Source organism: Podarcis cretensis (assembly GCF_951804945.1).
Source record: "Podarcis cretensis genome assembly, chromosome: 3".
In the NCBI taxonomy this organism is placed as follows: Eukaryota; Metazoa; Chordata; class Lepidosauria; order Squamata; family Lacertidae; genus Podarcis; species Podarcis cretensis.
In genome coordinates, this window is record NC_137172.1 from 61,471,751 (window position 1) to 61,760,013 (window position 288,263).

General features: G+C 41.9%; 2 protein-coding genes, 1 long non-coding RNA gene and 1 pseudogene across 6 annotated transcripts; 1 reads left to right on the forward strand and 3 right to left on the reverse strand.

Annotated features, from left to right (window-relative positions):
* Nucleotides 1–347: 347 nt before the first annotated feature.
* Nucleotides 348–4,653, reverse strand: LOC307213222 (mitochondrial-processing peptidase subunit alpha pseudogene; annotated as a pseudogene). Its single transcript has one exon. The product of its transcript is annotated as a mitochondrial-processing peptidase subunit alpha pseudogene (transcript).
* A 9,936-nt stretch (nt 4,654–14,589) lies between these two features.
* On the reverse strand, nt 14,590–89,031 carry AIG1 (androgen induced 1). Its single transcript, XM_079970977.1, has 6 exons — nt 88,557–89,031; nt 70,919–71,074; nt 65,210–65,311; nt 25,081–25,196; nt 20,948–21,111; nt 14,590–16,959 (listed from the first exon to the last, which is right to left on the reverse strand). Exons 1-6 carry the CDS (start codon nt 88,890–88,892, stop codon nt 16,922–16,924), a joined length of 912 nt encoding a protein of 303 aa, XP_079827103.1. The 5' UTR covers nt 88,893–89,031; the 3' UTR covers nt 14,590–16,921.
* Nucleotides 89,032–94,740: 5,709 nt separating this feature from the next.
* On the reverse strand, nt 94,741–100,180 carry LOC307213481. Its single transcript, XR_013837534.1, has 3 exons — nt 100,049–100,180; nt 95,926–99,422; nt 94,741–95,367 (listed from the first exon to the last, which is right to left on the reverse strand). It is a non-coding gene; the product is annotated as an uncharacterized lncRNA (long non-coding RNA).
* A 5,492-nt stretch (nt 100,181–105,672) lies between these two features.
* On the forward strand, nt 105,673–242,196 carry HIVEP2 (HIVEP zinc finger 2). Of its 3 annotated transcripts, none has more exons than XM_079970925.1 (10): nt 105,673–106,115; nt 159,757–159,970; nt 199,760–199,855; nt 221,747–221,791; nt 224,113–229,642; nt 231,096–231,250; nt 234,002–234,177; nt 236,304–236,405; nt 237,251–238,146; nt 239,586–242,196. In XM_079970925.1, the coding sequence occupies exons 5-10, from the start codon at nt 224,513–224,515 to the stop codon at nt 240,414–240,416; spliced, it is 7,290 nt and encodes a 2,429-aa protein (XP_079827051.1). In that variant the 5' UTR covers nt 105,673–106,115; nt 159,757–159,970; nt 199,760–199,855; nt 221,747–221,791; nt 224,113–224,512; the 3' UTR covers nt 240,417–242,196. The 3 variants fall into 3 exon arrangements, with proteins under 3 accessions (XP_079827051.1, XP_079827050.1, XP_079827052.1); XM_079970924.1 differs by lacking the exon at nt 105,673–106,115 and adding an exon at nt 106,936–107,099; XM_079970926.1 differs by lacking the exons at nt 105,673–106,115; nt 159,757–159,970 and adding an exon at nt 106,992–107,099.
* Nucleotides 242,197–288,263: the final 46,067 nt, after the last annotated feature.

Genomic DNA, 288,263 nt, shown 5'->3' on the forward strand with positions numbered 1-288,263 from the left:
ATGTGTTTGTAAGTGGGCAGCTTCGCCAAGTCCCTCAGGGAGGCTACAGTCGGCTTACAAACTGGTGTGTATATGATGAAGTTTTACCACACACAATAAATTTTGCAACCTATGACCAGACTTCAGGGGGTAACAGTGGGTTTACTGAAACTAATGTTTGCATTTATTTTAAATATAACTATTGGCCAATCTCCGATTTTTTGTGGGGTAGGAAAGGGAAAATGGAACAGGGAAAGCTATTGCATACTTTGCAGTAATGAAACATGCATAAGACCCTTAACTAACTATATCTAACACAGAATTTGCCTTTTTGCTGCTGCCACATGTTGAATTGGTCTTTTCCTCATTATTTTCGTCACCACTCTCTTGATGTTACTGGTATTCACTTGGCCAATCGAGACGCAGAGCTCGGGGGTAGCTTCCTCATGCCAGTTGCCAACACCTGCTTTCTCACATCCTCAAAAATAACTGGCTGAGACTCCAGGTTCGTCATCAGCATGGACTGCAACTCACTCAAGTTCATGGAACTTTTCTCACTCAAGTTCAACCTCTCCAATGGCTCCTGCCATTAAAATGAATTCCCAGGTGATTATTTCCACAGTTCTCAAACCTGCCTGGGGTCTGTGCTGGCATGGATGCATGGGAGGCCTGCATCTTCATAGCTGTGATGGTTAAAAAAAAAAAGGTAAAGGACACCTGACAGTTAACTCAGGGGTTGCGGAGCTCATCTTGCTTTACAAGCCAAGGGAGCCGGCATTTGTCTGCAGTTTTTCCAGGTCACGACTAAGCTGCTTCAGGCGCAACAGAACACCAAAACCAGAGCAGCGCATGGAAATGCCATCTACCTTCCCGCTGGAGCGGTACCTATTTCTCTACTTGCATTTTTTGGCATGCTTTTGAACTGCTAGATTGGCAGAAGCTGGGACCGAGCAACGGGAGCTCACCCCGTCATGCCAATCGGCAGGCCCAAGTGGCTCAGTGGTTTAGACCACAGCGCCACCCGCGTCCTGCTAGTTGTGGTGGTAGGTGGTGGCAGTGTACATCCAGTGATGCTGGTTGAGCACATTGAGATACAACTGGGTGAACATGCCTTTGCCTGGCCCCCCAACGGAAAAGGACCCGCCTCCTCCCAGCAGCATGTTCAGGATGGCAAAGGGGATAAAGTCTTCCTCCAGCTCAGGTTTCCAGCCCAATCATGATGTGGGTCAACTCTAAGATGGGGGTGGGCCCCAAACTCACACCTCCAGCTCAAAGCGGACTGCCATGTGCAACATCTCAATCTCCTCATCCGATAATCTGGGCTGTAGCCCAGACGGACAACAGTGTCCAGGCCTCTGGCATCGGCTGAAATGGCGTACATGGTGGTGTCCCTTGACACCTGACAATCATAGATGTCGCCATGCTGCTCCAAAGTGAGGAGGATCATGTCCTTACTGCCAAACTGAGCTGTAGAAGAAAAGGCAAGCTTTTCGAGAAAGCGTGAAATGTCACTGGTATGTTTTGCTTCATATCTTGAGCCTTAATTTATAAGAATCCCAACTGTGCAGAACTGTCCAAATATGTTCTGAGAAGCTACCTGCATCCTGTTCACCAGGGTGATCACTTTGGTTTCAAAGTTCTCTTGGCCATCAATGGTGGCAAAGACTGGCTTTGGCACTCCAGGGAGAGGAGCTGCCAGGGGAATGCTGGGATAGCTTCCACCACTGTGTATTTCCTGTATGCAACTAGTCCAAACCTCCATGCGGAGCTCCAGATGCCCTGACTGACCACCTTGGCCGCCATATTGGCTTCCCCTCACGGCAAGGGTGGAGAGGTGTGAGTCATGCAAGGCAAATGTGGATTGGCCAGTTGAGGACAACAGTGTGGATTGGCCAGTGGCTGGCTTAAGGGGCAGAGCTGAAGTCAGCTGATTCAAGAGAAGAGGGAGGAGGTGAGAGTAAAAAGGAAGGGAGAATAAAGTCCCCACTTGACACTTCCAGATCTCTTTCTATAGCTTTTCTAATTCCCAGTAGCAGATCTTTCCCAAATCACATGCAAGTTAATGGGATGCTAAAAGGACTAGATTGGATGCCAAGAAATCCCTTCTAGAATACTTCACTCCTAAGGGAAGCATACTTTGAGCCTTCTTTAAAGCTCCATCAGTGTGGAATAGCTGTAGTTAGATAAATTGAATAGATTCTTCTCCCTCTCACTGGAAGCAAAGCTCCATTCCATTCTCTATTACATTTGTACAATTACCATACGACTGTTGTTGGTTCAGGGTTAGCAGCATGGTACAGGAAGGTGTGGGGAATTGCTCTCATTGCATCAGAGTTATAATAGTGCACTTGCACCCCAGCATAATTTCTGCTGGGAAGGTCTGGTGGCACAATTTTACTCATGCTCAAGTTCAGATGAACTAACAGCCTTGGGGTCAGAAAGCAATTTTCTCCAGGTCACACTGGGTGGCGGAGGGATGGCTCCTTCTGTAGCCTTTGGCTTGATTAATTGGGGGTTATCTGCACTCTGGAGGAAGCTTGCTTTGCAAAAGCTGGCAGTGAAAAGAAGCAGAACCAAATATTTTTTAGTCAAAGCCTTGTCGGCAGGGGTGGGTGGGATCTCTAGGTTTTCTTTTTCAGCACATGTGCTAAAAATGTGTTTTAGGAGATGAGACTGACATGCAGAGAGCCCATGAAAATTCAAACCCGAGACCAATCCCCTTTCTCAAAGCAGAGTCATCCTCCAGTGCAGCTAGGAGAAAGAGGGAGAGAAGTTGGCTGGCTTTTAAAAATAACTTGCTTTCAATGGGGAATTTCTAGAATACAACAGTTGGAAAGGAGGACCTGCCTCATTCTCCATAAGCGCCAAATTTGGCTAGCATCTGTGTCAAACAGCAGAAAGAACATGCTGTATTGGAGGAGAATAAACAGTGTTTATGCTAATTTCCTATCCGAATTGTTTTGTATCTGACAGAACCCATTAGTCTGAAGAATGAGATAAAGACAGATAATAACAAACTGAGCCAATCACTAGTTGCCTAATCCAATAAAAGTCACCTCCGTCTCCCTTTCAGAATTTTCACTACCAAGCAAAACAAATGCAGTCACTGCACTCTCCGGCAGACTGCACAGATTAATGTCCTGTACTGGGAGTGATGGAGAAGTGATTCCTTCATTGGCCATAAGAATGGACCATAAGCAATAAACATATTATAAAAACTGGACCCACCCAGCATGAAGAACAGCCTGCTTCATTTCCTCCAAACCAATAAATTTCCAATAAACTTACATTTTCCCCTGCGTGAAATGGAAGAGCCACAGGACTCAGTTTTAGTGGATCTAACCATGTTGCATCCTGTTTGTCTTTTCTGGCATTTTCCCTCCTTAGCTATACCCCTTGCTAAGCACATCTGCCAACTGTGGTCCTATTCATGTGACATAGTCATCACTTCATGACTGGAATGACTTGCATTTGTGAAAGAGCCATCATAAATGAACCAACACTGATTGAGGTTTCATATCACAGCAGAAAAATAATATTTCCTACACTGAGGTAGTTCACATGTTGAGATACAAATTGAGTGTTGAGTAATTAGTTGGTGTGCATGATGTGTGAACTAATAAACCAGTGGCTTCTATTTGAAGAGCATACTGAACTGTTTTCAGTCTCATATTTCAGGACAGAACAAACCAGACAATATATTCTCTCACACAGGGAGAGTACCTGCATAGGGCTAGTACCTGTGTTGTAGTATTTATGTGTACATCATGTTTTAATTTCTGTTTTATCTTATTAATTCTGATCCCTATGGCATGTAGCTTGGTTCCCTTGTTTGAGTCAGAGATATCTGCTTAGCAGGAACCATTCTGGGTTATGTTTACTTTCTGCTTGTGTGGTATACCATGGTCTGGATAGTGTTGGGCATTAGTGGTTTTCTCTTAAATTGGCACTTGAACTTGTGAACTCCATTTCAAATGGACGGACAGAACTTGCTTCAAAATGGTCTCATGTCCTCCAGAGATATTCACATCCCCCAAAAGTGTGTTTATATGATGGAGTCAACTTGGCTTAACAGTAAATCTTCTATGTCAGGGAACCCTAGTTTTGAGAGGAGGGTTAGGAAAGAATTTTCATGGTCCTCATCAAGCATTCCCCGGAATTATTTTTATAGAATGCAATGCTATTAAGCCAGTACAAAACCAATAAATGTCTGTAGGGCAGACTGGTATGCAGGCTTGGAGTGTGGGGGTGGGGGTGGGGTATTTTAGATCAGCCACAATCAATAGAGCAGACATGGTTCTGATATCCAAGGTTTTCAATAACGATCATAAGCAAAATCCCTACACCATTCTAACTTCTGGGGGTGAGATGGGGAGAGAATATCAGTTACAGAAATGTGCATGTGTGAAATTGAGGAAATCAGATGAAATTGTAGAAGGCAGAAGAAGGTAGGTGTGCCAACGCTAATGTTTTATGGAAAGAGACAGCAAGTCTTTAAAAGCTATAGGTTCCTCGAAGATCTTTCCATCCTGACAATGCAACAATGGGAAAAGACACATACTCTTTCCAGAACAATTGTAGCAGTGCTGGCTGGGCATCAAGGATTTCCAAGTGCTCACAGAAAACTCGTAGGCAAGTCAGCGTCATTCCACTAAATGCTGAACTTCCTTTCAATTTTAGGTATTAGAATAGACTACTTTGCTTGATTGAGAAGTTATAGGATCCGGTTTGGTTCCAGTTATGAAGGCAAGTGAAAATAATAAAATAAAATAAAATTTAAATTTCAAATACTTGTTTCCCAAAGATGGTCCAGAAAGACAGCTTTCCCTTTTCAAGGCAAAACAGGTCCAATATTGCAGTATAATTCATTCCTCTTGTATGGAATAATGACAGAGGAACATACAAGGCATTCCCGGGCCTCTAGATAACAGAAAATAGGACAACTATTTTTCAGGCGCAGGTACCAGAGAATAGGGACTGTCCCAATATATTTATATCCGTGTCCTCATTTGCCCCTGTCCAAATATGGAGCCCAGGGAGCCCATCTGGAGCTGGTTTGAGATCTCCCTGTGTTGGTTCTGCCTTTGGTTGTGTCTTAGACAGCTTGTGTTCAAGAGTAAGTCATAAACACCATCTTCTAATGGTCCCGTGGGCAGTGTTTTGACAAACATCTCCCTCCTACTCAGGGACAACACAGCTCATGCAGCTGCTCCTCTTGCCTCTGGTCTTCTGCTTTTGTCTTTGCCTTTTAATAAAATACTTATTTGGATTGTTCCCCTTTGCATTTCCCTTGCTATTTGTATAATGAGGGCAGACACTCGGGAAATATCTCCTTGCCTAAGGAGAGCTCTGTATTCCCCAGAGAATGAGACAGTCTATTGAGGCTTAATGTCCCAGGAGGCATATTCTTTTTGTAAATGCCTTCAACAGTCACCATCAACATTGCTCTGCCATGCGGTTCTCCACTTTATTTAATATGCAGAGCTTACCACAGCTGGTTGTGTGCTTTAATTAACACCAGCTGATTTTGATCCTAATATACTAATGAAACAATGCCTTTAAAAAAAAAAAAGCTTTTGAAGTTCGCATTTTACCATATCCATCTAAGTTTGGAACCAGCTATTGTAGTTCCGTTTAGCAAAGTACACTGAGTTAGTTCAAAAATCTCTGAACTACACCTGAAAGTAGTTTCCATAATTTCCAGGTGAACTATATATGAATTAAGTTCATTCTGGGGTAGAATGTTGATTGATTTTTAGTTCATCTTCAAATTCATTCACTTACTGTACATGTGTTGTTTACTCTTTAGACTCTTTTGGCCTTTAAAAATTATAATTGTTAGGGGAACTTAAGTAAACAGTTCACATTCCACTGTGTGTATGTTTTGATGTTTCCTCGGGCTTTTGAAGAATATTTTAAACTTCAACACAGCAGCTTGTAACATTCTGAATGCTGGGGGGGGGGGAATGCAAATGATTTTTTGGATGAACTGTGAACTAAACATGTTCATTTTGTAAAGGGGTGAATATGAACTAGAATTAGTTCCTTCTTTGATACCTTGAACTAGAATTATGTAGTTATTTTTAAAAAATGAACTTTCCAGTCTCTGGGCATAACTGACTGAACTGTTCAGAAAGGTAAAAAAGTTAATGTACTTTCCATGAGCTTAAAACTGGAAATTTAGTATCTACATAGGCCCATTACTAGAAAATTTTGAAAAGGTAACATTCATACAAATAAATGGAAGAAAGAATGCCCTCAAATGGTTTTGATATTTTCGCATTACCTAGACAGCTAAAGCTCTGTACACATTTACCTCATAATAGTTGATGTGTTTGTTCTTCAGTGAGATCAGCAAAGGTATTTTCATATTAGCTCGACAGCTGAAAACACTTAATGGTTTATCTCATGGGCTTACCTCATAATAAAAGTCAACACTCTAGTATAAAGCCATCCAAGTTGACTTCAGATAACAGCCAGAAATGAGTATTCATAGTTAGAATTACACAGAAACGTGGCTTCAAGCCAGATATGCACACACACACAGAGTGATAGGCTCTGCACAGTGTGCATGGTTGAACACTGCGAGGCAAAGCAGGTCCATGGCTCACAGGTTAAGAACACCTGCTCTAAGGCAAGCACAGGGTACAACTTCCAGCATTCATGCTAGCCAGGGCCACACACACCCCTCCCACAGGAGGCTTATTTTGATCAGAATCGAGTACACACTTCTGGTAAATGAGCCACCATAGAAGCAAGAGGGCTGTGAAAATTTGGGTCCAGGGCCTTTCAGATTCGCCTACCCATGCACTATCTGAAACCAGTGGGGTGCATTTGTTGCCATATGTGATTTTTTCCAGCTCTCCTGCCTCACTGTTCATTCTCCTTGCTGTTCCCAGAGTGTATGAAATCACTTTGAAGTCAACTGTATGCCTATGCAGAGGTGGCTGCAGCTGATGGTTCTCTGATCTTGCAATATTTTGTAATCTTTCCAGAAGGCTCCCTCCCCCACTCCAGTCCTTTAAGGTTTCTTTCTTTCTTTTTCTATTTAGTTTTAGGTCCTGTGATTTAAAGCAGCTTTGTCAAGGGTTGGGCCAATATGTAGTAACCATGGAAATCTAGACAATATGAAAGTGGCAAAGAGCCACCGTCTCTTTATCCTCCCTATAAGTCCTGTGTCAAATGGAACTCAGCCAGCCCAGAGCTAATCAAGGAGTCAGAGAGTTTCCCAAAACCAAAGAGTTTCAATAGTGAGGTATGCAGAGGGTAAACCGAGGACACATTTTGCAGCTGAACTTCTGAGTTTCATAGGTTTCTTTCGTTTATTTAGTTTTTGGGTCAGTTTAAGCCAGATTCTGGACGTTAATGTCGTTGTTTTGTGTGTGAAGTATGTGCTCTGTGTGCCAGACCACATGCCCTGGAACCAGTAACTCATAAAAATGTCTTCCATTTTAAAGGTAATGGCAGTTATTCTGTAAATGGGGTGATGCTTAAAAGAGCTTCAGGCTGCTGCTATTACCTCAGAGAAGGTAAAGATGAGGAGGACTGATCCTGGATAACCACATATCATAGGGTGAAACAACTTGCTAGACAGTTTCTCAGTTATTTCTCTGGCCACCTGCAATCCTTTCACCACCTGCTCCTTGAAATTCACATCCCCAAGGCTTAGGAATTTCTTTTCCTAATTCAGAAGCTGAACAGACCTTGCCTTAACTTCCTTCACAATGTAGGGCTCTCCCCCCCTTTGCAGTTCAACTGTTAGCTTTAACTACCCTCAAGTTCTTCCCTTTAAAACAATTTCTCCCTGGTTTCCACGACAACTGCTCAGGCTTTTTGGTTATTCATATTATTCTGTCAGGCTAGCATTTGAATAGTCAGAAGCATCGTGGGAAATGAAACATTTAAACCTTTATATCCCTATTAAGAGCTTCCCAGATGATAATGCTTCCCCATTCCTGTAGGACAAAATATCTATTAGCCCATGTCCATCACCAGGGGGGTGACAACTACTATGGGGTGGGGATTCCTAAGCCTTGCTGAAGGGGGAGAGCTGCTCTTGTGTCAACCATCTTTGGGGAGGGAGGGATGAGAAACACCCTAAAACATTCAAAGGTTTGTGCTCCAGCACTAGAGAGTGCCAGAACACAGAACAAAAATGAAAGATTTAGGAAATGGAGGGGCATTGTTGTAAAGAGAGATGGAAGCTTTCCTTGTGTTCAGCACTTTCTGATTTTTAAAAGGCAACATGAACACTGCTAATGCTGGATGATAAAACATCCCCCCCCCAGCCTAATAAACCCACAGTACTGTTTGGTGACTTTTAGGAGGGGCTGGGAGGCGAGGTCCAAGCTTCCAACCAAATGGTCCTCCACTTCTCTTTTTATTTGTTTTATTTGCTTTTCGCCCAAATTTCTATAGTGGTTTAAAACATTTAAGGCAACAACAAAAAGCTCTAAAAATGATAGCATAAACCAAAAACAACAGTGCAGCAATCCTAATAAAAACAGGGTCAGCACAACGGTTCATTCCCCAAAGGCTGACTGAAGCAAGTTTCTACTTGTCTGTAAAAATTGGGCACACAAATACATAGATTTAGACAAATGGACACAAAATGCATATTAATTTCCATGCATACAGGGTTGTTGGTTGTTGTTTAAAAAAACAACCACCCCACAATGTATGTGGAAATGGGGAGAACCCAACTTAAGACTGAATAAATGAGAAACTGATAGAAACCAAAAGCAACAGATTCACCTACCCCTCCCCAGGGGGCTATCTGGAATGCAGAAACTGAGGGTGGGGGTTAAGCATCTATTTTTGTGCCACTTCTCTGCTTTAAATTCCCCTCTTGCAAAGCTGTTTTTCTTCTTAAGACTGGCCTAGGGCTCAAGTTCCATGGGGCTTATTCCCAGGTGTTTGCGGAAAGGACGGCAGCTGTAGCCATGACCAAATTTAGTTAGATTATATCATGTATATATTTTACAGAGCATATCCTGCTTTTTCATTTAATTAAATATTCAGCAAAAAGGAGCAATTACCATAGCAACATTTTCCTTCCAAAACCCATAATGGGAGACCATGCAGCTGAAAATGCATACCACACACTTAAAACTTGCAGATTTGCACACTGCAAACATCAGAATTTCCACATGCAAGAGGAAGTCATTTAAGCAATTTGCACATTCTCATACTTTTGTAATACTCTATTATCTCATAAATAAAGAGACCTTCCTTTGTTCAGCTGGGTTCATCTCCATCCCACTGAAGTGTTGGCAGTGGTTCATGCCACCTCCAGATCTCTAGCTATAAATTCCTGACAGTAATCCCACGCTATGCAAATGTATAAACTGAAAATCCACTTTATATTATTTTTAAGCACAGTCCTTGGAACGGAACAGTACAAGTAAAATTGCTAAAGGGGGAGACACACATTCTCCACTGCTTGAATAGCAATCATTCAGTTTCATGAAGTTTCGTGTATGTTAACATTCAAGCTAAGGTTAAATATGTGTACATTTTGGAAAGCTGGCAGGTTTCTAAGGACTGAAAATGAAACAGAATGACAGTAGTACTTTGAGGACATCACAGTTGCAAATAGATTGGTTGATTTAGTGCCCACACAGTGTCTCTGTCACTAGATGAATCCCTGTATGAATGACACTTGAAGGACACCACCTTTCCCCATCTAAGTGGAGCAGCTAGGTATGGGCCAATGTTATTTGAAAGTCCTGGAGGCAGGTAGACCTTTGAGTGGCAAGAAGCAGGTAGAGGATGTGAAAGAAATTGGATTTATGTGTAGTGATGGGGCATTTGGGCAGGCAAAAGGAGGGAACTGTGTAGGATGCAGATTTTGGAATTTCTCAAGATGTCTGATAATCATTAGCTAGTGTACTGCATTGTGTGACATGGATAAATTTATCAAAATAACAAAAAGCACATTAAATCTCATCTCCCAAATCTCTAGTTTTGCTGTCCTTTTCTAAGCCTTTTCTAGCTCTGTGATATTCTTTTCTCTTTATTTTAAGTGAGACAACCAGGACTGTGCAATGGATTCCAAATGCAATTGCACCATAGATTGGTATGGTAGCATTATGATCTTGGTAGTTTTATTTTCAATTCTGTTTTTAATGCTCCCTAATATGGAATTTGGTGTGGGGCGACATCCACAACAACATGAAGAACTGGAGAAAATTGCCTCCCCTTCTTTCATGCTAGAGAACACCTCTGCTGGATTAAAAGCTATTCAGCGAGCAGAATGGCAGCAATGCATGTCACTCATGGGCAGTTAAGCTTTTTCTGATAGATGTGAGTAGAACCAATATGTATGAAGGAGGGTATGTTAGGGTTTTTGTTCTTAAAAGAGGTGCAGCCGGGGGGGCGGAAACAGTCTTTGGATCATGGATAATCCAACACTGCCCTAAAAGATCTGATATGGGCAGTGCTATTTTTCTAGAAAAAGAGGTGCCGGAACTCACTATGAACACCTCCCTTGTTCTCTTATAATGGCAATGGCGACCACCTGAGAGGCACCAGAACTTTTTTTTTCCCCCAGCTGAAAAAAAAGCCCTGGATATGGCAGCAGTGAACTTAAGTGTGGGGTCTAATGCAGTGTTTCATGCTGTACCTCCACCTGTGTTCAACCTGTGTATTTATAAAGATAAACACTCGGATTGTGAAATGCCAGTGAGCCTCAGCGATCTGGCTCCAATGGAAACCGTTTCCCAAACAATCCTAATGAAAGGAGGAGACTAAGAAGGGCTCTGTGTGACTGGCCAAAGTGAAGGTGGGTGATGTTGACCAGAGACATAGAAGCTTTGGGTTATACTGCTAAAAATGTCTCAGGACTGCTGAAACAGAATGCATTTGAGCAAGACATGGCCAGCCAATTCAGCTGCAACGGCCTCCCCACTAAATATGGACAAGGCCTTTTCATTCTTTCCCTAACATGTGAATCAATAACAAGCAATGGCAGGGGACAAATATTCACAGAAAAGTTACAGGTGAATTAAAAACCATGTAGGATGCAAAAAAGAAATACTTTATCCAGCCCTGTGAAGGCACTCAAGTTGCACATTCAGGACTTTAACCTAGCATGCTTTGACTATCAAAGCTGTTGTTCACACCGTCAGATCAATATTGTGCAGGAATGATTGAATGAATTCTAAGTGTGATTAAAGTCCCCTCCTTCTTCTGCAGGGACCGGCTGCAGACTGACATTCAAATCAACTTGGCACAGCAAGTCTGCAGGGATACGTTTGTGTGGTGTTAAATTGGCCTTTGGTGTTGTGCACTTTCTGCTGTTCCAGACCCTCCTGACAGGTGTAATAGCTCTGTGGAATAAATACAGTCCTCATGAAAGAGGGAGACAAAGATTGCAATATTAAAAAGAGAGCTTGCAGCCTGTTCCTTAGCCGCAGCTGAAATGGGAGATGTACAAACCAACTAATCAAACACTGGCATAGCTGTCGGCTTCTCTGCCCCACCCCCACCCCCACCCCCACCGCCCTGCAATGCACCAGGCAAACCACCTGCCTTTTAAAATAGTTTACAAGCACAACGCGAACCTTCAAGTCTTCATCTGTTCATTCACCACCTTTAATCTTGCCGATTGCCGATGTTGTTTTTACTTGTTTTAGCAGTGGGCTTTTTATAATGAACGACAGGTTATGAATGCTTAACTAAGCAATTCAAAGTGTGGGTGGGGGAACTGTATTTTCCTATGTCCTGCTGGATTTGTAGTCCTACAGCAAAAAAAGCTGGCAGGAGGCCTGGGGAGTTCACTCTGTTCTCAGAGATTTTTTAAAGTTTTGTTCCCATTGGATCTGTCCCCCATCACCCTCCAGTAAGCCTCCTTTTCTACCTGACACTGGAAGTTCCACTTCAGAGGATCACTGGTTGAAGATCCTTCCAGACCCTCATGATGAGGGTTTGTAAGGCTGGATCACTCCCTCTGCAGGCAAAGATTTCTCTACTGCCTTGCAGGGAACTTAGGATTGCAACTTTAAATAAATAAGTATTCATGCAGGGGGCAACATGTATTTTTTTTAAAATCAGTTCTACCTCCTCCAACCCACTTTGGATTGCTCTGTTAAACATTTCTACCCCACCTTTTCCTCACAACTAGATACCAGCTTACTTGAAGGATTGCCTCGTTCCCTCTGTGCTTGACAGCTTCTTTCTGCGGAACTTGTATTTCTATAGGTGCCATATAGTGTTTGTTCCACATCTGTGAGGAGTTGATTTGTTAGTGTGCCAGCATTTACGCTTTGCGACTCCCTGTTGGAAGTGCAACAGTCCATGTGGAACTTAAGTGTTAACTGTTAAAATCAGCTAGCCAAGAGGGGAGCAGATGTAGGTGCTGCTAGCAACCAGGGTGTGTGTGCCCTGATTGGCTGTGTAGCTCTGAGAGGTTTTTTCCTCTGTACATTTGGCTGAATATCTCCCTGCTAGGGAGGGCATTCCCTGAAAGAGGACAAGACCTCTCCTTTTCTTTCTCCTCAAATTATACATGTTTTTGTTCAGTTTCCTCAGTAAAGTGTTATCAGGACCCTTTTCCTCTCTGTGTTATTTAAGAGACTTTGCTAACATATTCTATCCACTCTGCCACTTCTCATTTCAAGGAAGGAAAATGAACCTCAAAACCATATTTCTCCAATGGAAACAAGCTGTTTCAACTGAAGATGTCAGAGAATTCAACTGAAAACAGAAGCAGGGATGGAAATTGCTGATGTTCGCTTATTTGTCCCATGTCCAGAACAGATATCAACCCAGCAAATACTATTGGTGTTTTTTGTTGCTGTAGCTTTCGGTCCACAAATGATATGTAACTGCTTGCTTTTCTCCCCATCCTCTATTTGCATTGCATTTCCTTTGCAGTGAAATGAATGGGGCAGAATAATGTAATGACAACATAACTTACACAATTTATGTAATCAATTACATAAATTATGGACGTTATATAATTTTGCCACAGAGGACAGAGACACAAAAAGCAGTTTTGGGCAGAATATGAATTGTAGTGGAACAGAAACAGGGCTGCATGAGATGAATACAGAACAAAACGTGATGTCTTCTTACACCTCTAGTTTTAACTTTGTGCCACTGTCAAGATGCCCTTGAAATGTTAAGCTAGTTTTGAAGGAGGTGCTTTCCCATGGGTTCCTCTGATGCCTCTAGTTCAAAGACCCACAAACACATGGGAAGGGTACTGCATGTGTGGCAGCAAGATCTTTAAGTCATTAAAGAACGGTTGTGGGAAGCACAGACAGAAAGCACCCCTGAGGGCACGACTGTCATATTTGAAACACACCACAACTGAGAAGGTTTCCAATCTTCCTGCCATCTCAGATGCTCTGAACTGAAGACAAATGCTTGCTTTAAGAACAGTTTAGCGGCAGTTAAACACTAAATAAATTTGAGTGGAAACTCACCAAGGCGACTGCATTGCTGATCTTCAGCAGTCATGATCTCTGCTGCCAAGAGTGTTCCACAAAGCTCTGGCATCTGCTTGAAACAATGTCATCACTGCAACTCTTATCTAGGATGGTGGTTTCTCACTAGGATGACACATCAACATGACACAGCCCAAGAAATCAGTGTTGCGCTAAGAAAGATGAGCAATGAATTATTGTGAAGGGAAGATAAATGGGCAGCATGTAACTGAGGAACTACTTGACAACAAGGTAGCTGATGATATGGAGATACTTGTATATAGTGCAAAAGGCTTTCTGGGTAGCCATAAATTGATAAAACCAGAATTACAGGAGAAATTGGCACTTGCAAAGCACATTTAGGGCTAGCTGATTCACTTCGCTTATGTGGATTTTAAGACGTTATGCATGCGGCGAATATTTTTTCTTCTACCAAGCCTTAGAGATGCTTGTCTGCATATGCTTTCTGCCTGTAACAAGATTTATATATAACCTGGAGGATGCTGTGAGCTGATCTAGATTTAGATGCAAATCTTTAGCTTTGATTTTGGTGCCGGGAGTTTGTGTAGGTGACCTTAAAGGAACTTCCAGCTCTATGGTTTCATTCTACCAATAGGAAAATGCATACTATTCATCCTACATATTAGCATAGCATATTACAGAGAGGTGCCTTAACCATAAATATTTCTCACTAGCTTTTGAAAAAAGGTAAATTTATTATGTTGGGTGTTGTGTTGGTACGAGGTTGAGACTTTACTGTGTGGGTTTTACCAGCCGATTGTCATTGTAAACACACTGCATGTTTGGAACACATCATCACTATGATGTCAGTCTGGTGCTTTGAGTTCAGTTTCAGCATGTGACCATCTAACGAGTTTTCATATTACAAAGGTAGCATCAAAATCCCCAGAACACAGGGGAGAAATTCATGTGGCTTGACCCACCCTCTTGGAAACTGGGGTGACACTGGTGTAGGAAACAGCTGCAGCTGGGACCACCTCCCATAAGGCCTCGGGCCTCTGACATTAACTTTGTGGCAGAGGAAGGAACCACACTGCAGCAACTCCCTGGCCACAAAAGGTAACCGGCGAATGAGACTCAAGGAAGCATGCCTAATGCCAAAAGGAGAAGACTACGCTAGCCACCACAGGCAGAAAGAATGTAAACTGCTCTGCAATGCTTCAGTATTATAAGTTCTTTTATTATTATTTGCCATTTGTGCAGCGAGTAAAGTACAAAGGCCAGCATCCAGTGTTTAACGAATAAAAGGTCAATGAGAAACACAGACTTAGACTGCAGACATGCAAGTCCCAACAGCAAAGAATGAGTTATGCGAGCCTTGCCACGCGAAAGCACTCAAATACTATTAACAAAACGGCACAGACCTTTTTTTTTTTTACCAACCTGAACTTCACATTGTTGACAATGAAGCCTCAATTTACATTGCACCACTCGTGTTGAAAAATCTTGTACTAAACTTTCAAGCATTGTCTATAAATATTTCCTCAAAGAGATATGTGGCCATAGTGAGGCCTTTCAGCCTTTTTGGTGCATTTGCTTCTGGCAACTACATTTTTAAAAAGTGTTGCTTTCCAGAGGTAGAGAGGATCTTTATTTATTTCTGCTCAGGAGAGCCTCTCTTACCAACTACATTTGAAGCTGCAATTCTATACCCATTTACCCAAGAGGAAACACTGAACTCCCAAAGTGTTGACTTCTGTCTGCACATGTATAGGATTATGCTCTAAATTCCTCTTCTGTCGGGAGACGGATATAGAATCATAGAATTGTAGAGCTGGAAGGGGGACCCCAAGTCCAATCCCCTGCAATGAGGGAATCTTAACTAAAGCATATATGAGATGGCCACCCAGCCTCTGTATAGAAACCTCCAAGGAAGGAGAGTCCACCACCTCCCGAGGGAGTCCACCCCACTGACAAACACCTCTTGCTGTCAGAAAACTCTGCCTGATGTTTAGCTGGAGTCTTTCTTCCTAGTATGCTCTGTGAAAAGCGTTGACCAGTGGAAGGTTTTAGGGGCAGATGCAGCTCATGGAACAGTTTGGTTAGTGAGCTCTCGCTGCACTCTGCCAAGCTGTAATGAAAATGTGGTAAAGATTTTCCTTACAGTTGTAAGGAAAATAAATTTGTTTTCAAAAATGATGTGAGATATGCACTTCACACTGTTGCTCTCCAGGGTTTGCATGAATGCCCTGTGTCCACGACCCAGAGTTGTAAAAAGTCCTTACTGTTACTTTAGAATAACTTTATTGCAGAACCTGACCACTTGAGGAGTCCAATTCTGCCCCCCAGATCTCTATTTAGAACAGAGGTGGCCAGTTTGGTGGTTTGCAAAGTGCAGGAGGCCAGATTAGCAATTTTCTGCTCCCCAATGGTGTTACTAAAAATGGATATTCCACAATTTATTGTGACATCTACTATTTGGCTATATGAAAAACTAAGCCTGACAATATTCTCTCCAAGCTGTGAAGCCTTTCCTGCTCAATAGATGTTGACCACTCCCAGACCCTAGACCACTGACTAGAGACTGGTGATCCCTGAGACTACGGTGGTTGGACATCCTGCTTCTGTGACGCAAGGGGCCTTGGGCATGCTTTGCAGATTGCATGCTACTTCACTGGCTCTGGTTTGTTCCCCCAAGTGATCCTGAGTTGTTTGTGCAGTTGGACTGGCTCTGACTCAGCCATTCCTCTTACCTGATGCTCTCCTATTCCAATCCTACCATTCACCAATCCCTGTCTTCCTCATTTACTGTAAAATTCAAGCCCAGTGCCAAATAAATATTAAATAAAAGGAGTCCATCTAGTCATTGCTCCTGGAAGGAGTATGATGAAGTTCTGCCATTTCTTCTTGATGTGAAGAAAACCAGGTGGTGCTATTAAGATGTACCTGCAAACACCTGAGCAGCAAGAATTTTTTTGAACGAAGGGAGACTATTTTTGTTTTTTATTGATGTGGTTTTGTACTTTAGCAGCACTGAGTTAAATCAGTTTGTTTTAACAATTTTTATAGCCCTAGTTGACCGCCATTGTCCCAAACACTTCTTGTCCGTAATGTGATGATTAAAATTCCACAGAACTCTCTGATTTGTTAATTCCACAGAACTCTCTGATTCAAAATATTTGCATGTGTGTGTTAAGTTTTCCACTCTTTTGAAGATGTGGCTTTATGATACAGCTAGATATGCAAACAATTTCCCCACTGATTTCCAAAAATCAGAGACAGAGCAGACTTCAATAATGCTGCCACAGGAAAGACACTTAACATAGTAACATACATAATTACATGTGTAGAAGAGTCGTGGAGAAATGTATCATATATAGTGTTATGGGCAGAGGCAGGTATCAGGAAGGAGTGGGACAATAAATCAATATCCCTTTTCTTTTTAAAGAGAAAATAAAAGTATCCTGGATGCACTGTTCATGTAAATGGCCAATCTCTTGACACTGAGATGTCTTCCGTATAGCAGCAAATATTGTTTTCCTCTTTCACGTTCAGTCCAATTTAGGCTTTTCTTTTCCTTCTTCCATACCTGAGCACAAACAGAAAACAATTTTTGAAACACCTGAGGAAACCGGAAGGCACTGCACCCTTATGCTTCTTCTGCAAAATTTTGGGAGGAATTTAACGTTGTACATCCTAAGGTGATCATTCTATCAGGGTATAAGCATTTGGGTTTGCCAAGCAGAATAATTCCCCCTCCCTCCATGCCCTGTTCCAAGGCTTCTCCTCACCCTCCCCCAGGCCAATTTTGGACTGTGTGCAAGGGAGTGGGGAGGGAAAGAGCCCCATTGTGCAGATCTGCTGCTGCTGAGACTCATTTGCCAAACCCTGCCCTTTGTTTCTCCTTTGGTGCCTTCCCAATGCATGATAATAGGCAGCAGAATGCTGACAAAATGGGACCAGACTAACCAAATAATCTGCAACCATACTGGCTTTTAACTGTTAAATAATAGCTTGTCTGATATATTTCTTCCACATTTGAAGCTCCTCCGCCTCATTCCTTGTTGAATAATGGTGAAAATCATTCTTCATGATGTCTATTTACTTATGAGCATGTATTGTATTCATGGTTACAAAACAATGTCTATGCTGGGATAAGCAACAAAATATTTCAGGTTCTCCAAGTCTTATTATTAACTGCTGATGGGTAGGTTTGGGGGCATCCTTTTAAAGCCATTAAGTGTAATATGCATTTATGCCCACACAAAAATGTCCAGATTCTTATACCAGCTGTCTGTGACACCAGTCCACAGTCATCCTTGATTTCAAAGACCTCAAACACACCAATAACTTGGATCTGTAATTGTAACAATATATCTGTATTAGCTCATTATAATGAGACCCATGAATTAAAGTGCTGCAAGCAGCTTGGAAAGTTCAGCCGTTGCCTGAGTAGTATTCCATTGGTCGATTTCTTGCAGTTAATCCTAGCAATGGTTACTCAGAAGTAAATCCCAACGATTTCAAGGGGCTTATTCCCAGTAAGGTCACACCCGCTATGTGGCCATAGTATAGAGACTTAACTCCACTAAGACTTCCATCCTTTAGATTCAATGGGACTTATTTCAGAGCAGACCTGCAGTTGGTATGTACTAACTTGACTGTGGCAGTCTTAGCTTTTAGATTGCCAACATTTTGCAAGGTTTATTGATTTCAATACAACATCCCAAAGTGATAAAGGATCATTGCCCCAGTCTCTCCTTCCTTACCAAAATTATACAAATAATTTTGCTTCTAGAGGTGCAGTTCTGAGGTGCCCATCTCCTGCCCATTCTCTACTACTAGAGACACAGCCCTCCTTCCCCTTTCAGATCTGATGGCACAATCTTCTCTAAGTTCAGCAATACCCACGCAAATGCCTCGACTCTGTGAGGGGGAATGGGTGCTTCTGATCTTGCACAACTTCTGCTCAATCTCAGAGACACCAGAAGTTAACTTTCCTACACAACCATTCTTCAAATGACCTCCCCCCCAAATGTTATTAGTATGGTAGGTGCACAGGTGTCTCTGGGTGCATTTGGCCTTTAATATTAATTTTATTTTAAAGTAATGTGGCCAAAGAAAACCCACAATCCATAGAGGAACACTGAAGCACAGCAAGGACAAAACATAGCCTGGAAATAGTCACCAGGTTGTTGTTTTTTCAGAGAGCTGAAGACACTTTGAAAGAAGGATCACTGCTTCTGGAGTGTACTACTCATTTTTGTTGGAGATAAAAACAACAGTTCTTACTATTCCAAAACCTGCAAAACCTATTTAACCGTCAGGCAAAATAAAGAGTGTGAAAATCATGGGAAGCAAAACCTCACTCAAAACCACTTTCTTTAAAATGGTTCTTTAAAAAGGATTCTTTATAACTATTGCCTGGCTCCAGCCTTCAAAAACCAAAATCAATTCCCAGAAACAACCAGAACAGAACAAAACCCCACCACAGATTCAACATATTGTAAACTGTAGGTGCGATAGAGGGAAATGTGGCAAGCAGCAAACATGTCGCTGAAGTCACCACAGGAACCAGAGACAGCAGATGATAATGGGTTAAAAAAAATTGCAAAATTTCCCCGTCTTATTATCCTTAAGCAAAATCTACAGGCAGCAACACTTACCTCATCTATGAAAAAGATCCAGGTATTGTCAACAGCATCCTTTACTGTGTTTCTCATTCTTTTTGAGCAATCCAGGCAGTGAAAGCCCAGCATAAGTAACTTGCAAGGCACAGAGAAGGGGGCTTGGATGGGGCTGTGAGAGGTGCTGCCTGCTTGTGTGTCCATGCGCTTGTTCAGGTGTGTAGGGGGGGGTGCAGGTTCTGTTGAACCCCCTTGGGATTCTCCATGTGCAGGCATTGCACTCACAGTGTAACTCATTCATGGCCATTGATTGTGTTTTTCTGGCAATGGAAACATTCGTCTCTTTCAAACGCTTGTTCCTGGGCAAAGTTCTATTCTTAGCTTCTGGCAAAAGTTTTGTTCTTTTGTCTGTTTAGCTAATTTGGACCAAACCACCCTGCCAAACACCTCCGATCTATTCTGAAAGTGTTTCTTTTGGAAGTTTCCAGTGCTGCTGCATATCCCTAAAAAGAAATTTCTTATCTTTCTTTTCAATAGGACAGGGGTCTAGAGGGTGGGCAGAGATGAGAAGGAACCTCTCAAAAGGAAACCTGACCATAAATCGCAGTACTTTTCAAATGGAAAATCTGCTTGGCTCAGATTTCTTATCATGGGCTTCTTTGAAAAACACACCCATATCTGCCCAAATTACAGTAGAGGGGCAAAAGCGTCTGGTAGTGGCGATTTTGTTGAAAGACAGAGTAATGAAGCAATTTGGTTTGGACATCGCCAATAGTCTACATACAATGGGCTGGGTGTTGCTGACAAACCAAAAATAATTTGATAGTCAGTCAAAGGTTTAAGAAAACAAAACAATGGCTCAGCTCCAGAAACGCATATTGGCTTTGGATACAGTGCTGATGCCAATTCTGGTCTCCTGTGTCCTCTCTGCTGCTGGAGGAAACTTTTCCAGTGGTTTCAAGCTGTAGTGTTTCATTTTTCTTCATAAAAGAGGCTCTATCCTTTCTTGAGAAGCATTTTACTGCTGATGGATCAAATACGCTGGCAGAAATTATGTTATCTTCAGATCTGTGGGCTGACTCTGGCCCATAGAATGGGAAGATTTTTCTTTGCCTACCATGTTTGTGGTTTAGTTTGGAAAAAGTAACTGCAAATTATTTTGTCAGTAGTGGTGTGTTTTTTAAAAAATGTAACTCTTAAAGGAAGAGAGGGGGAAACCTTTCAGACTTGTAAATGCCTTTTTCTTTCCACCCCAACCTTTATTATAGGATGGCATAAGCTCATTGTATAATTTTGTGATATGTGGTGTACTTGTCAAACCTTTTTAAGAACATCCAATTTAGATCTTATCTGGATCACAACAGGCACATCCTCAATCACCTTTGCAGAACTTATTGGGACTAGGAGTATCACCCAATGGTGCTGTTTCATTCATGGAATGATCTTTGATCCAGCAGAGGCTTCCATGAATAGAAGTGGTGGTGGAAGGTGATTTTTGCTAATTACCCCTTTAACTCCCTAGAAATTTCTGGATTTATGTATTTATTTGTTGTCATCTGATGCGCTCAGCTAAATGTCCAAAACCAGGCAATGATAATCACTCACACCCACACACCCAGTCTCAAATTAAGCCCAAAAGTACATCAATGCATGAGTGTGCAAGCAACTTCATGTACTGATTTCAATGCAATCATTTTGTGTGGAAAGGAGTTTGCATGAAACTGCAGCAATGGGAAATAACTGTATGCTACCAGATTAGATTGAAATGATAGAAAATTTATGGGGGGTTTTTCTGACAAAGTAACATTGTATGGAATAACCACCATGTGACAGAATTTAAACACCTCTCCACATGAAAAGGACATGGTGGAGAACTTTACAATGTCCATGGCAATATGTGAATCAGTCCTTGTTTCATAGTTACATCAGTGCTTCTCAAATAATACTCACATTTTTGTGTATCCCAGATGCAGTTGTTTAGGATCTCACCCAGCAAGTAGAAGATGTTAATTATTGCAGTTACAGTAGCAAAGAAGATAATTTTAGCACCTGAGCCAAGGTACTCCAAGAGAGGGTACACCCAAACCCCTGTTACATGATAAATCCAACAGACCCTAATATAAATACAGAGAGAAATCAGAAGTTTTCTTTAAATAAATAAAATTATACAATAGCAAGAACTTTTTTTCTATGAGCAGAATCCTATGTCTATTTAGAAGTAAACTCTATTGATTATGTTTAGTGAGATTTTGCTATACATCTACGAAACATCCACCCACCCTTTTTGAATGGTTTTGAAAAAAAGATATAAATGTGGCTTACCATTATGCAAATGGCAACTGGGCTGTAGTGTTAATAACACTAACAATGGGTTGGCTCCAAAGGTTCCTTTCTTCTGACTGAGGGATTCTTGCAGCAATGGATGGATTCCCACCCCCCCAACCCCCAAAAGAAGGAGGAAACCTTTGGTCTCATCCCAGCATTTGCAACTATTGTAACACTTTTTGATTCCTAATTGTTATTTATGATTAATTGTTAAATACAGATAGCCATAAACCTAGGTGTATTCAGAGTTGCAACGTATCTGTCTATTTATATGCTGGGCTTGTCCACTGTGGATTTGCTGTTGGTCATATAGGCAAGTTTTCCACAATGCGCAAATCACAATTCTCTCTCACTTTTTAGCCAGAATTTTCCCATTCTGCAGATAAGAATGACATTGGCATTCACTGCTAGTGTGGAAGCTCCTCGGTGCATTGGTCTGATGTTCGAATGGGCTGCCTCTGTCGTCACAACCCCTAATTCTGTTTGCTGCTTACCTGGACGTAATCTAGTTGTTTTGTTTCCAGCAGCCCAAGTGATGTAAGTGTGCCTATTTCTGTTGACTGCTGAATGCTTAGGACATGCCCCAAAGATCTCTGAAGACTGCAATTGTAGCACATATGTGAAGGAAGTCTTGCATAAAACCTTTGTATGGTTTTTCTTAAAGATATACTGCAAGCCCCTGAAAAAAACAAATCTAAGCTGCAGGCCTCTGTTCATGCCTTAGAATAGAAACAAAAACATGGCACCATCAGTTCATGTCTCCCATATTGCATGCAGCTCTACCCTAATTATAATAAAAGCCAATATTAAAAAGTAGGGGGGAAAGAGTACCGCTCTCTGATTTCAGGGCATAGTGTGAGAAATTGTAGCGGACTAATAAATTCCCCATGTCATTTCAGTCCTGAAAGGCTTATAAAGTGTGTGTGGGGGGGGAAGGTTTATGACAGTAAACCAGGTAGGGCTCCTTGGGAAGAGGATGCAATGAAGGTGCCACTACAGAGAAAGCTCTGTTCCTTGTAGCAGCAAGCTTAACTTAAGGAGGCAGAGGCATTGGAAGCAGGATCTCACCTGATTACATGAACAGATGAGGAGACTTATGGGGAAGAAGTTACTCCCTAAAATGTACCATAAGTATCTATTATGGGTGTATATTCTGGAAACCTTTATAGAAGCAAGCTGGAACCAGGCAAAACATGCACATATGCAGATGTAGATTCTTTTCAATCTCTCTTTCAGTTTATTGATGATTAGTAGGAGATTCCATTGCCAGTGTGGGAAAGTAAAAAAGAAGAAGGAATAAACAAGCTTGGGAAACCATGACACTTTGGGGGCGGAAAGAGAGGAGGGAGCAGGAAGCATGAATCAGGATTTGATTCACAGGCTTTACATGTATCAGTACAGGAGCAAAGACAGGGGCTGGATCTACACTCACCTTTTAAATGTTATTAGAACAATATTTAAAAATACCATCAAGGCTGAAAGTCCCATTCCACAAGGTCTACCTGTATTTGGAACGGGGTTGCTCTGCAGCGCCCTCTGGTGTCACACTTTAATAACGCATTATTAACGTTAAAAACGAACGTCATGTGGCTATATGGTTATCGGAACCACTCCATAACTCTTTTTTAGCATTAAAAACCATGAGTGTAGATCCGCCCAGGATTAAGAACAAGAGCTTGTCCCACAAGACCATGACTGGTCCAAGGACCTTCCGTGACTAATCCCTACACTACACCATTGGGATTCCAGCAGCATGGTAATTGCAAAGCAAGTTTTCCATTTAGGTTTTGCATGCTTGACCCCAGAGCGACTGAACAAGCAAATGGAAAGTAATTATTACCAAAGTTAAATGGGAAAGAGCAAGTCAATTTATGTGCCACTTCAAGAACAGGCTTCAGAACCACCTATGACTACCCAGGCTGACATCATTTAAACACAGAACCCACCCCTGCATATTACACTAGAATCCTTCCATCCTGCCCTTCTCTGGACTGGCAGCATTATGAGTAGTCCTGCATTGTCTATATTACAAATGTGAGAAGGAAAAGTAGCAGTGCAACCATGGAAACATTACCCAATGGCCTTTGTTAAGGAGTTCATTGTCCTTGAAAACATGCTAACTCAATACTGCACAATAATGGGCTGATCAACCTTAGGCATAAAGCTTCTGCACAAGATTAGTTGTTATTAATTCTAATGAATGTCTTTAACATTGCAATTCCTGTCCAATCTCATTATTAGATAAGCACAAGGGAACATGCATTAAGGCACACTTTAGAGTGCAAGGCCAGAGCCATTTTGTTGAATCTCTACCATTTGCAAGGTTTAGAAAAAAGCAGACCATTTAGTGCTAAGTATTCCTTAGGAGGAAAGAACAAAAACTAGAACTTCAGGGAACGTATACTAATCGTAAATCTCATCAAAGGTGAGGTGAAAGGATATTTTAATTTAAATACACATGGCTGTAATATTTCACATTACCATAAGGATACGTAGAAAACGTAAATGGTTTTTTGTTTTACGGATTATGCTCATGTCTCAGACTTTAGCTTTCTACCTTTACAGGCAAAGGCCAAGTGCCCATAGCTGTCCTCAAGCATGCAAGAAATCTAACTCCCCAGTAGACTGTGGCCCCCAGTAGATTGTAGTCAGGAGAGTGCTTTTGGTCAGTCTTCAAAACTACAGTAGGACATAAGGGAAAGGAAATCCTTTAGGTCAATGGTTCCCAATTAGCTAAGTACTCTAGAATCCCTATTTTTCAAAAGCCAAGCCATGGACCCCCTACTTTTGAAAGGTTGATATCCTCATACCACCAATTGGGAACAACTGCTTTAGGTAACTAGAGCTTTAGTTCAGGCATCTTGAATTATTATGGCAAGTTTCAAATTCTGGAAATACAGACTTCAATCCTGAAACGTCTTACTGCATGATCGATGAGTAAGCATTGGTAGAAGGAACAGCATACAGATCTCCAGATCTATCAACAGCTTTTCCTATCATGCTTACTTACAGATTAAGGGTACTTCTAAATATACATGCTTCAAACTCATGGGATGGTTTTACATTTCCAATCTGCGATATATGGCCTAGCTGATCTGAAAGCCAGGAAGAAGCTAAGATAAATGAATGGATACATTAAAAGTGCAAGGGGAAAAGCTCATGTTTGGTGGAAACAGATGCTTGACTAAGGGTATGTGTATGAGAGATCTATATAGTATCAGAAAGCCCTCAGCATAGACACAAGACAAAGCAAGCAGTACACGCAGGTTCCATTATCCACCCACTTGTTATGTGAAAATTCACTTATCCAAACACAAAAATTATGCCAAGCTTTGCTATATACTCCATGAGTTCAGATATCCAAACAGTCAAAGTTTGCCTGCTTCCTTACTTGCTTGTGTTTGGCGTTTTGGCAGCAGCCATTTTCAGGCAGATACTATGGGGGCGGGGAGTGTAGGGGAGATCGGAGAGAATCAGAGAGCAGGATAGATACAAAACAGTTTTTCCTTTGTTTCTTTTGATGGTTGGCTGCAGCCATTTTAAGGAAAAACCATAACGGGAAGGGGGAGAGAGATCATGGCTAAGAAATGACCTCATAGGAAAGAATGGAAATCATCAGCTTGTTATGTGAACACTCACCTAACGAACACTTTCCTGGGAATACTGTGTTTGGAAAGCGGGACCTGCATGTATATCTGTGGTTATGTCCACAATGAAATAGATAATCAGATTTCACAACGTGGAAAGGTATCTCTTACCACAATATGTAGCCAATCGAAAAGGTGCACACAGCAACCAAGCCACAGGTCCTGCTGGGATATTCATGATGTGTTGTTCTCATCTCAATTAATATAAAAGGCAAAACGGTTGTATGCTAGGATGAAAACAAAATGGTAGAAAACAGTTCATGCAAGAACTTTCCAAATGTCCATAATAAAAATATTATCAAATATTTCTAGGATAACCTATAAGTAATGGGCACTTTACAACTAAACTTAACCATTTGCATTCTTTAATTCTAGCTGAACAGTAAGGCTTAACTCTTCCACTGAAATTAATGGGATACAGCACAATTCTGTTGCATTTCATCCGAAGTAAGTTTCACTGTGGTCAATAGGGTTTACTCCTTAGCGTTTAGGATTCCAGCCCTAGAAGTGCTTAACTTTAACTGGATAATGTCCAACATCTTTTTAGGATATGGCAGAAGATTTTCAAAGACATCTTTCTTTTTTAAGTTTACCTAGAAAAAGGCTGCTTCGATCAACATTTTCAATAAAACAGGAACAGTCAGTCTGTCCTCTGGCAGAGGAGAAACTTGATTCCTGCTGAGCTGTATTTTGTGGTTTCAGGTTCACAGCTAATAGGGCAGAATCAGCATAAATCTAAGCATTTAGATGCTGCAAGCTGTGATCAGGAGGTTAACTGAATAGTAAACCAATAATAGTGGACTTATTGGGAAAAGAACATTATATGCAAAGGGTGGAGCTAGCTATTAGAAGAAACATGGAAGTGCTTAGCAGTTACTGCCACCATTCAATTCTTTCTTCTTCCCACCAATGGCCCCATTTGCACATAACTCTAGACCATAAAAGTATGGTTTAATAAGCTACAGTGTGCACGAATTGCACGCTAGTGCAAGCAGACTAAATGGTCCTACTTTGCTCCTCCCTTCGTGTGAGTAGATAAACAAACCACAAAGTGGACAGCTTAGCACAACAGCCTAAACTGGGATTGTGATTTGTTTTACCCCAGCACATACACAATCCCTAACCACCTTAAATCATGATTGTTCTTGCTTTAACAACCATGTGCTTATTAGGGTGAAACGAAGCGTGATCCTACAACCAGACACCATGCCAAGCTCTCCACCTAGTAGTTTGCTGACATGATCATGAAAATGGAAGAGCAAGGTAGGAGTTATCAGGCTACATGCACTAGCACACAACCCCTATTCATATGGGTTACCAAGGCCAAAGTTATGTGTGAACATAGCCATTTGCAAAGGACAAATCCAGATAGTATGCCATTAGACTGTGCATTTCTCTGCTCTCATCTCTCATGCCATGGGAAAGGCAAAATGCACAGCACGTGGGCATCATGTCACATGCTGTCTTATACCTTATGCTGATGATTTTTCAACAGAAGAGCTTTAAAAGACGCACGAAACACCTATGCCATTATAACACACTTGGCTGGGAAGAAGACAAAAAGAAACATGGCATAGGAACAGTTAAGGGTTTCTTGCAACAGTCTGTTCCACCCAAAATATAATAATTTTTGCAAGTTTTAGGAAACAGGTGCAGTGAGAATCAGTGATATGTTACACATAACAGTGTCAATCTAGACATCTCTGGGTTTTTTAAAAAGTGATACTACTCCAGAAGTACCATTGGTAAAACTTTCACCATCTGAAACTGCTATTGAGAAGAACGTGTTTCATGAGACGGATGATACCTTATTATATCTATAATGGAAAAGCAGGATATTCAAAGTGGGTGTCTAGTTAATGGGAATCCATGAGTAAGTCTGAACCCCACTGAGGATAAGAGTCCTGGTAGTAGCACTCATCCTTTTATGGAGGATTATTACCGTTAACTGAGACACAGGATGCACTCTCTGCAGTAGCCGCAAGCACTTCATTAATTATTATTGCATAGTTCATGGGTGTTAGCAGTATATTATCTAAGTAAAGGCCAGTGTTGTGACGATGACTTGGAAAACACAGGAATCAGAGATAACAAATTAAATCGATGTAGGAGGTTAATGCTTTGTGGGTATTTAGCAACACTTCCTTTTTTAATGCAACCTCCTTTCTTCCGCAGCGTTATAGCTACGGAGGATACACTAAATCTGAAATAAACAGAGTGGCATAGTAGATCACTCTTTGCTCTTCACTGTTGCTTTGACAAAACAATATATAAAGTGCAACTGCATACAGTGCAACTGCAGCTGTGGCAATGGGCACAAGTCAGAACCACTACTGCACTGCAACTGCTGGCCATTTCAAAGGGACTTGCACAAATCTCACTGAAACGGGAGGTGGTTGCCCAAAAGCAATGTATGCTAGAATACATCTACTATCTTTGCTAAGGGGCCAAAATTGAAATCTGAAAATATGTAAGAGATTGAGTTGGCGGTGGGGAAACCTTTCCTAAATACTGTTGCTACAGTTTCTGTATAGAATAGAATAACTGATACAGAATAGGTAATTTTTTCTTATTTCTTGTAGTAAAGACAACCCAGATAATTAGATCACAAACCTACTTAATCCAGAGACGCTTGCAGCTGAATGTGTAAAGTGTCTCCATTGAAAAAAACATTAAGCATGAGGTGACAAGGCAATACAAAAAGTTCAAATTGCAACCATCAAATGTTGATGGTATACGTAAGTGAACCTTAGCCCCAGTTCATGCATGACATCAATGGCTGTCACTTCTCCAAATATCTACAATGTATGCTGTTCCACTAATGAATGAAATCATGTAGATGGCTGGATCACACAGAAGATCCCACATCAGTGCTGCACTCCACTAACATATTAATCAGGCCATGCACTTTACTGGCACCCATGCGCTTCTTCCCTACAGACTGCACACCAGGCAGTAGGCCATGGAGCACATATGAAAAGTGCTTATCTTCAAGCCAGAGGATGGCCCTTTAAGAGGCCCTTTAGTTACACAAAATAAGGTGAAGTTAGGAGAGGTGGACCGGAGGCAGCTCTAAAGGTCTCAGTACACTTCTAACCTTTGTCAGAGCAAGTTGCTCACTAGGAGCTATCCTTGGTGCTGCTGTAACTCACCTGCCTTGCCCTGTGAGCACCACTGTGATACAGGAACAAGACAAGGTCTGTCCTGGTTGTAGTTAGGTTGTCAGGCTAGGATAGGAGAGGCCCAGGTTCAAATCCCAACTCTGCCGTAAAGTTCACTGTTGACATTGGGAATGTCACTATGGGCTCCCTCAATTTCCATCAGCATGCAGGGAGGGGCGGTTTTGCAGTGTCTGTGGCAAAATCACCCTCATGCCGCAGTGAACAATAAAAATGATGCTCCCACTGGCAACTATCCCCCCGCCCCCATGGCTAACTACCATGGGGGAAGCAGGGGTGTGGTTTTTGATGTGATTGCAACACGAGAGGGAAGGGTTAAACTAACAGAAATCCTTCTGCACCCAGGATTAGAGGATATATATATATATATATATATATATATATATATATATATACACGCCACTGGCATCCCTGCAAGCGATACATTTAACATAACATTTAGTTAGGCCCCAGGAGAGGCCATCCATCAGAAACAGCAAGCTGAGCACTATGCTTATATTTAAATGTTTAAGGTCCCTATTGAGTACTGACTCTGTTCATTGAGGATATAAAGACTGTACTAATGCTTAGTGCAACCACAATAACCACTTTCCCGTTCGGTCAATCAATTTAAGAATGAATATTTTGAATATGTTAATCTACACCAGGGCAGGGGAACCTTTTCCAGGAGCCACGTGCTACTGGTTGGTGGTGCCAAAGGCAAAAGCTGGCAAAGCAGTCAATGTAAAATGCTAGTTTCTACACACACTCACACCCCCCTCTCTATCCTGCATGCAGGCAAGTAAGAATCATCATTAGAGATAAAGGAGGCATTCCAGATATAAGACAGAGGTAGGGATATGCATCTGGCTGGTCGGCCAAATCATTATCTCCACACCCCCTGGGTGGCCAAGTTTGGCAGGTGGACAAGGGCTCCTACATGTCAATTACTTGATATCACAGTTACGTCAGATGACTCATTTTACCCATGAGGTTTGAAATCAAAACAAAAAAGGGTGTGAAATGCTTCTCAAGTATTTCCCAACAGCTCATTGACAGTGCCTACAAAGCCCCTTTTGCCCAAGCCCCAATATGACATTCTATGACATCAGGTGTAAGGACAGTGGGTGTGGCTTGGCCAAAATGGTGGGCAGCCCAAATCAGTATGTCTGGTAGGGCTAATTACAGCTGTAGGCCAGATGTTTTGCACCGTTGGGGTGTGGGCAAGGACAAAAATGAGAGGCTGGAGGGCTGTATTTGGGTTCTGAGCCTGAGATTCTCCACTCCTGAACTACAACTTCAATTGTTCACAAGTATAGACCACTACACCATGAGATGTTAAAGGTGTGTCTCCATCGCTTGTGAAAAACACTTTATGCATACTAGGAGACATACAGAAGAAAAATTGTATCAACACAGTTAAAGCTGTGTCCAATTTTTATGGATTTGTGCTTTTGACTTACATTATATATCCAAACAAAATGCCAGTAGAATGAGATCAAAAATATTGTTAAGTGTAGTGGACAGAGCGGAATTTTTGCAACTGAAGTTTTAAAAGAAAAACTTGACCTTATCTTGCTATTTCAAGAGTCTTTCATATATCAGAATTAGTTTATAAAACCAAGTTGCTGACAGAAATCAGATTGCTTCTGTCAAGAAGGAAATGGCTCTTCATGACCTATGACAATATTATTTGTTTTATTTATTTATTTCATAAAATTTATATGCTGCTTGATTGTAAAAAAAATCGCAAAGCAGTTTACAAAAATATAAAACAATAAAATCAATAAAAATTCACAGCCATACTTTAAAACATACAAAGGTTAAAATACTAAAACAGATTGAAATTACTCCAACTTTCTGAGCATCTGGATTGGCATGTCTAAATAAAAATGGCATCCTAAGAACAGCTGTCAATCGCAGTAGATGTGCTGAGAGATAAGTTATGCTTAAGGTTATGAAAGGGTGCCAGTTTGTGGTTCCAGCTTCTCCTAATTAGTTTTTCAGTTATGGCAGCTTCCTAATGTCTCAGGAGATGGTAGTTGCGAAGGCAAGGACTAAAGACCACTGTTTCAGAGATAATGGTACCTCTTCTGGCAAGATGGAGAAGAGGGAGGAGAGAAAAAGCTGTTGCTGCATTTCATGTACTACGTTGTGTTTTGCTCCAGTTTAATCATTGGCACTTTCCCAATGCAGTTGCTATGGGTAGTGCTTATTAGAAGGAAGAAAACTGGTGTCACTGAGTGCTGTTGCTAGGGAAGCCATGGCAGGGAGGTATCTTTATACTGAATTTTAGAAACTTCACCTTTTCTGCAAAGAGACATCTATGTGCCACAGCACGTACATAGTCTGGTGCTGCACACAAAGCTTTCTGAATCAGAGCCATGGTATATGATACTATATATGTATGTCTACATATATATATGTATTTTTCAGCAGCAGTTTTTTGAAACTGCTATATAGCTCTAAGATTTTGTTTCTTAAATCACAAGAAACCCTCACAAATAGGTGAATGTCACACATTATCAGTAAAATCAGCAATCCTGATTCTAAATTTATTTTGAATGATGTCTAAAATGTTATTTAAATAGCATCCCCTCCATTTAAAAGGATAATTATGTAAAGTCTTATGAATTAACATATTGTTAATCCTGCCTGATCTATTACAGATCCTGCGTGATACATTACAGCATCTTCACTCCAGATAGAAACAAGCTTGTTCTGATTTTATTTTGCTCTTGTTTCTGCTAAAATGAATGTTGTTTCGATTGATCAGTGAAAATCTACAACCACCAATATATGCAATTAAGCCTGCTGTAGGGACATTTTAAAATCTATGCCGTGAAACTTTAAAGGTTGACTTAAACCATCTTGTTTGACTTACAAGACCAGTTACAACACTGCTTCATGTAAAAAGCATTAAGCTAATGCTGGATCAAGCTACATTGTCAAACATGCTTCAGCATAATTAATCAAAAATATTTCATAAACCAATTGCCTCCAAGAGGTTATCGATTTCTTGTCACGACACATTTTCCTTATGAGGTGCTGCAATGCTCGTGTCTCAGATGTGCTGGCATGTATTTTTTTTTACTGACTAAGCCTTAATCCATCTTCTTGGCCTCCTGCCACTGGTGCACTGACATCTGCAACTACTCATGTCTGACAGCCTCATGCATGAGCTATGTGGCTTCAAAGTTGGACAAGATTAGTACAGGAGACTTTCTGTATACTTTGAACATAAATTGAAAGCAGATATGTACAAGGGCAGATTTTGAGAGGGTGACATTACAAATAACATCAAGTAAAATTATACATCTTTATCTATGCCACACACACACACACACACACACACTTGACGAAGATTTTAGCGTTTAGTAATATGTATTTCCCCTCTACGTCATTCATCTGTGCTTCCATATTGTCAGGCTGTTTTATGAATACTTTTGCACCTATTGCACAGTGACAACTGAACACACACTGAAAATACAAGCACCTAGTATTTCTGTGAAGCTGATATCTTTGCACAACATGCACAAATATCTTCGACCTGCTGTCTGGTGCTTGTTGCTCCATTTCCCCCCCGCCCGCCCCTCTATGAAGTAAGGAAACAAAACTATCCCTTCATTTGTCAGATGAAGATTCCAGACAACAACAGATGGACAGCCAGCACCATCTTGCAAGGCCACAGCTGGCATGACAACCATTCACTTCAATGGAATGCTTTCTACACTTTGCTTCAGAAACATGCTTTGACAATATGACAGCCCAGCCACAATCCCACAGTTATTTATAAATACCTTCAACTTATTCAAGATCATTCCAACACTGGATATCTACGGTAAATCAAGAATGGAATCCAACCCTCAACACTTCTAGTCTGCAACCTCTGAGCTGTTTATTGCAGCCAATGGCAACACAGCTATGCAGATCATTGGCAGTGCCAGCAATTCCTTTTTCTACATTCTCTTTTTTCCTGGGTAGTACAAAACACTGTTTGTAAGCATGTTTTGTAATGTATGATGTACGTCACACACACACGGTTTAATTAACCCTGGGTGTGGAACTGGTAGCTTACAATTAGTATTTCCTAAATATATGGCCAAACACTTCCCTAATTTAGAATCAGACCAGGTATGCTGCATCACCTCGATGTCTGTGAATGTTGCATGTCTTTGAAGGAAAAACAAAAGGTTGTTGCTCATTTCTATTCATTCTTATACCTACAAATTAATGTTCAGAATAAACTACACTTACAACACAGTCCTATACATGTCTACTCAAAGCATAAGTCCTATTGAGTTGTTTGGAGCTTACTCTTAGGTAACTGGGTACAGGACTGCAGCCTCAGTTGGACTTACTTCTATGTAGACATGCATACACTTGCACTCTCAGGCTGCCATTATATGCACATTCATTCCATTTCATTCAGTAGGGCCTATTTCTGACCACGCATAGGCCGACTCACCTCCTAACAATGTGGTAGATCCCACCCACCCACATTCCACACACTAAAAAGTGAACAAGAACATTTGGTTTTAAAGTAACCAGCTCTGTAATCCTTGGATAATAAATTAGACAGGGTTTGCTTTTAAATGCAGCTAACCTTTGAATGCTGACAAAAGTTTATTATTGTCTTATTTTAGCTGGTTTTACTGTTGTTGCTTTTAAAAGCCTTAATTCTATATAGAAGGCTGCACATGGCTTTTAAAAGCAACAACACAAACCACCCACCAACTGGGGCCCTAAAACAAAATACTTCAGTGTGGAGTGCTTCTCTTCAGGAATCTTTGGGCAAGGGGAAAGATAAACTTGTGCCCATTCTCAACTGCATTGATTTGTTTAATTTCTCAACTGACATCTATGGGCAGCTCTCGCTCTCTCTCCCATCCTTGGGGACAATTAGAAATAGTGTCGTGTTGTAAAACAGGAAATGACCTCTTCAGAAAATGAGATAGTTCTTCCTATTTATTATAGTCATTAGGGGAAAAAAAGGTCTGTGATAGGAGAAAAAATGCTACTTCTGGTTTTGACTTTATAGGTCTTTCAGGTCTTTTTGATAGGTAAAGTTGCATTAGATGAGTCTGCTTGCACAGGTTTTTTTAAAAGGCCAAGTATGGATGAGAATCGTGGTAATAATCCATTCTCTTTACACAATCTGCAACAACCTGCCCTTTTTTCTTTCTAAGTAGCGATGGTGGGTGATGTCACATAGGGAGCTTGCGAATTGAAACAACCTCTGGTAGATGCAAAAGCTCAGTTGGCAGGAAAGAAGCAACCGTCTCTCTCCCCCTGCCCCACCTTACATTCTCCATAGAATGGACGGAGGGACAATCATTCTCTTTCTTCACATTGCTGCCAGAGCCCAACTCAAGGGTAAAGACACCCCCACCCCCACTTCCTGAGTTTTGTGCATATAAGACAGGGCTCAGAGAAAGGAGCTTACTTGGCTAAGTAAGCTACACTAAAATATATGGACTTCTGCCCCATGTGACCCAGCATAGGGTTAGAGTCATACTATGAGTTCCATTTCTCAGTGACTCCTGAGCTTAGCAGTCCCAGGGCATGGACTGAAGCCATATTGCTGAACCTAAACTGGCCTGTGTTAGGTCTGGCAAACCACCTTAAAACTTATATATGATTACCAGATGGTGGTTTATCCCATTACTTCTCAGCCCAGACCCCTTTAGATTCAGCAGCCGAACCACATCGTGTGATTTCGTTCCCTGAGCCATCTGATCTAATCTCCTCCACGGGTTGGCCCTGTTCACTAGTGTTCTTGGTATACATTAATCCGTGCTTTGCTGGGTTTCCACTAGCTTTAAGGCCCGCTGAGAATGATTTTGTTCGTTTCTGTCTTTCAGAATTTAGAAAGCTGAGGACTTTGCCAAAGGTTTAACATTCCTCATAATATGAGACGCTTGGGAGACATTTGCAAAGGCTTAAGTCAAATGCCTTCCTAAGACACCATCAACAATGACGATCACCTTGGCACAGTCCATTTAAGAGAAGAATGTAATCCAAAGATGGCTCAAATTCCTAACTACCACAATGTGTTAGAATAGCCCTCGGATTTGTGAGTAGATCCAAATATTCAATCCCCAAATCTCCAGAAGTATTACTATTATAATTTTTAGGAGGTTTTTATGTGTGGGGTTCAGATTCCGGGGCTATTGTACAAAGAGGTGCAAATCTGCATGTATCATTGATGGAGGCAACATGCCTCTAGTAACATATTAATAAAATCCAGCTGTTTTATTATATTTTGTATTACTAGAGGTTTGTTATAGTTAACAATCTACGTGGACATGTGCCTCTCTGTGTGGAAGGTTTGTAAGTCAACCTCGCATATAGGGCAACTCTGGTAAGTCGTTGCTGACCTCTCAATGTCTAGTTAATTTTTGTCCATTACATGTTTTTTGGCAGGTTTCAGCTATGTTCTGAGTCTCTGATTTAAGTTTTAATTTCACTGTGGATTTATTGCTAACATTGATTTTTGGTTTTAGAATCCTTTCCAGTAGTATTTTAATTATTATTTATTACGTGAACTGCCTGGTGGTCAAAGGTGGGACAGAAATGTTTAGGTTTTTTTTGTTTTTTAAAAGAGCAAGTCAGCATGAGATGCTGCCCTCATTCTGGACTGGTTAGTAAAAGTGAGTTACTATGTCACTTTTTCAGACTACTAACAAAGAAACTTATCTGTTACTCCTAAAGAGATTCAGTAGCTTTGCCTATATTCCCACAACCGACACCTGTTTTCCATTTTTTAAAAATGATATGACTGAGGCCACAACCTTTTAGTTCCATCCAGGGAACAAACACAGCGTCACAGGGCAGCAATCAATTAAAAAACAAACTCAGAAGGTTTCCATCTGACTATTGGATTCTGAACCTTTGATGGAGCTTGTGCGTTTTCAGTGGTGACTCCCCTTGTCTTCAATGCTGAATAAGGACAGTGCAGCAATGCAGCAACTATTTTAAAGGGTTTTGATCATCATATATAACTAAGCAGCAGTAGCTCTTTGAAGAGGTAGATGGCACCCAACAGAGCAGGAAGGCAACCTGAGAATGAGCTCAAAGAGCCCCAGAAGACCTTGGGAACACCTGAGGACATCAAAAGAGGAAAACTCCAGGCATATCACCACCTCTGGAATTAGCTATTCTCTCCAGTCCCCAAGGTGTTTGTCTAAGGACAGCAGGAGTCACCAAGCAGAGGAAATGTTTTAGGATTAGAAGACATTATTACTGAATTTGATCAAGCAGAACACAGTACAAAGCAGAGCTCTTGGCTGAGGTGGTACACGAGCTCCATTTCCTCCCTTATCACTTAATAGGGCTTGAGAGCGAAATGGTATTGCAGCAACCACACAACTGAGTCTCAAAATGGTCTTTTGACCAACACTTCCCATACGTTTCTACCTTATTTACATTGCTCTAACATGATAACATTGCTCTACATTCATTATAAGAATTGACATATCTGGTGTATACTACTCTGTAATAGCAATACTATCCAGTTGTCTCCAGTCACACAGTATTTAATCTGGTCTCAAACACAGTTCAAACTGCTGAAAGGCTCACAAAACCAAGAGAACGGATGCCCTTCTTTCATTTGAAAATATGTCACTCTTTATTACTAATATGGATGCCACTTCTGCACAGGAAGAAAATGTGGTGACACTATAAGTCCTGCAATTGGCTTTGTTTTGTAGGATTGCATAAACACACCTCATCCATACTAAACTCCTGTATCTTTTCTTCTAATTAGAATTCTTCCTCATGTGTGGTGACATATACATAGTCTCCCCTACATATACAGAACATTTCACACATACACAGGCATATCATTCTATAAAAGCTGACTTTAAAGGCAACTAAAACATTTATTCTTACCATTTGTTACCTCACCACTCAAACAAGTTCCCAAGTTGCCAGAATGCAAAAGGATAGTAGCAGATAATCCAGCCAAATTTGTAAATTGTCATTCAGAAAGTTATTAAATACTTCAATTGTGATTTCATGAACATGGTGTTAACAGTGTGTCTGTAAGTGACTGTGGAGACCAATTCTGGATCCACACGTCCTTCCACAGTGGGGACATAGGCTAGGAGTTGATCACAATGAGGATTTGCCAAATGTGCCTTCCTCGTTTCTTCCTTTTGTCCTGAGTTCGTGTGTCTTCAAAATCCACGACACCTTTGGTAAAGGCTGTTCTCCAATTGGAGTGCTCCCCTCTGTACCTACAACTTTGCCAGGCCTTTGCTTCTGCCTTGTTGACCTTTCCTGCTGACATATTCCCCCTCTTCGATAAATTCAGAATACTGCTACTAAAATAATTTTACTGCCTGACTATATTAACCTTGTCACAAGCCCCTGCACTTGCTCCCTGTCACTTAGGGAACCCTAGTTCTACATTTAAGCTCTCCTAATCATGTCTCATTTTCTAGAAAACTAAAAAACAAAAAGATACACACAGTTAAACTTTCATTTGCCTCTCAGTTAAACCCCTAGTCCCAAATATGCAAGCACCACCAATTTCATTGGGGCACATTACAAGAGAATGACTTGACCAAGGCCGCCTAATGAACACTACAGTCAAGGCTGGGTTTCCTAGACCTAAACCTGACTTTCTGTCCCCTAGATCAGTGTTTCCCAACCTTGGGCCTCCAGCTGTTTTTGAACTACAATTGCTATCATCCCTGACCACTGGTCTTGCTAGCAAGGGATGATGGGAGTTGTAGTCCAAAAACAGCTGGAGGCCCAAGGTTGGGAAACACTGCCCTAGATCATATTAGTCTATAATGGTTCTCTATGATATAGAGTCTATATCATTAGAACAGGGGTGGTGAACAATTTCCTGTAACCGCTACATTTCTTTGGGAGTAATCTGCCTGTACTACATGCCAGCACTGGATGGTGCTGGAACCAGCAGTGGGCAGGACCAGAGCCCAAAGAAGATGGGATACTTTGGTTCTCTCTTGCTTTCTGTCCCCACCTTTTTTTCTTCTCAGCCCCCAGATAAAATTAGACTGATGTCCGCTGATGGTCCATTCCCTATTATTTTATTGTTAGTGCTTTAAGTTCACTATCAGAAGAAGGAGAGGGGGAATCTTGACTTACGGACTCAACAAATCCACTTCTCAGCACCCAGCTGCAGCATATTGCTGCACCTATTTTCAGGAAGTACTTACAGCAGGAACTTCAGGCCAGGGACCCAAACTTGGCCCTCCATGAATCTCTATTTGCCCCAAGGCTGCCTCCCTCATCAGCTCTACTCCACATCTTCCTTGCAAAAGGACTTGAGGCAATGTCTAAGCAATTTAATGCTGCTTGCTTCTGTAGTGTGGTGTCTGAGTGTGGAAATCTCTGACTTTTGCATAGCTGGACTGCAGTCCACGTAGTCCTCAGCATTAAAAAAATCTCTCTCCTCCCCCTCTCCCACTGGGGCCTGGAGTTTTCTTCTCTGAACCACAGAGGATACAAAATAAGGAGCTGGTGCCTCTGGTTTATGATTTGAGACAGTGCCTGGGCCTTCCAACACTATTAACATAATGATTACAGTAGATTGACAATTTAGAACCATAAACACTGGGTTTCCTCTTCCTAGAACTTCCTAGAGCTCAGGCCAGAAACAGCTACTTGAAGTTGATTTTATGGTAATGTGGTCACACCGCATAAAGCAGAGCAACCAAAAATCACCATGAGGTGGAGTGAGGACAGCACATTTGTGTTCATGCATGTGGCGGGCCATGGCTTTCATTCAATGGAACAGAATGTGACAAAAGGACTGCAGCTCGGTGGCAGAGCATCTGCAGAAGGTCCCATGGTCTTGTAGGAATATCCTCTGCCTGAAGCCCTGGAGAGTGGCTGCCAATCAGTGCAGACCAGGTATAGCCACCATGGTGCTTTGTTTTGGATTTCAACGTTCATTAGCCCCAGCCAGGTTTCGTCAATGGCTAGGGATAGTGGGAGTTGTAGTCCAAAATATTTGGAGGGCACCGCTCTGGCTGCACTCAGAAGATGTACAGATGGTTCCTCTCAGTATAATGCACCTCCTATGTTCCTAGAGAACATACAGGAAAGGAATTAACAGCCTGTGGTAATGAGCAATAGGAGAAAGAAAACTTCTGTTTTCCTCCCCACCCCCTTGGAACCTGTATTTATCAGCAGTTGGTCATCCACAGCAAACCGCAAATTACTTCCTTGTACAAGACGTTTTTCAGGTTTCTCAAAGATTAACTACACACGGGCTAGGATGACTGGCTGCTGGTAGAGATGGGGAAGAAGGGAAATAAAGCAAAAGAGGATTCCTGTAATCTTTTGTATTTGAACTGCCGAGTCTGTTCAGCAGCGTCACAACCCCCCACCTCCACAGTCACAGGTGCAGATGACTGTACACAGCAATAATCTTGGCTTGGCTTCTTCTTGATCGTACATTCCTTTCAGCTCAGCTACACCACTTTCCCACATGACCTCATCTTTTATGCCCTTACGATGATCAGTCTGTTGGGCCAAGCAGTTGCTCCTCTTAAATCCCTGGAAATGGCTCCCTGCCACTAGGGCTGCGACGCCCTCGCATGCTTTCCCGGATGAGATCCCCAAATAGGCTCCTGGGACAACCATATGTCAGGAGTGCTCTGATGGTGTTTCCTGCTTGGCAGGGGGTTGGACTCGATGGCCTTTGTGGTCTCTTCCAACTCAATGATTCTATGATTCTATGACTAAAGAAACATTTTGGCAAGACAGCCCCTACTTGCCCATGATCTTTTGAAGGACTGAAAATAGGAAATATGGCAAAGGACCTCTTCAGAGGCACAAGCAAATCAAGGTAGAAAAGAATGTGACAATGATTCATAGGGGTTTTCATGGGCGAATGCCCAAGTAAAGTGGTAGGAAAACAGTGGTATGTTGAACAAATCTTGGCTACAACCCAGCAGAGCTTCCCCATGACCAGCTATGGGGGGGAAGGATGCCCTATGCTGTCAGAGCTTCATCTGCCATCACTGGTGGAGGGAATCCAGGGGTGGAGGGAAGTTCTTCACCACAGTCATTATTCTAATAGCGGGTACTGACATCGCAAAACCAACAAGAGAGCACTCTAATCAGTGAACAAACAAGATGCCATGCAATAGTGGAACTGTAGAAACCTACTAACTGCATAGCCTTTCTTATTCCAGACACAGCTTCAATTCACTGTTGATGCTTTATTGTGTTCTCCTCAGATTCTAGACATGTCAACGTGTTCTATTAAGCTAGGTATTATTGCCTTACTCATAGGCATAGAACGCTGGATAGTTTAGTACACCTTTTCAGATTGTAAGTCAGACTCTAAAAACAGGATTGAAGAGCTTCCTTGAAGTTATGTATCACTCCTACTAGGAGCTCCTGAATGGAACCAACCCCAGTTGGCCTTGTGTTTGGTGCCAAATTTAAAAGGTAATGGCTACGAGCTCAGCTTGCCAAACATCACTGGAAGTACATCACTGAAGGTTTCTGATTTTACTTTTACAGCTGGAGCTTTAACTGCCCCACACCTGACAGCACACGATGCCAGGAATAGAAGGGCATGATTGCAGGACCTCTCTGTGGAACGCCTTCCCTTCAGATGTCAAGGAGACAAAGAATTACACAACTTTTAGAAGACATCTGAAGGCAGCCCTGTATTGGGAGATTTTTAATGATGTTTTATGTTTTTAGATATGCTGCAAGCTGCCCAGAGTGGTTGGGAAAACCCAGCCAGATGGGTGGGGTATAAATAAAATAACAACAACAATATCCACAAAAGCTTGACAATTGCACAGAGAAATAAAATAAAAGCAGTATTTCTCTTTCACTCTTCCATTCCAGCTCCAAATTAAGAGCACTGTTTTGACAAAGCATTAGCTGCCACAACAAACTCCATTTTGAGAACTGTTTTTGACCCTTGAGATAATCAACAGCTTATACATATGAACTGGACACTTTCTCCTTCCTTAGCCAATAATAGATCAGTGAAGTAATGTCTATTTATGTCTATTAACCCTACACTTGTAATCAGATAAATGTTGAGCAATAGTAGAATGTAAAATAATTATAATAGAAAGCATTATATAATCTTTTCTGATATTGTTACCAAAAATGTCATGCCAAAAGTTGAGGTGCTTATGCAAAATGAATTGCATTATTTGGCACTAATCAATCTCATCTATTTTCCCCACCCTCTGCATCCATAGTGCCTTAAAAAGCGGTATGTGGAAGGGATACAACCTGGAGCAGATGGCCCAAGGATGCCACAGCGAACGGATGTCTACTGCTGCTGGGCACAGCAGAGATGGAAATTTATGGCTGCCAATTTGGCTTGGCTTGAGATATGTCCTACAGACCGTGCAGCAGACTCAGGAAGGGCAAGTTGGTAGAGAAGTGCATAAATCACTGGTAAGTTAGTAACACAACACAGTGACAGCCTTTTCTGCTGGCCTCTCTCATATATGCACATAACAAGGGCAAGAACGATGGAAGCCCTCAGCAGAGAACAGACATCTTTATGGAGGCAAAAGTCAAGAACTGGCATTTAAGAGCAAGAGTGAGAAAAAGTAGCATATTAAAATGCAGAAAGTAGAGCATACTTCAGGGGTGGTATTTCTCATTCGCAAGAGGGGGAAGCAGCAGCCAATCCTCATTTTCTAACTATTATAACCTGCTTGCTGTCTGAAGGGCTTAAGTACGAAACCCTGAATGCTTTGGCTTTCAAGAAAAGAATGGCCAAATAGGGCAAATCTGGAATAGACCTACCAGAGGAGGCTTCTGCTTGGGGTGCCAAACAATTGGGGAATTCTAGTCAATTGCATTATTCATATTCACCTTGCAGATCAATTTAAGCCCCTTGTGTGCATGGACAGTTACAGCTAGTTTCCAATCATTGCTCCATCCCAGTCACAAACTCTTTGTGGAAAGCCTTAACCATTTAACAATGAGCTAAGTACAGTGGTACCTCAGGTTAAGTACTTAATTTGTTCCAGACGTCCGTTCTTAACCTGAAACTGTTCTTAACCTGAAGCACCACTTTAGCTAATGGGGCCTCCTGCTGCTGCTGTGCCGCCGGAGCACGATTTCTGTTCTCATCCTGAAGCAAAGTTCTTAACCCGAGGTACTATTTCTGGGTTAGCGGAGTCTGTAACCTGAAGCGTATGTAACCCGAAGTGCATGTAACCCGAGGTACCACTGTATTATAAAATAGTATAATTGAAAGAGAGTATAACACTGGCATTTGGAGATACAGACCAATCTACACACATATGCATACACACATTATTTAGATATGGTTGTATTTTCACGGACTGTTCTTGTTGCAAATGTCCCTAAGTCAGACACAAAGCAATTCATGTATGTAAAATGCAGTTTCTTAAACTTACATTCTTTTTGTCTGCTTAGGTCTTGCTACCAGACCACTGTTTTTCACAGAAGCTAAACTGCTGATAACTGTACCACTGGTGGGACAAGCTGTGAAGTGGTTTTTCATCTTCAGTGGGCATATTGGCTAAAAAGGTGAACTGTGATGCCCAATAAAAATATGACTTCAGTCAAAAATACCTCAGGTGGACTTAGGCAAGCTACTATTGCCTTAGGCCCTCATCTGCACTATGGGAATAATGGTGTTGGTCTGTATTACAGGACTGCCTTAAGTGCACCAGATGATATAAAATGTAAGGTAAAGGTAAAGGTACCCCTGCCCGTACGGGCCAGTCTTGACAGACTCTGGGGTTGTGCGCCCATCTCACTTAAGAGGCCAGGGGCCAGCGCTGTCCGGAGACACTTCCGGGTCACGTGGCCAGCGTGACATCGCTGCTCTGGCGAGCCAGAGCCGCACACGGAAACGCCGTTTACCTTCCCGCTGGTAAGCGGTCCCTATTTATCTACTTGCACCCGGAGGTGCTTTCAAACTGCTAGGTTGGCAGGCGCTGGGACCGAGCAGCGGGAGCGCACCCCGCCGCAGGGATTCGAACCGCCGACCTTTCGATCGGCAAGCCCTAGGCGCTGAGGCTTTAACCCACAGCGCCACCTGCGTCCCCTGATATAAAATGTACTATATGATTAATACACAATCAACTGTCCCCACATTAACTGAACAATCTCTGCCTACTCCCACGATGGCTGCTTTCGGGAGATGGTCCTCTAGAAGAGAGGAAGATAGTAATGAGAACGTTCAGTGATCCTTGGAGCAACTTTCCTTGAAAACAAAACACAACAACTAGTCACACAGGTTATACTGTTGACGACAGCAGGAAAGGTGGAAATGATTTGATTTTAATTTGGGTCTATATTTATAAATATCCAAATATAGAACTGCTTTGCTCTGCTTGTACGGTAAGTGGAACATTTGGCAGCCCTGTGGTCTTCTCGGTGGGATTAAGCTGAAGATTCACAATTCATTATTTATAACAGCACTCACGCTGCAAGGCACCAGAACAGAGCCACCGCAAAAAGTTTCAAGTTGTTCCAAAACCTGTATTCCGCTCTTCTTTTCTGAGTGGGTGACAGAAGGATGAAGGTGAATTAGTGTCAGGAGACTAAGATTTCTGGAACCAGTCTAGGACAAGCTTTTATGCTGACAGTGGACCTTGCTATACCAGGCATAGGTAAGGCAGTATACAGGGGGAAATTTGATTTCAATTAGCACAGTGGAATGACTACATTTCCTTTAATGAAGAATATTTTTATGAAGGTATGAAAAAAGATGCTAGTAATAAATGCATGTAGCTATTGGGGGGGGGGGAATAGGACCACTCCCTTTTAAAATTACTATTCATTGATATTTATGCTGGAAAACATAAGCAAAAAGATACCCTCATGCCCTCCAACATTTCACACACACACAAAAAATGATGCCTCTACATACAAGTACTGTACCTAGGAGTTCTCAGGGGACATGTACAGAGACTGCACATGGCAGGAAAGAATTGCTCATTGGTTACTTTATCTGGTATGTTAAATTGAAAATTGCTGTATTATTGTAATTCCTTATGAAGTGATCTTGAATAGACAGAGCATGTGGAACAATGTCCCACATTACAGATATCCTCCTATTCCTGTTCATCATGAATCTTAATTTTGCGTGAATACTGATAAGAAAGAGACAACAAGCACTAACATAAAGGTTGCAAAACATATCAGCATGTGCATGATACAACCCAAACTGGCTGGTGGCCATACTAGAAAAATTGTCAGGGATGCACAACTTGGCAGCTCACCACATGACAATAGACGTTTTGAAACCACAGTTTGGTTCATACAAATCAGCAACAAGTTGCCAGAGCCTCACCACCAGCATTTGCTGCCACATACACCCGGACAACACCATTACTGGCCCCAACAACATCACACATACCATCTCGGGACTATTTAATTGCTCATCGTCTAACATTGTGTATGCCATTAAAAATAAAAAATGCAAGAGCAGGACCATGCATCCTTTTGAGCTACTCAGAATGCTTCATGACGTTAGAACTATCCAGCAGATTCTGCCTAAGTAAATGAAGACTGTATTCCACAAGAAATGAAAGAATGTTTATGCTATGGGAGAAAACATCTCATTTTATTCAAAAATAAATAAAACAAATATACTCAGTGAGGAAAATATTCCTCAGTTGTTAAATCCCACAAATACAAACATTCTGCTTTACTGAATATTAAAACATTAGTGGTTTACAATACACAAGGCTTGTTGCAGAATTCAGCGGCCAGATTACTGACTAGGGCAAGATGGCCCAAATATATAAAACAAATTCTGTCATGACTGCCGTGGCTACCAATTAGTTTCTGGGCTCAATTCAATGCTGCTTCTGACATATAAAGCTTTATGTGGCTCAGAACCCCAATACCTCAAGGACCACCTCTCCGCACATGAACCAATCCTGTGGTTAGCATCTAAGGCTTTTCTCCATGTGCTCCATCTAGGAGAGGAAGAGGGTTGTGACTCAAGAAGAGGCGTTTCAGAACTGGCTTGCTGCTTATGAATGCTCTCCCTAGGGATGTATGCCTGGCACAATTACTAGCCATCTTTAGGCACCATGCAAAAACCTTTCTTTTTAGCCAGGTTTTCGGCCCTTAACTTGGAGTGTTTTAGGTATATCTGGCCTTTTCAGTGGGTTAGATATCTTACACCTGCCTTTAAGGTTTGTATTCCATTTTAGCTTTATGCTGCTTTTATTCTCTATATTATTTTGTAAGTCACTTTGAGTTACTTTTGTAAAAACAACAACTGGTAAGTTCAGTAAAAAAGTAATAATAATAATAACCTGACCTGTGTTGGTGAAGAATCCACTTGCTCATATTCCCTTTCTGTCACTTCAAAATGGGAGGAAGAGGCAGGCATTGGTGCGAGAAATATGGCAGAAATTTATCTGCTTTTCATATCTCTTAATCTTTTGGTTTCAGCCACTGCCTGCATCATCCATACAGTGGTACCTCAGGTTACAGATGCTTCAGGTTACAAACGCTTCAGGTTACAGACTCTGCTAACCCAGAAATAGTACCTCGGGTTAAGAACTTTGCTTCAGGATGAGAACGGAAATCGCGCCGCGGTGGCACGGTGGCAGCAGGAGGCACCATTAGCTAAAGCGGTACCTCAGGTTAAGAACAGTTTCAGGTTAAGAACAGACCTCCAGAATGAATTAAGTTCTTAGCCCGAGGTACCACTGCATAAACACTGTTTTATTGTTTAGGCCTGCCATTATCAGTACCTTTGATCTGGATCCTTAGCAAGCAGCAGCTTCTTTTTTTTATCGGCTGAGGCAAGATGCTGAAGGCATGCTGCACTGCTTTACAGACAGTGTGCAGTCATTCAAAGCCACAAATTACATCACTCGCATTAGCATTTTATTTTTAAGAAGCATCCTCAATCTCTACACAAACCTCACCAGACATTTATTTAGTCTCTTAGCGCAACAAGGAAGATGTTTATTTTTTAATGAATCAAGGAGAAAGACAGTATTACATGACATCAATGCATAGAAATGCAATGATAACTATGAGTACCTTTTGCCAAAAAACCATTAACTAAAAAGCAAACAAACCGCACTTAGCACACAACACCCAAAAACCAGCAACATTTGACTGTGATTCATATGACTTGAATAACTGCTTGTTATTTCAGGACTTTTATGGGGCTGGTTCTTTTGGGGGGGGGACACGCGGGTGGCGCTGTGGGTTAAACCACAGAGCCTAGGACTTGCCGATCAGAAGGTTGGCGGTTCGAATCCCCGCGACGGGGTGAGCTCCCATTGCTCGGTCCCAGCTCCTGTCAACCTAGCAGTTCGAAAGCATGTCAAAGTGCAAGTAGATAAATACGTACTGCTTCGGCAGGAAGGTAAACGGCATTTCCATATGCTGCTCTGGTTTCCCAGAAGCGGCTTAGTCATGCTGGCCACATGACCCGGAAGCTGTACGCCAGCTCCCTCGACCAATAAAACGAGATGAGCGCCGCAACCCCAGAGTTGGTCACGACTGGACCTAATGGTCAGGGATCCCTTTACTTTACCTTACTTCTATGAAAACTATATATAGCTAACAAAGAGTGAATAATTTTGAATAATATAATGAAATATAGTCTTATTATTTCTATAGAGATTCTCCTTTGCTCCCCCCCCCCAACAGAATAACAACAGAAGACAAGGAAGCCATGTTTAAAAGAGTAACAACTAAATGCACATGAGTTTGAAGAAGAACTTGTTAAGGGTATTTTTTGCTTTTACCTAAAACAGTGCTTGGCATTTGAAGAGTGTGCCCAGGTGTTCAACTACTGCATAATGATCTAGTGAAAGCAGTTTGTACAGCTGACTTCCAGAAATCATTTGGGGAAATGTCTCATCAAAGATATTGTGTAAGAGGATGCATTCTCTTATGGGTTTAGTAAAACAACCAGAAGCAAAGTCTAGGAGAAAATGGATAGTGTGCAATGGAGAGAAGTAAGAAGAGGGAGCCCCTAAAATACTGTATTGGGACCAGCGGCATTTAACTTCTTCATAAATAATCTAGAGTTAGAGGTCACAAGTGAAGTAACCAAGGTTGCAGATGATATCAGATTTTGCATTGTGGTGAAGAACTCCAAAAAGATTCTCAAGACTGGGTGACTGGATATCAGAATAGTAAATGAGGTTCAATGTAAGTATGTGTCAAAGTAATGTACACACTGACCAAAAATAAATAAATTATAACCACATGCATACCTTTATGTGATTTGAAGTAGAAGTGGCTAACCAGGGGTCTGATCTGGGGTTCATGGTGACTAGCTCAATGACAACTTCAACTCAATGAGCAGCACTGTGAAAAGGGCAGATTCATAGGCGCCGACTCCATGGGACCTGAGGGGGCCCGAGCCCCCTCAAAAATTCGTTTGGGGGGGCTCCGCCCCCCCAATAATTTAAAAAAATTATTAGTTATATTATGCTTTGTAAAATCACAAAATTATGTTGGTATTTTTTATTTTCCTTGTTTGACGATAGTTACCTTTTAAAATACATTCAGTAATGAGTTAAAACAAATAATTATTACGGTAGTAAAAGAGGCGGCGTGAGTAGTTTTGCTCGGTGCGTGCAACTCGCCCAGCCCCTCTTTCCTTTTCCTCTCTTCTGCTCTCCCGCCGGGCGCCTGAGGGAGAGTTACTTAGCGGTTCTGAGGAGCCGCTGTTGTTTCGGCAGGGGAAAAACCGCCTCCCGCGAACCGCCGAGCTCCCTCTCTCTTTCCTGCCTCTCTCTCTCTCTCTCTCTCTCTCTCTCTCTCGCTATGGCCAAGGAGGAGAAGAAGCCCTTCAGCCAGTCTATGGCCGAGTGGCGGAGGTTCATCTACAACCCCAACAGCGGCGAGTTCCTGGGGCGAACGGCCAAGAGCTGGGGTGAGGAGGGCGAGCGAGCGAGCGCGCGCGCGCGCGCGCGGGGAAGGGAGGGGAGGGGGCGGCCGGCACGAGGGGCGGTGGGAGGCGCGGCGCGGCGGGCACTTGCCATGCCCACCACGCATCTCTCTCCTTCTCGGTCTCTCTCCCTCCCTCAGCTGGCGAGGGGGCCACGAGGCGGGTGGCAGCAGCAGCAACGGGCCGGGAGCGGCTCTTAGAAAACTTCCCAGGGCAGGACCCCGGTATGGGCCCCCCCAATATTTTTTATAAGTCGGCGCCCCTGGGCAGATTACACACTAGGCAAAAGGGACTTAAAATAAAAACTACCAGGTTGGCAATACCCTTAAACAAATATATGATACAGCCACATTTGAAATGCCGTGTACAGTTCTGGAAGCCCCCACCCCAAATATGATATTGTCGATTTGTAGAAGGTGCAGAAACCAAAATCGTTGGGGAGTTGGAACTTGTATGTGTGTGGAACTTTTAAATTAAAAGAACTCTCCGGCTTGCGGAGAGTTGCCTGCATGCCAGAGGCTGGGCGCGCTGAGCTCAGCGCGCCCAGGCTTCGCGCAGCTCTCCGCAAGGCGCAGGAGCCTGGCGCCAGGCTCCCACGGCTTGCGGAGAGTTGCCTGTTCTGGGGGCTGGGGTCGGGGGAAGCTCGGGCTCCCTCCATCCCAGCCCCGCGCCGGGGGGGGGGGAATAATTTTTTTCCCTTTATTTCCCCCCCCCAAAAAAAACAGATCATTAAGCAAACAGTCTGTGAGCACCTAGAAAGGAATGCTGTGATCACCAATAGTCAGCATGGATTTCTGAAAAATAAGTCATGTCAGACTAACCTGATCTCGTTTTTTGACAGAATTACAAGCCTGGTAGATGAAGGGAACGCAGTGGATGTAGCCTACCTTGACTTCAGCAAGGCATTTGACAAGGTGCCCCATGATATTCTTGTAAAGAAGCTGGTAAAATGCGGTCTTGACTATGCTACCACTCAGTGGATTTGTAACTGGCTGACTGACCGAACCCAAAGGGTGCTCATCAATGGTTCCTCTTCATCCTGGAGAAGAGTGACTAGTGGGATGCCACAGGGTTCTGTCTTGGGCCTGGTCTTATTCAACATCTTTATCAACGACCTGGATGATGGACTCAAGGGCATCCTGTTCAAATTTGCAGATGACACCAAACTGGGAGGGGTGGCTAACACCCCAGAGGACAGGATCACACTTCAAAACGACCTTGACAGATTAGAGAACTGGGCCAAAACAAACAAGATGAATTTTAACAGGGAGAAATGTAAAGTATTACACTTGGGCAAAAAAAAAATAAGAGGCACAAATACAAGATGGGTGACACCTGGCTTGAGAGCAGTACATGTGAAAAGGATCTAGGAGTCTTGGTTGACCACAAACTTGACATGAGCCAACAGTGTGACGCGGCAGTTAAAAAAGCCAATGCAATTCTGGGCTGCATCAATAGCAGTATAGCATCTAGATCAAGGGAAGTAATAGTGCCACTGTATTCTGCTCTGGTCAGACCTCACCTGGAGTACTGTGTCCAGTTCTGGGCACCACAGTTCAAGAAGGACACTGACAAACTGGAACGTGTCCAGAGGAGGGCAACCAAAATGGTCAAAGGCCTGGAAACGATGCCTTATGAGGAACGGCTAAGGGAGCTGGGCATGTTTAGCCTGGAGAAGAGGAGGTTAAGGGGTGATATGATAGCCATGTTCAAATATATAAAAGGATGTCACATAGAGGAGGGAGAAAGGTTGTTTTCTGCTGCTCCAGAGAAGTGGACACGGAGCAATGGATCCAAACTACAAGAAAGAAGATTCCACCTAAACATTAGGAAGAACTTCCTGACGGTAAGAGCTGTTTGACAGTGGAATTTGCTGCCAAGGAGTGTGGTGGAGTCTCCTTCTTTGGAGGTCTTTAAGCAGAGGCTTGACAACCATATGTCAGCAGTGCTCTGATGGTGTTTCCTGCTTGGCAGGGGGTTGGACTCGATGGCCCTTGTGGTCTCTTCCAACTCTATGATTCTATGATTCTAACTAGGTGCGCCTTATGGGACGGTGTGTCCTATAGGGTGAAAAATACGGTAATTCAATTGGATCTTTTTCAGTACACGTGTGAAGCTGAACTACTAGCTATTTGCGTAGTTAGAATAGAACCTCTTTTCTTGTGCTCATACCCCCAAAGTTAGTTAGTGCAAAGTATTTGTTAAGATTTTAAAAGCAGAGTAATGAGTCAACCGCTGCTCTTGTTTGAGTTGCATTGTGTAGCTATGCATTCATAGAACACACATAGAGTTTCAAAACTCAGCTGCTTGTATCAAATAGTATCTGGCATATATTTTTTCACTTCACTATGGTATTCTTTCTCCATCTCCCTGTAATATTGTATGGAATTGTTAATACAGGGCAAAATTATTTGCCGATTCCCTAGTCTTACTGCTCTCTGGAAAACCATTCAACAAAATTGCTTGGTGCATAAATCCAAACTCTCTCTCTCTCTTTTTAAACTTCATTGTCTGTTTTCTGACTCCAACCTTGTATAATATTTTGGAAAAAGTTACCCTTTTCTGTACTGAGCAGAGTAAATATTTTGTCAGTTGTTAAGGATGAGCTACAGAGAAAGGCCCAGCAATGTATCCAAATTCAGCAGGGAGACTTGGAAACTACTTTAGAACTTTGTTCCAGATTCTGATTGGTAAAATACTTCAGAGGCCAGCAGAAATACCAGCCATTCAACCAGTTCAGGAAAAGATGAGTGAATCTTTTCATATCAGTCCACCCTGCCCCCTTGCAACAGGTTTTAAAATCAAAGTAAATTTCTGTAACAGGAAAAATAAGTTCCTCCAATAATTGTTTAGCCAATTGGTGATGGTTTATTAATGGGAAGTATGCATATTGCTACTGATGAGCAGAACTATGATATGAATGGAGGAAAACAGAAAACATTCCGACTCAATAAGGAACTATGGCTGTTTGGCACTGTAAAATTGTGGCTGCATCAAATCAACAAATAAACTGAAACAGAAACCCACATGTTGCAAAGATTGGTAGCAAAATTAGGTAGCTGTTTCAAAAGGTGTGGCCATTTGGCCATAGACAAGAGGATATCCTAAATGAATATGCTGTAATTTTTGTCATGTTAATGACCCAACATGTTGGCTAACTTTAAATTCAAGTAAATTGGAGTACTGTTTAGAAGGTTATCCTGACAATGAACACACATATATACCCATTATTCTATTTGGTACTCTCAAATCAAGATCAACCACTCAAGGTCCCATTACCTTGAGACACTGACTTTCCTGCAGCTGCGTAGGGCATTTGTTGAACTAAGGTTCCAACAGATGCTCTCAGCATATTTAGAGGGGAGGTACCTGGGAATTCCCCATATGTATATAAAAAAGGTGCTGCTGTGGGAAGAACTCTCCCTCTAAACAATAATAATAATAAAAAGATCAATCACTATCAAGACTACAAAGCAGCACACAACTTCTTAAAGCTTTTTATCATCTTCTCCATAATTACATCAAAACAAAATTGTTTTTACTTGCCATCTAAAAGAAAAGTGGGGGTAGCCGACTTCTCTAGGAAGGATATTCCAATGGCTGGGAGCCATTACAGAAAAGTCCCTGTCCTTGATTGCAACTGGCTTTACTTTTGATAGCAGGAGCATAGCCTTCAAGAGTGATTTCAGCACATAAGGAGGACCATATGAGTGGAGCCGAACCTTTACTTATCCTGGTATCAGGGATACTTAGAGCTTTGAAGTCAACACCAGAACTGGTGCTTAAAAACCAGCTAGAAGCCAGTAAAATTCTTTAAGCACAGGTTTAATGCGCTCAGTATGGAAATTCCCATGGAAATTCAGATTAGAAAACCTGGTCGCCATGTCCTAGATCATTTCTACTTTCCAAATACTTATTAAAGGCAGCCTCATGGAAAGCTCATTGCCAAGACATGATTAACTGTGGCCAGATTTTCTTTCCTCATAAGAGGGTGCAGCTGGCACACTAGCTGAAATATGAAATTTTTAAAATGTACAAAGCAAAAAAAATAAACGAATAAATATTTTACATGAAAGCTTAATGTCAAACAAGGACAGACGGAAAAACCCAAGCACTTTGCCCATAGCCATAGGTGGCAAAATAAGGAATGAATTGCACCTTAAGCAGAATCAAAGCTGGAGTGGATTTTAGTCATTTCATCATTAAAGTGCTTCACAAAACATATAATTGTGGGTAACAACACAGTGTAATAAGCGCCTCACCACACACAAATCTCTATTTGCAAGCACAATGGTGGCAGAAGATTAGCCCATGGAGTAGGCTTTAAAATCAGCTGGTCCAGAAGGCTACCATCATCAGTGATATTGAAAGCCACAGAGAGATCAAGAAGCAGGAACAAGGTTGCATTTCCCTCATCCCACTCTCTGAAAAGGAAAATTGAACTCTTACAAGACACAGCCACACCACTGCCTGAACCACACTGCTTCGGTTGTGCAAAGAATCTAAGACAGAACTGGAAGTAGACTAATGTCAGCTGTCTCAGGCAACAAAGTTTAATAACACAGACTATTAGCAGTGTGATTCAGGAGGGAGTTCTGCAGATGTCTTCCCATTCAGCAACCTGGCATTTAGCATTAGCTTGGTGGTCCATTGACATGGCAACTGAATACTCTTGGCTAGGAGGACGATAGCAAGTAAAGCTGGGAGGCCTTGGGTAAACCGATATGGCACTCAAACTCACTGTGAGGTAAAAACATTGTTCTGAGCTCCATCAAAGAAGGGAAAGATGGAAAAAATTAAAACAACTCCTCAGTTCTGAAACCCTCCTTGAAACAGCCTGGGAACAAAACAAAACAAAACCCTGATCGGTGGAGGCCTCGGAACAATTCCAGCTCCTGCTTCCTGACATTACATTCAATCATTTCTGTTATCCAATGTCTTCTCTTTGATTCAGATCTAAGACTAGATAATACTGAATCTTCATTTCAAGGCCACAGCTGCTCTCTTGCCTCTGATCCCCCTGCTGTCTCAGTCATTCCATCAATGTTCGCATCCAGCTTCTGACAAAAATTCGTATCCTTTGAAACAAAGTTTATTAGACAAATTGCACATTTTTTCGGAGCAGTTGGGGGGGAGCTTGCTTTGGTAATAATAATAATAATAATAATAATAATAATAATAATAATAATTTATTATTTATACCCCGCCCATCTGGCTGGGCCTCCCCAGCCACTCTGGGCGGCTTCCATAAAAACCAAAAATACAGTAATGCTTGATACACCTCTGCAATATGAGTTTGATGACAGTGTGGTTTGACTGGACCTTAATGATCCAGTACATGAAAAGATACAAGCTGGGCCGTATTCTAGTAAAAGGTAAAGGTACCCCTGCCCGTACGGGCCAGTCTTGACAGACTCTAGGGTTGTGCGCTCATCTCACTCTATAGGCCGGGAGCCAGCGCTGTCCACAGACACTTCCGGGTCACGTGGCCAGCATGACAAGCTGCATCTGGCGAGCCAGCGCAGCACACGGAACGCCATTTACCTTCCCGCTGGTAATCGGTCCCTATTTATCTACTTGCACCCGGGGGTGCTTTCGAACTGCTAGGTTGGCATGCGCTGGGACCGAACGACAGGAGCGCACCCCGCCGCGGGGATTCGAACCGCCGACCATGCGATCGGCAAGTCCTAGGCACTGAGGTTTTACCCACAGCGCCACCCGCGTCCTGGGCCTTATTCTAGTTTCTGCCAAAGAAAGAGAGGTTCCTGTAGTACATTTAGGAAACTTACATACTGCTTTTCACTTCCATAAAGAACTATCAATGTATTGTTGCATGTCACCCCAATCTCTAAGTGGCATGAGATTCCAGGTGGTCCAGGTGCTGACCCAGGGTTCATGTTTCCTTCTGGAATGACACACAGTAGAGACTGTGGTGTCATTATGATATATGGTTTATTTACACATTTATACAACCTGAGCCTGCGATAGAGGGGCTTACAGCATCAACGCCCAAAAAGGGCATTACTTCTCCCATAACTGCAACCTTCAATTCAAACAGAAATCAAACATTGTGTGCTCTCTCCCCCTCTCCCAGTTTGCTGCATTTTTTCTAGCTCACATTAAATTTTAACTCTCAACTCTGGCTTTCTAACTACAAGTGTATTGAGCACCCATCTGCTGTTTCACACAAAACCCTTTGCTTTGTGCCCCTTGATGGCCCATGACCTAGGCAATCACTTCATCAGGAGGCTAGCCTGGCTTATATTTTAACACTTGCTGGATCCAGGGTTTAGAAGAGTCTGACATACAGCCTCCCCTCACCCCCAAACTCATAACAGTTGTGTTAGAGAGAAATAAAGGTGGGTGCTATAAAGGTGGGGCATGCAAATTGGCAAATCAAAGCAATTAATGCATTTACATTGACAACAAAATTTAAGTACAGTAAATGATTTTAAGGGGAAAAAGGTAAAAACATAAATGATCACTTTTTAAAAAAACAAACAAATATAAAAGGTTTCTGGGAAGAGTTAATGTCAGTACAATCGATGAGACAGGCAGTGTGTTATTGGAACTTTGGAAAGAGTAGCAAAAGGGAGTCTGAAAGCATGAAAACCACCCACCCACTCTCAGTAGCAACTATCTCAGAGGAAATTCTCTTCCTCCCCCTGCTCTTCCGACTACCAGCAGCTGCAAAAGATGTCTGGGAAGTATGGACAGGTGGTCACATATTTCATATTACATTGCAAAGGTCTAATTTTGAAGTGTGAAAGCAGACACTGATAACACCGCTTTCTCTGACTGGAGGGTGAATAACTCCTTTGCACATTACATCACATCATAGGTTTTGACAGTCTTTCACTATTAAAAGCAAACAATTGCCACAATCACTGGCAGGCAAGTGACTTTTGGGGTTGTATGTGAAAAGCAAACAGACCGGTCTTGCTGCAAGGCTTTGGAACAGGAGCTTCATAATCATATTGTCATTGAAGCCGTCTTAAAAAGACAACAGCAGCAAACATACACAAAATGTCTGATAGAATAGTCAAACGCAGCAACATTCCTCTTTCTCCACCAATAGTCAAGCTTATTTGGTTTGTTTGCACATTTGATATTAGGATTTTTTTTTAAAAAAAGAACACACAATTTCCTGTTTGAGCAAGCTTCGAACACCCTCACTACAGGGAATCCTATTCTTAAGTGGCATGCTTAATTATTGGTCACTAGTCTTATTTTCAAGATGACAGGTTGGAGGCGATGGAGGGGAGACTTAAGACACTCTCATCTGGTTAAGTGGTTGGTTAAGCTGATAAAGAGATTTCCTTCATAAATGTTAATAAACTTTTTTTTTTAGCATACTGCATCTTCTTCTAACTACAGTGGTACCTCGGGTTACATACGCTTCGGGTTACATACGCTTCAAGTTTCAGACTCTGCTAACCCAGAAATATTACCTCAAGTTAAGAACTTTGCTTCAGGATGAGAACAGAAATCATGCTCCGGTGGCGCGGCGGCAGCGGGAGGCCACATTAGCTAAAGTGGTGTTTCAGGTTAAGAACAGTTTCAGGTTAAGAATGGACCTCCAGAACGAATTAAATACTTAACCCGAGGTACCACTGTACAGCAATTCACATTTGTTTGTGATTATTCACAGTGAGTTCAAAAGCATCAACTCAGGATATATAATCGCAAAAGAATGTAAGTTATTCCAACACTACGGAGTAATAAAACTTTAGTTAAAACATTTTAATTATCATTGCCTATTAACTACATGAATAACAATCTGAGGTGAACATAAGAGGCTGGATCCAGGATTGTTGAGACCAGAACATCACTAACTGGATGCTTCTGCAGGTGGATGGGATGGAGAAGACATTAGGCATGAAAAGGCAGAAAATTGTGGGAGAGTTTCAGGTACCAAAAGAATATGGCAGGCTTCAGGTTAGGACTGGTGAACCTGTCTCTCTCCAGAAGCCATTGGACTCCAACTCCCATCAGCCCCAGCCAACATGGCCAGTGGTCAAGAGATGATGGGAGCACGACTATAGTTTAAATACACTTAGGATTGCTCTGCCAAAACCAAGAAACACGGAACAACAGGAGTTCATTCAGACCAACCCCAATCCCAGAACAATATCACTGTCCACATTCAGACCGTATAAGTATATGAAAAATCAACACAGCAGTAAGTTAAACATTAATCATGGGATAATAAAGAAAAATTACAGGGTGGGATCCGATGTAGTGACAACAGCTTTCTAGTTGTGCAGCCCCTTGTGCACCCTTAAAATTTGCAATGGAGGGTTCAGGGACCCTTCGTAACAGATATGAGGGGCACATCAGGAGCCAGAACGGGGAGAAAAGGTGCTGGACATCCTGTTACACAAGCAAATTTCTTTAGGCAAGTGGGTGGACATCACTGGATGTCACCCATATTGTATTAGAGTGGGTCACTGACAGCACAATTTAATGCATGCTTACTCAAAAGGAAATCCCTGGTGTTCAAAAAGGCTTACTCATAAGTAAGTGTGTACCAAATTGCATCCTGAGATATCTGAGGGCTTGTGAATTACGTGATATTTTGTATACAATTGTGCTATATAGATAACATATGGTTAAAAATGAGGCAACTATTGAAAATAAGGGCCAGATTCTACTAATCCAGTGCCCTAGCAGTGCAAGGACTCTGGCCAGTGTAAAGGGGTTTGTCCCTTTTTCCTGCTCCCATGCCCCCTTACACCTCCCCCATATCCACTTTGGAGGGTCAGGAGAACCCCCACAACAGCACAAGTCTGTTCCGTTTGGCAAGTGCAACACCGAGTTCCCGCTTTTTATTTTATGTGTGCTTGCTGAAAACACAGAATCTAACCCTTTAGGTGTGGGATAATTTATGTGGGAATATTTATGAGGAAATATTCAGTTATTACTTTTCATCTCCTTGATCCTGGATGGTTCGTCTTTCAGGACAAGTTACAATATTCCTACATGACATTATTCCTACATGCTGTTGTGAGGAGGAAGCAGCAATGCTGCCGTGTCTGTGTAAGTCTTTGCAGAAGGACAGAGCAATAAATCAGGTCAGGCTGGAGGTCACTCTCCTCTCAGCATGCAGAGATAAAGCAGAAGTGGAAGGCGTGGGCTTCATGAAGAACTCGACAGAGGAAAGATGAGAGAAGAAAGAGACTGGAGAGGAGGAGAATTGTCAGGATGCATTCCACTCCACTTGCGGGGTGGGTAGCTTGGGGAAACGGAGATAAGAGGATAGAGCCCTGTGAAGCAGCATACAATGAAAGGTGAGAAGAGAAATGGATTTTGGAGGGGGGGCTCATATTTTGAGCAAATAAGAAAGGAACAAATATAGCACGTTCAAGTGGTGAGCCTATAGCAGGATATTTGAGGTAACAGCAGAGGAGTCCAGCGACAAAAATGGAGCCTGGGTTCCTACAGCAATGGCCCCACTTGGTATACCTGAAGTAACAGTACTTTGGTGCTCTGAGGATCCTCTGGGGATGGGTGAATATAACAACTATGGTTACTGTTATGTAGTGAAGTTTCACCCTGGGCCAGCAGGGGGATACTGTATATAGTTTTCACTCAGGTCTGTAGATAGTTTTCACTCAGGTCCACGTCAGTTATTTTAGGCGGGAAACGCTGGGCTGTTGTTGCTACAATGTTGACAGCCGGATGCCTATAAAAGCAGGCCGGCTGAGCTGTTTGCAGTCAGTTCTATTCCAGCTTACAAAATAAAGAGCTACTTGGAGAAATCGCTGTGTCGTCTGCTATGTCAACCCACAACTTAACAGTTACAGTTATTATTTGCCTCATGGCCACCTCTCTATCCAGAAATATGAACTAAGCATATCCAACAAAACCACAATATTTCTCTCTCTCTCTCCTGGGATTGACTAGATCATGCTTGTCTTCTATTATGGGAGATCTCGGCTACTTTCCTTCCGTTTTCTGCAAGAACCCGATACTGCAGACCTAGATTGCACACACACACACACACACATTATTTTTTTAAATTGCCAGGATACTCTTTCAAAGCAGCACCTGAAAGCGAGGGAGAAAACCAGAAGAGAGCATGCTAAGGAAACATAGGGAAATGGCAATCTAGCAAAAAAAAAAAAAAAGGGCATTCAAGGACAAAGGGAGCCAAACATGTCAATCATAGGTTGCTTCGGTGCCAAAAAAATTAAAATAGCCTTTTCTGTATTAGTAACAGTTATCAAATCAAACAGTCTGAAATGTTCAAGGTTCTCCTTTGCCCCCATTTTACTGGGCACACTGCTGTTCTTGCCCACAGGTGAAAACTCACAAATTGCATAAAATACAGTTCCATATGAACAACTTTCACACTCACAATGCCTTCTATTGGAGCGTCATTGTATTTTCTTATACAGTAATGTTATTTCCAGGGGGGGAAATGAATTGCCCATTAATATAGAAATGAAAATATGCAAGTATCCATGGCTACTGTTGTGATCCCAGCAACATCATTTGTACAGCTGTGAATATTTGTTATATTGCCAATTACGGCACAGCCACAGCACTAGGGAAATGACTAGCTAACACTGGTGCCTTATTTGGAAGGGGGTATTTTCCAAAGTAGAAGCAAACTTTTATTGCTGACTTTGTGACCTTTGCAATTTCACTTAATTTTTTTTCCTCCCGGCAGATGACCACTGAGAAGCATTTGCAGTTTTTTCTTTCAAGGCAACCAGATACAAATGACTGACAGAGATGTGTCCAGTAATGACAGATTGTATAGATCAGGCATCCCCAAACTCGGCCCTCCAGATGTTTTGGGACTACAATTCCCAACATCCCTGATCGCTGTACCTATTAGCTAGGGATGATGGGAGTTGTAGTCCCAAAACATAGATCAAAAGAACAGTCTAATGTGTGTGATTTCTTCAAGATTTATGTTATTTATATCAACATTTCTAAATTCTTGCTCAGTAATTCTGAAATCCAAGTGAAGTGGAACATTGGCTTAACCACAACAGAGCATTTGCCAACAACAGAAGATGACGAAACTACACTGGGAAACCAGAAGACAGAGCATGTCTTCCTGAGACTCATTCCCAATTTGCAAGCCATGGTTTGGAGGAGGGAGCTAAGGAAAGGGTTATTTTGAGGCAGAAGGCTGGAGACTATAGATCTATACTGTGATTAATGCAAATCTTCTCCCATGTTAATCTGCCATTGTTTACCAAGTCTTGGTCTCATATGCTATGTACCCAGGAAATAGCCACAGGAAGTATATCATCATCATGCTATCAATAAATAATACTGATTACTGCTTCTAGGCAGTTGGGATCCAAATAATTACTTTAGGTGTGCTTAAGGACTTGGGCATATGCACTGTGGTTTCTGACTTGTTTTCTTTTAACAGCAAATGCTCATATGCCATATTAAGAATCCATTTTGGAAGTCTGCCCATTTTCAAAAGTGTGTTGCCATGTGGTACTGGAGTGAGAGGACAGTTGCTGTTCAAGAAATGGAATTAGTTGCGAGTTGTTTGGATCCTTGCCATTTAAAACTTAAGCCATTGCATTTCTCTCTGATAGCATGAATGCACGAACAAGTATTTCAGGCATATACTAATGCAACTATCTAGCAATCAGATAACCGAGAACAAATTAGATTCAGTCAAAGCCTCAGATATAGTATGTACTAAACATATTATCATAATAGTTTTGTTTTTTAATGGCTTTATAGTTCGGAGGGTGAAACATTCATACTCCCTTTAAGTTCAGAATATGCAGGAAAATGAGATAAATTTCTTTGAAAAATCAGTTACTCTCTGTGACAATTTTAATAGGAAACTTAGTGAAACTGCAAGAATGTATGCCTTGTTGGGCTAAGTGAAATGTCAGACCTTCATTATATAATCTGAAATATTTCTCTGTTCCTTTGTAAGCTTTCTACCCAGTAACGTAAAGCACATATACTTGCCAACCTGGGCTCCTTTGGGAGGAAGGGCAGGATATAAATTTAATAAATAAAATTAAAGCTTGCCAATCTACTGCTATTGTCACCTCCTCCTTTCAGTATGTTGTTTCCTCTTGTTTTATATTTTCCTGAAATGACTAGTTTTCATATATTACAAAAGACACTTAATGAATTTAGCACAGTTGTTTGCTGCCTTGCTTCTGCTATTCAAAGACACATTTCTTAGTTTTAAACGCTTTCCCTTCTACCAAGATGCCATAACTGCCACATAGGTTGTAGATCTTTGGTGCCAGAACTTCCCCAGAACTCCAGCACTCTATAAAAACAAGTACCAAAGCAGCACAAGCTTGTGTCCAAAATGCCTGCTAATTTTTACCATGTTGAGACACACTTTTGAATAGCTCAATTTACAGTGAAGCCACTTATCCCACATAGCTGAGGCTTTATCAGTCTGTTCTCCTGCCATGAGTGCTTTCTTCCCTCCTCTAGTGAAAGTTATTGTCTAACTTGATTCGTATTTCTGAGTATCACCAAGAAAAAAAACAACAACATTGTGATTGAGGAAGTCCAGTTTTCTTCCTGGCATAAATTTCAACAGTGAATCCTACATTATATACTTTTTCTCAAAAGTATTATAGCTACACATACTCATCTCTCTCATATAAATATAGGCAACAATTTACCAAGGAATGACTGGCCATGTGCATGGATCTACTCAGTAAGTCAGGCGGTATAGAAGGTAAGAGATCATGTCCACAATTTCATTCTGCCTGACCTCTGAAGACAGCCCACTGTCACTTTCAGACATCTACCATGAGCACATGGCAGGACAGAGTCTCAACAAAGATGTGCTCTCCCAAGCCCACATTTCCAGCATGTTCACATTCCTGTCTCAGTGAGGTCTATGCTGGCTTGGTCATGTCCACAGAATGGAAGATGGCATGATCCCCAAGGACATGCTCTATGGGAAGCTGGCATCATGCATCAGGCCAGCTGGCAGGCAAGCTCTGTGTTACAAAGATGTCTGCAAACGCCTGGAGACAATCAGTCAGGTCATCTATCCACAGCAGTGAGCAAAGGAGGAATGACTGCTGGGAGGAGTGCAGAAAGGAGAAATGCCATGGTGCACCTACACCAGCACAACCAGACACCTACATCTGCCCCAGTTGCAACAAAATATGTAGCTCCTATATCAGTCTCTACACCCATAGCAGGCACTGCAACTCTCCAACAGTTTGAGTTCACCCCTGAAGACACACTCTTCTATTGATGGATGCCAACAACCACATCAGCACTATAGCAATACCTCAACAGTCTTTATTATTTAAATGCAATGCTTTTTGCAGAAATGATGCTCGTTTCCTTAAGTAGAAAGAAAGATTTGCTGCTAACCTACAAAAACGTAAGTTGATTTCATTATTACCCATACATGATTTTCTTTCTTTCTGTACTCTGTTACAGACAGAAGGCGTTTTTTGCGGGGGGGGGGGGCGGACACTGGACAGTAAGTCCACAAAGCTCTTGCATATGTCTTCAATTGAAGGAAATGTTGCCTGCCAAACTTAAACCAAGTTGATCATAGGTTTATTTGGTTTTTTTTTTTTTTAAACCCAACCTTAACACTACCACCAAGAATATTCTAAAAGCAAGTGAAGGAATCCAGTTGCTATGGAAGCAAATTAAACAAATAAATGAGCTACCATGAAATGCTAATATATAAATACATATTGTGGTCTGATTAAGTCATATTTGCCACATTTCTTAATTGTAAATAGGCAGGTTTTAGCTTACTAAGCAGGATTCAATGTGCAATGGAGAACATTACTTTTTTTTAGTAAAAAAAATACCTTTGTAGATTGATCTGAATGCTTACCAAGGAAGGAATCTGAAGGTAACGCTATGCTATTTGCTACATGTGCAAAGGATAGTTGACAAGGAACTAGTGTGCTAAAGGAGGATAAGGAAACTGCATAGAAGCCTAATGATTTATTTGCATCTGTCTTCACAGTGGAGGATGTAGGGTTCATCCCTGTGCCTTAACTATTTCAGGAAAGGAGTCTGAGGAACTAAGGAAAATAGTGGTAACAAGTGACGAGAACCCGTTCGCCATCTGTAAATAATCAGTCTCACGCCAAGATGGGTTGAAGAAGTCTGGCCGCAGCTCTCTCTAGAAGCTGCTGGAGCACAGCCTTTATTGTGTGTTCACGAAAAGATACAAATTCAAGGAGAGAGCTTTGCCTCAGTCAGCAGATAAAAGACAATACAATACATTAGTCTCATGTTCTCACACCAGACCACGCAGTTGATCATGTTATACTACGTGGACCAATCATTGGATGGCATGAGCTCTCCATGCGTTGATCATGCTTCCAAGCAATGCTTTCTGCTATGAAATCATCCTTGCAATAATAATCTTTTGCCCATGCTCTTATGGACAAATGACCATATTCCCACAAACAAGAGTCTAACTCTTTTGCCTTACTGACAAATGGGCAAACCACCAGGTTCAAATGTCATCCATCTAAGATTCATCAAAGAACTCAAATTTGAAATTGTTGATCTTCTACCCAAAATATGTAACTTGTCCCTAAGATCAATAGCCATCAGAGGACTGGAAAGTGGCCAATGTAACACCAGTTTGTTTGTTTTTAAATAAAAGGGATCCAGGAAATTATAGGTAGGTTAGCTTAACATCTGTTCTGGGAAAACTGGTGGAAAGCATTAGTAAAGATAGAATTTAAAAGCATATAGAAAAAAAAGTCTTGGTGAAGTAGAGACAGCATGGGTTCTGCAGACGTACGTATGATCTATCTAACCTCTTAGAGGTATCAACAGGTATCTATGCAAACTGGGTAAATGGGAAATACAACTCAATGTAAGTAAGTGTAAAGTAATATACACTCATCTCTTCTTGACCACTTCAATACGGACCTTCAAAAGTGCACTGCTGTATATAAGCTATGAAAAATATGTGTTTAAGATTAGATGATCTTTGGAGTTCTGCAATTCTATGATTCTAAGAGATTGAGCATTCATTAGGAATTCAAGTTCAGAAGTTACCACCTGTAGCATTTCCCATTCCTTCCCTCTCTCTGCTGTTTTGTTATTCCTGCCTGCTTATTCCACTACAATATAGACCCATACAAATCTTATTCAACATAGTTATCATCATCTCAGCAACGATTAAACTGGAAACTATTTTAGATAAGCCAGAATGTAAAGAGGTTAATTTAATCAGAAATGGCCACATTGCTATTTTTATTTATTTATTAAATTTGTATACTGTCCTTCATCTGTAGATCTCAGGCAGTTCACAACATAAAAATACAAGATAAAAGCGCATTATCATTTAACCCCTATATACTGTGTGTCTTTATATATACATATATCTATCTCTCTGTGTGTACAGAGTGTTATTTATCTACCTTTTCTATATCACTGTTACTATTTCCCCTTAATACGCAGTATCAGAAAATTAAAGCAGAAATTTTAGTACAACTGTGGCAGATTCTTACTTAGCTCATATCATTACGGGATTTTAGAAAAAACTTGTGGAACTGCAGGTGGGGATGGGGTTTGGTTGTAAGGTTACATCCCGAAAATGGGTTATGTTGAAATCGGCTGGATTTGTTTCTAAGTAAACTGTTTAGGACCAGCACGTAAGCTTGAATGCTTCTTGGAGCTCAGCCAACACAGCACTCTAAACCTGCATTTGTTTTAAATTAACCAAGAAATTCACGTATTTTAAAAGGACAAATATTCAGAAAACCATTAAGGAAGCTCGGCTTGTTCCTCCCAGCCATTTTGTTCTTTAATACTATCACCCTCCTTAGCTCTTTCCTTGAAAACATTCCTCTGTTTTTGATCTTGTAATTAAAGCAAGGATAACAAATAACTGATGAATTGCAAATAAGCATGAAGATGGCAGAATTATACAAACCAAGGACTTGAGTTTCAAGGTTAATGGATGGCTGGATGGTATGTCAACACTTGAGCCACATGAGTATAAACAGTAAAGATGACTGTTGGGTTCATGCCCCTCAGGCCAGAAAGTTGCATTGAAGGCAGAGAGAGGAAAATTTTCAGTGGCATCCATGGCATAAATCCTATTCAATTGGTAGAATTACTGTAACATAGTAGCCAAGGCACTCGGTTGCAAGTTAGGAAGCCCTCGATGCTAACCCCCTAGTTTCCCATGACTGCCAGTTACCGAGAGGAAGAGGGAGTTCAGTGTGGTGGGGATGCAGTGGCAAAGCCAATCTGCCTACCCCATGCCACCAACCGCTAATGCTAACTCCACTTACTGGCAGTAAGACCCTTTGAATATGACCGGACTTACTTCTGAAAAGACTTGGTTAGGGCTTGTACTATAAGTAGTCGTAGGGAAAATACTATCTCTTAGCTTTGGTTGCCTATCTGTAATGTAATTAATGCTGTTCTTCTTTACAGAGTTGTTGTAAGGTTAAAATAAATCTGTCACTAGTGATAGTAGAAATTAAATCCTGTCACTAGTGAGAGTAGAAATTAAATCCTCAAACTACCGTATTCATTTTTGAATGATTCCTAAAATGGTTTATTGTGAACTACCTGAACCTATTAAGGTCAGTCCCTTAGTGCTCAGAACAATCACCCTAGCTGTTATTGAACACAACAAGTCAGCTAATTTACAGGTAACATTATTGCCTTATTTTTCATCTGTGTTTTTACCTCAAAAGCTGATGCCAAAATGATGGCTCTGTTCCTCTGTAAAGTGTTAATATGGCCCCATGCTAAAAATAAGAGATTTCTCTCTATTACAAAGAAAAGGAAAGGGGGGGGGGACTTCATCATCTCATCCCAGATGTGATGCTATGATAGACAAAGCATCAGACTGAATTAGAATTAGAATTATCAATGAAGATAATGAGATAGCTAACGCATCAGAAGCCATTAGGCAGTGAAGTGGTGAAAACCCCTAACAGCCAAATGTTTCTATAGTCATAGGAACATTTGGATAAACAGAAACTGACAGGACTTAACCATTTGTTTTTTAAAAGGGCTTTTAATGAGGCCTGCTGCAATGTTAGAAGTTAGAAATAAAACAACATGCCAACCTACACTTCAAGAAGTGTGTACGAATGATGTGATGTGACATCAAGTGTGCCAGGCACATTAGTGCCCCTCCCCAATTCTTTTTTAATTGAGACAGTTTTTTCCTCCTTTCCCTTTGGCTACTTTTTTGTGGAGGGTATACTGCTTTGTTTGCCTGTGTTTTATTTGGAGAGGGCGTGTAGATATGTTTTTCCAGTTTTGGGAGGTTGAGGTGGAGCTTATGAGCATCACCAGGTTTTTTTCCAGCAAACTGGGTATTTTGTGGTGTCTGTTATTTCCAGTTGTGTTCCCAAGGTCCAAAGGGTTGGGGACCCCAATCTAGAGCATTTCTGGTAGGGGGGCTCAGTAGAAGGTGATTTTCCCATCCTCTTCTGCCACTGGCAGCCCCCAATCGCTCCAAAACACCACTTCTGTTGGTTGGGACAACTTCCTGCATGAGATGGGCTGTGGGGAAAGAGATAATCACTGAAAACTAGGAGCGCTTTTTGGGTGACTCAGGGGGCCACCAGGGAGAGACTGTCAGGGGTGGGCACTTCTCTGTACAGAAGTATTTGTTTATATGAAAAGATAACACAGCAAAAGCCGTATTTTAAATTTTATCTACCATGTGTTCTAATATTCTTTGACTACAGACAACCAGAAGATAGCACCTGTTCCTCAGAAAATAGCGCAATAGTGTTGAAAAATACTCTGGGTCGCACACTTGGCCCTGTACACAAACTCACACTTCTTCTCCTGTCCCCACAATTGCAGTTATTAATTTCAGCAAAATGGGAGTCTTCTCCATGTGTGCAAGCTTCCTGTGCATTTTATAGAACTCATTGGTCAAGGGGCAGGGTAAACATGCAGCTCAGAGCTACCTCTCAACATACTTATCTTCTACATGAACACCGCTCAAATCTTTGGTAAAAAAAGATACCTTATTAATATTGTGTCATATACACAGCACAAGAACTTGTACAGTTAAGTTTAAATTAGATGAGGGTTGATCCTCCAGCTGTTACAGAAAACCTTTTCTTTCTTTCTTTTTTAAAAAATCCTCTCTGTAAACATCTTTGAATATTTTTCATTGTGCACATTTCAGCATATATGATCTCAACAATGAAATAAACCAATTAACAATGTTCTTTAAAAGCAAGGAAAGCGTACTCACCATTCCATGATTCAGCCAAGGTGGTATAAAATTATCAAGGAGCTTTGGGTAAACTAGTTCTCTGTCATAGATGTAGATGCTCCAAAACATTGTTACGACAAACTGGAGCAAGGAGGGAAACAGAAAGAAAGAAAATGTTTGTTCTTTGTTAAAGAAAGGCAAAGTACTGTGTTAACATTTAACACTTCCTTTTAATGGTGTAAAAATAAATACTGCTGTTGCTCTAAGAGAAATTTCCTTTTAATTGATTTAAATGCACAGTATATATCTGGCATAGCCCAATGCTGTGTCACTGGGAATAATCTCTCTGCCTATTCTCCAGATATCGGTCTTGTGGTCAGAAGTGAATTTTGCACACATAAAGCCGTCTACCCACACATGCTATCCTGAGACATAGAAAATCTGGAAATAGGCATAATATTAAAACATGGGAAATTGTTTTCTTCCCTTTCAAAATTTCCACATTTTTTAAATAAGTGGAACTTTAGGCAAGATTTCTTTTTAAACTACTCTTTAATTTATAAAAACATTAAGTTCTTGATTTGTCATCCAACAATTTGGTAATTTCATATTCCAAAAGCATGTACATCTTCTGTCCTACTTTTTATATTTAGGTTATAAAACACATATTTTGATATACAAGCCTCTGAGCTAGTAACAATCACACACAATTTTTGTGAAGTCAATAATGGTGACAAATGTGAAGGAGTTCATTTCGAAGTAGAGGGAGCTAGTAAGTATTGTCCTGATTCAAAACAAGAACAACTAGAATACCCTGCCCATCATTTACGGACACAGCAAGAACTGTAATCAAGTCATGCCAATGGAAATATGTTCCATTTTGCTAAAGTCAAATGCATGCCATTTGGCTTTATTGAGCAAGAAACAATGAATTATTATTGTTTATTAAATTTATATATTGCCCTTCATTCAAAGATCACAGGCCAGTTCACGAGAACAGGGATAATCTGAATGTAAAAGAGAAATTATGTGGATTGCTGACAGGAGCTTCAGGTCGAGAACATGTGACACCGTTGTGAAAACATCTGCACTGGCTGCCCATCTACTTTGAGCCAAGGTTCAAGGTTCTTGTATTAATTTACAAAGCCCTGAACAACTTAGGTCCAGGATACCTCAGGGATCGCCTGAACTCTTATATCCCAGCTTGATCACTGAGATCATCTGCAGCAGTGTCTCTGATCGTTTCCCCAAGTTGGTGAGGCTCATTTGACAACAATAAGAAACTGAGCCTTTAGTGTCATTGGCTCACTCCTGCAGAATACAACGCGGGTGCTGCTGCAGTCTAAACCACTGAGCCTCTTGGGCTTGCTGATCAGAAGGTTGGTGGTTCGAATCCCTGCAACGGGGTGAGCTTCCATTTCTCTGTCCCAGCTCCTGCCAACCTAGCAGTTCGATAGCATGGCAGTGCAAGTAAATAAATAGGTACCGCTCCGGCGGGAAGGTAAATGGCATTTCCATGCACTACTCTGGTTCGCCAGAAGCAGCTTAGTCATGCTGGCCACATGACTCAGAAAACTGTCTGTGAACAAACATTGGCTCCCTTGGCCTGAAAGTGAGATGAGCACCGCAACCCCATAGTTGCCTTTGACTGGACTTAACCATCCAGGGGTCCTTTACCCTTACACATCTGATTACTGATCTTTGTTTTTAACTTTGTTGTTTTTAACTTGTTATGCCCGAGCTTTCCAAACTGTGTGTCACGACATGTTAGTGTGTTGGCTGCAGGTGTGTCGCGCAAATGCTCTCCACACTCTTCCTAAGGCTGGAAAGGGCCTAGTTTAACCTCCGGTTTGCTAGTAAAACTGAATTACTGTGTCATGAAATGATGCATGTCTAGAAAGGGAGTCACCAACATGAAAGTTTGGAAAACTCTGTGTTATGCTTTTATTGTATGGCTTTATCTTATTTTTACTGTTGTAAACCGCTTTGATACATTTTTGTGATAGAGCCATAAATAAATTAGTTTATTGTGCTCCCATATTTCAAATGCACAGAGGATTGCTGTCATAGTTTGGAAGGAATAAGTGTTGCAAGTGTTGTGAATATGAACTAAATAGCCTACAATGGAGGTTCATTTGCCTGAGTTTTTGACGGGAACATCTATTGTGACCTTTTCAATCACCCGAAAGCGGAACTTTTGCTATGGAAAACAGATCTTCTCTTAGCCATACAAGAAGAATTTGGGAGCTGTTCTCTCAATGCTATACTAGAAAGCTTCTCTCTCAATGCATAGCGCCCTAGCTTCAAATATATTTGTCCATCTGTTAGGATGAGTACTGATGCCTGCTCAAGCTAACTTAAGATTTGTGCCAGGAAAAATAAGTTATGATGGACCACATGCAAGGCACTGCAAGTAAAAAGGCTCTGCAAGAAGTAGCTCCCTTTCTTGTGCCAATACTGGGGTTGGCACACATCCCCCTCCCCCTTTGTGCAGTTGACATGCAACTGACTGAAAGGCAGGACAACAGAGAAAATGATGCAAATCCCCCGTTTTTCTAAGACGACATATTGTACTGCAAGGGGTTAGGGTGACCTTGTGAAACACAACTGGCATATGAAACATACATCATGAAATGAACTTTCAGGGCTACATTAAAGAAACAAAAACAGGCCTGATATTAATGAATTAAAGTGAGTTGAGCTGAATCATAATGGAGTGAGTCCAACAGAGTTGGCGAGCACATGAAGTATCTTGTGAAGCAACGAAAACTTATACTTTGCCAGTGAGGTAAAAGTGAAAAAAGAGAGAGCAGAAGATAGGAAGTTCCATCTGTCTCCTAACCAAAGTCAGCCTATGGATGGAAGTGGTTCAGCAAAACTGGCTGCAACCATCTGGTGTTCCAGGTGGCCAGATTTGTTTAACGAAAGCCCAAAACACAGGTATGCCTGGGGTACGAAAAGGATGCATAAAAGAACAATTCTAATTTTAGTCAGTTTCCACTTCAGAAAATACAGGCATGTAGCTATCACACAAATCAATTTTATTTTCTTTACAAATGCACATACAACAATGGGTAGGTTTCTCTCTAACCAGGCCTTTGGCTAATTAACATTTTGTAGCCTTTTAAATGAGTTTTTGTTTTATTATGCATTTTGTGTTGTCATTTTGGATTTTTATGTTGTGAACCAGCCTCTGACCTTTGGATGAAGGGCATTTATTTGTTTGTTTGTTTGAGCCTTTGGATCCTCTACTCCATATTTCAGAGAGATCCAATTGGATTTTACAATTCAAATCTCTTACAAAATTAGAACGCCCCTACAAACCATCATGCTCCTCTAAAAATCCTGTGAAACCAGCCCAGAAAATAGCTGATAATGCTTTGAGAACTAATTAGTGCTGTAACTCTGAAGCTAATCAGAATCATAAAACAGTGCCTGACACATGTATCCAATCAACTGTTGAACACAGAGAATATGTGTTTCATGATAACCCTGCTTGGCTCCCTGTTGTGCAGCCTTTAAGCAGTCCCGAAAACATTTTTTCTTAATCCCACCAAGTTTTCAATTGATTTCAGTGCTGGCCCTCTATATATGATTTTATCTGGTGCTGCTTTTATTATATTTGTTCAGTTCTTTAGTTTAAACATTTATATTGTAAACTGCATTGTAAGAACATGTCTTTATTAGAAATAAAATGAATGCAGAATACTGTTTTTCATCAGTGGCACCAATTAGATTCCATGGCTTTATTTGCAGGATGTAGCAAAGCTCTTCGTTGTGAGACAAAGGCTTACATAATCATGCCCGATGCGTGGAAATGCTGCCTTGTGAACGTGCATAATGCATGAGGTTGTGACATTACTGTGAAGTCATGCAAAATTAAAATGTGATTTTCTACATCTCCTGTGAGTTTCTGCATCTCCTGCAAATACATCCAGCAATCAGGCAAAGTTGCAATAAAGTTAAATAGTTCTACAACCAGAGCCTTCAGTTCCTTCAGCTTCTAAACAAAACTTGTGAATGATTTGTATAGCTAGAACCAGCTAGCTTGTAATATCCAGTCTCGCTTCCCAGCAGCATGGGCAACGTGATGAATAATACGAAGAAAACAATGTCCCTCTTCCATGGTGAAGAAATATTTCCATTTCCCTATTCTACTTTAAAAGCAACATGACAAGGTGTCATCTGACTAAGAATTTGAAATCAGGAAACAAACTAGTGATTCAAAAAGAGGGAAGGGGGGAACACACATTAGTGCAAAGGTGGTTGAACAAGATGTAGCTGCAATTTGTCATTCTATAAATGTTGATCTTTTAAAAAAGCTTAATTAGAAAGAACAGAATTCAGTGTTGTTTTTTTAAAGAACATAGTAACAGTCATGTGGAATGGCCCATCCGGCATCCTGTTCTCACAGTGGCTAACCATATGCCTGCCAGAAACCTGCAAGCAAGGACCTAAGCACAAGAGAGCTCTGCCCTCCTGCAGTCTCCAGCCACTGGTATTCAGAAGCACTCCTGCCTCCATGGAGCCAGAGCATAGCCACACCACCATGACTCCACAAATCTCTGTAATCCTCTTTGAAAGCCATCCAAGTTAGTGGCCATCATTGCCTCCTGTGGGAGTAAGAACCATACCCATGTGTTGCTTCAAGTACTTTCTTTTATCTGTCCTGAATATTTCAGCATTCAGCTTGAGTGCTAGTGTTAACGAGGGAGAAAAACTTTTCTCTATCCACTTTTCCCATGCCATGTATAATTTTACAAACTTCTATCGTATCACCTCTTACTCTAGCCTCAAATGCTGCGACCTTTCCTCATAGGGGAGTTGCTCCATTCCACTGATCATTTTAGTTGCCATTTTCTGGACCTTTTCCTACTCTTTTGGAGAGCCTCTCTCTTATTTAGACTGCTATAGTTTCAGTGATCATGTATAAGAGTGCAAGTTTGATTACCCAATGCATTGGGTTGTCTTCCCCCTTACATTTCTGTTTTATCTCATTTTTCACATCATCAGTTATGATGCTGTATTGCTATGAGTAAAAGAAAAACTAACTGAAATATAATAGTAGGAACTGAAAATAAGGTTAAAGGACAAAAAATGTATTAGACACAACTAAATGATGCTTTCTATTCTTTACTACACACTGGCACACTTAGGGCTTCTAAAAATAACAATAATACGGAAGCCACTATTGCACACAGTATTTGAATTTAATAAATTGTGGAATTTTCTGCTTTACACATTACTGCTGTATGAATTAAGAATAGAAATAACAGAGAAATGTATAGGTTCTGTCCTTGCTTAAGAAGATGAGGAATTGTTGGAATGGGGGAAGTCCTACAGAGTGCTCTAAGATTCTATGTTCTCCATCCAGCGTCACTGTTAAACACCCTCATGGAACTGCTGGAAGAAGCTGTCCAAAGACTTAAGATTAATGCCACCAGTGTGCAAATAGCTCTTGGCTCTATTTCTTCTTTTCACCACAGTGAGAAAACTTTGAATTAATGTTTAGCATGGGTGATTAACTAGATGAGAGTGAATGTACCAAAACTCAATCCAGACAGGACAGAGATATGGGTGGTGGGAGGTTTGATTAATATGGGAGTTTGGGGCTTTAAAAGCTCCCCGAGTCCACGTGAGACTTTGTACAAGTTAAATGTGTGCAAGTTGCTAGTCGACTGTATACTATGAGCTATGTGGGGGCTACATGTCTCAAACTGGAAGTTAATTACTTTGCATGGTACTTACAACTCCAATAGGGAAAGCTAAGACAGCCATCATCCAATCACGGAGGGAAATGAGTTTTCTTAGTTGTCTTTCTTGTTCTTGGCTGTCATTTCCTTTAGTAAGGAGGCTGGAAAGGTCTGTCAATACGCAGATCCCGAAAAAGACCGCTTGAATAACCTGCATTAAAAAATTAAAGATATATATTCTGTATATCTTGAAGGCTGTACAGTTCCAATAGTTTCATTATGATGTTGCGGCAGCCAGGCCAGGACATCCAAAGTTTCCATTCTGGCTGTGGATTAAAATATTAGAGTGCCAATATACACCATCTCTGCTGTAAATAAGACCAATGCAGTTGTTTTTACAGTAGTGATTTTGTTAAGCCATTTTCTAAGATATACATTGAAAATACCAGAGGTTACCCTTGTGTGAGGAATCTTCTCACACAGGAAGCCAAGCAGAAAGAATGCCACAAGGAAAGGGTGTGTGGCAGTAATCAGGCACATCAGAAAAACCACTAACATGGAAATGAGGAAACAGAAAAGAGGCCATCACAAAGGAATTTTAGAACGCGATGCAGACAGTGAAAAGGGGTGTGTGAGAGAGAATTCAAGACAGAATCAGGGCTGGTGGATGAACATGACTATGCAAAAGGTCTCAAGGTTGTCAGGGCTTGTGGTCTAGAGTGCCACCAGTGCTAAATTCTTCAGAATGAGCCAGAGTTAACAGCTTTGTAAGACCTGGTAGGACTCTGTTGGTCTCATGTCACCAAACCTCTGCTGAATTGGGTCATCTGATCCCTGCAATGCCACCATCTGGCCATCTGCAGAGGTGGTGCTAAAGTACAGCAGTGGTAGTTTGTCCAAAAAGCTAACATAGTAAAAGTCCTGCTTTTCACTATAAAAGTACCTACTTCAAAGTCCCAAGTGTTTCCCAGCTCCTCAACTCTATTCATAGCAAGATGAAATTTGAATAAAAGAGAATGGGTGGCAGTTATCTTCAACCTTCCCTGTCAACACCTGAAACACTTAAGAAATGGCGCTGCTCAAGTCTGGCCCACATAATTTGTTATGATTAATACTCTACCCTAGATTATATTATGAAGTTGAGCCCTTGATAACCTGATCAGAATTCAGCAAGAATTCAAAGACTCTGCTAACATGCTTAGGACATAAAAGTTTTTTGGCTGCTTTTCCCAAAATGTGTGGGCTGAAGACACGACAGTAATCTCATCCTGGTGAGGGTCTGGAATATTACAGATTTACAGCCAACTGATAACTAGCCAACTGATGTGAGGTAATAATAATGCTAACAATTGTATTGCCAGCTTTTCTTGACTGGCTTTCCAATATAGGATGGACATGGATCCAGCTTCCAACAGGTTGCTCATTTTTATCTGCAGAAATGAAATCCTATGCTTCCTGTAATCTAACCCAGTAATTGAGCTAGCAGGTCCCCAATCATATAAACATGTGTTCTTGTCTAAAAATGGTTGAAAGCAGCCCTGTATCGGGAAGTTTTAAATGTCTGATGTTTTACTATGTTTTTATAAGTACTGTAAACTGCCTAGAGTGGCTGGGGAAACCCAGGCAAATGGATGGGGTATAAATAATAAAAATATTATCTGTGTATCTGAAGAAGTGTGCATGCACACGAAAGCTTATACCAAGAACAAACTTAGTTGGTTTCTAAGGTGCTACTGGCCAATTTTTTATTTTTTATATATATTTCAAAAATATTACTGCTATTTTTAAATGTATTACAGCAAGCTGTAATGCAGCATTTCTTCTGCATGCAAGCTGGCTTTCAAACTGATTCTTTCCAGTATTACCTGCTTAGAATTATATTCCTGTGCCTGACCAACTGGCCTTCAGAAGCACAGCAATGTGAAGGACAACAACACAATTTGAAGGAAGACCCTAAAATAAACAACACCTTGCTGCAATGATGATGAAGACCATCTCAAAGATGTGACCACATTAAGAGACCAATACTTTTCTAGGAATAATCAAGGATAGCTACATTACTAAAACCTGTTAATTGATTAAGCCTCACACTAAATGGCTGCCTTCATTCTGTCCACCTGTGAATAGGAATCAAAGGCGCCAGTCCTAGGCCTCCTTACCTAGGAGTAGATTCCACGGAACTAAATAGGACTTATGGCACAATCCTAACTATGTCTTCTCAGAAGCAAGTCTACTAAGATGTAAAATCTTGTGCACTTCCGAAAGCTAACAATCACTCTTCTGCATAGAACAGACCACAGAAACCCTCATGAATACGAATAGTTAAGATACAAATTTGTTTCTAATTTGAATTACTGCTAAACACAATCTCATGGATATGGGAATAAGAAAATGTAGGCATATCCCAAGGAAATACTTATTAGCTATGAAATCAATGACAACATAGAACCGTCTCCCGAAGGCAATGGTGGAAAGCATCTTGACATCCCTTTTAATGTTAAGTGAGACATTCCATAATGTGTGTTGGGGGACAATACTGCATTGGCAACATTTTGAGATATGACCTAATGGGCTTTTTATTTTCGTAACTGAGATTTTTTTTTCAAGCTATAAGAAAACAACTGTTTCAAAGAAAATCACACACCCATTCTCTAAGGGGATATAAGTTGTACATTTCCTGATCAATCATAAACTAAGCCTGTCTCCATCAGCAGTGGTGTTATAACAAGGTCACAGAGGGGAGCCAGCCACCCATGCCTCCATTCAGCTAAGCTGAGTATGTTGGCCACTTCACTACTTATGTCCCCAAATGCATGCAGCAAAGTGGACAGGACATGGATGGAGATATGTATCCCTGTAGCATTTCAATAATGAGAGACAAGTATAAGAAACACATCTGATGAGCCATTTGGGGGGAATCTTTGCCAAACGTCACAGCGTCTCGTGATAAATGTGTCTTTACAATCACATGTCCTACGAATCACCAGCCATTTCCAAACCACTTCCTCACATGTGGGTTAAGAGAGCCATAAGAACAACACGGAAGACACCTCTAGGGTGTCAGTGGATGCATACTTCAGTCCTATAGAAAGCTGCATGAAGTAGCATAGGCATAATTACAAATGTGAAGCCTGCCCAAATATCTGAAAGACAGACTCCTTCCCTATAGAGCCTGTTGAAGTGTAAAGATCTGCAACTACTCTTGGTAGTTTCTCCACTCTATAGGCTCATAGGGTGTGTGTGTGACCTGGAAGAGGGCATTCTTTGTGGAGTTCCTAGGTTATGGAATTCCCTCCCCTCGGAACCATGACTGGCATCTTCATAATGCTGTTCCCGTAGTATGCTGAAGACGCATCTCTTTGCCCTGGCCTTTGACATCTATAGGACCCACCCTATTCTTGTGCCTGTCTCAAACTGTTTTTAATACTGTCTTCTAAATTGTTGCAACCCACCCTGGAACCTTACGGTGAATAAGGTACAGTAATGTGGTGAATATGTAATAAAATTAAATACTGATGTTGCTATGGATAACAGCAACAATAGCAACAACATAATTTTTCTATCACACCTTTTACTTGCTAAAGTTTGTTTGAAATGACTATCAAGCTTCCCCAATCTGGTGCCCACCAGATAGTTTGGACTACAACTTCTGTCATTATTGATCACTGTCCATTCTGGCTGGTACTGATGGGAGTCCAACTACTTCTGGAGGGTACCAGGTTAGGGAAAACTGACCCTTGAACAATCAGATGTCTTCCTCTTAGGTTTGCAGAAATATGGCTCTGAGGTAGACAAGACAGGGAAATGTGCACAATTCCCTCTTCATAGAAGGATTATGTGCACATTCTCTACAAGGCCTGGTGAATGTGCACAATGGCTGGTGGTTACACACATTAACCGCACAATTTATATTCCTCGTAATATAATCATAAAATGGGTTTGAATATGTATAAAACAAACAAAGATTCAGGTGAATTCCTCAACGTTATAGTCAGAGCAGACCCTTTTAATTAATAGATATAGATGGATGACTATAATTAAACAACCATGATGGTACATAGCTACCTGATCCAGATCTTTAGGCATTCTGGAGATCATTAATACCCAGAAACATTTCTCCCAGAAGGATGATTTGAATGGAAGGATATACTATCAACTCAAAAAGGCAGCAGCTGGAAATGGTAGCAAAAGCATTTAGATCTTTCAGCACGCAAAACAAATTGCTTGAAAACCTGCCAGGTCACATAACCTTCACCTTGCAAGTCTGCCAGATCCACAAGTGTGTTTTCCTTTGAAGCAAGCGGAATATGATTTATTTCCCCAGATTATCTGTTATGACTTTTCCTGTCACCTCTGTGTACTTCTTGTAGTCATTTGTCAATCCTTTGGCATGGTGTAGTGAGGTGAACACACATTAAGCTTAAGCAGAAAATGTGGTTGAAGATACTATCAAATAAGGAAACATTAAGTCAGACGACTTATCTCTTTTACTACTGGAAGTGTGATTGACTGGGCCACTGTCCTTGAGATCAAACCAGTTGGTTCCTCAGCAGGTTTATTTCCATCTCACTGCTTATAAAGTTTAGACTGGCATTAAATGGGCAACAGTCACCTAATCCTATAGAATCCAGTGTATTATGTTCAGATAAATCACGAGGGACTACGACATGGTTCTGACACTAAGCTGTTCAATGTTTATATATCTATGCCAGGTGAAAGCTTCTTTCCCTTCTCATTTGCTTCAGGTCACCAATGGGTTGTTCTAGTCCCCAGCAAGCAATGTTTCCCACCATGCACATTAAACAGCAGTGAAGAGTGGGGTGGAGGTGCTCACCTGACCTCCAGCTGTCCACATCCCTGCTACATCCCAGGACAGAGAGGGTGAGGAGTGAACTGGTGTTGATGCTGGCAGAGCAATGCGCTAGACCGGCTCCGCCAATGTGTTTGCACTGTGCCAGCCTTGCTGTCCTCTGGCTTCTCTCCATCTCAGTATACAGCAGCAAACATGGATGACTGGAGGTTAGATGAGCACAGCTGCCCCACCCCATCATCTATCACTGACATTAACTATGAGCATAATTCAAGAAGTAGGGAGGAACCTACAAAACCAAAGTTAACATTTATTGAAATTTGGAACAAAGGGGAAAGACTGTGTTGCTTTGCCTTTCAGCAACTGAGGAAGACAGGCCTTCAACGTGTGTTTTTGGTAACTTTTTGTTTCAAACCCAACATAGCCTTGAGTGTCTACGCCTAGCATTTCCAGGCAGGCTGTTGTTTTGTCACCACAGACAGTCAAAAACTTGAGAATGCGGTAAGAGGGAGTTGAGGGCCTTATCCACCAAGCTTTCAATTGCCAGGCCCATGTATTGGCCTGGCTGGAAGAGAGACACTGCAACTGAACCCAGGGGGAACTGTGTGATGACAGTCATCCTAGCAGCACTTCACATAACTTGAAGTACTTCTGGCCAGGCCAGTTGTACTTCTGGCCAGGCCAGTTGGGCACTGAAACTGGCGTCTTAAGGGAAGGCTATGGTGAATTCATATTGACATAAGTTTGTAGTCAACTAACTTTTACTCGAGGGACGCAGGTGGCGCTGTGGGTTAAAGCCTCAGCGCCTAGGGCTTGCCGATCGAAAGGTCGGCGGTTCGAATCCCTGCGGCGGGGTGCGCTCCCGCTGCTCGGTCCCAGCGCCTGCCAACCTAGCAGTTCGAAAGCACCTCCGGGTGCAAGTAGATAAATAGGGACCGCTTACCAGCGGGAAGGTAAACGGCGTTTCCGTGTGCGGCTCTGGCTCTGGCTCTGGCTCTGGCCAGAGCAGCGATGTCACGCTGGCCACGTGACCCAGAAGTGTCTCCGGACAGCGCTGGGCCCTGGCCTCTTAAGTGAGATGGGCGCACAACCCCAGAGTCTGTCAAGACTGGCCCGTACGGGCAGGGGTACCTTTACCTTTACCTAACTTTTACACAGAGTAGAGACACTGGAATTAATGGGCCTAAGTTAGTCATGGTCATAAATTTCAATGGGTATATTCTGAATAAAGGCTAGCTGAATACAACTCACAATACTTTACTTAATATGATGCTTCAGAAAGCACTTAGGGCTTTGGTATTACGGGAATGCCTCCACGACGCCAAAGCCTTTGTAAACAGAAGAACTCAGGCTGTCTCATCAGGTCATCACTCTGAACAAAGATATCACTGGTAATTTATTCCACGAGTTATTTAACTATTTACAATTGCCTTAAACTTGCTTGTAGCAGGACGGATACACCAAGGGGGCCCTATGGACTGCACTTCTGTTTGCACAAGGGAGGACCAGCAATTTCTCAGGTCTGGATATGACACATCCTGGTTTGTTCATTCGCTCATGTCAAGGAAGGAGTGAAATGGAAGTGATCAGACTATGTTCACAGTATAGTTTATTAAACCAACATTCTTGGCTTATTGTCACATGTGAACATGGCCTTCATAGGTACATGTTTAAAGGAACAGCATTTTTAATATATATATTTAAAAACAGAAAACCTCTAGCCAAAGTCATTTTCTAATAATTGCTATTCCCCTCCTTCCTCCCTTCAGTTTAGCTGTACATACAAAATCTGTCTTTATTGCTTTCCATATCCTGTTTACAAGGCAGGATAATTTCATTAAATCTATATCATCCATTCAGCAAATATGTTTAGATGGAATACTTTTTTTATTAGATTACATATTTTACTTTTTCTTTTCTAAAGCTCAGTTTTGTTTGGCTCCTACTCAGCATTGGAGGCTACGCCATTATTTTTACTTAAATATTAATATTACACGCAATGCTACAAATGTGATCAGTGATATATCCTGGGAAGCATGCCAAGAATCAACAAACAGTGGGAAAGGCCATGTAACAGACTAGGTAACATTTGGGACTGCTAGTTAAGTAGGGGGGAAGAGACATGCATTGCAGCTGTCTGTACTAAACTGGGCTTAAGGATAAGGTTTCCAGTGGGAGGAAAGCCCCAAACTTTTAATGAATAAATTGCTTGCTCAGTTGGAGGGAGGGGGTAAGATTGATTTAAGATTAGCTTAGTGAAATCTTTCCCCTAATACATAGCAGAAAAATTGTACATGTGAACTTCCTCTAACATGCAGAGTAGATTGCACACTTAATCCAAAACAAAATGGCTTCTTATAATACTTATTTAAATAAGGTGAAATTAAAACATTTCCTGGTAGGACTGTTGCGCAGCATCAATATGTTGTACAGTGGTACCTCGGGTTACAGACACCTCGGGTTACAGACACTTCAGGTTACAGACTCCGCTAACCTGGAAGTAGTACCTTGGGTTGAGAACTTTACCTCAGGATGAGAACAGAAATCGTGCTCTGGTGGTGTGGAGGCAGTGGGAGGCCCCATTAGCTAAAGTGGTACCTCAGGTTAAGAACAGTTTCAGGTTAAGAACGGACCTCCAGAATGAATTAAGTTCTTAACCCGAGGTACCACTGTATTTGTAAATGATTTTAAAATAAAGACTATAAACTATTTCTGATGACATTTTAAGAGTGCTTTAAAATGTCATGGATTAAGGCTAGTAAAGGTTCTCATGAGTGTGAGATAGCATAATGTGGCTGCACTTTATAGGTAGGAGTAGCAAACAAGGGGATATTGTCATTGCATTCCAAACAGTTTCTCCATGCTATGAAGAGTTCTTGGGGTTTGAACACATGAATGCTGGTACAGAATTGGAAAGTAACGAAAGCAAGCTAGTTCATCTCCCTGCTTTGAAGCACTACCAAAAGCCTACCCCCTGCCCTTAAGACCAACACACAGAACATAGCATACCAAGAGCAGAATGCAGATGTTCCCCACTCAGGTGCCTGCAAATAGTTTCAGATAACTAGATGAAGATACAAACAACCATTACTGGCATGAGATGGGTGGGGGGCAAAACACACTTTCCAGGATATCCTGGAAAGAAAAAGATAGGATAGATTGACAACACCATCCATGCGTCATACTATGAGTTCAGATTTCCAGAGAATTAAACAATGGAACATCTAAGCCAGGCTTTTTAAAGAACGGGAAGAGAAAGTTAGTGAGAATGCACACACATAGCCTACTTTCCTGCTAAAAGAAAAACTGAGGGCAAGGGCATTTACATACTTCTGACAAAATAAAAATGAGTATGCATGGTGTGTGCCCCACGGCTCCTTTTAGTAGCATGCTACTCTTACAGCCTAGTCCTACACAATGTTAAGTGCACCAAAACACACTGAAACAAAAGGGCTCAGGTGTGCCTAACTCTGCACAGGATCAAGATGTAATTGTGCCCTTAAAAATGAAGATGGCTTTCTAGAATTCCCCTCATTTTGGTAATGAAACATAAAACTGTTCAGTGACTGCAAAAGAGCACCTATCTGCATTCTAGTACACAAACTATGTTCAAACATGTGGCTGGTATGGATCATGATACAGCTGCATTCTAGCAAACGTTGGCCAGTAGGTGAAGGCATGGGATTCCCTTCCCTCTCAGTCACCATCAGTGCCAGCAACTGCTCCGTGTTCTCTTCCTCACTTCATTGGCCTTTCTGGAATGCTTCCTTTAATAATCTCTCTCCCCCCCAGGTATTCCATTTGTTCATGTCCCATCCCCTCACCCCAGCTTGCAGGCTCCATTTCTTTCTGTACTTCTCCCTCACTATGTGACCCAAACATTAGATCATCCGCTTCCAGCTCTAAATACACATATAAGATATTACTAAAACAATGCAGCCACGTTTGTACTACCCAAAGTAAATAAATAACATAACATAACTTAACTTAAGCAAACCCCAAGTGGAAAAACGAAGAAACCAACTAGCAACAGAGCTGGAGAGAGAGCACTTTGATGTCTGAGATACAGGATCAAAGCAACTTCAGAAACCAAAAGGAAGCCAAATTTTCAAACTCTTATTATTCTGAAGAACTTGGAGAACAATAAATTATCTGAAAATCCTCAAAGTACTTTGGGCCATGATGAATAAACACTATTATACCTCTAAAAAGTATCGTTTTGTTCTGACTGTTTACCACTAATTAAGACAGTAATTTTTTCGAACACCATTTCCAGCAACAGATTCTCTTTGAAGTGCTCTAGAGATATTGTTCTTGCACAGCAAAGAAACAAACGCTTTTAAAATTTGCTCTTGATAGCTCACAGTCTTTGATCAATTCTTTACATGCCTCTGGGAAGTAAAACTTTGATATATTTATTTAATTAGGTAGAGTTCAAGAAATAGATGGCAACAAGTAGCTTGGGCCCTCTTGACATAGTGTCCTATGGAGAAGATGCTATAAAGACAATTTAAAACATTGGTTTTTACCAGAAGCAGGCTAACTGCAAACATCACTACAGTATTGCTCTCCCTTGTGTTTGTTCCTAAAGAAAGAATGAAGCAGATGACTTCGAACAGCCTATGAAAACAATGTTTACCATTAGGGTTATTGCTTTCTCTACATTTACACCCCAGCCTGCCACGTACAAACTGTTCTAAGGGCACTTGGGGACTCTGGAAAGAAAAGTCAACATTCCACACACCTGACTTTAGGATTGTCCTGAGGCCTGTGCACAGCCTCCGTTACTCCACCGACTATGGGGAGAAGTGAATTACAAAACAAGTAATGAAATGTATACAGGATCTCCTATACTAAAGGCTAAGCCATCTAGACCGTCTGCAAGATTCTAAACCTTCAGACAACAGACACAGGCTCCTAGGCACCACAAAACTATGGATGGTTTTCTACTTACTCTGCCCTCTTCTTTCCAGGGCAACCATGCTTACCCCCAGCAGAGATGAACTTGGCTTATCAGTCCAGCCTGGTTGAATGGGCCTGCCTCACTATTGCTGCTCTGGAATTAGGGTCTCTGGCCCTGGTCTAACCTCTAAGCGTCAGGGGGAGTGCAGGCCATAGGGGGAGTCAGTGGTGGGTTTTTTACTCCAAAAGCGTCCGTGAGTATCCTCTCCACCTGCAGCTGCTTCAGCAAGTCTCTGACTTGGTCATGAGGAATTATTCAAGAGGGCTAGGCTCAATGCCTCTGAATTGGCAGGGAATACTGCAACCCCAATGTTAAACTGTTGGGGGTTTTTTTTGCCTCTCAGCCCTCTTCCTCTCTCCTCACCTTCTGCTGCAACAGACAACCCAAAGAACAAGAAGGGAGGATAGATGGAGAAATCAGGAAGAAGTGGGCTTGTCTGCTTCTAGTCCCAGATTTTGGCAGCACTCTTTTAAAGCCCTAACTGTCACAGCAAGGCAGGATGGAACTGAAAGGGGTTCTCTACCACACAATGATGTCTCCTGACAAATTTGCATAGCACTGCCAAAAGAGGTGAGTAGGTGGGAGAGGCACCCATTCAAGGATCTTATCAAGTAAGTAAAGGCTAGAAACAGTGCTCCCTAATTCTCTCTGTTCAGCTTTATAACTATGTAAAAGGACACTTACACAATAAATGACCCTCCTCTTCAGGACACTTCAAACCACCCTTCCCCCACACAGCTGCCACTATCATACATATTTCAAAGGTTCCATCTGGGTGCACCAACTACCTGACTCCCTTGCAGACAACAGAAAGACACAGCCTACTCAAATATGCCTGGTCGTTCTTTTTTTCTTTTCCCTTCCTCCACCTTCCTCTCTCTCTTTTTCTTTTCCATTTTTTGGTTTAGGTTTTTATTTAGATTAATATTTTATCCTTGGAATTATAAAAAGATACTGGGTATTTGATATTTTGTATACCTTTTTTAAAGCTTTAATATAATCTATTAGGGAAAAAGAAGAAGATGAAAAGAATGTACTGTATTTAATATCCCACTATTCTATTTTCTGCAAGCCAGGATATGGTATCAACCAAGACTGCAGCTACATTTTAAGCAGTAAATAAACAAACAGAATGTTTGTTATCTGCAACCCTAAGAGAAAAGTATTATTGTAATTAACAACAAGAGCTTTCAGAAATTTCTTTCGTGAGATGAGGGGGCACTTGTCTGAAGAAGTTCATGAATAGGATTGTCATGAAAATGGGTTAGCCTGCCAATACAGTGGTACCTCGGGTTACATACGCTTCAGGTTACAGAATCAGCTAACCCAGAAATAGTACCTTGGGTTAAGAACTTTGCTTCAGGAGGAGAAGAGAAATCGTGCGGTGGTGATGCGGGAGGCCCCACTAGTTAAAGTGGTGCTTCAGGTTAAGAATGGACCTCCGGAACGAATTAAGTACTTAACCCGGGGTACCACTGTAATCCATAGAATGGTTATAATAGTAATGTTTGGTTGAGTATTTTACCAAATGAACAATTTCACTAGTATAATAGTGATAGAAAGTGTTCGTTAACATGAAAATCATGAAAGTGGAGTATTTTCTATAATTAAATCCCATGTTCTTTAAGTCAGATAGGCTTTCTCTACCAAACAACAATTTGCCAATGAAGCTAGAAGTATGATCTCAAAGCTGAAAAGCAGCAGAAGTTAATGGTCAGTGTTGGGTAATCTGACACCTTTCATCTGAAAAAGAGCCATCCCATCCCTAAACACCATTTCTCCATAGGAAATGAAGCAGCACTGCTTCCCACTGCTGATGAGAGGCATTATGTTCTGGATGACATCACTCTCCAGTCTTATCTCAGATACATTTGCATGCCAAGCAACCAGACTATCTCACATACCACGGAAAGGGACAAAGACTGCTATGCTTAACAGGCCTGTAGACAACGGGACAGGAATAAATATAAGCATACAGAGGTGAACTACCACTAGACAGATACTGTCTAGACAGTATATAATGAGTAACAACGCAGGTCTCCGGGAAACCAAGATACAGCCTTCCATATTCTGAGCGAAAGTTATTCATTGTACAGGATTTTTAAATTTTACATTCTGTTGTTAACACCAGCATCCTACAGCACTTGGAATATTAAGACACTCTGTGATAGCGCAGCAATTCAGCCAATGATTTTGGGAGTTACCAAACTAGATATTCTGTGTCTTGCTTCAGTGCAAAGGTAAACGATCAATAAGTTATCTGGAAACAAAATTAATTCAAGTACTACATTATATTCACCCCGTAAACAATCCTTCAATCTAAAAGCGTTCATTGAGAACTCTTGAACAAAATTCTGCATTCTGGTGATTTGTTCAAAACTGAGACTAGGAAAACTCAGAGAAAGCCAATTTCCAGACACTTCAACAGCAGCATATTTTCAAGCAGCATCTGGGCGGTCTAATTCATTTTAGGAAGCAGATACCACTTGCAATTTGATGGAAATAATGCTGAGGAACAAAGTGTTTCCAGGTTTGCTCAAGTCATGCAGACACACAGTATGCCCCTGCCACGCTGGACAAGGCAATTGGCCAAAACCAACCAACTCCTTTTCAAAGACAATTTCCAGAAGAGTTGTTAAAATTAGTAAATCCCTTTTGCAGATGAAATCAAAATACCATGGTCAAAAAATTTTAAACTGTGCTGCTGTGGATGGAAGTATGAAGCCAAATAATGTAGGACTGTTTTTTGATGAGCAATGCAAACCCGATGTGTGAGATGAGTTTAGAATCAGAATGTGAATCATTCAGATCTACAGTTTTCTAAAACCAAGGGACCTGAACTGGATTCATGATTCAAAAAAGCACAGGACTGGAGTCTCAGCAACCAGTCTTAGGCACAACTGATTTACTTGCACAGAAGCTTGTTTCCTCCCAGTGTGTGGAAAGTGTCACAAGGCACTTTAGCAACCCTGGTAGTAGTTAGGAAGGAGGGTTTGTGAGTCCTTTTGCATTACATCCTGTGGGCCTCTGAGATCCGACAGAAACAACACAAGCCTGCATTAGTCTAAATGTACAGCAGATTTGCCAGTTATAATAGCTTTACTCTTTAGGTTTCGTTGTTTTAGCCAATGACGTTTCATCAACTTTGCAACCTTCCATGGATGCAGGATGCAGGAAAGGTGGGAGAAAAGTTTAATAATTAAATGAGATAACGTAAGGATTAGTCTGCAATGAAAGGAGAAAGTGTGTGGCCAAATAGATAGGGCACAGTTCTAATCTGATTAGTTGTAGCACTATTGGTCATAGTTTGTGCCATTATTTTACCTTAGAGAAAAAATTAGTAGACATGCAACCATACAGAAAAAGTCATGGGCTTACACAAACAATTATAAACACCATGGGAGAAGTGTTCCCAGCTACACCACCCATTGCCCCTGGAAGTCTTATAGGTAGCTGCTGCAAGAGAGGGACTTTGAGTGGCATCATAGGAGGGGTCTTTCTAAGATGAAGGTGAAGCTCCCTTGTTATTTTTGCTATTAAATGCTGCATGTTGTTTAAGTGTAATCTTGTAATATTTATAGTATTGGAATGTGGTTTTTTAATAAGTTATTATATTTGCTATTGTTTTGCTATGTTATGCAATTGCTATTGTTATTATTTTGCTATGTTATGAAATTGTTGCTTTGTTATTGACTTTCTATGTTACTATGAATTTTTTTGTACTGTTGCATTCCTCTTTCTTTGTGGCTAGTCACTTTGAGCATGGTTCTTTTGTGGAAAAGAGGCATACAACTAACAGAATAAATCAATAACAGAAAAAGGTTGTCAATGCACTTCAGTAGTATCAGTCAAAGCACAGTAAAGACAAAGCAAGAAAGTATTTTTGACTAAATATAGTTATTTTTCACATTTCCCCCCAAACCCAGAAACATTTTATCATGTGTTTTTCTCAATAGGAAACTAAGATACAAACAACTGACATGAAGGGTATATAACATTACCACAATTACAAGCAGTTTCTCAAAGTCTAATGCTGAGAGAGATTACTGCCCCATGACAGCCTGCAAGTCAGCCTTTATTTTAAATGACATGCTCCTCACAAATTGCCTGTAGCCTTCAAATGTATCAAGAACCTAAATTCTGCCTGTGTGGTGCCAAAGATTGTGGTTGTGTACTGTGGTGCCAAAGACCGAAGTTGTGCCCAAAATAAATAATAAATATTCTTTGTTTATCCAACATTATACTCTTGCGAAGTGGTATTAATAGGATGGGAAACATTTGTTTCTTAAATAGAATTGCCATCTGGCTATCACTAAGTACTGTTTAAAAAAACACCCAAACTGTTTTATGCCTAGTAGTCAGGAATTCAAAACACAGTCAAGCAAACTAGAATACTTTCGAAACTAGTTAGGTTCACTTTGGTTCCCAATTCTTTTTTTCTAATATAGCTTCTATGACTTTAGAAGCTGCATGTCAAGCAAAAATTCAAAAATTTAAGTAGCAGTAAATAGGAATGGCTGGAAAGGCTTCATTTGCTCAGTATCTGCGATCTTTATCACTCTTCTCTTTCAAACGGGGCCCATATACAATCAATATGCCTTGCTCCACCCATCGCAGGATTCAAATAATCTATTGCAGAGAAAATGAGTCCATAAAGATAGCTATTCCATACACACACACACACCCCACATACATCTGCTCCCAATGTGTAATAGCTTTGCATTACCAGTTTGCAGGATGCTATTAATGACCAAGTTACCCCCGGGTAAGAAAGCTCTCAGGATAGATTAATCATTAATATGAGTTCTACGATCACTTCCTTTCTAGAAAGCTAGTATAGGAAACTCCAGCTATCTGCACCTAGCTTCAGTGCACGTAAGCCTACTTTTGAGTGGAATGTGAGCTGTGCATCACTGTACATAAAGCAAAAGTATACAGTTAGGAAAAAGTCATGCAATTCTGACAGACCTAACTACTCCCAATTGTTGTTGTTTTTGTTCATATGAATGCAGCCTAAGAAATAAAGCACTTTCTGTGATGCCATGAAGATAAATGGAATGTGACAAAATGCAACAGTGCTAGCCTTGAAAACTGTGAAAACTAATGCAGTTTCAATCAGTTAATTTGGCAACTTTTTACATATAATATGGTGGGAGAAACTTCTTAAAATATGTCCTTATTTTAAACAGCCCCATCAGTGTTGCAAAAATAACACTGCACAATTCAGTGAAAAAAGTGTCTCTCAGCTGCAGTAATCCCCGCCCCCCCCCCCAATCATGCAATTTGGCATACTTTAATACTTGGGAAAATAGTAAAATAAACAAACTAAGAAAAGGTAGACAATCCATCAATAAGAAAACTAGTCCTATCTTAAGGTCTGATTAAATTCCTGGAAACAGTGGAAATATGCCTTATAATAAAGAGGCCTTATAATTTCATTGTCAGTGAACAGAAGCTAACATAGGGAAATGGTTGCAATTAAACCAATCATGTCCAATAAAAAAGACAACAGGTTGGCTATATATAAAAGGAAAAACAGTGCAAATATTCATCAGCAGCATCAACTCAAATCAATTCATGAAGAATTGACAGAATTGACAATTCAGTTTTAAAAAGATTAATTGTTCAATTGACATGATACAAAAGAGTACAGCATTACTCAGTCATACAATAATCACTTTCTACCTTTAAAGCAATCAAAGTTATTAGTACTGTATCAGATTAACTTTGAAGTTGAGATGAATCTTTCATAGAATGGAAAGACTGAAATATTTGGGTGGGCCATGGTAAAAAAAGATAAGGAAATCATGCAGGGAAAAATATAATTTTCTCAGATTTGTTCCTTCCAATTAAGTAGGCCTTAAAATAGGAAGTTGGTACCACCTTGAAGGATTGGACAAGCTACTTTTTTATAGCTTATGATTGTAGTAAAAATTATTGGTCATGATGGCTGTCAGTAATCAGTAGCTTTCACTGAAATAACATCTTGTGTAAAAAAAATTGTCAAAAGTATGTAATAATCAAATGGGAGTAAAGAATACCACAAATCTTTTCATTGAAAGCTACTCATTACCATTCTGCACCTTTAAAGCAATTTCCCCCACTCTACACCAAATTTCAACACAGTATGGATCTTTGGGTAAAAGATGTGTAACCTATAGCCCCAAACTGGACAGTACATATTTTGGGCTTTTTAAAAACCCACAAAATTAAAGGTGGGATTTTGTTATGAAAGTTACTCATTGCCAATGGCCAACATGGGTGATAATTTTACTAGGGCCATAGGATGATGATGATGACTAATATATCCACAGCCTGTTATCTGCATCCATTTCATATGATGTCAGAGATGCACATGTATTATAGTATGTTAGAGTGACAAATTGTACAAAACATGCTGAAGCCATCTCCTGAACTCCCTTTCTTCATATTTGATGTCGCAGTACAAAATGGTAAAGGTCCCTCTTGATGCTACTGACTTTGCTGTCATGTCACAAGGTGGCTAGACAGCCTGCAACCAGGCACACTGTAGCATCACTGGGTGACCTAAGAATTTGAACTCTGTGGTCCATGAGTAACTTATAAACACCATTAAGCATTGTGTAGGCAAAACATATTATCTGGGGAAAGGGCTGTACCTAAGGTATGCAAAAGGTGCAAGGTTCAATCCTGGGCCACTTTAGGTGGAGCTGGAAAGGGCTCCAGCCTGAAAACCTAGAACGCGGCTGCCAGTCAGTATCAACAACATAACTGAGCTAGGTGAACCACTGCAACTTGCTATGTTCCTAAGACACCGCTTTCGCACAGACTGAGTGTGGAATTTCTGGGCCTTTCACTAACAGCAGACAAAATGGCACTTGCTGCTACTGTATGTGATGGTGATGGCATATGTGGTAATATTGAGAAGAAGCAGTTACAATTGTGTGTTTAGTGTAGGGGTGGTGAACAAATGTCTTGTTCTAGTGCACGGATGGGGGACTCTGGCCCTCCAGATGCTCTCTATGATCCAGCAACTCCCATCATCTCCAACTGCCAACCATGCTAGGCCGATGAGGGTTGTAGCCCAAGGACAAATGGAGATTAGAAGGTTCCCAAGCCTTCTCGTAGTATCTTCACCTTTTTCAGACCCAGGAACCACTGTTAACCCAAACACACATTTGGGGGCCCCTTTTTAAATCTTCTACCCTGCACCGTGGAAGCGCTCCTGCTGCAACCCACCTTGGATCAGACCCAGCAGTTGAAGACCAGTTTCCTAGTTTCATACATGAAGAGTGTGGCCATTTTGAAAGAAATATTGTGAACTATTCCCTCCTGATTATTATTTTTTTTTGGGGGGGAGGGGAATAAATTCTGTAATGGGTAACATGCTGGTGCTTTATACCGGTCATGACCTGCCACTATAACTACATCCTCCATTGATGCAATTGATCCTTTCTTCCTGAAGTGGGAGCTGTCTGGGGAAGCATGTCTTGGATCAATGTTGACATGCCCAGAAAACCAGACCATGACATGAAGAAGAATCTCCCTCCTTTTTTGGCGATCTGTTCCGTTTGCGGGGATTAGTGAACTGACAACAGAAGACAAAAGATAAAAGAGAAGGGGGGGGGGAGACATCTCTTCTTTCTCGCCGCTTGGATGAGTGTAGCTTCCCTCGCGGGCTCCTCCCCTTCCCCGGCTCCGTTCGGCAACCCCGGGAACCGAAGGGGCATTCGCCCCGCCCCAGTCAAGGTCTCCTCTCAGGGAGGAAGCCAAAGGGAGCGCGAGGCACTCGAGGAGCCCAGCGGGGCTTCTCCTTCCCGCGCGGGCCTCGCCCCCTTCGTCGCTCGGCGGCGGCGGAGGAGGAGGAGCGCGTCCGGCCGCCCTTCCCAGGTGCGCACGCCCGCGCAGGGGGAAGGCGGCGCGGGCGGGCGGCCGACTTACCAAATTAATGAACGTCAGGAATTTCCAGCTGCCTCCGTAGGTCTGGTGCGCGGGCATGTCGATGGCCTTGTAGTTGCACAGGATGGAGAAGTAGGAGAGGAGGATGGCGCCGCGCAGCACCTGGCACGGCACGAGCGCCATGTTGCCGCGGCCCCCCGCCCCTTTCTTGCACAAGCGAGGCCGGAGCTCCCGAGTGAACCCGCCCGGCGGAGACAGAGAGCAAAGAGGCAAACGGAGACGCGCTCGGGGAGCAGGGAGCCTTCGGATGGGCGGCGCGCGCGCCAAAGCGGCAGGCAGGAGGGGCGCGCGCCGCCGGCCCAGCTGGCCACTTCCCATAGAAAGAAAGGGAGAACCTGAGAGGCTCTGAGGAGGCTGCTAAGGGCTGCCATCCCGCGCACAGGGCTCAGGTTCCGCGATTGGGCGACGTAGAAGGGAAATCCACAGGCCGCGCGAATAGAACTCTATGCATTTTGTTTTGTGCTTTGAAAAACCGTCTTCGCACAAGTGCATGAGGTTTTTTTCTACCTGCTTTTTACTTGCGAGGGGGGCGGTTTGAGGGGGGACATTGGCGCTTGTTCGACCTTTCCTGCAACCTGAAGGGGCTTCTCTGTTGAGGTTTTCGGTTCTGCCTCATTCCCAAAGCCTGCTTTCAGATATGAGCGGTGGTCTGTATGGTCAGGCTAAGCTACTGCCTACCTTGCACTATATATCTCCCACACTTACACAAACACACACGTTTTGCGCACGAAATAATAAGTGCGTGATAAAAAGTGTGAGCTCTTGTCTTTGCTTTTCGGTCTTAAGCCTACGTTCCTCCATAGTGTTCCGATGGATAGCTTTCGGTTCCTCTCGTGAGGGGGGGGGGAACAGCATCCAAAGGAACCAGGAAGCTTCGTCTCCAGGCCTCTGGCTTGTCACTCTACATTTTTCCTTGTTCTGTAACCAAGAGAGCACTATTCTATTGGTTTCCAACCAGGACTTCCGGGTTCTTTTTCAAGCCTGCAGTGCTTCTAGACGTGGGAGGCAATGATAGATGTGCGGTGGTTTGACAACCCTCATGTCTTGCCGACCCCCACCCCAGCTAGATTTTCTTGTGGCAAATAAAATGTCAGGATTTTGAGATTTTTAAAAAATTGCCCTTCAAATGCTTTCTGGGTAAGAAAAAACAACAACAAAATACATTCATTTTTAATTTTTCTTCCCTGCAAATTAGCAACTTCAATAGGGTTTGCTTGTTCTGGCCCTTTTGAAATCCAGTCACGAGTGGTGCTTGTGGTTTGAACATGAAATTTAAAATATTATCTTGAATATGCACACAAAGTTTCATTTCCATCTCTGTCTTCAAAGAAGATATTGCATCATGTTGTGCTTAATAATATTTCCTGGCCTCATTGAAGATGAGGTTGATGCTGGGTAGATGCTTCAATAGAGAATATGGACATGTTTAAAGGGGGATATCATACTCTGCTGAATTTTGCATTTCCCCTTCCTTTGGAAAATGGATATTGAGCTGGTATATGAACTTGAAAGGTAGAGTTGTGTAACAAATCAGTGTTCACTGGAATTAATTATGTTATAAACCAACCAAATAGAAAGATATACTTGGTTGTACTTCATTAAAGATAGGGAGCTACATATGATCACTACATGCCTACATTTGGCAGAGGAAGCTAATTGCTCTACATTAAAAGAGCTAATGACATGGTAGTGAGCAAGTCAAGTATGTATACAATACAAGCTCTTTAAAGTGTGGTAAAATGCCATTTTAAAGGATCTTTTAAGTATATCAAAATACAAAAATTCCTATTGAAAATGTTTAGTATCACAAATGAGCTTGCTTTAGAATACTCAGCTTCTCCTCACCTCAAAGGCTCTTGACCCTTAGAAGGAAATAGAGACCAGGCCTGCTGTTTCGCAAGGTGGAGTGAGACTAGAAAGGGACTTGTCGCCAAATGTAAGACTGTCCCAGAAGGAACCTCCTCTAGCAGCTAACTGGGTAAGGACGGACCTTCCATCCAAAGGAGTCCTCACACTGACAATCTTCCATATATAAATCTCACCTTTCTTTATAAAATCTGGTATTGCACATAATTCTCACATTTGTCAGCAATATGTTGATTACATTCAACTCCTTTTCATCTGGAGGTGAGGCAGTGAAAGTGCTGGACCAGTGCCTTGCCTCGATAATGGAGTGGATGAGAGCCAACAAACCGAAACTCAGTCCAAATAAGACTGAGGCACTCTTAGTGGATTGTCCTCTAGACCGGATGGCTGAGAGGTTGCCTGCTCTTGATGGGGATTACACTTCCTGTGAAGGAGTGGGCACATAGTTGGGGTATTCCTGGATCCTTTGCTGTCACGTGAGGCTCAGGGGGCCTCAGTGGTGCAGAGTGCCTTCCATCAGCTTCAGCTGGTAGCCCAGCTGCGCCTTTATCTAGACAGGGATAGCCTAACTACTGTTGTCTATGCTCTGGTAACCTCAAGGTTAGATTACTGCAATGCATTATATATAGGGCTGCCTCTAAAGATGGTTCAGAAACTTCAGCTAGTGCAGAATTCAACAGCCAGGTTGCTCACTGGGGCAAGGCGGTCTGAGCATATTACACTGATCCTGATCTAACTGCACTGGCTACCAATTAGTTTCCCGGCCCAATTCAAAGTGTTGGTTTTGACCTATGAAGCCTTAAACTGCTCAGGACTGCAATATATCAAGGACCGCTTCTCTCCATATGAACCTACCTGGACCTTGAGATCATCTTCTGAGGCCCTTCTTTGTGTGCCTCCTCCATGAGAGGTCTGGAGGGTGGCAACACAAGAACGAGCCTTTTCTGCTGTGGCTCCCCATCTGTGGAATGCTCTCCCCAGGGAGGTTCAGCTTTCATTATACAACTACAGGTGCCAGGCAAAAATGAACAAAAAACATTCCTCTTCAACCAGGCCTTTGGCTGATTGATATCCTACGCCCTTTTAAAATGTGTTGGTGGGGTGGGATTATTGAGTTGTTCTTGTTTTTGTTTTTAATTAAGTATTTTGTGTTTTTACATTGTGTTTTTATCTTGTGAACCGCCCTGAGACCTGCAGATATAAAGCGGTATACAAATTTAAGAAATAAAAACAACAACATATTCTAACGGATGGTGATCCCACTTCATGTTTGGATTAATTTCTTTTTCTTTTGAGCCATTCACTCAGTTGGCAAAGGGTCATATCTACAAAGCAGTAGAGAATCATTAGGTTTTGAGGGTTTTTTAAAGGTCAATTGAGGCTGTGGTGCTTGTTTTAATTTAATTTTAATCATAATATTTGGTGAACATAAATTCTTTCTTCAAACTAAACTAATGTTGAATGCATTTTTGCTGTATATCACCAATCGCTGTTTAATACCTTACACAATGTACTTCCTTATGAAAATAAAAATATAGATTGCATGTGCTACAGTGTTTCTATGACCTCCAGTATATGTTTTCAGACAGTATTGCATCAGATTCTGTGGAGTAATGTAGGACTTTTAAAAAATTGTTTTTAGATAGATCAGGTGACAATACTGCATCCAACTAAGTGTGGGATCAAATTACAAAAAGACAACATAGCCATATCCTGTTGGCTCATTTAAAACAGGTGTCTACAAATAGTCTGTGAGTCAGATGGTCTCTTGCTTAGTAAAAGCCTAGAGTCCAAGGGAAAGTACAAGTAAATAGCTTTTACAAATCTGTAATCTAATTGTGCAGGATGCTAGTTCCATGGTCTGATAGGGTATTAACCATCTGCTAAAAATATAAACTTTCTATAAAAGGGTTTATGAGTTCACTTCAATATTTTGAACTAAAATAGTGTTCCAGCTGTGCTGCAGTAAAGTGGTTTCAAAACTTGTAAAATATTGTATATGTATTAAATGCATTATAATTATTTTCGCTTGGAATCCACTTGAAAAGGAAGGAGGAACAGAGTAGGTGTCAAAAGGTCGAGGAGAACAGACAGTAGTGTTTAGAGGCATGAAAGCAGTCTGACAGACAAGGCATGGTTACTCTAGTGTAAACCCTCATTTATTTTGTTCTACTATGAACTGTTAAAGCAGGTTGTGCAGATTTTTAAAGCACGATGAAACACTGCAAAATCTGTTTATCAGAGATGTCTGCAACATGAATATATACACCATAAACTACAAAGTCTCTTGAATTACCTAGGCATGGATCTGCCAATTTGGGTTTCATTCAGGTTTTCATCTTTCCTGTCTTAAATTATTCAGGTCTTCACATTTCTTCAGCAGTTTACTTTTTTTAATCTCCTAATTAAAATTCACCAACATTTTCACATCACAAAATTTGGAGAATTGCAAATTTCAAAGGGTAGCTATGTTCTGATTTGGTTGTTTTGGAAAGTGCATGTTGTGTAGGCTCACAATATCTGAGCCAAATTTCTCCCTTATCCCTTCAACTTTCTGGAATAATGATTATTTATTATTTATAACGGTTAGATAACGGTTAGAAAAGGAAATTGAAACAGGACTTTTCTTGTGCTTGTTTGGCAAGCTACATTTTCTAAAATCCCCAAGTCTGCAATCCTATGCACACTGCAATCCCATTTACCTCAGTGGGGGTAACTTTCATGTAAGCGCACACAGACTCGGACTACAAAATAAAATATGCTAACAGGAAGTTTTACTGTGTTTTTATTAATGCATATTTATGATTGTTTTTAATGATAGTTTATATTATGTTTATATAGAAAATCTCAATAAGTTATTTAGCAGTGGGAGGTCTTCTATATAAGTCTTAAAGGCATTAGAATCCTGTTTCTTTAATGGTTGCCATAAAGTTGCGTTGCCCATATTTCAGCCTCACTCTTGACTCTTCACAGAATGTTGATGACAACCTATCATCTGTTCATAGGATGTGTGAACTGCCAAGCGTGAGAATTAATCTTTAGGGACTATATATTAAGTGCTGCTTTAGAAGAAAATCCTGACATTCTGAGTCATCTAAGACCTTTGGTCGAACTATTGTTTAAGCAAGACTCGGCCCTTTCTGTGTTAGGATGACTAATGTCTGGTGACGAGAAATGTGGGACTTGGAGGTAAAGTGTGGGAAGAGTGCTGGGAGGAAGCTAAATACAGAAGCCCTAACAAGTACTTAGAAAAAGGAAGAAGCTGTGAATAGTAATTAAGGAACATAATGAATTTCACAATGCAGTAACAGGCTGTTGATCACTGACCACTAGGGCTGCTTTGAGAACAATGAGATAATATGAAAGTATCAAGACCCCGTCAAAATCGTGGACAGCTGTACAAAAGTCTAGACCTGAAGGGTGTGTAGAAACTGGTACCAAAAGGTTATGGAGGCCAGAGCTTGTGCTCCCAATTCCTTTAAGAAATACTTGCGCTACTTCCATAACCAGGCAGAGTGGGTTTGTTGTTGTTGTTTAGTTGTTTAGTCGTGTCTGACTCTTTGTGACCACATGGACCAGAGCACGCCAGGCACTCCTGTCTTCCACTGCCTCCCGCAGTTTGGTCAAACTCATGCTGGTAGCTTCGAGAACACTATCCAACCACCTCATCCTCTGTTGTCCCCTTCTCCTTGTGCCCTCCATCTTTCCCAACATCAGGGTCTTTTCCAGGGAGTCTTCTCATGAGGTGGCCAAAGTATTGGAGTCTCAGCTTCACGATCTGTCCTTCCAGTGAGCACTCAGGGCTGGTTTCCTTCAGAATGGATAGGTTTGATCTTCTTGCAGTCCATGGGACTCTCAAGAGTCTCCTCCAGCTCCATAATTCAAAAGCATCAATTCTTCGGCGATCAGCCTTCTTTATGGTCCAGCTCTCTCCTGATATTTTGACTAGAACCTTTATAGCTGCTGATGCCAGTAAACTGGGTTGAGGGGGAGGCTTGGTAGACTGAATGAGTTCCGTAGGCTGGCAGTTCCTTGATGCCAATTTATACCACCTATCACTCACAGGGTCCAGTGTTGTATATTCTTTCTGTACCTGAAGTTACATATACCTGTACATGAAATTAGAGGCAACTCACCAAGTGAGGTTCAAGCCTGGTTCTAGCCCTGAAGTCTCTGTCACAGAGCACCCAGAATTATGAAGCCAAACCATGGTATTTGATTATGATTAATGCATTTTCCAAAACTTGGTATGTACAACTTACATTTACCGATACTTTCATTAATCTTGTATCAGAAGACTTCCATGTCCACCCCTCCATGGTTCCGTTTGTTCGTTATTTTGCTACATATCCTAATACCACCCAAGTCCTTCTGTACACTAACCTAGTTGTTTTTAACTGCTGCTCATATTGCTAACCACACTTGGAAGTTTCTTTGACTATTATATCTCTTTAAATGCTCCCCCAAATATTCCTACTCTTCCTGTGTCCCTTCTCTCATCTTGATTCCTTATCCTTGCTATCATAGCAGCAAGTTGCAGAATGAGCAATACCTAGGTATTTTAGAACCTATTGCATTTTATTTACTTTTCTGATGAGTATTGCTATTATTGTGAATACATACAGAGAAGAACTTCATAAGTTTAATTATTTGTGATACTGGAAAACGTCTAATTGCTCCATTCACTTGAATCCCCTTCCATCCAGTGCATTTACTATTCAGATACACATGCAAAAAATACATATGGATTCTCAGGCATTTCAGTGGAGCAATGCAATCTCTCACACATCTCCTCTCCATTTAAATTAATGCAGATCTTGCCAGCATCAGAGATGAACTCCCATCCCCATGCCAAAGGAATCGCTGGATCCAGACAAGAGCTTGATCTAATAAGTAGATTCTCAATGTAGCATTTTCACTGTGTACACTGAAATAGGAAAAGTAGGGGTTTTTTTTATTGCAATGCTACAGAGATGTGATTCTGGAAATGCTAACAATTCTAAACCATTCATACAATAATATATTGGGGTTGTTTCTGTTGTTCTCCTTATATTGCCCTGTATAAACTATGAATAACAACTGAGAGCTATTTATCAAATTCCATGAGTTGCCTCAGAGTGGAATATTGGTCACTTTATTTTTGATTAAAACTCCATAAATCTGTCACAAAACCTTCAGTCTCTTAAGAACTACTCAGGATGCAGCTCTTGCCAGATTTCCTGCAAGATGCTCATATAATAGATTATATTAGAAATTAGTGAAACAATTGTCCTCTGCTTGCCATATTTTTCCATGTATAAGACGACGCCTGCCTAAAACGGGGAGGCTAAGTCACAATATCTCCAGAGCAAAATTGTCGATACTTAGCCTGAGGAAAGTTGAACTCTGGAACTCCTTGCCACAAGGAAAGCACCATGGCAAAGAATTTATCCATTTCCAAAAATGGATTAGGTAGCAGTAGAAAATTATTTCGATAATTACTCACTGATTATGCAAAGCTGTCTCCATCTGCCAATATTTTGTGATTGGTGGGTATTAGTCATTTGTAGTTGCAAGTGGGCCCTGGGAGTAGAAAGTTTGGGAACCTCTCGCTTAAGGCATCTGATGCAATCATAGGGCAGGATTCACCTAACAAACCACATCAATGGAAGGCCTGCGTAATGACTTTTTCTTGCACAACAGGGCTTCCCACCCCCCCACGTACTGTGCTCCAGAAACCAGCTAGGGTGGGGCTCAGGGGAACCTCCAATAAGAGCTCGTAGCGGCAGTGGGATCATTCCACCTGGCAAGCGGAACTGCTTTGCATTTTTTAATCCAAAACTTGAACTAGAAGTATTATTGCATTATGTCAGGAGCTCTGGAACCTTGATAGTTGTGGATAATGATTTAATTTTCGTGAGGAAGTATTTATTGACATTTAAATTAGGGACTATGAGTGGAGTGTTGTTTTGAATTTATATGCCAGACTGAGTTAGCTACAACTCACTAATTTCAGTTAATTCATTAAGTTCATCTTTGCCTTTCCCCTATGAAAGGAAAGGACCCCTGCAGTCTAGACGGGATGTACTTCTTAGGGTGATAAATAATGAATAAATACAGAGAGTGCCATTAGCCATTAATGTAGGAGATTGATTCTCTGGAGCGTGCCGTTTCCATCCTTAATTTAGTGCTTATGCCACCTGCCTTTTGCACTTATCATATTGGGCTTTAGTGAGAGTGAATGAGATTCCCTTATCATTCTTTGTTTACTTCATTTTTACCAATGCACGCCAGCCAAAATAGAGCCTTTCTACAGTGACACAAAAGAAGATATAAATTGGAGGGAAAGTGCTCCATGTTAGCATACCTTTATTGTTCTGGCATAGTGATTTATGTGGCTTATTCATCATGATTAGGGAGCAACTCAGAAGATACTAGTTGTGCGTGTGTTTTATATCTATCTACTTAAAGCACATTACCAGAGATTAAGGACTGTAATGTTCTTATAATACAGGGATAGGAAACCTATGGCCCTCCAGCAGTTGTTGGGAAGTGCCTGCATTGAATACTATTAGGAATCCCATATGTACTGTTTAAAGGAGAACAGGATATTTTTAAGATGCTGGTGGTGGTGAGTGGATGGTGCAGTTCAGCCAATTGAGGATGGGTTGATTATGAACATCTGAGTATACTGAGCAAAAATCAAGAATGAATTTTTTCATTCTTGGAGGAGGAGGTGCTATAGTTCATTGGTAGAGCACATGATTTGGATGTAGAAATTTCCAAGTTTAGTTTAAAACGGATTTGGTGCTCTTGTGCAACAAACATGATTCTTGATTCAGAGCACAGTCTCTCAGCTATGGCACTACCGCAATTCTCCTCATGGTTGCATTATATTTTTAAACAACCAGGACAACTGCAGAACAGACTCTACAACTGAACATTTTCACTGCAGCAGCAGAAGAGCAAGTCAAACAATAAAAGGGGGGAAAAATGTCCATATAGTGCAGTTCAGTTGCAATAATATACAATTCTAACACGAGCATGACATCTTTATGTGTTGCTGTATTTATTCACTAGTAAGAGCTTTCAGACCTGGTGATGCCGTGCATATAATTAGCTTCGCTGTCTTGAGCGACCTTCAGGTCCAATCGGGCTGAAGGGGAAGGAGGCAATCACCTCACCTGTCTGTCCCCTTGGAGATGCCAGGACAGGTGTGAACCGAGTGTTCGGGCCCTACCTGCAAGGTGGAGTTCCCGTTTGCCTGCAAGAACCGAGCCACATCCTGTTTGCCACTCTAGAGTCATGCCTGCCCACTCCTTTTATGATAGAAGCTGTGTGTGTCAGCTGTTGAATGAATGTCTTTTGTTTGCTTAGCCCTGCCATATACTTGTTCCACCAGTGATCATTGGCTTGCCCATGTTCTATACTGATTTGAACATTAAAGTTTGTGGCAGAAAACAAAATTTGAGCTTCATGTACTTCATGCAGGACATCAGCCACAGGGCACCCACAGTGACCTGCCACGGTTGGCACCCACGTGGCAGGCAGTGGTCATGGGAGAATCAGTTTGCTAAAAGATTGGCAAAGCAGCACTGAATCTTTTCCCTAATATCCCTCCTTAAGAATCTAAGAAGGACCCTTCTGAATGAGATCAAGGGTGCATCTGGTCTAGCACCCTGCCTCCCACAACGACCATTCAGAATCCTCCAGGAGGACTGAAGGCAACAGCCATCTCACACAGTTGCTCCCCAGCAATGGGTACTTTGAGGTACTCCCCCTCTGAACACGGCCTCTGGAGGCTGCATGTATTCATCATAAAAAGGAGCCATTTCCACTACTGTGCTAATACGTCTAATCACAAGTGGAGAAGAAGCTGCCTTTTAACAAGTCAGAACATGGGTCCACCTAGCTCAGTATTGTCTATTTTGACTGGCAGTGGCTTTCCAGGATTGCAGACAAAGGATGCTCCCAGCCTTATCTAGAGATGTCAGGAATTGAACCTGGGCTGGGACCTTCCATGTGCAATATTGATGCTCCACCACTGAGCTACTGTCTTTCTCCATATTTCAAATAGGGAAATGTTAGTATGCCTCTTCAAAAAAAGAAAAGAAAAGAAAAAGGTATGGTTAATAAGCAAAAACAATTTTATTTTTAAAAACAAAAGGCAGAGTTTTCATTGCCGTCACCCCACCCCCAAAGCAAATATATCCAGTAGAAATATTCAATTCTCCCTGTCCTATAATAGTACATTTTGAAGCAGGCAGCTGAGGAGGAATCAAGGACAGAACTGACACGCAGCAAGAGAACAAACTCAGCAGCTTTGTCAAATGCTTCTCAGTTTGTCTGTTGCATAACTGCAGTGCTAAATGCTACTCTGACTAATTTCTGCCACGTACAGAGCCAGATTTTCACATCAAGGAGCTGAGGCCAGATTGTCAAATGCTCAGCAGAGAAATGAGGGCCAGATTTTTCCAAAGTGATCAACACCCAGCATACATGCTAAAGCACTGAGGTCTTCTGGAAATTCTGGCACATGGCTTTGTTGCCACCTCTGCAGTACAGCTGAGGTCTTGGTTATAAACGCAGGGAAGAGTTTTCTGAACTGCCACTGACTTTGGGGGTGGATGAGATAACTTCATCATGTCCTCTCCTTTGAATCTTCAATAGTCATCAAGGATGAACTGTGTGGCAGGAACTGACCAGATCTTCTGGATGTTGTCACCAGTTCCATTCCTGGATCTCATCAGAGAGAAGAGTGCTTCAGGGAAGGGACTGCTCTTTACCAAAACTGCAACTATAAGAACTTGTGCTTAAGCTTGCTTTCTCCTCCTCTTTCCCATTCTTTTTTCCTTGTGTGCCATATCTTCTTAGCTGGTAGGCTGTTGGGAAAGGACCACCTTTGAACTGAATTTTGTAAGCCGTTCTGAGAGCTTTTTTTTGGCTGGTGGGCTGGATATAAATCCTGAAAAGCAGTTCCAATTGCAATTCTTTCTAAAATACCTGGAAAAATAACATCTTAACTTGAGGCCAACAAATTGTGAAGTCAGCACCACACACACCTCCTTTGCAAGGACATTCTAAAGTTGGAGAGCCACCACAGAACGGGCTCTCTGCTTTATGACTACACAATAGGTAAAGGTAAAGGACTCTGACCATTAGGTCCAGTCGTGACCGACTCTGGGGTTGTGGTGCTCATCTCGCTTTATTGACTGAGGGAGCCGGCGTACAGCTTCCAGGTCATGTGGCCAGCATGACTAAGCCGTTTCTGGCAAACCAGAGCAGCGCACGGAAACACCGTTTACCTTCTCGCCGGAGCAGTACCTATTTATCTACTTGCACTACTTGCACTTTGACGTGTTTTCAAATTGCTAGGTTGGCAGGAGCAGGGACTGAGCAATGGGAGCTCACCCCGTTGCAGGGATTCAAACTGCCGACCTTCTGATGAGCAAGCCCTAGGCTCTGTGGTTTAACCCACAGCGCCACCTGCGTCCCTACACAATAGACCTTTGTTAAAGCAGTGTTTGGGGAAAGGCTTCTACAGAAGATCTTACTACACAAGCAGGCTAGTTTGAAGATAAGATATAAAGAATTAAAACAATATACAAAGTGTTCTAGTTGAACCTTACCGTAAACCAAATGTTCGCACTGGTATTCAAACTCCATTTGCATTGACAGCTTTTGTCTGAAGCAGCCACAATATAAAGGTGTTAAGAGTGTCTGCTTCACACACTGTAATTGCTGTTAATTAATTTCATTCCTAGACAAAAAACAAAAAAACAAAACAATGTCTAATAAAGCTACATTGCAGATCACCATAGTGCTGTAGTTGACTCAGCCCCTTTTCTGCTTTTGCAATTCTGAAAATCTTTAAGGAAAATTGTTGAGCTCTGCAGTACACCCAGTTAGAAACTGGAACACAAAAAATATGAGGGCAAAATAGAATAAATGTTTGAAGCTTATAGTTTCTACTGATGCCCATCAGAATATTGGGAAACAAACACTGCATTCAAGGGAGTTGGCCACATTCTGTCTCAGTGAAGATTAATGACAAAAATTAAGAGAGACAAAGAACAGGTGAAATAATATATTACATTAGATCAGCTCCTGCACTTGACAAACATTACACCTTTTGTAGCAAATTAATATGAATGTTTTCTCGGAAGTAAGTTCCAATGTATTCAATGATGCTTACTTGTGAGAAAGTTTGCTTAGGGACGCAGCTTTAAATTAGGGGCACCATTTATACAAATACTTGGCCCAATAAGAAAAAGAATTTTATTTGTTCCTTTATTCTGTGAAACCTACAGAAGTGTAACAACTGAAGTAACATTGTCTACAACCCATTTTTCTGCTAATATTTCATAACTTGTCGCTTTGTTCTCATGTACATCTTATTTCTTGGAGACATCTTCTTGCATTTTTTATACCAGCACATTTGCAAATGGTCAAATAATACTTTTTCACTCATCAAATACTGTAAAAATAAAATGTAAAAATGAATATTCAAGACAAGCTGGGGGTGGCACTCAAGAGATTCATTTATCTTCAATTTGGAGTGCTCATAATGGTTTGGCTGATTTTTCAGGCAGCTCCCGTTCAACGTGCTACTTAGCTGAAAGGGGGATCTGACAAGTAAAAACTGCATTATTTAAATTCAACTTTTTCAGGGTCTGGAGAACTTAAAAATGATTCCCCCCATTAAGGGCTCAATATCCATAATTACAGTTGTCTAATAATCCTACCCGTTCTGTATTCTGTTAGATGTCATTATCATTTATGTCAAATAATAACACATATTAATGCACCATAGGTTAGTTTGGCTCATAACTTAATATGTAGATATAGATTTTATGTATATATATAGCGATAAAACTTGCTTTTAGAATGCAACGCTCCAGAGCAGGGACACATGTTCCTCAGCTAAATGGGTAAACAAACTAAGGCCCAGGGGCCGGATCTGGCCCAATCGCCTTCTAAATCCAGCCTGTGGACAGTCCGGGAATCAGTGTGTTTTTACATGAATGTGTCCTTTTATTTAAAATGCATCTTTGGGTTATTTGTGGGGCCTGCCTGGTGTTTTTACACGAGTAGAATGTGTGCTTTTATTTAAAATGCATCTCTGGGTTATTCGTGGGGCATAGGAATTCGTTCATCCCCCTCCCCCAAAAAAATATAGTCCGGCCCCCTACAAGATCTGAGGGACAGTGGACCGGCACCCTGCTGAAAAAGTTTGCTGACCTCTGAAGAAGAGGAAGAGTTTGTATTTGATATCCCACCTTTCACTCCCCTTAAGGAGTCTCAAAGTGGCTAACAATCTATTCTCCCTTCCTCCCCCACAACAGACACTCTGTGAGGTGAGTGAGGCTGAGAGACTTCAGAGAAGTGTGACTAGCCCAAGGTCACCCAGCAGCTGCATGTGGAGGAGCGGGGAAGCGAACCTGGTTCACCAGATTACGAGTCCACCGCTCTTAAACACTACACCATGTTGGGTCTGGTAAAATGCTTGCCAGTATTGCACACATACTCTGTAAGTACTTACTATCCCACATGCAGAGCTGGCATTCCATTGGCCCAGCCAGGGGGGCTTCTGTGCAGACTCATGTTGAATGTAATTCTTAGGTTTGGTGATACGCAAAATGGTTGAAACAACTGCATTTATACGTAACAGAACATACATGGAACAACTACCCAAGCAGCCCTAAAAGGGTGAGATTCTACGTATGGTGCCATCAGCCTGACAGTTGAATGACTTGGGCATGTACTTAATGGATGCACTAGTATCCAGTGTACTCCAAGATTAAACAATTTCTAGTATTCTAGACACCATGTGTATGTTCTTATACCACACACACTATGCAGTTTTTAATAAGTCACTTATTGGAAGTGATTCACACACCTCCCCAAATTAATAAATATGTGTAAACAGCTTTGAATGAGTCAGAAATGAGTCTCTACAGTCTCCTTTACTATGAATTCCTGTGAACAATTTGCAACTTGTATATGTAGTGTTTCTTCTGGGTACACAGAACGCTTCAGGTATGTCAAAACTTGTATTCCTTCTCTCACCAAATGGAAAATTATAAGATACCTCTTAATTCTTCTGTTTCTTTTTGCTGACTGAAATTTGTCGTCCTTATCTTCTCCATTTGCAACTCTGTGTAAATAAATGCCCTCCCTCCCTCTTTTCCAGTTTTTATCAGTGTTTCTTTTAAACAATGACCTGGAGGCTTTAACTAGACCATTTCGCTTTGTTTTTAAAATTCCTCTTGAAACCCTGTAATATTTGCTGCTGCAAACAGTATAAAATGATGCTACAGGGGATCCAAGCATGGTACAAACTTTACTTAACACTGTGTGATTCTTAACAACTTGATCTCAGAACGATTACTGTCCTAGGTCACATTTCTTGGTTGGAGTTCCCTAGAGCTGCTTCTTTCCATGCCCGTATTCACATAACATTTTAATTCCTACTATTATTACAGATCGAGATGGTTGGATAGTGTTTTCGAGGTTACCAGCATGAGTCTGACCAAGCTGCGGGGGGCAGTGGAGGACAGGAGTGCCTGGCGTTCTCTGGTCCATGGGGTCACGAAGAGTCGGACACGACTAAACGACTAAACAACAAATTATTACAGACACTCAGGACCAATCCCAGAGGGTACTGCATTTCACATAGCCAGGAAAGGGCTTTTGGTATGAACAAACAGATTGCAGTTCTTCCGAACTACCAGTCCAAGGTTGTGGCAGTGTGGCTAAACTCTAATTTGAGGTGGTGGTTTTAAATTACAACTCTATGCTATAGAAGTAAATGCCAAACCTTGGCAGGATGTGTGAATATCGAAAGTAGCTGCAAATTACCCAGAAATCAGAGAACTACAAGAGCTTCCATTTCAAATATAATAATGTGTGCTTCCTTTTAGTTTCTTACAGGAATTGTACACTATTTTGAAAAAGATGGATCAACAGCTCAAATCCATGCCCACAGACCACACTGTAAAAATAACCAATGCAATGTTTTGTAGTGCCACAGTGGCACAAAAACACAAACCGGAGGTGTAGCTTTTTGTATGGAGTCTCTCCAAATCCACCATCAAATCACAACTTTGTCTATACTGTGTCATGCTTCAGATTTTTGGTTTTGTGTGGGATATGCAACTTTAGTCATATTGAGAGAAGACACATAATGCCAGATACCACTTGGTAGAAAGGAACATGGGGAGATGTATTATGCAGTCAGACCACTGCCTATCTAGCTCAGTGGTTCCCAAACTACCCTCCCCCTGCAAAAAAAAAAAGAAAAAAAAAAGACTATTTGAAAATTGCTGGTCTTGGCAGTCTTCTTAATGATTTTTCTGCCTGTTGTAGCAATTGTAATGTGATGTGCTAGGGGCTGTACTTTTACTGCTGCTTTTATTTCTTATCAATTGTATTTTGTAGTATTACAAAATACAATTGCAGTATTACATTTTGAATTCTGCAGAAGTCAAATTCCAATAAATAAAATACAAGAAATAAAAGCAACAATAAAACTACAAGTAAAAACAATACCAATATTTAATGTGGTGGATGTGATGACTCCCATTTTCAGCCACAAATGCACAGATGGACTGTGGACCACCTGAATAGCAACCCCTGATCTGAGTATTGCCTACACTAACTGGCAGCAGCAGGATTGAACCTGGGACATTCTGCATGCAAAGCAGATGCTAGACCCCAAAGCTATAAGTCCATGGTTATATTTAGGGTTTATATTATTAGGGTTTTTTTTAATTAAGTTATGTTAAGTCCATAGAAAAGGATGTGCCCTTGAAGATGGCTTGGGGGATGGGCTCCATGTGAAAACCACAAGGATGTCTCTTTGAGCCTGTATTTTTTTTTATACCGCTGCAGCAACATACAAGATTTGGTTCCACAAGTTTTATGGCACCGTTTGCTGATGGTTTTGTGTGATCCGAACTTAAGTCATGTGAATTTAGATTCTACTAGATCCCGTTTTCCAAATTCCATTCCATTCCATATCTGCTTGAGAATGGCTCAAACCCAGCGGAGGTAAAGAGATGCAAATTTTGATTGGCCCAGAGAGCGCAGACAAACTCCGAAGTTCCTGCTATTCAGACTGACAGTCCTTTGACAAAAGAGTTGCTGGCGTTCCCATAACATTCATGAAAGAACGTCATCTGATCTGGACAATTTCTATAAATCTGCAAATCAACCAAAAATATTTTTTATTAGGACCTGCCCCCGCACCTCTTTAAAATGAATTTATTTATCTGCCATGGGGAGAAAAAAAGACCCCCACCACAATGCAAGTAAATATTGCGGCTAATCACCAAAATCAAAGCAAGAACATTCCCTAAACTATTCGCTTCCCGCCTGGAAATCCACACCGGCTGCTGCTGAAGCATCGCCGCTAAGTGAGACATTTTGTTTTCGAAAATCGCATGCCGCCGAGGACAAGGCAGAAGCCGCGAGGCCGCAGGAGCAACAGCGAGGTCCCGCCAGCATCCGACGAACTTCTCCCGGGCGCATCGCCTTCTTCGCCTGCGCCAGAAGGCCGGAAGAAGCCGCAAAAGGCGAACTTTAAAAAAGAAAGCGAGGAAGAAATGCCGCAGGAATGACCTTGGCCAGGCGAAGGAGGCGGAGACCGGGGACGGAAAGCAACCAAAAAGGGCGGAGGAGGCGGAGGAAGGGGAGCCTGGCCGCGGGAAAGAAGATCCCACCCACATCCTTAAAGGAAATTCTCAGGCGAGGAAGTCGCACAACTTTTTTTTTTTTTTTGCCCGGCAAGTTGAGACCGGCTCTCCTGGGAGTTCCCTCCGCGGGGGGAGGGAAGAGGAAGCGAGATCTCCCCTGACCGGCGAGGGAGGCGCGTAGCTCTCCGCTCTCAAGGAGGCCCCGCCCCCTCTCTCTCCTCCTCTCCCTCCCTCTCTCTGTCTCTCCGCCCCGCCTCGGTGCCCCTCTCCTACGCACTCCGCCTGTCAAAGGCGCGCAGCGGAGCCCGCGGCGGCTCTCTCGCACTGCTGGCCTTCTGGTTCAGCCTCCTCGCCTCCCTCCCTCCCTCCCTCCCCGGGACGCGCTGGGGGATCCGATGACATCACTGGCTGAGCTCTCCCCTCGCTCGCTCGCTCTCCCCTTGTAACTTCTGTTCTGGGAAGTGGTGCCAGGAATAACCCAGTCTGTCTGCAGATCAGAGGCTCCTATCATCCAGAAGGGAGGAGAAAGGGGGGGGGGACACGCACGCCACACCACACACAACACACACACACTACAACTGCGGCTTCTCGGGCCTGCCCTTGATACGTGTGGATGTATGTGTGTGTGTATATATATCTATACATACATATATATATATGCGCGCGTGTATAGGTGTGTTTTTTTTGTAATAAAGTCGAGCTGACGCGGAGAGAGAAAGGGAAAAGAGAAGGCGGAAAAGAGCCAAGCAAGATGAATGATCGGTTTGAATAGAAACACACGAATCAGACGCCCTTTGGCTGTCGGAATATCTCTTTCTGCCTCTCTATATAAAGCAATGCAGCAAGGCATTTAAAGGCAGACACGGGCTTAGCAAGAGAGCAACAAGAAATCACACACGGGCCGGTCGTCAACAACAACAACAACACCACCAGCGGCAGCAGCAGCAGCAGCAAGAAGGGCGGCAGTTAGAGGGCTTTCCTCCTTCTCGGTGACTCCCAGGTGAGCTCCTGCTGCAAATACTCAGCCCCTTCTTTTTCCTGTGGGGCTCGAAGCAACTGACAACCCTCTGAGGTGGTCTTGATCGCCACGGTCAGGGGTTTTACTGTCACTGTGGAGGGGGGAGAGAGGCAGTGTCATGTCGCTGGTTGTTTTTGTCCACCCCCACCCCCTTTGGTAGTCGGAGAGCAAGTGCTTTTGCTGGCTTGCGTGCATGTACTGGAAGAAGACTTTGAAATAATATACAACAACAGGGGTGAGAGCTCTAGGTTTTGCCAGCGGGGTGAAAAGGGGGGACTTAGTGTGTTCGGATGGGTAGCATCACTTATCCCCCCCCCCGCATTTCCCTGAACTGCTCAGTTTCCTTTGGGGAGATGGTGCCGAGGAAGGAGGGGCCGGGGGAGCTAGGAATATGTGCTGGTCTCCTTTGGCTGCTGCGCTGGGATGCTCAAGCATTTCCGATGCAGTCGATAGAGCGACTAATGGAAGCCTTGAGGGCAGAGGCAGCCCTAGGCTCTGTCACCACCACGTCCTCGGGAAAGGCTCGGGTCTATCCAGGGTGGCTTTTGCTTCGTGTTTATAAGAAGTTCATATCTGGCAACCTTCGCTAGGAACCGCCTCCCATCCCCTTCCCTCCCCCCCTCCAGAAAACCCTCCGTCTCTCCCTCACAAGTCGCCGTCGCTTCCCCCTTCTTTCTCTCTCTCTCTCTCTCGCTCTCTGTGCGCAAAGGGGAAGGTCTTCGCTAGTGGCCTTACTGCTAGGGAATGTGGGGAATACCCAGCATGTAAGTGTATGCAGATGAGGCGCAGGCTGCCTTGCGTAATCTCCTCCTGTGGGGAAGAAGTATGTGCATGGTTACTAATGAGCAGATGAGGAGGCGGAGGAAGAGCAGAGAGCGAGCAAGCGAGCGAGCGAGAGAGCCCCAGAGGAGGCGACGCGACACGGCTGCCGCTGCCGGGCTGAGGCACCGCTCTGCCCATGTCAAGGTAGCTGGCGGCGAGGTGAAGGGGAGGGCAAGCCCCCCTCCGTGTGTGCGCGCGCGCTTGCTTCGCTAAGGGGGCCGAGGGGGCCTTGAAGGGTGGCGCGCGGTGTCCGTGTGGGGGGGGACGGTTGCTGTCGGAAGGAATTTCAGTCACCGCCTCCAAGGGCTCAGGGTGACTTGGCAGTAGCCGCCGCCACCGCCTGAATTGCCTTCGGTTCGACGTCGTCTTCGCCTTGCGGCCGTGGGGCGGAGGTGGCATGTGGGAGCCCCTGGAGGGGGGCCGAGGAGGAGGAAGCAGCAGCAGCAGCAGCAGCTCGTGGCGGCGGCGGCAGCAGCAGCTGTGCGCGCGGGGGAAGAGGAGGAGCGCGCGCGGAGCTGCTGCGCGCGCCGTGGGGGGGGGGGTTCGGTTTGCGACGAATGTGCGCAGGGCGGACAGGGGTAAAGGGAGAAGGCTATCTGGTGTGTTGCGCCTTTATGTCTGTTCCCTGAAGTGGGTGGAACGTTGGCCCGTTCCGGGAATGTTCCATGACGTGTAAAAGCCACAGGAAGGGGGTTAACAAGGGGCTCTGCCTGCTGCTGCTGCTGCTGCTGCTGTTGCTGTTGCTGCGAAAGCAGATGTGATCTCCCTCTCTCTCTGCCCTCTTCTGCACATGGGCTCCCCTGAGGGGTTTGGAACGAAGGCGCTTTAGCCCACCACCACCTCCGTCCTCCTCCCCTTCCACCTTCTCCTATTTGATTGCAGAGAAATGCATTTCTTATATAATGCGTGTGCATATGGATGTTTGGGTATGATTATGTAACGCGCACATCCATGCTTGTGCTTATCCCCCCCCCCCCTTTAAGCATCTACTTGCCTGAGAGCGTCCTTTGGGGGAACTGAAGGAGGCAGGCAGGGAGGGATATAGCCGGTTTCCCTGGCAGTTTCCCTTTAGAATTTATTACCTCTGTAATGATGGGAAGCTGGCATTTCAAGGGGAAATCCCTGGTTTAGTCTGGACGACAATTCTCCACGTTTATTTTTCAGAGAAACATGTATGCCATTTTCAGGCTTCGAAAGGGGTCCCTAAACATGATTCTCAACCTGCAATGTCCCTGAGCTACAATAAATATTATTATACCCCATGCAGTGATACACTATACAGAGTGCTGTGAAAAAGGATGGCAGCTCCCCTCCACCCATGTTTATTGTAGCTCTTAAGAAAAATACGCAAAAATGTTTCCTACCTATCCAGTAACAGAGGCCTAATATAAGAATCTGTTTATTTGTTATGAATTAGTAAGGCCCTGGTCCCCCTCCACACTTGCTGTTTGCCACAATAATTTTGTTGCTTTTCCTTTTAGATTGTGTATGTTGTACTTATTAAATACATGAAGCACTTACGTCATTGTGTGTGTATATGTGTACACACACACTTCTATTTGTTGGGATGCAGTTACTGACTGATTTTTTTTCTCCTGAACTCATTATTAGGCCTTCATTATCAGACATATGAATTAAATTGAAATATTGCTATTGGAGTTTGAGTTGGCACATGTGCGAATATATATTATATTGACAGAAAGTGATCAGTTGGTTTTTTTTCCTTTACAGAATTAATAGATGTGTTTTAGAGAATATTAGCTATTGTGTGCTATACAAATGTTAATAATGAATGTTAATAATGAATGATGTGGTCTTACTATATGACAGTGGTTTCAGTGGAATTGCAAGTTAATGAGTTTAGGAGCTTTAGCATGGTAGAGCTTTGGTTTAGTATAGTATATTCTATAGCTTTCTAAGAGGAAACATGATTTATATCCATACTTTCAAGATAAATAAATTAATGTCTATGCATAGGTTTGCAGGATGTGGTACAGTGTTACCCTTATTGTGCTATTTAAATAAAGTTATTGGTCCAAAGAATATCTGTGGGCAAAAGATCCATGGGAATCTTGGCACTGTCATTGGTAAAACACTGATCACAGTTGGCATTTGATACCAGTTCATAAAATCAATTTTTTTTAGTTCAATTTTTTTCTCATATAAACATTCTGAAATTTTGCTTGGGCTCCTGTATTTTGTCAGTTTTTCATTAATAAAAATGTATTATTGGAAACATTTATATGTTCATTAAAAAAGTTATATTTGCTTAGTACTTAGGGTTATTTAATACTTCCATTTCCTAATCTCTGACTCTAGCATTGCCTCCAATATGGTTTTTGACCTCTGTTATTCTTAATTTTAGATGTGCTTTTATTAGAGATGATAGGAATTTGTGCATGAAAGTTAAGAAACAGGAAGTTGTATAGGGGTAGGGTTTCAGTGACAATATTGTGGTTAAGGTCTGAAAGATGGCAGGGATATTTACAGAGCAAACCTGTGCAGGTCTACTCAGAAGTAATTCCTGCTAAATGGGTATAAGATTCCATCCTTAACGTTCAGAAATTTAATGTAGTTAGAGATAGTGTTTTAATTCCAGAAAGCATGAGTTGATTTGGTTTTTCCTTATTGATACAATGTTCATAAGACAAAAAACAAGATCACAAATTGATCTTGACAAATTGGATGAAACAAAAATGTTTTGGCATGGAAATAAGGGATTATATGCATCGTACAACAGAATGTTTTTGCTAGGATAGAGTTTTAAATTTTGTCTTACTTGGCTTTCCTACACAGTTTGTGTACATGTGCATGTGCATACATGTGCACACACGACTGAGAACCAAATTCTAGTAAAAATACTTCAAACCTTCTCAGGATCCCACAGTCCATGCCTGTGTAGACTGTTCTGCAAGCCATTCCTTGGACTGACATATTTTAATACTGGCATGAGAGGACAAATTATCCCATGCTGCTTGAACCTGACCACTGTGCTAGCACAGCTGCTGCCTCCTGTCCTACCATTGTAGACATCTAAAAGGTTCTGCCATAAATTTTGTAAGGCCAGCCTTGTGAATGGTATCTTTACAAGTATCCAAATATATGAGACACAGGAGTTATTGCGGCATTTGCAAATATGACTCTGCATATTATTGTTACATTTGAGCTTCATAGTAGCCCTGTGAAATAGCTTAAGCTGAAATACAGTGGCCTGCATAAGGGTGCCCTGTCAACTTTGGTGCTAAATGGGGATTCAAATCTGGGTTTCCCACATCCAAGCTGCACACTAAAGCCACATCACACTGGCTCCGTCTGTGTGTTTAATATATGTATTTTTGCACACTCTTGCTTCCATTGGGCGGGAAAGGTTTTTGGTAGACTGTTGATAAAACAGTGTGGCTACGTTGAAGAAGCAAACCACTGGTTAATTTAAGGTAGACCTTGTGCGGCCTAGGGCCAGGTGGGGCTGAATATGCTGTTGACAGTCTATAACAAGTGAAGCATGGATGTGGGGGAAGCAAGTAGGCTGAGAGTTGTGAAGTAGGAACAGAGCTGGGCAGTGTGAAAGTTGGGGTAGGATGTCTTCTGTAAACCTTAAGAGACTCAGGATATTTTTTTGGGGGGGGCATGTAAGGGGCCATAGATTAAGTTGAAGGGGCAGGGTGGCCAAGTATGGGATAAGGTGAATACTGATTGGATGTTAGCAGCTAAACCACTGGCCGGAAATCTCACTTATGAAAGACTGTGACACAAAACGTTCCAATTTCCTCAGTTGGCGTAAATGACCAAATGTAACTTGGCCAAAGAAAGCAAATTTGGAATATATGCTTCCCTAATATCCATATAATTACGGTAATCCGAACTCTGTGGCACCAATGTAGAAATGGCCCAAAAGGATTTTGATTACTGTATATTTTCTCATGTGTGAGATCTGTTTATAGTCCTTGTTACCATGAGGACAAAACACAGAAACATATGCATGCATGTTGACTTTGCTGAGTAATTGTGCGTCTGTCTGTCTCAATATCTTATACTGGATCATTACTTATATTATCTACTGGTAGACTAATGTGGCCTTCCATCAAGAAAAAAAAACACACACCACAATACAGTGGTACCTCAGGTTACATACGCTTCAGGTTACATACGCTTCAGGTTAAAGACTCCGCTAACCCAGAAATAGTGCTTCAGATTAAGAACTTTGCTTCAGGATGAGAACAGAAATCGTGCTCCGGTGGCGCGGCAGCAGCAGGAGGCCCCATTAGCTAAAGTGGTCCTTCAGGTTAAGAACAGTTTCAGGTTAAGTACGGACCTCCAGAACGAATTAAGTACTTAACCTGAGGTACCACTGTATTATGAGGAGTTGAATTTTAAGAGTTTTCAATCAGTTCAGGGGACGTGGGGACAGACTAGTAATCAAAATAAACTTTGGCCTTAAAACCTTGGAGATATCCTCTGATATAAGGAAAAAAGCTATCACTACACTATGCACTTGACCAGATGTATATATTTTATTTATATTGAGAATTAATGAAAAATGTAATTTATGCAACCGTAAAAAAGGCAAGTACCATTTTGCTTCCGTTTCCCCATTAGTGGGGAAAATGTCAAGTTAATGTTTTTTAAAATAAAAGATGCAGCTTTTATTCAAAATTTTGTATAATTTGGATTTTATTATTTAAAAGCCAGTTATATAATATGTCCTTTAAAAATAACTTGATTCAAAATCATATCTGGATATAGTGCAAATGCATTAAAATCTATATTAATGATATCTTAAAACTGAATTCATGGCTGTCAAAAACATTGTGTTAAAGGCTTTCTATGTAAAAGAAGAGGTCAGGGATGAAATATTTGACTTGAGAGGTCAAGGAATGTAAATATGACATAAATGCTACATATGGATGGTACGATGAAGTTAATAATAATAATAATAATAATAATAATAATAATATCTTTATTGTCATTGCCCCCTCTCAGGGACAACGAAAATTACTTGGCTGCTCCATCCACCCAGGTAGGGCACTCCACACAAAATCAGAACAACTATAAAAACAACTATAAAAACACTAATTAAAACAATAAGAAGCAAGTTTAAGATCAACCATGGTTTATTGTGACAGTAATGTGCAGCAGCAGTGAGTCCCTTAGGCTTCTGCAATCTTCTCTTATGGTGAGACCACAAGGAGTTCAGAAGCCTTCACTTGTGGTTTTGATCAGCTGCAGCTTGTAACACAATAAATTGTGGCTGATCACAATGTTTCCAACAAGGAAACTCCAAGCCATGGGATATGAAGTTGAATTGGTTCAATAAACCATAGTTAAGATTAACCACCATGGGATTTGGATGTAACACTAAACTATATTTAATCATAAAGGAAGCAAAAGCTTCTGATCCCCTCCTTGTGGTTGTACTGAAGGAGGAAGCTTGAGGATTCTGTGGCTCATTCCCATCACAATGAATCATGGTTTAGCATGTATGCCCAATCAAAATAATACATAATTGTGAACAGCATGAACGTTTAACTTCCATGTTATGGATAACACTGTTCTGCCCAATAACTTACTAGCCCTTCTCTTCTAAAATTCTGTACACTTCTAATGCAGTGGTATGTATGTCTGTTTTAAAGTAAGTACCATTGAGATCAGTGGAACTAGCTTGAGAGTAAGTGTGTTTAGGATTACAGTCTAAGTCTTATAGTAAGTAATCTTGATTCGTGGCTTTGCATACGTATAGAGAAAACCAAACACAATTCTTGATTAATCTTCCTCTAACCAATGTGATACCTTCGGATGTTCAATCAATTAATCAATCTCCTTCATTGGCATAGAAAAACTGCATCATATACATGGATCTCAGAACACAACACAGTTAACAAAACATAGTAGGAGATACTTTAGGATAGAACTGTCCAGACATCGTGAGTTACGATAATGGCTCCTGGGACCTATGGTGACATAATTTCATGGCGTCACTCAAAAATCTTGCCACATTCTCCACAATGTTGTTACTACAGTGGTACCTCGGTTTACATATGCATGGCCATTGATCAGGGACACTGGGAGTTGTCTGAGAACTATCTTTTCCTGTACTTTCTACTTTCTTATAAAAACCACACTGCCAGAGAGCTGATAATGTCAGGAAGAGTTAAGAAGGAACATCAGCATCCAGGACTACAAGTTGTTTGCACTAATATGCTATAGCCTTTTCAACTGAGTCCACATACTGACTAGTTGGTTATGCATGAATTAATGCAGGCGCTATACATTCAGTATCTGACTGAGTTGGGGTTTTTTTTTGGGGGGGGGAGGGATTGTGACAGTTTCCTCCTTGGCCAAACATCTATTGATCTATTGTAGTACAGTGGTACCTCGGGTTAAGTACTTAATTCATTCTGGAGGTCTGTTCTTAACCTGAAACTGTTCTTAACCTGAAGCACCACTTTAGCTAATGTGGCCTCCCTCTGCCACCGCACCGCCGGAGCACAATTTCTGTTCTCATCCTGAAGCAAAGTTCTTAACCTGAGGTACTATTTCAGGGTTAGCGGAGTCTGTAACCTGAAGCGTATGTAACCCGAGGTACCACTGTATACCTTGTTTGAGACCTGGGCTCTCTTGCCACTGACCCTTGACAGGCATTTAATCTAGCTGACTTGAGCGAACAAAAACCATTTGTATCCTTCCTTTGTTCCTGGTCTCCTAAAGTCTGAGCAATGGGTGCTCTCTTGTTACCCTTTGCATCCATTTCCTGTGGTGGGCATCTTTGCTTTAGAACCGTTTCCCATCCCAGTGCAGAACTAAGGTTGTGCTGTTGCAGATGCTTCATGGTGTTTATTTTCTCTGCTCCCCTCCTAGAGTACATTCCTCCTCTAGTCACTGCTGTGGGTACATGACGAAATTGCTTGCAAAGTCGTGATGAGTCCTTCATTTTTCTTTGCTATTTCCCAGTAAAATTGGAAAGTCTCCCAACTGATGTGTTCTGGCCCATTAATCTTGTAGGGTGGGTGCTGTTTTTTAAAATAGAAAACCCATTCTAGCATTCATATCCAAGGACGTAATTGTTCCAGACAAGTGTAACAGCTCCTGTCTGCCCTCCCCGGTAAGTAATGACCAAGTCATCCCCGAATATCTGGCAACTTTGAACTTACCAGGCAAACAGAGGAAAAGTTGAGTCAGATGGAAGTAACAAATACAACGGGAAATGAAGACCTTTGCAGGGTTGAGGGTATGTAGGCATCAATCTCCTGGTAGACAACAACCAAGACCTTGGACTGAAGCAGGGCTGAGCAGATATGCTAGGGTTTCTCTCTATCTCTCTTGTCTTTAATAGTTTGTATAGCTCTGCTATGAATTTAAGAAAGTGGATGTTGCCTGAATGTCTATACGAACCAGAGACCACAAAGATATGGGGCTGTGCTTAGGATATGGCTGCCACATGGGATCTCCTAGAAGTGCTGCTGTGTGGCAGTGGCTCCACATGGCAGTAATGATGTATGAGATTGGCTCAACACATTAATTCCCTGTTCATGTTGTCTAGACAGCCTGCATTCTATCCTTAGCTGAGACTACTATTGTGCGCTGTTGATGTGTGGAGACATGCTACTTGCTGCAATTATATGGAGACTTGCAGCTGTAGCAGTAGCTCTTGCATGTTGTGAGTACAGTGTGGAGTTGCCTCCATAACAGTTTTGTGGCAGTTTCTGCATGGTGGCCACAAAACAGGAATTGCATGGAGTCTGGCAGACAGGCCTTGATCATTATGAACACATGGTGATTGTAACTGGCCCAGATACCAGGACTCTTTTCCCACCCTCAGGGCAGGGGCGAAACTAGGCTTTATTTCACCTGGGTTGAAGACCCAGTTTGACACACACACCCATGTGCATTTGTGTACACCCACACCCACCCACCCACCCACCCACCCACACTGAGAGTCCCAGTGGCGCCTGTGTGGCTTTACTTTGGCCAAAAAAGTGGCTAACCCCACCATAGCTATGTCTCTGCCCCAGGGACTAGGAGTAAGCCATTTGCTGTTGACCCTGTTCTGAAATTGGTACTCGAATTGGGATCCTACATACATGGCAAAGTGCCAATGCTTCCAACTACCGTACTTATTTCTAGATTGAATCTGGAGACAAGTTCTTTTCCCTGCAAAAAGACTTCTTTACAACAAGTCCATCCCAGGTTTGTTTTTAGTAGAATGTGAAGATTCAAAATCTTATATGGCTTGCATTTTTTGCTGTGGTTGATGTTTATTCAGTGGCTCTTTTTAGAGTTTGCCTTTGTTCCTGTTTTTATTATGTATTTTGTGCTTTTTTATCTTGAATTTCTGTGTTGTGAACCTCCCTGAGATCTATGGATGGAAGGCAGTATACAAATTATTACTATTATGATTATGTTTTACATTTCTTCTGTATTGATACTTTGTGTTTCGTACTATATAGAAACTAGTTCAGTTTTGCTGAAGAATGTTAAGCCAGGCCTCTGTGCCTCATGAAGTGTGTTTAAAGCCTGTTTATGTTTACATTTACTTCAGTGCAGTTTTGCTTTAATATATCTGCAGTGTGTCACTTGATCCTGGTCAATAGTTCAAGTCCACAAGACAGGCTATAATAGTGGAGGACAATTTGGATCACATGACACTTTGTCAACCAAGTGGATTGTGGTTGGCAATCCAAAGGAAGGAATAAATAGACACTGTGATTATTTATGGCCTGTGTGTCTTGGAGCACAGAAGGTCCCCATATGTTTCAGGTTGATGATATGGAAAAGCCATTTAGTGTCATGGTCTGGGAGGAAGGATTGCAAATAGATGTTTTTTTATTCCTTTTGAATGTGTGTTTACAGGGTTAAATAGTGTCTTCTCCTAAAACTGCTATATTGGAAATTATATGTAGTGAAACCCCTTTCATCTGGACCTCTGTAATCTGGTCTTTGTTTCTATACAGCTTGCTGTTCACTTGACAAAACATTGTGTTTCTTTCCACTCCAGACCTGTAACCCTTGCAAACACCAGGTTCCTGGACATGAGTGATGAGTGTATGGCAATGGGGGTAGGAGTTGTTTCCCATACATGCAGGGTCGGATCTAGGGAAGTGGAAGCAGAAATCTGCTAATTCACTGGGGCTTTCTTTGTGCTGCTTTCCTTCCACAGCCTCCTGTGTCAAGGAACCCCCTGAAATGGGGTACAGTGGGGTGCAAGTAGCAAAATTTGGGGGACCACCTTGGGTGAGTGCAAGTGCTTTTGTGCTTAGGCAACACATCTTTGGATCTATCCAGCTCACAACATTTTTTAAAAAATAAAGTCCTCCCCACTTCAAGACTGCATATTCTACTTTATTTACCATTACAACATTCATGTAAAGCAAGGGAGTATTATTTTTCCATTGCTGCAGATGAATGACTAGAGTTAAGGTAAGCTAGCTCTCTGAAGCCTGCATGATTGCGCAACACCTAACTTTTATTATTAGCAGCCTTCGGTTTGTGTTTGGTCAGGGTCTGCTCTGGGATGAAGTCCCATATGAATTTACTTGGAAATGAATGGGATATATTTTTGAATATGCATAAATAGATTGGGCTGTTAGTCAAATTGCTGAGCATATCTGGAACAACCCCAATTTGGGCCAATAATTATTGGGAATGTAAGTGTAAGCAAAATTAGGATCATAGGCTGCAAGAGATTGTCTGCCTGATCAGGGCCACTTTAGATGATGGTGCAGACAGAAAGATTTACTTACACAGATGCAGATAGGTTTGGGATTGCATAAGACTTGGGAAATCAACCTCTGGTAACTGGAGTTTTTTGGAAACCAAATTGATAATGCATACTTAGCTAAGTGTCTTTCCCAAAACTATATTTAGTAAGACTTGGCTTGCTGTTGTACTTCAAAAATGTTTCTTTAGAGCAATTTGTAATTTACAAGAAAGGCAGGTCTGAAATAGAAATAACCATAGCATCTTGTGATGTGATAAAAAGGAAATGTCTCTGGGAGTCAATACAGATGTTTATTCCATATTTTCACAGAGTATAGGCTGTCCTCTGTATCTTCATGAGGTCGTTGGTGTGTGTGTGTGTTGCAGATGCTGATGTTTGCACCTTGGTGATATGGTGATAATTTTAATTGCAGTTCTGCTACCTAGGTAGAAACAGTCCAACAGACTTTAAAAGGTGTTAAGCTGTTTCTATTTGGATGACAAGGAAGAAATCTGGCCCAGCTCCTCACTGGAAAAAGACAACTTTTCTCTCTAGATAGTATAGTAGGAATCAATATTTTTGCAGTGAATTTTTGTAAAAAAATAATAATAATCAACATTTGAGAAGGCCAGATGTTAGCAGCTGCAATGCATTAATGTAGAGCAAACACTTAATTAGCACCTTCCTTTCAGCAGTGCTTTTCTCTGGCATGGAGTGGCATCTATGCTTTATTTCTGTATACTGTCAATAAATGAAGTGTATAATAATATTAGATGTGCCAGCTATTTGTAAATGTAGTCCTTTGGGTACCATTGAGAGAGCTTTTGAGAGAGCTTTTCTGTGTTAAGTGGTACAGGATGAATGAGATCTACATAAAAGCAGGCTGTGCTGTCCAGTGTGAGTATGAAATAGTGATTGCAGCAGAACACCCATGATAATCAGTGGTTTTTCCAAAGACTGGCAATTCTTTTTATACATGGGAGCTGTTGCATATGCTTCATAGCAGCTCCCAGCACTATTCCAGATTATTTGAGATCTATGTTAGAATTTGTTAGAAAAGTTCTGAACGAAAAGTTCTGAAAGCTAGATTTATGGGCTTATAGCATCAACCTAACCTTGTTTTCCTCAGAAGTAAGTCCTATTGAATTCAGTAGGCCTTATGTCCAGGTAAGTTGGTTTAGGACTGCAGTCTTAATGTTTTGTTTGCATGAACTGGGAAATCCTCCATTCAAATCTTACATGGACAATACTAGGTGTCAGGGAACTGCCATCAGTGCCGGAGGGAGAGAGCAAAAGCCAGAGGGATTCCAGAGAGCGTCCAGAGATCGGGAGAAGCAGCCCATCTTCTGGGGACAAGAATCAGCGTAGCACCAGTGGAGAAGGGGGGCAGATGGGGGAAGCGGCGAGGCGGTCCCATGACTCCTTGCCTGGGACCAGCGGGGAGAGTAGGGGTCCTCCGTTGCCTACACCCTCCTTGCGCAGAAGGCTTTCACGCAGAGAGAGTAGGAGGAGACTAGGCATCAAAGAGCTTCTTTGCTGGAAGAAGTTTAAGAAACGCCCACTGACGGATTCTGCCAGCGATTGAGTCAGCCACGGGTGAGTGGCTGTCCGGACAGAAAAGGTTCACTTTGGCAACCCAGCCAGGTGTTTGCACCCATCCGGGGAGATAAGCACCGGCTTACGCACGAGCAACCCCTAGAACCATTATTTATTTATTTTTATAAAATTTTTATTGAGTTTTCACATTTTATAAACACAAACACACACACACAGACAAAGACAACACATATAAAGTTTCATATCCTTACTTTCCTAACCCCAGTTCTTGACCTCCCCCCACCCCCCCTTCATACATCCTAATTCAATTAAATTAGCTCAGCAGGTTCATATCTCTCATCCTTTACATATTATTATTATATATATATATTTTTAAAGAAATACTTAATTCTTATTACTTGGCCAAATTTTACTTATCCAGTTTTCTTATAAATATTAAATCCTTTTCTAAGGTCGACTCGAATTCCTTCCACGAATTTCCCTTTTATCTTAAAAATAGGTCATAATAATCAAACACAAAGGTCATAAACATTTTTTAAAAAAATTCTTCCCCCCCCCCGCCCCGGTTTCTGTCCCTTCCCAATGTCCCCATGTCCACAAAAACAGTTTTTAGCCTGGATTCCTCACATCTGAGGCCTTTAAATCTCTGTCAGTCTCTCTCTGCCGATTTTGTTGGTAGCCCTCTTTGTTGGTCCTCGGGTCTCGAAGGAGTTCTAGCTCAGTCTCATCAGATTTTCTTCCATCCAAAGTACTTGGTACCAGCTGCTGCGAAAGGTCAGCTAATCCATACTCAAAGAGGAAGCCCCAATCATATTTCTTGTTTCTTTTAAATTCAAATATTCCAAGTGTTCCAGGGGCTTCCTCCCTCCTCTTTCGCATCTTTCGCAAATTTATAATCCAAAGGTCTTCTTCTTTGTGTTCTGACAATGTAGGCTTCTGGTTGGTACTCTCCATCTGTACTGGCCCTTGTTCCCTCTCCTCCTGTTCCAAAGTTATCTCTTCTAATTCAGCTGCAGATTTTTTCCCGGTCAAGTCCATTGTGCATTCAGCAGAGTCACTTATTTTAGAGTTCAAGGTTATAAGTTGTTTACTCATAGCCGTAGTCTGCTCCTGCAACTTTCCCACGAGAAAAAACATTCTTTCTATCTCTGCCTGTAATTTTCCATCTGCAGCCATTGTAGTGTTTCAATGTTTCCCCTAGGGGGATTCTGGTTACTTAATAGTCTTTTCCCAACAGTCCGTTACTTTGTTATTTCACTACTTTATTCCCAACCACTTTAATTCAAATATAACAAATTTAGTCCAGAAAGGTGTTAAATAATAAGATTTTTAACTTTCACTGCCCGTTTGACAGCTCCTTTGACAGCTGTCAAACTCCTTGTTCCTTTTTCTCCAGCTCACATACAGGACACTCCCGGGTCTGGGGGGGGGGGTTAAACAAAAGCTTCTAAAATTCCACTCTTACTCTCCAGCACAAATCTTCTTCTGTCAAATTCGTGAAAATATTATCTTTTAAAAAACACCAAAAAGAAAAAACTCTCCACCTTAGTTCTCCGATCCTTGCTTTAAATCTTCTGTAAGCAGGGGGGTGCGGACTTCCCTTTAGCACATCCCCCGATCGTACCGGATTCAAGGGTAGAAATTTTAAAGTCCAAATTCCATTCTACTCACGGATTAATTAAAGTCCGAATTTCAGGGAAGAAAGTCAGCGGTCTCTGGCCATGGCTCGCGGCTTCGCTCCACTGCAGTAGCGGTCCACTCACAGCACCACGCCGCTCCCCGTACCCTCTCCGCAGCCTTTAAAAAGGCTCTTCGTGGGTCGGGGGGCGCTTTAGGTGCCCGCCGAGTCACCAGGTCCGCAGGCTTCAGCGCCTGCGGTTTCTGAGGGTCCCCGCGTCGCCGTCGCGGTAGAACCCTTCTCCAGCAGAGCCGATTCCCTCCGGAGCTCGGAGGGAATCCGCCATTAACCAGATCGCGCTAACCCGGAAGTCTCGCAACCCCTAGAACCATTACACTAGGGAAGTGGCTTTAGTCAATGTGTTGTTTTCTGAAATCTTCCCCTGTCCCCCAATATGGGTATGATCATGATACTGGGCTCTTTTACAAGGATTTGCAGTGATTTCTGAGATAACGTATACAAAACATAAAACAGTCATTATTATTATTAAATGTTTCTTGAGTTAAAACAAAGAGAGCTGAAATACCTTCATTAACATTACTGTGGAAAGGGCAATATGCTTTTCAGATGATACTTTATCCATAGCTCTAAATAATAATAATAGTAATAATAGTAATAATTTTATTTATATCCCATCCATCTGGCTGGGTTTCCCCAGCCACACTGGGCGGCTCCCAACCAAATATTAAAAACACAATCCACCATATATGGTGGAAGGATAAAGACGTTTTAAAGAGTAGCTGGGAAAGTTGAAATTGACTGAAGAATGTGAACAGACCTGCATCTCTTAACCCAGTTTCCTTAATTTTGTTCCCACATTGTTATACTTTGTAGAAGTACAGCAATTTGAGGTCTGCACTGGTTGAGTGATTTATTGACAAAGCAATGCTGTATTGTTACTAACAGGCAAGAGTTAAAGTAATGACTGCTGCAGAAACTCAGGTTGTGACAGAATATTGCAAAGTGTTGCGCCCTATCATAGAATTGTAGAGTTGGAAGGGACAGTGAGGGTAATCTAGTCCAACCCTGACCAATTAAGCATAATAAGAAGTAATTTGAAACAGAAAAAATGCCCACAACAATTGGGCATTGTTGAATATCCACGTGTGCTTTCCAATTTTTAACTGTATGCCTTGGATAATGTGAGAGGCTTGGTTGAACGAAAGAAAGGGCAATAATTCAGTTGTAACCAAATAACACTGGGTAAAAAATATGCTGGAATGCACGAAAATATAACCTTGGGCAAAAGAGGTCAGTTAATAAGCATATTACTGAGTAACCAGATAATCTGATAAACTAAAGATCTGAACCTGTAGAACTAGTTACTCAGAGTTGGAAGCACTCTGTTTTGACTGCTTTCCTTATTGCACACCCGGAGGTATGTCAGTAGAATTGCAATAATTGCGCACTCTAGAGTTTACTAGCTTGCTAGTAAAGACTTGCATGTTATATAATATTTATACAATTATGATATTTCCACTTAGTTCAGGAATGGCCTATATATTAGGAAAACAATTTCAGAAACTTATATAATGTTGTGTGATATATCTGTACATCAGTAACTATCTATATAAAACAACATACTATGTAGGATTTTTAAAAATATATATATACAAAGAGTATAAAAGAGAAGTCGCTTATTTGGAGCAGTTTTTTTTAAAGAAAAAAAATTATATCCTCCTCCAGCCACCACAAGCTTCCAACCAAATTTATAAGTAAAGGTTATATGAAATTCTAGATGTAATGTGTAGCTTGATACAGAAAAGTCATCATAAGTTATTGAAACTGTACTGTGGCATTTATCCTGGTAGTACTATATTAACCTTTAACAAATTGGTTTCAAGAATGTGTATACAATGAAGTGGCAGTATCTGTTTCATTTCTGTGTGCTGAGAAAGCTGTGGATTCTTACTAGAGCTTTATGTTGATTCTGGCCACATTCTATAATTGCAGGTATATAATTGTGCTAGCTTCCAGGGCTGTACTGTACCCAATTTTGGCTTTTTTGTAGTGACGTTTCTTAGCTGTATCCTCTGTGGTTTCTCTAATGGTGTTTTTACACGGAGCAGATGACATATTATGTTGAAAGTTTTCAAATATATATATATATATATATATATATATATATTCCTTTTGCTTTTCCATTAAGAATGCAACAATAATCTACAAGTTTTGATTTCCATGTAGATATTGTTTATTTGGGTACAATTATCTCAAGCCATCCTTATGCCTGATTCCATCTAATTTACTTTTTTTGACAGCGTGGGGGGGTGTGGAATGTACAACTGACTGTGTAAGCCCTTTCTAAGGGCTGTAGCTGGCATTTTCCAGGATTTTCCATGTTTATGCACTTGCTGATCCACTTTTGGGTTCTCTCCCCACCTTTCTTTTTCATACTGAGCATCAAAGGCTTGGATGCCTCTGTTTTTCTCTCCCAATTAATGGAAAGGAGATGTAAATTCTTCTGAGGCCTGTAAAACAATGCAAAACAGTATTTCTATCTTGGTATACAGAAGAAGTTCAGAAAACTATTGCAGGCCGGAATATGCATTAACTGGATTTGGTTCTGTTTTCTTCAGTTCTCTGAAATTCTTGTAAGCACAAATCCATCAGACTCTAGGGCCGTGGTTCCCAATGTGGGGAACACGCCCCACAGGGGGGCAATTGGAGAATGAGTTATTAACAGTTCATGCCCTTTTAGGTTTCCTCCACATGAATAGTAGTTCACTTTTTGAATAATAAAAATTATATGTCACAGGTTTAACCAAACTGCGGGAGGCAGTGGAAGACAGGAGTGCCTGGCGTGCTCTGGTCCATGGGGTCACGAAGAGTCGGACACGACTAAACGACTAAACAACAACAACAAATATGTCACAGGGTGGGGAGGCACCAGGATTTTAGAGATGCTTAGGTGGGGCATGGCCAAAAAAAGGTTGGGAACCACTGCTCTAGGGTCTGTTATCTCATTAAGTTTTGTGGACAAACCCTTAATCTGGTATAGGTCTTGGTATGTGTGCCTTCCTTTTCCTGCCTCCTCCTTGTGGAAAGAAGTAGCACATGAACTATGTTGCTTAGGCATAGTACCTCCCAGTCAACCAATCCCGAACTAAAGATCGGGAGACCAAGGAGATGATTAATTAAACCAAATATGGGTTGCAGCATGGGAACTGGATATCTTAAGAACTCTCCCACCCCTTATGTTCCTCCTCACGTGTTTCAGTAATCATTTGGGGCCCTACTCCAAATTCCTTGACCTCAGGAGCCAAGGCTGGTGTCAACTAGGAATGGGCCTTTTCAGTTGTGGCACCTCTTCTGTAGAGCAATATGCTGACTGAAATCCTTCAGGCTTCATCACTATCCTTCTTCAGGCTTAAACCCCCCCTCCCCCCCAACAATTGGTTATGTCATTTTTGCTGGCTTAGTTCTGTGTTATTTTTGCGCTGCTGGAATTTGTTTAACGTATTAGATATTGTTCATTCGATCTTTTGAGTATATATGGTGTCTTTAACTGATCATGTTTGTTCTGTTGTTATTACTGTTTTTTAGCTGTCCTCTGTCTATTTAGAAAAATGGTTAGGACAGAAATTATAAAAATAAATAAATAGTGAGAGAGACTCAAAATGTTTCTTTATGGGCAATAATCAAGTGGAAAGAAATCAACCCAAACATACTCAGTAGCTTGGCCTGCTTTAACCATTCTATTACTTTTAATTGATATCATCTGGTCATTTTCAGTGAAACTGCTTGCTCCCTTGTGAAATATATTTTATTGTAAATATTATTGTTGCCTAGGTTATAGTTGAATTTATGAGACAGCAGCTATGAAGTTGACTCTCCCCCTCCCCCATATATTTTTTTCCTGCAGAGTTTTTCTCATTGTTTCCATGAATGAAATGTTCAGGAAATATTGTAAGCTTGAACGTCTGTGGTTGCAGGGTGTTTTTTTTTTTTTTTGAGCCCACAGTTCTTGATTTTGTTTTGAAATCTGCTCTGCTATAGTTGGAGATTTAATTCTAAAACTTTCCCTGGGAGTGTTCATAGCTCTTCTGAAGTACGTTCTACCCTGTTTTTCTCTTGCATCAAAATATAGGCTTATGTAAGGCTTGTGTGTGTACATTGTTAATCTGTTTCCATGTGTGAGAGTAAAATACATGCCATTTCAACAGTGAAGGATATCAGGTCTTCCCTCCCCTCATTCAGTTGAACCATCTCTGTACAATTGCTGCAGTCCTCCCTGCTCATGCAAAGTTCTTCAGTTGCATCTGAAGGTAAACACTTGCATGAGCTTGTATTTGAGAAAGGCAGAGTGAAGGAAGGAGAATAACAATACCACCACAGCCTTCTTGCTGGCTCAAGGCACCCTTGCTCAGGGTGACTGGGTGTGGTGAGGAAAGAAGCTTCTGTGGTGAGCCACATTCTGCTGGTTCCTTAGAGCTCTATCTCAACCCTATTGAAGTTTACAGAAGGACTTGTTTTGACTTCTGTAGGAGTTTGAGCAGAGATCTTTCAAAAGCAGCTGCGTGTGCCCTCATCGCTCAAAACCCGTTTGCAATGTATGCCCATGAGAAACTAGAGTTTCAACCCCCAAAACAAGTGGACCACATCTCCTTGGTGCTCAGGGCAGAGATTAAGAGACCTGAAGAGATCTGCTTTGAAGACCAGTGTTTCGTTTCCTCCTACTGATGTGGTAGATTGAACAAGTGGGTTGTGTGTAATTGTGATAGCAATTATGTTGCCTCCTGGGTTCAGGCTTCGTTGCAGTCTCACATGCGCTTTAAACTTCCTCTCCCCACTCACTCCAAGCATTGTCTCTTGGAATTCATTCCATAGCCTTCTATTTATATTTCACTTAATTATCACAGAGCAGAGTTAAGCTTGTGGGATATGTGAAACAAGCCATTTGTTGTATATGCAGCAGGTATACTCATCTTGTCCTAGGGCCAAACTTTATGTGATGGGTCAGCTATATCTGCTTTATCCAGTGTCTGTCATTTCCACATATGAAGTGAAGGGGCTGAGGACCCAGGGTGGGGCAGGGGGGTCAACATAGAAATAAGTATGCGGAGCAAAGCCTGCCCCATCCCTTCCCTTTCTGCAGGGTGTTTTTCTCCAATCCCAAGCTCACTTTTAGGCAGGCATGGGCGTCTGCCCATCATAGATGTCATCATTTCCCTATAAGTGGGTGCACTTAGCCTGAAGGCAGAAAAAAACAGTAAGGAAAATAGTTTAAAATGGATGTCAGAACAGATGGTTTAATCTTATCCATGAAGAACTGAGGCATAACTAATTAGCTAGCATAGATTATAAATATTAGGAATGTGTTCCTAACTGCAGGATCAGTTCTACAGTGGAAAACAGTGTCCTGCAGAGGTTATGGAATCACCTTCCACTACACTGAGCAGAACTGATACAAACTTACTTTATTTTATTTTATTTTATTTTATTTTATTTTATTTTATTTTATTTTATTTTATTTTATTTTATTTATATACCTGTCCTTCAGTAGGTGTCCCCAGGGTGGGGTACATATAGCATTGAAATAGAATAAAATATCAACAGAAAGACATCAACAACATAAACACTTAGCATTACAAATAGTCATCAGCAAAACCCCATAACAATATAGTTAAAAGCAGGCAATGAAAAGTAACTCTAACTGGCTGGTATATTATTATCTCCCCCCAAAGGCCTGGGCACCAAGGCACATCTTTAGCCACCAATGAAAAGTCAACAGTCTCTGTGCCAGATGCACCATGGAAGAAAAGGGGCTAACACCAACAATGTCCTAACATTCCCTTGTGGTAGAATCACGAGAAGAGCCTTCCCTGCTGATTGTAACGTACAGGCAGGTTGATATGGGAGGAAGCATTCCTTCAGATATTTAGGTGCCAAGTCACTTAGGGCTTCATATATCAACTTCATTAGGCTCAGAAACGTATCATCAACCAGTGTGGCTCCTTCAGGATGGGTGTTATGTGTTTCTGGCTAGCTCTACCAGTTAAAATCCCATCTCCAAGAGCAGCTTTATGTAGAACACATTAAAGCAATCCATTGTGGAGGCTGCTATGGCTAGGCTGGAGCAGCCATGGCTGTTGCTTGAAATAGGTGTTCCTTGCCACTTGACATCTGGGCTTTACACGACAAGGCAAGACTGAGCTGTACTACCAAGTTACATACCTGTTTCTTCAAGAGGCATGCAGTTCCATATAGAATAGGCTTTCTCTCTAGTTCCTGGACCTGACAGCTTCTCTCTCTATTTTGTTTGTTGGCCTACATAACTGCTTTCAGGCAGTGGTACGGATCCTGTTCTCCCTCACCTGTTTCGTGGGATACAGAGAAATAGAGCTGAGTGTATTTTTGTATTTGTGACACCTAGTTCCAAACCCCCAGGGATCTCTCCCAGTGGAGAGATCTTCGTATAGATGTTGAAAACCATGGGCGACCAGGTTGAACCCTGCAGAACCCCACTGGATAATTTGTACAGGGTTGAGCGGTCTTATGACTTTTATGTTATTACTACCGAAAGTGCTGGAGCAGATTCACTGTGCCTGATGCTTTAGGTGCATGCCGTGGTCAACAGTATCAAAAGTTACTGAGAGGTCAAAGAGAAGCAACAGGGTCATTCTTTCGGGGGGTTTTCCCAACAAAGATGCTCCATCAAGTCTCAAATCAGTGCTGAGTCTGGGCTTGATGCCAGATTGAAATGTGTAAAGAAAATCTCTTTCGTCCCAACATCCTTGAACTGCTAAATAAGGGGATATTAGTGACTGAGTGCTAGATGTCACACTCTTCTGGATCCAGGCAGGGCATATTTATTTAAAAGCACTTCTCCCCTCTGCAAAGAGTCAATTACTGCTCTTTGTACCTATCTTTAGATAGAGTCTTCTGCTTCAGGTAAGTGGGTTAGATTAGATGAGTCCCCTTCCAAACCCAGAGTTCAAATATAACACTGGATAAGCCAAGGTAATTAATTTGTTCAGTCTGGATTGTATGAACTGTGGTTTCAGTGGGTCATAAACCACCATGATATTAGTATTGGTTGTTTGAATACTATTTTATAAGGTTCAAGATTTGTATTTTACTGTGACAAGCAGATGGTGTTTTCCTACACCAGATCTTTGCCAGGGATGGTTTAATACAGTTCTCCCAATGACATAGATCAACATGAGATAATTAACCAAAAGATTAACTTTCAGCACGTGGATACTTGTACTACAGCTTCTTATTACGTTTTCTGTTAACACGTGTAGCATTTCAGCAATGGGTTTTAACATGCCCATCCCTAGTGCTTCCATTGCTGTTGACCTTAAAACAGCAAAGACATAATATTCTTTCCTGTTTTTCTTCCTTCCTTACCGTTGCATGATTTTTTGTCTTTGCTCTGTGAGATTACTTGTATTTCAGCTGTCCTGGTTTAAGATATATCTGCCCTTGGGTCTGTGAAGGACACCCTTTATGTTGACCTCAATCCATCAGTGTCCTTAAATGAACTTTTTCACTTTCTGTCATGTGTGTGAATGGCTCCCATGTTGTTGTTTTTTTCTTAATTGCTGTGCTGGGAATTTCATTTTACCTTCGGCTTTATAGTAAATTCCCTTATCACATTTTTGAAAATCTAAGCTACTAGTTGTTTTCATGCTGAGTATGGAGAAAGCAAGCAAACGTTTCAGGTTCAAAATACATGAGGAAGGACCATAGCTCAGTGTCAGAGTACATGTTTTGCACCCGAAATTTATTTAGTATGTTATTTCTTAGATTTGTATACATTCGTACCTCAGAAGTTGAACGGAATCCTTTCCGGAAGTCTGTTTGACTTCCAAAGCATTCAGAAACCAAGGTGTGGCTTCCAATTGGCTGAGGGAAACTCCTGCAGCCAATTGGAAGCTGCAGAAGCCACGTCGGATGTTTGGGTTCCAAAGAACGTTCGCAAACCGAAACACTCCCTTTCAAGTTTGTGGCATTCAGGAACAAAAACATTCGACTTGCAAGGCGTTTGGAATCCAAGGTACAGCTGTACTGCCCTTCATCCAAAGATCACAGGGCAGTTCACAACATAAAAATACAAACTAATAACACAAAATACACAATAAAACAAAAGCAAACCAATAACTCTCTTTCAAGCTTCACTCTCTGGCATTTCCAGGTGCGACTGGGACAGTCCCATAGCTGAAACTCTGGAGAACTGATGCCCATCAGTGTTGACAATGAACGAGAATCCAACCTTCCTCAACTTAGTCTAGATTCTAAAGCTTCTGTTATCCTTGATTGTCGAACTATTGGCCATGTTGATTGAGACTGATGGGAGTTGTAGTTAAAATTATGTGCAGGGCACCAGGTTAAAATAGGCTGGACTAGATGAACCAATTGTCTCATATAGCTGGCTAGAGTGTGATGCTGATAATGCTAAGGTTGCAGGCTCAATCCCCGTAAGGGACAGTTGCGTATTCCTGCATTGCAGGGGTTGGGTTAGATGATCCTCAGGGTCCCTTCCACCTCTATGATTCTATGACTCAATTTGAGGCATTTAATAAGGTTAGAATTTGTTAGTACTCAGAATTGTCTCTATTCTTGCCTCTTGCCATCTTCTAAATGTTCTTGTGTACAACAGAAGGTAGTGCTATATACAAAGGCAGGAGAGTATTTTTTTGGCTCCTACTCGCAGCAGTTGGCAGTGATTGTCTGAATGCTTGTGAGGAGGTCTCTCTACATCAGAAAACACAGAAGTGTGTTCCTCCATTTCCTGCCTCATACCTCAAAAACACAGGAGATGATATTAAAAATTGGCATCACTTTTGATCATAACATTGCCTCATAATGTCTCTTTTTCTCCCTTCCTTTCCCCTTTAAATGTCTAGATAAGACTTACATGAGCATGGAACTTGGATTGCCCTGAGCATCCAAAAATAGGATTTTCTGTTCTTCAGCACAGGTACGGCAAACTGCAACTTGGCTTTGGGTTTCTCTGGAAGTCATGAACACGCCACACAAAAGCCCTGCTCTATTCTGAGCAAAAATAGTTTCTATCAAGAGAGACAGGGTTTTGCCTTTGAGCCTGGCAAAATGCATCTTCTTTGTTTGGCATGCGAGTGCAGAAAGTCTCTCTGTCTCTTTTGGCAGATGCTTCTATATAACAAAGACATGAGAGAACACCCTCTCCTTTCCCAATACATTGGAAATGGTTGAACTTTGGCCCTTAATTTGCTGACACCCTAAGGGAGTGTAAAGGCAATGACGTCTTTACTTGTTTCATCTGCACAACAGGAAACGCTAGTGGCCTCCCCTTCTTCCTGCTATGAGAAAGTAGTGTGTCCCCTCCCTCCCTTGCCTTAGAGCTGGCTGAGACCTAGTTTCAGGTCTGCACTCTGCATTGAGCTAGTCTTAGCACACTGCTGTGATTGATGTCTCCACCCAGCACAACAAACCAATCAGCTTGCGGCTACTGTGCTTTAGTGAGGGTCAGAAATAAGATAACCCACCAGCCCTACCCCATTTCTTTGAGAAAGTGTCAGGGGAGAAAACTACTGTTTTCTTTGATGGAATTCCCCATGAAATATTTAATAAAATACTGTAAAAGAAATTCAGCAACTGGAAATCTCCTGATTAGCTCTTTGCTGGTGATGCAATGTAGCAGAAACAACACTTAAAAAATAAAAGGATAATAGGTACATTCTAAGCTAATGGTTGAAAAAGAACCCTGTTTTAATATGTTCTCTAAAAGTATTAAATCTGAGCAGAGTTTTTGTATGTGAGAACCAGTTTAACCTTCCTCCCTGTTCCCTTTAAAGATTGCAGCTGTAATGAATTTTTCTGTTGTGATGTGATAACTATTTGTTACATTATTTAACTCCCAAGTTTGAATGTCTTAATTTAACTAAGTTTGACTGTCAACGCTTGGTGCCAATGAGTGTATTCAGCATTTCCCCTAGAAAAACGACTGATATTAATAGTGACCATTGGGGATCTGTGAAGTTCTGCAAAATGGTTTGTAGGCTGGACTTATGCAAACAATAGCATTGTGCACACACTGTACTTTTGATGAGCTTGTGTGGCTTCTTTTCAAGTAGATCTGGTTTGGGGGACTAGGTCTGGAAGCTGAGCTGAGCTGAGCTGAGCATGGTGAGTTGCTGTAGAATGCCCATCGACCCTTTTCTTCCTTACCTTAGTCTAGCAATATTGGTTAATTATGCTTCTGAATAGCAGTTGCTGGAAACCACAAGTGCAGAGAGTGCTGTTGTGTTCAAATCCTGCTTGTGGTCTTTCTTTAGGCATCTGGTTAACCACTGTGCGAAGAGGATGCTGAACTAGGTGGGCCATTGGCCTGATCCAGCAGGTCCTACTTGTGTTCCTAGAGGATGCATTGGGTCAGCAGTGGTGAAAATACATTTCAGCCAGTTTGAAAAATGAATTTTAGTGATATATAGTGCTCTTCATAAGTTCTTATGCAGAAGATATGCTGGATTGTTGATAGCCTTGTCAACTTGTCCAGTGGCTGTGAAGAGACAAATGATCATTTCCCAGTCTTCTTTAGGGATTGCCAATGTTTATATAACAAAAAAAGAAGGCCCAACATGTCTGATGGGAGTTTGTGACTGCTCATACAATCTTGTTCTTGTATCTAAAATTCCTTTATTTTAGGACATGTCCAGTATATATGGATAATGCCAGCTCTAACTGCTTGATGATAGCAGGTGTAATTAGTTAAAGGAATGCTATGTTAGCTCTTAACTTAATGAAAGCAAAATTAAGGATGTATTACAGGTGGCGCTGTAGGTTAAAGCCTCAGCGCCTAGGGCTTGCCGATCGAAAGGTCGGCGGTTCGAATCCCTGCGGCGGGGTGCGCTCCTGCTGCTCGGTCCCAGCGCCTGCCAACCTAGCAGTTCGAAAGCACCTCCGGGTGCAAGTAGATAAATAGGGACCGCTTACCAGCGGGAAGGTAAACGGCGTTTCCATGTGCGGCTCTGGCTCGCCAGAGCAGCGATGTCACGCTGGCCACGTGACCCGGAAGTGTCTCCGGACAGCGCTGGCCCCTGGCCTCTTAAGTGAGATGGGCGCACAACCCCAAAGTCTGTCAAGACTGGCCCGTACGGGCAGGGATACCTTTACCTTTACCTTTTTTACTATAATTGCCTTTATCTGTGCTCCTATTGTTATTAACATTCTTGCTCTTTCCATTGGCAGACAATTTGGTTTGAATAGCTGTATGTTTGCATAAATATTGGTTAGTTATTACCATTGCATGGGGTTAATTAGTTTCTGCATTGATTGTATTTTCTGGATACTAAGTTCAACGTACACGTTGTTGAATAAAAAGAAGAAGCTGCATTTGATACCAGTCTGTGAAGACGAATTATGAGGTGTGTTCTTTGCCAAGGGACCCACAACCCACTAACCTTCCGCGCTGTGAAGTTTACAGGAAGCCTTGAGTGGCCGGCCTTGAAGTTCTGCTAAACCCTTATTTGCTTGTTCATTTTGTTCTGGCACGTTGGATAATGGTAGGTGGATAGCTGTGGTTTGTGTATGAGAGCCACAGGTTCCCCACCACTGGCCTAGAGTTACATATTCACATTCTTCTATAGCAAGGTGGTTGTGGGCAGAAGTGTAGTATGGCAGGAACGGGTCTCTGGTGCTTCTCTTGGGAAGTTCCATGGGAATTTTGTGCCATCCCTAAAGTAGGGGGATGTACAACTGGAGCTCTTACACTTCAGAATTTTGTACTAGTTTCACTGGCTATGTATGAGCAGAGCGAAAAGGAAACGGTACAGCTGTTCTTTCATAGAACTATATCATTAGGTTTTACAGCTGAGATTGGAAGCAGGAATGAGATTGAGATTGGAAGCAGGAATGATTTGAATGGATGAACATTTGATTGCTTGTGTTGAGATTCAAGAGACAAATGGGGTTGGGGGGGAGGGCTGTTTTTATTTCCAGACAAAAAAACCCACCACAGGATAATGTGTCTAAAGTCTCTTTAGTTATGGCTAAAGAGAAGAAATAAAGTCATTTGTTGCTCTTAACACTTGCTCTATAATTTTTAAAACAGAACTCCCTGTAGGGTCATTAGACATGAACGTATTACGACAAACATACCCCTTGGGAGAGTTTATAGCTGGTTTATGTAAGAGGGAAAGGGAGGGTTATGTGAGTGCACTCTCTGAATAAGAATAATTGCTTTCGGAATCAGTCTTTCTTCAGTATGGGATTCTCTCTCTCTCTCTCTCTCTCTCTCTCTCTCTCTCTCTCTCTCTCCCTCCCACACACACACAAAGCTTATTTTAGAGTATCACTCTCCCATTATCCCAATTACAACCCTATTTATAATAATATTTATAATAATAATTATTAATAACAACATGCTAAAATTATTTACAACTATGGAGCCAGGCAATAGATGATTTTAAGCACAGAACATGGATAGACACTAAAGTTGTGTGCACACCATATATTTAAAGCACACACATCACCTCCAAGAATCTTGGGAACTATAGTTTGTTAAGTGTGCTGGGAATTGTAGCACTGTAAGCTGCAGTTCCCATGATCATTTTTTGGGGGAGGGGTATTTGTGCTTTAAATGTGTGGTGTGTACACAGTCTAGTTAAGCTCTGTGGCAACTGATAATGTATGTAGCCAAACAACCAAGTTCCTCACTGTGTGACCTGAACTACAAGAAGACCCTGTTCCTCCTTTCTCCACCCCAATTTCTTCCTAGAGATGCTTCTCCCTCATTTTGTCACACAGAAATTGTATAAGGCATCTATGAGTGCAGTTTTGAGTTCCATTCCAAAGACACTTTGGGCACTGGGGGATACATGGGTGTGTATAATATTTTAACGTGAGGGGAAAGAGGTTGCCATAGCGTTCTTTCATAAGCGAACTAATATTTTTTATTGTAAAGTCTCCTGGGGGTTCAAGAAATGAAAACAGCAAACCCAAAGGTTGCTCCATTTCATAATTTGGCAGTTCCCCGGCAACTGAGCACTTGGCTGTTCTGATCCATTTTTGCTGTACTTCTTCACTAACCTGCAAATTTACCTCAATAGGTGGAGGTCACTTTCACCCTACAACAACTGCACACGGGTGGAATTGAGCATTTCAGGTGTTCTTGTCTCCTTGCACCCACCGCTGCATGCAGTTTTCATACCAGTGCCTACTTGTACGTGTTGATACTTGGTAGTTCTATGGAAGCCACCTATGTGATGGCGGATCACAGGGAGATAGTCATTTCAGGAGGACGTCTTTCTTGTTACAGCTGCAGAGCCAGTGCACTGTGGAAGCATTTGTTTGTGGCTTTAACATGGTGGCTACAATGTAAAATTTGGCCTTTTTTAAAAATCACTTGGTAGCGTGAAGAATTTAGCATTGAGACCTAGAGCTGAACTCACATAGACTGAGATAAAGGTAAAGGTAAATGTTACGTTGTACCCCTGCCTGTACGGGCCAGTCTTGACAGACTCTAGGTTTGTGTGCTCATCTCACTCTATAGGCCGGGAGCCAGCGCTGTCCGCAGACACTTCCAGCATGACAAGCTGCATCTGGTGAGCCAGTGCAGCACACGGAACGATACTTGAGCTTTATTCCATGTAAGGCTTGAAAGTAATCTTTAGGTCAGGGTTAGCCAACATGGTGCTCTTCAGATGTTTTGGAGCCCAACTCCCATCATCCCTGATCATTGGCAGTGATGACTAGGGCAGATGGAAATTGTAGTCCACCCAACAACAAGTGGAGATCATCACATTGGCTACCCCTTCTTCAGGACATTTGAGGCTGTCTTGTAGAGATGCATCTCCCAAGCACCGCTGTTGTATAAGCAGCACAAAAATGGAAATGAGCAGAAGCAGCATAACAGTCGTTCATTGTGGGTGACACCCTGGCCGCTGTGCCTTTTTGTTTTGTGGCTTTGTTCTGTTCTGTTCTGTTTTACTGCACTATTTGTGCGAGTGACATTTCCTTTTTACAATTTGCATGAACGGTTAAAAAACAACCCAGAGAGGCAGGCTTCCTCTCACATTTATCCAAATTATCAAACTTTCCAGAGTATGTTTCTTGCATTTTTCTTTTCCACCTTGTGAAGCAGTTGTCCACATTGGATGAAAACCCTGCTTTGGACCTAGGAGACAATATTTTAAACTTTTGCCCCACTGTTTGGCCCTGCTATATATTACAGCTGGTTACCTGTGACACCAAGTCTATTAACTCAAAAGCCAATTATCAACTTAGTAGCATTAATAAAAAAAATTAAGTGCTCAAGTTCTTTGCCAGGGCAGCAGCAAGAATCTCTTAATATAACTTTAATTGGATTATGAAAGCATGGTACAGATCCCCCATGCTTATCCTGAGATCTGACAAATAATTCAGTATGCATTTCATCACAGTATTGCCATACATTGTGCTGGTATTCCAGAATGGTTTGTGCCCCTAATTCTAGTGTTGGGAGATGGTTTCACACTTTACAGGATGGCTGTAGTAGCCATTTATACTTCTTTGCCAGGGAAACTCTCAGTGCATTGCAGAACTGCTGCACAAAGGCCTTTGAGTGGAGGAGGAAAGAAAAACACCAAGGGAATGGATAACCCTTGGCCCCTATTGCAGGATCTTCTGAGAATAACCTCACCTCTCTCCTGCTGGATACAAGTGACCCCCGATTTTCACGGGGGTTGTGTTCCATGTCATCACGGGCGATGGTGCAGCATGCTTAAGCCCGCTTTGCCCTGTTCTGCTCCCTTTTCTGGCCACTTCCAGGTTGCTGCGATGCACCTGTGAATGGTTGTGCATTAATTGGATGCGTATAACTTGGGTGGTGCTGTGGGTTAAACCACAGAGCCTAGGGCTTGCTGATCAGAAGGTTGGCGGTTCAAATCCCTGTGACAGGGTGAGCTCCCGTTGGTCGGTCCCAGCTCCTGCCAACCTAGCAGTTCGAAAGCACATCAAACTGCAAGTAGATAAATAGGTACCGCTCCGGTGGAAAGGTAAATGGCGTTTCCGTGCGCTGCTCTGGTTCGCTTAGTCATGCTGGCCACATGACCCAGAAGCTGTACGCTGGCTCCCTCGGCCAATAAAACGAGATGAGCGCCGCAACCCCAGAGTCAGTCACGACTGGACCTAATGGTCAGGGGTCCCTTTACCTTTTAAAATTGGTTGTTGCCTGTAAAGGTATTGCCAAGGGGCTGAATAGTATTTTCATGGTGCTTTGGGCAGTTTGTGGCTCGTATTGCAAGCTACCTTGGTTCTGTATTGAAACCTCTTTTTATTTTTTAAATCCTCATTTGGCATCTAATGCTAGGAATTTTCCACTGTGGAAGCTGAAATAATTCCTCTCAATTATACCTTATCATTTGCTAGCTTAAAAACTGTAAAAATATAATTTTCACTAACTACTTAGTTGCACAGGATGTGCTGCATGGAAATTAGCAGGTGCAAATGAAGTTCAAATTAACGAGGGGAGGAGGAGTGGAAAGTCATATTTTGCAGAAAAGAAGATATTACTAAATTTTTGCTTGTGAATGCATTTATTAGCTGTTCTCTAGAGAAGGGGTTTAGGAAAGTGAAAGCTAACCCAACTTTTGGTTAGTCAAGCAACTGGAGTACAGATTTGTGTGTGTGTTGCAAATTAAGGCAGATAAGCTTCATGATATCATAATTAAGAACCTTCAAGCAACTTGTGGGGTGGAAAGGTTAGCCAAGGCGTTGGCAAGATTTCCTTCCTTCTCTCTTCTGCCATGAGTTCCTTATTTGGTGGGTGAGATGAGCCTTGAGAGGTTGGTGCCACATTCCCAGTATTCTTGAGAGATGTAATGCTGGTTCTCAATGCCCCCCAACTGAGTTCAGGGCTGAGCTTGTACTCCCTTCCCCTATTCCCTTGTTCTGCTGCAGGGGTTTGCTTTAAAGAACCAACATGGCTGTGTTCAACCTCTACGGTCAGAGCATTTTGCTTCTGAGTACCATTTTCTGGAAACTGCAGGAGAGGAGAGTGCTGCTGAGCTCAAGGCTTCCTCTAGACACCTACCTGGCTGGCCACTGTGAGAACAGGATGCTGTCTTAGATGGGCCACTGGTCTTACCTAGCACAGCTCTTCTCACATTCTTAAACACAGGGAACATATTTCATCCCTTGAGCACTCCAGACCCAAATCTGCCAATGAATCCTGACCAGGCAAGGGTTGCATCTACTTGACCCTCCCTGCTACTAGGAATTTCCTCTTGGGCACTGGTTTTTTACAGTTATGGGGGCTCTCTGACCTGACTAGAGACCGTCACTACTTTTATCACCCACCTCCCCGCAAATTCCTCGTCTTCTGCATGCATAGGAAGGTTACCCAAAGAGAAGATAGTTGTTTATCTTTAAATATGACAATATTGACAAACATATGTTTGCATTATACAACAATGCTATGATGTGGCAACCACTTGTCTGTATGAATGGTAGGAGACATTCCCAGAGAGCTGGATCATGCATAGGTCCTCAAAGTATCCTCAATGAAAGCTTGGTGAAACCAGTCTGTCTAAGGAACTGTTTCCAGTCAGTTTGCTTGGACCCTTGAATGCTTTGCAAAGGGTTGTGTGCTGCTTCTGGTCAAAAGAGCAAGACAGTATTGTACCCAGTGTCCTGAAACTATAAATCTTGGAACACGGGGCTATAGGAAAATGCCCAGTGGGAGGGTTGCTTTTAGCAGTCCTCCTCTCAAAGCATGTTATCTGCCTTAATAGTGACAAAAGAGGTTGTGAGCTTTTGAATTAAGCTGAGCAGAATGGAGTGGTAGCCAATTTGCGGCATACCTGAGGACTAAATAATTCGGAATGACAAGGATAATAGGTGGAAATTAATCCTCTTCCCATTCTGTCCAATAGATAATTCTGCAAAATGGTGAGAAAAAATATAGTCTGTAAATAAATAAGTTCAGTAAAAGAAATCGTACCCGTTTTTCTCTGATGTTCCTGTTTAAGAAAATGTATGGCCACAATTAATTTTGGTGTCTACCCTTCTGTTGATAAATGTCAGTGTACTTGTTGGTAATGGATGCCCCCCATTCTACTGAAAGATACATTGCACTAGTGTAAAATAAAGACAACCCCTTATTTGTGTGGTGGCTGCATACCAGGTCATTGTGTTTTTTCAATAGATTTTTATTAAGATTTTAAAGGTTACAAAAAGAAAAAATATTTAAACAGAAAAAAACAAAGGGAGGAAAAAAACCAGAAAAAAGATGCAGATAATTAAAAAAAATCAATCCTTTACATAACTTTCTTTCCTTTGCTTATTTCCTTGACCTCCTCACACCTCCCTTTTTTGTATTCTAATTCAATTAGATATTTCAGCAAATCCTTTCCATCTTTATTTCTATCCTAGTGATTTATCTTAATATACTATAATTTAACGTTCTGTTCTTTCACCAATTAACAATCCATTTTTACTTAATCCTTTATATCATTTCTGCTAAAACAACATTACTTCATTCCAACATCCTTCTAACATTCCTTAATTTTACAATGTTTCTGTAGATAAACTTTAAATTTCTTCCAATCTTCTTCCACCAACTCTTCTCCTTGGTCTCGGATTCTGCCAGTCATTTCCACCAGTTCCATATAGTCCATCACCTTCATCTGCCATTCTTCCCGGGTGGGTAAATCTTGTGTCTTCCAGTACTTTGCAAGTACTTTGCAAGTATTCTTGCTGCTGTTGTGGCATACATAAAGAAAGTTCTATCCTTCTTTGACACCAATTGGCCGACCATGCCCAGGAGAAAGGCCTCTGGTTTCTTCCGAAAGGTATATTTAAATACTTTTTTCATTTCATTATAAATCATCTCCCAGAAAGTCTTAATCCTTGGGCATGTCCACCAAAGGTGAAAGAATGTACCTTCAATCTCTTTACACTTCCAACATTTATTATCGGGCAAATGATAAATTTTTGCAAGCTTGGAGCACACATAAACCTGCTCCGCCCTGTTACGCCCCCACCCCACCCTGTCTGGACCCTGATCTACCCCCTTTTCCAACCACTTGCAGGTCGCTGTGGTGCATGCATGAGCGGCTGTGCATAAATTGGATGTGCATAAATCGGTCATTGCGGTCCCAGTCGCAGTGCCACCCTCCTCTGAGGCAGTGAAGCAGACAACAGTCTGGATTAAAAACGGCCGTAGCTTTATTGATTGCAGGTGGAATTTTGGCTCAGGCGTTGGGTGTATATCTGTTTGAGCCTCCTGCCGGAGGGCTGAAACTTTTTCAGCGTCATGCCAAGGGTTATGACCTCCCCAAGTTGCCCATCTACTGAAGTGGCCATCCAAAAGCTGCTGCTGGAAGCTCTACAGCCCGTCTGCAACATGCTTGGCTTTTGGACAGAGATTTCCACTGAGACCCCTCTAATGGGGTACCCTGAATACGCTGCTGGTTCTGGATAGGGTGATGCACCACTTCACCCAAAAGCTTGATGCCTAGGATTCTACCCAATGCCTTAAATGCCCAAAGTTGTGAAGTTTTGTTGCGGGGAAGGAAAATTCTCTAGATGGAGCAAATTGTCTACAGGCAAATTCATTCCTGGCATAGAATACGGCAACTATTGGCAACCATAGCAAGGTCAGGAAACACAAGGAGGAGCTGAGGAACAGGCAAAAGTTATTGGTTTTTGTTTTGTATTTTAGGCCAGACAGTCCTGCTGTTGCAACTTCAACCTGCAAAACATAAAAAGGAAGCCCTGTTTTATTTTGCATCTTGGGGTGGGGCATGGTGATGTCTGGGAATTGGCCTGTTCAACCTGACTTCAGGTCCGTTGGCATGTGGGCATTGTGACTGGTGTAGTCCCTGACAGCTGGACTGCAGCAGTGTATTCATTTCCCCATTTTAAAAATATTTTCTACCTTTGTGTGTGCACATACTTCCCCTCCTCTTCCCATCCCTGTCTGAGCATGCATTTGATACGGCAGTTGTACTGCTGGCACTGTGGCAGCATAATATGTATATGGGGTGGCCCTGTCAGGCCCTTCTGAGATAGCATGTGGTTTAGCCTGAGCTGTGTTAGTGCAGTTACATTTTAAAGAGCTGATGATGAGAGCTGTGAACAACAGCAGGATGCAGGCACAGTGGGACATGGCTGACAGTCAACAATTCGTGTTCTGCATCTGCGAAAAGTCCCATGTGTGCTTGCCATTTAAATTCTGCATGAATTTAGCAGCAAAAATAGAGAGGGGCAATTAGATTATGGGAGGATCCGTACTGGAGATGCTTTTCAGAGGTGTGTTTTTTTAAAATAAAAACTTGTTTATGGAGGAGGGTGAAGATGAATGAAAGATGAACGCACACCACTGTTCTCTTGACCACAGCCCACACAACTTGTGATCGTGTTATCTTTATAGGGTTGCTTAATAACTACAGAGATAATGTGAAGTGCATTGGCAACACTAACAGCACAGTCCTACATGTGTAGATGATGTGTAGTATAGTGGTTAGAGCGTTGGACTATTCAAATCCCCACTCGGCCATGAAACTCATTGGGTGACCTTAGGCCAGCCATCTTCTCTCAGCTTAGCCTACCTTACAAGGCTGTTGTGATGATAAAATGGGGAGGAGGTGAGCCATGTGTGTCACCTTGAGACCCTGGCAGGGAAAGCAGGATATAAATGTAGTAAAATATGGATATAAACACAGACACGTCTCATTGAGTTCACTTACTCTCAAGCTTGCAGCCCCAAATGCTATAGAAAATCTAAGCTTTATTAGTTCATTTATCATATAAATATTATAAATCTTAATTATCTAAAATTTATGGTTGGTTAGGCCCTGTATAAATCCATATAGCAAGGACTGTTTCATATCTGCCATTCCCTGTACTCACAAAGGCTTTGAGAGAGAGCTAAATGCGCTCCAACGGACTATGATGTTTGCATATAGCGTTAAAGATAGGAAGCATAGTTTTGCATGTAAACGACAAAATGGGAGACAGCTAAGAGGGCTGTATGAACACATAGACAGACGTGCTTTTTTCTAATCAAATCATCAACTAGGTTTGATTTTAAAACGGGTGAATTACTTTTTAGTTTTGGTTCTGATTTACTTGTTAGGATATGTTAAAGATTGGTTTCAATTAGGTTCTGGTTTAAATCTTTTGTTTAAAGCCCTTGAAACTCTGCTTGTAACATGTATTTTATGATAATATTGTAGGGTTGTTGATTCTACTTAGTATCTGTCTGTATTTAAGGAAGTTTTGAATTCAGCAAAGCTCTTTGTTTAGACACAGCATCTTGTGCTGCATTTAAGTCATGTCACTCCCTCCACTCGCACCTTTAACCTTCCAATTCTTTGCATCTTTTCTTCTTTTCATCCATATTTGACAGAGGGCAAAAATATTTAATAGTGGCAGCTGTTGTTGCATAGAATCATAGAATTATAGAGTTGGAAGGGACCCGAAGGATCATCTAGTCCAACCCCCTGTAATGCAGGAATCTCAGCTAAAGCATCCACGACAGATGGCCCATTCAACATCTGCTTAAAAACCCCCCAGTGAAGGAGAATCGACAGCCTCCCGAGGGAGACTGTTCCAATGTCAAACAGCCCTTAATGTCAGAAAATCCTTCCTGATGTTTAGTCGGAATCTCCTTTCTTGTAACTTCAAACCATTGGTTCAAGTCCTACCCTGGAGAAAACAAGCATGCTCCATCTTCCATGTGACAGCCCTTCAGATATTTGAAGATGGCTATCACATTTTCTCTCAGTCTCCTCTTTTCCAGGCTATACATATCCAGTTTCTTCAGCCATTCCTCATAAGGCTTGGTTTCCAGACCCTTGATCATCTTGGTTGCCCTCCTTTGCACACATTTCAGCTTGTCAACATCCTTCTTAAACTGTGGTGCTCAGAATTGGACACAGTATTCCAGGTGTAGTCTGACCAAGACAGATTAGAGCGGTACTATGGCTTCCCTTGATGTGGACACTAGCTTTTTTTTTTTGCTGCTGCATCACACTATTGACTCGTGTTAAGCTTGTGGTCTACTAAGACCCCTAGATCCTTTTCACATGTACTACTGGCAAGCCAGGTGCCCCCCCTTACATTCCTATGCATGAGTGCTTGGCCTGGAGAGCAAAGATGGAGAATACTGTGCCACACACTGCCTTACATAGAGGAGGCCAGAGAGAGGAAAAAACCCACCCATTATCCACCTTGGCAGTGTTATACATGGCAGGTGAAGCATTCTGTGGGGGTAATAATTCCATGTTAGTGAAACCAAAATCCATATACCAGATAGTTTATATTCCAATTGAACCCAATATCTGCCTTCTATCTTTGTTAGAAATGAAGAGAAGAAAAGCACTGTAAACCTTTTAAAAAGCATTACTTTATCAACTCTTTGGTTGAAGCATCATGTAAGCTACTGAACTCTGCAGTATTCTTTGTGACATTAGGTAGAGTTTCTCTTTTGTAGTTGAAGACTGTCTAGTGTTGTACCTACAGACATGGATGCAGTGAAAGGTAATTATGTTTAAAAGCTACAGGAGAAAACACCATAATTTCATTTATGACATTTTGCATGCTGAACTTGGAAATGGGAGTGGTTGTATGGAATAGAAAGTTTATTGCTGTGCTTGTTTAGAAAACAACATGATTTCACACATCTTTTTAATGGGTAACGTAAGGTGGATCTAGGAATGGGACAGAAATTGTTCATCTTACAACTAGCTTATATTACAGGCAATCAGACTTAATTTTCAGAAGATGGCTGTAGAATCATTCTGTTGCCATTCTTTAACCAATATGTATATCGGCAAATATATCGGCAAATATGTATATCGGCAAATATGTATATCACCTGCAGGGATGCAGGTGGCGCTGTGGGTTAAAGCCTCAGCGCCTAGGACTTGCCGATCGAAAGGTCGGCGGTTCGAATCCCTGCGGCGGGGTGCGCTCCCGCTGCTCGGTCCCAGCGCCTGCCAACCTAGCAGTTCAAAGGCACCTCCGGGTGCAAGTAGATAAATAGGGACCGCTTACCAGCGGGAAGGTAAACGGCATTTCCGTGTGCGGCTCTGGCTCGCCAGAGCAGCGATGTCACGCTGGCCACGTGACCCGGAAGTGTCTCCGGACAGCGCTGGCCCCTGGCCTCTTAAGTGAGATGGGCGCACAACCCCAGAGTCTGTCAAGACTGGCCCGTATGGGCAGGGTACCTTTACCTTTACCTATATCGGCAAAAGCGTGATCAATGCATGTATTTAAGCAAGGACAGGTGATTTCTGAGTGCAATTCAGCATTGCTGTAAAGCAATGTTCTCCAACTTGGCGCCCTCCTGGTGTTTTATAATACAACTTTCATCAGCCCCAGCAATGTGCCAGCCAGCGGTATTCTAAAACATCTGAAGGGCAGCAGGCTGCGGAGTGTGATGCAGCCACACACAGGCTCACATCCCTGTACTTAGTATGAATTGCTGAAAAGTATCATTGGCAGTTTCCATATTCAGGATCTTATAGGCAGGAATTTCTTTTCACATGCAGTCTTTGGACCTGACTGCATTTGGGTTTCCTTCTCCTTTTATGCCACATTGCTTTGAAATTTAAACTGAGTTCAAACTGGTTTTCATTTTCCAGTGTCACAAAGAAATGAGAACTGCCTTGCGATTTAAAGAAAAAATTGAGAGCAGTAATGCTAGGCCATCAAGTCTAATGGGTTGTGTACCATACATTATATGTTGCAAGTTGAATTTCTGGATTGCTAGTGAAGGCTGTGGGATTTTATGCAGTAAAAAGTCCTATAATCTGAACACTGAAAAATAGGAATTCAGCTGTCATGCATCTTTATAGAGGCATCTGGTGGGTAAAAATAGTAACACAATTGGTCTTGCATTGTCTTGGCAAATTGTATTTCTTTTTTAATATAGTACTAACCTAATTTGATTTTTGTCTCTGCTGAGCCAGTCCTATCCATCCCTACGGTTTGGCTCTTAGTAATGATCCCATAGCTTCCTTATGCTTCAGACAGGTTCCGTTTTTCTCTTCTCGCTTCCCCAGCCCACCCTTATTCCATGTCTCACACCTACTCTTGCAATCTTAAGAATTATTTTTCCTGCAATCTCATAGCCCCAGTGCATTTAGTTACATTTGATGAGATGCTCCACTTAAAGCTGTGTGCTTCTGGAAACTCAGATTTGATTACTATTTCTGACAAATTGGAGCCGGGAATAGAAATCTTATGAAAACTGCTTACCTTTACATTTTATGTCATGGACAGTTTTCACCTCCACTGCAATGGTGATCCCAGTCTTTGAGTGACCTTGTGTCACTGAACTAGCATGGCGGAATCTGAGTGGTCTTCTACAATACACACAAAGCTTCCAGTTTGTTCTTTATCACATTCTCTTCTGTGATCTCTGGCACCAAAGGGTGTATGAAGGAAAAAAGGTTGGAAGCTGCTTAAGAAAAACCCCAAGGATACAAAGAATAATGTTGAAGATATGCACTGCTTGCTAGGAAATTTTTAAAGTTGTTGGCCCCGAAGGAAATAAAGTAATACCGGGGCAGTGCCTTTATTAGCACAATCAAAATGGGAGGACCCAAATGTTTGTACATTTATTTTGTGATACGTTGGTTGTCCTAATAGAGGTATTGCCCTAATACGGATTTAGGAAAGTATATGGTATAAATGATGGGTACTTTTTTTTTTAGCAATGGGTGCCATATTTCCCACGCCCAAGAGACAGCTGTGTTATGTTCAAAGTTGTATGTGTTATGAAAAAGGGCTTCCCTTCTTTAACTTTTAGAGAAAGGTGTGGATCCTAACTTTTTGCTTTGTGAACAGATGCACCAGTTCACAGAAGAAAATTGAGGATACAAGTCAAAGAGTTTACATATGTATGAACTGGCACTGGCAACTGTCTTTCTACAGAAATTTGTTGGAGAAATGAAACTAATGAGTACAGATGGGCATATGTTGTGCAATAGTATATAATTATGTGGTAAAATGTATGCTGTCATCAGATGTTTCATGGGGTTGTTGGGGTAATTATCAACACTCCTTCCTCTGCTGAATAATTTTATGGTTTTGCCAGATTATTCAAAAGTTAAAAGTTAAGGTTGAAACTCTATAGCATTATAAAATTAACGAATTGAACACACACACACACACACACACACACACACACACTAGAACTTATTTCTGAGTAGGCATCCAAGGCACTGGGCTGTAAGCTTGAGTTCCAAGGTCTGACAACAATTCCTTAAAAAAAGGAGTTTGAAACAATGCTTGTGCAGAAGTTTGAATACTGCTATGTGCTACATAAAACCTCAATTATTTTGCATTTTTCCCTTTCCCTTTTTATTTCTGAAAATCTGTTTTTAACCTTGATTGTACACTATGTTTATAATTTACATTATTATAAATTAAAAAGGGAAATTTATGGTATATTGAAACAACAAGAGCGATTAATCAACTCCCTCCCATTAAAAATCAGGCGAGCATTGTCCCTGTTCAGTTTCAGATGCCAGGTTAAATTGGTTTTATTACAGGAGGCCTTTGAATTTTGTTCTAATTTTTTTATAGTCTGATGTTTTAATCTATGTGTTTTATTATCTACGGGCTCAATGATGGTGATTTGCTGCTTTCACAAAAATAGTTTTGCAATCACTCTAGCTAGGGAACAAGATAATAGTAAGATATTTTCCAATAATGTCATTCTGTCATATTTACCAACTTCTTTATGTATATTTCTTTGCTCTTTGGATTTGTCGGGTATTGGTGTACTGTGTTATTGTTTTGTCAATGTTGTTTCCTCTGTATTTTATGTTTGGTTTGTTCTTTGTATTTTTGTCTGTTAAAAAATGCTTTATAAGCATGTATATAATAAAAAACCCTATGTTTTCAATTTTGTATGTTGTACATCCCCCTCCCCCCGTCAGCTGCTCTGATTGGAAAATGTGATATAAGTTCATCAAGTAAGTTAAAATATATTCCGGGGTCGGGGAGGAGGTCTTTTACTCCCGACATGTTGCAAAGTAACACAGTGAATTAAGGCACAATAATATTCTCACCCTCTCAACTTTAGTGCCAAAAAGCCTTCATTTATTTCAGTCTCTGAAACTGAGGCAGTAGACCTACTCAGCCAGAAATGCTGACTGAGAGAAAAGGACTATTTTGGTCTAAGCAGCATTATTGAGAGGCTGAGCAGATTCAATAGACTTGCTTAATAGTTTCTTGAGGAAAAGTTTACCTTGAAACATGTCTGGAATAAAATTCTGCAGAATTCAGCTGACCAAACAAACAAAAATCTGAAGGAAGGGATGTCAAGGGGTGGAAAGAAAGGAATCGCTTTGGGAGGAGCAATCACTAGAAAACGTCATTTAAATATCTGACAGAAAAGAATTTTTTTTTTTAATGCAACCATATACACAAACAAAACTCGCCCCATTTATGTTTCCTGTGCGGAACGAGTGAGTCTTACTACCCCAGCTGGCTACTTAATGGTGTTCAATTTTACTTCAACATTACGTTAACGTTTGTAGAACACGACGAATGATAAAAGTGGATTATGCTATTTGTTTGTAAAACACAAGCTTGTGATCTGTATGTGCTGCTTTAAGATGCAGTTGTGTACATAATTTGAAAGCCCACAAGAGTTGTAAAAGAGGTGTTGACTCTCAAATTAATACCTGAAATACATCTTTGTAGTATTTTAATAGTATGTAAAAGGGTGAAGGAAAGTGGTGTGTGTACACACACACACACACACACACACACACACACGGTTGTTGTACCCCACAGTGTCTGTAGGTGAAGAGAGCAGACCTACAGTCCCTCAACAGAATTCTTCCTCTGCAGCTCACACATGCACCCCCAAACCTGGTTTGGGGGAACCATATGGAACAGATTTGGTGTGTGTTGAGGGGCTTCAGGGGAGAACAGAAACATGACTTTCTGTGTATGTGAAAATCTGCAACGTCGAATTTATGTGTGTGCGAACTAGTTTTTAAAGTATACTTTTAATTAATTTAGCAGACATTTCAAGCAATGTTACCATATGCCATAGCTCCATATGTTTCCTGTGATATACTTAATGGATGAGAGTGAGGTTTTTTTTTTTTTTTACAAATTAAAAGGAAATCTTGCTTTGCAAAGATGTACTACAGTGACCGTTGGAGGGCTAAATCATTCCCTGCTTTTGTTGTTGACTTTTTAAAAGGAAAGTTTTCCGTCGACACAGAAACCTAACATACCCCTGACAGAAGGGCTTGCACATAGCTGACAAATGCAGACGTGTGTGTGATGTGTTGCATAATAATAATAATAATAATAATAATAATAAATAAATAAATAAATAAATATTGGCATGGATGGTTGAATATATTGATGCAAAGACAGCATTTCTTCTTTGAAGAAGTTTGCGAAGTGGGCTGCTAATCACCCTACCACATCTACATGCAACAATGAATTCAGAAGCAGCTCAAGGCTGACAGAGTGAAAACTGGTACAGGTTACAAATGCTTCGGGTTACAGACTCTGCTAAGCCGGAAGTAGTACCTCAGGTTAAGAACTTTATCTCAGGATGAGAACAGAAATTGCATGCCAGCAGCGCAGCAGCAGCAGAAAGCCCCATTAGCTAAAGTGGTACCTCAGGTTAAGAATGGTTTCAGGTTAGGAACGGACCCCCGGAACGAATTTAGTATGTAACCAGAGGTACCACTGTATGTATGCTGCATTCTGCTATGCAAATGTAGCCATATTGATAAGTATAAGTTGCAGCATGAGATGGAATTGCCCTATGGTTAGTTTTCATGCCCCCAGTTAAGATCAGTGGTAGTCACTATGCTTTTTCTGAGCATTTGCAGTAATTAGAAGTTTAATCAGCATTTGAGGACAATATTGTGAACAGTCTGCAAACGGAACATTGAGACAGGCACTTACATTTCTGTATGTTACTATTGTGATTCTGTTGCTCTTCTAGTTGCTATACTATCAAATGGCATAACCTCAAAAAAAAAAAAAAAATTACGTCACTTTGGTAGCATCTTTTTCTTTCAGGTCATGCTGTGATGTATCACATGCCCCTTTCTTTGGATCTTTAAATAGCAGTCTTGTATCTTAGTGACGTCAGAATAAAAATAATAATAATAAAATGAATTGTCACTCTCCTTAATAAAAATTGGCAGTTGCTCTGGTGAAGATAGGGGACAAATTGGTGCATCTCTGCTGTTCTCAGAGATGTTGATTCTTCTTTGGGTTTCTTGTCACAGATGCCTGTGCAGTTTAATATTGGTTTTATCTCTGAATTTGAGGCTATCTGAGGACTGAGACTGTTCTCGTGTTTGGCCAGTTTGTGATCATGTTTCTTGAAAAATTGCAGTAAGAAGCTAACAGTTAAAGGAATGGAGCTCTAAAACAAGCAGAGTGGGACACATTAGTGAACACATTTTTCTAATTAAAAACAAAAAAGGAAGAAGAGAACAAGGAATGCTTAGTTGAAAAGCAGAATTAAACTCTAGAAAGTTCTGAATTTATAATTAAAGCAGACTCTTTGTTGAGAGTTTGACTATATTTCTGTCCTCTTCATCTTAAACTCTGGGAAAAGTATAAAAGCAAACGAACTGAAACAAGCAATTTAAAGGATAAATCTTCTCTAATTTAGTTGATTCGGCTCCACCCCCTCAAAGAAATTGTTTGCATTTTTGGGGATATTATATCAGTTCTTTCTTATGTATTTGAAATATATCCTCCAGAATGGGAGTTACCCACTGTAGAATTCTCAGCAAGGTAGGGGTTACCCAAGGACAACACAGCAACAGTAAAGTAATTTGATTATGTATGCACTTTTTGGTAAGGTAGTACCAAGGGGCTTTTTGAGAGCAGAGCCAGGAGGCCTCAGAATCCCTCACCTGTAGCAGTTTCCTTTTTGGGTGAGGGAAGGAGGCAGTCATTTTCTGTCCCCACCATTTTTAAACATTCAGCACCACTGGACTGGTATATTGTCTTAAATAGTGAAGAAAGTTCATTTCTATCCTGGATGTGAACTGTGGCACACATGCACACTAAATTTCCTATGTAGAGTCACCTTGCAGGCAAACATTTTGGCACTGTTTTTAACTCTCCTCACCTATTGTAATTCATATGGCTGATATAGTTTCATGCCTACCTCCCTACTTACATAATTTTATTTGTATGGCACTTTTCCATAGTTCAAGGTGACTTACATTGTGAAAAAATTACATAATTACAAACGTGACAAAAGTAGTCACAAACAATAAATAAAACATCAAAAGCTCACAATCAAATAAAGCAATTTCCCCATAATAAGATATAAAATAAAGATACAAAAATTAATATTGATAACAGCGGCAACCCCCCCTCCAACAAAATCCCCTAAACAACACCCCAGCCTAAGAGTCTGTAATATTAGTTTAGGATGCAGATATAATTCTTAACCTTGGTTTGTACTACTTAAATTTTATTAATAATGCCATCTGAATATCTAAATAGTATGTAAAGATTAGTTAAGAAAAGAATAATGTAAAACCATAGCTTGAAGTTGTTAAGACAAAGAGTTCATTCAGTTGGACGGCATGAGCTTACAGCATGGAGTATGCAGCAAACCTTGGGTTAGCATACTTCCACTTGACCTCGCCATCTCCCCCCCCCCCCCGCATGTGTTTTCAAGTTATCAGAAGACCATAGTTGGCAGTTATGGGCAATATAAACCAGTATCAAGATATGGTTTGGGATCCTGGTTTGAAGACAAAGTGTTCTTTTGGCAAATTGTACTTTGCTGAGTTTCGACACAATGGCAGTCGGTGAACCCATTGTTTCACCTCTTCAGCTTCTCTAGCTGCAAGGACCTCTCATGCCTCCTTATATTTTTCTAGGTCAGGGCTAAATTTAGCAATCCATAAAACATATATATATCAGAATTTCACTGTATGTTTTGGGATCTTAACCAAAGTTAAGGTAATGAACTGTTGCTAGGACTAATTGTGATTAAACATTATGTCTCTGTAACAACTGAGACTTCCTCCCCATGTCAGCAATCCTGAACATGTGTATGCCTGCCTGGCTAAAAATGTACTTATTTAGACTAGGTATGTGGATATTAGAATAAATACTTTTTATATGTGTTGAAAGAGATGAGTCGGATCTGTAGCCATTCCTGTCTTTTCTGAGCTTGGGTTCAGCAGTCACACTTTATTTCATTGTGGAAATATGCCTCTGGGATTAAATAGTCCATGTCTGTCATACTTGGAGTAGACCCATTGAAATGGATGGAATCTGAGTCTGCTCTGAGAATGACTAACAATGGATGCCACCCTCTGTTTTATGACTTGAAAAAAAAATTAAAAAGTAGTATGAAATGGAAGTACTGAAATATGTCTTGACTGTTGTCTGTTGCACACAAGAGTTCACAATGTAGCAGGAAAGAAGTCTTGAACAGAAATTTGTATTTAAGAGGCAGCCAGCTGCAGAGAGCATAATTCTGTGTTATTTGCTTCTAAGCCATCTGTGTTGTTAAGCAGATGGTATACAGAATATCGTACCTGCTGCAGTTTTACTTTTGGTTAGGGTTTGTTTGAGGTCTCAGAGATAAGAAGTTATATAAAAGACAAAAGCTTTGTATTCTTGCATATTTGGCACTCTCTACGAAGCTCATACTCCTGAATTCTTCTTTGCCTGCTAAAGCCTGCAGAAGGGAAAGGCAGGAATGGGTTTTCTTTTGGCAGCCTATCTATATTGCATTGCACAAGATTACAGGAAACCAATCTGCACAAGTGCAGTTGTTAAAAAAATCATGCCCTCAGAAGAACTTGTCTCCTCCTGTTACCAAAAGGTGTTTGGAATAGTTTCACTTCGAGAAAGTCTCTTTAGTAAATTACAAATTATGCCATGTGTGAAAGAACAGTTCTAACCCCTCCCCTTCATAGGCGTACAAGTAGAGATAGACAGCTCCGCCAATCTTGATTTCTTTCAGTTGCTCATTTATCCAGTCTTAAATTTTGTTCTCCGTATTTCCACAGCAAATAATAATAATAATAATAATAATAATAATAATAATAATAAATCATGAAAATGTTGTGTATGCCGTTTCAGGTAACAGACACATTTTTGTAAGCAATTTCCCCCATTTTTGTATGCTATTTTCAGAAATACACACACGCAAGTGTTTATATATGCTTGACCCTGATATACGCATTTTTGTACACATTGGTTGATTAGAGAACTGCATTGCAAAATCCGGAGATGTGTGAATACTGAAGGAGAGTTATGCTTTGGTTTACACATTGGTTTGATAAGTGCACATTGGCTAGTCTCATTAAAATTCAAATAAAAGCAAATTACTCCCCCTTCCCTGCTTTCAAGACAGAAATTAGAGTCTTTAAATATTGTGTAATGAAATCTTAATCACCTAAAGCAGTGCTTTTTTTCCTGGGGGTATGCAGGGGTACGCATACCCGTAAACATTTTGTGAATCTTTTGTGCTTTTGTCCACCTTCTGGAAGTGACCCAAATCAGCAGTTATGGGAAGGCAGATACTTGGTTCATGTAAAGGCAACTCTGTTCAGTAAATTTCAAACTTCTGAAAGACAGAATCCATCGTTGAGAACTATAAGAAAGACAGAAGCCCACATTTGCACGGCAAATATTCTGCATGCCTTCATAGCATGAAGTGTTTTGTTAATCGGTTTTGGACAATAACCAAAGTGAGAATGCTGGGCAAACAGTGAAGCCGAAAACCTGGGCGGGACTGTTAATACAGTATGTTCTTCATAACACATAATATAAAACAAGATTTGGAGGATTACTGCCTTCAAACCCGCAACACTTGCGTCACAGACTTCTTGGAAAATGAAAGAAGGAATCTCCAACATTTGGTTTTAATTGTAAAATTACGACTTGCTCAGAACATCTGTACATAGGAAAATCTAACATTCTGACTGTGAGACTAGGATCCATAAAACTCCTTTTTTCAATAAGACCGCTGAATTGCAGAGGCTTGCTCAAGGGGGCAGAGCCATAGCAATAGCCCCCCAACAGCGGTGTTGCCAAAACGGCTGAAACCCAGTGGAAATGGGTCTAGATTGACCTGTTTTAACAAGGATATCCTGAAGTTGTAGAGCAACCACCCACTTGAGCACTTTGTCAAGAAAGGCATTGTTTTCAAGCATCCAAATAGTTATTTCAGTCCGCATCTAGGGACGGATTTTCAAGAGAGGCTGCACAACCCTCTCTTTCAGAGTGGCTGGAACGGACCTTTTCTCGAGGAGGCATCTACGCAGCCTCTGACCAAACCAACCTATCCCTGCCTGTCCAGTGTTATGATCCAAAAGGGCCAACGCTACAGTCGGTAGGTCACACATGTGCAAGAACCCAGCCCATATACTTGGACCTCAATAACTGCCGTTCCTCCAGTAGAGCAGGACCAGACAGGTCACAGTCTCCTCAGCAGCACACGAGCGATTCTCTAGCCATCTAACAGATGACTGACACAAGTGACTAATTAAACTGCAGTCGAACTTGAAGTGATTACCTGAACCGGGAGAGAGAGAATTGTGCTCTTCAGCATGATGCTATCTGCACTGTATTTCCAAAACGTTTGATGAGATAAGACAAGCTAAGCATGATATATGTTGCTTATTGAGGTGGAAGAGAAGGGAGGGGCAGGGAGCATGCGAAGCGATGTGCAGACAAGAAGCTTGTGATACGAAAGGAGTTAATGGTATGCAGTGATTTTACCTCTGTGATAGGAAGTGTAGGAACAGCCTGCTCCCTGGAATACATCGCCATCTAAGCTGCAAAGGTTTCAGTTCCATGGCAACACGGAAGGACCAATTGTGTTCAAGGTGTAGGTATTATTAATACATTCTGAAGGAGAGGTTAGGGTTGTGTGTGTGTGTGTGTGTGTGTATGTGTATTGGAGGGGAGGGGGAAGAACAGGAAGTAAGCATTCAGAATCTTTACTTCTATTTAATCCTTTTAATCTAGAATAAAAGTTTGTGTACTTTGGCAAAATGTGATGCGACCTACACATTCCCCTTGGTCTTCATAGTACTGTAGACATATTCCCTCCCCGCATCATTTAGAACAAACTGCAGATACTGACATGATAAAGGGATTTAAAAACCAACAACGTTGCACATTTTATTTGGCTGTAGCACTGAAATATGAGCCCAAGATAATAAAAATAGCCCCTGAGATTATGGGGTGTTGCCCAAGATATGCAGGTTTAGGCAAGGGTACACAGAAGAAGAGGAATGTATTTTTCCCGGAGACACAATGCTTTCCTGCTGATCGTATCCTCCTTGCTGTTTTCCCTCTGCCTCCTGCAGGCTTCCTCTTGCCATCCCTGACTGAGAAGCGGAGATCTTCCCAGTGGTCTGTTTCTTTCTTTTTGTTACAGAAGCTATAAGCAAGTAAATAGTGCCCTGACACTCTACAGTATTTCTGTTTCTGATTCTGACACTGGTCTATTGTGTGCAGTGCAGAGGTGGGACTCGTTGAGAATGTCAGGGTTTCAAAGCAGCCAGATGGAGAATCTCTGCTTTTTGCAGTAGCAGCATATGGAGTGCCAGTGCTAGTAAGTTAACCAGGCAGACATAAATCTGGCTTTGTTGAGTAAATGAAGATGTATTTGCAGCTGTTTTTTGCACCAGAATGTGCAATAAAGTAGAATATGTCATTTTGTTTTCATTAGGGTAACACAAGTGTTAACTGCGAGATGAATAGGAATCTCTGTTCTTTTGTGTTCTTTGAAAAGAATCTGTTGCTATATACGTCCCAAACGCTAAAATCAGTCACTAAACTTTCTATTTGTGTTCACTCTTCGGTAGGAAGAATAATATCAGGAGCTACAATGGATTCATTCTGACATAATGTTTTGTGTGCTTTTTAAGGGAGTATGAAGATGTTACATAGGCATACAACAACGTAAGATTTCTGCAGTGGAATGTGCAACTGCCACTCTGTAGAGATTACAGATTCTGCTTGCATATCCCACTCCAGCAAGTGTTCTGATTCCTGCGTAACATGTGCAGGCTTGTAAAAACCACTTGCCTGGTCACCTGTGGTGAGTAAGAATTGCTGCTAGGCAACAGGCAAAGCTTACTACATTGCTTTTTTAAAGACCACAAATTGCTAACATAAGTGTACACACGCAGCCAAGCATATAAAATATTTTGTGGTCTAGTAGCTTTTGTGGAATTGTTTGTAACTGTGTATGTGCCTGCAAGATCATTTTGGAAAAAGCAACAGTGTGGGTGCAAATATGTCATGTTTGACTTGGCCTAGCTTCTCTTGAAGAACTTTTAGAAGACATCTGAAGGCAGCCTTGTTTAGAGAAGTTTTTAATGTTTGGCGGACTATTGTATTTTAATATTTTGTTGAAAGCCACCCAAATGGCCTGGGTATGTATGTATGTATGTATGTATAAACAAACAAACAAACAAATAAATAAAATATAACATAATGATGGAAAAACCATAGCTGCATGTGGAAGACCATCATCATGACTATTTTATCTTGTGAACAGCTCTGGGATCTTTTGATGAAGGGCGGTATATAGATCTTAATGATAATAATAATGGTAATGGTAATGGTAATAATAATAATAATAATAATAATAATAATAATAATAATAATAATATATTTGTCATGTCAAAGCTGTGGACCTGGGCATAGTTTGGTGGACCAGATGTCATCAAAGTCTGTTGGATTTAAGCAGCCTGTGCACATGTAGGAACACAGCATTTAAGAAGTCCCAAGGTAGATTTAACAAAAATAACAATAATAATATGGGATTTTAGTCATTTTGAAGAACTGAGTACCTTTAGAACTGAACCCCGCCCCCATTAATAATAATTTCTGTATACTGCACTTTGTGGTTTCTTTCAGAATAAACGAATTGACAAATAGTGTGATTTAAAATATTTGTAGTAAATTAACAGTGTGGCTCCTTTGGCATCTTCCTCCTCACTTCTTTGCTTATAGTGAACATACATCCGATATGAATTGGTTGTGGGGCCTTGTGAGTTGTACATTGTAAAATCAGGTTCAGCATTTCCTTCAGGGGAGCTGGGATTGTAATCTGAGTAGAGCAGGTTTTCTGAACCTGCTCACAGATCCATTTCTCAGGGTTAAATGAAGATGATAAACCAATGAGAATTGCTTTAGAAGAAAAGGGGGGAAAGTAAGAGACACGAGTGGGGAAAAAGAATGGAAAATACATGGCGTGCCTACATTAGACTTAAAACTACAGTGGTACCTCGGGTTACATACGCTTCAGGTTACAGACTCTGATAACCCAGAAGTAGTACCTCGGGTTAAGAACTTTGCTTCAGGATGAGAACAGAAATCGTGCTCCAGCCGCATGGCGGCAGCAGGAGGCCCCATTAGCTAAAGTGGTGCTTCAGGTTAAGAACCGTTTCAGGTCAAGAACGGACCTCCAGAACAAATTAAGTACTTAACCCGAGGTACCACTGTAGTTTCTTTCTACATTCCTCTTCCCTGGGTATCTTTGGAGCTATAGATCTGAGTTTGTATGATGGGAAGAAGCTAATGATTTCTAGCAGGTAATAATCGAAACTGTAGCAACCTGCAGCCCACAGAATGCTTGCAGGGTGGGGGACACCATGACAGCTAAACATATGTAACTGATGCAAATATGGAGATGACCAGCAATGATAAAATACGAAGAAATGGAGAGAATGCAAAACAAAAGTGGGATGCTGTTGTAGCTTGTGATTTGTTTATTTTTGTTTTAGCTTCCCATCTACCATGAACTTGGAGAAAGCAAGCTGAAAAATGCTGGCGTTGTGGGGGAGAGGTATGTCTGGCTTTAAGCTACAGCAAGACTGAATGAAGGAAAAGATGAGGGAAAGGAGTTATGAGTTGAGAAGCAAACAGGATGTAGAAATGCTAATATATCATTTTTAAAGCTGAACATCGAGGAACAGTGGGGACCCAGAATAAAGGGACATTCAACTATGGGTTCAAGGTCAGTGAGGTGATGTTAGCAAGGCAGAGCGTCTCAAGAGAGCCAGCCAAACGGCTTTGTATTAGGAAATGGGATTAAAGGAGAACACTTAGTATTCTGTGTAGGCTGAGTGGCAGGAGGGAATCCCCATATATTACGTTATCTGATGGCAAATATATTATTCCTTCTATCCCAGGAGGAGAACTGAAATCAAAGCTCCATGTAGATCAGGTGAATTGTAATAGAGTAAAATTATTACATTGGATCAGCTGAGATCAAGCCACCTCAAGCAGGAAAAATCAGTTTTGTGGTTTCAGCTGAGCGTTCAAAATGTATCTATGCATAATTCTTGATCTTTGTGAAAACACTCTACATGTACCAAATAAATAGCTATATATACTCGGATGTAGTAATACTCGGATGTAGTGGGTCAGAATGCCTGGGGATCTGCATTTTGGAATTTTAATGTGTTAGGTTGAATAAATTACACAAGATAGTTTTCAGAAAAAATATATAGCATATTTTGATGCACTTCTGTTATGGTAATATATTTAGCTGGAATGTGTCTTTCATATGGGCTGTCTTTTTTCTTAGACTAGGTATAGTGTGTGCCGTGTGTCTCTTATATGAGAACATAAGAAGAGCCTGCTGGATCATACCATGTGCTGTTGCATGTGCCAGATACATGATGGGCGACCCCAAAAGGAGCTTTGGGAAGAGGCAGCATGAACAGTAGAGAGGGAAGAATGCTTAATCCCTTCCTCACTTCCTGCTTCTCTTTTTGAAATAGATCCAAACTGCTTTCTCTCCTCTTACAAGGTTCTCAATAAGGTTTATCCTCACATTTGGAGCCCCACTGGGGAAGGGTTTAGATAAATGGCAGATGGAAGAAGAGATAAATGTGCCCTCCCTCTTGGTGCGCCTCCATTTTGCACCACCCCTTCCCAATTACGTTGAAGCTGTAGGTAATAATACATATGAAAGGAAGGGGCTAGGACCCTGAAACTTCTTTCTCTGAAAGTTACACATGCATTTGCATGCTAATACTCAGTTTGCGCCATGTACTTCTTACGTTTTACCTGGCTGACATGGTATACCTTGGGGTTGGAAACTAGTAAATATGATGTCTCAACGCACCAGGCTTACGTACCTATGCCATCCCACTCCACTGAAGTAGAAGGTAGACCACAGCCATGTGTGGCAGTGCGCTAGCAACCCATGAGAGGAATAGGTGTTTGTTTGTGTGTGTGTGTCAAAACACCTGGGAGGCCACAATAAAGGATCAGGGGGTTGTGCTTGACTTGGAGGGTGGTGAGATGCTTTCTGTATATATAGTCATAGACTTCCAAGGACAAACAAAGAATTAATTACCCACTAGACACATCAGGATCTATGAGAACTGTTCCTATAATTCAGATCAGATTCTTTTTTCTTTTCTATTTTTTACAATGAAGGAAGTATTTTCCACTATTGTTATGGGGCAGGTTGCTGTGTAACGCCTCCCCCCTTCCCCCGCCAAGCCCCCCAACACAGCACATGTTAATTTGTATTACTCACTTACTGCCCTAAGTATCAGTTTTCAAGAGGTTCCTGTAATGTGGCGGTGAAGCCATTTCTCTGGGCTCTCAAGTGCCTCCTCTTTCGGTTTGTGTCTCTATCATTACGGCAAACTTTTTCACTTTGGGGCTTAGGGCACCTTGGCTTTTAAAGTGGAAATGTCAAGCACCTTCTGGTACTGGAAACATGAAACGTGTGACTGCCTGCGGAGCAGCAAACGCTAAAGTCTCAACCTGTGGGAGTTGAGAGATGCCTGGCAAGCTTTTCCCTGCCAGCATGAGCCTTTGTAGTGGCTGGAAGGAGATGGGATGAAGTCGCTGCCAGTGCTGTTCTCTGCATATTATTACTTGCCTGCTGATACGCCCACTCATGGGGCTCCAAGTCCTCAGGCTTCCTGTTGTTGAAAGCTTCCTGCTTGTAAGCAGAGTGCAGAGCAGTTGTGAAACAGTGACATCAAATACGGTCCCGCTCCTCTTCCAAAAATAAATGTCCCCCTCTGGCTTTTCTTACTCTCTGCTCCCTTTGTTCCCCTGGGTGTCATTCTTCAGGAAAGCACGAAATGCTTCCCGCCTCTCCTGCTCCTATGTGGAGTTTACTACTTTTAATTTTAGAATTCTCTGCTTCTTAGGTGGTGGGTCATAGCTCAGTGAAAAACATGTGCAGCATGCTGGATGTCCCTGGTTCATTGTCGTCTCCAGGATCTCCAGTAACAGGAATAGGCAAGACCTTTGGAGAGATGGCACTAGTATGAATAGATGGCCCTAGGATAAACAGAGCAAGGGCCAGCTCCTTATTGATCCCAAAGAGGACTGGATCGTGATCTGCAAGCTGGGGGCTTTTCATGGCACTGTAGAGAACTCAGATGTTTGGATACTTCCCCAGGGGCAGAACCTCCTACAACTTATTCAGGGCCTTGCTGGCTAGAGCTCGCAGCCTCACAGAAGCCCCAAAGGTTACAAAATAAGGTGAGGGCTGTTTAGTCAGTTAGCCAGCTCCTGTGGCTTCAAGCCTGTGCAGCCTATGCAGCCTAGATAAGGCTTCAGCTGGCTCTTGCTCCCAGCAGAGACAACGTTGCTTGTTAATTGCCATAGCAGGACCCCTTGGTGCTGTCCAAGGTCTTGTATACTCTCTGCCAAAACTTGAGTACAAAATGGCCTCAAGTCCTATTCCATCACAGTCAATGTTAGAGACTGAGGATGGCACCAAGACACACACACACGCAGAGAGAGAGAGAGAGAGAGAGAGAGAGAGAGAGAGAGAGAGCACTCTGTATCCCTTCCTTTGTGGACATGTTGTGCCCACCATATCTCAAGGAAGCAAGTTAGTCTTCTAATATAGCTTTTATTTCTACTAGTTTTTCCTCTATCTGGGAGTGGCATGTCTTTGGAACTCTGGAACTCAAAAGTATTAGCTTTTCTGTTTCTGAGGAAGAGTGGAAAAGCAGAATTGACCAATGTTGATACTTAATAAATATTTAGCTGCTTCTGCATCTCTCTTCTCTGGCTTATGGCATTCCAGATTCATTTTCTCTGTAGGGGTGCTATTTCAGAATTAAGTGAAAATGGGAGGTTCAAAGTTCAGCTCAGTCTAAGAGCTAACTTTCAAGGTTGAACACTGAGAACTCAGTCACTCTGTACAATGTAGCTGTGATTATTTTCTACCCTTTTTAAAAAAAACCCTCACATAGGAATTGAATTTAGGCTTGGGCGACTAATCAGTCAAATTGTTTTCATAGTTATATTAATGAAAGGGAAACCAATGACGTGATAGAGAAAATGAACTTGGGCTTGACTATGGGGTCCTAGTAATGTTTTTCCATTCCTGCAGTTGGGGCTAGTCTCTTTCTAGGTGCAAAACTCTTAATTCAGGTGAAAGTATTGGAAGGGCAAGAGAGATGCAGGGTTGCCTCGGCATATGACAGCTGGGCAAGAAAGGAGCTAGGGGACAGGGGACTGTGAAAAGCTCATTGGGGATGTCCTTGAGAGAAGGTTCCTAGCTTTATTTTAGGAGCATGGTGAGCTCTATGAAGGGTCCCAGACAGGGTGACTTTTGCAGCTCCAAAATACTATGCCTTCTTAGATGCCACCAGTATGACAGTGTTTTGGACATAGCGTCCATTTCCACTTTTATCTCTTTTGCAGTCTGAAGCATTGCTATACTCTTCAAAACTGCTGTTTTGTTCCTATGTAGAATTATGCAGATTTATGTGACAAAGTCGCTAAGATTGCTTTAGGCTGGTGACAGGCATGCTTCAAACTATTCTGTAGGAGCAACCGTAGGTATGTAGCAACCCCACCATTCGAGTGATGGTTGAACTGAGCTTGACTGGCAGATGACTGAGGGAGCTGCTGATGTCATGCCTATGCTGGTTGAGCTATGGCTTTCCCTGGGCATAGGGAATCCCCTGCCAGCTGGCTCAGCCAATTTTGACTCTGTTTTGTGCTTTATAACCTGGTGAATATAAAGGAAAACAATTCCACTGAGTTACGGAATTTCCTTCCTGAGCGGGGCTTCTATTTTACAAAAGAGAACAAATTAGTAATTCTCAATGGGAATCGCAACCCAACTATATCCTGCTCAGACTATTCTGCTGCGGTGTGTCCAATTTTCAGGCAGATGAGAGAAAAGGTTGGCAAAAATTGCTGTTGCTGCTGCCTCTAGTTACTTTCTACATTAGGAATCTTGGCTCGAAAATGCAGAAGAGGCTAATAGCAGAGACTGGAGCTAGGTGACCCAGGGCTGTTGTTGCGTTGGCAGAGTGCATTGCAAGTTGTGGTGGCTTTCCCCACCACTGTCTGTTGGGTAGCAGGATTTCTATCTAGGGAAGCTTGACAAAAAATGGTATAAGGAGCCTTGCCGAAGAGCAGATTACAGCATGGATCATCTTCCTTCCATGGTCTTTAGGCATCAAGTTCAATCCTGTTTTTGGTCAGCTGGGAATTTTCCAGTCTTGGACATCCTTGCTTGTATGATACAAGTTACATAAGAGACTGGGGGGCGGGGGAGTTAGAATAGGAAAAATATAAAGCTGTAGAAAAAGATAACCAAATCTAAATGTTATGGATTATTTCATTAAAAATATATATTTCAGAACTGAATATTATTCTCCTTTAAAGACATCTGATTAGAGTTCATTAGCTCCTCTCATGTATTTCAAGATCCTCATAGGTGGGAGGAGGAAAATGTTCAATCTCCTTGCTGGCGAGAGATTTTTTTGTGATAATGTTGTAGGGTTGACTTCACTCTGTTGAAAGAACACATAAAGCTTCCCAGTTTCTTGATGACGTATTGTGTACGTTTTGAACCCCTCTAATATTTTTATGTTAAACTTTGTTTTGGTGGGCCTCCCCCCTGCCCTGCCCTGCTCTAAAATTTGATTGTTTTTATCTCCCATGTTCTGTAGGAAATGAATTGCTGCTTTCTTGGATGCTGGTGACAATTACAGGGGGCAACAGAGGCGAGCTGCTGATAGGAGACTGGAGGAGAGACTAAGCATCAGACTTCTCCCGGGAACTTGCTTTGGATAAATCAGCTAGAAGCCACCAATGAATATTTCTAAAGAGGGCTGTTAAACTAGGGCAAGCAGAACTGCCGGCGTTTACACACAGGAGAGAAACGTGAGTGCTTAGCGAAATCTCGGTGCTAAAAATAATTTGCACTTTTATTTATAACAATGTTATCATCGTCGAGGAAAGTTAGGCAGAATTGTGCATGGCAGGGCAAAAAAGACTCTCCCCACTGCTTATTGCAGTGCAGGGATAGAGACACACATCTTTTCACTGTTCTAAATAACAGTGACTTCCATTCTGCTATAAGTGAGGGTCAGTAGTTGCTGTTGGCTGCTTCATAAAGCCATATAATTTTCATTACATAGAAGAATTCAAATAAGGCTACTCTGATTAAGAATCGGCTATATGACTATTCCTATGGAATTTGGTGCCAAGTACAATCCAAAATTCTTTTAAGTCTTGCATTTAAAAAAACAACATGGCTTCGTATTGACTATAGCTTCATATTGAGAAGCAGAACATGAATGATTGTAGCCATCTTTAAACAATAGAATGATAGAATTGTTGAGTTGGGGCCCTGAGGATCATCTAGTCCAACCCCCTGAAATGGAGGAATATGCAGCTGTCCTATATGGGGTTCAAATACCTTGGCACTATCAGCTTCATGCTCTAACAAAAAACATGGGTTTGTGGGTATAATGTTCCAGCTGCTGTAACTCACATTTTGAAACACTTTTTAGTTTATAATTTTTGTTGGTTTACCATATACAAAAAAAGTAAGTTTAAATATATGGCAACACTAGTTATCTCCATAAGTTTCAGTCAAGAGTTTGATATTCCCTACTTAATTTTCTATGGCTACAATATTGTAACACTTACCTGGGGGTAGAGTCCACTGAACTAAAACGAGTTTGCTTCTTCATTATTAATGATACAATATTTTACCACACAATTCTCTACATGTCTACTTGGAAAAGGTTCTGTTTGAGTTCATTGAGACTTAGTCCCAGGTAAGTGGGTATATGATTACAGCCTTGGTGGCCTTTTGGAAAAAGGAAAAAGTTCCATCAACTTTGCGCATGTAAAAAAGAAAAGAAAACATAAAACTATCAGGGTGCCTAGGAATTAATGTATTTTTAGTTGAAGGAAAATCTTGTCCATTATTGGGATGTAACCCTGTTTAAATATACTAACCTTGAAGTGAAAAATGTTTTTTCACTACTGAGAAATCCGAAGTTCCGTTAGGGTGATTAATAATTTCATACCATCTGATATGATTTACAGAATTTCTTCTACTTTATTAAGGCAATTTATAAAACTGTTAGGCTGGTTTTCAACGGAGAGAACAGCCTGTAATTTTTCTAATAGGATCCAGTATCCGAGCCCATTTCTTTTAACATGCCACTTTTGGGCAACATGTTCATTGCTCCCATGGGTCTTATCCTATGACAAAGTTCAGGGCACGGTCCAATGTTCTGCTTGTTTATAATAATTGAGTCAGGAATGGATCCTGCCTCCCATTGTCCTATGAGCCCTAGTTGAAAGAAATGTCATTTTCCTTTTAAGGTGGTTTTTTGTATCATAAGATTCAGTACTACTGAAAAGCTGTCACTGGGTGAACTCCAACAAAGCTTGATCATGTCTCTGTTGTTGTAAAAGGCCTTCTCCTTCATTTCCTCTCCCTGCAGGCTCCCTGCACCCTTAAAATCTGCTCCAGAGGACTGGGGACCCTCTGGAACAAATTTTGAATGCATACCGGGGGGGGGGGGGGGGGCGGGGGGGAGAAAAAAATCCATGTGTAAGTGGATTTCTGTTGTGCAAGCCACCATTGGATCTCACCCGCTACGTCAGAAAGCCAGTCCCCAGTGTTCTGGTCTTCAGTCGAGTGCAACTAAGAGTCGTAAGCCAAGGTGGAGTTAGGCAGATGACAGAGCAGGCTGGGTTCTTCATGACTAGGGTCACCAGTGTCAGGGAATAGGTTTAGCTCCAAACCCTAGTAGCAACCCTAAATTGTTTCCTTTACTTTCTTTGGTATAAATGTGGGACTGGTTAAGTTTAGTCCTATGGGGGAAGTACAGCACTGCAGCGGGGTTGGAGGACTGGCATGCAATCCTGAACTGTCCAGGTTTCTCTGAGGTGCAGTGTATATGTTTGTGCACAAAACACGCAGAGCTGCAATTCATCCCCAAGAGTCTCTGGGAAGACTTGTGATTCAGAACCTTCATTTCACCCAACACCATTGCAGATCCTTCAATCTGGGACTACGTTTTTGCTGTCAAATTTCTTTAAAGGAAGCCACTTTTGTTGTAAAGCGATTTAGGGAACTGAAACCCGTTTTTTGTGATGTTGCTTTTATACAAGTGTTAAGCCAGGCGACTCTGCAGGGGCCAAGGGGAGGAGGATAGAAAGCACGTTTAGAAATGTATAGACAAATGTTAAGCTGTGCATGGCATAATTTTTTTTTTTTTTAGTAAACGAAAACCAGCATCGTAAAGATACATCTTATAGGTAGAATTTTGTAGTCTGCATCTCTCCCTTTATACTTTGTCCTTATACTGCAGTGTCAAAAAATGCAGAAACAGCTTGTAATTGCAGTTTGTTTATTTAAACCAGCCACTTGTGGTTCTGTCCACTGAAGATGCTTAAACTCCAGCCTTTCACAGCCACCTAGGAGCAGCAAATTGACTTTGGGTCTCTTGTAAGAATATCTAAATGTAGGCTGTTGAATAATCCCTTTGGGGGCCCTGTAACTATTTTTATGCCTGGATATGCGTCATCAGTGGGTATTTTCTCTGGTGACTAGCTTACATCAGTAGGTCTCCTACCATACATTCTATAACTGAGAGACTTATGATTGATGGGAGTCACTGCTGCTGTTTAGCTTTTATCTGTGACCTCGAATAATGGACAACCGGAATTTCCAGGCTGTTCGGTTCTTTGGAGTGACTGGAGAGATGAGGCGATTGCATTGCTGATAAATGCAGGTAGTGCCGGGGATGGCATTCACTGGGAAATCGGGAAGGGGGAGAAAGGGAGGTGTTCCTTGTCTGAACGGCAGTAAATCCTATCTCTGTTGTTCAGTTTTCCCTGGGAAAGGTATGTTTCCCGAAGCTACGGAAGAAACTGCAGTTGGATTTCAGGACGTGATGTGTTGGCTGCATTGTTTCCTAGTGATCTATGTACTGGAGTGTAGCAGGAGCAATGTGTATGGTTCAGTTAGCTGATCTTTTATCCGAGGAATGCTTGCTTTTTCCCTGCAGCTCTGCTGAGAGTGATGCTGTGGAATGTAAAGCAGCAGAGGAGGGAAGTGTTTGTGTGCTCTTTCAGCTTGTTGTTGTGTTTCTGCGTCTGTTTTTTTTAAAAAATATAGGAATACAGAATGGTGAGCATTTGATGCAGGGCGTTCAGTCCAGATGTTCTCCAGGTGAAATCATAACATGCAGCAAGCAAGGCTGTTCTTAAATTGATAGGTTACACCTGCCTCCGTGAGCTGCTGAGCTTTTGGTAGCAATTAATTTCCTGCTCTCTTTTAAGTTATTTCTGGTAGGGAAATGAATAGCGATTATAAAAGGCATATTAGTAAATGACCCCTTCTGTTCCTTTTCCTCCCCCCTTGCCACCTCGCCTCCTTCCCTCTATGACTTGTGTAAATGAGACTGCGGTAGGCTTGTGAAATTTTTTTCTTCTTCTCCATCTCTGTTGAAGCACACTCTGTGAGGACAGCTGAGTGCTGGAGCCAGCTTGAGGCACTTTCACCTTCCTTTCTCCCTCATGTTTACTCCGTTTGACACAAACGTGATGGCAGCAGATTCCACGTTCAACTCTCGGTGACCTCTGACCTCAGGACTGTCAAGCTCTTTCGCTGGCATTCAGGCTGTCAAGAAAATGGCAATAAGGTGCACGAAATACTGAGTGGGTGAGGTGCTCTGTGTGGATCTGAAAACAATTAAGCAGCTAACTCTGCCTCTGCATGGAGGAGAATATTATTCATTTGTTTGTGAAGCTGTATAATTGGAGGGTCACAGTAATGGGCTTTTCCTTGTTCCTTGATGCCTCTCTCATTAAGAGTGGGATTCCTCATAGCCCTGCATTGTATCTTGCAGGGGTCGTTGCAAAACAGGCAACAACAACAAACCAGTCTTATACTTCTTTTCTTTTTATTATTTCTGTGGTATTAAGGATGCAACCCTTCCATCTATTACACCTGCAATAAGATCAGAGGTGCTAGAGGTTCTTTAATCATACGAAGGAATTCCTTCTCAAGCCCATAGATGTTATTTTACCCTGTAGCTATTATACCAACAACTCCCTTCTTGTCATTCATTCATATACAGTATCTGCTATTAGACAAAGACAGAATACAGATACAGTGTTGACACTTCATTAGCTTCGCTCTGAGACTAGCATGCAAAGCTCATGCTGGATTTAAATATCCCAAGTTATACCCAAAGTATAAGGCTGTAATTTATAACGCCTGGTTTTGAGTAACCCAAATAACACCCCAAGTATAAATCTGAAATGGTGCAACTCTAGATTCACTTTTCCCATTCATTTATCATTAGCAAACTTTTGAGCTTAAGTTAAAACAATTTGATAATGCAGTCCTATAACATGTCTACTCAGGAGTAGTGACCCCAGGTAAGTGCAAACAAGCTGAAGCCTTAGAAAATGCAAATAAGTACCATGGTTTGACTGTGCCAGGTATATATTTATGTATTGCTTTTTTATTTCAAGAACCTTTGATGACTAATGCCAAGCTGGTTATATAATTCACAGTAAAAGGTTAAACTCAAAATCTTGATGGGACTGTGAGTCATTTGCTGGGAAAACCAATCACTGAACTCTTCTGGGATTCTGTGTTTAGGAAATGTAATGTTTATGTGTGCGCTTCTGTGTATTATGGGTCCCTTAGCAGGTGGTGTCAAAGGCTCATCTAGAAATAGGATGTGGGTATTACTGTTGATTTTCTATCAGAGTTTATGTGGAGAATTCAGTGGACAGGCTTGTTCATAGTCAGCTGCATTTAGGATTTAACAGAATTGTCCTGGGACCGGATTGATTAGTGTTCCTGGTCTGTGTTCGTCTTTTCCTTCTATATGTGTTGTTTTGACCTGAAAACCAAATGCAAAACAGTCAATAATTACCTTGTTTTGGGAAACCCAGGTAAGCAAAGTGTGTGTGTGTGTGTGTGTGTGTGTGTGTGTGTGTGTGTGTATCAAGCCCACGATGGGCTGCCTCAAGTGATTTGTGGGCTGAATTTGGCTAGGTGGGGCACATGTTGTGCAGACCTCTTATACTGTAGATCGATTTGAGAGCAGTACTAAGTGGGTGAGTGGAATGACTTTGCAAGGAGATGATTTGGTAAGGAAAGCATTGCTAGTGGGTGGACAGAACTGGTTCCTTCCACTATACTGGCTGCAGCATTCCAAGAATCCCTGGACTTGTTTCATAATTAATATCTGGTAAAAATCAGACAATAGGAGTTGCCGTGGGGCTTAATTCCATTCCTGGCTGCTGTACTTCAAAGGTAAATGTTTTCAGAACCTTTTCAGACCCCCTTGGCTGTGAGTCCTGGAAGACATGCTCCCTGCCTTGCTTGCCTTTTCCACCTGGCCTGCTGTACAAACTGTTGGGCTGGGGTATTGTTTAGTGTGTTTTTGTTATTGTTGTTATTGATATCAATCTTTTGTATCTTTATTTTCGTTGTTATCATTTAGATGCACATTTTTAAATTGGATGGTGTACCTTTTGATGGTTTATTTATTGTTTATGACTACTTTGGGTTATGTTTGTAATTGTGTATTTTTTTGTGTTGTAAGCTGCCTTGAGTTTGAACTATTGAAAGTCAGCATACAAATAAAATGATATATCATGTTTGTATGTCCCATCAGTGGCCTGATGCAAAAGAGAACTGTGCTTCTGCCCCTTTCATAAATATGTACGTTTATTTATTTTAAACTATATATTACACCTGTTTGTCAGAAGAAATTCAAGGCAGCTAACTGTCCAAAACAGAAGTTATAAAATCTAAAGCAATCCACAATTCAACCAAGTCCTAAATCAAAGTATCAGTATAACCCTTTTGTGACAATAACCCTTCTGTAAATAACTATCAAAGGTGCAGGACCCTGCGCTCTTTTCCCCTTTAGCCACCCTTTCAGTTTCTATATATCAGTTCTGAACTTGGATTAACACAAATCCTATGTTGTATGGTATCATGCTGTCCACTTTCGGGGAAACTCTTGATGAGGCATCGTCATGAATCATGCCGAAAGTGAACAGTTTAACGCCACCTATACTGTCATACATGGTACCCAAATGGAACTGCTTCTTGGCTTCGGATGTGAATTCTTGGCTTGCCAAATATGTATGAAATGTATGTACATGGTTGGAGAAAACTGAGAAAGTGAGTACTGTTCCATATTGGCAAATGATGCAATTAATTATGAAGTCCAGTCTGTACTGAGCAGATTCTTCAACACTCCAAATGTTTATTTTCTCAACTAGTCAGCAGGCTGCCCAGTTAAGGGACCCATTTTCCAGAATGAGAGTGAGCTGCCTTTTATTTTACCATTATATCGCTTAATTCCCCCATAACACGTGATGTTTATGCAGTGTTTCAAGTGACTATGCCCAATAATTACAAAAATGGTCAGGGTTCAGCAGATAGATAGATGTTGTTGTTTAGTCGTTTAGTTGTGTCCGACTCTTTGTGACCCCATGGATCAGAGCATGCCAGGCACTCTTGTCTTCCACTGTCTCCCTCAGTTTGGTCAAACTCATGCTGGTAGCTTCGAGAACACTATCCAACCATCTCGTCCTCTGTTGTCCCCTTCTCCTTGTGTCCTCAATCTTTCCCAACATCAGGGTCTTTTCCAGGGAGTCTTCTCTTCTCATGAGGTGGCCAAAGTATTGGAGCCTCAGCTTCATGATAGATGATAGATGATAGATAGATAGATATAGATAGATGATAGATAGATAGATAGATAGATAGATGATAGATAGATGATAGCTAGATGATAGCTAGATGATAGATAGATGATAGCTAGATGATAGATAGGTAGATAGATATAGATATAAACAATGCAATGTCAGATGGTTGTTCTGTGTCCCTTTTTTGTTCTCAAAAGCTTTCGTTTAGGCTGTTCGCAGTACCAGCTGCATTGGCAGCATCCATCAGAACGGCACTGGGAGTGACAAGATAATTTGAAGTCAGAGCTATCCTGGAAGCAAATGAATCAGTAAACAAGTTAGAATGATCCTTTGGGTTAGACTCATGCTTTTAAAAAAAGAAGACTTAAAAGTTTTTTATTTTTTTACTATTTCCATTTCTGGCACATTTTGCTTCATCGCTAGTGGCAGCTCCACTGCAGCTGATTTTAGGCTAGGGATACCCAGTGTCTTGGGGTGGAACACTTTTCTGGCTGCCTGCTTGGCCCCTCCCTGGGACCCGAACCTTCACCTCCCAGCTCACTGGGCCTCTCCTCTTCTCTTGAGGACCTGATCTCTCTTCCCCCATCTCACCAGGATCTACCTTGGGGCCATTCAGCTCCAGTTCCCCGATCTCCCATTCCTCTGACCACCCTCCCCAAAGCATCTTTGTGGGGTGCATGACATTGGGGATGGTGGGAGTAACCCCAGGAGAAATATGGCTCATCATATGCATGATTGGTCTTTGCCTTGCCTAATAAGGATAGCTATGCTGGGGCTAGACAACAGAAGTAACAAATGCTTGTTCCATTTCTGCATTAAAAGAGATGGTCCTTACTGAAGAATCCATCATTTGAACCCTCTGATAGAAATCACGATTGTCCAGTATACAACATTCCATTACTGGACAAAATATTTGTGGAGGTGTGAGGCTGAGCTCCACGTTTTCCTTGATGATGTTAATTATCTAGATTTCTTAAAGTTGGGTTGCTTTAGGGTAGCATCCAGAATCTTCATTCAGGCGGCCTGCAGTATTTCTGTAAAATTGCAATTAAAAATCATGCAGATTCTAGCACAGCACATTACAGTTGCTAGAACAGGCAGAAAAACCATTAAGTGATCTACCAAGGCCCTCAGCAAATTTTAAGAGAACTGTTGGGGAAAATAGTTTGGAAACCACTGCCTTAGTGCACATTGTAAGAGGTGACCCTGATTTTGCTGGACCTCTCAGGGACTTTTGATCCCACCAAGTAGATAGCATATTGTCCAATAATTGGAAGATGTGTTCATATTTCACCAAGCGCTTTGGGCATGAATTCTTAAAATCACTGTAATAGGCAAACTCGGCCCTCCATATGTTTTGGAACTACAATTCCTATCATCCCTAGCTAACAGGACCAGTGGTCAGGGATGATGGGAGTTGTAGTCCCAAAAACATCTGGAGGGCCGAGTTTGCCTGCTGTAATCAAAGAGCTTTGAGCAGTAGTTTCACTTAGGTTGCAATCCTATGCACACCTACTTGGGAATGTAGTGTATGAACTCAGCATCCAGGTAGGCATGCATGGGATCAGGGACATCACCTTTAAAATGAAAGCAAAATCATCCCCAAAGGGTTTCAGAAGCACAGCCTGCTTCTGAAATTTTAGAAGTCCTTCAGTGTAAATACTGCAAAGCATTGATAAGTCAGTTTATCAAAGCTGCCCTCAATGTTTTAATTGGATGTTCTGTCATATTCTCAACCCAAATCATGACCTTGTAGCCACCCTGCCATAACATGGTTATGGTTGAGTAGTGCAGCTGCTGTATTTCTGATTTAAACATAACCTCTCTTTTGAAGTGTGAAATTTGGCATGCTTTGACACTCTTGAATTCATTCCAGGCCCAGCTGGAAAGATGCCATTGACTATAACACAGGCAGAATCTGGCCCTAAACCAGAGGATATTTTTATTTTTATTTATTTCAGCCTCCCCATCCCATACTTCTATGAATTTAGATTAAGTATTGTCATGCAAATTTTCAAATGATTTATTTTTTAAAAAAATAAAAGATCTGAATATCAAATAAGGAATGGTAATATTTTAAGAACCACACTGAAATATTAACAACTAACTCAATAGGAATTCAAAATGATATTTGCTAATGTTTCCTGGTCTTGATAAGAAAGGGAAGTTATTTTGTTTGCATAAATCAAGTAAGTGGTAGACAATATATTAACAGTTATGGTCACAATCAAACTGAATTTCCTTTGTTTGGATAAATAGGAACGTAGGGACATTACATTATGGGCATGATCCAAGTGAAATTAGACACTTTATTTTAGCTCAGTCAGTTTCAGAGAGGATTTTAAGCATACAATACTCTCAGTGCCCCAAGGAATCCAGAGCTAAACACTTGTTTTTTGCCCTCTCAGTTAAAATGCATGAATAATCCACATGTTTATAGCTGTTCCAAGGAAATTGACAGAACTGAGGGACCATCGACACTTCTGCTTGCCCTGTTGTTTCCCCCTGGGGAAACCTGCTGTTTACCGCTGAATCAGAGAAAATGTCAGTTGAGTTTTACTCCGCGTTGATGCTTGCCCTGATTTAGCACTAAAGAGTAAGTTTTCTGGGGAAAGCAGTGGGGCAAAGTAAAACCGCTCTGACCCATGATTTCTAGGCACAGGGCAAGCACAAATGTTGAAGAGCCGTGAGACATACTGAATTTGGGCTGAATTGTATGTGCTTTACTTGCTCTAGGTAGAGAATGTTTTAGAGCATGAATAGAAAATTACAGAAAGGAAGCATACTATGCTTAAACTTCTATTTTAGATTTTCAGAGCTTTCCCCCCTTGCTTATTTTGTATATTCCCTTCCCCATCTACTGGAAGTTTCACTTGAAGGTAATTCATTTTATAAATCAAAACAAACTAAAGTCCTAAACGTGTCTCGGGGAATAAATCCCATTGAATCCCCTGGAATTAACTTCCGAATAAGTGTGCTTAGGATCACACTGTGTGAATATAATTTAAATGTTATGTTCAGTACATCTTCTGAGAGTTACCAGTTTGAGGGTCAACACTGTGTTAAGTGTTGAGCCCTTGCAAAGTATTCCTCCTCCTTCTTTTCATCCGTGTTTGCTGACTGAGAGAACGTTTTGGGGGAGCGTTTCCACCCCCGTTGTTCTACCCGGACACTGAGGTCCAGCACTGAGGGCCATCTGGCGGTTCCCTCACTGCGAGAAGCCAAGTTACAGGGAACCAGGCAGAGGGCCTTGTTGATAGTGGCACCCACCCTGTGGAACACCCTCCCACCAGATGTCAAAGAGAACAACAACTACCAGACTTTTAGAAGACATCTGAAGGCAGCCCTGTTTAGGGAAGCTTTTAATGTTTGATGTATTACAGTATTTTAATATTTTTTTGGAAGCTGCCCAGAGTGGCTGGGGAAGCCCAGCCAGATGGGTGGGGTATAAATAATAAATTAGGATAATGATGTTGATGATGATGCCTCTTTTTATTAGGAGGAGATTGTAAGGACCCCCCCCCCTTACAACTTAAAATGACTGACAGAAATTTTGTGCCTCAGCTCTCTATTCTTCCCTCCCCATTCAGCTCATGACCATTCGAAGGGCCTGTCATTGACAGGCCACCTGCAATGTCCTGTTACGTTACACTTGTGCTCCCAATCATTCATTACCTCCTTCCCTCATTTAATTAACTCAAGGAACACAAGCTGGGTTAAAATGCTTTTGCTGGACACTAAGCCAATGCAGTGCCACACCTGTTCAGGTGCATGAATAAGGTGAGAAGGAAAGGCTGCCACACACAAACAGTGTACATGCATTGGATGAAGATTGTCCCAGGTTCAGGCTTAAGCATGTTCAGTTCAAAAAGGATCAGGTAGCTGGTGATGGGAAAGGCTAGAAATCTGGGAGAGCTATTGCTGGTCATAGAAGACAGTACTGGACACAAGGCATCTCCTATGTTCCTTTGTGGGAAGGAAGCAATTATTAGAATACGTGTGAATAATGGTTCACAAGTGAAGTTGCTGAGAAAACTTTGGATCATCTCTGCCTCCCAGGTAGTTCCCATTGGTGTTGGGAGGCGGTAGCAGCAGGGATCCAGCCGTTCTAAGAAATGACCTGGTAGTGCATGGGTGGGCAGCTTATGAACCTCCAGATGTTGGTGAACTACAATTCCCATCTGCCCCAGCCAGTATGGCAAGTGGTCTGGGATTATGAGAGTTGCAGTTCAGCAACGTGGAGGATCATAGGCTCCCCGCCCCCAAGGTAGTACCCTACAATTCAAAAACTGTTTACAATTTTCTGTATGTATGATCTATTAAAGTGGGAGTATAATAATGTGATAGGAATGTATTACCACTCATGGTGAACTTGATCAATTTCAAAATTGCATTGGCCCCATACTAGATTTAACCTTGCTTTCTTGGCTTTCACAGCCAGCAGAAGCAAACAGCTGTTTTTCCTCTGGGAAAGTTCTTTTGTTTTGAGTAGTAGAAGCTCGTTTCCCATCCCGGAACTGGCTGCACTGTAGAATAAAAATGAAAACTGTATTTTTAACAATTTGGGGTCCTGCTACTTGAAATGTGTGCCTGCATACTGTGAGTGCTGCACAATGTGAATGGACATGCAAGGAACTGAGGAGAGGTTGTCGTTTAATGTGTAAAAGCTACTGAGAGTGAAATTTTGAACTAAAGTATTGAGGCAAAGGATGGACCTCTGGCTGCAGACATCAAACAACAGAACTGTTTTGAAAGTTAGAGAAATGTTCCTCTGGACTTTAAAAAACACAAAAAACCCAACCCCTTCCAAATCCTGAAAACTATTTTTACCCTCTTCCTGCAAGATATTAACAAAATAATTTCTGAGCATAATTTTTCTTTTGGGGTGTGTGTTAAAACACGTGTTAATGTGTGCGCATTGTGTGTTTTAATTTAATCTTAAGATCAGTTAGCTACATTTTAGCATTACTCTGTGATTTTTTTTTAAGTACCCACATAAATTCTTCAATGTTTTAGTGCATGCTTCTTTCTAATATATTCAGTTTTGTATGCCATTTTGCCCAATGCACACAGTTTACATGCAGTTTCCTCAAATACAGTGGTACCTCGGGTTACATATGCTTCAGGTTACATACGCTTCAGGTTACATACTCTGCTAACTCAGAAATAGTACCTCAGGTTAAGAACTTTGCTTCAGGATGAGTACAGAAATTGTGCTCCGGTGGCCCAGCAGCAGCAGGAGGCCCCATTAGCTAAAGTGGTGCTTCAGGTTAAGAACAGTTTCAGGTTAAGGACGGACCTCCGGAATGAATTAAGTACTTAACCTGAGGTACCACCTCAGTGCATTTTGGTGTCCTATTCCAGTCCGTGCATTTTTGTATGCTTTTTGATGGATAACTGCACTGAAAAATTCAGAGACGTGTGCATTTCAAAGCATGTCTGAGTTCTTGTTTACATTTGGGAAGAACAGATGAGGTAGGTTCATGCGAATGGACCTGAATTTCTCCCACATACCTATGTGTGTATTATGACATCAGCTGATTACATACAGAAACCTGGTCCAGCTTCTCATTCAAACCACTTCCTGGGGTTTTCTAGGTTGAGTCGGAGGCTACCACAAGGCTGCATAGCTGCTTGCTTCTCTAAGATTTTATGCTTTAAATATTAGCCTTTTTAGAAAGTGTCGTGTCCCCCCCCCCACATGTCTTGATATTAACTTCCTTTTATCTGTTTGTTCTTGAGTAACCTAGTCTAAATAGGTTTGTTTAGTCTTGGTTGTCTTATATACAAAGGGTGTTTCCGATGGAGTAAGTGCATATATATTAGTGTATTTATTTTATGTTGTATTTCCTTGTGCACATCTGATGATCCAGCATCTCCCAAGAGACTTGGCTTTATGAGAAAATAGTGATATGCTCTAAGCGGATGTTGGTGATGAGCTTGAGTTTTCTCTTTGGCTGGAGGTATCGGGGCAGTAAGAGTTCTCATAGGCGCTCAGTCTCAGGTTTTCTGAGGGGTTTGTGTTATCATTTTTTACCTGCGGACAGTGTGTGGCTTGTTAATTCTTGCCTTCTCTGAACTGCAAGTCATGAATTACAGCTGTAGATTTAGCCGACTGAGAGGAAGGAATTTGTCTGCTGTACAGTAAAAGGAAGTATTTGCTGTGTTATTGTAGCACATGGCCCCTTGCCATTTTTGATAAAGCATTTAAGCGTCATGCACCCAAAGTCTACTGCCCTCTTGACCCATCATCAATCACCAGCTGTACAGTGAGGTTACATGAAACAGTAGCCCAATAGGAGAGCCATTGTTTTGGCATTGCACAACTTTTCTGGAAACGGAAACTCCAGACAAAGCACCCTAGATCACTCAGTTTTGCACTGTGTTAACCTAACGCTGATCTATTGCATTGCAGAGAGCCAAACAAGTTAGTAATTGGGAGGCTGAAATTTGTTCTGCTATGTAAATTGTGTATGGGAAGAGACCTTTACTTGAATTCTTAAAACAACAATAATAAAAAGAAGATACCAAGAAGTATTCTGCAGTTACCATACCAAATGAATGTAAATTCAAGAAAATGAATGGGCCTTCAATAAATCGCCTATGCTATCATACAGAGTTTCTATTAAAAAGGCTTCTTTTTCCATAGTGCAGTCCTTGATTACAGTTGTATGAATTCTTGTTCTGACTATTTATTGGAATTGTTGGTTTGATTATGTAAAATGCTGTCTTCTTGTTGCTTTTATACCCTGTTTCTTCTTTATAAATAGATATTTTATTGTTGCAAACTTCCATGAGTTTATTTCTTTTGTTTTAAAAACTTACACATTTCTTTTTTTATAAAGAAAAGAATGAATATAATCTTCTATAAATCAGATTTGTTGCGTTCAGTGGGTCTTACTCCCAGTTATCTGTGTACAGGAGGAGAATTCTAGATATATTTTCGAATGCAAAATAAACAGAACTCCATTTCTTCATTTCTGATGCTTGACAGAAATAGTTTACAAATAAGAGTAGATCCAGTAAAAGTTTCAGAGTTGTATCTAATGCTGAACAAGGGGACTCCCCCTTCTTCTCCCTGCACATCCCTAAAATCTGCTTTGTGGAGTCCCCAGCTCCCTCAAGCAGATTTTGAAAGTGTCTTTGAAAGTTACGTTGTGGAGGCAGAAATCTGTTGTGTGAGTGGAACAGCAGTGTTTGATACAACCCTCAGTCTCAACTGCATGTTTCAGGAGACTACTTCATTGCAGATGCCTGTGGTATTCCTTCTAACATATCAAACATATTTTTTCAGCATATATAATAGCAAAGCAACTTAAGGCCAAACATATTTTCATGTGATATGGCTATCTCTCGTGTTTCAGGAACGACTGCCACTAAAGGTATGTCCCTGGTATTTCTGGAATGTGTGAGGGGTCTTTGACAAGGAGAGTGGTTCTTCAGTTGAATACTGTACCATATTCTTAAAATTTAAAAATACATAAATCTGAAAGCTCATCTTGCTCATTCTGGAGCACTTAGAGAGCCAATTGTACTTTGTTAAGTGAGGAGTGTTGCTCAAAACAAAGGACTCTTGAGAAGTATTGCAGTTGTGTGGACAGACTTTTTGCAGTATATTTACCCTACCGAAGTTTAAAATTGAAGTAGCTCATTGTGCAGAGCACATATTTATAAGTGGGTTATAAATATTTGTGGCAGCCATTCACTATCCCAGTCAGGGCTCCTTCTGTTGTACTTTTTTCCTCTGTGCTGTTGGGCTTAGGGCATATATGAATTGCATAACAATGAGTGGAGATACACATTATTGAATAGTTACAGTGGGGTGTTTAAAAGTCAAAGCACTCAATGTGAGTATGCAGTGGACTGTGTGGGAGAATTGGCGGGAAAGTGTTGTGTGCTTCAAAATAGCGGAGGTGTTATAGGACCCACCCACCTTGTCATGCCCTTTACACTGATACCCGCCTAAGGTGTACAGCAAGGCTGGGGAAACTTTAGTTCTGTGAGGCAAATTTGACAGGTAGGCTGCCAAAGCTTTACCTCCCAATCAGCTGATGAACAGTAGAGCCGAAGCCTGCTTTCACTTGCTAATGCACACTTTGAGACATCTCCCTCTGCCCCACATCTGACATCCTATATGTTGTCAGATGTGGGGGCAGGTGGGCATGTTTGGAGGAGACAGCCTCATGGACCACTTTTGAACGCTGGTGCCTCTACCCCTTTGCTGCAGACGCCTTTGCAAGTCATCCTTCACCAAGCCATAGAATACGCATATGATATCAAGCCCCAACAGATCAACGCAACGTAGACTACCACTGTGCCACAGTCCAAATGGAGGAAATAACCTGCATGCAGAGCAGATGCTTGAAGAAAGTGAACCAGGACACTGACTACATGACCACCTGGTTCACATATTAGAGTAAGTCCTAGTCTGAGCAAATGATGGTTTCCCATGAACAGGCAGCATGCTGCTGCATTCTGCTCATATTGCACCCACCCCACTCCTGCAGTTTCCAAGCCAGGAAGAAAGAAACGAGAATGCTAGCATAGCTCGCGGTTGCTTTCTTCCCAAACCAACCAGGAAGAGAGCCTGAGTGTTTGGTAGGACAAGGTTGGTATAGACTGTGGCTTACCATGACATGCAAACTGGGCCGTAGTGATGCCACACTCAGAATCATATGGCCAAGGTATTAAGCATATCTGTGTGATGGCTCATCAGTTCTGCTGATTTCATGGAGGATAGGAGTGGGAGCAATGGGCACAATAGAGCCACGTGTTCCAGATATGTGTGTAAGCGAACAGTATATTTGTGTATGTGAGCTGGGCTCTAGCGTGCAAACTTACCATATTTTTCGCCCTATAGGACGCACCTTTTCCCCTCCAAAAATGAAGGGGAAATGTGTGTGCATCCTATGGGACGAATGCAGGCTTTCGCTGAAGCCTGGAGAGCGAGAGGGGTCGGTGCGCACCGACCCCTCTCGCTCTCCAGGCTTCGTGGACCTCTCTGCAAGCAGCAGGAGCGCTCCTGCTGCTTGCGGAGAGTTGCCTGCATGCTGAAGCCTGCCCTCGCTGAGCTCAGCGCGTCCAGGCTTTGCGGACCTCTCAGCAAGCAGCGGGAGCCAGCGCTGGGCTCCCACGGCTTGCAGAGAGCTGCCTGTTTGGGGACTGGGGTCGGGGGAAGCTTGGGCCTTTCCCCCCCTTTATTTCCCCCCCAAAAAACTAGGTGCGCCTTATGGGACAGTGCGTCCTATAGGACGAAAAATACGGTAATTCTTTAAGTTGGATCCAGAACAAGGTGAGCATGAGCCTGTTCATACAGCCAGGCTTTTCTGTCTCCCCCTGCCCTGCACTACAGCTCCCCATACCCTACTCTTGAGGTTAAGGGGCCCTCTGGAATGATGTGTGAAGGGGCACAGGGGTCTGCAATGGGATGGCCACTATTGCAGAAGTGGAAGTTCCTTTCCATACATGCACAAGTGAGTCATCTCTGGATCCAAGTTACTGAAAGCTATTGTGTTTGAGATGGCATTGAGTGATGTGAAGTGCCTTCCTCTAGCTTTGGGATAGTTTGATGGCGAATGACCGTCAAAGCACAATAAGCTTGCGCATGTGAATGTATGATTTCAAAAGTACAATATAGATTCTGGTAGATAATGCAGGATTCTTTTTTAACACTTTGATCATGAATGGTCTATGCCTTAATTGACATAGGTGTCACTGATGTTTCTAAAATGCATTGTATTAAATAAGTTTTATCTCTGGTTAATTTTGCCATACTTTTTAATTTTCAGTGTTGCTCGTGTTTATAAATCTTTTAACTGAGCACATTAAAAAGGTAATTAAATTGTCATTCTAATTTATGCAATTCCTGAAGTCAATCACCTAATTAAACTGAAAGAGCAGAGAAGTAGTAGTTTCATAAGTATTTATTAAATAGCGCAACATTAATTATGCAGAACGTTCAAATGAAGTAAAATCGGAAGGGAATGAAACTGCCATTACAAAAGGTCTTTCTGTCACTGCCCTTCTTGGTTTAATAAGCTGAGCCCTCCTTCTTAATAACATGACTTAAAAATAAAAAATAAATAAAATTGTCCAGTAGCACCTTAGAGACCAACTAAGTTTGTTCTGGGTATAAGCTTTCATGTGCATGCACACTTCTTCAGATACCTAAAAATATGACTTAAAAATATATTACTGATACAATTAATGAAATGAAATTTGTGAGAAATTATTATGAAATGCAGAATACATATAAAAAGACAAGAAGGAGCAAAAATTGTGGGAAACTTACAGTCTAACAGCACTATATGCTCAGATATTCGTGCCATCGAGTTCAGTGGAACTTTCTTTATAATTTTAAAAACACTGTTAAGTGTGAGCTCATAAACTCTAGTGAAAGGGGAGTTCCCCACAACATCATTAAAGTTAAATCAGGAGTAGGGCTTTGTCTTCCAATTCTGCTTGCTAGAAATTCCTCAGAATGGAATTTCTTACTGGGATGATGTTTGATTAACAGTACCATCCTAACAGTGGATAGTGTTACGCTAAGTTTTACTCAGAATAAACCTGCTGAAATTAATGAATATGACTAAGTTAGGTCCATTAATTTTGATGGGACTACAGTGGTACCTCGGGTTACATATGCTTCAGGTTACATACGCTTCAGGTTACAGACTCCGCTAACCCAGAAATAGTACCTCGGATTAAGAACTTTGCTTCAGGATGAGAACAGAAATTGTGCGGTGGTGGCACGGCAACAGCGGGAGGCCCCATTAGCTAAAGTGGCACTTCAGGTTAAGAACAGTGTCAGGTTAAGAACGGACCTCTGGAACGAATTAAGTATGTAACCAGAGGTACCACTGTACTCTGAATACCACCCCATGTCTATTCAGAAGTTAGTCCTATTGAGTTTATTGAGGTTTACTCCCATAACCAATAGGTTTATGTTAGGATTGCATCTTAATACAACTGCAGTATAAAAATGTTAAGGTTTTTTTTCCTGATTCCTATGGGTATAGAATTAGTTGCAGACCCCAACCCTCTGGCTAAACTTTGTGTGCATCATGATTTCTGTTCTGAGCTTCTCTTTTCTGGAACTGTCTCCCAGTTGAGATGCCGTGAAGCAGCCTCTGCTCCTGGAAGTAGAGCAGCAACAAGACCAGTGGTGCTGTGTGGTCCTGAAAGGGCCTTTGGGGTCATGACTGTTATGATGTATTGTTCTGCAGAGAACCATAATGTATGTCTCTGACTTAATCTTAGCTAATGGTTTCAAGAAGGAAGGACTTAAGGTTAACATTTTCTTCAACGATAGCAATCATTCTGAAAGGCAATGCCTTCTGACTGTACAAGCTTTAGCAGGTTTTTGAATGTTGCCGTTGTGTCGGCAGCACCGTTGCATGATGCTATAAAACTGAAAGTTGAAATAACAAGGTGAGAATTGCTTCATGAACTGTAAGCCGGATGTGGCGGTTTATTCAAGTAAAACATGAAGCTTGAGACTCCAGTGTAATATCTCTTTGAAGGGCCTGAGGAAAGCTGCTTTGTCTTCTATTTGACCATCACAGCTGCACAAATTTATTGGTATTGCTCATGATAAATGCATAAAGTGTATAACCACAGCAAAATGTTATTGTTACTCAAAGTCCCAGGGCATGGTCTGAACACACATGAAGCAGCAACCTTGCTGAAGGTACATGGGCCTGGGCTGATGATCAGTGTCTGGTGAGAGACCTCCTGGAAGAAAGGATTGAAGAGTGTGTGTGTGTGTGTGTGTGTGTGTGTGTGTGTGTGTGTGTGTGAAGCCCGATATTATGAGTGACAAACGTTACCCATGGAATGGAATTTGACATTTGCATTTTTCCTTTCCACAAATCAGCATGGAATATGTTTGTGTGCTTCCTTGTGCCAGTTTGTTGTGGACTTGGTTCTGTTCATGCATGAACATTTTTTGCAACTTCCACACAACATTGTCCTCATCAAAACGACATGGCATAGTTTCCCCCATTAGGTTTACCATTTACAGTAGCTTAATCAGTTATCCCGGATTTGCAGAGACAGCCTGAGTTGGATTCACAATTAATGCAGCACCATGGAAGCAAGAGTCACTATTCCATATACAGTGTTTATTACTTATGATTCAACACACACGTCCCACGGCAAATTTAAGCCGTTGCACATATGGTTAATTTGAAGCCCGCAGCCACTAAGTCATGTTGATTTCAGTTGAGCCCAAGTTTGGGACTGTGAAGCACTTTGCATAGTTAAACTGATATACACGTTGCTAGTAATGAAATAATACACATTTCATGAAAGCCCTTTAAACTTTTGTTAATCATGCAGCAACTTCAATGTAGCAGCAGTAGATATGTACACATGCAGTTCCAAGCCATAAGTAAAGACTTTTTTTGTTAAAACAAATAAGGACTGTAGGTGTGTGTGTGTGTGTGTGTGTGTGTATCTCTCTGTGTGTGCACGTGCTAAAATCGTGTTTCCATTGAAACAGATGTTGGACATCCTGCTAATTTCACTGGAATCATGACTTCATGGCATATGTGCAGCTTATAGCCTTATTGCCAGCTGTTGAGCTCTATAATTATGGTAATTTTGTTCTTTCTCCCTGACATCTTCACACTCTTGTGCACATAAAATTTCTGTTACATTCAGAGATGCTCCAAAGCAATGTGATGTGTAAGGAAGGCGACTTCCCCTTTTACTCAGAATAGCATGGGGAAAAGATGAGTAAAGCCAATCAGACTAGTGGAAGTTCAGAGATGACATAAAGCAAGTTGGGTTATATAATGCATTTTAATGGTCAATAAGCCTTTCGGCTAAGCTATATTTTGGCAGCTTAACGCCTGTCTGTTTGTGTCATACTCTGCAGTTATCTCTTTCACAAATAAATTGTTCATGCCATGGTACCGCTAAGCATGTTTTCAGCTTCTTGAGCTAGCATCACACAGATATTCTATTTTCACATTGATTATTCAGGCATATACACTAGTTTTGGGGTAGTAAATATAGATAAAGTCTCACTTATTTTTATGGACTTTGAAAACAAGCTGCTTATGCGTTTAGTCACAGGAAATTCCTATTAATAAGTGAGTTGAACACTTCGATTTCCTCTGTTTCATCCTTCAAACCAAGAAAGTTGTTATCTATCTCTCATATTTGTACCCCTTAGCTATTTTAACTTCATGTAGAGAGCTATTTTCAGGTTGTTCTTAGAGAAGGGTAGATGTAAAAAGTGCCATGTAATATAATTAATTACTTTTCATAGGATGGAGGTAAAGGAAAGGCCAAATGCAAGTCCACCCCTCTCATTCTGACTCCAAATATTGGGGTTCTGTAGAACTTCAAAACTACATAGCTGTTTCCCATGAAGAACTAGAATGCAGCTATTGACTTTTGCATTTATAAATACTTAAAAGTCAATTTTCTAAAATCATTCCTACTATCGTTGGTAAATACTTTCCAATGACATGATGCCCAATTAGTACCATATTCTTTGTTTTTAACAAGGCCATATACTACAATTTCCAATTTCATCTTTAAAGGAGTTCCTCTTTAGGACATGGCATAAATTACCTTGAGAAAATGTTCACCTGTAAGATGGGAAAAGACTCTCCCTCACATTGCAAAAATAGCTGGTGTAACACATTTTCTTTGTGTGGAAATTATTGATGCCCTTTTGTGATACCAAATCAAAGTGTTAGAACGTGCCACATGCCCCAGTTAAAATGTGTGGCATTCCAAATTATAGTCAATGAGAACAGATCATGGATTTCCCTGAGCTGTTGACATATGGCAGGACATAGTGCTAGCCCAAGACACTTTGCTGCATGAGGTGCAGCATGAAACGAGGCCCACCCCCCACGCCCGTCAAAGTTCATAGTGCTCAGGGATGGCAAGGAATTTAATCCAGTAATCATTTTAAAGCGAACTGTGTCCTAGCTGATGAGTACCAAAGGCAGTCATTTTTACAGATGAACCTCTCTCCCTACCCAGTGGTAAAAATACATAATGAATTAAGTACAGTACTTAACAATTTGCTACCTTCATTACACCTGAAATCAGCTGCCTGAGGTGCCTATCTCATTCTCTCTAGTGTTAGGACTGGCCCAGCTGAGGAGGGAAATCTTAAATGTAAAAAGCACAACATTCCAATACAGTGGTACCTCGGGTTACAAAGACTTCGGGTTACAAACACTTTGGGTTGCAAATTCCGCTAACCCGGAAGTAGTACCTCGGGTTGAGAACTTTGCCCCAGGATGAGAACGGAAATTGCGCAGCGGCGGTGGGAGGCCCCATTAGTGAAAGCGCGCCTCAGGATAAGAACGGTTTCAGGTTAAGAATGGACTTAAGTTCGTAACCTGAGGTACCACTGTACAGTGGTACCTCGGGTTACAAACACCTTGGGTTACAAACACTTCGGGTTACAAACTCCGCTAACCTGGAAGTAGCACCTCGGGTTAAGAACTTTACCTCAGGATGAGAACAGTGTACACACTGCTGCCCCACAGAACTTGCAATTTGACAGATGGGGAGACAAACAGAGGAAGAGGAAGGGATGATGACAGAAGCAGAGCTAACTGGAGAATTGTTTTCAAATGCAGCAGTGCTTGCTCTGAGTAGGGAACGTGGACATTAGCTGAGGCTTTGGCATATCAAGGCAACCAATACTAATGAATGTTACTGTGTGCAATAACATATATAGGTGAGAAATCCTTCCAAAGCCTTCAGTAAAAAATTAGTGTAAATGGGATTAGGTGTTCATGCAATATTTACTAGTTCTTAGAGAAAGTTGGCATTTTGTGGCACGTAGGAAGCATTGTGAATATCTTTGGCCAGTGCCTTTCCAAGATCTAAACAGAAGATCTAATCCTCCACTTGAAGTAATCTCTGGGTGACAGATTGATGTTGTGTAGGCTATACAGACTGTGTTAATTATAATTGTGCCACTCCCATCAGTTGTTTCTTTCCAGGTTTTTTGTTTTCTTCCAAGCCTCCTGCTGTTTAATCTAACATGCACCCATGGCCTTACTTGGCAACCAAAGGATCCTCTCCTCAGAGCCACCCCACCCCCTGAAATCAGGCTTAACAGAAGCATTATATTCCAGCCAATATAATAGGTTGTGTGCTAGGTGCTTGGATGCAGTGCAAATATGTGGCAGCCACAAAACTTGGTCTGGCTGGCATAGGTTTGCAACCCCTGATTATATGCCTGTATGCATATGCCTTTCCATTAAAAAAATTCTGCCAAAAGATTCGCTTTAAATGACAGTCAGTTAAAAACATAATGAAATAAAATAGATCAAAACATAGGAGCACCAGCAAACACTAGTTCTTGTATCTGTTTAACTAGAAAGTTACACCTATTGGTGGAAGATGTAAGAGCTTAAGAAGAGCCCTGCTGGATCAGAACAAACACCCATCTGGTCTAACTTAGCATCCTGTTCTCATAATGGCCAGCCAGATGTTTCTGGGAAGCCCACAAACAGGACATGAGTGCAGCAGCACCCTCCCCACTTGTGATTCTAAGCAAGTGGTATTCAGAGATATAGTGCACTTGACCCAAAACCTCCCTTAGTGTAGGGTTCCAATGTCTGGGCACAACCAATGAAAAGACTCTTTGGAGTTCTTGCCAGATGCACATTCTGTGCTGCAGGACAGAGAGGAGGGTGACTCTTGGAAGTGGTCCTCCATTCAGCATCTTCAGAAATTCCTTCTAAAGATGGAAGAAGTGAGGGGAAAATAGATATATAATAGGGGTGTACACCAGCCACAAGATCCAACTTATATCTGTAGTTTTGGGGAATCAGCCAGCTCTGAGCCATTCTGTGTCTTTTCATGTCAACTTGTTATCTGGGACCACATTAGATTTGTTAAAAACGAAGCAGTACTGTTTTCTTCCTATTCATTATAATGTGAAACCTACAACAGCTATAACTCCCCCCCCCCTTTTCACTGAAGTAGATGGAATTTACAGATGCCACAGTCCCTCAATAGTGGCATCTGTAATCATAGGCACATTTACCCAGTGAATTTTGTGCAGGGTACCTTTCCAGTTTGTTTGTTTGTTTAACATGGATTTTTAAAAAAATAAATTATGCCAGAATTTGGATTGGGTAGTTTAGAGGTGGGATGCACCTTCTCAGGAAATGAAGCTTGCCCATTTTCAGAATGAAATTTGCAGTGGTTTCTCCACAAGGGCAAATGTTGCTCTTCTTTCATGTGAAGAATAGAAAACCATGGAGCTGAGGAGAGCACAATTCCCAGGAAGATTTGGGGATCTGGTTGCTCCAAGGGTCCTTAGTTGTGGGGTAGGCTTCTGCGTGCGCTCGCATACACCCCCCCCCTGATTTTGGGGGATACATCCCATTTTCTCAGTGAGAGACTTCTCTTTTTTTAAAAAAAAAGATTTTTATTAAGATTCCAACAATTTTTTTCATAACGAGAGACTTCTCCATTGACTTGTACTTCAAGAATGGCTGGGGAAGGGAAAACATCACCCTCCCAGTTCAGACTCTGTTACCCCCAAAGGTTATTGGTAGGAACTGGCATATGCCCTGATGGGTTTTTAGGGATCCAGTTGTGATCTTTCCATTGGGTTGTATAGGGAAACACATAGATTCATGTGAAAAGATACAGCTCAAATCAATGTGAATGGAGTGATTTCAAAAAATAATTCAATAATTCACTGTGATTTAAAGCTAGACTTGTCTGTTAAAAAGGAAAGCTCTCCTCCCCTTCCCCTCTCAAGATGTGGGTGTTTCCCAAGTCAGATTGGCTTCATTTCTCTGAAGACACAGAAGAAACTGTTGTGGTTTTTTTGGACAACCAAGGCCACAGAGCTGGGTGAAAGGTTAGGGAGTTCCTAATCCACCTCAATACACTTTTGTAACTGCATAGTCCAATTCAGAAACATTTCTCAAATCACCCTAATTTGCTTCATAGTTTGGAGTAAACTCAGTGCAGGCACACACCCCTCCTATATGCTATAGAGTGGTTGGGTACATTCCTCTTTCTGTAGGGTTCAAAAAAGGTTGGATAATTGACTCATAAAACAAATAACCTTATCTTGGCACAGTCAAGTTCTTCCTTCCTGTAGGAGGTGGGGTGGGAATAGGGCTTCCTCCATCAAATGAATATTGGTTTGTTAATCTATATTTGTCATCTTCCCAGAATTCTGTATTAATTAAACATAATTATCTGTAACATACCAATCCCTAAACAATAGCTCATAACTTTGTACTTTTTGATTCTTCCCTAGTTAGTAGTTGGCAAGCTTCGTGCTTAATTGCTAGATAAGCAGATCTCAGTTACTTAATATATAAATGTAATGTTGTTTTATTTAAAAGATAAATACACTTCACACACACACACACACACACACACACACACATGCTAATGAGCCTTTTCTGCTGCGAGCTTTTTAGTTTCTTTTCCCTGATAAATTAAGGTGTAACAGACACGGATTGACATAGCTTCAGCGACATATTGAAGGTAGCAGTGTGGTAGGTCCTTCCTACACTGCTCTGTTTCAGTTATGAACCCATTCCAGCTATCTGAAGCTACATTCTCAGGACTTGAGTCTGCATAGGTGTCCCTCATAATACATAGCCCTGCATTCCATACAGTTCTGTAGGATTAAAGTCAGTCTGAAATAGTTGCCTCTAGTCCAAGCTTTGACTTCCTTTGTCCACATCTCATCTGATTTCCGCCACGCCCCTTTGATACTCATCTTTGGTGTGGTGTGTCAATTTAGGCCGCAGCAGCACCTTTGATTATTTCAGAGAACAATAGTCCAGAGCTTTTGCAGCAGACTAATTATAAAATCATATTGGTAGAACGCAGCCAGTGACGACGTGCAGGAGTCAGAGTTATTTTCTTATGAAGTAGTTCATATGAAAGGACTGTGTTGTAATCAATTTACACAGAAAATAAATCTGGTCTCTCCCAAATCAAGAAGGGAAATCAATTGCTTAGTCAAGGGCTTCTCAAGAAAGGATGACTTTACACTATTAAGTACTCAGGAGCAGCATGTAGAGGGGTCATCATGTCAGTTGATCATCTCACATTCTCCCTGTGGTGCTCTCTAATTCAATTCCTTTTGACTTATCATTAAATTTACCTTTCCCTCTAAAGTTGTGTAGGCAGTTTTGTTTTCTGCATGCATTTTTTTGTTTGTGCTTCCATCACATGGGTAGCTAATAATACCTCAGAAGATAGAATCAGGATTCAATATGACCTTAATGGTTTGGAGAAGTGAGCTAAAACTAACAATCTGAATTTACTGATTGGTATCTATGTCTCTTTGTCATGGCATGTTCCAATTTGAAACCTTCAGTTAATAAATATCCTGCTTAGGCTGATGAACATATGAGGTTTGAATATTAAGATATACATTGTTGAGTCATCCCATGGGCCAAGAACCAAATGATTTTGTTCAGCTTAGAAAATGTCACTTTTAAACCGTGTTTCTTCGCAGTGCTGTTTATGTGCTGGAGATAAAAGAAAAACAAGATGAAAAGGATATAAAAAGAAATAGAATCCATCCATGCTCAACCTTAAAAAAATGATAGTAATAGAACTTGTAAAAATGTTACTGGTTTCTAATCCATGAAGACATAGTCTTTGTTTAGAATAACACTAGACCACGGTTTAGTTCTACCTGGATGAGACTAGCCTTCTCCTGAATCAGCACACTCCTCCCCTGACACAGCTGAGAGGATCTGGACTTTGCGCTTTTAGTTACAACAGTTCACCACTTTTTCTGAACCACAAATTGTGCATAATGCTATTGTTGTGCTGAATGCTGTACCTACTTTTGCAAAAGTCTTTGCTTCCTGTGAAATTTTTTTCCTGCCATTTTTTCAGTGTGCAGAAGAATTTTGGAGAATATTCAGTGGAGTGGGTTCTTTGCATTTATCTTACTGAATGTATGAGGTGACAGAGGGGTCTTCTAATCCCTATGGGTGTTTTGTTTGGCCACTGCAGCACAGAGCTTGCCTTTCAAAAGCTTACAAGCTGGCAGCTACTTTGTTTCAGACTAGCTTTTTGCATTGCCATGTATGGTGGGGTGGAGATGCCCTCCCAATGCCCGTATTTCTGCTTCTAACTTGGAAAGAACTGGGGCTGGGTGTCGGTGAGGTTTGTAGGTAAACAGGCAATGTACCTGATCAGTCCCGACCTCGCTCCCTACCTGCCTCATCCCAACCCCATGCAGGCAAGCAGCAGTGATGCTTGTGTTGAAGGGGTGGTTTGGCAGCTCTTCAAACCGTGCACCACCACGAAAATGTTTCTGACCCAAAAGCCTAAGACTGAAGGCACAAGGTATATTTCTTTTCTTTAGAAAAGACCTCCTGCATTTCAAGGAAGTGCTCTTTCTCAGGAGAAATTTCATTCTACATAGAGGAGAATTTAGCTGCATTCTACTTTTATTTGCCTTTTCATATCTGAATGGATAAACAACAACATTTTTAAAATTTATATAACAACAACAACAACAACAACAATATTTTAAAAATTTACATCCCACCCATCTGCTGGGTTTCCCCAGCCACTCTGGGCGGCTTACAACATATAGTGGTACCTCGGGTTACATACGCTTCAGGTTACAGACTCCGCTAACCCAGAAATAGTGCTTCAGGTTAAGAACTTTGCTTCAGGATGAGAACAGAAATTGTGCTCCGGCGGCGCAGCAGCAGCAAGAGGCCCCATTAGCTAAAGTGGTGCTTCAGGTTAAGAACAGTTTCAGGCTAAGTACGGACCTCCGGAACGAATTAAGTACTTAACCTGAGGTACCACTGTATATAAAAACAAAACAAAACATCAAACATTAAAAAACAAAATATCCTATATTTGAATAAATCAATAGAAACCAACAACAACAATAACAACAACAATAAACAGCTTGCAGTTATACCCAAATTAAATAACCGTCTAACTTAACTAAACTTTTAACCAACACCAACCCAACGAAACCAAACAGAGGAACCAAAATTAGAACTGTAAAACATTTTAGCTAGTTGCCCCAACCCTAGAGTTGTTCCAACAATGTCCCTCTGGCCTCCCAGGAACCCTTTAGCTGTTCAAGGTGAGTCTGGGCCCCACCCTTTAGGCCAGGTGGAAATGGGGCTTGCAGCAAGGAGCTGCTCTTTCTTCCAGCCCTCACGGCAGCAGCAATCCCTGGGTTACTGGACGAAAAGAAAGCTACTCCCCTGCCCTGATTGCTCCAACCTTGCATAGATATCCATCATACTGATATACTTTAAAATAGGATCATTTAAAACTTTAAATTTTTTTACCTGAAACTCCCTCCCACCCTCAGCGTTAGCCACAAAAGTTTTAAGAGTCAGACGTTATAGCTGATTGCTTAGCCAAGATGTTGTAATTCAAGCACTGGGACTTCCAAGATTCAGAAGTTCCAAGTTTTGGCAATCCCAACTTGGATAAAAACCAAAAGTCTGAAGTCATTCCCTCCTCCAGGGTGACATGTATGGACAAAGACCCACACATGACAAGTTTAAATTGGTGAGTAGAATGAGCATAAACTAAAAGGATAATTAATCAAGACATGCCACAATGTCCTATTATCCGTAGCCAAATAACTTTTTGGCACTTGGACCAATGGCATTCTTTGTAAAACACAGCCTAGCCATGTTGTCCAAAATCCAAAGAACTCCTAAATCATACCATGTGGGAATTATTTACTCCTCCCCTTAGAACAGCCAATTTAAAAGCCATATCAGAAACCTATTTTAAAAGTCCCTCTAGTTATAGGCTTGAAGCATATAAGCCCAAAGTGCCTTTAAGCATGAAGAACTAGTTTCATTGTTCTTTGGTTTTTAGCTGTTGCTGAGATTTTAGCGTCATATTGTTGCTTATAACAACAAAAAGACAATATTTCCTAATATTGTTCACCCCTTACTTTTACTTGTTGCATTATTACTTTTAATGATGTGTGTAGCTAAAAATATGCTGCTAGACACTTTGGTATTCATTGTTGAAGGAAATATGGGATGAACATTTTAAATAAAAATTTATGATTTTATTAGAAATTATATTTCAATGTGTGTGTGTGTTCACATGCACAACACATATTAACACTTTGTGCTTCACCCTGTATACCTTAAATTAATGCTGTACACCTCAGTTTTAAACTCTGCCCCCAATCAACAGAGGTGTACTCATAGACAAGTAATAGACAAGTTCATCTTTCCTTTTCTCCAGCAGCTCTCTGCTAAACTACAAGTTGCTTTTTTAAACTCAAAGGAATGTAAAAGCAGCTGGTGTGCTTCTGACTTGACAAGCAAAAATGCACATATGACAACATGGCAGGCACATATTGTTGGATTGTATCCACTGTGCAGAAGAGATTTATGACTTCCATAGGAGAGAGTGGCTTGGACTTAAAGCTGTTTTGTCTGCTTAGATGCAATAGGGAATAACCTCATAAATTATAGGTGGCCTCTGCAGAAAAACAGCTAGGGACCAGTGATGATATTTGGTAATACGCTGGAATAAAGGCACTGCTATTGAATAATGTAGAGCTATGGAGGCATTTGCCTTAATGTCACCTCTTTTGTTAAATGAAAATAAAACTGAAATGTGAATGATACAGTGGTACCTCAGGTTACATACGCTTCAGGTTACAGACGCTTCAGGTTACAGACTTCGCTAACCCAGAGATAGTACCTTGGGTTAAGAATTTTGCTTCAGGATGAGAACAGAAATCGTGTGGCAGCGGTGCAGCAGCAGCAGCGGGAGGCCCCATTAGCTAAAGTGGTACCTCAGGTTAAGAACAGTTTCAGGTCAAGAACGGACCTCTGGAAGGAATTAAGTACTTAACCCGAGGTACCACTGTACAGCACACCATTCCTATTTTATAAACATTTTTTCTAACAATATTGTGAGTCTGTCCTATCTTTCTCTGCTGGACTGTCTCATATAATGCAAAGCTATTATCCACATCTTTGGTTTTCATTTCAGGACTACAAGTACAGAGAAAGATAAAAATGGCAGGTGAAAAATTGCCAAAAGGCAGTGAGTGGCTGGGTTCCATGATAATTACTCCTGAGATGTGAAAATAGGGATAAATGTTTCAATACCACTTTGAAAAATCCTTTGAGGGGTTTTTTCAGGTTTGTGTTGTGAGCCACCTTTGGCAGAAGTACGAAGATAAAGACATTTGAAAAGTCCAACATTAGAGGCCGGGAAAGGTTTGAGGGTGGGGGGAGGGGAGTTTTCAGGAGCAGCCTGTAACAGATGATTGATGGTGCCTTGTGAATCACAGAGGGAACTCTGTAGATTCAGACTTCAGGGACCACCATGGAAACGCTTGCTTCTGGGTCACTTTCCTGCAACACTAAAAGGATTGCCGCAATTACCTAAGTGGGTGAACAGCTCTGTGAATGGGGAAGCAGACTTTTAGGTAATCTGTTCGCAATATAAACCTGGGGGTTTATAAGTCAATCAGAAAAACCAGAATGTGACCTGGTAGCTAATCTTTATACATACCTCCTTGGCTCCTTAGGAAGAAAGGGCAGGATATAAACTTAATAAACAACAACAATGATAATAATAGTGCATCTTTATGCAAAGAGAGTAGTGAAGGCTGCTTCTAGATTTTTATGTATTTGTTTGTGACTCGCATACTGTTGTTTCCAAAAAAAATTCCAAAAAAAATATGGTCATCCTTCCTCCACTACCTGGGCTTAAATGGCCAGGTGTGGCAGGCATGCCTATTCACCCTTCTGCAAAAATACGGGTCACAGGGTTCGTTTCCCATCTGTTAATGAAACCTCAGTGCAGTAATGTGTCTGTACACAGGAGCCTTGTCTGATGGATTTGGCACCAAGTGTGTTTTGATTGTGCCCAGGCTGAATTCTGCACATAAGATGGCTTTCAGAAGTTTGATACAAACATATTTTAGCTGCATAGGGAACAAAGGGTAGGCAGTGATATGCAAAGATAGAAAGTCTCTATTTTATTTTCAGATAACAATTTCTGTGCCTAGCAACGCAAACATCCGGGGGGTAGGGAGAGAAGGCCAGCTTGGAGGAATTTGCAGGTTTTCCATGGTGACAGATTTCTCTTGTTCCTGGGCATCTCTCTTTCTGGCTGGTGCTCTCCATCCCTGGCTAATCGCCAGCTTCTCAGGGCAGGTTAGCATTTGTTCTGACTGTGGAGATCTAGTGCTTCTGCCAGCTATTTTGCAGTGGGCTCAGGCTCCCACAGAGTGCCTTTCCTGGGAGATACTTTTTGCCATTCTAAGTGGTTGTTAGGAACATCTAAGGCACCTGGTGCTCCACAGCTTTTCCTGTTGACAGCTCCGAAGGCCTCTCTATATTTATTTCCAATTTTGTCTCTCAGTTGTATGGCACATTTCTAGCTTCCCTGTCGTCAGAAGGCAAGCTGGAAGTTTTTCGGTGGCAAGTTCTTGCAGTGCTTTGAATTTGCAAAGTACTTAATGGTCTTTATTGTGCTCACCTTTCATTGTTTTTACTCTTTAATAGCCCTGGTAGGTTGTTATTCCTGTTCAGCAGTGTGGAAAAATGAGTTTGAGCCTGAGGTCACTGTGGCAGAGATGGCATGTTAACCCACATCTGTGGCATCAAAGTGTTATCTTTTACTTGTCATAGTGACTTGACTCCTATCGTGTCATAATGGCAGAAAGAACTGCAGAGTTGAGATGGCAACTGCTCCTTACTCTAGCCCAGGTCTTGTGGCAGCTGCTGTTTTGTATTGTTCTTCTTTCTCCTCCTGCAATTTACAGAAATACTTTGCCCATCCTATGATGTCACCATATTACATGTTTTTCCTGTTCCACATACGATGATACAGGATTATTTATTGGCGTTTTGAGTTGCATGGGGAACATTGTCTGGGGCCAGACATTATTCATTGATTTGCTTTAGCATTTTATATTCACTTTAATGATTGTTTTATGTATGTTTTCAATTTACAGTGTTCCTGAATACTTTTTTTTGTATCCAAACAGAATGAACAATTTGCATGTAGGGGGGAAATCATTATTTGGGGGCTACGAGTTTGAAGCTTTGCCTCTGCCCCTATGTGTTTTGCTCTTTGGTGTTGCTCCACCTTCCTTTCTACATGTGGATACAGCACCAGCCATCCTGCTGTTTTTGCACATCAAGCCTGGCTAGCTAGGGCATGAATCCCAGCTGGTGGTGTCTAAATTGCTATTTGCACTGAAGTTTGTGGTTAGGAGGATGTGCACTTTCTAATTTAGCCCCTGGCTAGAATAAAAGAACTGGCTTTAGGAAGAGCAGCATAAAAATGGTCTTCTGGACAGACAGAAAAATGGTTTTATTTATAGGGAGTTTGTAGGAGATTTGCATTTAATGCAGTTCGAACCAGCTGTTTAGAAGTTTGTTTTCAATGAGCTATTTTATTTCAAAACAAATACGTCAATAAAAGATTATGGATGAACGTACAGGCAATTGAATGTAAGCAGCATCTTCTGTACTGAGCCCTGTGATTAGCAAGGATCTCACAGTATGATGCCAGGAGAGACTGCAGAAGCAAAGCAGTAAACAGGATGGAGTGGATGGTTCAAAGTATTAGCCCCAGGGACACTCTGGTGGTTGAAACTGGCCCCAGCACCACCACTGGTGCTGCTTTGCTGGTGCTTTACACTTATCCTTACAGGAGCAACTGGCCGCTGTTTGCATTGCTGAACCTGACAGTGTAGTGCTATGATTGTGCTGCCTGTTGATCTAAATAAAATCCAGAATAGTTAAGGTGCTACCTTAGGTTAAAACGAACTTGTTTAGTGAAAAGAGTGCGTTCCTGTTTTGAGCTGTAATGGATTTTCTGACATAGAATGGAAAGCAGTATGACTGATTTGTTATTTTCTGCAGACGGATGGGTTATTTTGTAAATGGTGATGCAAATTCTTTGTGGAAGTTGCACAGGGGTGGGAAGCTTGTTTCAGGCCAAAAGCTGCATTTCTTCCCGAATGGTCTTCTCAGGGCTGCATGCTAGTGGTAGGCAGGGCCAGAGGCAAAAAGTAGGTGGAGCAAGGAAGGTGTCTATGCTTCAGCAAAAATCATGGTTTCTAAACATACATCTTTCTCCATCCATGCAACCAAGAGGCATGTCAAAGTCCAAGAACACATTCTAGCTAGACAAAAGTACTTGAGGAGTATTGGTGGGTGTGGCATAGGAAGCAAGAATGTGTCCTGAAAAGGAGGCATGGCCAGCGGAGTGGTCCAAGGGCCAGGTGGTGAGGTCTGAAGGGCCGCATCCAGTCTACAGGCCCTGAGGTTCTCCTCCTGTGAAATAGATAGTGTCCAATCATGTAATATACCATGCCAATCAGTTTTATAAACATGGTTTAACAGGAATCACCTGGTCTTCTACAATGACCAGTTTCTCCTGAGAAGGCATATTCAGAAGCATTACATCTAGTTCTTTCTTTACTGCTGGCATTCCTGGGTCACATCCCTGTTATTTACAAGTAGCTGAAGGAACCAGCACACAAAAGAGGTGTATCTCTAGAATTGCATGTTACAGTTGACACAGGGATGCCATTGTAAAATATAAGAATACTTAGTTGTTAAAATATAAGAATACTTAGTTGTGACATGATATCAGTGTTACACATTTTCCCTTTTCACATCAGTGGCTGCCATTGGTGAGGGCGGGGCAATGTACACAGTGAGCTCATTGCACAGATCAATAATTACTATATGTTATGAGAGAGGAAGAGAACAATGGCATGGTGGTACCATATATTTTTTTAAGCATCTCTGTGGCCCTCCTAATTAGTATCTCCATGGTTGGTAAAGTGATAAACTTCCCATTATGTTATTGTTATTATTATTTTAATGTATTTCTCACCCTTCATCATCAGATCCCAGGGTGGGTTGCAACAATTAAACATTCAATATGAAAAACAGTTAAAGCAAATTAGTCACAGAAATAGAGTGAAACATATCTCTCAAGTGTCATGATATAGTGGAAACTATAAAATGACGACGTCAGACGCACCTTGTGGGTAGTGAATTCCACAACCTTGAAGAATTCCCAGGCCACCCACCCAACCACACCAAACATCTGAGGGCCCCCTCTGCTGATCTTGGCATCTGAGAAGTCTTGTAGGGAAGCAAGCAGTCTTCCAGGTATTTGGGACCTATTTTTTTAGGGCTTTAAACACTAATGTGAGCGTCTTGAGTTAGGCCTGGGAACAAACTGTCTTGACAATTCAGCTGCTTTAAAACAGTGGCTGTTTGAGTTCTAAAAGTGAGCCCAAGTCAGTAATCTGGCTGCTTCATTTTGGTCCATCTGAAGTGTTGTTGTTGTTGTTGTTGTTTTTAAGGAGGGGTGTTAGGGAGAGAAATAACTTCCCATTGTATAAAACAAAAGCTGACACATTATGCACTGTGACACCACTTTTGAGTGTTCGCAGCATTCTGATCCTTAGTTTGCAGGACTGAAACTCATTTCTTAAAAGCCATTGATTGATGAGAATGCTCAGATATCTACTCATCTAGGTAATGACACAGCAGGGGGTGGGTACCCTCACAGGTGAGGCCCAAGAGCTTGAACTGTGGCAGAAAGTGACTGAGGGTATCTTTCTGGGATTCCACCTTGGCCTGCCTCCACTAATGCTAACCTGCACCTTCTTTTCTCTCCCACAAATCCCCATGAGACTCCCCTCTCTCGAGCCATGGAATATTTTGCTTCTCTGTCACCATGGTAACGTTTCCGCCTCTGTGTTCAGGGCTATTCCCTCAGGCCCTGGCTTCCCACAGGAGGGTAACCCAAAGGATATGTAGTACACTTAACTGCCACTAAAATCAATGAGACCCCAATCGTTTGGATTTGTGTTTATACAGGCTTTCTGTGGTTCACACCCACAACTTGTTCCACCTTGTAAAACTATTCGAAGATTATATTGTAATTGGAGGTTTTGGAGTACTTTTTAAATTTTCACATAATGGAACTTAGAATTTATTGCTTGCCATATTTCAATGCCTTGAGGTAGTTTTATAAAAACATTTTTTTATTTTTTAAAATAATTTTATTTCTTATTCCAAACAAGAGAAAAAGAAAATATATACCGTACATTTTTAACACTAGCTTTACAGAAAAAGGAGCAAAGAGACTCAAAAGAAAGCAAAAATTAACCTTTTTTTAATTAAAAAAGCAACATTTGCCTTATCTGAGACTGGGATAAAATAGGCCTCATTTATTTAAAACAAAGCAAAACAATGAGGTGTATTTGACAATCCCTCAAATTTAACATAAAAAAAGAAAATGAAATTGTATAGGAGATTATTATTTAGTGACACAACTAGACAGGAGACTGTCTTAATAACCCCCACTGTCCTTTTTTATGGCATTTTCTCTTTGCACTAGTACTTTACCTTAATTCCAAAGCCTCCCAGACATATGAATAAAAAAATAAATGTTATATGAATATTCATCACAGTGGGCCCAATTAGAACTCGGGACCTTAGACCCACCGTGTGCTTACCAGTCCTTTATCCTTTTATTTTTAGTAATGCCACCCTTTGCCTGCACCACAACTTCCTGAGGTGGGACTAGCATGCACTAAGTCTAGCCAATAATAGTCTGGGGAATCCAGTTATGTGCTGGTGCTGTTGTTTCTTTGCCTCTGTTACAAAATACATGTTCTTAGAAAATTACATAATGAAGTGATAAAATGCAAGGGTTCTGAAGCCAAAACATATGTTTTCTTATATGCCCAAATGCTTGTAGAGACCACTGTTTACATTACTGATTAGTAACGCATTTGTCGGTTTGTTCTTGCTGCAGATAGCAAACACTGAAGGGAGAGAGGGGGAATAATACTCAGAATCCTCCAGTTGCAAATGGGTTCCAGACCTGTTTTATCCTTTACATTTCGACACTATTCCTTCAAAACCACATCTGCATTCTGCATGATGGTGGGAATCCCTTTTCTAATCTGATCTCTTGTCTACATACTTTTATGCATTTAACTCTTTTGATGAAAGCAGAGCAATGGGCCCACAGTCTTTCCCGTGGCTTGTGGCAGGTATTCATGTGGAAGCAGCAGAACTACTGCAAATGTAAATGCATGTACAGTACGGGCAGCCAGTTTGCATAAACATGAGAGGTCTTCTGACAGACTGTCCACCTAACTTCCATCTCATCAACACTGGGAGTGGGGGCAAAGAAACTGGAGGCAGGGGTGTCAACAACAGGATTTTCTGCTCCAGGACGCTATATGGGGAGACAGAAGTGTGTACAGACTTACACAACATTGCATATACAGCTTTGTATCCGCTTTTGCAGAGGTGATGGAGGGCCCCCAAAATAATTTGGGGGTCATACATGGTGACGCAGTTTGTATTGTTATGGGTTTGGAGGGGCAGATCCCCCTAAATTCTTCATTTAGTCATTGTTATAATTTAGCTAATATTTTATGGGAAGATGCCAGGCACAGTGTGAGAAACAAATAAAGGCTATACCTGTATTCCTTTTCAGGAGATCAGCTAATAGAGGTGCCATTAAGAAACAGATCAGATAACTGGGCCATTGAGAGCAATTGAAAATACAAATACTGTCATTCCCTTGGCTCTGAGTAATGGACAGAGACAGGAAAATGTCCCCACAGGAAGAAAGTGTCCTTTTCAGGAGGTTTTTGAAAAGAACAAGAAGGAAGGGAGGGAGGACAGGACTGCATGCAGACTGGCTGGGAGAGGTTGTGCCCAGAGACCAGGGGGCATGGCTGGCTTCTACTCTGGACTCAAGCTTGCTGAAGCTATGGAAGAAGCGACAAGAGACAGTCTTGGTGTGTAATGCTGCATACTCCCTCCATCAAGGCTCAGGTGCATATATGTGTAAATAAAACCATATCGCTTAAGACACTACAGTCTCTGCTATGCCTCATTTATCCAAAGGAAACACAAACCCTGGTTAAGTACCTAGAGGCCTGGAATCTTGCACTCTCAGCAGAGATTGGGGTAGCCCATAACAGTATGTTAACACTAAGCCAAACCGCAGCTCAGCCTTAATGCAAGGCTTCCTGGAGAAGAGATCACAATCGTTGCAATTCTTCCCCGCTCCTCCTATGACTGTGCTGCTGTGAGCTAAGCAATGGTTTGGCTTAGCCTGCTGTACAAACTGGGGCTTGTGGTTTGTTTCGCTCCAGCCAAACCACAAAACGTAAACCGAAGAACAAAACTTGGTCGCAGCTCGTGGTTTTGTCTGGGGTGGGGCAAACCGTGAGCCTAGATTTGAATGACATGGCAAGTCCAGTCATGACTTAGCTCACAGCAGTGCAGCAGGAAGAGGGCTTAAGAAGGAGCACAGCAGCTGTGATCTCTCCAAGAGCCCACACGCTCGCCCTAAGCTCAAAGTGACCAGCTGAAACTTTCTCCAGAATCACATTTCTGTGTCAGAAAACGCTTCACTAGTTTAATTTCTGCCTCTCACAAGAGCCCTGTTCTTCAGTGCCAACCCTAAACCAGGCAGTGACCTCAAGTTTCATGAGTTGTAAACCTGTTACGTCAGTGTAGGTCTTCCATCAGTTCATGCAGGGGTTTTTGTAGGCCACACTCTCTGAACCATAAGGGTCCATCCCCAGCAATATGGATCAACTAAGTATGGAGTTTATTTACATTCACATTAACAGGGTAATTTCTAAAAAAAAATTACATACTAAGAAAACAACAGTATCATTTTTGCATAAAATGAAACCCGAGTTATAGAAAGCACATGAGTTTTCTGCCACGTTTTGCCGTTGGAAGGACACATCACAGTTCAGTCACAGCTACAATGATTTCAAATTGACAAAAATAATAATAATCCTCACTTGTCTACCAGGGACAATGAAAAGGAAAAAACAGCTTCAGAATGAAGCAAGATGTCCCTTTAAAATTGCACATGTAGCCTCTTCTTCATTGATTCCAGAAAAAAAAAGTATATGTATCCAGGAAGACCCCCCCCCCCCAAACAGCTTCAAAATCAACAAGCTCCTTCTCCATTATCTCTTGGTTGGTCTTCCTTGATGCACATTTAATTTTTTTCAATAGCTATGAATTGGCTAAAAACACTGAAAGGCAGGAGCAGGCTCATATCTCGCAAAACAATTGATTTGAATAGCACCTGCACATCTCACATAATTTTCATTCTGCAAGGGTTAGAGTGTTCCATTTATTTATTTATTTAAACTCAAGCTCAGAGTTTGCACAGCCGTACCCTGCTTTGGCAAACCCGAGGTAGAGAATAGAAAATTCCCTCTTGCCCCCGGAAACCCAGACCCAGACCTTTTGAAAATTTGAGCTTCAGCCAAACCTGTGGTCTCTGAATGTTGTTACCCTCCCAGCAGCCCTAGCACCATAGCCAGTAGTCGGGATGATGGGAGTTGTGGTCCAGCAACATGTGGAGGGATAAAGACTCCTGACTTACCTCTGTTCTAAAGGAACAGCTGGCATATTTCCAAATTCCCTTCTGTTTTTTTACTTCAGCACCTGAAATTATTATCCTGATTTAGTAACAATTCTATATTTGTACTAGGAATCCCAAAGTTTGTAACACGCCTTTGTTCAATATCTCTGGCCATTTCCAAGAAACTCACTGTAAATTCTGAAACCCATCTGACCGTTCCATTATTTCGCTGTCATTGTACCAGAAATGTATCAACAGTCAATGTGTGTTTGGGGTCCGTTTTCCTTCCTGAACCTGCTTTCAGATTCTACCTCTGAATGTGTAAACAAATAATACAATGAGATGCTCAAAGGGACCATTAGAGGATGTATCACATAAGCAAGCTTTATGAGGTCTAGAAGCTTTGTTTCCTTAAAATATAATGTGGGTTTCTTAAGTCTGTGTGTATAATACAGGATTCTTTCTGTTCCATTGCATCTGCACAGCAGAATTCAATATATCTTGTTCCTGCCTACCTTTGAGGATTCTAACTTAGCAATATACCTAAAAAAACCATTCTTTTTCTCAGATTTAATGGAAAGCATGGAGGGAGGAGATTAAATTGCCTTAATTTAGAAACAGCAATAGATGCTTATTTTCTACCCTCTTGCATCGCTTCCCCATAATCTATTTCCTAGGACAGATAGTTGAGCTGAGATGTGGCCAATTAGTTTGGTGAGGGCTGACATGAAATTTTTAACCCAAGACACTAAATTTCTTGCAAGTGTTGTTCCTAAAGAGAAGGTAATTCTATCTGAAATTTAAAAGCACATTAATTGGAAGTACTGTATGTAAATTGCAAGCAGCTTTTAGACTCCTGGGCAGCATACCCTGGGTTCAAGTTTGCTCATCTGGTGTTGTTTTGTTGATTATTACCTACTTACTGAATTCAACATGCATGAGAAATATGAGTGGAAAAGAAGGTTAGAAGTATTTCATAGATATTAAAACCTCAGTGCATATCTGGTACATCCATAAAACATGAAGGTGCCATTTGTTGCAAAACAATTTGGAATAACCGCCCTGAAAGTGCATTTGGAGTTTTTTGTGAGCTTAAAGCACCAGGAATGTAAATTTGCAAGATGCTGCCACAACTTCTTGGAAGGCAATTAATGCAGTGCAAAAGGAGCCATTTTAAGAACAAATGACTGTGAGATACGCATACAAAATGAGGGATCCCAGATTTTCGAAAGCACATTTTTCAGTTGGCAACAGTTTTTTTTAATTTTTTTAAAAAAGAAATTGTTATTAAAACCATAGTTAGAATGGTGTAAGAGCCCAAGCCTAGGGAAAATGTTTATATCACAATTTGAAATCTGCACATGCACATTGTTAAAATTATATGCTTTGTGGGTGGCGGGGGAATGAACAAGTTTATTTGATATGTGTCACTTAATTATTTATTTAGTTTTATGTGTAGCCATCTCCCTTAGTCTCTGAGGGGTGTGTGAGGGGTATGTTTCTTTCAGCAACTGCACTTTTTTTAATGGAAGGAAAGAAAGGGGGGGGGAGAGAGAAAATCCTTTACCAAAGCATTCTATAAATAACTCTAAAACAGCCAGTGTCCTTGGACAACTGATAATAGCTGATTGTGCAGTTACTGCTTTGGAAAGGCCACAGTCTTGTGGCGGCTCATGGTACCATGGCTGGTGACTGAGATTGCATCCTTTACTGGTGCTAACACCACATTTTGGTACCTTTCCTGCAGCATGTTTTGCATATGTATTGTTAACTTAGGGACACTTATTGCATTGTGTAGCCAAAAGAGCCTGCCAGCTTTGACCTGCACACAGATATAAATTGCTCTCCCCGCCCCATTTAAAATAAAAACCAAAAAAGGAATTCCCCCCCTACTCCTGCCTCATAAAGGGAGAAGTATCTGTGTCTACACGTGTGCTCCTTCAAACAGACCTGATTTGTGTATATTTTGTATTCAGATAAGTGTACATGAGTACAGAAAGTAAGCTAAGAAGTGGAATTTGCTTAAGAAGTGGTGGTTTCTATTTATCAACTTAAAAACAATTTACTCAGGAACTCTAAAGCAAACTCTGTACAGTCCTCAACAGTATTGTGTACATTAAGGTAAAGGTAAAGGGACCCCTGACCACTAGGTCCAGTCGTGACCGACTCTGGGGTTGCGGTGCTCATCTCGCTTTTTTGGCCGAGGGAGCCGGCGTACAGCTTCCGGGTCATGCGGCCCGCATGACTAAGCCGCTTCTGGTAAACCAGAGCAGCACATGGAAACTCCGTTTACCTTCCCGCCAGAGTGGTACCTATTTATCTACTTGCACTTTGACGTGCTTTTGAACTGCTAGGTTGGCAGGAGCAGGGACCGAGCAACGGGAGCTCACCCCGTTGTGGGGATTCGAACTGCCAACCTTCTGATCGGCAAGTCCTAGGCTCTGTGGTTTAACCCACAGCGCCACCCGCGTCCCTATTGTGTACATTAGACTGTGATAAAAAATGGATGATATTGCTTAACCTCCTCTGAACCTTTTTTATTATTGTTGTTTTAAATAGGTGCAGAATATCCTGGAGAGCCATTTCTAAACTGGATTAATGAACCAAGTAGTCGTCGAACCATTATTCACTTTCATCTCTGACATCAACAGAGAGGTAAGAAACTAACAGTTTCCGTATGTTATTTCCAGCATGCTAACATAGCTATGATGAGAGGGCATTGCTTTTATGTGTCAATGTTTCAGTTATGCATTTCTTTGGTACACTCATTCATGTGCAAGACTGAGACTGTATATACACTAATTGCTGTTTTTGTTTGTACATGTCACACTAAGACAACTTATTGTCTAGAACACATCACTTCTGAATGCTGTTAATGCAGTATCTTGGCCTTACGCTGGTGCTGGGTTCAGGGGGCACCAATAGCAGCATATCATTGGGACGAATTAAAAGGTTACACCTTTGTAGAATATCATGGCACCAGGAGAATGAGGTTGAGAATGATGCTCAGAATGGTTTGGCTATCGGGGAGCAGGCAGGGTCCCTGAAAGTTGTTGTAACAGCAACTGCCTACTTAACTGCTTTTATACTTAAGTGTACAGGTTGATCAATATGACCTATTATGCATGGATTTATTAGAATATATTGCTAGGGTTCCCTTAAAGGGGGAGTGTCTGGAAAGCAGTCCAAGCACCGCACCTTCTGCTCCGAAAAGCAATGTTGTCTTTAGAAGCAGCTTAGTACTGGTGGAATCTAACCCAGACTTGGTGGGGCAAAGCAGAGACTATAGTGCAAGTGTCTTGATCCTGCTAGTAATATCTGATTCATCCATTGTGAAAATGAGAGGACCTCTTCTCCTCTGTAGGAAGAACTTTCCAAAGACACACGATAACATTCAGGTCAAACCTTCAGAGATTAGGTACTGAAAATGAAAGAGTACTTTTAAATATATAAAACATATTAAAGCATTGCATTGCACCCTTCTGGTGCAAAGGCATTGCTCAAGGCAGCTAGCCTCATCTATAATCTAAAGTACCATTGATGCTGTCATTGCTTAGTTTTCGGGTTATTTGCAAACTTTTCTATTCATTTAGCCTTTGCTGGGGACTGACATGATATAATGTGAGGTATGCATTGACAGCTCTTATTTGTTGTTGTTGTATTATAGTATTTGTTGTTGTGCGGCATGATCTGGTATGCCTGTAACATCTGGAGGGTGTCTGTCATCTCTGGATTAAGCATTAATATGTTAGTCCTCATCCAGCCAGCTACTGATACAGAACGTCAGCATCTTCCTTGGTATTAGGTGAAAGGAAGAAATAGAGTTGCATGTCATCTGCATATTGATTATGCATAACACACCCTAAACCCGGGGTCAGCAAACTTTTTCAGCAGGGGCCAGTCCACTGTCCCTCAGACGTTGTGGGGGGGCCGGACTATATTTTGAGGGGGGGGAATGATGCAAGAGTACCACGAACCCTGATGGCTGCTTACCTGTGTCTTGAGAGTGGCAGGGGCTGGACGATGAGTGGCGCACGTCCAGAGAAGGGCTGCTTAAAATGGCGACCACTCGAGCACTGCTGCTGCGGGCACCAACAAAGCCCAGCCCCCTTCCTCCTCTAGGCAGGGTGGGGAGAAGCCAGGAGGAGGGAGGGAGGAGGTGGCGCTGGTGCCGTAGGAGGGAGAGGGACAGAATATACACGCTGGCGATCCACACAGCGATTCCCAGACCATCCGCAGGCCGGATCCAGAAGGCAATTGGGCCTGATCTAGCCTGCGGACCTTAGTTTGCCAACCCATGCCCTAAACCTTTGGACAGTCTCTGCTAAATAAGGCGAGGGATGATTAACCTTGCAGGTGACCATCAGCCAATGGCTAAGGCACTGAGCAGGAGTTCCCAGTATCACTTCCTGGAACCATCCCTCAAGGAAGGACTGGAGCTATCGCAGAGCAATTCCTGCTAATCCCATACCAGTCAGTCCAGAAGCATATTGTGGTCAAAGGTATCGAATGCTGCTGAGCGAAGGTCATTTAGAAAATGTAGCCAGTGTAACATTTGAATTAGAATTACAGCTGCTAGAAATGATTTTTTAAAAGTTAGCTACATATAAAAACTTCTTTAAAATTATTTGAACTGTATCATGTAGAATAACATTAAAGCCTTTAAGAAAATATTTTATTTCCCCCTGGATGTTGTGTGTGTGTCTGAATTTCTCCAGCACAAATGCAGCATCCACTAGACTGATTTTTAACACACTGCTGTGATTTGGGGGGAAACTGGCTCTACATTCACGCCCATTTGCATCTCACTCCACTCACTTCTTTGCAGAAAGGGACCAAAGTTATCTCCAGTGTGCTGTTCGCTTCTGGTGGATAACCAGTAAAAACATCAAAATATTGCTTCCAAAGTTTGTGGGGTGTGTTACCTTACAAGACCTTAGAGAATAAAACCTGTAGACCACAGTCTAAAGCAACCACAATGGAAAGTTTTTCTTCTCCTAAGTAGAAACATGTTTGCCAAAGTACTTTGTAAAGCCCCAAAGCTTGCACTTTCTCTCCCTCTCTTACTCTCACTGCTTAAGATGGTCTAATACAATACTCAGCCTGCTCCCCCCCCCCCCCCGGCAAATCTTGGAGTCTGGCCAAATAGTTTTTGTTAGGCATCAAGTGGGGAAGAGGCAGGACCAAGCATGCTGAGGGGAAAGAATGGAGTGCCTGGGGAGGAAGCAAGATAACATCCTATCTAGGCATAACATCCTGTCCTGTGCTTCTGTAGCGATTGTCTGAAAAAGATAACAAGAGGCAGCATCTCTCTCCTTCTCCCAGAACTTCAGAGAGTGCTCCGTGTTCTAAGAGAATGCACATGCCATATGCACACAATATCACTGAGTGAGCACTTGCCATTTAAAAATGTAAACAACGGCATGGAGCGCTTTTCGTTTGTCTGTTGAGGAATGTAGTCCAGTCCCAGCCAATTCTAACTTACTGAAACAGCGCAGAGAGAGGGGTCAGCAGGGACTTAAATAGGAAGCCATCAGAATGAATGGCTACCTTTCAGCACTGGGACAAGCGGTCCTTAGGGAAAACATGTCCTTTCCTATGATGCAGCCCGTTAAAGAGTTTCAGCGGTTCCTTTTAAGTGGTGTTTTAAAATAGGGCTTTTAGCTTTCATTAGCATTGGAGTTTATGGTCCTTCTGTGAATTGAGGCTCATGTAGATAGAGCTTTTGTATCTTTAGAAGACTATCAGTGATAATGAGTGTGCTTGATCTATCTGTCTATCTATCTATTATCTATATCTATCTATCTATCTATCATCTATCTATCTATCTATCTCTATCTATCTATCTATCTATCTATCTATCTATCTATCTATCATCTATCTATCTATCTATCTATCTATCATCTATCATCTATCTATCTATCTATCATCTATCTATCTATTCCCAATATAAGAGACATGCATGTGGTTGGATTTGTAGGTGCACATTATTGGTGGTCTTAATTTAGGTTACGCCGGTGCTGCTGCTATGGAAAGCAAATGTTTAATGTTTGTGGGGTAGTTTATAGATCTATAGAGCAATTTGCAGGGTAGTTTATAGATCTATGTAACATTTTTTTCAGTGGGCAGGCAGAGAGGGGAAAATGAGTGTCTTCAAAGGCCTTGGCCTAATTTCAGTGCTGCATGTGAAGAAGAGAAGCTCATTTCCTTTAGTAGGTTCAGAGAGTGCAGGCAAACCTCCTGCTGCCTTGAACCTGTGAGCAAAAGATCTTCTATTATTGAGATAGTGGTAGTGATTGTCCTCCCAACCCCCCAACCTAAAACAGATTCTAGTTTTCATTTCAGGCAAGTAAACTAAGTCATTTCATATATTTGTCAGAGGTAAAGTTTTTATGCTACTTCAGATTGGAGGAGAACCCTTGTCCCTGCTGTGTTATTTTTTGTATATATAGGGAATGGTTTGTATTAGAGAACGTTGACTCATACACAGTTTATGGGGGAAGGGGGGAAATGTCACTTGATTCTCACGAGACCTGCATTTTGAATGTGGTGTCTTTGCAGACAAGTGCCTGACATCTGTTTGGGATGAAGCTGTTGACTATGCAGGCATGTGGGTAGAATCCTTAACAATGTTGCTTGCAGTGCAAAGAAGCTTGCAGTGCAAAGAAGCCATAGACACACAGACACCATCAAGGTAGTATGTAGGCCTTGGTATTACAGTGGTACCTCAGGTTACATATGCTTCAGGTTACATACACTTCAGGTTACAGGCTCCGCTAACCCAGAAATATTACCTCGGGTTAAGAACTTTGCTTCAGGTTGAGAACAGAAATTGTGCTCCGGCGGCAGCAGCAGGAGGCCCCATTAGCTAAAGTGGTGCTTCAGGTTAAGAACAGTTTCAGGTTAAGAACGGACCTCCGGAACGCATTAAATACTTAACCCGAGGTACCACTGTAGTTCTTGGTATCTGATCATTCTGGTTTGCATAACTCAGTAGGTCAGAACAGCCTGTGATCCAGAACGTTCTGGAGCTCACTCTGCAGATACATTTCTGCTTTGGTTGACTAGCCTTGCCTAATGCTTACAGGCATCTTTCTGGTGATCCTCCAGTGATTCATAGACTAGAAATCTTGCTTGTCTTCTGTCTATAGTATTTGCTGCTTTCCAGAATGGAGAGCAAGAGGGTAGAGAAGCTGTGGCCCTACAGATGCTGTGTGGCTGCAACTCCCACTAACTCAACCCAGCAACACCTGGATGGCCATAGGTTTCCCAGACCTGGGATATACATTCCAAATATGTCTGTAACCATACCTTTCCCCAAACCTATGAGCACTACTGTTTGCTGCTTAGACATCTGACGATGTCAGCCTTTCTTCATTCAGCTTTGAAGTGCTGGGGACTTGTGCTGCAAATGGTTTATTTTCCCAGGGTTTCTTAGGATGAGGCCGTGATAAAAAAATGTTTAAACAAATTTTAGGGGGAAATAATAAGTCATCTGTGTTTCTGTTGCATATATTTCAGCTTTCAATGTGAGGAAGCATTCTGAATGCTTGCAGGGCATTAATATTCTGTATTTGGAGACAGTCCTTGAAATCCTTTTGGCACTGTGACTTCTGGTTTTGAAAGTAAAATACAGACAGACAAGGATAGTCTGAAGGAGAAATTCTGTCTTGACACTAAACCATTAAGAGTACTATGTTTACTCAGTCCTCTTTCCTCGTACAATAGTAAATAGAGCAATCCAAGATTCTGCTGTGTGTATAAATTGCCTGACACCCTGTTTGTAACCACATTAGTTTGGAAGCATGTCCTGTTGATCTCAGCGGAACTTATTTCCATGTAAATGAGCTTAAGATCCCCACTCTCCCATTTAGGGCCCATTCACGGTTTCATTTGTCCTGTGAGTTCTAATATTTTGTATTGATCTCTCATCATGAAGCTGAGAGGTGTTTTCTTTTGACCTGCTGTTTTCCTTGAGGAAACCCACCTTTTACTGCTGAATTGGAACAAACGTCAATCCATGGAAAACCTGAAGAGAAATATGTCTCTCTTCTGAACTGGTCTTAAAACACTCCTGAATGGTATTTGTTTATTCAAGCTGTGTTTTGGGCGGTCCACTCCCACCTCCTTTCATTATATCTCTGCCTACCGCTGCAGGATAATTTTTCCAATTGTCTCTCCAGCTTCAAGCAGTGCACTTCCAGTTTTCTTGACAGGCTTAAATTGCAATTAAACAATATGTGTGGAAAGTGTGGGTTCGTTCCGGCTTGTTTGTTTTGATTGGTTGTGATGGTTCCCGTCACAGCTTTATTTTCCATCTTTAATAATAAGTATTAAATAATATGTATCACAGTGGTGGCCAAACTTGGCCCCCCAGCTGTTTTGGGACTACACTTCCCATCATCCCTGACGACTGGCCCTGTTAGCTAGGGATGATGGGAGTTGTAGTCCAAAAATAGCTGGAGGGCCAAGTTTGGCCACCACTGATGTATCAGAAGGGTCCTGGCTCTTTTGGTTTATGTTGAATGATTGTTTGTCATGGACTGGCTGGATGCAGAGGAGTGGTGGGAGGCATCAGCTGGGGAACCCCCAAGCAAACCCCCAACAGAAGAAAGCTCAGAGCTGGGGGGCTGGTAGTGGGACGGTGATGAGTGATCAGAGGGAGAAGAGGGTACCGACTGGTAGGAGGAGATGTCAGAAGCTGAAGAGGTAATGGTATAATGAACAGGAAGAGGCTGTGGCAGAGAGCAATTCAGACTCTGAGGCAGAAGCAGAGTGGATGCAGGCTGCTGAAGAATCCAGGGAGTCTCCACCTCCTGCATTGACTAGCTCTCCTCCTTCCTGGTCTCCCAGAACCCAAAGAGGTATGAAGAGGGTGACAACACAGTCTCAGGTTGCTGGGGAAGGACCTGAGGGAGTAGGAGCCTTAGAAAGTGGTGTAAAGCAGGGAACTTCAGTCCTGACAACTGCCTCATTGGGGCACGACCTACTGAGAAAAGTCACTGTGATCACTAGGCACAGTGTGATCACTAAGTGAGCTTCTGATCCCAATATCTAGAAATAGATAGAAATTTCTATCTCTAGAAATAGCTAACATTCTCTCCTGTAAGAACCATAAGTGTTTGAATCTTATTCTTGGCAAGATTTTGAGATGCAATGCCCTTGAAGCCAGTCAGAGGCTGACCTGCATATGAGGGTGCCAGGGGTGTGAGTAAGGGTTTCATCTTTACAACGTAAGAGTAGACCCACTCTGCCCCAGCCAGCAGATTCATTTGCAGGGGAGCACCGCTCAGTTTGGTTTGAACCAGGAGGCTTGGGTGACAGACTTCCGAAGAGGGTATCTTGCTAAACGTGCGCACCTTGAGCCTGTTGTTCAATGTTGTGAGAGCCAACTCTGTCAGCTTACCCAGTATCTCTTTAACAGAGCTACAAAGTCAACATCTGAACCTAGAAGTGGAGCCCCAACCAGCAATTTCTTCTAGAATGCAGTGTTGACTGCAGCGGCTGTCCCTGGAACGCAGCCCAGGGAGAGAACAGCTGGTCCAAGCATGCCAAAGGCCTTTCCTGAACTGTAATGGCCTCACCTCACCTGCCCTTCCCTTGCTATTTGACACTCCTTTTCTCACTCCTCATTGTTGATTCCCCGGCCTTTGCCCTAGTCATATCTGTCTAATGTAGATTGCAAGCTCCCTGGGTGGGGACTGAATTATTATTGTTCTGTGGAACCCCTGCTGCCGCAGCGTTCCCACTGCTAACCGTCTTGGCAATACAATACTTTGAATTACAAACCTCAAGATTTAAGTCACGTAACAGGAGTGACTGTTCTTGGGACAAATTCCAGAGTGAGAGCCCTTCTGTCCTCCTGCTCTGAATCACGAGTGCAGCAGCAGCATATGATGATTGTTGCTACCCTGTAAGTCACATTTCAAATGAAATAATTACCGAACGCTCTCTACTGGGAGCTAACTCACTTTATACTTTTAGGTGCATGCTTGCCTCGCTAACATTTGCAGTCTCAGAGTTCATTGCACGGTGACAATCCTGTGTCCTGTATCGTGTCTTCGTTTTGATCCATTGGTACTTTCCCATCTAGTTCAGAGGCTGAATATGTTCCGAGCTGGCAAGCAAACTCGGATCCATGTTAGCAGCTTTCGCCAGATGGTGGTGTGCTGTTTTGAACTAAGCATCAGTGGAACAAGCATACATGGGCTGATGAGGTATACTATTCCACTTGTTTTTGCCAAAAAACCATGCAATGCACTGAGTGGCCATCTTGGCCACATGGTGTAGCTGAATGAGAGAGGGAGAGGGTATTTCAAGGGAGGCAATAAGGCGGAAAACACTGGAGTGTATGTGTGTTTGTTTTTCTGTGTGCATTCAGTTTTAGCAGTTTGATGGGCAAACATAACTTGACTGCAAGTCATGAACTTCATTGAATTTCATCCAAAAAAGACACAGCTGAGCAATCTACAGGAAGCAATCTTTTCCTAGAAGTATGCTGTTCCAAACTGTACAAGTTATTGTGCAGCTCATAAAAGTGTCTGCACAGCTAAACCTGGACAGTTGGGTCCTGTTCAGATTTTTATATTCATCAGAACTGGGCTTCCAACATAGAAAAAAAAAAAATACCCACATTGTGCAGTGAAAGAACAGTGACAGGAACCCTTGGTTGTTTCTGGTTGCAGCTGTTTACTGAAGTTTTTTTTTTGCAAAATATGGAAAAATGTGAGAATGTTAGTTCAGTAATGGTTCCAAGCTCGACTCGTGGAAAATATGACAGTGTTTCCATCAGCAGTTAAGAACAAGTTGGGTCTTTTATTTCTGCAGGGGAGGTGGCATGCAGTTTGCCCTACACAGGAAATTGTCAACGGTAACCTGCAAGCAGCTGTGCGATGACTGCATGTAGGAGGGAACAGTTCAAAGCTTTCCTGTCCTGATATTTACTGATGGCTTTAGCTTTTTCAAGTTAAGACCAAATATAAATGAGGATGTATAAAATGTTGCTGATCTAAGCTAGTGCAGAAAGTTCTCATGGAACGGAGACCCAAATACGTGGCATACTTGAAATTATATAATCTGTGCACATTCACACGCAATAGATAAACTACCTGCAACTTCTGGGGACACGGGAGAGTTGAAGGGACATTTAGGCAGACGTGTGCAATGGGCACAGTTGGGTACACTTCCCCAGGGCCTCAGAGAGCTAATTCAGCCCAGGGGCCCTTCCAGGGACCAGCGGCTCTGTCGTTGGAGTTTATAACTTTATTCTAACAAGACTCCGCCCCGGGCCTCAGATGGTGGTCAGCCCCTCCATTCAGACTTTACCTTTCTTGCTCACCACCACTGAAACGGGGGCAGCACCTTTGCAGCTTCCTGCTACCTGCCCACCAAGACAAATCCTAGCACCACCGTGACTATATGCAGCTGGGCAAATAGGGTCACAGATAATAAGCTGTATTATGTACCTCACATTGCCAGGCAGAAGACAATAGTGCCATTGCAACACTTCTCTCTGCCTCTCACTCAGGGGGAACATCACCAACCCAAACGTCCCATCTCTCAGGCTCTCACCCTGGGTAAAGGTCCACAGGCTTATCGCCCACAGTGCAAAGCCTACAATTTCATATCCTGACAGGCAGGGTGGGCACACCGGAAACTTACTGAAGTGTAGACCCAAAGGGGGGGAGGGAAATCCCATTTGGTGTCTCTCCATTTGGGGACAACGCTGCCACAGGTTGACCCTGCCATCCACATTGGTGCCTGTTCTTATATACTCAGGCAGGCTGTGGACCACACCCCAGCTGTATCCACTCACCTGTTTTGGCTGCCCCACTCCAGCCAGTAGGTGGGCAGATACATTTTGCACCTGTTGTAGTTTCTGAAGCATTTTCCGTTGCGGTCCCAAAAGCAGTCGAGCGTAAGTCACTTGTGCATGGATTGCAACATAATCTGTTTATTCTGCCAATTGAGTTAGCTATGGATGAATTCTAATTTCACACACACGCACGCACACACACACACACACACCCCTCCATCATCCCAAAAAGAGAGAAAGCAGAATCATTATATAAAGGGTCTGTCTTCTGCTATAGCTGATAATATGGTTGCAAAATGGAAAGTTTTAGTGGCTTTTTTTTGTTTTGTTGCCGGTTTCAGATGTTCCTTCTATTTCCACTGACATATGTACGGATGCAACAGCATGTATATTATGTTTCATTTTAGACAGGCCATAGCAAATTATTTGTAGAAAGCTAATAGCAATATTTAAATCAAGGAATAGAAAGCTTTGTCCTTGTTTAGCCAAAAGATATAAGGTGCTTGTCTAGATAGCGTTTCTCAGACTCTCTGAATTCAGCTCTTGTTTCCTTTTACATTTATCCTGCCTTCCAACCTTGTCCCCACCTCATGCCCAAACCAGGCCACTTGGCAGATGAGGGAGGGCACAGAGCTTTGTCCACGAGAAACTGTGGAATGAGTTGGAGGGATATTTGAGTAAGAGGGTTATAGTTTGAGTCACTCACCTGCCAGACCCAACAGAGGATTGCATAAAATGAACTCAGTGCTAGGAAGTAGCCCCCGCCCCTTTCCACTGTGATGTCATGTCAGCAATGCTACTTATGTGCATGAGTCCTGATCACATGCAAATCTGAGGCAGGCTACATCTAGACGGATGTTAAGAATTTACCTCTGGTCACGTTGTGTGACCAGAGCAATTCGTGTGCGGTTAAGGTCATGATTTCCACCCACCCATCTAGACACGCATGAAAAATTGCTCTCGCCTGTGGCTTGGAAAAGTCTGCTAACGGCTCCGCAGAGAGCCAGCTGCACCTTGTGTTGTATTTAGACTGTGGTCTGAGATGGTCTTTAAGTCTTTATGCGTCCTTTTGCTGCTCACAAAGAGCCAAATTAATGAGACCTCATCAGTGTGCAATTTGAATCAGGGTGATCTGCTAAAGAGCGTGTAGAAATCAAACGTGAAGGGGCTGCATTCAGTTCTCTGCTGAATGGCAAGCTTTTGTAAAGTCCGAAGCAGGTGACACTCCACCTTAGTTTTTCATCTCTAAATGGGATTATAAATTTTCCCTGCTGGAGTTGATCATCTTAACTGAAGTTTCTGACACACACTACAAGTAGGGTTATAGAATACCACTGCTGCTCCCATTAGCCACTTATTTCACATGTTTGATAGGCAAAGGGCTAACTGATTGCATGCAGGAATGGGCAAAGGAGTATGCGACGACAAATGTTGAATGCGGGAGAGCAAATAGGTTTTTCAGAGGGCAGAAGAAGAGCTTAAATATTTGTGTTTTTTGTTTAAATGGGGAGGTTCTTTATTCAGCATCTTTGGTATGTGTGACACTACATCCACCCACCCACCCACCCTTCCATCCATCCATCCAGAGAGAGAGAGAGAATATGGGTTTCTGCTCCAAAGAGCTGAGTGGTATTCAACTATGTTGTACTCAGAGTAGAACTACGGGAATTAAGGTGCCTAACTTAGTCATTTTCATTAAGTTCAGTGTGTGTACTGTTAAGTGCTACCATTTATTTATTATTCTATTCATTTAAGATCCAGTGGTGGTGTAGTGGTTAGAGTGTCAGACTAGGGCCTGGGAGACCAGGGTTCTTATCCCCGCTCTGCTATGAATCTCACTGGGTGCCCTTGGGCCAGCCACTGTCTCTTAGCCCTGATCTCCCTCACAGGGTTGTTGTGAGGATAAAATGGGGAGGGGAGGGAAACCATGTATGCCACCCTCAACTCCTTGGAGGGAAGGTGGGATAGAAAATAAAATTTAAATATATAATATATGTATTATTTTAACCATGCTCATAGGGTTGTTTGAATAAATATTTGCTACAAAAACAAAAACTGGATGTGGAGTGCAGAAAGCTTCCCAAATAAATAAATAATGGCTGTTTTACTGAGAACCTTTGTCCTGCTAGTCATCAGCTTGGTGCTTCCAGCTCTTGAAATATATATAATTTGAATGTTCAGTGAGGACTGCCTTCAGTGCAGGTTTGGGCATGGTTAAAGTGTGATCTTTTGTGGAAACATGAGCACTGTTAATGATGAAACCAGAGCTTTGTTAATAATGCATTATAATTATTGCTTCTGTCAGGCACGTATCTCATATTTCTTCTGTTTTAGCCAGAGAATCCCAGTTAAACTGACTTGGTTTGATATGGTTCTTTTCTATACCCCTTTTTATTTTGTTTTGTTTTTGTGACTGGGGAGCCTTTTTCAAGGTCAGTGTGCCTTTGCAATGTAAGTGCATCTGTTTAGCCTGGTGAAATACGTAGGCAGAGAATAGCCTACGTAATGAGCAAATGAGGGAACACAATTTTAATAATACAAGGCACCTGATTGGCCCTGCCCTTTCCTCAAACAATGGACATGTACGTCATTCTCCGGGACAAACAGTGCCTGTGGCACCGTGCTTCCCATGTTTGAACTGCTTTCCTGGGTGAAATCATCCACATATATTTCTGTGCATTACGGATAAAGCTTCTTATCCAATGTGTCAGTCAAACACATAAACATTTAAATGCTACCTAGGTGGAGAGCAGGGCTGTCCTCTCTTTTGGGGAGGGAGGTGCGACGGAGCACAATCTTTGGATGATGAAGATCCCAGGTTCAACATTGGGCATTTCTAGTTATAAAGGGCAGGCATCCAAGGAATGGGACAGTCCTTTCTCTGTCTCAGGTCTGGGGCTGAACAATATCTGGTTTTCAGCATTGCGATATATCACCATCTAAACATTGTGATATACCAATATATCATGATGTCTGTAATAAGGATGGAGTTATGTAGAGGCACTGGCTGGCTTCATGGTTTTCCCTGTGTCATGATTTTTTGCATAACAAACACACACACACACCACAATTCACGATATATTGCCAGGCCAAAAATTATGAAACAGATATCACAATATAGACTTCAAACTGGTTTTGGACGATATATCGATAGAGCCACTTCCGCCTTAAGAGGAGGTGGTGTTGCGGGCTGCATGCCCCCACCACGCGCGCGGTGGCTGGCTCTCAGCCTCCGCGTGATTGAGGGAATCCCTGGCCGCGTCATCCCCTGGACAGCCAATCGGCTGGCTCAGGGGGCAGGGCCTGCCCTAGTTAGTGCAGGTGTGGGCCGGGGATCTCCCTCTTTTGCCGCCTGCAGCTACTCCGGTTTCCCACCCTCCCGCCTTTTAAGGTTTTCGTCTTTGATCTTGCTATGGACATCGGTTGGTCGCCGTTAAGGGGCCTGGTAGGAATTTTTTCCACTTGGCAGATTGGCACCAGCCACTTGGTTTTTTGCCTACCTCGTAACAAATTGTCACAACTTCCTTGGTATTGGCGGTTAGGCATTGGTATTGGTATTGTTATGTAGATGGGGGGGGAGGAAGCGCCATCACCTCCCCCAGATATTGAAGGGTAGTCCGATAAAGGATTCTGTGGTGCATGGCCCTGTCTGAAGCCTATGGAGGTGACGGCCTAAGGCACCCCCCCCCGAGCGGTGACCCCGGGGGAGATCCTAGTTGATGTGCATCAGCAGAACTCCTCCTACTGGTGGTTAACCCTTCCTGGACTTCAAGCGGACGGGCTGAAGCTGGATAGTCTGTTAGGACCAATGCCTAAGGCAATACCGCTCATCTCCTGTAACCAATAAAGTTGTGACCATATGTAGCCCTTTAACCTTAAATAATTGTGTCATGTGTCTTTATTTCCACTTTGGGGGGGGGGCGGGAACTCGCCACACACCAACCAGCACTCACCTTGGATAATTAGCCGGATCAGGGATTTTAAAAATACCTGGTCGGTGGGTAAATGCAGGGGTGGGTTTTGAGTGGACACTAGGTGGGTCTGGGTGGGTCAGGAGGTAGAGAACATAGCCGTGTCTGGCAGGTTATAGGTTGAAGCCTGGCAGGTCTGGGCACCAGTTCATTAGGAGGCTAAATTAAACCTTCTACTGTACTTCAGAAAAACAAAGCAAAAACCCACACCTGGTTTATTCCACAAAATTATAGATGTGAATAAATACGTAAAATATGGTCCAGTTGTCAAACCATAAAATCTGGTGCTTTCAGATACTTTGGAAATGGTTGGCAAGCTTTGGAAGGGTGTTGGTTTTTAACTAGGGAAATGATGCCAATTGAAGGACTGAACTTTTTCTTCAATCTAATTTGGCTCTTCCACGCCATAACTTTAGCCTGGCCATTGACACTTATTCTATTTTGCTTTGTGGGACCCACTGCTTTTGTTGAATCTATGTTGTTATGGTTTGTTTGTTTTTACTGTCTTATTTTTTAAAAATTCTTTTCCTTGTTTTTATAACTTGCATATTGCATTGTAACCTGCCCCAGTACCTTGTGGTGAAGGGCAGGTTAAGAAATTTTACGTTTAAATAAATGTAGTGTGGTCTTTGGGGAGTTGCCACATGATGGCGCTAGAGACCTGGATGCCACTGTGTTGGCTGGTGTCTTATCTGGGCAAACAAGGATCAGCCCTTAGTGACTTCCCGAGCTTGAAATTGTGAGGGATCATCAGGAGATCAGCAAGTTCTGGGGAGAAGAGTGATATTCTTGCTATTTGACCACAAGGAGGATGTGCGTCTTTAGAGATGGCCCTGGAAAAAAACTGGGAAAAGTGGGATCACAGGCACCTGATCTCCACTGTCTAGCTAGCAGCTTTGTATGGGTGCCAAGCCGCTATAATTTAATCCCTGAAAAACCAGTAGCAATCACTATGATGATGCAATTTCCTCCATTTATGGGTCTTCGGAACCTTTCACCATTGTCCAATAATTAGTCGGAATATCTTGCCACTGTCTTCTCTGTTGAAACGTAAGAGGCATTTTGTGGTATTGGGAAGAGATAGGTGCAACAGTGGTTGACAGCGTTTACCTGACCTTTAGCCACCCATGATGCCGTGGTGCACTGGGAGTGACAGTGGGAGGGGCTAGGACTTGGTGGTGCAAACACTAGTAGGAGCCCTGGATTGGCTCTGCCAGTGCGTTCGCACCATGATGACCTTCCTGCCGCCTCTCCTTCCTGGTATTCCCCAGTGAGTACGTGACAGGTGGTCAGGTAAGTGCTGCCGCCCCAACATGGGAAGAGAGGAGGGCTGGAAGAGGAAATAACTCTTCAGTCTTTGGCAAATTTGGTCTTTTCTTTTTGGTTTTCCTTCTGAGGAAGGCCAAATGAGGGGGTTAGTGCAGATCTCCGCAGGCTCCAGTGTTCTGTATCATGGCTTACAGCTTCTTTTCAAACCCTGCCTTGATTCTGGTGGTGTCTGGAATGCATGGGCGATATCTGGAAAACTGTAAGTGCTCACTTTGTAAATGGGTACATTATCAATAAAACTTTCTTTTTTGGTGTGTGTGGGGGGCATAAAAAAGCAGAGGAGGAATTATACATAAACTTTTATGTTGCCGAAATTGCTGTGGCACTTCCTGACAGCTAGTCATGAAATATGCCGAAAGAAGACTGGAAGGATACTTTGAGTACACATCAGTGAAAGGGTTAGAGCACCCCTGAATAAAAAACCATATCCCATGAAATATCTGTCCTAGTCTGGGCAAAATATTTATGTGCCTGGCTTGCAGGATGCAAACAGTTATGGCCAGCCAAGACACAAGAGTTTTATGGCATCTCTAATTACATACCACATTACTTCATTGCATTGTGTTATACATTATGCATTATATTAACCAATCAGGAACTTAAAGAACTTCAGCCCACTCTGCGTAGCTCATCACTTCAACAGGAACTGCTTCGTCTGCTGTAAATAATTAATTGCTACCACGATAATCTTGCCTGCCTGCAATGCCATACATGCATATGTATCCTTTTGCATATACATGCCCATCCTGCTTGCTTTTTAAACTCGTGGGCAATTATAGAAGTTTAGTAGGTGTTACAAGATCTGCTAGTGTGCCTGTACACACATGAATGTGAACAACTGTTCTGGCCATGTATTCACTGCAGAATTAGCAATGAGCAGTACATTTCTTTTGATCTTGACTAGAGACATTTGTGTACACCTAGACTGAATTGCATTGGCTTTTAAGACCTTGCTTGTTTTGGGAGAACTTGGCACGGGCCAATAAGGAAACCAGCATCAGTTGCTTAGTTTGGAGAGCTAGCAGGAACCACACCATTATTGCAGTTGTTGGCATCTGTCTATCCCAAGAGACAATAAAAGGGTGCGCCTTTTGGGGTGAAGTCAGACTGTTGGAAAGTTGCAGCACCTGCTGTGGCTGTAGAGATCAATGTAGGAGAGACATGTTTTGTTGCAGCTAGGGCAGATGAAGGCGAGAGAGAGGGAGCTTGTTAAAATATTCTTTCCACCTGTCAAAACGTTGGTAAAATGATTGTTTACCTGATATGGTTAGTTGTGCAACTGCAGCGTGACTCCTCCCTTTCAACCACTGATGGTCTCTGGGCTCCTCATGAACCCACAAAAATATGGCTTTAAAATATAAATATTATTCCTTTACAAAAACACTGGTGAGGTATTGATCCATAGCAGAGTCCTAAGTAGTCCCAAAGTAACTAGGGTCACGGGGAGGGTTGCGGAAAGATATGTGCCAAGTTAAGCTTAAGTGGAGGAAATTCTGGAGGCATCCTGTGTCAAGTTAATTGAGTGTCGTGCCACAAGATGAAAGCCAAGTCATGGGGCAGCTCTGCCCTACTAGTGCTCCTGCTTTTGCTAAAAACTTGGGAATTCTAAGGAAATGGAGAAATTATGGTGAAAATTGTGCTTGGGGGCTGGGAACCATTTACACACAATGCTACTTGTGATCGGCATGGGCTGGGATCAGCACTTACTCACACAACAGAGGCTGTCTCTCATGACCACCATGAGACCCTCATTGCTCAGAGCAAAGCTAGATCTCACATAGTCTTCAGCCATGTACAGGGTTCCATCTGAACAAGTCCTCAGCAATAAGACCTTATTACAGAGCAAGTAGTTGCGGCCCTTATCTGACAGTCTGGATACCCTCTCTAAACATTGCCTGACCTGCCAGAGGAACAGAGAGAGCCGGAGGATGGTAACAATGCCATGAATGGATTAGTGTTTGGCTCTACATGTTACGGATTTGAGGACAGGAGAGAGAATGAGGCTTGCCAGGTACAGGAAGCAGCAGGTAGAAAGTAGCATCATGTGGTCTGGGAGAGGAGGGAGAGGATGCAGGAAGAGGACAGTCCAAGAAGACGGTGCTGGTGGATGTGGGAGAAGGAAATGAATGAGGGCAATTGGAAACCTGTTGATAAGCAGCTTCCACTCCCAGAAAACAGACCATGTGCTAAAAATGTTACATCCAGGGAAAAAGGGGAACCACATGTTTGGTACTGGGAAAAAGTTGCCTGCTACCATGGGAGGAAGGGATTCAGATTTGTGAACCACTCTGGATTTTCCAGGGGGTCTTCTCTTGAGACATATATAGTAATATCGCTTCTGGATGGCTGGAGCCAGCAGAAGGAAACTAAATACAGTTTCTTTGGAGATGAGTGTGCCCACATTCAGAATAAGTCTTTATGTGAATTTCTGTGACCTTACTACATGTGCCGTATGACAAATCTGTGCCTCTCTTCACAGTTCCTTCCTCTGCAGTCTGGCCCTTCACTGAACTAAGTTGACTACCTCTGTTCTAATTATAGGCCATAGGTGGAAGTGGAAAGACCTAGTCATATGGGTTGGTGACATTCTTCCTTCCTCTCCCTCAGTCGCGTGGGGGCATGCCTTGAACCACCTGAACTTAACATTTGTTCCTTATTTGATTGATGCATTTGCAACTCGATCTTCTCTATGAGGAGGCCAGGGTGGGGTGATGAGAGGGTGTCCCCAAGAGGTGCCTCACCCTTTTACTGCCCGGGGCCTAGACCACATTAGCTTCAGTGTGCTGGTCCCGGGCCATCACATTCAGAGATGGAAATACATCAGACTGCTTCAGCCCGCTCAGGTAGAATTTTCTCGATACTTCTCTTGGTTTGTAGCCTGCTGTCGTCTAGTATATAATACCTTTATGATTTGCACTTGGACTTGTTAGGTGTTCATTTTTGAAAAGGCACTAGATTTTTATGTTTGTTAGCCTTTGTTCCTTAGGTCAGTTAGCTTTCTTATCTGAATTTTGTAATAAGTAGCTGTTCCCTGGTTCTTTAGAGATATCTAGAAGTAACGTGGATGTTTATCTTTTTCTCCTGCAAAAAAGAGAGAGAGAGTGAAAAGTGACAATTGCAGGAGCTTTAGTTAGCATAGATCTCAGTGATGCTTGTTAGATACACCAGTGTCACTGTACTTAGCAGCACCACAGAGAAACTGCCATGTATAAGAATGTAACTGAGCAAGCAGACAAGTATATTGAAAACCAGGATGCTGCTTTGCATTTAGGTGAGGTTAAAAAAAAAACACCACCTAAAACATCAAGTGTTAGACTTGCTAAAAATATGAATACAGTCATACAGTGGGTAGTCCTGGTTATATTTAGATTTTATGCTTGCCTTTATTTTTTAATGACACCTCCAGTGTACCTTCAGTTCTCAGCAAAGCACTGCTTCCTGTGTTAGTAGGAAAGGAGGATCAGATCTTGTCAGGTGTCATTTATCATTGCATTGCAAATGGGTGGTTTTTGGGGTAGGAAGAACAAAGCTTAATATAACAGTGAACAGCAAGGGCAAACTCTCTCCCCCCACCACTACCCGGCAAAAAAAGACAACTGTTCTCCTTAAACAGTTTGCTCTTTGCAACTGCAGAGTCTTCTCTGATCACCCACGCTCATCTGGCTGCTGACGCTGTAGGAGCTTCATTTGCATGAACTATTTTTGCAACTATTGTGTGTCTTTTGAGGAAACAAGCAAGAAGACTGGCTTGTAGTGATTCACCATCTCAGGGCGCCCTAAAATGTGGAAGGGAGAAGAGAATAGACGTATGCATGCTGATTTCTCTTAAATGTTTCTGAGTGGCAGAGCTCGGCTCAGCAGCAAGGCACAAGGGCTGCTTCACACATTGCATGTGAACATGTCACATAGCAATGGAGCATGGGTGTAATTGCATCACATTGCCCTTTCCCATGTGCGCATTTTGGCAGATGTGCCTTTGTCAACAAATAACATGCAAAAGAGTCCCAAATCAAATATATCTAGTGTAGTTTTTAATATACGATTGGCTTCAGAAAACCAGCATCTAGTTAGATGGAGCAGCATATATAACACAGATGAGCAAACATATACAGGTAGTGACCAATTTGCTACATTCCAGGCCTTTGAATGCATCAGCAAGGCCTGTGTAAGGCCACCCCGTTCCGCCCCCTTTTGGTGAAATTTTGGGGTCACTTCCAGGTTCAGTGTGATGCGTGTGGTTGCTCACATATTGGACGCGCCCAAAACGGTTGCTGCCTGTATGTAAATATTTACGGACAAGCCTGTGATAGAGCCAGTGTAGTGCAGCTGCTAGTATGATGGCCAGGCATTTTGGGACGCTGAAGTTCAAATCCCCACTTGGTCTTGGAACATGCTTTGCATCTTTGGGGAAATCACTTTCTCTAAGCTTAATGAATTGTGTTTGGTTTTTCTAGCATGGAAGAACTTAAAAATATTCAAGTAATGGAAACTCAGTAAGTTTTGGAAGTAGAATGTACCCTTTTCTACATTTAAAAAGTTTCTCCTGGTTGAGTTCATTCTGCATGTGGAAAAGGATTCTATATGAGCTAATGAGCTGGTATACCTATCCGTGTGTGTGTGTGTGTGTGTGTGTGTGTGTGTGTGACACACAACCATTCAATCTTTCATGAAGAGCCAGTGAAAAGTCCTGGAAATTACATTCCTACATGGAAAAACTTGGGAAACAGTGTAGACTGCCAGCTACAAAGCCACAACCACAAGAGACTTATAACCTCTCTCTACCCTGCTTTATTATTAAATATTGAACATCTGAAATAAAATGTATATGATCTGGTAAAATAAATACTACTCCATCACTGGGAGATCCAAAGAAAGTTTTCACTTTGTTTCTTAATAATGCTTGATGAAAAGAGCAGAATACCAGACCCTCCTCTTATTACAGGTTTGCAGTTTGAAGTCCAAATGTTATACTGCTTGGGGTTGCCTGACTGTCACTTGGAGAACCTTGTGTGTTAGTCAGAATGTTAGATGCCTCATACCAGGTCAGACTATTTGAACTGGATACTTTTCCTGTCACTGAGCTATGATAACCGCCCCCCCGCGCCCCCCCCCCCCCCGTCACACACACACTGCTGCCAGGCACAAGTGGCAGAAGCAGAGAGACTCTCCATCAGATCGTGACAGTGTGCACAGGTAACTTCTAGTGGATGCTATAGGCACAGCATGCAGCACTTGATTTATGGAGACCTGCTGCATGGAGGCAGATGAACCTCTATAAGCATGCTGTTCTAAGGTATAGGAACCACTACTAAAGCGACACTTTTTCTGTTAAAGCAATTCAGCTGATAATAAAATTATGGGTAAAACCCATCCATCAAGACAAGCAAAGAGCCCTCAGTCCCATAAGGGGGCCCAAAACAAAAAAAAAAAACCACCCAGCTGTGCTAATGGTTGTGAAAGGCAGACATAAAAGTTTTAGGAATTTCTTCAAGTGCTGTCAAGGTGCATTTGACCCCACCTGAGTTAATGTTGAGTTAACCAGCCATGATAAAAATGGGTGAAATGAAGCTTATTAGTGGTACCAATGGTGGCTGTGGATGAATCAGCTTGACTGAGGCCTTCTTGGAACTTAGGCTGTGTAGTGGTGCCCCCCCTGTGGAACGCCCTTCCTTCAGATGTCAAGGACATAAAAAAACTACACAACTTTTAGAAGACATCTGAAGGCAGCCCTGTATCGGGAAGTTTTTAATGCTTGGTGTTTTACTATGTTTTTATATATGCTGTAAGCCGCCCAGAGTGGCAGGGGGAAACCCAGACAGATGGGCGGGGTATGATGATGATGATGATGATGATGATTACTACTACTACTGCTACTACTACTACTACATTTTAAACACACCTAGGTTGCTCTCTTAACCAGGTGGGGATTGAAGCTGGTTTTGGTGGTGGTGGTGGGGAACTCACCCAAATGCAGGACAGATACAGGGTGAATGTGGATTGTGGCTAACATCTTGCATGCTCCACTTCCCACACCAGTGGCTGCAGAGTAAATGGGAGTGTGTACACAGCTTCAGATGGGTAACCTGGTTTCATTGCTGCAAAGTGTGCAGAAAGAATCTCAGAAGTTTCTCCTCCCCCTGTACTGAATAAATGGTTAGAGGGATGGAGAAAGTGGGACGTCTGAAGAGGGAAGACGGGTACCCATCCTGCTGCTGCATTTGCAGATCTTTGAAATGGAGAACTGCCTGAGCGAGGCAAACTGTTGCACGTGGGGCGATTCTCTACCCTGCCTTTTGTATTTGACCTGCCTCATGTGGGTCCCTCTTGTTAGACTGCGGTCAGTTTGTTTACCAGGGCAGCTATAGAATTGGCAGGATTCTTGCTGCTTTTGACATTTTCATCACTGTGGCTGACAGAGATATTTGGTAAGAAGGAAAGATGTTATTTCCTTTATTTATGTAATAGCATCGTTATTTTGCTCGTAACCATCTGGCTTTCTTCAGAGTCAGTTCCCTCCCCCAAGCAACTGTGCCTTTTTATTTATTTGGTGCTTGGCTAGTGAGATAATTAATTAGCTTATTAATGAAGCCAGTATTTTGTACATTGCAATTTGAAAATTATTTGTAAGCCAACATCTGTTCTTTATATGAAGCCATCTATTCAGAAACATAATAAGTATGGTGCAAAAATAATTTATTGATTTCTCCCATCCTTTTGAACAGACATTCCTTTTATGACAGGGGTGTGGGGCCTTTTTCCCATTGAGGACATTTTGACTACTGGGGAAACAGAGTTTCAACCAATGGGGGGGGGGGCTGGTCTAGATCCAAAAGTATGTGGAGCCAAAGACCCAATGTTGCAGAATTACATTGCGCTCTCCTTTCTACCTGTTCCCTCTCTCCCTCCCTCTTCCTCTTTCTCCTCTTCCCTTCCATCTCTCAATCTCTTTAGCCTTCCCCAATTCTCTCTTAAGAACTGATCTCCTGCAGAGGTCTTTCACCTCCTCCATCCCTTGTTTATTCTGTCATTTTTGTCTCTCATCTCCCATCCTGGACTCACTATACAGCAGCTTCGTTTCCTTATTTAGCACTGCTGGGGAGGCCAGTGGCAGAGATATTGGAGTTTGTTGACCGTATACTCAAAGGTGTAACATAAAAAGCTATATTGGCTAGGACTTTTTTTAAAAAAACACACCATATTCTTCAGAACAGAAAGTAATGTGTCCGTTTCCTACCCCCCCAACCCCCCCCCCCCCAAACAGTTTCTGTTCATTGAAGCTGGATAAGCTCTGGAACAATTTTAAAATAGCATGTGCGCACTCTCTCTCTCTCTCTTTCTCTCTCTCTCTCTCTCTCTCTCTTTGTATAAGGTCCATATAGATTTTTAACATTTTCCTAATTATTTTTGTTTTGTTTTTTTCTTTCCCTCTAGGAAGCTTCAAGATAGTCATGTACAGTAGATGCCAAGAAGATGCAGGTAACTTTAAAAACAACAACAATACTCAAATTAAAGATATCCTTTGCTCTGGCACCAGAACAGGAAATATTTCAAAACAAAATGAAGATATCCTATCCTTGGTAGGATGTATCATGGCTCTTCTATTTATGTGGAAAACAGGCAGAAACTGTTTGTGTAAAACTTAGACATATGCAGCTTCTTGGGGTTAGATGCCAATAGCCTGATCTAGTAATTGCCTTACTTGTTTGATAGTTTTGCATATTCTGCATTCAAAGACTTGCAAAGAATCTTGCTAGCTGCAGATCTTCCACAAACTGGCTGGCCCTGGATGCTGCTGCATAAGTTGTAAGGACCAAACTAGGCTGATGTATGGGCTGAATTCCTGGTATATTAAATTTTTACATGTTAAATCATATATTAGGTTCTCTGAATTGGAACAGAGTGGCTGTGGGCTAACTGCAGTTTGTAGGGGATTTAGACTGGAAATAGAATCCGCAGTGGAAAGGGTCTAGTTTGGTGCCCCCTGCTGCTGCTTTTCAGTAAAATTTCAAAACATCAAAAGATCACTGCATGGATCTGTATGTCACACGTAGGTTGGACCTAGCATGACCTAATCTGTGTGGATATGAGTAGGGAGCCACAAGAACAAGATTTGCATATGCATATCTTGTAATCACCTTCCCTTAAAAGCCAATATCTGGCAGGACACAAAGCTTCCTACTTTGTGAGCCAGGTAGGTAGACCCTCTAGAATCAATGGACTTAAGCTGACTACTTTCAGCAGGTCTATTCAGAGTATCTTTTAGTTGGTTGTTATCTCCCATAGTCCCTTCCAGCACTATATCATTTTGCTGCTTCTGACATGAGGTAGTCCTGCTGCCCATCACAATTACTGCTATTGTTCCACAGATAATATATGCTTACTGGTGTGGTTTCCAATTCTGTGTCCAGGGCAGCTGTCTACCAGCTCCATCTGGTTTGCAGGGTGAGACCCTACCTGCCCACGGACTGTCTCGCCAGAGTGGTGCATGCTCTGGTTATCTCCCGCTTGGACTACTGAAACACACTCTACCTGGGGCTACCTTTGAAGGTGACCCAGAAACTACAACTAATCCAGAATGTGGCACCTAGACTGGTGACTGGGAGCAGCCGCCAAGACCACATAATACTTCTCTTGAGCACAATTCAAAGTGTTGGTGCTGACTTTTAAAGCCCTAAACGGCCTTGGCCCAGTATACCTGAAGAAGCGTCTCCACCCCCATCGTTCAACCCAGACACTGAGGTCCAGCGCCAAGGGCTTTCTGGCAGTTCCCTCACTGAGAGAAGCCAAGTTACAGGGAACTAGGCAGAGGGCCTTCTCGGTAGTGGTGCCCTCCATGTGGAACGCCCTCCCATCAGATGTCAAAGAAATAAACAACTATCTGACATTTGGAAGACATCTGAAGACAGCCCTGTTTAGGGAAGTTTTTAATGACTGGTGTTTTAATGTATTTTTAATCTTTTGTTGGAAGCCGCCCAGAGAGTATTATTATTATTAATAATAATAATAATAATAATAATAATAAATTATTCAAATCCATGTCATTTCATTTTTAAAACAAAAACCCAAACAAACATTTTTTTGTGTGCAACTTCACAAACTTCCATTCGAGCCATTGCTTGTTTGTTTTTAGGATTTTCTCCATATATTGTCTGCACAGATAGGTTGAGTGGAAGCACTGTTTCTTAATAGATATATTTGGTGGTATCAGGCCAGAACTAGACACTGTGGAAGCTGCATTGTTATTGCTGTAAACAGTGGCCCTTGGTCTCTCCTTCCTCTGTAATATCTAGCAGCATGATGTTGTGAGCTTTTTGGCACCTCCAAGCAGCTGTTATCAAGTGGAAGCAAGGTTTGGGAAAATCAGAGCTCACATCACACACTTTCCATTTTATTTTCATTTTAAAGAAAAACCTTATTATATTTATATCCCACCTTTTTTCCAAAGAGTTCAAGGTTGTTTTCATGGTCCCCCCCCTCCATATTATCCTCACAATATCCCTGTGAGGTAGGTTAGGCTGAGAGTTGGTGACTGGCACAAGGACACCCAAGAGAGTTCATGGCTGAGTGGGGAGTTGAACCCTGATCCCCCAGGTCCTAGTCCAGCACTCTAACCACTGCACACCACATTGGTTTGTTGAATATCATGAGGAAAAAAGGAGGAAGTGATGGGAGACAGCTGCTTTCAGAAACAACCAAGTGACTCAGAGAACATCTAGTTCCAGCCTTATTCACTCAATTGAATGTTTCTTAAGTATTTTGTTGCATTGATCTCTCTCTTTTAACTTTCTCTCTTACAGACCACTGCATCTTTTTGGGAGGAATGTCTAGAACCCTGCTTTAGTTGACGAGCAAATATATCCCCCTGGATCATTCTTCTTCTGAACACTTAAAAACCATGGATAATGTTCAAATGCCACAGCAAGTCTTGATGGATGTATAATAAAACTGTTCAGAGACACTTCCTGCCATGAACAGAACTGTGTGACAATTAACCTTTTTTTAGCATAGAGCTACGAAAGATCTAATGCCTATAAGACTACTGCGTGGACCGTTCCACAGAGAAAGAGAAGTCTGTGAACTTGGAACAGCTCTGGAGAAATGGGAGCAACTTAACTTTAAAAAAGCACAGCACTGGAGAAACTTCATGTGCCTGAACAGCTTTCGAGTGAACTAGCACTTAAGACCTTGCGCGACAAAATGGACTCCGGAGATACAGCTGTAGGGCAAAATGCTACCTCAAGGTCTGGAGAAACAGCTAAAGTACCAAGTAGATGGAGGCAGGAACATTCGGCTAATGTTAAGATGAGCGCACTTGGCAGCCTGGAAGGACAGACACAAAGGGACCCCGAACACATGGGGGAACCGGCACCTGCACAGCTTTTCAGTTCTGGGAAAGGAGTGTCATCTAGCGACGTTGCCCAGCAAGCCACAGACAAGCAATACCCGCAGCACCTTCCGAGTACTTACTCATGTCAACATTCGCTTTCTTTCCCCCAGCATTCATTGCCACAAGGATTCCTGCACAACCTGAAGCCGCATCAGAGCCTAGAAGGCCACAAATGGCAGTTTCCTGGCCACCTGCAGCCGGTTGCCTCCGAGGACTTGTTTCCATTTCACGTGCATGGCCATAGCGGAAGCTTCTCCAGGAAGAAGATTTCGAGTCTGAACCCTGCTTATAGCCAGTATTCTCAGAAGTGTATAGAGCAACAGTCGGAAGATGGTCATAAGAAAGAACACAAACCCAAAAAGCCTGGCAAATACATTTGCCCGTACTGTAGCCGGGCTTGTGCCAAACCTAGTGTACTTAAGAAACATATTCGGTCTCACACTGGGGAACGTCCATACCCTTGTGTCCCTTGCGGCTTCTCGTTTAAGACAAAGAGCAATTTATACAAGCACAGGAAATCGCATGCCCATGCGATCAAAGCGGGATTAGTACCTTTCACAGAGTCGGCTGTATCTAAATTGGACCTAGACGCCAGTTTTATCGACGTGGAGGCAGAGATACATTCAGATGGCGAGCAGAGTACAGATACTGATGAAGAGACTTCGTTATTTGTTGAAGGTTCTGACAAACTGAGCCCCGTTCCGCAGATTCCATTGGACATCGGTAGCAGAAGTGGCTTTCACTCATCCATAGAAGAATCCCTGGGAGGCCCAATGAAAGTCCCCATTTTGATTATTCCCAAAAGTGGTGTGCAGTTACCATGTGAAAGCTCCCCACACATTGGATCTGACAATCTGCAGAACACATTAATTAGTAAGTCTGATGACTCTCATACAGTTAAGCAGCGACTTGCACTAAGACTATCTGAGAAAAAAGGGCAGGATTCTGAGCAGTCATTAAATCTCTTGAGCCCCCACAGCAAAGGAAGTACTGACTCTGGTTATTTTTCGCGCTCAGAGAGTGCCGAGCAGCAAATAAGCCCACCAAATACAAATGCAAAGTCTTACGAAGAAATAATCTTTGGAAAATTCTATAGGATTAATCAAAGGATGGCACAACCTTTAGCGACAGCCAATCAGGATCGTAGCTCGATGGGTAGAAAAGGCAAGGCAGAGCCCCTACCTCTCACAAACCCTAGATTAGAAATGAAGATGCTTGAAGAGCGAATGTCTCCAAATAAAGAAGCACTAATTGATCCTAGCAAAATGAGCACTATAAAAAGTAGCCAAGTCTTTAACGACAGCAGTATGGAATCCAAACAGTCTCAGAATGTCACATCATCCATCAAAAGTGAATCAAGCCTTTATCCAGGAAGCCACCCAAGTGATTCGTCTCTCCTAGAGCCTCCAGCAGATACAAACCCGCTTATTAGAAGCAACTCCATGCCGACGTCATCTGCAACCAACTTGAATGTCCCTTCAGCTTTAAGAGGAAGCCATTCATTTGACGAGAGGATGACTGGTTCCGATGATGTGTTTTACCCTGGGACAATAGGAACACCCCACCAGCGCATGCTAATACGACAAGCGGCCTTTGAGCTGCCATCGCTGCAGGAAGGACACTCAGATTCAGAGTACCATGGGAGAATAGCAAAGAACATTATGGTTGCTTCCAGCAGGTCAACTGTAGGAGAAAAAGGGTCGGGCATGAAGAAGTTGCTAACAGGGGAGAGGCCCTTTTACGAGGGGGACGCCTCTGGGAAGCACTACAGGAAATGGGAAGATTATGGGCCTTTGAAGCAAAGCTATAGAGACACACCATCTCTGAGCGGGTCAAAGCAAGGGGGAGAATTTTATCCTGAATCATCTGCACAGTTGCAGGCAGTGTCTTCTACATATAGCATTACCTTTGAAACTAGAAAGCGCAGAATACAAAAGAGTGTTGGAGATGAGGAGGACACCCCATCCCTGTGCAGTGGTGCTTCTGGCAGCCCCATGAGTGGCGATTTTGATCCTAAATTGCAAATCCAGGAAGGGCCAAGGACCAGATATGCCATCCAAAGCCATGACAGTTCTGTGCACTCTCACCCGGACCGCTTTGAAATTTGCAGACCCCACCTGACATCTGGAAGCCCAGCCACAAGCTTAGAAGAATGCTCCTTGGCAAGCGATCAAGAAAAGGCTTCGGAGTCCCTGAGCAGAAAAGGCAACGTAATCTCCGTCATTCAACACACAAATTCATTAAGCCGGCCCAACTCGTTTGAAAGGTCTGAATCTACAGAGCTTGTCGTTTGCCAGCAAGATAAGATGTATTCATCGTCTGAGACTTGTGAAAGTGAGATTGCAGATTCCCCAATGAGCCCGGATAGGGTCCCGCAAACGGAAAACGCTGACAGCATTGTTTGCAAGCAGCCTTCTTCGTCCCAACATTCTCAGTCATATCACATGCAGCCCAGGCTTGTTCGCCAGCATAATATACAGGTACCTGAAATCCGCGTGACGGAGGAGCCTGATAAACCCGAGAGAGAGAGGGAAGCCCCAGCCAAAGAGCCGGAGAAGCCTGCAGAAGAGTTCCAGTGGCCACAGAGGAGCGAAACTCTTTCTCAGCTGCCAGCCGAGAAGCTACCTCCGAAGAAGAAACGCTTGCGGTTGGCTGACTTGGAGCACTCCTCTGGAGAGTCCAGCTTTGAGTCCACGGGCACGAGCCTTTCTCGGAGCCCTAGCCAAGAGAGCAATTTGTCCCATAGTTCCAGTTTGTCCATGTCCTTCGAGAGGGAGGACAGTATCAAGTTCGTAACGTCAACAAGGCAGGATGAGTTTGGCAAACAGTCTGAGTTTTTAACTGTCCCGGCTGGCGGTTACTCACTCTCTGTCCCTGGGCATCACCAACAGAAGGAAATGAGGCGCTGCTCATCCGAACAGATGCCCTGTCCCTACCCTGCCGAAATCCCTGAGATCCGAAGCAAATCCTTTGACTACGGGAATCTGACTCATGCTTCTGCAGTAGGTCCGCCTCCTACCTCTTTATCTCCAGCAAGAGAAAGGAAAAAATGCTTTTTGGTTCGCCAGGCTTCTTTCAGTGGTTCTCCGGAGATTTCCCAAGCTGATCCAAGCATGGAACAAAATATAAAGCAAGAGCAAATGGAGCACGGGCATGCCGGCCTTCGGTCTTCCCACGTGGCTTGGCCTCTTTCCCCCTCTTCTGTCCAGTCGGATGACTCCGGGAAGCAGTCTGCTGGTTCTTGTCCCCCACGCAGCACTAGTTTATCTCCACTTTCCCATTCCTCAATCCCGCAAGCACCTTATATTCCAAGCAAATACTCAACAGAACAGCAACATCTATTTGCACTGCAAGAAAAGGTTCCCTTTCTCCCCTTCCAGAACACATTGTTGCAGTTTCCGTATCCGTCAGTCTGCATGGTTCACTTGCCCTCTCAGCCCCTGTGGCCTTCGGAACTCTCTCAGTCCCCCTTTCCGCATCATTTTGTACAGCAGCTTCAGAAAACTTACTCCAAGCAACCTTTCTCAACTGAAAGCCACCCTGGTTACCACCTGGAATATGCTCAGGAGCATATCAGAAAGAAAACTGCTGATTATGTGCATGCTAAAGAGCAAACCTACCAGCGTTACTCAGGAACATCAGGACAGTATTCTAAAAATGCACTTGCAACATACCAGCCCGATTGTAGCATTAAATCAACCGATACCTCTTCTGAACAACAGCTACAGGTGGATTTTGAAACCCAGAATATTGGGCCTGCCCAATCATTACCTGGCACAGTTGTTCCCGTCAGGATCCAGACCCACGTGCCATCCTATGGTAGTGTTATGTACACAAGCATTTCCCAGATTCTTGCTCAGAGCAGCAGCCCTGCCATTGTCATTTGCAAAGTCGACGAGACTCTTTCTCAAAGGACATTAGCCACCAGTGCAACCATGCACGGCATAGGATTCAACATAGCGCAGATGTTAGGCCAGCATGGAGGGTTGTGGAAAGTACCACAGACCTTGTCCCTGAACTTAGATCCTTCCATCCCATTGTGCTTAACCTCCAGCTCAGATAGTGCCTCTACCCTAGGTGGAAACAAGCGAATGCTTTCACCGGCAAGCAGCCTGGAGCTCTTCATGGAAACCAAGCAACAAAAGAGAGTAAAGGATGAAAAGATGTATGGGCAGATTGTCGAGGAGCTAAGTGCTGTAGAACTCACCAGTTCGGACATAAAGAAAAGCTTCCCCAGACCTCAAAAGCCTCAGCTGGTTAGGCAGAGCTGTACTACTGAGCCAAAAGAAAGCGTGCCGTCCTCCTCTCCGTTGCCGTCCTCGTCATCTCAAGATTCGCCAGCTACCAACATGCCTCCCACTGAGCTTTCCCCAGTAAGCAGGGAGAAGCTCCATAGCTTTGACTCTGCTTCTCCAGGGCAGAAGTCTAGTGGTACCCCAGAAGGCCGAGAATCTCCAGAAGAACTGGACGTAGATGAAGCATCATCTGACATGAGTCTCAGCCCCACCAGGTTGCCATCAGCGGAAAGCCAGATAGAAGACGAACCCAAGCAACAGAAATTGCCGTTTGGTATGTTGGTACAAATGGCATCGCAGCCAAGTGGGAAAGCGGTGACTTCGACAATTCTCCTGACAGATCTCGCAGACTTCCAGCAAATCCTACAGTTCCCTAGTTTGCGCACTACCACAACTGTGAGCTGGTGCTTCTTAAACTACACAAAGCCTAGTTTTGTTCAGCAAACAACCCTGAAATCGTCTGTTTATGCTTCATGGTGCATTAGTTCTTGTAACCCAAACCCATCAGGATTGAGTACGAAGATTACCCTTGCACTCCTACGGTCGAAACAGAAAAACAGCACAGAAATCTATACACTGGCTCCAATGTATAGGCCCGGAACAGGGAAACTGACATCATCAAGTGCATGGAAACAGTTTGCTCAGGTAACTAACCAATTCTTAAAGATTCGCCCGTTTTTATTTTGACCTAACAGTATACAGCAAACCGAGATGCTTTCAAGTCTTTTCAGTGTAATGCTTTTGGAATAGTTCCTCTAGAGTAATGAATACCTTTCTTTGGAATGCAAATTCTGAGGGGATTTCTCAGGAAGCAGGAGCAAACACGGATGTGGCATCCTGGACATGGATCTCACCCCTGAACGATTTCAACACTTTCCAAGTATATTCAGAAATTGTTCCAAAGCCGCTCCCTTGGAGAGAGGGAGAGAGCCATTAAAACTGGCTTGTTATAAAGCATAAAAACTAGAAAAAATGAGTACATCTGGTATTTCAGAATGTGTCAGAAGATGTACTTATTATAGATCATCTTCTAACCAGAATGCAATGAACCTATATAAGTGCCTCATACTCTGAGAAATAGATGTGGCCTCTGTGTTGTTTTTTTTTAAAAAAACCCTGTTGTCTCTTTGTATATCATGGTGCCTTCGGATAAAATTCATGGCTTTGAAAAACTGGTAAATCTAGACAACAACTTTGGAGGCCCAAGTTTCCGTGTTCAATTTCTCCAGTGTTTTTAATACCTCTTGGTTAAAATATGAATAAATGAAAATTAGGCAGGAGCTTCTAGATTGTTGCCAAAAGTTAATGCTGTATGAAAGATAAATCTGCATGGGCTTTAGAAACTTTGAAGCTATCGACTATGGCTGGAAAAACATGTCCAGCTTGAGGCACCAGCCTTTTTTAAAAAACAAACCAAAACATTGTAGGTGACAATCCTTTAAAAGCCCAAATAAATTAGATAATGAGGCAACAGCATCAAATGTGGAATGGCCCAGGATATTTCCAGCCCTGACATGACTATACTATTCCTCCTAGTTAGAGCACATGGTTGTTTCCCATGAAGTTGTGGATTGATGTCTCGGCTATGAATGAGTACCTAATGCTTTGGGTTGGGGAGATCAAAGGCAGTTGGACATGGGTTGTTGCCACATCACTGCCTTTTGAACTGTAGGCAGAGAAACTAGTGTGTCTTAACCACACCAACCCCGATGGGCCAGATGGCTTTGAGCAGACTGTGCCTTGAAATCCCAGTGCTAGCAGTGGACAGATTTTGATCGCCTAGTAAGTCTTCTTTATCTTTCCTTTTTTGTGTTTATATGGCGGCATGATGCTGTGTTGTGCTTACAGCATCCCTGGGCACTTCAAAAACTTTCCTCTGCTGCCTCTTGCCTATCTTGTTTATTCCTTGACAAAGTCAAAGGGCCAGATTAATTGGCTTTTCTGAGTCTGAGCATGATGTAAGGTCTAAGTATGTCCTAAAGCATTTACAGTAATATGACACAATGCAGTTACTCTGTTTACGTTTGTGGCATTGATTCCGAGTTTCAAGCATTAACAACAATTAGTGACTCTGTGTTGTTGTTTTTCCATTTCACAGATGAAACAGGAGCCATTCTTCCTATATGGCAGCAAGTTTGAAAAGAAAGTAGCGGGGAATGTTATCAAGGAAAGAATTAAAGGAGACAGCCATGGTGATAAAGATATTGTATCCAAACAAACTGAGCCAATGCGAATTAAGATTTTTGAAGGAGGGTAAGAACATACATTTGGAAATATCATGTGTGTTCTGTTATTTTTTAGAACAGATTTTTAGGGTTCATGCAAGCAGCTTGTGCTAGGTCCAATATCATGGTCTTGAGTCCATGTGATGGGGCAAGTGAACTGAGGTGAAACAGGTCTGGATCTCATCATTACCTGGATGGACAACTGCTGAAAATCTGGGATATTGCACCATCAATTAAGGGAGTAAAGGCGAGAAATTAAAAATCCACTAGAATTCTTGTTTTTTCCTTCTTCTTCTTCTTCTTTAAATAGTTGATCCATCAACCACCTTTGACTTTTGAAACTACTATCAGGCATTGACAGGATGGGAAAAATTGCCCTGTCATGAAAAGGAATCTAAAATTCTTTCGATTGGACTTATGGGAAAAAATCTAGAGGTTGTTTGTATCCCAGCTATTCTTTTGTAATTTTGAAATATGCCATTTGTAAGTTACTTTTTGCCTTTATAAATAAGGATTTAGGTAGACAGTGGTCTTACAATAAAACATTTGTATGGCAAAACAATGCAAAAATGCATGCTACCAGTGAGTTAAAGCAACCATACAGAATATAACAAAGAAGATGGAACTAAATGCATTCTGAATGCCCTTTAGGTAAAAGAGCAGGGTCACATGCTAATAAACAAATAAATCCTATGATTTCCCTTGATATGTACTATTCATTAAACTGTTGACAAGATCCATTAATGTATTTCCTCTATAGATTGACTCCGATTCCAGTAAACATTAAACAATGCTTTGCTTTAAATTAAGCATCAACATTTGCCCTTCCCAGTCATATATGTACACTAGCAGTCAGCTTGCTTTTTGGTATTTGGTATTTTCCAAGACATTCCTCAACAGACAACTTCCTATTATTTCTCCAGTTCCTGCTGCTACTATTTTAACTGCAGTCAACACATTTCCCACCAGCTCCTCCTGTATCTTATTTAAACACTTCCTTATACAATTTCAAAGGATAACTTGTAGACAAAAGTCTTTGCTCCATTATTGCCCAAGTAAATTTTAATACTAACTCCCCCCCTTGTTCTTCAATTTTTTTAAAAAAATAAAGCATATAGAACTAGTTCAGATGTATGAGAACAGTTCTCAGCTCTGTCCTTTCCATCCAATACAACCATGAGGAGGAGTTTTGACGCATCCATATATCTCTCCTATTTTTAAAAAACTAGCTACAGCTTGCTGTACCATCCAAACCCAGGAAACTGTAGTTAGTCTTAACTGTGGTTTCTAAAATGGAAGGATTCACATGGCTTAGCATGTTAAGAAGCAGCAGCAGGGGGCCTTGGACTCATAGGCTACCCCTTTTCTCTTCTCTCCAGCATGGCCATGAGCAGATTCTGCTTCTATTTTAGATTAACCACAGTTTAGGGTTTGGATGTGATACTGAAATGGTTCATCTTAAAGATGGAGGCAGCTTCTGAAACTATGGTTTGAAGTTCACTTATCTTCTGGAAACTTCTATATCAGCAATGAGCTTATTCTTTTGCAAGCTCGCTTAGTGTGCCAGGTTGAAGCAAGCTGTCTTGTTATCATCATTCAAACAGCATTAGCCACTGATAGGTAGCATGATTCAAATGAAGACATTTGAATAGCAAAATTTGCTTTCCATGACCTGCAACTCCAAATGCCAAGAGGATTTCAGAAGCCATCTTTCAGGAAATTCACTAATTTAGTAAGCTCAGTTGACACTGTTCTGAATTCTGCAGATCATTCGGTGTCATCCAAAAGAATCAGCTCAGGCAAATAGGAGAGATGTAGAGTTGTTTTTTTAAGAGTAAGGAGGTTAGTCTGTGACATTTTATGGGAGAAAGAAATTTCAGAGTATCATACTGATGGGGTCTTAGCTAGTACAACAATAAAAATAACATATGTATTATGAAGATTAAAAAAATAAATAGTTAAGATTCTAGCACCTGACTTAGGAGTCAGATCAGATTCTCCCTTTTGGTGAATGTCTTGGAACTAAAGGCTCTTGGTTATTTATTTAAGTATTTCTGTACTGCCAGGCACAACTGTAAAACACCATAAAAATGCACGTGATAATAAAAGTGATGGGCTAAATCAATTTATACAACTGCACAGGCCCAGCAGCATAAAAAGGTCTTCAAGAGATGCCTAAAAGTCAAAAGTAAGGATGCTGGAAGAGTTTTCCACTGCATGGGCCTGGGGGCGCTAAATGCCCCACTTCTAGTGAATGCCACTCAGGCCTTCATAACAGAACTCACCCTGATGATCTCAGTGATCAAACTGAGATACAAGGGCTCAGGTGGTCCTTAATGGACCCTAGACCCATGTTTTTCAGGGCTTTTTATGGCAACACAAAAACCTTGACTCTGGTCTCATAGGTTACAGGTAGCCTGTGCAAAGGTTTTAGCAGAGGTGTCATATGCCATCAGCCACGTGCTCCCATCAGCAGCCCAGCCACCATGTACTACACCAGCTGGAGCTTCCAGGCCAGGCCGAAGGATAGCCCTACAGAGTGTGCATTCTTCAGAGGGCTTGGGTGCCAGGCTTCATGAGAGTAGCATTTTTTCCAAGTCTTAAGTTTGGTTCCCAATCTTGCAAACGCTCAGTGCTTAGAAACCTTGTTGATTCTCTTAGTGGAGCCATGTGTAGTAGCCACAGAATGTGACCTAAAACTAAAGATGCTGCTGTAAGGTACTGGCTGTGTACCTGGATGCTTAAAAGCACCATTTTGATATTGCCTTTCTTCCAACAGGTATAAATCCAACGAGGATTATGTATATGTCAGAGGACGAGGGCGTGGAAAGTACATTTGTGAAGAATGTGGGATTCGCTGCAAGAAGCCAAGCATGCTCAAAAAACATATCCGAACTCATACAGATGTACGGCCTTATATATGCAAGTTGTGCAATTTTGCCTTCAAAACAAAAGGTACTTAGTCGTTCTTATGCTGGGGCGGTGGGGGTGGGGTGGTCTGTTCTTGGCTCTCTGCCAACCATCTTTCCAAATGCAAAGGTGGTTTTCTTAAAGCAAGGTGGTTTTATTTATGAAAATGAGACCTCTTGAAATGCAACTTTCCCCTCTTTATCTAAGTGATTCAAGGATTTATGTGAGACGGAGAGCCACTCTGTATAACTTAATTAAGAAATATGGGCTTCTGCCCAGCCCATCTGTCTGCAAAGGAAATGTAGTGGCATAAAATTTAAAAAAACTGCCTTGGCAAATGTTACTTTTGTGCTCCAAATGTTATGGTGCAAGTATTAATTACATTAGGGGATTGTACATTTGCAGTGGCACATTGCAGAAGCAGAACATTAGCTGCAGGGCAGAGAATTCCTGATCTGCGTTTATGGTGGGTCAGTTTCACATTGATAAATAATGCAGAAATCCACAGACTCCAGGTGGGCCACTCCATCCACAGTGGTATTAATTATGGATTGAGATCTGATAGCTTGTGTTCACATGTACTTACCAGCTCAAGAGAGGGGGTGGTGTTAGAGAAACTTCCATTTGTCAGCCTGAGGCATTACATATAGCAGCACTCATTGGCGCAGTATTTCCCATGGAACCAGATCCTAAAGGGATATTTCATTGGCATTTTCTTTTATTGTTTACATTCCCTAAATCTTGGCCAAACCCTGCTTCTGATGTACCTCTTGGCCATGGCGATGTTCTAGTGTGTGTGCACGTATTTCATGAAAGATGCAGGTCCTTGCCGGTTTTGCAGCCGTAATATGACAGAAGCTGCTTTGGTGGCCCTGGTAGATGTCTCTGGGCTCCAGCTCTCATAAGCACCTTACAATTCAAAGATGGTGGATGGTTTGCAGTCAGGAACATTGCCTTTCAGAAGTACACGTGTGTTTGGGAGGCTGCTGTGTTTCTTTATGGAGGCAGTATCTGCAGCAGCCAATAATTTCTTTAACACTGCCGCAGCGGGGGCTGACCAAGACCTGGCTTCCATCATTCATTTTATTAAATTAATTGTACTTATGCCCTAACTTTCCAATATAGGCCTCACAGCTCCAAATAAATAAATGCTCTCTATCTTGCATCTACTCTGGGTAGATTGCAAAATAAATAAACAAAAATGAATAGCGCACTAAAACTCTAAATGCCACCTAAATTCTGGCTATACATTTTTGAGGTGTTACCCATGACAATGAAGAACCAAGGGGAAGCTGAAAAAAACCCTAATATAATTCTTTGTGCACTCAAATTCTCAGGCAAATATGGTTATGGATTATATTTCAGTGACAAATTGCAAAGAGGTGGCTGAGCTAGTCTGTTGCGGCAGAAACGGTGACAGGCTCTTGTGGCACCTCCAAGCGTATTGAGTCATTATTGTGTAAGGTTTCGTAAGTCTGTAGAAGTGAAGTGTGTGATGAAGCCCACTTTTGTCCACAAAAGCTTGTGTGATCATAAGAGATTCCCCAAGTCTTTTCTTTTGTATTTCAGCCACCGTAGCTAGAAGATAGGGGCTGAAAATCAGTGCTGCTGTTCTGCTTGCAGAGTGGCTTTGATTCAGCAGAGGTATCCCCTAACACAACTGAAAGGGAAGTAACCATCTTAGAAACTTCTGCAGCCCACTGTGTCACCTTCTGCCGCATTATTCTGGAAAGTCACACAACCATCTGGAAACTAATTTTCAGAGGTTGAGGGGGATCTGCAGGGGAAAGAGGGACAAAAATCGCCTTCCCTTCTCTTATATTACCTTTGCAGAATTAAAAGCCATCCTCACGTGGAAAGGCAGCATCAGAATTCACCCCAGTCTGGTCTTAAATCATTCCTAGATTGTCCCTTGGTGCTTTGTCTTTTAAAGAAGATAGGCTAAACATTCTGGAGCACCAGGACTAAGAATACCAGCACCTAAGAATATACATGCAAATACTGTATATGCAATTACTCTTGCTACAATGGCGTTCAAATTGAGTGGATATGTTCCATCTGTCTGTCCAGTTTATTTGTTCTCTATCTAGTTTGGGGGGGGAGGGAGACTGCATAATGCCAACAAGTTTCCCCATCCCCAGTGCCATCTAATTAGTGTCATTTTTCCACAGGAAATCTGACAAAACATATGAAATCTAAAGCACACATGAAAAAATGCCTGGAGCTGGGGGTATCTATGACATCGGTGGATGATGCTGAAACAGAAGAAGCAGGTATGTCACAATGAGTTCAGTGACTTGCTGTGGCCTTTGCAATATGCAAATGATGCATCACATTTTATCACTTGCTGACAAGAGAGGATGTGTTAAGAATCCCCCCCCCCCGATTTTCTCATGTCAACACAAAGCGTTGAAACAATTTTGACATTTTTGTCTGAGGCTTACAGAGTGTAGGGTTTCATTGATTCTGAAAATGGCTTCCCTGCCCCCTCCCCATCCCGAATGGAGTATAAATGTTGGTCGTAGCATGCAGAGTATTCTTAAAGGTTGACATGCAAACACATTCCCAATTAGTGTGAAAACATTCTGTACCTCGCAAGCTGTATGAGACCTGTCCAAGCTGTATGTACAAGGTGATAATGGGCAGAATTTTTCTGCAAATTGAGGAATCCAGATTATACTCCTGTCAGTTTGATACATCCTTGAGCACTTGAGAATCCTAGTTCCTAATTCTGTTGGGAGGGAAAATCTTAATTTAGGCCTCATGCTTACAGAGTAAATCTTCAATAGGTAAAGACTTGAGATGCCAAGCTCAGATTGTCTAACTGTGCAATCCTAAACATGTCTACTTGGAAGTAAGTCCCATTGAGTTCACTGAGAGCTACTCCTAGGTTTGTAGCCTTTCAAGACCCTGTGAGTGCTATTTTTGTCAAACCCCAACCAGTCACCATGTGACTTGGGTTCTCATCCTACCCTGCAGAAGTTTTAGAGAGCCATAGAAAACAATGGTATTTTAGTGCTTGATTGTGACAGCTGCTTTGTGTGTGGGAAAGCTGTATGGTCAAGTCTGGAAGTATGTCTCTGACTTATGCTCTTTTGACTTGTCACAATTGTTTCAGAAAATATGGATGACACACAACACGAAGTCAAGAAGAGCAGCATGGCTGGTTCGTCAACAGAGCACCAGTTCTCTGATGCTGAGGAATCGGATGGAGATGATGGAGAGGACAATGATGACGATGATGAAGATGAGGATGATTTTGATGACACCCTTGGAGATTTGACACCCAAAACAAGATCCCGAAGCACTAGCCCCCAACCCCCAAGGTTCTCCTCATCTGTGAATGCTGCTACAGCATCCTATGGGGGTTCTCCTGACAGTTCAGTGGGACATTCATCCTTGATAAGTTATCTGGTCACTTTACCAAGCATTCAGGTTACTCAGCTCCTCACACAAAGTGACACTTGTGATGATTCACAGATGACAGAATATCAGAGGTTTTTCCAGAACAAAAGTACAGATTCAGAACCGGACAAGGATAGACTTGACATACCTTGCTGCATGGATGAAGACTACATTGTTTCTTTGGAGTCCAACTCTCCTAGAGACTTTTCATCTTCCAGCCGACAGTCCTCACCTGGGTATGATTCTTCACCGTACAGAGATAATTCGCCAAAGAGGTATTTGATGCCCAAAGGAGATATGTCACCTAGAAGGCATTTATCACCAAGGAGAGAGATTTCGCCCATCAGACACGTATCACCGAGGAAGGAAGCTGTACTGAGGAGAGAGTTATCACCACGGAGAGATGTGTCACCAAGACGCCATCTATCACCAAGGAGACCCATGTCACCTGGGAAAGATGTATCCTCCCGAAGAGATCTGTCTCCACGAAGAGAGAGAAGGTATATGGCCTCAGTTAGAGCAGCATCACCCCGAAGAGGGTTGTACCATAACCCAACGTTGCCCATGGGCCAGTATTTGCAGTCGGAGTCAGTTCCATTGGGACAGTCGGTGAGTTGAAAAGAACATGGTAATCCAAAATGTGAACTTCATTTATCTGATAGTGTTCTTCTGTAACTATGAGTGGTTGGCATAAGCAAAGCATAAAGCAGAGTTGTGTTATTTATTCTAGTCAGAGGTACAATGGATGAAAGGGGCAGTGATTTGTTCAACAGAACCTTATGGAAGAGTCACTGGCAGGCCACAGTGAGTGCCGAAAACCATGTGGAACAGACAACTAATGGAAGGATCAACAGGGGTCCCCTCAACAGCATTCTGGTAGTCCTGTTGCAATTGTTGGGAGCTGAATAGTTCCCCCCAAAAAACCCTTCTCCCATGTCCCTTCAGTTATCGTACTGTGTTAAAATGACTCTAGACCTTATCATTCTTTCCATTGGCAAATACCAGAAAAAACATCCATATACATAGGCAAGTGAAGGTTCAGTGTGCCTTGACTTGCTGGCTTTTGTCTGGAAAGAACATTGAAGATGAGTTGTAGTCCAAAACATAATTGGATCTGAACTCTAGAGTCATAGAGTTGGAAGGGGCCCTTAGGATCATCTCCAACCCCCTGTAATGCAGGAATATGTAGCTTTCCTTTACAGAGATCAAACCTGCAACCTGGAGGACAGCAGGTTGGCAATGGCTGATTGAGATTAACTTCCTCACCCGCTGCTTCTCAGGAAAGGGTCCCAGGAAGGGCAAACCGGGAGATAAACTCTCAAGATCCTTCCTAGAACAAGCTAGTACAGCTGCTAGAACAAGCTTCTATCATCTGTCTGTTTTGTTCTCCACAATTAGGATTATTCCCTGTGGATGCAAAGAATTGAATTTGGACGCACAAGACTAGCAATTTTTGAACCGTTGAATGGGCTTCCTGATGCATTTGAGCACTCCCACAGACCTAAATATTATTGCCTTCAGTTATCTTAGGGGGGGGAGAAGAAGGCAACAACTGAAAACCAATCACCATTGTTACTGTCACATAAAGGAAAGCGGTGCATTGCCTCTAATTAACCAGTCGACTATTTTGGCCTCAGCTGTTTTCCTCCTCCTTCTCAATATTACATTACAAGAACTGACAAATAGAGGAAAACAAAGAATAGGGGAGATGTCTGTGTTCCTGCAGATCTATCAACATTGCTTTCACATGTGTCTGAGCTATTGACATTTGCTTATAAGCCAAGCCTTTGTGTGTGATATTTCGGAAGGTGAATTTAAAATGTATAAAGAGGGCATGAATGATAGTATTTGCTCTGCAGAGCATCTTATACTCGTGGCAATTTGCTCTAGATGGCAGAGTGGCAAGGTTTTGTAGCCACAATGTCCCTTGCACGTTATCTCTTGTTCTTGAATGACACATTTTGCTGAACCAGAGGTAGCATTGTAGAATAGATTTGCTAGTCTTGCGATAGCTGCTGCTAATTGTGAATATCTTTCTCTGCTTGCAGAGTTCAAGACCAGGATTGTTCCAGGGACCTTATTTCAATATTTCTGGGGAAAAGGGACTTCTGGAGCATCATGGATCTAGCCTGTTCCCTGAGGGTCCTACTGACTATGTCTTCAGCCACCTCCCACTACACTCTCAGCAGCAGCTTCGTGCCCCCATCCCAATGATGCCCATTGGCGGCATCCAAATGGTCCACTCGGTACCGGCAGCCCTTTCAGGTTTACACCCTCCGTCCATCTTGTCCCTCCCCAAAGAGGGCTCTGGTGAAAAGAAGAGGGCAGCTTCGGAAACCATCGCTCAAGAATCGTGCATTGTTTTGAAGCACCATGAGAAGCGCACCTGCCCTCACGCTCTGCACACCGCCACTCAAGGCGCTGCATCGCCTTCTCAGCTGCTGCTGCTGCAACAAAGCACTTCGGAAGACGGTGTCGTTGAGAGGGAGCAGGAGGAAAACATACAGACTTGTACAAAAGCCATAGCTTCTCTCCGAATCGCAGCCGAGGAAGGCCTACATGGGACAGAGCAGTCGCAGAGGGATTCTGAGCCTCCGCAGAAACCCTCGGAAAGTGCACATTTTAGCATTAAACACTTTAGTGGCTCCGAGCCAGGCCAGATCTGTGCCTCAGCCACCTCCCCTGACTTGCACAGTGGCGAAAAGGACCTTTTTGGTACATCACAGACTGCGTTATCTCATTCCACCTTTTACAGCAAAAGCAGTGCGGATGTCAGACAGTTAGGCTATCTTAGTAAGCAAGATTCCCCATCAAGCACACCAGAAAGAAGAGAACCACCCTCCGAAAAAAGCAACCCACAGCGATCCGAAAATGTGTGAAGACTTTAATACATGTGTTTACTCCGACCCCCGACTCCCCGCCCCTAGTGATAGAAGGAAGTATTCATCTTTATAGCATGCCGGTTCTAAGTTACAGTAGTTTGCTATTATATATACTTTTGTTATATCAAAAGAATTGAGTAAAACTACGAGTCATCATGAGCCTGACCAAAATGAAATTTCAAAGTTCTTATTGGGTCTGGTACTTTTAACCTGTACAGATGTTTGTGCCTTTTCTTTACTTTTGCTTATATTCTTATAAGCATTTTTTTAGCAGTAATTTGTACATATTTTAGAATTTGTGTATCTGCTTTGTAATAAATGTAATTTCTTTCCTTTTTTGGACACTTTGACCTAAACGATGTAAAGCAAAAAACAAAAAAAGCATCAATATATATGTGAGGTTGCACTAAAATATTTTTATATGATTAAAACTGAACAGCTTTTATGTACAGCTCTGATTCTGTAATACTAATATTTATTTACTTTGTTTCATAAATTGTACATTTTTTCTTAATGTTGCGGATTGCTTTTCTATGTGAAGCATGGGATTTACTGTTGCATTATTAGAACAAAAAAAAATGTATATTGTAAACAAGATATTTAAACTAGAGTATCTTATTCTGCACTTATGCATTAGTTTAAAACAAAAATAAGATAAAAGGATGTATCAGTCCATTCTTAACTCTTGTAATTTTTTGTCTCTTGTTTGCTGGATCGACTATAACTTAAAAGTGCTGATTGTGGTTTTAAAAAGATAGTACCGTAAAGCATTAAAGTAAAACCATGTGCTATTGTGAGTTTTTTCAAAGCTTTATAAAACAGTTATAAATATATTAAAAGTATTTGGTCTTATGTGAACATGTTGCTCTATATGCTCCTTTAAAAGAAAATGGGAAAACATTCCACCCCATGTAAATATGTGCGAATTTAAAAAAGCAAAAGAAGAAAAAAGAGGTGCAATTTCATGTAGATTGTTTGGACACTTAGAGGCCTCACCCTGCTCCAAGTGAAGTCAGTGGAAGTTGTGAATTTGACTTGAATGGACGCAGGAGCAGGTGATAGGGCACCACATATCTTTATTAAAGTGTCTTTAAAAAAGAAAAGAAGAAGAAGAATGGAACTCTGGCTCCCTTGGCTTTGACTATAGCGGAATCAGGCTTCCAGCTCAGGTGAGAAAGCATGTTTGACTGTATAGATCTCTGTTATCGGCGGGGCCGGTAGTTGTGGTCGTCAGTGCTGGGCACTGCATGCAGCAGGTAGAGCCATGGAAATGACCTGGGGAGCCTCCCTACTAGTTGATAGCAAGGAGCCTAGTCATATTGCCAAGTTATCTCACTCGTATGTGGGGACTTTAGGGTGGGTTAGGGGAGGGAATATTAGACGAAGGCTTTACAGCCATTTCTGGACAACCAAGACAACCGGTAGGCATTTTCTCACCAGGATAAAAATTACCATCCCCATATGTCTTATCTAAGGGAAAAGGTCAGCGGAGAAAATGAATTCTCTCCTTTGAGATTTAGGGCATTTATAGCATGCAGTGGTTTCAGGAGGAGACGGGAAAGAACCATTGCTTATTTGTTTGGAAGGCATGATGGAGGCCGCTCCCTTCACCCTGCCCCTCCCCAATATCCATGCATACACCCAAGTCAAGAAAATTCTGGGGTCTTTTCTGTGCTATTTAGTGGATTATAATTCTGTGAAAAAAGTTTGTATATTGAATTGCAATACATTTAAGGAGTGTTCTTTAAAAAGGAAATAAATATACAGTTACATTACATACCTAGCGTCTAGTTTTCATGTGTTTTAATTTTTTTTTTCCAGGCTAGCAATGTCGCTCTTTTAGGCTGCAATCCTATGCCTTCTATATGTATGAATAAGCCCCATAGAAATGAGTCTACTTCCAAATAAAGACTTATAGGATTGGATGGCATGTTGCATAATGTGACATTTTGTTGGGCATGAGCACGCATGTAACTGGCCTGGTTTTGCATGAAATAACAGTAAAAGCCGTTGACGCTTTGGCTGTCTTGCCTATTGCTACGTTTCTGCCAAATATTTTATATCCATTGCACACTTCTGAGTAAGGAAAAAATCATCATAAATCATCATCTGAGCACTGCCCATACTCAAACGTTTAAACCTCTTGACCTGAGTATCTTCCAAAGAGATGAGTCTGCAACAGCTTGTTGTCTGTAAACAACCTGACAAATCTGTAATTATTAATCTGCACATATTTCAGGGTTACAACCCAGCAATGAGTTAAATAAGCAATGCACTTACCTCTATATTCCATTGTAGGGGGGGCGGGAATTAGCAGTGCTAAGTCTCTGCAGATACCGTGTTCTATGGTGGTAAAAGACGACCTACCTCTCTTTGGCTAAATCAGCTTTTAACAAGAGACACAGGGTGTCATTGTTACCCTAGGCTCATTTTCTTTTAATTTGTTGCTAAAATGTCAATGAAATGTGGATATCTTTGGTTAAATTAAGGCACAGGAATGTGGTATTCTTCCTAATTGTGTTTGCTATGTGTTTGAGCTGATTGCTGTGAACTGCCCTGAGATCTACGGGTGAAGGACTGTATACAAATTTAATAAATAATAATAATAATTCCAACATAGTTGCAGCTCCCCGGTCATTTTTGCACAGTAATATATAGAACACATTTCTGGACAGACATATACACAAAAAGGCTAATTTGGATTGGTTTATCCATATCACTTTCCAGGGACAACCCCTTTGGCATGACCCAATAGTTATCTGGGATCATTCCTAGAAATGGTAGGTGCCATAATCTTTGTATTTCTCTCTCACTCCAGGCTTCATTATATGGTAGCAATTTGAACTCATTTATGTAGAGCTGAATATTCAAGAAGAGCTTGTTTTCAAGTAAGAGTATCCAGAACTTTACAGAGCTGCTACCAGTTGATGAACACAAGGCTAAACATGGACCAGTGGTCTGGCTCAGCAAGGCAGCCTTCTGTGTAAGCAGCAGCTTTGCATCTTGCAAACGCTAGTTTGCATATTGTACTGTCAAAGTGAATTCTTCCCAGTCTTTCAGACAAATCCTAGAACAGGGCCATCCATTTCCAAGGGATTTGAGATCTGCACATAAAAATGTAAACTGGAGCTGTGGGAGAGAGGAAATAGGGGCCCAATTCAGACATCCCAGCAAGCTATCCATCTCTATGCAGATACTTTTAAGTGTTTGCCTTTAGTACCCATCATTGAACTAGAAATAAAACATGAACAAAAAGGATGTTCCAATTCTGTAACACAAAAAAATAAGTCCTTATGCTTTAAAAAAGTAAATATGTGTAAAAAGTTTCAGTGAAAAGTTTTCCTGCTTGCCTTAGTGCATCATGTCTATAGGGGAGGTATAATCCTGATTTCCTGCTATTGTGTTTTCTCAAAGTGATTCATAAATAAAATACCTATTCAGGCTTCCAAACGCTCATGAAGGAAAGATAGGCCTACACATTTCTAGCCCTTTCTGATATTTTTTCTGCATTCCCAGAGAAACATCTGGTGCAGTCTTTATGATATCATCCATCCAGCATCTCACTAAGTGAAAATATCTGTAGAATAAGCTGTTATGCTGTGTCCAGATAAAATATCCCTGAATACCTACCCTAAGCAAATGGATTACACTTCTAAACACACTCTTGCTTTTCTAGTACTGTCCTGAAGGGTTCAATTAAGTTTTCACAAGTGGAGGGTTGCAGAAACATTGTCCCAAATCTCTTCCAAACTGAAGATTTGCATACTAAATTCTAACACAGCACAAATATCTCTGTGCATTTCTCTCATTGCTGTCTCTTTTTGTTGTTTTTATTTATATGCATCAAATTTTTAACAACAGTACATATAAAATGGTGGGTGATAGCTGGGAGCACTGCAGATGGTCAGAAACAGACATCTGGCCAGGAACTGACAAAAAGGTCGAGAAAATCGTATTGTAGGTCCTGGAATTTCTCATTTTTCTGCTGAACATAATTTCCATTTCCCATAAGTCCTGCTGTATCTACCAAACTCTTCTGGTTCAAGCTTCCAGACTCTTGCCGTTTGCAATCCTTTACTCAGTCTCCAGGGTCCCTTTACTTTGCATTCACGGTTAGAACAGCTCTTTCTGCCACCCCCACTTAACTCCAGACTCTGCTGCTGCCTGTTTGGAGAGGTTTCCTGTAATCCCAGAGGCTGGCATGGAGCAGGTGTGATGGGGCAGGTATGTATGTGCAGATCCCTTCATTTCTAGTCACAACTAGCAGGACATGCAACTAACAAGACATGTGGTGATCTCAGCTTGGAAAGAGTAACCTGGTAAATTCCAGCAACTTGATCAATAATTGCCGAGAATTTATGACCCTGAGTAATTCACAGAGAGGTGGGAGAAGGAGATTTTCCATGCCTCCGTTTTCCACCACCCACAAGTGTCCCACACATTCCTGTGGAAGATGTTTCAATGGCTCTTGCTCAAACTAGGAAAACATCTCTCAGAAAACACCCATCAGCAGAAGTTTTGTTTATTTTGGTACATTCTCAACACACCTTTTCATTTAGGAAAAGGCCCAAGCAGCTAAAAATAAAAGTAATAGTTAAATAGGATTCAAGTGACTAAGAGATAAAATAAAATTCAGAACCTAAGAAGAGTCTGCTGGTTAAGGCCAGCGGTCCATCTAGTTCAGCATCCTGTTCTCACAGTGGCCGACTAGATGCCTGTGAGAAACCCACAGTCAGGATTTGAGCACAAGAGCGCTCTCCCCTCCTGTGGTTTTCAGCAACTGGTGTTCAGAAGCATTACTGCCTCTAGCAGTGAAGGCAGAACATAAGCATCAGGATTAGAAGCCACCAGTAGCCTACTCCTCCGTGAATTTGACTAACCCTCTTTTAAAGCCATCCAAGTTGGTGGCCATCGCTACAAATTCCATAGTTTCACTATGTGATGTGCCTGCTAAAAAAGAGATAAAAATTAAATGCATATCAAGATATGCATTTAAGATATCTTGATACGGTAGAGGGAGGGAGGTTTATTAGTTTGTGTTTTTTGTTCTTGTTTTTATCATGTATATGTGTTTTCATGCTGTATTTTTATGTTGCAAACCCTGCTGAGATCTACGGATGAAGGGCGGCAATCAAATTTAATGAATAAATAAGAAATGAAACCACCTCTGAAGGAGGTGATAAAAATATGTCAAGGAGAGGGATCTCCAGGGAGCCTCCTCTCTACCAGCCACCTGTCTCTACCAAACGAGTCTCAGATCTGGATGAGATACAAAATAGTGACTCCCCAGCAAATCATAACGAATGGGCAGGATTATGCCAGACAAGATATTCTTTCGGTATCCTGATCTGAAACCATGTAGGGTGTCAGAGGTGAGATGAAGTCCATCTTCCCTTCTCCCCTTCGAACATCAATTTGTAGCAGAGTTTGGGATCCTGAGAGTCTTCCCTCATGGAAAGTGAAATTTGCATACATTTTCCTAGGGGAAGGAAAACTCTTAAGGCACCCAAGCTCATTTAAAAAATATATGCTCCAAATAATATTTTATTATTATTATTTAAATGATGCAAGGAGTGATTTTGACTATAGACATACCATGCACAATATCTAGCAAGGTCTTGCTAAATTATAGGAATGAAAAACATCACATTTAAAAAGTAATTTGAAAATGATGTTCCCCCACTCCCCCCCCCACACTGGTCTTTCAGATTCTAAAACTTCAGTAGTGATGACGTTTTTAGTCACTTGTGTTCTGAGTGTTTTTAATGTCGTGCCAAGTCCTTTGTACGCAAGCTTCTTGACAAGCTGCCTATTTCCGCAAAATCACTGTTGTCAGCTCCATATTGAAAGTGTTAAGATTCATCAGCGTCACTGTGCTCTGAACAGGTGATGCAAAAAGTGACACCCAGAGAGCCCACAGGGTGACTGTCCAAAATTTACTCTAGCAGCCGAGGTTTGGAATGTGCAGCCAACCTTTTCCATATTGTAGCTAATGAAATGCCACAACAAGAGTTGGAAGGTGCATATCAGGCAACAACACAACACAAGTTGCTGAAATGGCTTACAGACTGCTAATTAACTCTCACTGCAAATGAGATTTCATTTTTATTTTGGATTGGGGGAGGGGGAGTGGTTTTATTACATTTAGTTGGCTGGCAGCCAATGCTACAACTCACTATGAAGCAAGTAAAGCTGAAGTCCTTCTGCAGCAACATATGGATGTTTGGGAAGGATGAGTCATAAATGGAACCAGATGCAAAGAAAAATAAAGCAAGTTATGAAAGAAAGATAGATGGCTGCAACTGTCCTTAAATAGCTATCAGTATTATTACTTCTTTTATATGCCTGTTGTCTTTGTCCATGGAGTTTTCTTGGCAGGGATACTGGAGTGGCTTGCCGGTTCCTCCTCCAGGTGGATCACGTTTGGTCAAAACTCTCCACTATGACCTGTTCATCTTGGGTGCCCTGCTCGGCATAGTTCATAGCTTCTCTGAGTTATTCAAGCCCCTTCGCCACGGCAAGGCAGTGATCCATGAAGGGAGCATCTTGAGAAGTAGAGACATCACCTTGCCAACAAAGGTCCGTATAGTTAAAGCTATGGTTTTCCCAGTAGTGATGTATGGAAGTGAGAGCTGGACCATAAAGAAGGCTGATCGCCGAAGAATTGATGCTTTTGAATTATGGTGCTGGAGGAGACTCTTGAGAGTCCCATGGACTGCAAGAAGATCAAACCTCTCCATTCTGAAGGAAATCAGCCCTGAGTGCTCACTGGAAGGACAGATTGTGAAGCTGAGGCTCCAGTACTTTGGCCACCTCATGAGAAGAGAAGACTCCCTGGAGAAGACCCTGATGTTGGGAAAGATGGAGGGCACAAGGAGAAGGGGGCGACAGAGGACGAGATGGTTGGATAGTGTTTTCGAGGTTACCAGCATGAGTCTGACCAAGCTGCGGGGGGCAGTGGAGGACAGGAGTGCCTGGCGTTCTCTGGTCCATGGGGTCACGAAGAGTCGGACACGACTAAACGACTAAACAACAACAAAAACATTATTACTTCTGATGCTAAGCCCACTATTGTGGGGCAGAGCCGTAGCTAGGTGATCTTGCGCCTCTGGCAGAAAAAGCCCAGATTGTGCCCCCTAGCCACGGACAAATTAGCTCTTCTTTCTGCCTGTCCTCTGACCCACCCCCTTCCTACCATTCAATTCACCCTCTATTTGAAACCATTTCTTATGAGGCAATAATCAATATTTATATTTATGGACTTTTTAAAAGCCAATTTTGCATCCTGTCCCCCCCAATCACCTGCGCCTGCTCTTTTACCTGGTCTTTAGCTGTAACTAAGAGCAAATGTCAAATTAGAGAAAACCCATTTTTTTGCCACCTATGTTCAGGCATTTAAATACATTTAGCTCTTCATGTACCTTTAAGTCATTAAAGGGTTAAAATACTCTCAGCATTACCCCACATTAACTCTAATCATTGCACCTGTTAAAGGTTTCTTCCTGAGGCAACTGGTTCTGGCCTTTGGGTGCTTCCTGCAGGAGTTCTCCACTTGGTAAGCATTATTCATAACCACTGGTTTACAGATATTTGGTTGTATCATTAAAATCTGGACATCATTTTTTAGATTTTCTGAGAAAGATTTTCTAGCTTACATCTCAATCCTTATTAATTAGGGGTTTCTTTGTTTCAATCTAGGGGTTGTTTTATCTTTAGATCTTTGTTCTGTTTTTAATTTGCTTTTGTCCTGAGTGTATATTGTTTTATATTTCTAGGTTTGGTTTAACAAGAGCTCTTATAAACAATTTTATAATTACTTTCATATTTACTTACTATATGACGTTGATAATGCATTGTACATGACTAGTGCATTTCCCATTTATTTCTCATATCTATTGTGTCCCTCACAATTGCTATTATTCTAAAATCAATTGGACCTCAAATGAATATTTCTTCATGCACTTAAGAGTCCTTTTCCTCCTGATATCACATGGAAGTCACCAACCTGGGGTCCATAGGTGCTATGGCACCTCTGAAGGCCCCTGGGTGGGTGCCCCAAACTGTAAGCTTTCATTTTCTTAAAAAGCAAGTCTCCAGCCCTCCTAGAAAGAAAGTTATGAGCAAAAAAATGCAGATACACTCTGAGTGATCTCTGTGAAATGAGATTGGTGCAGCTACCTTGCATATTTTTCCTGGTACCAAGGAATTCTCCCTGTTGTTATTAGATAGAAAAATCATTGATATATTTGTGTGTGAGAGACAGTGATCTCCATAGTCAGGACCAGCAGGACATAGGTGATTTCCTATGGAAAGCCTAGGGCTCTTAGTTGTTGTTGTCTCTCTGTGATTTTGTGTTATGCTATGCGCCCTGTGGCAGCCATTTTGTGTTGTGTCACGCCCCCTCCATGGCAGCCATTTTGTGACCGGAACCCCCTAGCATTCCCTCAGAATTCAAAATGTGCCCACTAGTCCAAAAACGTTGATGACGCCTGTCATTGTAAAGAAACAGCAAAACTATAATTAAAAAGTAAAGGTCAGGTTGCATTTCCACATGTGCAAAGTCTTCAGGTCGAATTTGATGTGATGCTACTTGCATGTTAAGGTGCAGGTTTTGAAAGGTGCAGTTAGCACCAGCTGAAGATGGCAGTGGCTGACCGGTAGCAGGAGCACTGTCAGCTGTGTAAGGGAAATTTAACCCTTTCTTCCCCTGCTGAAGTGCTGAAGGAAATCCCTCATCTAGAAGGTGGTTTTGCATTGAGAGGAAAAACCCCACTGGTGTCAATGGGGGGATTTGCCCCCAAAGTAAACACCAGCTACATGTTTCTGGTACTGTAGCCACTGAGAGAATGCAATGTACATGCAACTTATGAAAGAGGCTTTCTGAAAGCATTCCTAGCAGGACAAAGGTCCTTTCATAAACCCTATACACATGACTTTCAGATACTGAACAGGAGAGCAAACCCCAAGAACATTCCCACCTTTCCAGACTCATAAACTGAAGCAAATTATGCCAAGGTCCGACTGGAGAAGATTTAAGCAGGACTTCCTAAGGATGGGATGAAGATATAATAAAATATTATATTCCAATGTTAAAGGCAGAAAAACACAGATGTCTCTGCATTTTACCCATCCCAGTAGCGCTTTCTTTGCTGGCAATATTGTCAGAAAGTTTTTTTCATAAACAAAGCAAGAGTTTTCCCTGATCTCACTGTGGCAGAGTCGTCCCTTCTGGACACACTGTGACGAGCACAGCAGAATAAAGCCTACAAGGGAACACTTGGCTGTACAGAGAACAGCTTGATTTTATGCTCCGTCCACTGCCTTGAAGATTTCTATACAGAAAGGGGGTCTGCACACTAACAAATGAAAATTAAGCTCAAGAGCAATTTCCGAAATGCTCTGTTTCAAGAGGCATGGCAACAAGAAAAAGCAACCATGTGCTTCCTGAGCCTTCCATATCAGCCAGATTTCCAGGAAATCTTCAATCCTCATGTGAAAGGACGGAGTGAAACGGCTGCAAGATGTACCTAAGGCCAACCCTTTTCTTCCTTGGTTAGAGAATTCCGTCCATGTTTTTGTCTGTCTGTTGTTATTCCCTCACTTACTGTCTGTCACAAACACAGCAGAAAATAACAGACGGCAGAAGAAAGTCACTCTTACTTAGGGTGCTCTGAATGGGATTCACTTAAGGCAGCCTTCTACAACTCGGCCCTACCTAGGCATCTTTGGACTACACCTCCCATCAACCCCCATTCCGTAGTATACAGGCTGTGGTGGCAGGGGCGTAGCGTGGGTTGTCAGCACCCGGGGCAAGGCAAGTAATTTGCACCCCCTAACCCGTGGATTTGCGCCCCCTAACCCTAACCCCCAGATGTTGCGCCCGGTGCGGCCGGCCCCCCCTGCACCCCCATGCTACGCTACTGTGCAGTGGGTGATTATGGGAATTGTAGTCCTGCGACATCAGCAGGGCACCAAGTTGGGGAAGGCTGATGTAAAGTGTTGGGGGGGGGGGAGGGCCATAGCATCTGCCTTGCACTTGGAAGGTCCCAGGCTCAATCTTTAAGTAGGCCTGAGATACAACCCTGCCTTAACCCCTGACAGCTGCTGCCAGTCAGTGTAGACAATACTGAGTTAGATGGACCAATAGAAGGGAACTTCCTTGGTTTCTGTGTTCCTGTGAAAGACAAAACCAAGTAAGGAGTAAAAATGGGGATCACATGAAATAAGGATGTGCCTCATTGCAGGGCAGGGATGATATATACATAACATCTTTCCCCTTCAGACGAGTATTCAATTCTTAATTTTTTCTCTTGCTGCCTCTTCTTCTCAGCCTAGTATTTCCTCACTTTTGCTTCTCTCCAATTTTCCATACTGTGACATGCTAGCAGGAGGAATAGACTGTGGTGACAATTTAACATTTGACCATGCTGTCAGTATCTGATATTTCACACCTGATATTTGTTATTTGATGTGCAATAATATTTGATATCTAATTCCTCATATTTGAGTTTTACTGCTTGATTTGACAGCCAGGGTCGAGCATTTAATATTTTCTAAGATCTGTTTGAAATTTATTGGTAGCTTTTCCATCATGTGGGTTCATTCCTATATCTAGTATTGCACAGCCATCAAGATCCCAAATCTCTCCTCTTCGAAACTGGGGCAGGCTCATGCATTTTAATGGCTCAATTCCTGTGTACGCACGTCAACAGAGAATCTGACATTGGTTTTGAAAAGCAGTCATTTTAAAAACGAGTTTATTTCTGGCTAAATAGAAAACTACATAGCTTTCCATTTTGTCAGCATCATGTGCTTCAGGGTTTCTTTCTCTTTTTTACATTTATCTTAATGGTTTCAAGAGCACTAGAGGGATATCTGTGGATAAAAGGAGCTATAGAAGTACCCATTTTCATTTTGTTACAGTCCTGCATTCAGCCAAAGGACTTCTTTTTCCAGGTATTATGAATCTCCTTGCATAGCTTAACTCTGAAGTATATAAACCCACTGTAACCTTAAGCACTCGCTCTCTCAGGTGGGCAACATATGCCTGGCAACTTGCGATGCACAGAGGTCTTTTTATAGCCCACAAACTGCCTAAGAAATTCCATTGTCTTTTTTTGTTAGATCAAAGAATGTGGGTTGAGAATTTGAGTTCTCTGGCACCACTGAGTACTAAAATCACCCCAAACTTTTTTTGTGTTTTATCTCCCCATGATTTCTCAGTCAATTCCATGTTTTTGATCCTGATTTACACAATGTGGTCCTACACCCAAAGGTGCTCTCCCCTTCTGCAAAGTATGCTTACTTTGCCCTTTATTGCTTTTCTAGCTTGTTTCACCACTTTGCTGCCAGATTTGCAGGCATTGCCCTGATCGGAACCACTTGCATTGCACTACTTATTGGCTAAGCACTGATGTGCCTATGGTGTATATACATTTCTTTTTCTGGTAGGCTGTTTCATGTGCCCATGAGTGACTCCTCATCAGCTCCAACTAGCACAGCTGATGGGAGCTGTGATCCAAAGCATATGGAAAGCATTACATAGTGGGAGGCTGGTTTGAAGCTATTATTTTGTGTGTTCGTTTTGGATCTTCATTTCTGTAGCAAAGCAGGAAGGACGTCACTGATTTCTTATGGGGTGTGTAAAGAGGCACCTGGCATTCTGGTTTGGACATTGTGGCATGATTGATACTTTGTGACATGACCTCGTTGTTTGTAAGGTGGTGGTGGGGTTTTAAATAAGAATTAGAAGAGACCAAAATATTCTGACTCTTATAAAATGAAACTGAGTAGGTGATAGCAAGAGCCATGGAAGAATATTCTAGAATGGCTGAGAGCAGTTATTAATATCCCTGTTGCTAGACAATTTTGTTTGAGAGTGTGTGGCCTGCTGCTTTCACATCTCTCAACCCATTTCACTGTTTTTCTTTAATGTATTCCATTATGTACGAGACATTCTAATTTCCAGTCATTTAATGTTCATTGAACTGGTAAGACACAGTTACATTCTGTAAGAAAACAAGAAGAGGATAATGATATTGTACAGTCATTTTGGGAAAAGGAAGGAAACCCGGTCTACTCAGTAGTATTGTTAGGAAGCATGGACATAATTCAGCTCAAACTACTAAGCACTTTTGGGATTATGCTGTTGTAGTTTTTCTTTATTTCAGGATTTACATCCTACCCTACCCTTACATCCTACCCTACAAAAACTTTATTAAGGCCATTTATACAACATAATAAAAAGAATATTTTAATAAAATACAGATTAAAAATAGCTTACAAAAACAGCAATGTTGCTGGACTACAGTTCTCAGCATCCTTAATCATTGGCCATGCTAGGCAGGGCTATGTTTTTATTATTTTTTTAAATGGTGGGAGAGGTAGGATTAAAGTGCTGTAACAAACGAACAAAAACAGAGAAAAGAAATCCTGTTTGCAATCCTATGCAATAAAAAGTAAGTTATGTTGATTATCACAGGATAATTAAGCATGCAATTAACTTGCACTGAATTAACTTGGAAAATCTTAAAGCATGTAATTGTGACTAAATGCTGCTACCTGTTTTTCATGTATACTCCAAGAAAGAAAAATGCCTCTGAACCAGGTGGGGTACTATGTGCTTATATCAGGGATCCAACATCTGTGGCTTTCCAGATGTTGATGGAGCCTAATGGACTGGGGCAATCAAGCAAATAAATAAATAAATAAATAAATAAATAAATAAATAAATAAATAAAGCAAGCCAGCCAGTGCAGATGACAGAGGCCTGGCATAATATGATTGTAATTGGCTGGTCCTAGTTAACATCCATGCTGCCCAACTCAAATGTTTGGACCATTGAAGGCAGCCCTACATGTACCTGACTGCAGTAACATGGTACTCAGAGAAACTACATGAAATAAGTAATTCAAACAAAGCAGAGATACATATCAAGGGCTCCCCCAGATGACCTGTTTCTTCAGCTCTCATCCTGATTTGCTCACACAAAACTTATGCAGTGATTAAACTGTGCCTCGGCTTTACAGATTATTTGTTCTGTTTTGTTTATTGGACCAGTATATGATAATGAGAATTTAGTCTACATTCATTCTGATTTGCTCGTGTTTATACATCTTCCCATTAACCGTCTATTGATCCCACACTTTTCGATGTGACAGGGTGCTTTAATCCACTTTTAATTGTGCAGACCTAAAGTTCTGGTATGTGCAAAATACTGACCATCTGTCGGTACCCCCCAAAAGCCAAATCCAATGCAATAACAAACTATTATATTAAACTAAAGCAGCAGTCTAAAATGCAGGAGCTGAGAAGGAATACAATTAAACATCAAATTCCTGTTGCTAAAGAAGTTTTTAATCGCTGTTCAAAATAAATAAATAAATCCTCACTCTTTCTATATCTACAAAGCTGCTAATAGGAAGGACTCATGACTCATGTTCACTCATCAAAGGGCCTGAGACAATGGCATGGAGAGCAAGGCCTCTATGGGAGGACTATATAAGAGAAAATGGTCCTCAAGGTAACTGGGTCTTGGACTATTTAGGGCTTTAAAGGCCAAGACCAGTACTTTCTGCTGAGCTCAGAAACCCATAGACAGTGAAATTGACAGTTATGTGTTCTGAGCAATGAGAACCAAACTTTAGCCTCTGCATTTTGAACCCATGCAAGTTTTGGGTCTGTTTTTGAAAGGCAGTCCCTTATAGCACAAGCAAGGATCTTTGTGTAGACCATCTGTTCATAACAGAACTAGTTCCAACCCCCACCAGTAAGGAAGATTACGTGATTGCAGCTTTCAACAAAGCCCATGTTGTGTTCATGCCCAGGGTTAAAGGAAGGAGTGAGAAATGCATGGTGGAATGGTGCCCTGACACAGAAACATTATCATCTTGTTGAGATTCAGTAATGTCAGAAGATAAGCTCTCCGGCTTATGTGAGAATGACCGTCTAGCCTTCTCTCCTTTTCTCTCTCTGTCTTCTGCATATGGGGAAAGATGTACAATGAAGGACGCTGAGCCAGACTTGCTGTCAAAGTCAGATCAGAGAGCTGCCTTGAGAAGCACCAACCTCAGGGCAGCTGGAAATGGTGGGTCTTGTTGAAAAGAGCTGCCGTCCGGTGTCACTGCTGCTGTCAGCTGGCTGACTTCAGACTCTCTGCCCAAGGCTCTTAGCACTGTCACTTTGTGACAAGATTCCCATTCTCATTCTTAGAGACTGACTATCATCAGGTTTGCTTCTAGGCACTGGCTGCGGAGAGTACAGAGGGGACCCTCGGTAACACTAATATAATGTGAAACCTCTCTGGGATAAGAGAGATGAAGAAGAGAAACAAGTCAGCCTCTCTTTTTTCTTCTGCTCAGATATTTCTTATACTCTTTGCATACAAAACCAGAATTCACAGATTGTGTCTGATTCTGCTTATGCACAAGTAAGAAGGGTGCTAATTTCCAGGGTTCCAGGGGTGACTGTTGCAATACTTCTCCTGACATGGCGAAAGTGAGTATAACGTAAGATGACAAATGCATATATTATGGTTTAGAGCTTATGATGGCTCAGGAAGCTATGCTGTGTCAGTCAGAGGCGTCATCTTCTCAAGATGATTGAGGGGGACCAGGGTTGTAATATACTGATGTCACACACATGACGTTGTGAGGAGACAGGGGGCAGAGCCAAATGCCTTCTGAATATTGAGGGGCCCCACCCCCCTAAAAAAACAACATTGGGGTGAAAGTGCCTCAGCCCCCCAGGAGCTGGCACCTATGGTGCCAGTGAACATGTGTAATTTGCTGGTATGATCTGCTGAGGTCCAGTATAATCTCAAAAACCTTCACCCACTCCAGACGTAGCTACTCAAGGTGCATATTTATATACAGACATTTGTAATTGTTACTTGCAGTGATCTACACACAAAAAAACTGGCTAACATGAAAGCCATGTGTGGATGATTGCAAAAAAATGGTCACACCAACATGCTGAAATGGCCCTAAACTGTTCTCGGTTGAGTTAGCTGGCTTGAACTACCTCAGAACATTGTATCCCTTAATTTTCAGAATCTATATTTGGGCAATACCTTTATTAGGCCAACCAAAATGTTACAAACAAATGTGCAAGCTTTTGAGTTCTCTAGAATGCTACTTCAGGCAAGATAGTGGGGTGGGGAGAGAGAGTTGATGGAGCCCTGGAGTCTGCATCTAATCCCAGTCCTAATGATGGAATGTGGGAGAAGGTAGCAGACATGCCATTTTTCTTATGGGCCACCGTGTGTGTGTGTTACTTAATTTAGGCTGATTTCCCCACCCACCCTCTTAGAATTTGCAGTCCCAACTGTGCTACTGATTATTCAGAGTTAGTTTGGTGCCTTACAGAAGAACCTGAGGTTTGAGATGCTGCTCATTACCACTTTTTCCCACTTCATGGTGCTAGACTATATGTTTTGCACATGTGGCATATTAATAGACCAGGAGCTGTTGTAGTGAGAACAAAGAAGATAAAACTCTCTGTCAGTGTTATATACGAAAGCAATGACTCTTCTCACAACTATGCATCTTATTTTAAACAAGTGAGGCTTTCAACCCAGCATTATATCGGAATGTGGTCTATGGTTACCAGCTGACCACAGCAAACTGGCATGGCTGGGTTTTTGTGCCATTAACAATACACAGAATGGTCGACAGAGAACACCTTTCTTTATGTTACAGTGGTACCTCAGGTTAAGTACTTAATTCGTTCCTGAGGTCTGTTCTTAACCTGAAACTGTTCTTAACCTGAAGCACCACTTTAGCTAATGGGGGCCTCCTGCTGCCGCCACGCGGCCAGAGGAAGATTTCTGTTCTCATCCTGAAGCAGTTCTTAACCCAAGGTAATATTTCTGGGTTAGTGGAGTCTGTAACCTGAAGCGTATGTAACCCGAGGTACCACTGTATTTGTATGCTGCTTGTCAGCCCAAAGCAACTTAGTTAAACACACAATAAAATGTGATACTTTTCAGAGCACGAGCAAAGCAATCCTATCCTTGTTATGTTTGCTGGATATGGTAGGAGTGTTCAAAGATTTCTTTACCTTAGCAGAACACAGTACTTACACTAGAAAAAATAGTCATCTTTGGAGTGAAGTTTCATCAATATGTGGAAAACATCCATATCTATTTCTCTGTTCCATCTGAATCAGGAGGGATGGCTGTGGTGGAAGACAGGTGTTTGGAGGCAGTGATGGGCTGGATGTGGGCCAACAAATCAAAACTGAATTCTGAAAGGACAGAGCTGTTTAAGTTGTTCCAAGTTCTTGATAGCAGGGAGTGGGAAGATGGCCTGTTCTGGATGGGGTTGCATTCCCCTGAAAGAAGATTTGAGGCTGGGGCTACTTCTGGATCCAGGAGTGCCTATCTCCACCTCTGACTGGTTTGATAGCTCTGGCCCCTATTGGTAATTGTCAAATGAATCAGTAAACTGTTGCCGCCTGAGCTTCCAGGCAGCACTTAGTGCTGGCCTGTGCAGTGGCGTAGCGTGGGGGGTGCAGGGGGGGCCGGCCGCACTGGGCGCAACATCTGGGGGTTAGGGTTAGGGGGCGCAAATCCACGGGTTAGGGGGTGCAAATTACTTGCCTTGCCCCGGGTGCTGACAACCCACGCTACGCCACTGGGCCTGTGCCAGCTTCCTCTTGTGGTTTCTCCTTGTGGGTGGGGAAATTCTGTTGGGATGACAGAAGCCATTCCAGGATTTAGGAATACAGCCTACAATATGACTGTACCAAATGGATTCTGCTTCAAAGCAGAAAACTGCTTTTCAAGCAGAAAATGCATAAGGAGTGTTAAGAGCATGAGTTTCTCATTGATTACATGCACACAGCATGGGAAGTGCCTGCCATTAGGGACTTCATGATACATGTAGGCATGACAAAGCAGGCATGCATGTGCTCATCACATATGACTATATGTACATGTGCAGTCTTCTACCCAGGCATATTATCCATGAAGGAAATTAGTCTTGTATGAAACCTGAATCATGTGAGGTGTGTGTGTGCTTGTATGAGAGATTGATTGATTGATTATATTTCTATGCCACTTCTCATTCAAATGAATCCCAAAGCACCTTACAAGCAATAAATAATAACATGATAAAACAATTTGTTGTTGTTTAGTCGTTTAGTCGTGTCCGACTCTTCGTGACCCCATGGACCAGAGCACGCCAGGCACTTCTGTCTTCAATAAAAAACAATATAGCCCATCTGGCCCCACCAAAAGGGGCCGGAGCTATCAAACCGGTCAGAGGTGGAGATAGGCACTCCTGGATCCAGAAGTAGCCCCAGCAACATATCTTCTTTCAGGGGAATGCAACCCCATCCAGAACAGGCCACAAAACAATAGAACATCACAAATGCAGCATAAATCATACAGAATAATTAACAAATCATCAGTGCAACAATTACAATCTATAAAACACTGTTAACAAAGGAAAACAATAGCATGTGACATTGTTTTATATGCAATTAGCCTGATGCAAAATATCAGACTGGCAGAATCACCCACAGCCTGCAAAAACAGAACTATCTTGTGGGTTGTTTGGAAAGTCCCACATACTGGGTGGTTTTATTTTACTTGTCAGTTTAGTTGCACACACACATTTTAAAGCGTGAACTGGGGCACAGGTGGCATGTCTTGTTGACGTTACATTTATCTTGCTCTCTGGAGCATATGAGAAAATATTAAGCTTTTTGATAGTGTCTACTGCGTTGCCTTGAATATAATATAAAATGGAGGCTGCCGTTTTTATACGTGTCATTCATTTAATCCTTCTGAGAGTGCAGGTGGCCAACGGGCGGCAGCAGGAGGAACTATTAGTAAGGCTATATAATAGCATGGGGTGTAATAAAAAACTTTTAATGGCCCCAAATACAAACCAACCACATTGCTCAAGACTCACAAGTAGTTGAGTTACGAATGAATGATCCTGGTCTAATCAAATAAGCATCTATTAAAACTTTATAGCACCATACAACATCATGTAACCCATTTATGCCAGATGGGCTATATTTAGACCAACATCAGCTGGTATTGCAGAGAACAAAATGCGCTCTGTACTTTTAGTTTTATTAGATATATTTATCTGATTTGGTAAGAATCCTTTCTAAAGTGCCTTGCCTTTCTGCCCTTCGGGGTATGTCTTTCCAACCATTATTATGAACTGAGCTTTATGCAATATGAAACTAAGTTATATAATGGAGTGTGAAACACTTATTTTTCCATAGCACTACTACAGATGGTGTTTTCTTAAGGACTTGCCTTAAATCACAGCTATGGAAAAAAAGCACTTTACTGCTTTAGAGCTCATTGGATCTGATCAAGAACCAGATATATACATTCATGAATTACGAGTCCATGCTTGACCTTGTCAATGTGGTTGTGAAGCTACTCAGAACGTTTTCCTTTTGGTAAACATATGGATCTCTTGGTGGAGCCTCCATGAGGTGGTGAGATGAGTAAAGCAGGTTAGTGTGGAAAGGGACACCGATCTGGTGACTGATTTTCAAAGCATCTGGAATGGAAGTGGTCTCAGATTCAGTGGCAAGTGTACTGGGCTGCTTGAATAGAAAGAAAACATGACTTCGCCCAACATTTCATGTCCAACAGGCATCTTCAGGACAAAAGTGAAAAATAAACAAACTGGGAGGAGACAAATATCTTTGCCCCAGAAGCGGACAGTTGAATTTGTAATACTGTAAAAGGGTCCAACCTGAAAATATTATGATGTATGCTAAAAAAGGGAAACAAGGATCAGTGTGTTGATAATACAAAAAGAAGGCATGATGTGCTCGAATAAAAGCCCACTTGGGATCATGAGAATTGAGCTGCAACCCTGCTTCTCCCCAGAAGAAACTGCCAATGGCCAGGCATGATGGGAGTTGTCATTCATGTGCCTAGGATAAACATTTGAATAAGCCTTTGAATTAGACCAGTCATTCCCAGATGCCCCCACCCCCAACCTGGACCACTTGAAAATTGCAGAGAGTTTTGGCAGGCCACTTAATGGTTTTTCTGCCTGTTCCAGCATTGTTATCTGCTGTGCTAGATGCTGTATATTTTTAAACTTTATTTGCATTGCTCCTTTTATTCCATATATTACTATTTTAATTACGTAGAATGCCATATAAAACACAGTATAAGAGACATGGAGCATTAGTCGTCTGTGGACTACAGTCTGGGAACCCCTGAGATAGACCATAGACGCCAGCCTCAGCCCCTTGGAGGAAGGATAGGAGACAAATAATCAAGAGCGCTTCCTTTTTCAAACAGGCCATCACAGGATGCTACAATAACATCAATGTTACAATAATGCGACACCACACCCAGTGTGCAAATTGCCTTGTCAGGTTTTTAGGAGTTCATTTCCCTTTCATTATTATTTTATAGCAGGTAATTATTTTATAGTGTAAATAATTTAAGGAGGCAACATGAGAAGCACCATAAATGAGCAGCATTAGAAATGCATCAGTACTAAATCTGGTGAGGAATGGACCCTAGATGCCCTTTGTTTTCTGCATGGGTCCCTGCAAACCTAAAAGAAATGAGTGGGGGGTTGTGGTGCTGCTACTGGATCCATTTCAATAATGGAAATGCGTGGGTGGCAACTGAAGAGACCCAAATCAGGCATAGAGCCAGAGTGGAAAGCTGAGAGCAGAATGCACAAAATGTTAAAGCAATGGAGGAATCCCTGCAGGGTTTCAGATTTTCTCCTGATGGACACGAGATGAACAAGTGGGAATTCTGCCCGTAGACAGGCTGAGTGGAATGCTCTAGCTTTCTGTCACTCAGAAATTGGAGGGGGGGCAGGGGAACCAGCCCTTCTCTGCCACCTACTGTAGGAAACATAATATTTACATGCTTCGACCAAAAGTCAAACTGGAAAAAACAGAAGAGTTGTCCTGACCCTAGAACAAGAATCAGTTTGATAGCAAGTGGCAGGCTGGATTCATTTATTTAGAATGATGTTCATTTTTCAAAGCAATCTTCGCTTTGATGTTCATTTTCAAAGCAATCTTTGCCATTGGGCAGTAATATTCTCCTGACACTGTATGGCTGGTTGAAGGCACTTACTCCTTCATTTCGGTGGGGTGTAATAGACTTTAACACCATTATTTCGAATAGTTCTCACTAGTAAAATGATCTCATTTAATCAGAAAGCAGTAATTGATGGCGCTTTTAGAGGAAGTGGGGTGGGGTGTTGGAATGGCTTCCCAAGCCTTTGTTGTTATCGATGGCATGATAATCCCACAAATAGGCAGCTCACAAAGGTTCTTTTTGAATTATTGAAACTTCTTTCGAATATTTAAACTTTCTCCCTAGCCCTTTTTGGGGATATTTAGGGAAAAAATTATCTAGATACAAAATTAGTATCTACAAAAAAATAGTAACTAGGAAGCAATTTAAAGTTTAAGGATTTTTTATAAGGGAGGAGAGAGAAAGCAATTTAAAGTTCCCATGGAAGAAGACCCCAGGTTGGAACTAACAGTTTTGGAAATTTCATTAAAAGTAGGGAATATATATATATATATATATATATATATATATATATATATATACTGTGTGTGTGTGTGAATATATATATATATATTAACATATATATATATATATTAAATATTGAAAATTAAATAAGCCTTGAGACACAAAGAAGCCTAAACGAATCCAAAATGAACAGAAGAAACCAAAGTCCTGGAACCAAAACCCACTTCAAAACAAGCCATACTTCACTTTTGTCTTCAGAGAATCCTCATTGTTGCATTTCCCACTGAAATTCACTCACCAAAGGATATTTCATTTCTCTGTGGAATGGATAGGGGATACATAAATTAACACTGGAGCATAGGCATGACATCTGGGAAAGAAAGTTTCTGTAAATTCACTTGAAGAATAGTATCATTGACATATGCATGGCTTTCCATGATGTATGGTGACCAGGGTTACCAGTGTTGCCTTGCTGCCAAATCAGCAGATTCTTGATCCTATGAGTCAACTTTGGTGTCCTGTCTCAGAGTACGACATACAGGCAAATGAGTTCTTCTTGGGGCCGCAAAACATATATTCAGACTATACCAAGTTTTCCCTCTAGAGAAGGACCACCATCTTCTCCTTGACTCATTCTGCTGCCCAGCCCAAGCTTCTTCACTTTACAATGTTCCGTCTTACAGAGGTGAGCCCAACAGGCTGATCAGATGAAGCAGAGATTCGCCTTCAGATTTTCTGTGCCACGCTGGCCCTACATCCACCTATACAAACCATTTCTGGGGTTTAGAGGCAGTGCAAGACATTTTTGGCTCTACTGTCTTGGAGAAAGGGAGCACCTATCAGATATTAAGTTCAGCCCAGGATTAATGGCTCAACAAATTCTGCATAGCTACTTGAGTTGCCACTATGAGGGTGAGAAGAAATAGGTCTATTGTGTTTGGGACACATTAAATTTTTGTTTGAAATAGCTTCATGTGGATGTTGCCTCCATGCAAACTGGGATTTATTTATATATTTTTAAATCTACCTCTGCAAAACCTTTGCTTGCATCTGGTATGGAAAATAGATGTGGTACATGAAGTACCTGTTCTACGATAATAGCTGTGGCTTGCAGAGGTTTTAACAAAGCAACATGTGCTCCCATAATAATGGCCATTATACTTGTTCCTCACTCCACTCAGATGAACCCAAAGCAGATATAAATGCATTTCCTTAACTTCATCTTTTGTTTTCTCCCTCCCTATGGAAATTTTGATCAGGGCAGAGATCTTATTATGTTTGCCTATTTTAGGTGACTAGACAGAAAGAGTCACAGAAGTGAAAAGTGTGGACAAAAATGCTAATCACAGATCTGTGGGTTCTGTTGATGTGAGGAGCTTGTTCCACAACAATAGAAGAATCTTTATCTCCATCTTTGTCAGATACTTTTAGAAGTGATAATCGAAATGGAGAAGACATAATCACCTAACTAGAATATCATCATGAATATAGTTGTTCCCAAGCCAGAATTGCCAGAGTTATTGGAATTGAAGCCAATAGAAGCACTCACTCCCATTATATGCACAAGGAAATAGGAATGCTATAAAGCATCTTGACTTTGAATTGCAAATCAGTTTCAGATGCATAACAGAGTTCACTTCAGGAAGGATAACCAGGTTTGTATTAAATGAATTTTGCTCCATGGTTCCCCAGCAGCTGAAGAGGAAACAAAATATCTTGGGCTGGAGCCCACATGTTTCAGGAAAGTTGACACATCACGTTTGAATTTTCATCTCCCACTCATGGCTGGGTATTTTATCCTCTTTCATCTCCATAATAACCTTGAGAAAGGAGGTAAGAAGGAAAAAGAGTGACTCACCCAACAATGCAGTGAGCCTTATGGTTTTGAACCCAGGTCTGTCTTGGTTCCAATCTAACGTCTACAGACTACCGTATATTGACTTTTCACTTCTTCTTTGCTTATCCTTTACTTTGGCAAGAAAATGGAAGCCCATTGTGACTTAAACAATTCCCCACTCCCACTCACCATGCCCCCCTCCACCTCTTTTCCCCTTTTCTTCCTAATGTAACACTAATGTCTCAACAAATGAAACTGATATGTAGAAAATGTAACTTGAAAAAAAGAGACATTGCACATACTTTTGTAAACCAAGAAATCTTTAATAAAAATGTTTTTTAAAAAACCAATGTGCCTTATTAAATGTCCAATAATTATTTTCTTTTCTTTTCTTTTCTTTTCTTTTCTTTTCTTTTCTTTTCTTTTCTTTTCTTTTCTTTTCTTTTCTTTTCTTTCATAATAATTTAAAAATGTACCTTAAGAATGCATTACTGTGAGAAGTTATAGTAAGAGATGCCAGTGGGATTTATGTATCGCACACGTTTAAGGTTAAGTTTTTGAAATTCAGCATATTTATACTATTGAACTATGATATTTCTACTACTATGTATTCATACAAAACAACATGGGTAAGCCGTAGCTCAGATCAAGGGTGTATCAGTGAGATCTGCTTTGATACAGAAGGCCTCAGGTTCAACCCCCAATATCTCTAGGTAGGCCTGGGAATGCCCCCTGCTTGAAACCATTGCCAGTCAGTGTAGACAAGACTGAAGTAGGTTGGCCAATGGTCTGACTTTTGTCCCACAAGAAAAGGTTCGTAGGCCCCAAAGGGCTCATTTGTAGCAATGTGGAATAGAACTGGAAATCCCCAGGTGCCCCATTCTATAAGCTACAGAATGTACAAATCTTGAAAAAAACATGAAACAACAAGAAGCCTGCAGTATGCACAAGTAAAACCACAATCCAACCAAAGAGAATGACTTTTTTATCCCATTAATTTATGTGGAAGCATTTGGATGTTCTTAAAGCTGCAGCCCTATAACCATTTACTTGGGGATAAGCCCCATTGAAGTCAATGTGACTTACCTCTGAGTAGACGTGCACAGGATTGCACTGTTAATTCTTTCCAGTTGAAACCAATGGACTTATTAGTGCTTAATTTGACTGGATCATGTCCTAAATTTTTGGTCAAAGGCCACATTTCTAGTAGAAACAAAATATTATAAATAAATCCTATATATAATAGAAGGGTTGCTAAGAGACTTATTCAAGAAATTAAGAATAATTAAAAAAAAACCAGGAAGGTCAAGCAAAACAAAATCTAGTTGACTAAACTTGAAGAACAAACCATGCAAAACCAGTGCTCTGTTAGTTATTGTAATTTCCAGTGGGAAAGATCAAGGAACCCTCTGACATCTTTGTTCTTGCACATTCAGGATGCTTTGTGTTCCTGATGCTATTGAAGGGGTTGTGCAGGGTTGCCATATGTCCTCCTTTTCCAGGACACATCCTCTGTTTCATGGGCATGTAAAATGAGTCATTAAGTAGAAGTCGGCAAGTGTGCCCACTTTTTTGCTCTTCAAAATATGGCAACCCTACAATTCCACTTTGTCACTGCAAAAGTTTTGGGGTGGTCACACTGCTTCACTTCTAGCCAGTGCTTGCCCCATAATTTCCTACTGCAATTCCACAACTTCTTATACCCAAAAAGTTACTGTGTCCTGCTTTTGTCCTGCTACAGCCTCTCCAGACAGCAAAAACTCAGGAAACATTGCAAAACAAACTAAAGCAGAATCAATCCGCCACTAATGGATTATTACTGCATTAAGAACACAATGCAGAATACATCCACAATAAAAACCAGTCTGAAGGGACCCTCAAACAACTTAATTGTATTGTGTTTTTTTCAATTTTTACCATTACCCTTGAGTTTAAGGGCTTTGAGTTGGGGATGAAGATTTGGGGTACAGAGTTTTGTTCATTTATCAGACAGAAGCAAAGGATTTGAATGCAGTAGGAATAATGAGATTAAAAGAAAAACCCACTGTATTGAAGCTGAAATTAAACATTATATAACCAGTTTGGGACACATCCTTCATAAAAAGTAAGCATTTTCCCTAGCACTTCTTCCAAATGTCTTCATGATGATTTCCAATGATTAGCCCAGGTCCAGGGCCAAACAAGAAGAGTCAGTGTTGAAGATTAAGGCAAGAAATATTGAAACCAGATGTAAGGACAGGGGAAGGAACCAAGCTCCAGCTCAGCAACACTCCAGAGCTTTCTGATTCTTGCAGATTGTCCGGAGTACGAACTGCTGCTGTGTTGGTGGCAGGGAGGCCTCCTTTATGAATGGACTATTCAGCACTTTGTACAAGTGCTCAGGCAAGCAGGAACAGCGGCCACAGCAACAAATCACCTTTATATGTAATCCCATGAGACCTTGCCACAACCACAATGACAAGCCACTTGAATAGGCCCTTAGAAGAAGATGTTGAGCTAGTTAGACTTGCCTAGTAAAGACGTGTGGAAAAACTCTGGATTAAATTTGGCTCTTACAAATGAGAGAGAGAGAGAAATAATATGAATGTCCCAAAGGTGACATGAGTTAGATTAGAACAGGGAAGTGACAGCCATATTCTGTAATATATGGAACCTTCTGTAGCAGAAATGAGGGAGTCTTCATTTTCTTACAACACTTAGCTTAATTCATGGAACATTTTCAAGGCTGCTAGTCAGCTATGAATGATCCTGCTGTGACTTTGGGTCTTGCTCTGCTGCAATGATACAATACTGTGTGCATGAAACCTTAGAAAATAAGCTTTTTGAGACTATTTCTCAGAAAAGTGTGGAACTAGAAAACTAGAAATGTGACCATAAGACTTTTTTTCTTTAAATGTTTTTCTAGAAATGAGTGCAGTTGGTGGCCTCTTGGGTACATGGGGTTTCTGCAGTTTCTCAACAACAGCTGAAAAGCAAAGATATCTCAATTCCAAGGAATGTATTAGATCAAGCAGCCACAAGTTCTCAAGTGCCTTCTCTTTAGTAAACCTCTTGCAAAACCAGCAAAGACAGTGCTCTCTGTTCCTCTTGTGAGTACATCTTGGACAGAGAGAGGGCATGTGGATTGATTCCCAGGTCCCTAGAGCAAAATAAGGTAAAATCTGCTTTTGTATCTTGGGTAGATGGAGCTTTAAAAATTAGTTTCTTCCCACTGTTCTGATCCGGAGTTCTTAAAGTCTTAGAAAACTGGACCATTAGTCCAAGCAGCTTTCGTGAACCTCTAGCCCTCCCGATATTTTGCCCCTGCCAGCACACCTACAGGCAGACAGTGGCTTGTAATGCAGAACTAAAAATAAAAGAACAGCATGTGAGAACTGACGCGTGCAGTTCCAGGTGAAGCAAGCCAAGAGGACCAATAGACTACTCCTTTCCTCTTGTTATGTACTGAAGTTCTCACCCTGGGCCAGCAGGGGGATACTGCAGATAGTTTTCACTCAGGTCCACATATGCAAATAAGGAATTGAAAGTGACGTTCAGTGATTGGATAGTTACAGAAAGTTGTTACTGTTGCTTTGTAGTTGAGCTCTATATAAGCAGGTTGGCTGAACCCTTCAGCTCACTTCTGTTCTGGCCTGTGAATAAACAAGAGCTGTCTGAAGAATCGCTGTGTGGTCTACTATGTTCACCCACAACTTAACACCTCTTGCCAGTGTATCCTGGTGAGTGAGGCTCTGGGTGTGGCTCATAATAGTAACTTTATTCCAGCATTCATGAGAGGAGTATGGCTGATCTAGGAATGGTTAGAAGTTTTCTTGAGTTCCTCCCCATGATCTGTTTATTTGCTTGCACAATGCTTATGCAGAAGTCAGACTATGCCCTGTTTTTATTGAACATTTGTTCTGGTTTGTTAGACAGCAACAAGCATTTCTCTGCGGTGCTTATACATCTTCTCATTAATCATTCTTCTCACACTTTTCAGTACATAGTCACTTTCCTAAACACAATAAGTAAATAAATAATCTGATTTTTAAAAAGTGGATTTATTGCACTAGGGATACCCACATTAGTTGTGCAAACAGAGTGTTACCCATGTTAGTTGTGCAAACCTAAATTTCCAGTATGCACTTTAATCTTTCCCCTCAAAATACTGACAAGTCCGGAGGTTACCTTCGCAGTCTAAGCATACCTGCCAAGTGCCCTGAAAAAAGAGACATGCCGTTTCTTTGCACAAGATTGCAGTGGCCATTTTGGCTGCCTGTCTCTCACTCTCACGCTATACTCTCAACCCAAAAAAGCACTTTTTCCAGACAAGAGCAAGGCACAGGTCATGTGACTCGCCTGGGAGCACATCCCAGTTTTGGGTCTGAAAAAGTTGGACGGTATGTCCGGGCATACAAAAATCTGGAGTAGTTCTGACCCAGGTTTTATTTAGGACTCAAATTTTCATTCTCTCTCTCTCTCTCCCCCTCGATCAGGCAGACACCTATGAATAATTTTGGTAGATCTTAATGTAAGAACATATTTGATATGAAAACTGTGGTAGCAAAACTGTATTCTGCTTACAGGATTTCTCTGTATTTTCTTGGTTCCCTGGGGAATCTTATAGAAACCCCAAAGGTTTGTCAAAGGAACAGCAACAAAAAATCCTGCCTTGCCCTTACTTCCCTTTTCTCTGAGAGACTTTGCGTCCCAAGTGTATGAAGGCATGGCTCAGAGCTAGAAGACTTATTCAGGCATTATGGGCCACGTGATTACCATAATGTAAAGGAGGAGAATGGGGTCGTGCTTTCTGGCCTTGCATTTAGACATATCCTTTGGTTCCATCCATGGCCATGAGTTGGGGCTGAAGGTATGACAGATGGAGTCCACCCTACATACCTAGACTCCCCAAATGATTTGAACCCCGTGCCTAGTCAGGGTTCTCATTTGTGAGGGAAACCTATGTACCCAGAAAAGTCCCAATGAACAGATGGTGGCTGGGGTGGTCTGTCTGAGGTGTGACAGGGCAGGGGGACCAACAAGGACTCTCCCCTTCATGCAACTGTAATCTTGTGCAGCGCTGAACACCCTAAACAAGGTAGAGTAGCCACCATTTTAAGTCTGGGCGTCTCCTCCTTCCATGCCTTCTCTTCAGTACATTTCTTACAAAAAAGACTGAAGACAGCCCTGCATTTTCCACTTGCCGGCAAACCTCAAGCAGACAGATGCTGTGTGTGCTGGTGAACAGAAGCAGCTTTCTTCCAGTCTTGCTGGCGGGAGTCCTGGTGCTCCTAGAAATCTGAAGTGTTGGCCCAAAGAATAGCACCAGAGATCTCTCTGTGTATGAGATGTTTGTGTTCTTTTCTCAGAAAGAAGGTTCTAGTTGTAGCAACAGCAAGGCGGAGGACCTTGCTTGTGGGAGAGGGTTTGGAGGGTGAGTCCCAGTGGTACACAGTCCAAATTTTGGGTGGCAATTCACAGCTTCTAGTTTAGTAAACTTCTTTCAAAAGCATTACAGACAGACCTCCTGGCCTCTGAAGGCAGCTTATAACTTTCTGCCCTTATTCCTCTCAGGGTTCAGTTGCAGTTCTTGAAACTGGCACATTTGCCTAGACAAAGAGGAGAGACTATTGAGGGCAGGACGTTTGTGGTGTTTTCCTGGAGAAGTCCATAATCTCATGTACACGTGAGGAGGAATAGCTTAGTAATAAAGAGTTTGACTGCAAATCAAGAGGCATATTGTAAAAGGGTTGTTGAGACATTGCAAATGAGTTGTTGGCTCTAAGTCCTCTTTTTTAATTTAGCAGATTTCCCCCAGAAAGGATAATTCCAGATTAAATGGGGAGAAAATATGAGCATTCATTTTGGGGTGGTTTTTTGGTGTTTTTTTAAAAGTAATCTTTATTTATTTTTTTAAAATACAAAAATAATTCAAAATAATTGTGGAATAAAGTTTACAAATTTTTAATGGCAGCTAAAAATAATAATGAAGAATTATGCAATAAACAATGAAAAGGTCAGGGTGCCAGGGAAGGATACCAACCAGAAGCTTATTTATACATTTCTTAACAGTAAACAAAAAACAGAGTCTGTTTTGCACTTATACATTGGTGCATGTAGAGAGGGGACAGATTGTCATCTGTATTTTCTTAAAGCAACCACAGACTTCCAAATATTGGATGTGGGTTTAAACTGTGTGAGTCATCCTTTTGCTACTTGTAATTTGCAAGTAGATTTTTTACCAATAGGACTATCTCCCACACTTTATTGTACCGTGTGAATCGGTTGTTGTTGTTGGTCATTTTAGTTGTATCTGACTCTTCGTGACTCCATGGACCAGAGCACGCCAGGCACTCCCATTTACGGTAAATCTTTCCAGTGTCTGACAATAATAGCCCCGGTGGCCAATAATAAATTGGACACCACCTTTCTTCAGTGTTTAAGTAACTGTCCAGTTTCAAATAAGTTTATAAGTGTCATCTGGTGGGAGACAGCAATCATATGGTTAATGATTTTACCTATTTCTTGAAAAATTGAGTTCCAGGAGGGTTGTATGTTGGAACAGGACCATCACATATGTATATGTTACTTTTCAACATCTTGGCAAGGATGTAGGAGCTATATATGCCAGTCTGCAAGGGGTTAAATATCACCTATGGATTAATTCCAGAGTTAATTCTCTTTTTCTCATGGAGATGGATTTGTATGGTGGCTGTCATCACAGACTATTCAAATCATCTTCATTGATGGAACAATGTAGGTCTTTCTTCCACATCAGCTTAGCACCATTTAAATTGCTAAATTCATCTTCTAGGAGAAATTCATCTTGTTTTGAAATTAGACCTCTAGATTTAGTATCCTGAGCTTCCATTTTGATGCCAGCGACATTGCGTAGATGCTATGGGAAAATGTTCTGGCTTCAGAACAAAGATTAATCAACAGGTTGTGCCTATAGAACTTCCCATGCAAATAAAAATCACTGAATAAAGTTGTCAGGAATAAATATTAGTCATCTGAACAATTCTACTGAAGTTAGTGGTTGTGTTTTGTTGGACAACCCCTTAGCTCTGCCCACCCGCCACCAATCATAGGGAAGTTCTGTTGCTACCGTTGGCTGTCTGGTAGCAACTGCAGATAATATTCTACACAGAGCTATTCCACGTCTTTAGATAATGAATTCCATTTGTAGTTAGGAGCCCAAGGCTGAAAAAGATGTGCAGGTTTCCCCTCCACACTTCCCTCCTGCCATCCACATTTGTCTATAACAAATTCCTCATGTGTTGTCCTAATCACCTGACACCAGGCATCTGATATTGAGATTAGCTGAACTCTCACCAGGGAAAAATACATCTCCACATGTTATGTGTTTCACAAAGAAAACTTGCTTTACCGTGCAATGAAAATAGTTTATAAAATGGCACCTTCGCATTGGATTTCCCAGATGTGATGTGCTGAATACAATGCTTTATGCAAGCCTTGGATAAAATGCTTCTGGTACTGTGCAACGTTATTGTGTGTTATAAGCAAATTCTGAGTAGTCACAGATAGGATTTCGCTGTTAGTTGATTGATCCCATCAGTTTAAATCAATCCATACTTTGTTTATTTATTTTAAAATTAAATAGCGGGGAGTACTGATGAGGAGGCACTTTGTGTCATCCTGGCCCTCACCATCAACACCAGGTTTTGGGAATGTTCTCTAAAAGCAGTAAGAACACAAAAAGCTTCTTCTACCTGTTTTGCTTCAGTTCCAGGTATGGGATCCAATACAAACTACAAACTATGAAAGCTAAGTTGGAACTCCTAGCTTCTTTTGCTGATCCTATGGCTATCTTTCATGTCCTTGTACTGCAAAGGAACCCTAAAATTTGAATAAATAATGTTGAAGACCCCTTTGTATACTAATTCTTGGATCAGGCCATCTGGACAAACAGCAGGCCCAGATGCTTTCCCCTTGTTCATCACTTTTATCCTGCCAATTATTAATGCAAATGACATCCTACTTACTCTAAAGCAAGCAGTGGGTCTTCTCTTGAGTGAATTGGCAATGGCTGGTACAAAACTAAGATCTCTCCCCCCCCCCCCGAATAATGGAATAGTTAGATAGAAAATTATATTAGGAACACTTGCATAGATGACACAATATTATTTATAAAATTAATTTGCTTGACACCTTTGTGAATGCAGAACTATTGCCATTCTTCATGGTCACCAATTGCTAATAGGTCACTCTGGTTAGTTTAGCCCTGTTTAGGGACGTTTTTAATGACTGATGATTTAATGTATTTTTAAACAGCCAGATGGGTATGGTAGAAATAATAAATTATTATTATTATTATTATTATTATTATTATTATTATTATTAAAACTCCACTTTCTTTGACGAGCCAGGATCAACCACAGTTATGTTCCTTGCCTGTTAGCAAACCCATAGTTTAACCTACGTTTGGATCTAATGGGGAACTCTTGTTAGCTTAAAAGTGGAAACTGATGTTTCCAGTCTCCTCACAGCTGTGTAGGAGCGGAGACTGCGTGGGAGAGCATGTGAGCCCAAGGTTCATTATTGTTCTTGCATACAATTGCAAAATGGGCCAATGCGTGTGATTCAGCAGAGAAAGTGGATCTGGGGCAGATCTGCATTCATGGTTTATAATGTTAAGAACTAACATTAAAGTAATTAACTTTTTAAAGCAGTATTCCCCGTGATGATTTAAAACGATATACAGTGGTACTTCGGGTTAAGTACTTAATTTGTTCTGGAGGTCCATACTTAACCTGAAACTGTTCTTAACCTGAAGCACCACTTTAGCTAATGGGGCCTCCTGCTGCTGATGCACCGCTGGAGCACAATTTCTGTTCTCATCCTGAAGCAAAGTTCTGAACCTGAAGCAATATTTCTGGGTTAGCGGAGTCTGTAACCTGAAGCAAATGTAACCCGAGGTACAACTGTAGCTATTATTGTTCTAATAACGTTAAAAAGGTCAGTATAGATTCAGTCCTGGTTCTGCACATGCAGTAGAATGTGGTGTTGAGCTCTGATGTGGTGAAAACATGACTTTGCTATTCATACACACTGTGGGGAGGGGGGGTCACACTTAGGAATGTTCCCAGATACAATCAACTCCTTTTTCCCTGATACACTAGCTTTTTAGGTGCAAGGAGGTGCTTAGTGGCTTCAAAAGCAGCATCATAGACTTGTATGGCATAGCCATACAAGTGGCATAGCCAATTGCACCACCTTGAGATTCTCCCAGCATATTCTGCTCAGAGACACGACCAAATGATGTCAGTTTCTGTCATAACTGAACATTTTTCTGTTTGTATCAGACCAAGCCCGAAGTTTCCCAAGGCCTGTTATTAGGTGCATTATCAGCCTTCTGTGTATCCATGGAATGAAATGTGATAATCCCAGATGTCTACTGTTTCCAGTAAAGCTGTAAATCACCCAAATTAGAGACAAAATGATGCAGCCAGGACTCCTCTCAGAATTCCCATTTTGTTGTTCAGTTTCCATTGACATGTCTCTATTACGCTGCTGGTTGCCAAAGCCTGAGTATGTCACTGATAAACAAAGGAACTTGCTAGACAGCAAAAGCAAAGGGTTCCTTTCCCAGAAAGAGGCGAGGCTCCTCATGATTGGGAAATAATGGGGACTGCGTTCGCATCCAACAAAAGGAAGTGCTAAACATCTGCTGCACTTCAGTCTCCTTGGATTCTGGTCAACTCATTAAGCAGCATCCCAAGAAACAACAGAGGACCTTTTTTGGCATTTTTTAAGGATTAAGTGTTCAACTATCATAATGTTTCAATTTATTTTAAGAGTATCCTTACCCCATGCCATTATTTACACAGCCTAAGAGGTGTACCCCAAAGTGGAGCAAAACACTGAACTAACTCTCACTGTGAAAATGATCGGGATGATATTATAGTCCCATTGAGATATAGCACAAAGGAACATCCATTTGGGAAAAGAGACAGTCTGAATTCCCAGTGGAAGCAAGTTCTAGGTCAAATCTGATTCTAGGTTCCAGGAAAGCTGGACGTGACAGGGCTGCTAAACACTGCAGCATGAATGTGGATTTTGGGACTAGAGACCTCTGAGTCAGGGAGGAGAGGTAGATCCTAGTGGCTGTGCATGGAATTGCGGAGAAAGCAGAGCACAAAAACAGCCTGTTATCCTAAGGCAAGGCTGTGGGATAACCAGTCTCATATAACCAAGTCTAATTAACACATATAGGGGTTAATACCATAGAGTAAGCTGTCATGCCCGGCTTATCTATGTCCACTTCCCCTCACTTTGTAAGGAACTAGGTAGTCAAGCCCCCAGTCTACCCGAGAAGCTCAACTTATGAAGAAGTTTGACCTGGTTGATCCAGCTTAGTCTCATGACTCACCATACCAGTAATTTAGTCACTTTTAGCAGTCCTACAGCTGAAAACGATAGGAACATTTGATTCATAGTTGCTTTTTGGTACATAGCAATGGTGTTTTCTTCTACAGTCATACCTTGGAAGTTGAATGAATCCGTTCCGAAAGTCTGTTCGACTTCCAAAATGTTCGTAAACCAAAGCACTCCTGCAGCCAATCAAAAGCTGCGGAAGCCCTGTCGGGCGTCTGGCTTCCCAAAGAACGTTCAAAAACTGGAACACTCAGTTCTGGGTTTCAATCGTTCGGGAGCCGATTTGTTCAGGAGCCAAGGTGTTTGAGATCCAAGGTACGGCTGTATTACTATTATTATTGTTACTGTTACTGTTGTTGCTATATTTTAATTTATTTCCTGATCTTCACCTTAAGATCCCCCCAGACAGATCACAACAATTTAAGATGCAACATTAGCAAAAAAAATTAAAAACTTGCAATTACAAAGTATGTAGTCACACAAAAAATAGGGTTGGTCCTAAAAATATACATCTCAGGCACATTTATGGTCTTTTTAAGATCGTACTGTGGCCCATGAGGCCATCTGGAGTTGGATCATGTAAACAATCACACGGCAATGGCTGCCTATGTCAACTGGAAGGGAGCATAATGTGATCATTCAGCTCATGTCGCTTCTATACAACAAACTGCTCTTAGCAAGCCATGCTAGCTCTGGCTTGAGCTAGTGCAAACTGGCGCTGCTTCATTGATGTCAATGCAGCAAGCACTACCTCGCCATCTGGCCTCGCATTTCTATATCTGGATCTTGTACATAGCCTTCTTAAAGCCCCCCTTTATGAGAAGCTCGGGGAGCACTGGGCTGGCCAGAATGAATGCCTGTTGTGTGCCAGACAGGATGCCAACATACCTTTACAGTTCAATTGCTTTTTCTGAGGTTGGTGTTAATCTTGGCATCCTAATGGTCTAGCGGAACAAGATTAATGATGAAATCCTGCAACCAAGTGACTTTTTAAATTTTATTAGAAGGCATGTTTATTGGTGGGGAGAAATGCCAAAGGGACAACACTGGAAACAAATCTCCCATTTATCCACAAAACAGGTGTAGCATGGACAGTGGCAGAGCAAGACTCCCCGATTCAGCCCTAGAAATACTCCTTTTAATAGAAACTGTGATTTAACCTTAGCCAAGGAAGACCTGTTTGGGGAATGGGAAATAGCTGAACTGGCTTTATATGTACATGCAAGTAACACGAGGGTTTAAATAGGTTTGTTAAAAGGATTAGAAAGTCAAAAACATTAGTGCTTGTGACAGGCCACACTACCAAGTTTTCGCCTGGGGCCACAAATTCACAGCCAGAAAACTCCTTGGTTTCCCTCTCATTTGACTGGTGCAATTCACATGTAACCAGAGGTGCCGAGTTCCACACGACATTGCGGGGTGGGGTGGGGCTTGTTGCATGTGTGTGATGTCACAAGTGCAACACACATATGTGACAGGAGGAGGGCATGAAGCCCGGGGAGGCCCTGGACCTGAAGAATGGGGGAGGGGCTCAGCCCCATCCCCATATACTTGTGGGGGGCGGGCGGGCACTGAGATGTCCTCAGTCCCATAGAGCTGGCACCTACGCATGTCCCTAAGTTTCCTCAGTTCAACACTTTTTGGTCCCTAGCACAGGCATTCTTCTATTATTCCTGCATTCCCCTTCCAAATCCTGGAATAACAGTCTCATAGGCCAAACTGCGGTGCCTAATATGGCCTCAGGGCCAAACACGTGTGAAGGCAAGGCTACCGCAAACACAACCTACTATTTTTATGTTACAGAACAGCCCAAGCTGATAAGATCTGAAATTGTACATACTGTATATGTATAAAGCGGGAGCTGGTTCCTCAATGAACTCTTTGAAGAGTGAAATATTAGCAGTGAAATGCAAGTGCTGGGATAGGTGCTGCTCTGCATTCTCTTTCCCTTATAAGCTTTAGCACATGGAACATGTCAGCAGGCGCTGCCGAGGCTGTTCTCAGATTCCTAGCAGAAGGACAACAAAGGAACTTTTTTCAGCTGGTTCATTTACTTTATGATGTGGGGGGGGGGAAGAGAGTTCTATTATAAAAGCAGATGTTATGGAAATCTGGCCCTTAAGCAAAACTGGATTTGGTGCAGAAACAGGATTATTTACTGTAAATCTTTTAACCTCCCCTTATGAGTAAAACGGTGTACACTTAAGGATTTTTTAAAAAAAACAAAACAAAAAATGAAGTGCTGGTTTTGAATAAGATTAGTGGAAAATAATAGAAGATAAATAATGACATTTCAGATTTCTGCAGTAGATATATTGAGCCAAACATTGCTCTATTTCTTGTGTGTCTGTTCAACAGAAATGTACTAATCTGTCATAATCATTTTTGGGACTGTTTCTCTCTCTCTCCCAACCACACACACACAAATAACACTTGAAGTCGTTATGCTTAATTATGGCAGTGTACACTTGATGGCTAATAACAGTTACAGATAGGTAGCCGTGTTGGTCTGCCATAGTCAAGACAAAATAAAAAAATTCCTTCCAGTAGCACCTTAAAGACCAACTAAGTTAGTTCTAGGTATGAGCTTTTATGTGCATGCACACTTCTTCAGATACACTTATTCAGATACACTTATTCAGAGTCGTCAACAGGCTCATCACAGCTATCTGCCTATCACCCATTCCCACCACCCTTCTGAGTAATACCCCTCCCCACCTTCTCACTATATAGAAGGGTCTGGTGACTTCTGTTTCAGTGTATCTGAAGAAGTGTGCATGCACACGAAAGCTCATACCTAGAACTAACTTAGTTGGTCTTTAAGGTGCTATTGGAAGGAATTTTTTTATTTTGTCTTGATGGCTAATAGTTTAATATAAAAACTGACTCCTGTGAAAAGCATTGGGCTATATGATAGTTCTATCTGTTTTTACTTATTTTCCCTTTCACACATGTAAGTAATCTTTTGATATTGCAGAGATCAAGCGATAAACATGTACATGAAAACAAAGCTCAGTTCCAATTCAGACATTACTTTTTTTTCTTTTTGGAAATTCAGTAATTACTCTTGAGTTTATATCCATTAAGAAATGCCATTTGTGAATACATGGGCCATTCCTCACCAGTCCTGTTTACATGTCCTGTACTTGAGACACATGGTTTTTGAAAAGGGTGGCTATTCACACACCATCAAAAAGAGGATAAAAAATTGGAAAGATTTGCTTAGAATTATCCCATGTGGCTTTGTTAAAACCTCTGCATGCCACAACTATTATCAACTCTCACATAGGAATAACTAGGATTTTTCTGTGTGAGAGAGCCTACTCAACACAATAAAGGAAAGACTATAACCCTTGTAATGGTTCTAGGGGTTGCTCGTGCGTAAGCCGGTGCCAACACCTGGCTGGGTTGCCTGAGTGAACCTTTTCTGTCCAGACAGCCACTCACCCGTGGCTGTCTCAATCGCTGGCAGAATCCGTCAGTGGGCGTTTCTTAAACTTCTTGCAGCAAAGAAGCTCTTTGATGCCTAGTCTCCTCCTACTCTTCCTGCGCGGAAGCCTTCTGCGCAAGGAGGGCATAGGCAGCGGAGGACCCTTGCTCTCCCCACTGGTCCCCGGCAAGGAGTCATGGGACCGCCTCGCCGATTCCCCTATCTGCCCCCCTTCTCCACTGGTGCTACGCTGATTCTCTTCCCCAGAAACTGGGCTGCCTCTCCCCATCCCGGGACGCTCTCTGGAATCCCTCTGGAGCTTGCTCTCTCCCTCCGGCACTGATGGCAGTTCCCACCTCCTCCTCAGGACTCCCACCCCCCACCCCTGGCGCGATTTTCCGATACACCCTCCTCTCTCTCCTCGGCCGACGATGCGGGGAATCCCCTGAAGGAGCTGTCATCATCTTCTGAGGATTCAAAACCAGCCTCCCATCCGCTCAGATCTCTTCCCTCTGGTTGAACCTCCCAATCTGATTCTTCTCCCTCAGACACCTCCTCTCCCTCCTCTTTGGAGGCAGGAAAACCCACAAAGTCCCCTTCGTCGTCTGTGGGTCCAAATTCTTCCTCCCAGAATCTAGCTAATGGTTTGGGCTAATCTGGGAACAAATTGTGGAATTCTTCCATCAGATACCCGTCAGTGATTGATTCAGCAAGGACCCACGTGTTTTCTGACCTAGGTTCCCCCTCCCAGGCTACCAAGTACTCTACCTGGCGCCCTCGCCACCTTGAATCGAGTATTTCCGTGGCTTCGTTACAGTGTTCCCTCTCCTCTACCCGCAGGTGGGTGGTAACCCCTCCCTCCTGTCCTGGGAATTCCCGCCCCTCCCTGTAAGGTGAAAGTAGGGACCTATGGAACACCAGATGTATCTTCATGCTGTCAGGCAACTTGAGTTTAAATGCCACTGGGTTAACCTGCTGTATTACCTCAAAAGGCCCCAGCCGCCTCGGCTGCAACTTCTTGCACCCTCCCTTTAGGGGCAACCCTTGGGATGACAACCACACCTGGTCTCCCACCCGTATGGCCTCCCCCTCCCGATGGTGCCTGTCCGCCTGACTCTTGTAAACTTCCTTGGCCCGCTCCAAGTTCAACCTGAGTTGCTGGTGTAAGGCCTCCATTTCCTCCACAAATTGCTCAGCCACAGGTACACTCCATCCTTCCTCCCCCTGCCCGGGAAGGCCCTGGGGTGACACCCATAATTGGCCATGAAAGGGCTCATTCCCATGGACACGTGTTCAGTGTTATTGTACGCAAATTCAGCCTAAGCTAATTTCTCTACCCAGTCATTCTGTCTCTCGCTGACATAGCAGCATAGGTATTGCTGGAGTATACCGTTCGCTCTTTCGGCTTGTCCGTTGGTTTCTGGGTGCCTCGCCGTCAAGAAGCTCACCTCGACTTGTAGCAAGCCCATGAGCTTCCTCCAGAACCGGGAAGTAAATTGTTTCCCGTGATCGGAGATTACCCTCAAAGGAGCCCCATGCAGTCTAAAAATGTGATCCACAAACAGCCCAGCTGTCTCCTCTGCCGTTGCTGCATGTGAGCAAGCTACGAAATGGCACATTTTAGTCAGTAGGTCGACTACTACCATGACTAAGTACTCAAAAGCCCCCGGGGGGTGAACATGGTCATTTTCCATTCGTCCCCCTCCCTTATCCTAATCAAATTGTATGCTCCCCTGAGATCTAGCTTGGTAAAAATCTTCCCCTGCCTCACACGTGTCAAAATATTGTCAATCCTGGGCATTGGGAAAGTAATGGGTTCTGACACCAGGTTTAGGGCCCGGTAATCCACGACTAATCTGGGCTGATTAGTCTCTTTTTTGTCCACAAAGAACACCGGACTGCCCCCCACCGCCTTTGATTCCCTTATGAAACCTCTCTTCAGGTTCTTGTCAATAAACTGCCTCAACTCCTGCATCTCCCGGTTGGACATGGCATACAGCTTACGCACCGGTAACTGAGCCCCTGGAAGCAGGTTGATTTGGCAGTCAAAGGGCCTGTGGGGGGCAGTCTATCTGCCTCCCTCTCGCTGAAGACCTCCTTCAAATCAGCATATTGTGGTGGCACCTCCCCTTTTTGCTCCAGGGCCAACCCAGCCACCCTGGCCACAGTCATTCTTGGTTCCTTCCCTCCCAGACAGTGTTCTAAGCAGTAAGCTGACCCAAAGGTGACTGACCGCTGATGCCATGACACCACTGGGTCATGTATTGCCAGCCAGCTCATTCCCAGTATTATTGGGGGTCCTGCCAGCGTGGCCACGTGAAAGGCAATGGTTTCCGTGTGCCTGGAGACCCTCATTCGCATTGGCGGTGTCTGGTGTGTCACTTCCCCTCCCAGGAGTTCCCTGCCATCGATGGTGGTCACCTGCAAGGGAAAATCTAGTTGTAACAGGTGGAGTTGGTGCTCCAGAGCGAAGTGTCTGCTGAAGAAATCACACGAGGTGCCAGAATCTAGCAGTCCCTCCACTTTGACGGGGTGGCCATTTGGGATTTCTAGACCACCTCTATGGCTATAGCTGCCTTGGGGGGTCAGGCTGGGACACTTCTATTGGTCGCTGGCCTGGCTGCTGCCCCTGCTGGTTGGCAGCCAGGCGGTGTCGTTTCCCTGCACCGGCCCTTCCTCCCCCTTCTCGTCGTGGCCTGCAGCCCCCATCATGCCTTGCCAGGCTTTTCGTTGAGGGCAGACCTTTGCAAAATGTGCCAGTCGCTGACAGAGGAAACACTTCTTGGTAGTTTTCCACTCCTTCCCCTCCCTTTTCCGACCTTCACCTCTCTGGAATCCCTCTGGAGCTTGCTCTCTCCCTCCGGCACTGATGGCAGTTCCCTGACAGCCCTCTTCAGGCATCCAAAATAACACAGGTGGGCTTAAAGTGAAGATGGAGTAGAGATAGATCCCTCCCCAACATCCCAACATCTGTTTGGTTCCTCTCCAAACTTTTGTAGATTAAGTGTGAAGATCTTAAAGGGGGATTCCACTTCTTTCCATTGACCCATAGCTAGTTTTTCTCTTGCAATCAGGGAACCCAGTGTAATAAGCTGGATGTGGTATGACTTCCCTGCAGTCTTCAGACATCCACATTGTATATATTAAAGTTGGGATTCAGACATAGGGATGTTGGAGGGGGCAGGGCCCATACACACCCTTCTGCATTCCTGAAGAGGGCTTTTGTTCCATGTGCTTATAATTTGTGTTCAGCTAATTTGACTAATTGTTACCGGCTCATCAAAAGAGTGTACCCCATGCTATCTCTTTTTGGTCTATAGCTTTGTCTATTGCATCACCAAATACTAGCTTGTAAGTATTGATCCATATTTTAGATTTCTTTCTATTTTTAATTATGACATTTTATTAGTTTAACCATCCTAATAGTTGTATTTAATTTCAGTTTTTGGAGAGAAAGCAACTGTCCCCTTTCTTTATTTTTTTTTTTGGGGGGGGGGGCATGAATCTCATGTTTACAACTCCAGAATTAAGTAGATATCTGTTTCCACAGCTCTGCTTCTGGAGATTTAACAGCAGCTGGCTACACTGCCATGGCTTTTCCTGCCATGGAGGTAAGTTGCAGAAAAGCTTCACTTGCTAAATTGTTGGACCAGATTATTCAATGCACAGGAGCAGACTAGGAAAACAAAGAGTGGCCTTAGTAAAAGCTGGCACATTCAGCAGGAAAATCATCTGAAATGGCTCTGTGAAAAATGATAACTCATTATGTTTTCAAGCAGGGCTGTGACTAATCATCATTTTTCTGTCCAGTGTTACCACGTTAGAGGGCCACATAGGGAGAAAGAAGCAGAAAAAGGCAGCTGACACATGGGTCATCTCTCCTCGCTAATAGAAAGAAGGCTTCCAAATTCCTCTTTTAAATTATCCTTGGTGATTCACTGCTGTGGTGGTAATGGCAGAAATATCCTCCTTACATCATGTGATATCATCTTTTCCCAGCAGACAAACCTTCGCTTTTTGAGCTTATTTTGAAAACCTTCATTGCTTGCAAGGTACTTCTAATCTTATAAAAGTGGGGGGGGGGGCACTTGGCTAATCATTGTTAAGTATATTTTGCAGTTTTTCAGTGCTGTACCTCAGGACTTTTTTCCAGTCAGAACTTGCCAGAACTCAGTTCTGGCACCTCTTAGGTGGGCGCCATTGCCATTATAAGAGAACAAAGGAGGCGTTCATGGTGAGTTTCAGCACGTATTTTTCTAGAAAAATAGCTCTGCTGTTACTGGGATAGAAATCCAGGTACACTGCATGTTTGGCCCAGAAGACCCTGATTGGATGAGATAGAACAGCACAGAGACCTACCACCATTTCCTCAGCTTCAGTACTCACATTTAGATGGTGGCATAGGAAGGGGGGTGCAGTGGTTGTGGTTCACCCCGGTGTCATCACTGAGGGGGATGACTGGAGGGTGGCTTGGGCGATGGCAGGCTCCGAGCTGCCTGAAACGGCAGCATGGGGCTTGCAGACTCCATGGAGGTTCCATGCAGTGTGCTCTGCCCTGGCTTGCCCCGCCCTGTGGGTGGCTTGCCCTGCCCCCAAGTGCAGGGCATTTGTGCCACCCCAGGCGCCTGAGCAGCTAGCTACACTGCTGCATTTAGCTGCTGGAACATTCTTTGAAGTCTGCTTGATTTTTACTAGCAGGGTGCAGTTTGAGGGACTGGATGAAATGAAGTAAAAGCAAAGTCTGTAAACTCTTACAGTGGAAAAGTCCTCTAGTCAAAAGGCTGTCTGCTTCAATTCCTCTTTAAAGATCAAGAACCACCAGAAAGAGGGGCAGGGGCCTTGAAATTGCCCCTCAGCACCCAGCACCTGGCCAGGAGACGTAGTAGGCATAGAGGTCAGCCTTCTGCACTTATGGTGACAGGTGCTGTATTTCTATTTAGGATTTTTGGTTTTCTTTTTTTTTACTAATTCTTTCTAAATGTGCACCTGCTACATATCAATTAGCCCAGACAAAGTCTATGCAAATCTGTGTCCTCTTTTGGAGGTTACACATTTCCCCCCTTTTAGCAATTTGTAACCCGTGTTCAGGAAAGCTTACACAGAGCTAAGGATGTGGGTACAATGATGAATAGCTAATACAGTGGTACCTCTGGTTACGTACTTAATTCGTTCTGGAGGTCCGTTCTTAACCTGAAACTGTTCTTAACCTGAAGCACCACTTTAGCTAATGGGGCCTCCCGCTGCTGCCGTGCTGCCGGAGCATGATTTCTGTTCTCATCCTGAAGCAAAGTTCTTAATCCAAGGTACTATTTCTGGGTTAGTGGAGTCTGTAACCTGAAGTGTCTGTAACCTGAAGCGTATGTAACCTGAAGCGTCTGTAACCCAAGGTACCACTGTAGCTTAGTGGTTGGACATCTGCTTTGCATGCAGAAGGTCCCTGGTTCAATCTCCAGCATCTCCTGACTGAAATTCTGGACAGCCACTCAGTGTAGACAATACTGAGCTCAATGGTTTGCCTTGGTATGAGGCAGCTTCTGAGGTTCAAATGACAGTGTGTGTGTGTTGAGAGAGATTATGTGAGTGTTTGGCACTGCCCACTTTGCATTGAGCCTACATTTGGATGGCAGCCCTTGTCAGAAACGCACCCTCTGCCCCACTTTAAGCAGTCCTCCTGGCCTCAATAACCTTCTCCTTTCAAAATTGCCAAACTTACAAAATGTACGTATAAATCATAGAAGTTTGTGGAATTCATTACTCCAGTTGAAAAATATTAAGTGTTCCCTGAACGAGATTTTCAAAACTCATTATTAAGCTTTTGTGCTGGATACATGGTATGTGGGGTTTTTTTTTGTTTTTTTGTAAGATGACTAGATTTCCTTCAATGCTGTTCAGTTTTGCCAACATCCTTCCCTCAGAAGAAACGAAGTCAAGGCTAACAAAGATATGTGATTTATAAGGACTTCAGGGAGGCCAGGAATGTTTCCAATTTTTTAGTTACTTTTATGTTGTCAGTGATGAGAAGACTATGGAGATCTTTAAAGCTTATTGGACTCACGTAGTTTTTGGTCTGCTCACAAATATTCCTTGCCAAAAAGAATCTTTTTTTCTAATTGCTTTTCTCTTCTGCTGACATAAGGATTTAAAATATATAAATAATAATAATAATTGGAAGGCATAATTAGGAAGGATTAGGTCAGAATGATACTAGCCCGACAGTGAAAGCTCTGATCAAATGGTGCCCACATGTAAATGTTCCCAGACAATTGATAATCATGCCAATAAGCTGTTTGGCACGGAGGAGGGAGGGAACAGCTAATCACAGGGGGCACTTTCCATGAACCCTTTCAGAAGCTTTACTCCCCTTGGACTATTTCACAGGGCCAATGTTGAACAGGGGAAAAAACCTTCATCCATTTGGAGTGAGGGAATTGCAATCTTGTGTGCCAAGATTCCAGTTTGTGGCTCATTGCAAAAATTCTTTCAGAGCCCACACCGACAACTTTGGTTTGCACCAGCCTTCCCCCACCCTGATGCTGTCCAGATGTTTTGGACTACAATTCCCATCAGCCTTGGTCAGCATGACCATGGTCAGAGATTTGTAATCCAAAACATCAGGAGGGCACAAGGATGGGGAATCCTGGATTGTACAATCTAATTTCAAGGGGAAATGAGAGTGCACACACCATAGGCTCATTCTCATATCACCAAGCCATAGTTTGACATTCTGTCCAAATAGAATCTATATCTGCACACACTCTCTCACACACACTCAGTTTCAGGTCAACAAGTGTGGAGTACTTAAGTCATGAATATACATGCATGAACCAGCTTTAAATTTGGCTCAGTTCAGAAAGCGGTTGTAATGAATGGTTAGCATCTGTCATCAGACCAAGTCCCTTCTCAATGAGGGACTGAAATAAAGGCAGCACAGCCACTGTCTACTTACTTGGGTGAAACCTGCTTGTTAAATGAATAACACTCCCATGCCACATATCTGCCTATCCATCAAATAAATATATAACGAACTGATTTCCCCCCCTGTCCTTGTGTGAATTTTTCTGTACAAGCCAAGAGAGATATGATGGAAAATCCAAGGGGTCTGAATCAGTACCGCCACCTTGCCAGTAAATGGCATGCCATTTATTTGGGTTGGCAGACTCGTTAAGGAGGATACCATCTGGGAGCGATTTATTTTCCCGAAGCAAAAGTGACTGGAGGAAAACATAAGATATGAAAAAAGCCAGATAATCCTGTTGAAAGAGAAGGGAGGAAGAAAAATATTTTGTAAAAATAACTTTCCTTGGAAGAATCCAAAATGAGGTTTCCAGCACAGTGTGGATTTATGCAGACCTGCCCTTGAAATGTTAGAAAATTACAGACCATTCATTAAGTAAGACAGGAAGGATTCACAAACTTGAATGAGGACACCAGGCAGGCACTTAAAAGTTGGCTTTCCCTCCTCACTGGATTTTAATAAATGATCAATGAAGAAAAAGGGAGGGGGGATTTTTCAGTTCCACAGCTCACACAGCCCAGTAATGTGTTGGCATGCCTCTTAATATTTCCAAGGGACTGCTAGGAATGCAACTGAAAACGGAGGTCAGAACCGCATAAATAGCACCTGAATCCATTCCACTGTGTTGCTATAGTGCTTTATCCAGATTACTTTCAGGCCATGTGAAGGACATTTCTTTGGGAAGGGTGATTTCTTCTCTAAATTCATACTTACTTTTGGAAGGTTAATTGAAGTCCTTTTTACTGATATGATTAATGGCTTCACCAAAAAACTAGGAGAAAGCTTTTAACTTCCTAAGATTGAATTTGTGAGTCAAGTTGGAATCTCTCTATTTCTGAAACATCTCTTGCCTTTCAATTCAGAATGCTACGTATGTTCCAATGTCACTCCTAAATGGAGAATAGTGCCCATTCATTTCAGTGGAAGGAACCCATCTGCACATGTGGTGGAAATGGGCACATGGATTGATTAATTGCCTTGAAATGAAAGGGATTCTATTGCAGCAGGCATTAAAACTGTTGCACCTACAGCAGATTACCTTTCTGCTGAAAAATCACAATATCAGAGTTAGAATTGGGTTCCTAGTATCATACATAGAAAGAGAACTTAGTGTCCTTCAATGAAATAAATGAGGAAACCATTAAACATATCAGCAAAATTAAAACCACAAAATAGAGTTTAAAGAATTGTTTAAACTAAAACTATTCGTTTAAAAGACCATTCATCTTGGCATGAAATCTACCTTTTTATTTCATATTGCCTTGCTGCCTTAATTACTAGCAATGTACCAGAAACCATGGAACAACCACATTATTTAAGGTGGGGAAACACAAATTTTAAATTATACCTCTGACCAGCCAAAAACATTATTTTTTCATTCTGAAATGAAGGGAGCTCTCTTACCACAGCTGAGCACACAAATCAGCAGGAACATAGTATTGCAGAAGAGGCCTAGTTTCCTTCAGTACAGATATGCACACTATCTTTTGAGTGCCTCTTTCTGTGGCTGGAAGAATCTTTGGGAATTCTAGTTCTGTGAAAATGGGGCTGTATTTTTGTTGGGTGGATACTACACCCACACCCACACACCATGATGGGTGCCAACAAGCCCATCCATTCTGGCTATTAATGGGCCTGGACTGAGACCTGTAGACTCAGCCCATCCCCGGGGGCGCGTTATCCATGAGGCACTGTGAGGAAGTGCAGTTTATGGCCAGCTGCAGAATTGCTGAGTGGTGAGGCAGCAGCATCAAGGGATGTCTTCAAATGATGGAAAGATGTGCTGGTATAGCAGAAAGAGGCTCCATGGAAAAGTGAGTGAAATGGTTAAAGCCAGCTGAGACAACTATGCCTTTTGTCATGACAACTTGCCTGCAAGTAGACAAGAACATGGCGCTTTTCTGCCTCTAAAACAGGAATATGGAAGATGTGGCTCTCCAGATGTTGCTAGATTACCTCTCCCATCAAACCTCCCAGCATCACCTTTGGCCATGCTGATTGGGGCTGATGAGAATAGAGCCCAACAGTACTGGGTCATATGTTCTCCCCCGTCCCCAGTTCTGAAATAAACTACTCTCACACACACCTGCAGTTATTAAGAATGTCCATTTACTTTCAGATTTGAAAGTTTAATCTTATTGCACAATATGTTTATAGGATCTACTGCTTTAATAGTACTAAACATCAATCAAATTTGCTAATCCTTTGCATAATAAGGCAATGCTATATTCTTCTTTACGTCTCAGCTTTTATATATGTACTCAGGGTACAAGTAACTTGCATGAAAATTTTGAGCATGCCATATAGCTGTGTCTCTTAATTTCTTTGCTGTCTGGTGGAAATTCTATTTTTAACATTGCTAATATATTTTCTTGGAACTGAGAGCTCATCTGTGCTCCCAGATAAGGATAGGAGGGGGTGCAGGATGGGGAGAAGGCAATTTCTGTTTTATGAGTACTTTTGCGAATTGGTATTTGCTCCTCCAGTCACTGGAAATGCTCACTTTGATTCAGTACTATACAGGAATTGTACATTTCAGTAATTGGCCAGCTGGGACTCAACTTCATTCAGCCAAGATTCTAGAACTAGTGCACAAAAATGAATGGTTGGTGAATTTTAAAGTGTATTCATTTCCAATTATCTAAAAAGCCACATGCTCATAAGGTAACATGAGGTTCAGCATTCTGAATACTTGATGAAAAACCCCATAACATCATGAAATCTCTGCCTACAGAAAGCTAGTTGGCAGGGGCAAGGGAACTGGATTCGTTGTTTCCCAGACATTCTAGCTTGCTATATCCAAGGAATTTACTATTGTATATACAGTTCTGGGGGGACTGCCATTTGGTGTTTTTGGATTATAGCATAATAACAAACAAAAACAATACCCCACCTCACACAGAGTTTAAAAGGCCATAGATTGTTTGGTTAGCCAAATGCCTGGGAGAAGAGGAATGTTTTTGCCTGGTGGCTATAGGTGTATAATGAAGGCACCAGCTGAACCTCCCTGGGGAGAGCATTCCACAAATGCAGAGCCACTGCAGAAAACGCCAGTTCTTGTGTTGCCACCTTCCAGACCTCTGACAGGGGAGACACAGGAAGAAGTGCCTCTTCCTGCCCAGTTGAGCAAACGAAGTCCAGAGTGTGGCCTGTCACATGGGCTGAGCTAGTGACATGTTGGGACAGCCCTGTGGTTGTCATGGCAGCCATGATGTCCTGAGCCTTGGCATGGATGTTGAAGTCCTCCAGAACCAGCAGTCTGGGAGTCCTCAATACCACCTCCGAAACCACCTCTGTCAGCCCAGACAGGGAGACTGCTGGGCAGCAAGGCAGGAAATAAACTAGCAAAATCCCTAACCTGCCTGATTGCCCAACACCAGGAACACACACTCTAGATTCCCCCTCAACTGGGCAGAGAGCCTGGAGAGAGAGATGGAATCTCTATAGACCACAGCAACTCCCCCTCCCTCATCCTCAAGTCTGCTCTGATTCTGCACTGAGTAGCCAGATGGGCACAGCTGGGTGAGACCAACTCTACCTTGCTCACCCACCCAGATCTCAGTGATGAAGAACAGATCAGCCTCCTGATCCATAATCAGATATTGGATGAGGAAGGTCTCACTCAGAGTGGACCTGGTATTCAGCAACAGCAGCCGCAGACCCAAACCGCAGGAACCAAACTCTCTTTTAAAAAGTTAGCCAGGGCCTGATCTTGTCTCTGCAGAAAAGATGGCAGATCTGTGACCCACATTTTTTGTAGAATCATGACAAATGCAGTTGCAATTAAATGGAAATTAGATTTACACAACACCAACAGCTATAACCATCAAAATACCTTCATCTTCAAACAATAGACTGTATTATAGTTTAGTGCAGTAGCTAAGAGAATGAGCTGGAAATTCCTTGTTCACATCTCATTTCAGCCCTGAGTGCACTTTTTATAATTAAAATGTTTCCTGTGCCTTTCACCTAAATTGATCAGAGCAGTAGGCACACAATGAGGAACTGAGTAGTGCAATTCAGAGGCAGCCCTGAAAGAACTCTGCTCTGGCTACTTCCTAAAAGCTAAATGAAAGGCCTTAAGCAAAGATTTTCCCTCCACATGCAAGATGGGGATTAAGGGGCATATTCATCTAAGTAGTTGTGTGAGTAGAAGTGAGTACAAGGACTTCACTCCATGCCCACCTTCAGATCTGCTCTGGAGGGTTAGGCGAGCCCTCAGTACAGTTGACAGGGGGGTGATTGTACTGTTGGGCAAGCAGAACTGCTGATGGACCAATCTCCTTGGTCCTAGGATGAATACTACCCTGTAATATTGAGGCTTGCTTCAAGGTTTGCTGTATGTCCAATGCATTCAACACTTGCCAGGTGCTTTATTATTGCACTGTTAGCCTCACCTGTTTCAGAGGAGATCTAAAATAGAAACCAATGTCCAAATATTATCACTTCCTTCAGAAAAACAACTTCTACCCATTCCTGATTTTTCCAGTAGATTTAAAAGGTGGGTTGAAACCACTACTTTTTACACCCTGTTCTCCTTCCACATAGTCCTTGAGGGGGGGAAATTATAGCTAAGATTCAGGATCAACACCAGTCTTGTGCTTAGCATCAGTGGCGTAGCGTGGGTTGTCAGCACCCGGGGCAAGGGAAGTAATTTGCGCCCCCTAACCCCTGGATTTTAGCACTCG

Excerpts from the sequence above, each read along its gene's own strand:
- AIG1 (XM_079970977.1), bottom strand. The coding sequence starts at position 88,892 with ATGGGAAGTGGCCAGCTGGGCCGGCGGCGCGCGCCCCTCCTGCCTGCC. Across the intron at positions 65,312-70,918 it reads TAGCTTTCCCTATTGGAGTT|TTTGTCGTAACAATGTTTTG; the intron begins GTAAGTACCATG and ends TCCTTGCTCCAG. Across the intron at positions 16,960-20,947 it reads CATCTGGGATACACAAAAAT|GTATGGAAGAAGGAAAAGAA; the intron begins GTGAGTATTATT and ends GTTTGTGCTCAG.
- HIVEP2 (XM_079970925.1), top strand. The coding sequence starts at position 224,513 with ATGGACTCCGGAGATACAGCTGTAGGGCAAAATGCTACCTCAAGGTCT. Across the intron at positions 236,406-237,250 it reads TGCTGAAACAGAAGAAGCAG|AAAATATGGATGACACACAA; the intron begins GTATGTCACAAT and ends CAATTGTTTCAG. Across the intron at positions 238,147-239,585 it reads CAGTTCCATTGGGACAGTCG|AGTTCAAGACCAGGATTGTT; the intron begins GTGAGTTGAAAA and ends CTCTGCTTGCAG.